The sequence below is a fragment of the Pan paniscus genome, chromosome 12 (genome assembly GCF_029289425.2).
Source record: "Pan paniscus chromosome 12, NHGRI_mPanPan1-v2.0_pri, whole genome shotgun sequence".
NCBI lineage: Eukaryota > Metazoa > Chordata > Mammalia > Primates > Hominidae > Pan > Pan paniscus.
Genome location: NC_073261.2, coordinates 57,723,176 through 58,000,552, shown reverse-complemented (window position 1 = coordinate 58,000,552; position 277,377 = coordinate 57,723,176). Strand labels below are relative to the sequence as shown.

General features: G+C 38.8%; 4 protein-coding genes and 1 pseudogene across 16 annotated transcripts; 2 read left to right on the top strand and 3 right to left on the bottom strand.

Annotated features, from left to right (window-relative positions):
• Positions 1-39,991: 39,991 nt before the first annotated feature.
• On the bottom strand, positions 39,992-42,151 carry LOC100988447 (tRNA (guanine-N(7)-)-methyltransferase non-catalytic subunit WDR4-like; annotated as a pseudogene).
• Positions 42,152-45,332: 3,181 nt separating this feature from the next.
• Positions 45,333-52,923, bottom strand: FBXO48 (F-box protein 48). Of its 2 annotated transcripts, none has more exons than XM_003830917.4 (4): positions 52,793-52,923; positions 51,719-52,051; positions 50,415-50,753; positions 45,333-49,939 (listed from the first exon to the last, which is right to left on the bottom strand). In XM_003830917.4, the coding sequence occupies exons 3-4, from the start codon at positions 50,718-50,720 to the stop codon at positions 49,778-49,780; spliced, it is 468 nt and encodes a 155-aa protein (XP_003830965.1). In that variant the 5' UTR covers positions 50,721-50,753; positions 51,719-52,051; positions 52,793-52,923; the 3' UTR covers positions 45,333-49,777. The 2 variants fall into 2 exon arrangements, with proteins under 2 accessions (XP_003830965.1, XP_008954579.1); XM_008956331.4 differs by having other exon boundaries at positions 51,719-52,054; positions 52,793-52,911.
• Positions 52,924-53,060: 137 nt separating this feature from the next.
• APLF (aprataxin and PNKP like factor) lies at positions 53,061-164,299 on the top strand. 6 transcript variants are annotated; one of them, XM_063594897.1, is made up of 11 exons: positions 53,074-53,409; positions 75,745-75,816; positions 88,278-88,450; positions 98,610-98,757; positions 99,078-99,210; positions 113,215-113,396; positions 125,042-125,397; positions 132,350-132,475; positions 154,492-154,538; positions 163,780-163,963; positions 164,092-164,299. In XM_063594897.1, exons 1-11 carry the CDS (start codon positions 53,314-53,316, stop codon positions 164,093-164,095), a joined length of 1,521 nt encoding a protein of 506 aa, XP_063450967.1. In that variant the 5' UTR covers positions 53,074-53,313; the 3' UTR covers positions 164,096-164,299. The 6 variants fall into 6 exon arrangements, with proteins under 6 accessions (XP_003830966.1, XP_063450967.1, XP_063450970.1 ...); XM_063594898.1 differs by lacking the exon at positions 53,074-53,409 and adding exons at positions 60,483-63,488; positions 63,590-63,872 and having other exon boundaries at positions 163,780-164,299; XM_003830918.4 differs by having other exon boundaries at positions 53,061-53,409; positions 163,780-164,299.
• LOC134728665 (putative UPF0607 protein ENSP00000381514) lies at positions 115,366-116,616 on the bottom strand. Its single transcript, XM_063595061.1, has one exon. The coding sequence runs from the start codon at positions 116,614-116,616 to the stop codon at positions 115,366-115,368; it is 1,251 nt and encodes a 416-aa protein (XP_063451131.1).
• A 142-nt stretch (positions 164,300-164,441) lies between the features above and the next one.
• Positions 164,442-244,256, top strand: PROKR1 (prokineticin receptor 1). Of its 7 annotated transcripts, XM_055107883.2 has the most exons (10): positions 164,442-166,773; positions 172,707-172,913; positions 173,748-173,889; positions 177,228-177,393; positions 198,038-198,186; positions 212,961-214,128; positions 216,496-216,703; positions 230,274-230,360; positions 231,561-232,205; positions 240,497-244,256. In XM_055107883.2, exons 9-10 carry the CDS (start codon positions 231,721-231,723, stop codon positions 241,191-241,193), a joined length of 1,182 nt encoding a protein of 393 aa, XP_054963858.1. In that variant the 5' UTR covers positions 164,442-166,773; positions 172,707-172,913; positions 173,748-173,889; positions 177,228-177,393; positions 198,038-198,186; positions 212,961-214,128; positions 216,496-216,703; positions 230,274-230,360; positions 231,561-231,720; the 3' UTR covers positions 241,194-244,256. The 7 variants fall into 7 exon arrangements, with proteins under 7 accessions (XP_054963858.1, XP_054963857.1, XP_054963856.1 ...); XM_055107882.2 differs by lacking the exon at positions 212,961-214,128; XM_055107881.2 differs by lacking the exons at positions 212,961-214,128; positions 216,496-216,703.
• The last annotated feature ends 33,121 nt before the right edge of the window (positions 244,257-277,377 follow it).

Below are 277,377 nucleotides of genomic sequence, written 5' to 3'. Positions count from 1 at the left end.
CAAACTAACAGCTGATCTCTCTGCAGAAACCCTGCAAGCCAGAAGAGAGTGGGGGCCAATATTCAACATTCTTAAAGAAAAGAATTTTCAACCCAGAATTTCATGTCCAGCCAAACTAAGTTTCATAAGAGAAGAAGAAATAAAATCCTTTACAGACAAGCAAATGCTTAGAGATTTTGTCACCATCAGGACTGCCTTACAAGAGCTCCTGAAGGAAGCACTATGTAAACATGGAAAGGAACAACCGGTACCAGCCACTGCAAAAACATGCCAAATTGTAAAGACCATCAATGCTATGAAGAAACTGCATAACTAACGGGAAAATAATCAGCTAGCATCATAATGACAGGATCAAATTCACACATAACAATATTAACCTTAAATGTAAACGGGCTAAATGCCCCCAATTAAAAGACACAGACTGGCAAATTGGATAAAGAGTCAAGACCCATCAATGTGCTGTATTCAGGAGACCCATCTCACCTGCAAAGACACACATAGGCTCCAAAGAAAGAGATGCAGGAAGATTTACCAAGCAAATGGAAAGAAAAAAAAAAAAGCAGAGGTTGCAATCCTAGTCCCTGATAAAACAGACTTTAAACCAACAAAGATCAAAAGAGAAAAAGAAGGGCATTATATAATGGTAAAGGGATCAATGCAACAAGAAGAGCTAACTATCCTAAATATATATGCACCCAATACAGGAGCACCCAGACTCATAAAGCAAGTTCTTAGAGACCTACAAAGAGACTTAGACTCCCACACAATAATAGTGGGAGACTTTAACACCCCACTGTCAATATTAGACAGAATATTGAGACAGAAAATTACTAAGGCTATCCAGGACTTGAACTCAGCTTTGGACCAAGCAGACCTAATAGACATCTACAGAACTCTCCACCCCAAATTAGCAGAATATACATTCTTGTCAGCACTACATCACACTTATTCTAAAATTGACCACATAATTGGAAGGAAAACACTCCTCAGCAAATGCAAAAGAATGGAAATGATAACAAACAGTTGCTCAGACCACAGTGCAATCAAATTAGAACTCAGGATTAAGAAACTCACTCAAAACCACACAACTACATGGAAACTGAGCAATATGCTCCTGCATGACTACTGGGTAAATAACAAAATGAAGGCAGAAATAAGTTATTTGAAACCAATGAGAACAAAGTCACAATGTATCAACATCTCTGGGACACAGCTAAAGCAGTGTTTAGAGGAAAATTGATAGCACTAAATGCCCACAAGAGAAATCAGGAAAGATCTAAAATTGACACCCTAACATCACAATTAAAAGAACTAGAGAAGCAACAACAAACAAATTTAAAAGCTAGCAGAAGGCAAGAAATAACTAAGATCAGAGCAGAACTGAAGGAGATAGAGACAGTGAATCCAGGACCTGATTTTTTGAAAAGATCAACAAAATAGATAGACCACTAGCCAGACTAGTAAAGAAGAAAAGAGAGAAGACTCAAATAGATGCAATAAAAAATGATAAAGGGGATATCACCACTGATCCCACAGAAATACAAACTACAATCAGAGAATACTATACACACCTCTATGCAAATAAACTAGAAAATCTAGAAGAAATGGATAAATTCCTGGACCAATACACCCTCCCAAGGCTAAACCAGGAAGAAGTCAAATCTCTGAATAGACCAATAACAGGTTGTGTAATTGAGGCAATAATTAATAGCCTACCAACCAAAAAAAGTCTAGGACCAGATGGATTCACAGCCGAATTCTACCAGAGGTACAAAGAGGAGCTGGTGCCATTCCTTCTGAAACTATTCCAATAATTAGAAAAAGAGGGAATCCTCCCTAACTCATTTCATGAGGCCAGCATCATCCTGATACCAAAACCTGGCAAAGACACAACAAAAAATGAAAATTTTAGGCCAGTATCCCTGATGAACATCAATTCGAAAATCCTCAAAAAAAATACTGGCAAACTGAATCCAGCAGCACATCAAAAATCTTATCCACCATGATCAAGTTGGCTTTATCCCTGGGATGCAAGGCTGGTTCAACATATGCAAATAAATAAATGTAATCCATCACATAAACAGAACCAATGACAAAAACCACATAATTATCTCAATAGATGCATAAAAGGTCTTTGATAAAATTCAACAGCCCTTCATGCTAAAAACTCTCAATAAACTAGGTATTGAAGGAACGTATCTCAAAATAGTAAGAGCCATTTATGACAAACCCACAGCCCATATCATACTAAATGAGCAAAAGATGGAAGCATTGCCTTTGAAAACCAGCAAAGACAAGAATGCCCTCTCTCACCACTCTGATTCAACATAGTATTGGAATATCTGGCCAGGGAAATCAGGCCAGAGAAAGAAATAAAGGGTATTCAAATAGGAAGAGAGGAAGTCAAATTGTCTCTGTTAGCAGATGACATGATTGCATATTTAGAAAACCCCATAGTCTCAGTCCAAAATCTCCTTAAGCTGATAAGCGACTTCAGCAAAGTCTCAGGATACAAAATCAGTGTGCAAAAATCACAAGCATTCCTATATACCAATAGTAGACAGAGAGTCAAATCTTGAGTGAACTCCCATTCACAATGTCTGCAAAGAGAATAAAATACCTAGGAATACAACTTACAAGGGATGGGAAGGACCTCTTCAAAGAGAACTACAAACCCCTGCTCAAGAAAATAACAGAGGACACAAACAAATGGAAAAACATTCCATGCTCATGGATAGGAAGAATCAATATTGTGAAAAATGACCATACTGCCCAAAGTAATTTATAGATTCAGTGCTATGCCCATCAAGCTAATATCGACTTTCTTCACAGAATTAGAAACACCTACTTTAAATTTCATATGGAACCAAAAAAGAGCCTGTATAGCCAAGAGAACCCTAAGCAAAAAGAACAAAGCTGGAGGCATCATGCTACCTGACTTCAAACTATGCTACAAGGCTACAGTAACCAAAACACCCTGGTACTGGTACTAAACAGATATATATATATACCAATGCAACAGAATAGAGGCCTCAGAAATAACACCACACATCTACAGCCATCTGATCTTTGACAAACCTGATTAAAACAAGCAATGGGGAAACAATTCCCTGTTTAATAAATGGTGTTGGGAAAACTGACTAGCCATATGCAGAAAGCTGAAACTGGATCCCTTCCTTACACCTTATACAAAAATTAACTCAAGATGGATTAAAGACTTAAACGTAAGACATAAAAACATAAAAACCCTAGAAGAAAGCCTAGGCAATATCATTCAGGACATAGGCAAAGACTTCATGACTAAAACACCAAAAGCAATGGCAACGAAAGCCAAAATAGACAAATGGGATCTAGTTAAACTAAAGAACTTCTACACAGCAAAAGAAACTATCAACAGAGTGAACAGGAAACCTAAAGAATGGGAGAAAATTTTTGCAATCTATCAATCTGACAAAGGGCTAATATCCAGAATCTACAAAGCACTTAAACAAATTTGGAGGAAAAAACCCAACAACTTTATCGAAAGTGGGTGAAAGATATGAAAAGACACTTCTCAGAAGAAGACATTTACGTGGCCAACAAACATATGAAAAAAAGCTCATCATCACTGGTCATTAGAGAAACACAAATCAAAACCACAATGAGATACCATCTCACACCAGTTAGAATGGCGATCATTAAAAAGTCAGGAAACAGCAGATGCTGGAGAGGATGTGGAGAAACAGGAATGCTTTTACACTGTTGGTGGGAGTATAAATTAGTTCAACCATTGTGGAAGACAGTGTGGCAATTCCTCAAGGATCTAGAACTAGAAATACCATTTGACCCAGCAATCTTATTACTGTGCATATACTCAAAGGATTATAAATAATTCTACTATAAAGACACATGCTAATGTATGTTTATTGCAGCACTATTCACAATAGCAAAGACTTGGAACCAACCCAAATCCCCATCAATGATAGACTGGATAAAGGAAATGTGGCATACATGCATCATGGAATACTATGCAACCTTTAAAAAAGGATGAGTTCATGTCCTTTGCAGGGACGTGGATGAAGCTGGAAACCATCATTCTCAGCAAACACAGGAAGAGAAAACCAAACACCACATGTTCTCACTCATAAGTGGGAGTTGAACAATGAGAACACATGGACACAGGGAGGGGAACATCACACACCAGAGCCTGTTGGGGGGTTGGGGGCTAGGGGAGGGACAGCATTAGAAGAAATACCTAATGTAGTTGATGGGCTGATGGGTGCAGCAAACCACCGTGGCACTTGTATCACTTGTATACCTATGTAACAAACCTGCACGTTCTGCACATGTATCCCAGAACTTAAAGTATAATAATAAAAAAAAGAAAATACATTACTGATTTAAGGAGAGATATTAAGCTTCTCTTGTAGATACACACAGAAATATACACACATACAGTGGCTAAAATTCTACCCGTAGAGAACGGTTTCCAAAAGCAGAATGAGGAACTTCCTTGGGTTAAAATAGCAACAGTGAGCCAGGCAAGGTGGTATATGCTTGTCAGCTACTTGAGAGACTGAGATAGGAGGATCCCTTGAGACCAGAAGTTCAAGGCTGTAGTATGCAATCATCATGCCTATGAATAGTTACTGCACTCCAGCCTGTGGAACATGGTGAGACCTCATCTCTAAAAAACAAACAGACAAAGAAAACGCCAGTCTCTTCGTGTTTGTTTGTAGCAAGCTAAACAGAGGGTCATCATCATTTCTTTTGGATGTTGTGTGAAGCCTGATATAGACAATCCTCATCAGCCTTAGGGTAAAAAGAAAATCACTAAAGTAATTACTTAATATTTTGGATTCCATTGTGGGTTCTGCTTTAAATAAGGAATTTCAGAACTGCAAGGTGTATTGGGAGATGTCATAGAGGAAAGCGTAGAAGAAAGAGAAAGAAAGTTATGAGGAAGTTAATTTAGCTTCTTTAAAAAAATAAACAGTGTGAAATTATAGCCCTCAGTGGTTTTGGCTCAGTTTCAGGGTAAAGGGAAGGTAAAATTTAACTGTCACTGAGGGAGAAAAAAGAGGATGGGAGGAGAGTTTTTCTAACACCACATTTGCTATTTAATTTGAGCTGCAGTAAGTTTCAAGGGGAAAATGCACAAGGCTGTTAATGGGAGGTCAAGTGATAGAGTGGGAAAGGCAGTGGTCTTGGAGCCTGGAGCCTCAGTTTGAATTCCTGGTTTTACTGCATTTGTGACATATCTTGAGTATCAGTTTCTTTGTCTCTAAAATGAAAATAGTATTCTTCTCATAGGCTTGTTGTTAGGACTAAATGAAATAATACCTGTAAGTCACCTGAAATGGGTGGCACTCCACAAGTTCTAGTTTCCTTTCCTCTGACCCCTCTGCTGTAGAAGGTACTCATGGCAATCTACACTCTGTAGTAGTGGCTTTCAACTTTTGGTCTATGTCAGAATTGCCTGTGGAATTTTTTTCATGGAACTTATGCCTGAGGCCCAACTTTAGGAATTCTGATTTCCTAAGCGTGCGGTAGGGTCTATACACTTGCACTGCTGCTTTTTTAAAAAATGATCGGTAATTTCTACCAAAATTAAAGTTAAAAACTACCGATAAATTGCTTGACTCTCCACTGCTTACAGTTCAGACGCTGATGCAATAGCCTAGCATTTAAGGGCCTTCACAAACTGGCCCTGACTTCCCTTTCCAGAAGGATTTCCCCTCTGCTCTCCTTTCACTCCAGACATACTGGCCTCTTGTTGGTCCTTGGAGGACTGTCAGCTTTTGCAACCTTGTCTTGCCTATATAACCCCATGGCCTAGAACATTCTCTGCTCCAGCTCTCTGTTTCTCTTATTCTTCTTTTTTCTTGAAGGCTTAGCCCTCCCCGTTATTCATTGTACTTTTCCCCACTTCCATGATAGACCGTCTGCCACAGAATATCTCTACTATCTATTTGCACCAGGCATTTCCAAATAGTCACATACCGTGTTGGATGTTTTAGGGTTGGTGTTTTTTGGGGTCAGAAAAGTATTCGTGCTTCATAATTTTTTCAATCCTTTCTAATGCTTAACATGGTGCTTGTGCATAGTGGGTACATTATCAATAGCTGATGGAATGAAGTAATTACTGTTATCATGAGGAGGCTCCTTATACAGGAATATCTTGTTTTACTGCATGTTGCTTTATTGTGCTCCTCAGATATTGCTTGTTTGTTTGTTTGTTTGTTTTGTTTGTTTGTTTGTTTGTTTGTTTTTTTACAAATTATAGGTTTCTGGCAACCCTGCATGGAGTAAGTCTATCGGCACCATTTTTCCAACAGCATGCACTCACTTTGTGTCTCTGTGGCACATTTTGGTAATTCCTGCAATATTTCAAACTTTTTCATGCTTATTATATCTGTTATGGTGATCTGTGATCAGTAATCTTTGAGGTTACTATTGTTATTGTTTTGGGACACTATGAACCATGCCCATCTAAGTCCACAAACTTAGTAAATATCTGTTGACTGTTACACTGATTGGCTGTTTCCCCATCTCTCTCCCTTTCCTTAGGCCTCACTATTCTCTGAAACACAACAATATTGAAATTAGGCCAATTAATAACTCTACAATGGCCTCTAAGTGTTCAAGTGAAAGGAAGAGTCGCACATCTGTCACTTAAAGTCAAAAGCTAGAGATGATTACTCTTAGTGAGGAAGGCGTGCTGACAGCTGAGACAGGCTGAAAGCTAGGACTTGTGTGCCAGACAGTTAGCCAAGTTGTGAATTCAGAGGAGAAGTTTCTGGAGGAAATTAAAAGTGTAACTTTAGTGAGCACATTAATGGTAAGAAAGTGAAGCAGCCTTATTGCTGCTATGGAGAAAGTTTTAGTGGCCTGGATAGAAAATCAGGCCCGGCACGGTGGCTCGCACCTGTAATCCCAGCATTTTGGGAGGCCAAGGTGGGCAGATCGCCTGAGCTCAGGAGTTTGAGACCAGTCTGGGCAACATGGTGAAACCCAAATAAAAAAAATACAAAAAATTAGCCGGCTGTGGTGGCATTAGCCTGTGGTCCTAGCTGCTTGGAAGGCTGAGGTGGGAGGATCTCTTCAGCCTGCGAGGTCAAAGCTGCAGTGAGCCAAGCTTGTGCCACTGCACTCCAGCCTGGGTGACAGAGGGAGACCCTGTCTCAAAAAAGAAAATCAAACCAGTCATGATATTCCCTTAAGCTAAAGCCTAATCCAGAGCAAGGCCCTCAACACTGGGGCAAGACTCTCCACCAGCAAAAAGATTGTGACTCACTGAAGGCTCAGATGATTGTTAGTATTTTTTAGCAATAAAGCACTTTTAAATGAAGGTTCGTACATTGTTTTCCTAGACATAATGCTATTGCATACTTCATAGACTACAGTGTAATGTAAACATAACTTTTATATGCACTGGGAAGCCAAAAAAATTGTGTGACTCCCTTTATTGTGATATTTCAGTGGTTGGAACTGAATCTGTGATATCTCCAAGGTATCCTGTGTATTGATGTAAGTTTAGGAAGATCACTGCAGCTGTAATAGCAAATCTGTCCTGTCTGCTACCACCAGCCTACATACTTTATGTTAACTCAGTTAACTTTCATAACAACCTCAGGTTTTACCATATTATTCCCATTTTACAGATGAGGATATTGTGGCACAGAGAGGTGAAGTGACTTGTCCAAGGTCACACAGCTAGGAATTGACAGAGTCAGTGTTCTAGCCCATTCTGGCTGATCCCAGAGTTCACGCTTTTAATTCTCATTTTAAAATTCCCCTTCATTATATCAGCTAGAGTTTAGTTAGTGCTCACTGTGAGTGCCAGGGCCTTGCTCTATGGCATAGAAATTTCTCACTTAATTTGCACAACAATCACGTGAGGCAGCTTCATTCCCGTTTTACACGTGAAGAAAATGAGGTTCATCAGCTTGCTCAAAAGCCCTAGGCCAGTAGTGGAAAGAGATTCAAATCCAGGTCCACCTGGCTTCTGAATCCATGCACTTAAGCACTTGGCTCTGTTGTGGGTCTATTTAGTTCCTACCACCTTTTGGCTAGCTATCTTGTTGCCATGGGAACCCCTGGCTTATTGTGCCCACCACTCATGTCCTATCAGCTGCAGCAACATTTCCCGTTAGGCCACAGCCAGCCATGACATTGTGTCCTAGGCTTTTCTTTGTTTAAAGGAAAACCTCTATGGTCAGATACAGCCATGCAAGTAGCTCTGCCCTGCTGATATTGGTTTTGAGGCTTCTGGGGATTTTATTCTCTAACATCATGTCACAAAACATTTTCCTGATAGCATGCATGTGTCTATTTATATATACATACTTGTGCATGTGTGAATGTACTTAAAAATTTTAAGCCTAAGTCTACGATGATAAGCACTGGGTTTATGCCCTTTGAAGAACAGCTTGATAGTTTCTTGAAAAGCTAAATACACACCATTCACTCCACTCATAGATATACATCCAAGAGAAAAAACTGCTGTGTGATCAAAAGCCATGTTTTGTCAATAATATGAAAACAAAGAACATAATAAAAAAGAGGGGTGCTTTACCAAATATATATGAGTGGCAAATAAATATATGAAAAGATGTTCATTGTCATTAGTCTTTAGGGAAATGCAGATTAAACCTATAATGAGATACTACTGCATATTTATTAGAATGTCCAAAATTATAAGGACTGACAACTCCAAGTGTTGACAAGAGTGTGGAGGAATTGAAACTCTCATACACTGCTGGTGGAAAAGTAAAATGGTACAACCACTTTGGAGAACAGCTTCACAGTTTCTTAAAAAGCTAAAGACACAGTATTTACTCCACTTCTAGATATATATCCAAGAGAAATGAATGCCTATGTCCACACAAAACTTGTACATTAATGTTCATTGCAGCTTTCTTTGTGATTGTCAAAAGAGGAAACAACCTAAATATCAAACAAAAGGTTAACAGAGAAACAAATTATGTATATTCATACAATGGTATACTTCTCAGCAATAAAAATAAATGAACTATTGCTATGTGCAACATGGATGAAACTCAAAATAAGTATGCTAAGTGAAAAAGGCCAGATAAAAATGAGTACATTCTGTGTATCTTTGATAAAAGTTTCTAGAAAATGCAAATAGTCTATAATAACAGAAAACAGATCAGTGGTTGCCTGGGTGTTACAGGATTCCTTTGGTGCTGCTTTGCCAGCCAGAAATCTCTGTGGCTGCTTTTGCCTCTGCCCAGGCCTTGCTTGGGCCCACTGGGCTCGCTCTGCCTGCTTAGCCCGGCAGGCTGGGCTCAGCTCATGCCCTGGCTGGGATCCTGCACCCACTGTGACTCTGCGCTCAGCCTGCGGATGAATAGGGTGTGCCACAAGTGACTTCCACCTTGGACACTAGAATCTAGACAAGGGGAATGTGGTGGTACCCAAAAACTTGGAGATGGCAGCAATCGTGGAGCCCCAAACGGTGTTACAGCTCTTGCTCGGGGAGTCCCAAGGTCTGAACCCCTAAGCGATGTTGCAGCTCTTCACTCCCCTAGCTTGGCAAGTGGGAGCATGTCACAGCTCTCTTTCTCCTATAGTCTGGCGAGCAGGTGTGTGTGTTAACAAACCCTTTTATTCCCACTGCCTGCAGCTCATTGGGCAGAAGGGCGGGTTACAGCTCATTCATTCCTGTCACCTGCAGCTAGGTGAACAGGAGGGTTAGAGCCCATTTGTTCCCACTACCTGCAGCTTGAGGAATGGGAGGGTGCAGCACCAGCAGCTTTTTTCACTCCTGCCATTCAGCAGGTTCTGGGTTCTTGTCGCACAACCAAGAAGAATGAGGTACATGGACACTGGAGAGTGAGTAAGGCGGAGAAGAATTTTATCGAGTGACAGAAGGAAAGCTCTCAGTTGAGAGGAGATCCTGAGTGGGTAGCTGTCTGTGTGGCTGAGTCCGGGGTTTTTATGGCCTTAGAATGGGAGAATGCAAGCTGATTGGTCCATGGGTGGTCTTCGGAAAAAGCACCATTTGATTGGTTAAAAAGCATCATCCAGAAGGAACCAATCAAGAGAGATAGGGTAAGATGGGGATAGGAGGTCTCACTCCTTACTCCGGTCATGGACTCTATCTGGAACAGGCAGCTCGGTTTTTCAGACTTTAGGCCGTCTTTGGCTTGATGGTTGGGTTTCACTGGGGACCTGTCCCTGTTTGCCTAGGAATTTGTCTGTCTCCTATTGCTATCATGAGGATGAGGGGAGGGCAAAGAGGAATAATTGGTGGAAGGAATTATAAAGGGAAAATAAAATTTTTGAGAGGAATGGATTTGTCCATATATCTTGATTGCAGTAATGGTTTTTACAGGTAGATACATATATCAAAACTTGCCAAATTGTATACTTTAAATATACACAGTTTACTGTATGTCAGTTATATCCCAATAAGGCCATGCTTTGCACATAGAAGGCTGTGAATCCAGAGTTTGGCAGACACAGCACCCTGAAGTGTGAATAGCTGCCCAGGACTTTCTTTGCTGAGTTCCCCTGATCTCAGCACTCTTCAGGGGCTGGCCCAGGAGAAGTCAACAGGATTTAAAGCACCATCCCTCATTTCTGGTGAGGGGAGCAGCATCTGAGGGCAGCAAGATCCTCTGTCAGCAGAGGGAATCTCAGGCAGCTTCACTCCAGTTCTTATGACGGCAGGAGGCTGGCCTTACAGCTTTAGAAAGGTTGGCAAGCTAAAGACTTAATATTAGGAGGGTGCCTGATTAATACTCAAAGAGTGAGAACTCTCAGCCTGAACTTCGCATCCCCAAAGCGTTGTAGTGTATCCAAATTTCACTTGTGCAGGGAAGGAGGAGGAAATGGGGGAATGTGGAAGGGAGTGAGGTGCGTCTGAGCAGAGTCAAGACATCACCAGGAAGTTGTTTTCCTAAACACCCCCAACCCCAAATCTCTCACATTGACCTGCTTTGTTGTAACTTGCCTCTTTTCTTTTAAAAATGAAACATAGATGAAAATTCCTATTATTTTGGAGTTCTGATCAGTGGGGTTTTGCTTGGTTAAAAGTTTCTTGTAATTGGAGAAGTTCTCTCTGAATGACAGCTCAGAGGAAATAGAGTTTTTCAAGTGTGCAAACCCATAAAGCCAAGCAGCTTCCCAAACAAGGCCAGAGTGACACAGAGGTGGTGAGCCTAGAAGTGGAGCACTCACACTGAGACAGAAGCACTGTTTGCTTTGTGTTCAGACAAGGAGCGTGTAGAAGACACTAACAGAGGATCATCTGCTGGAGTTGAATAATTTTAAATGATTCTGAATTTTTCTACCACTTCTACAGAAGGGTATAATATCTCATAATCTGTAGACAGGTTAAATACCAGACCTGCTTCATTAGTTCCTAAGTAACCTCTCTAAGCCTTGTATATGCATGTGTGATATGAGGATATTGATACTTAGCTTGCACTGTTGATGTGAGGATTAAATAAGATAATGTAAATAAAATGACACTAATGTGGATGTTCAATATATGGTACTTTAACAAGATGTTAAAATGAGATTCTTTTTGTCTCTATTCAGCTGAAGCTCTCAAAAGAACCAGAACCAAACAGTAGGTGGCAAGTACTCCCACATCAAAGCAATGTGGGACTTGCAAAGGGATGGCCAAAAGCCAGTTCTGCAACTCTTAGCTCTTCTCCCATCTGGAAGATCTAAAAAGGCTGAAGAACCTCGAGAGGCTAGCTGGAAATTAGAGAAATAGTTCCTTTGGGGAAAACAGTTGCAGTGCAATGGAATTTTTCTTTCCCCTCCATGGCGGTGGTGGGAGGGTGTTTCCCTTTACCCCAAGCAGACTGTGAGGTGCTTCAAGAAGGCTCTGACCTTAATCTGTGTCAGTTAGAATCTGTGTAGGCCAGAGGCTGGTGGCAGATCATGCCTGGAAACAGCCTAAAGGCCAGAGGCTGTGGCTGACTGGTGCCCTGGTGGCAGAGGAAATGGCTGCACTGGAATCAGCCTGTGCTCCTGCATTGCCAGGGTAAAGGATGCGTGAGTGAGGGCTTCCCATTGCAGACAAGCAGGATAAGGCCCTGAGGGTCTGGTGAAAATCCTGCCAAAGAGGACTGCCGGAACAGCAGGGGTATGATCTCAACAAAGGGGATGACCACCCGATTCTCAGAGGCTGAAAGAGAAAATGTAGGCAGCCAGCCACAGGAACACAGGTGGCCTGCCTCATGGGAAGTGCATCTGAATGCTGCTGGGGTGAGGGTGGGGGTGAGGGGTAGAAGAAATGTTTCTAAGCCCTCCTCCAAAAGGCAGGTTTGAACATCTACAAGCTGACAGGAGACCAATACCAGGTTAGATTGGCACCAAGAAAGGATGACCTTTCCTGCCCCTGGCTCCCATTTGCCCCCACCCTACCTTATTTCTAGAAGAGCTGAAGGAAGCAGGGACAGGCACAGGACAGGGAAATAGAGAAGACCTCGCCACATCAGCCACCCTGCCCACTACAGGCTCCTCCAGCCTCGCAGTCCCGACTTGAAAAAGGCAGACTCCTCGACCCTAAATGAGATTCAGAGTATTGGATGGAATGTTATATTTTAATTACTGAGTCGAGATGGTTTTGTGACTCAAAGTGGCTGGAAGTCTTTTTATTCTCTAAGAGAGATGGGGAATATGATAGAACCTGCCTGAGAGTCCATGCTGGGGTGGGGAAAGAACTGATTTGAATGGGTTATGGAAGGAAAAAAATTAAAGGCTTATTCTGATGGCCTCCTAGGAGCCTGGCTTATTCAACATAATTGTTACAGTAGCTATTGTTATAGGGAGATATTATTCACAAAGACAAACGTGGCAGTCTTGAAGTTTTGCTCACTGTATAATCCCAGCTCTCTGTCTTCCAGGGACATGGTAGGGCTGTACTTCCCAGCCCCTGGGTTTGGGAAGTACAGTCAGTTCATTGTTGAGCATTTCATTGTGGTGTAAGATCCTCTGGAGCTCTCTTTTCTCTGTCGATGTACAGATCCACCCTACAGCCACTGTGTAGCCACATGTAGCCACTGAGCACTTGTAAGTGGCTAGTCCAAATTGAGATGTGCTATAAGTGAAAAAGACATACCGGATTTCAAAGACTTAGTACAAAAAAAAATGCATGTAAAATATCTCATCAATAATTTTTGTATTTTATAACTTGTTGACAAGATGCTATTTTGAATATAGTGGGTTAAATTAAAAATATTATTGAAATTAATTTTATGTGCTTCTTTTTACAGTTCAAAATATGGCTATTAGAAAATTTAGAGTCACACAGGTGGCTCACATTTGTGGCTTGCATTACGTTTTTATTGGACGATATGGTTCCTGACAGTTGTTCCCTTTTCAGTCTGCATGGTTCCTAAAGTAAGGCTGTCAAAAACATGGGTAGATACCACAGACAACCGACAATGGATGCATAATGGAGCAAGAATAAGTGTTTGCTGTTTTAAAGCACTGGGGCTTGAGGTTGCTTGTTATTGCATCATGCATACCCTAGCTATCTCAGCTGATTTAGCAGGGAGGAGAAAGGAAGCAGAAGTGAACTCACTCACCATCCTATCCTCTGAAATCTCCACAAATGTCTAGTTTTCTTCTTTAGACCCCTCATCTGCATGCCCAACAACTGGAAATGTCAGAATCTTTTTAGAATTTTCCTCATCCTCTGTATTGGACTCTGGTTGAGTAGTAATTCAGGAGAATGGCAAATCTAATATCACCATGTGGGTTTTCCTTTGTCATCAATGTCTGGACACACAAGGGAGATAACTTTCTGCTTGTCTTGTTTTTGGGTACCAATGAGGCCATTGTAAGGCCAGAAGACTCACTGCCTTAGTTTGGCCATGGGTTTCCTGTTACAGTGAGTGATGCAGTTGGATAAAGCAGGCACACTCTTTCTGTTGTGCCTCCTTTCCCATTTCCTGCAAAGTTGTAAAGTTATAAGGTGCTGGGATTGCCACAGCAGATGTAACTTCATTTGAGGAGATTTGAACTTGTTCATATTTTCTTGACAACATTCATAGGGAGTTTTCCTTTGATTCTTAAGCGAACAGTGTTTCAATAGGGGAATAATGCACATTTGAAGATACTAGGGAGGGCAGCATCTAACCTTTATCTTGCTGCTTTAGGAATTTAGTATAAACAGTCACTTTTGCAGTCTTCTGACTCTGAAAAATCTTTGGTGAATGGTTATGGATAGAATTGGCTGGATTGGAGTCCTTGGTTGCATTTAAGACTTGGTGATTGGCAATCAGTAGAGTTTCCTACTGTTATTAACCAGTTGTGTGCTCTTGGGCAAGTCTTTTGCCCTTTGGGCCTCTCCATGGCATATTCACATTAGAGTTTTCTAAGCTCATTCTGACCACATTGTGGAGGCTGTTTGGAGTTAGGCATCACTGGGAGAATAATGGCAGTCACACCTGTTATCATAATCCAGGTGAGAGGTGACTAGGTTTGAATCACAGCAGGGAAGGTAAGGCAGGTGGAAGTTAAGTTCAATTGGCAGCTCCACAAATATTTAGAGGTTCCACCCTATGTCGGAACTGTGCTAAGATGGGAGGTAACCGAGACTTACTCTCTTGCCCTCAAGAACCCCTCCTTCTTGGAGAGAGAAGAGCTCCTAAGTTAATGATTTCGGCATCCCCTGGTTTCTCAGTGCTATGATGGGCAGATAAGTGGGGACAAATGGGCTGTTCAGAGAGGGGTTCCTAGAAATGATGGTAACAGAGCACAGCTTTAAAGGATGAACAGGATGAAAAAGCTAAGAGATTCGAAAGCCACCTAAGAGGAAGAACCAGCAAGACAGGAAAGATTCTAAGATGATTGCCAGTTTAGGACTTAGTGACCTGGATGATGGTCATTTCATTGATGAGTATAGCAAATACAAATGAAAAACTTTGTTAGGGGAAAGAATGATGCATTTAGATAGGGAAATACGGAATTGAAAGTTCCAGTTAGGAATCCAGGAGTGAATGCCCAGTAGCAGTTAGAGATCTACAGGACTGGAGCAAAGGAGAAAGGTCACAATGGAGTTTTACACTAAGGAGTCATTTCTGTGGGTATGAAGTGGTAAGCATGGGTGAAAATGCCCAGGGAGAACAAGAGCCCATGCATTCATTCTCTCATGCGTTCAGTATATATTGAGAGTCCACTGTGTGGTGATTGAAGAAATGTGAGAGCAACCTGGTAGAGTGCATTCCTTAAAGACAAGCAGGAGTGTAGACTCTTCTTTCAAGAAACCTGATTGTGCAGGGAAAGAATCAAATAAAGTGATAATTAGTTGGAAAAGGAGACCAAGGGAGAACCGCATAGATGATCACTGTGATGGAATTATACCTTCACATCTAGAAAATACCCTAAAAAGTAAGAAACATTCTGGAGTTGAAAATTTCATTGAATTTTTAATCTACACTTGAGAAAAACTTTTCTGTCAATGAGAGAAAAAATAACTTAAACATTTTCAGTTGATCATACACATAACTGTTAATATTGTTAAAATTTGCAGTGATTTAATCATATTTATTTATTTATATATTTATTTTTTAAGATTGAGTCTTGCTTTGTTGCCAGGCTGGAGTGCAGTGGCACGATCTCGGCTCGCTGCAACCTCCGTCTCTCAGGTTCAAGTGATTCTCCTGTCTCAGCCTCCCGAGCAGCTGGGACTACAGGCACCTGCAACCATGCCCAGCTAATTTTTGTATTTTTAGAGAGATGGGGTTTCACCATGTTGGCCAGGATGGTCTTGATCTCTCGACCACATGATCTGCCCGCCTTGGCCTCCCAAAGCACTGGGATTACAGACATGAGCCACTGTGCCCGGCCCATCATATTTATTATTGTAATTGTTCACTTCTATCTATTATCTGATTCTTCTTCTCTGCAAATGGATTTAGAAGATTTATGTGTCAAAAGAAATTGATAGAACAAATGTTAATTGAACATCTCCTGAGCTGGATGTGTTACACAGGTGCAGAAAAGTGAAGACTCAATCCTGCCCTCTGGGGCTTAGCATCTGTTGAGAAAGATTAATGCCACTGAACCACATAGATGATCAGTGTGATGGAATTATATCTTCACTTCTAGAAAATACCCTAAAAAGTAAGAAAGTGGAAATGTTGAGGAAAGTCCAGAAAACTGGCTTTAGGTACTATTTGTGTTGAATGAATAACTAAAGAACCTGAGTGTTGCCTTTTTTCCTTGTAGGCAATGGGGAGCCATTTATTAAAGGGGGCCTGGATGTAGCTAGCTTGGAGGAAGGTGTATTAGTTCGTTCTCATGCTGCTGTAAAGAACTTCCCAAGACTGGGTAATTTATAAAGAAAAGAAGTTTAAAAGTTCTGCAAGGCTAGATAGGCCTCAGGAAACTTACAATCATGGCAGTAGTGGGGGTGGGGGCAGGGGAGTGGAAAACACATCCTTCTTCACCTGGTAGCAGGAAGGTGAAGAGTGAGAGCCAAGCAAAGGGGGAAGCCCCTTATAAAACCACTAGATCTCATGAGAACTTACTATCATGAGAGCAGCATGGGGGAAACTGCCCCCATGATTCAATTACCTCTCACCAGGTCCCTCCTATGACACGTGAGGATTATGGGAACTACAATTCAAGATGAGATTTGGGTGGGGACCCAGCCAAACCATATCAGAAGGTGACTCCAGAGATGGGGAAATTAATTAGTGGACTACTGTAGTATATCTCTATGGGAGGTGAGAAGAGTGTCAGTAGCAGAAAGAATGATGAACAGAACCATTTCAAAGGAAGAATCTACAGATTTCACTGAGTAAGATGGTGAGAGTTAAGAGGTGTTTTCCATTCTTTGGGAAGAGCAGTTCCTTAAGAGAAAAAGGAAAGTCATAGCATGAGGATGGATTTGGAACATGAGTTTGAAGGTAAGGGGAGAGAGTCAGGATGCAGAGACTGACTTAGACTCATGAGCAAAGAAGTAACAGCTGAAGTCCTAGGAGATGCGTTCACCAAAAACGAATATGTAGAATTGAGAAATTGATATAGGACACCTGAGAAGACTCATGAGTGGAGATCAGGAGTAGAAAGATGAGCCAGCAAAAGGGTTGGTAAAGATTTGGTCTGCAGAAGAAGTGACTCAGAAGCCTAGGGAGAGGAGAGATTCTTCAAGAAAAGGGAAGTGGTTAACAATGTCAAATTCACAAAGGTTAAGGTGGCTGAGATCTTAAAAAAGACGGTTTGTTTTGGTCATTAAAGTGCCATGGTGACCTTCAGGGCAGAAGTTTCAAAAGAATGGTGAAGGGAGAAGTTACACTACAGAGAAAATGGGGAACAACGGTGAAAAAAAGAAAGCAATGGTCATAGATTATTCATTTCAGAAGTTTGCTACAGTGAATTACCTAGTGGAGAACTGGCTTGTAGCTACCAGGAGTAATAGGTTAACTCATTAATTTACTTGTTCAAGAGGCCTGTATTTATTAGATCCCACTAGGTGCTTGTTCACTGCTAGGTGAGTAAGGCAGGCAAGATCACCACTATTATGGAGTTTGCATTCTAGTGTGAGAGAGATAGTCTGTAAATGATGAAGACAATTGCAGATATTAAAAGTGCTATGATGAAAATGAAACATGGCACACAATGAGCACATTCCAGTCTATACAAAGAGAAAGTGCATAGATTGAGCACAGTATATCTGGTGCTTGATAAACTATGGGGAAAGTGGTAGAAGACATCAGAGAAGCAGAGAAGGAGTTTGTGTTTTACTCTAAGTGCAAGGGGATGCTATAAGTAGATTTTAAACAGAGAAGTAACATGATTAGATTTACAACTTCTAAACTCGCTTAGGCTGCTTTGTGAAGAATGGACTGTATAGGGCAGGAGTTGAAGTTGGAAATATGACGGGAAGATGCTGAATAATTCATTCAAGGAATAAATGTGGTTTAGATCCAGTTGGTACACCACAAATAGCGACAAGGGGTCAGCTTTGGACTATATTGTGGTGGTAGAAACATCAACAGGATGTGCAAAATGATGTTGAAGGGGTAGGGTCTAAGAAGAAAGCCAGATGAAGGATGACTCCTAGGTTTTTGGTCTGAGTGAAAGCTAGGACCATTTCCTGAGTTGGGAAGATGGGTGGAGGTGCAGGGGTGTGGCGTGGCAGGGTGAGAAGAATCAGGGGCTTCATTTTGCTTGTGTATGATGTGCCTGAGTCATCTAAGTAGTGGTGGGGCTCAGAGAAGTGGGAAGAACCAGGTGAAAGGTGTTTCTCTTAGTGGAGAACTGAACATTTGTAGGTTGCAGATAGAGGACAGGAATTTGCTAAAGATGGGAAGAGAAGAAGAAAATGAGGAAGGAGCATTTGGGAGGAGGTAGAGGAGGTGGAGGAGGTGAAGAAGGATTGAGCCAATGGCCCAGACAGTGGATTGACTATGGAAAGCAGGGAGGACACACTGATGTGAACAAGGAAGTAGAGATGGATGTAGAAATAGAGTTCCATAGAGGTTGAGAGGAAGAAAGAGGACACAGCTTGTGTCAAATGGCCCCTGACATGGCTCTAAATTAAAATAAAAAATGAGGTCATATGTTGAGGGAGATTTGGGTGACAAGACTTGTTGGGAGCTTGAGAAGAGAGGAGATTTGGAACAGACATGTGGGGCCCCTCAGCTGAGAATTGAGAGCATTTATCTCTATGCAGTGCAGAGGTAGAAAAGCCCTTGACCATCAGAAGTCCTTAGTGATCTGAAGACAAGAATGAGGAAGTCAGTGGGAATGGCCTCGGTGCCAGGGGCCAGTGTGGAGTCTCTAGCAGCAGGTTAAGGGTGTGTCGGTAGATTAGGTTAAGGGTATGTGTGGGATACCCTCCAGGGAGTGTGGGATACCCTCCAGGGAGTGTGGGATACCCTCCAGGGAGTGTGGGATACCCTCCAGAGTCTGGAGGAGCCAGGGGGCTTCAGCATGCTGAGTGGGGTTGAGGGGTTGGACTTATGGCATAGGCAAAATGCTGGGTATCTTTGCCATAACACAGGGGTGTGAAAGTGCTGCTAAAAGCGTCACCCACAGACCACCACCAGCAGCATCCCCTGGGAGTCTACTAGTAATGCAGGAGCTGAAACAAAGAGGGCATTTTAGCCAGATTCCTGGATGATGTCATATGTATATAGTTTAGGATATGCTGCTCTAAGGAATGAGGCTTTAAAAGATTAAATGCTTTTTATTTCATCTGTTTTGAGGCAGTGTCTCACTTTGTCACCCAGGCTGGAGTGCAGTGGTGTGATCTTGGCTCACTGCAGCCTCCATGTCCCAGGCTCAACCAATCCTCCCACCTCAGCTTCCTGAGTAGCTGGGACTACAAGTGCATACCATCACGCCCAGCTAATTTTTGTGTTTTTTGCAGAGACAGGGATTTTGCCATGTGGGCCAGGCTGGTCTCAAATTTCTGAGTTCAAGCTATCCTCCTGCCTCAGCCTCCCAAAGTGCTGGGATTATAGGCATGAGCCACTGCACCCAGCCTTAAATGCTTTTTGAAGTAAAAAACTGACCAGAAGATCTTTCTTGTAGATTAATTTGATATATTTTACTTCTTAATATATCTTTATCTTTTTCTGATTTTAAAAAACCTTGCACACTTGTTTTAGAAGTAGAAACTAAGGACATGTATAAAAAAGAGACTAACGTTCAGTCACATTCTTAGGGTCTCTTATGATACTAGAAGGAGCAGAATAATGGCTGTGGGTGTCTCCCAGAAGTCTCATCTCTTCCAGGAAGTTATCACTGAGAGGCAGTTTAATGGCAGAGCAGCTCCTTCCTGGTTAGGTGACCTTCAGCCAGTTACTTAACACAGCCTCCATTTTTTTATCAGTAAAATGGGCATGTGAATAATAGTACATAGGGTTAATATAAGGCTTACATTACATTCAATCCTTATGAAAATTTACATATTCAAAATCCTATGTGAAAATTTACATATTTCAATTATGTAAATACCTTAGGGCAGTTCCTGGTTCATAATGAAAGCTCAAAAAATGTTAAAATTGCATATTAGGACTGTACCAGGGTGAGAAATCACTAAGTTAAGCAAACTTTTAACACAGTGTAAGGATTGCTCCCGCTTGGAGGTCTTTGGGCCACTTCAGGTATAGACTATTGTCTTCAGGGTACTCACCATTCATGACGGTTCGGGAGGAGAACCCTGGAGGACTGAGGAAAAAAGATGCACCCCTCATCTGAGGTTGCTCATCAGGAAAGGAAGCTGAGGCCTAGGCAAAGGGTGACAAGATGTGGAGACTGTGATTTGAGATGAGAAGCAACAGAGTTAAAGCCGGGGTACTGGAATGGAATGCAGGGTTCTCCGAGGGGCCTCTCATACATTTTACTTGGTGTTACACCTTTTCTCTTTGTTACATAAGTTCACAGCACCAATATGATTGCTGTTGCAATAACACAGCTGCAAATAAAAACCATAAAAACCCAGAAAAAACATCTGAGCTTCCCCCAACTGTCCTTGAATAGGGGTTAACCAATTTGGAAATCCCCGCTTCTGGTTGCAGCATATCTGCAAGTTTAAATAAACATTGATGAAACACTATGTTAAGAGTTCAGCATAACCATGAGTAAGGTTATATAAAATGTTTAATATGTCACGTGGCACCTGTAGGGTAGAAATTGTACATTATTTCTAATGCATTTAGTAACTAAGTCCTTTTTGAAAGTTCTTGTAACTGCAGGCTCTGCTTGAACAATAGCAATACTATATCTATGTGTGAGAGAATAATAACATTCCCTGGTCTGGTCTTGTTTCCTTAATATCATCTGCCTTCCCTGGCAGATGTTTCCTAGAATTTAATAAGATAACAACCATTTACAGAATATGTAGTCTAGGTCAGGAACTTGGTTAAGTACTTTTCAAGAATTGTTTTATTTCACCCTCACCCTATCCCTTTGAGATAGTTCCTTTTGTTATCACCATTTTACAGATGATGACACTGAGGCTCAAAAAGGTGAAGTAAATTGGCCAGGGTGACACAACTAGGTAGGATAGCAGAGATGGGATTCAAACCCAGAGTTTGCACTTTTAATCAGTGCTGTTTTCTGTCCTTCCTACTCATACTCTTCCCAGGAGTAACATTCTAACCTATTGCTGCATTTAGCATGCACGGTACCAGGAATTCTCCAGCCTTCTGGGTTGCCCTTTGCTTTGGCATCCAAATAAAGTAACTCCAGTCTTGTACAACTTTCTGTGGGAAAGCTGATGACCTCACCAATTTTCCCCCAAATTCTCAAGAGTAGAGGAGAGAACTTATATTATTTTACCTGTTCTCATTCTAAATTCTTCCTCTTGTATTAGTTCTCATCACCTACCCCATGATATAAAGCAGTTACTGTAATTCTCTGCATACAGCCTCACCCTGCACTTGCACATAGCTCTTCTTCCATTCTTCTAAACATCACTCCTCCAAAGGTATGAAGTGGTCAGCTGGTTTCTCTGGAAAGCAGCTGAGACAGAAGAAAGTGGAGGAGGTTTGATGAGAAGGGGAAGGAGTAATCCCATGAGAGATAAAAAAGGAAGGAAGCAGAATTTGGGCAGGAAAATCCTTCGGACTGCAATGCAAATCTGACACCAGGGTTGGCCTTGAAAGCAAAGGGCAGTCTTTCCTACAGACAGAATTTGAGTGGGACACCTGGTGATAATATGTGTATGGACTCATACACAGTGATGAATGGCCTGTGCAGTTGTTCAGGGGCCTTTAAGGAAAAGACTGTAAGTTCAGAGACAGGAAGTCTAGTTAACTTTTAAAATGAACTCTATGCTAAATTCCAGGGATATCCAATCTTTTGGCTTCCCTGGGCCATAATGGAAGATCAAGAATTGTCCTGGACCACACATAAAATACAAGAACACTAACAATAGCTGATGAGCTAAAAAAAAAATCACAAAAAACTCTCAGTGTTCTAAGAAAGCTTATGAATTTTTGTTGGGTCACATTCAAAGCAATCCTGGGCCATACACAGCCCACAGGCCATGGGTCGGACAAGCTTGGTATACTCCTCTAGCTTTGGCTCAACTAAACTCAAAATTCCTTTCTTCTCGCAACAAAACCTGGCACTTGATAAGAAAAACATTGGCTTTCATAACTATTATCTCTAAAGTTGACATCAATTTTTTTGCAGCTGAGTTCTTCACTATTCTCTGAAGGGGCTAAGGGAGTAAGAAAGATTGCCAGGAATAAAAAGTACTTCTGACTTATTTTAAATTACTATCTTGCAGGAATTAATTATATGATTTTAATTATGTGAAGTTTAAATTCAGGCAATATTAATCAACATTTATAAAAGTCAGAATAGAGATTACTTTTGGAGGCTGTGGTATTGTGATACATTAAGAATATAAGAAACATGTATTAGGTCTTCATCCCCATTTCCTGACACATAGCTCCTAAACACTTGTAAAATCCTGGATGATAAAGGCAAGAGGAATGTCTTTTGTTATTTATATTAATTATTGTATATTATTTCATCATATGTGAGTTTGTTTTCATGAAGTGACCCTTGGAGGCTGGTGGTTATCAGAGGAATTACATGGTTGATTACAGGGTTGGAACTTTCAGCACTCCCTCCCTCCCCCAACCTCTGGAGAGGGGAGAAGGGCTGGAGATTGAGCTTAGTCACCAGTGGCCCATGATTTAGTCCAGGGTTCCCCAACCCCCAGGCTGTGGACCAGTACCAGTCTATGGCCTGTTAGGAACGGGACTGCAAAGCAGGAGGCGAGCAGTGGGTGAGCAAGGATTCCCGCCTGAGCTCCGCCTCCTGTCAGATCAGCAGCAGCATTAGATTCTCGTAGGAGTGCGAATCCTATTGTGAACCGAGTATGCAAGGGATCTAGGTTGCGTCGTCCTTACGAGAATTGAATGATAAATGCAATGTGCTTGAATCGTCCTGAAACCACACCCCCCATCTGTGGAAAAATTGTCTTCCATGAAACTGGTCCCTGGTGCCAAAAAGGTTGGGGACCACTAATTAGTCAATCATGCCTACCGAATAGAAACTCCATAAAACCCCTGACTGACAGGACTTGGAGGACTTCAGGGTTGGTGGAAACACGGACCTGCTGGGAGGGTGCAGCATGTGGAGCAGGACGGAACCTGTCAGCTCCACCCTCATACTTTGTCCTGTGTATCTCTTCATCTGGCTGGTCTTAAGTGGTATCCTTTAAAATAAACTGCTAATTGTAAGTAAAGCACTTTCTTGAGTCCTGTGAGCCATTCTAGCAAATTATCAAACCTAAAGAGAAGGTCATGGCAACCCCCAATGGATAGCTAGTTAGCCAGATGGACAGGTCACAATTTGGGACTACTGACTGGTGTCTAAATTTGGTTTCAGCCTTGCGAGGCTGAGTCCTCAACCTATGGGGTCTGCACTAACTCTGGGTAGTTAGTGTCATGAGTGAATTGTAGGACACCCACTTGGTATCTGGAGAGTTGGAGAATTGCTTAATGTGAGGTAAACTCCACACATTTGGTGTGAGAAGTATTTTGAATGTATGAATTTTTCTTTCCTTTTAGGGGTGCAGTGTACAAATTGGGCAGTTGCAGGAGGGAATCATAGGCTGCTGCTGGGATGTGCTATGACTTGATCTATGAATTGGCTACACTCAATTAATATGTGGAAGACAACTCTTCAAGCTGTACACTTAAGATGAGTGTACTTTTTGCATTTAATTGTATATTCTTTCTATAAAAGTTATTGTATGAGTTTCCTATTGTTGTAACAAGTAACCACAAATTTAGAAGCTTAAAACAACACAAATTTATTATCTCACAGCTCTGGAGGTTATAAGTCTGAAATGGGTCTCGAGATGTTGGGAGGGCTGCATTCCTTGATGGAGGCTGTAATTTTCTAATTTTACTATTCACTTATCTTTCAACAGATGCTCAGTGATTGTCAGCCACTAAAAGCCTCTAATTACAACCTATCTGCACTTCTAATTCCACCCTATTCTCCCCATGCAGGTAGATGACTAGGTTAGGCTTTTATTTTCAAGAAGGCTAAAGAATAAGGTACATTCAGCTTGTTAAAGGCATATTCAACTTATTGATACTATCCTGTTGCCTATACATTTACAGACATTCATGTGACTATCATTATTATTAGAGAGAATGTTCTAATCATTCTCTCTCTATAAAGGTATTTTCTCAGGGCCCACTGTATGGTTAGAAATTGGAAAAGAACTTCCAGTTTCCTTCACAGATGATTCTCCTCACATTCTCTCCATTTGCTTTTTTAATATATTTTTTGAGACAGGGTCTTACAATGTTACCCAGTCTGGAATTCAGTGGCGTGATCAAGTCTCACTGCAGCCTCAACCTTCTGGGTTCAAACAATTCTCTCACCTCAGCCTCCCAAATATCTGGAATTACAGGCCTCTCGATATATTGTCTAGGCTGGTCTTGAACTCCTGGGCTTAAGTGATTCTCCCATTTCGTCCTCCCAAAGTGTTGAGATTACAGGTGTGAGCCTCTGTGCCTGGCCTTCATTCAAATTTGCCTGTGTATTTTTTTATTCTTGACAAATGAGTCAGCAAAGTTGCAAATGTCCCCTTATTTGACTTGGTTCAGTGTTTCAATGTCATTCCAAAACAAAGATGCCAGGGATGCTGTTCCAAAGTCCGTGGTCTCTATGTGTATGGAAGCACTAGTGAGGGCATGCTATTTCTCTTTCTACTCAATCCACACACTGGGATGATGGCTACAAATGCTCATTGTGTTATGGGATCCTTGTGGTGTCGCTTCGCCTGCTGGAAACCTCTGTGGCCAGTGGTGCCTTTGCCCGAGTTTTGCTCTGGCCTGCTGGGCTTGTTCCACCCAGTTGGCCCAGCAGGCTGCATTCAGCTCATGCTACTGGCCTGGATCCCATGCCTGCCAAGGGCAAGCCAGGCGTGGAGTAATGAAGGGTGTGTGAGTGAGCGTGGGGTCTAGCCACTGCACATAGCTGGGCATGCCAGCTGCTGCTGTGGGGCGAGCAACTCTAGGTGCTGGTGTGGGTGCTGGCTCCCTGCAAGGCTGCATCTGGACTAGGTGCACCACAAGCAGCTTCCATAGCTGGCACTGGCAAATGCTCTGGGGCCTGGAAGCTTGCAGACTCCAGAAGCTGCAGGGCTCCAAAGAGGGAGTCACAGCCCTGGCTCAGGGAACACCCAGGCCTGGGCTCCCCAAAGGGCCGCAGCTCTTCTCTCCCTCTTTTTGCCTGCAATGTGGCGAGCAGGGGCATGTTTCAGCCCTGTTTGTGTTACAGCTCTTTTAGCCCTGCCATTCAGTGGGTCCCGAGTTCTTGTCCTATGTCCAGGAAGAATGAGGTATGCAGGCAAGTGGAGGGTGAGCGAGATGAAGAGGAGTTTTATTAAGCAATAGAACAGCTCAGAGGAGAACCACAGTAGGTAGCTCCTCTCTGTAGCCAAGGTGTCACAATGAGTGTTCAGCTCTCGCAGAGAGGGTAGCTCCCCTCTGCAGTCAGGTAAATCTGAGGAGTGTTCAGCTCTCAGCAGAGAGGGTAGGTCCTCTCTGCAGGCAGGTCATCCTGTCACCTCTTCAGTTCTCAGCACAGAGGTAGCACCTCTCTGCAGGCAGGTCATCCTGTTGTCTCTGCAGCTGTCAGCAGAGAGGAGGCCCTGGAGTGGGTGAATCCTCTCTTCAGGCAGGTCATCTTGTCATCTCTTCAGCTCTCAGCACAGAGGTAGTGTCTCTCTGCAGGCAGGTTGTCCTGTCATCTCTGCAGCTCTCAGCAGAGAGGAGGCCCTGGAGTAGGTGGATCCTCTCTGCAGGCAGGTCATCCCTTCATCTCTCTGTCTTCTCCCCATCATCTCTCCATCCTCTCTTTGACTCTGGCTGAGTCTGGTGTTTTTATAGGTCTCAGAGAGGAGGAAGTGTGTGCTGATTGGTCCATGGGCAGCCATTGGCAGGCCCAAGAAAAAGCACCACAAGTTCTCCCTTGGGTCCTCAGGACTGGCGGCCCAGCCCCCAGGCTTCAGGCCCTCCCCGGCTTGAAAGTGGGGCTTCACCAAGTACCCACCCACTTCTACCCAGGAGCCTGTCTGCCTCCTGCCACTGTTCGTGGCGCTCAGGCTTTTCATGCCAAGGGGCACCTTCAGGCCAGCACTGGGCTTTCTCCAGCCCCCCACTCAGCCTCCCTCCTGTGTTTGTCAATGCCCTAAGTCCAGACGGGGCCGAGGCAGCAGGGGGCTGGCGTGTCAGTGCTTCCCCGAGTGTGTGCACACCTGGCTGGGCTGTGACAGCACCTGAGCTTGGCCTCGCCTTTGCTCCAAGATTGGAGCAGGTGCTGGCAGCAGGGAGAAGCCAGGCAGTGGAAGCAGGCATTTCCTGTCCTGCAGGGGAAGGGGGCATGCCTTCTCAGGCCTCTGAGAGTGCAGAGATGCTTGGATCTGCAGCCACAGCTTGGGCAGCTGCCGCTGTGCCTGGGATGGTGGGGCTCCTGCCTGCTTCTGGCTCCTGAGAGCACAGGGGTGCCCTGGTTGCTGCTGCAGCTTGGGTGGCTGCAGTTGCCTCTGGGGTGCTCTGCCTTGCCAACTCGGAAAGGGTGAGGATCTTGCTTGTTCCCAGCTCCTGTGTGCTCCGTGGAGTGCACAGTCCTGGCCACGCCTCCTTCCTACATTTTCCCTGTAGCAGCAGTGGATGAGGTGCAGGTGGGGCAGCGACCCCAGCCAACTCCTGCACAAATGAACCCGATGCTCCAGGGGCAGCCCTGTGAGTCCCAGCTGTGCCTGTGGCTGGGTGCTCATGGGTTCCTGGGATGCAGCAGGGAGCAAGGCTGAGGCCCTGGTGGAGACTACAGGCCTGGGAGTGGGTCCTGCCCAGCTGTGTGAGAGTGGGGTTGGTACGGTTGGCCGTCTTGGGGACAAAGGGCACAAGGGCCCACTGCTGCCACTGCTGCCCCTGCAGCCACTCCTGATGCCACCACTGGCATCTCCCCGCTGCAGGCAGCATGATGGCAGCAACCCCTCCAGAAGTCCCACTGCCACCATCAATTGGTTGACTGCCTTGCATACTTTCTCTTACAAAGCCAGGTTTTTAAAAGCTGAAATTTCTAAAATCAATAAAAGTGTTAGTTGAAAAGCGAAGTCTCAAAATTACATATACACATAGTTTATTAAATAGTTAATATAGGCAAATTAAGATTTAAAATGGAATAAAATTTAAAGTAATATGTAGGCATTAGTACTGTGTGATTCTTGTATTAATCTGTGTGCAAACAAATGCTTATATAGCATATACTTTTTAATTCATTCAAAATGAAGTTAAACACATTAGAAAGAGTTGTTACTACAGGGTATTCAAAAATGGGAAAGTATCTACCCTAGAACTTTGTTTTTTTACTTTTTTTTTTCAAGAGTAGAGACAGGGTTTCACCATGTTGCTCAGGCTGGTCTCAAACTCCTGGGCTCAAGCCATTCTCCCACGTCAGCCTCCCAAAGTGCTGGGATTACATGAGCCACCATGCCTGGCCTAACCTACAACTTTGAAAAGAATGCTCTTAGGTAGCCATTTACCTCCTGTTAGATAAAAGGGCTGAGGAGAGTGTTTGCAAGACGTTTGTTCTTCAGATTCTAAAAATATGTCCTTTAGTCAAGGTTGGGGTATTCACTCCTCTTGGAAGATTAGGTAACCATAAAAATATTCTGATCAGCTGTTTTTATTCATTGCATTCAATTAATTGATATGCATTCAAAATACTTATCGATTAATCACTACATGCCAGGCAATATTTTAGTTGCTGACCTCCTTGAGCTGATATTCTTACCAAATAGCTTTATCTATTTATGATGTTTATCACATTATAAATATGTCATAATGATATTATGACATTAATATGTGAGTTAATAGGAATAGAGTCAAGGGTCAGTGGCCAGTGGTGTTCTCTTGGCAAGGCTAGACAGGGAAGTCCTTGCTAATAAAATGGCACTGGAGCAGAAACCTAAAGGAAGAGAATGAGCCATGTTGACATCAGGGGAAAAAGCAGGCTAGACAGAGGAAACTGCAAGTGCACGGCCCTGAGGCATGAGTCTGCCTGAGGAGCATCAAGATCAGTATGGCAAAAGCACAGTGGGCATGGGAGATGGGGAGAAAAAGGGCCTGAGGGTGAGATGAAAGCAGCAGTGGAGTGGTGGAGTAGTGAGCCATCAGAGCCAATTGGCCTAATGGTTCCATCTTTGACCTATGAGTAGCACTTGACGTCATTAGTCCCTCCCTTCCTCCTTGCAGCATTTCACTTTACTTCCTAGTTTCCCTCTGTCTCACTTGTCAGTCCCTTTGCTGGCTTCATCTCTGGAGATAGAGTGACTCAGGGCTCAGTCCTTGGACCTATTTTTATCTACTTAATCCTGTGTTTCAAGAAGTCTCAAACTTTTTAATATAAACCAATGAAAATGATGATTCTCCTGCAATGATTGGTGTTATTGCTGGACATGTTATAAAATTTAAATTCAAAACCAAAATATTTTGTAAGAATATAATGCATCTGAGTGTTACAGTTACCAGGAATGATCTCTCCTTAAAATAAAACATGAAGAGCACTATGAATGTATCACTATGAACAAAATATGGCCCCATTGCTTAATCCCTACACAGTTCTATGCACTCCTTAATCAATTGGCTAAACAAGTCGTAGCAGCAGTTGACTTAGTCCTGCCAAATGTTGAAGAGATTTTTTGAAATGTCAATTTTAAAAACATCCAATTTTTTTAAAAACTCCCTTGGACAACCAGGAAGATTGGATGAAAGACTTGGTTTTTTGATTGACATTGTAACTCATCACATTTTGACCTTACCCTTTCATGGGTATTCATAAATGGTTATATGAACACATTGTGTAATCCACTCATTCCTAGTGAAATTGTTTCTTGAGGGAAATCAACTGGCAAATAATTTGACCCATTTTGCTACACTGAAGTCAGTTTCCAAAAATAGAAATCATGGTATGAAGTACATTTGTGAGGCTGAGGACTAAATTTCAAAAAATTATCTGATTTCAAACTTTATGAAAATGAGTTAAGACTATTCTTTTTACCATCTAACTTAATACTGACAGTGTGGAAAAATTGCTACAAGAAGTTACTAAACAGTTGTTAAAGGAGATCACAAAAAAGAAACAAAGTTATTTTAGAAGAGCAGAATTTTATAAATATCTTAAGAGTGGTTAGCCTAGATATGAAAATCATTGTGCAAAGATTGTATCCATATTTGGAAGTACCTATACTTATTATCAGCTGTTTTCACTATGTATAAAAATAAATCTCTCTCCTACGTAAAGGATTGAAGGCTCAACTCTGTGTTGTAAACTGAATAAGAAACACAAGACCTGACAGTGATAGCTTGGTGAGGAAGAAAATGTGTGAGGTTTTAGCTTCAAATAGAAGAAATAACAAGTTTAAAAAAGACAATGTCATTTAACAGGGAAGCATTTCTGTGTCTTTCCAGATAACGACAATCACCCTTAGCCTTGGGAGAGATTCGGATCTGTTACAGAAGCCACGTGAGAGTGAGAGGAAGATAATATTCCAACTCTGACATTCTTTAAGCTTGACAGCAAGGCTAACAATCCAGTCACTGGTGGGAGGGAAAGGGTTTCCTGTTTTCAGACCTGGAAATTCAGATGGTGGAGCTCATGTAAAGAAGATGATCTAGCTGGGATGCCAGGTGATGAGGCCAGAAGGGGGTGGTGGTGACAGAAACCTGCCCCTCCTTGTTCTGGTGCTGTGGGAAAATCAGGGAGAGAGAATCAGGAGGGACAGAAAAAACCTTAGGCCAATCCAATAACAATGTGTTGTGCTCGAGCCTCTGAGCCATGGTGTGGAGAGTGGGAAGCTAGATAACTTGGAGACAGAGTGGCTTTCCCTGCTTACAGTTTGAGATTCTGGAGGAGACGAGGCTCCATGTCAATGTAGGGTGAACCAGCCCAGCCAAGACAGCTGCTGGGTGTGACCAGGAAGAGAGTAGCTCTGATTTAAACTCCAAGCCTCTTTGTTTCAGATTGAAAGGCAGAGGGTTTATCATTGCCCCTGCCATTGGGAGGAGTGGGTTGCCCCACAGCAGACATTGGAGGGAGACCGACTGGCTCTGTGGGACTACATGGACTTGGAAGAGATTTGGGTCAATAGCCAGGCAATAGCTAAGGGTAGGCCTGATTAGCATGAGATGCCAGTCCCTCCCACGCCCTGTCCCCCTCCCCCAACACTTACTGTTTTGTAGAGAAGAGGCCATGCGTGCATCACCTGAAAGGCAGGAGTAGATGCCAGCAGAAAGCTCAGGGACACCATCAGCCAATTATACTCCAGCAGACGTAACACCAGATACTGTGCTGCTTGGGATAGCAATGATGGAAGAATGGATGTTATATGACTTCTCCTGGCTCAAAGTCACTTGAGCATTTTCCTCAAAAATCTGATATTTAATCATTGTTATTGGATTGGCCTAAGGTTTGAAATGGATTGAATATTAAATATTTTTCCCTTGCTGAAACCCAAAGGTTGGGGTCTTGGGGGAAACACCTGCTCTCTTATATCAGTTTTAAAAATAAATGACACTTTTCTGTATGTATATAGTTGTGTTAAAAAAATAATCCTTGGCTGGGTGTGGTGGCTCACACCTGTAATCCCAGCACTTTGGGGGGCCGAGGTGGGCAGATCACCTGAGGTCAGAAGTTCGAGACCAGCCTGACCAACATGGTGAAATCCTGTCTCTACTAAAAAAAAAAAAAAAGAAAAAAACAAAACAAAATTAGCAGGGCATGGTGGTGCATGACTCTAATCCCAGCTACTTGGGAGGTTGTGGCAGGAGAATCAATCACTTGAACCCAGGAGATGGAGGTTGCAGTGAGCCGAGATCACGCCATTGCACTCCAGCCTGGGCAACAAGAGCAAAACTGCGTCAAAACAAACAAAACAAAAAAACCACAACCTCTCGCAGCATTCAGGATAACTAAATATTTAATTTTTCAATCTGTGTTCCATTTCATTGGCAAAATAAAATTTGCTATGTTATATAAATATGTGTGAGATTATGTGCTCATGCCATAGTTCCATAAAAATAAGGCAAGTCTGGTTATGCCTTTCATCAGGTGATTTTTCTTTCATCGAGTCTGTTTTATTCCTGTTTGTCACTGCCTTGGCCTCTGGAGGCATTTGGGGTTTATGCATTTCTGCATTTAAGGAAATCAAATACCTCGTCAGGAACTCCTTGACGTTGTGAAGGGAATAAGAAGGGAGGAGAGCAAAGAAAATTCACACACAAAACTCACCCAACAAAATGATTTGTTAGTAATTTCAAAGAAAATGGACATGAATCCAGTAAAAAAAAAAAATGCATAGAAGTAGGCTTGTAAAGAATGGGTCTGCCACATTCTATGGCAGTTTGCAGGACAGAAAAACACCATATAGTTCCTCATAAAAGAAAGCCTGAGCTACATTACGGGGGCTTCTTTATCTTTCCTTTCTCTTATTTTCCATCCTTGCTTCCGTCAATAAATGTGTGCTGGGTTCAGTGCTAGACACTGGGATTTCACAAGGAATGAGACAGGAGTGATGGCACCTCACAGTATTTAGTCACTAGGGAAGGAGAAACAGAGAAAAGCCAGTAAAGACATACATAAAGTAAAATAATTTCAAAGTGCACTATGTCCTCCTACAAGGGAAACAGGATGTTGAAATGAGACATAACGGGAGCTTGGGAGGGCGGTCAGGGGAGGAGTCTGCTTTGGATATAGCAGGCAAAGAAAGTCTTGCTGAGGAACTGATACAGGAGCTGAGACTTGAACGTAGGTGATCAACTTGTCCCAGTTTGATCAGGACTTTCTTGGTTTTAAAACGAAAAGTCCTGCATCCCCGGAGTCCCTTTAGTCCCAGGCAAACCAGGATGGTTGGTCACCCTACTTGAAAGATGAGAAAGAACCAACATTACACAGAGTAGGGGAGCAAGTACCCCAGAAAGAGGGACTCATATGTACGAAGGTTTAGGGGTGAGAGACAGCTTGGCATGGCCAAGGAACCAAAGGATTGGTGTAAGGGAGGAGGCTAAAGGAACATGCTGAGGTGGAAGAGACAGGTGGGGACCATGCCACATGTGGAGGTTCCAGTAAATATCTCTGGTTTTATTTGAGACACATTGAGAAACCATGGACAGTTTTCATGTAGGGAGTGACATGATCACATTGGATGCTATTTGGAGAATAGATAGAAGGAATCAAGATTAGAAGCAATGTTGGGATGATATGGTAGTAGTCCAGGTGAGAAGCGAAATTGATGAGGTAGAATGCATAGAACTTGCGTGGATGTCTCATGGGTTTCTGGTTCAAGCAGTGGAATTCACAGTTTAAAGCAATGGAGAAAATTGGAGGAAGAAGAGGTAATTTCTGCCCAATCTCCACCCCTTCTATAGATGAGTTATACATCGGAGACCACAGGTTTTTAGAAGATGTAATTCTTTACAAAGAGACATTCATTCTAGTATTTCAAATTGCTGCCTGCATAAGTAGGAAGCTTCGGGCCCTGGGAAGGGGTTGTCATTCCTCAGTCTCTGACACAGCCCAGTTACTTATTTTTGGAGAAAAACACTGAATATGATGAATGATTTTCTAAGCAGTCAGAAAGATAAATGCAGAGATGGCTAGAAGGAAAAAAGTATCCAATGTTCCATGTGTGTACATTCACCACAGCTGTGTTACTTCTAGATCATAAACTCTGCCCAGCGCTATAGCTTGAGAGTTAAAAAAAAAAAAAAGAATAAAATATTTTTAAAGGTACTCTGGGCAAAAGAGAACACATTTAAAAAGAAAAACGTGAACAAAAATTTAAGTTAAAAGAATAAAAAAGGAACTATAAGTAAAAAGATTGAGGCAAGAATTATTCAGAAATTAAAGTAATAGATTTGGTTAAAAATAAAAAAGATCGAAAGAGCTATAACTAAAAAATTAAAGTAACAGATTAAGGTAGAAAATTATGGTAAAATTTAGAAAAAGATTAAAAGGATAAAATATACAGTGTAAAGTCAAGAATAGACACGTGAAAAGTAAAAATGCTAGACCCATAAGATTTAGAAAGGTAAAATCACGACAAACCTAAAATAAGCTGAAGGATAAACAGAGAGAACAAAAATAGAGAGGTGACAAAAGACTAAAGGAGGAATTACACACAATCAAAATGTTAAAACTTGCTAAAATGTAACTCTAAATCCCCAAGCATTTATGGAATAAAGGTCTGGAAAAATAAGCTCCCATTACTTAAGAAGAAACAAAGCTGACAAGCCACATGACTTACTAAGAGCAGCCTCTGAGCCTACACAACCCTCATGGGTTGGGGGCTCCAGTTGGGTTTCTTGAGGGCAGTGCAGGGGGGCCTGAATTGCCAGGGTATGTGTATTAGTCTGTTCTCATGCTGCTGATAAAGACATACCGTAGACTGGGTAATTTATACAGGAAAATGCATGTAATGGACTTATAGTTCCACATGGTTGGGGAGGCCTCACAGACCTGGTGGAAGGCAAGGAGGAGCAAGTCACATCTTATGTGGATGGCGGCAGGTAAAAAGAGAGCTTGTGCAGGGCAACTCCCATTTTTAAAACTATCAGCTCTCGTAAGGCCTATTCACTATTATGAGAACAGCATGGGAAAGACCTACCCCCATAATTCAATCATCTGTCACTGTGTCCCTCCGACAACATGTGGGAATTATGGGAGCTACAAGATGAGATTTGGGTGGGGATACAGAGCCAAACCAGATCAGCGCTTGACCTCTCAGGTATCTGTTTAATGCCAACAGCAAGCCTGCTGGTCAACAGCAAGCAGAGCTCATATCTGCTATGTCAACAGCAATTCCAAGGAAGGGAATTCCTCCAAAGGTTGTTGGCAGGATAGCTTCTGTATAGTAAGCACTCAACTATTATTGTTATCTATGGACATTAATCTTGAGTGTTGACTTTTGAATCAAAAATACATTGTACTTTGGGCAGGGTCAGGAAAGTAGAATCCAAAAGTAAGTCATATTGAGACAAAATTATACACCATACTTGGGTACATTTTACTTTCCATTTTGAGGTGTGGATACTGTGTGTGTGTGTGTGTGTGTATACTAAAGCACATAATCCAGGAGATGAATTTCAAAATTTCCATGTGATAGGTTTATTTTTAAATGAAATGGAATTTTGGATGTGAATTTTGGTTACTTTTCTCAACTCCCCAAGGCCTCTGGCTCATTCTTTCGGCCTATGCGAGTTTTCAGAGGGAAAGAATAAAAACATAATCTTAGAAATGTTCTCATCCCCAGGTGAACTCCTTTTACAGTCTTTTCACACAAGAGACTAGAATTTATTGACAATGTTAGTAAAAGGGTGAGAAATTTCTTTACACTTAACCCAACCTCAGAGCTCATATCTGCTATGTCAACAGAATATACTCACACCTACAGCTTGGTTTCACAGAGCTACAGAGTCAGTGGAAATGCCAGGCTGAAGTTTTGGAGAACAAATCCGTATGAAATAATATCCCTGTGGCAAAATACAGAATAATGACTTGGGCCTTTGTGGATAAAATAGGCAAAAGCTGAATTTAAGTGTTCTTAATTGGATCTTTGAAGGTTAAGATAGAAACCTAGGGGGTGGCCTCTTGGCCAGGCCAGGTCTGAAGGGTGGAGTGGGAAGAGAAGTCTCTTCATTGGAGTATTATGTTCCCTGATATCTTATATTTCTAGCAGAAGAGGCTTTTTGTCATTTTGGGGCTATACTCTATGTTCTCTCTGGGGAAACACCCTACTCCATTTTCAGTCCAACCCTCCCACCTGGTTTGGGCAGGACTAGTTTCAGTTCTGTCATTTGCAACTAAAAGGGTACAGACAAATTCTGACTTTTGAGGTTTTGCAATCAGCCAACAGGGCTGCAATGGGGAACTAGCTGCTCCCACTCAAGCGCTTTGACTGGGCTTTAATAGAAATATTGCGCCCTCTGCTGGCAGAGGACTAGCATTGACCAGATCTCAAGGACGATGTGACAGAAAGCATTTTAGAGCCAGTCCTGGAGTCAAGGTCTTTCTCCTCCATATGCAAGCTGTTTTGCTTTCCTTAAGTAATGTTACTTCTATAAGTCTGCATTTTTGTATCTTAAAAATATTAATGTTAGAAACTACCTTTCAAGACTCTTTGATGAGTACGTAAATGGCCATGTGAAAAGTACTTAATCGTTGAAAGATGCTATTATAAGACAGTTTTGGCGAAGAAAGTCAGCCTGTTTATCAAGTTTTTTCATGGTTCTAAAATATGATATTCAATGTTATTGGTTCTCTGGAGCTGAGAAAACATACATACATTGTATCAACTGAAGAAACTATTGTTATAGAATGTAGAGTACTAATATTAGTAAAGTTCTTAGAAATTTTCAGGTGAGAAATGTATAACAAATCACATATGCCAAAAAGTCCCTTTATAAAATTTAATATACATTTCCAGTAGAAGTATTAGATAAAATAGACATTAATGGGTTTTCCTTTAACATGATTTCATATATGTATGAGAGACAGAGACACAGGAGAGAGGGAGGGAGAGAGAGACAGAGAGAGAGAAAGAGAAAGAGAATATTATAATGCAGTAATATTAGAATACTAGAAACATTCCCACTAAGGTAAGAAACAAGGTAAAAATGTCCGCCATCTCCATTACTATTTAACATCACATTGGAGACATTAGTCAGTACACTAATTTAAAAATTGGGGCATAAGACTTGGAAAAGTAGTTAAACTCTCTCCATTTGCAGTTGATATGACAGCATATCTGGAAAACCCAATAGAATAAATGATGACACTAAATGAACAAAAGACCTCAGTAAGTTAGCAGGCTAAAAAATGAGTGTACAAAAATCACGTGTGTGTGAGTGTAAATGTGTGTGTGTGTAAATGATAGCTAGTTAGAAGATAAAAGAAGAAAAAATTCAATTTGCAATAATGACAAAAATATAAAATACTTGAAAGTAAACTTAAGAGGTAATGTGTAAAATCCATACGAGGAAAAGTTTAAAACATTCCTAAAAGACAAATGGAAATATTTCTTGGTCTTGGATAAGATAACTTGACATCATGATGAAATAAATTATCTCTAATTTAATACCACCCTAATAAAATTGCAATATATAGTTTTCCTGGTACTACAGAAATTGATTCCAAAGTTCATGTGGATAAACAAACATATATGCTTAAATAGGAAAACCAGTAAAAAAGATCAGTGAAGAGAGAGAACCCTATTAAATATCAATGCACAATAAATCTTTTGTATAATTAAAACAGTGTGGTATGAATGGATAGACAGATCTGGAACATAATGGAAAGTTCAGAAATAGAACCAACCAAAAAGAAAATTTTCATATAAATAAGGTGGCATCTCAAATTACAGACAGACTTATTAATAAATGGTGTTAGGACAACTGAACAGTCATTTGAAAACAGATAGCTTTGGATCCTTAACATACATTATACTCCAGGAAAAACTCATATAGAAAGAATGAGCCACATAAGTACTTGAAGAAAACATAAGTGAATTTGTTTGTAATCTTGTGGTGGGAAAAATTTTAAACCATGTTCATCATCCAGATATAATAGCAGAAAAAAAGCAATAATTTTGACATCAATAAAAAGGACTGGTCGGACGTGGTTCCGGCATGTTGGGAGGCTGAGACAGGAGGATCTCTTGAGCCCAGAAGTTTGAGACCAGTCTGGGCAACAAGGGGAGGCTGTCTACACACACACACACACACACACACACACACACACACACACAATTATTTGGATATGGGGGTGCATCTCTGTAGTCTCAGTGAGCTGGAAAGCTGAGGTGGGAGGATCACTTGAGCCTAGGAGGTCAAAGCTGCAGGGAGCCATGATTGTACCACTGCACTTCAGTCTGAGCAAGACTCTAACTCTAAAAATATAAATGAAATAAAATGTAAAGAATCTTTGTTAAAAAAAAAAAGCACCACAAGCAAAGTCAAAAGACAAGTGACAAACTGGGAGTAATATAATTGCAACATATGTCATAGATAAAGAACTAAACTCCTCAATTTTCAAAACACTCAAAAATTGAGAAACACAAAGATTCATACACACCAAAACCCACCCATGCCCTTAAACATATAAACCTCATGTTTATGGCAGAGAAATTCAAATTAAATTTACAATGAGGAAGTTCTCTCAACTTTAGTGTATGTTTGGAAAAGCTCATAATAAATTACTGAGAAAAAATTAATATATTTCTCATTTTCAGGTTGGCACACATTCAGAAGCTTGAAAACACATTTTTCTGTGATCAGCTGAGGGAAATTTCAATCTGAGCTGGGTATTAGATGATATGATTATTGGATGAAAGTTAAATTTCTTGGGTGTGATTATGGTTATGCAGGCATGTGTGCATTTCCTTAAGAAATACATGCTATGGCAGGGCACAGTGGCTCATGCCTATAATCACAGCATTTTGGGAGGCTGAGGCGGGCGGATTACGAAGTCAGGATATTGAGACCATCCTGGCCAATATGGTGAAACCCTGTCTCAACTAAAAATACAAAAATTAGCTGGGCGTGGTGGCATGTGCCTTAATCCCAGCTACTTGGGAGGCTGAGGCTGGAGAATCACTTTAACCATGGAGTTGGAGGATCACGCCACTGCCCTCCAGCCTGGTGACAGAGTGAGACTCCACCTCAAAAGAAAAAAAAAAAGAAAGAAATACATGCTATGATATTTTGGGGCAAAATGTCATGAAGTATGCAAACCTACTTTCAAATACATCAGCTCAACAAAAGTGTGTGTGTGGTTTTTTATTTATCTCTCTTATTTCTTTTTTTTTTTTTACTGTGTCAATAAAAGTTTATTCACAGACATTGAAATTTGAATTTCATGATTTTCATGTCATGAAATATATTTTTAATTTGTTTTCAACAATTTTTAAAATGTAAAAACCATTCGCAGGCCATATATCAGGCAGTGGGCAGGATTCAGCCCACAGGCCAGTTTGCCAACCCTATCTTAAGTGAAGATACCGACAAGACCAACCTTAACTTCTCCTAAAACCAAAATTTTCGAAGCAGACTATTAACAAGAGCATGCCCCGCTCCAGATTCCCCAGAATTGTGAAGGAGGTGAGGCTGCTGGTACAGCAGGACAATGGTCTGGCATGGCCCCTCTGTTCTGAAACCCCTGGTCCCCAGCACAGGGGAGTGGGCCTTAGCTTTGCAGACAGCACTGTTTCCAGATCACTGTTAAAAGGAAAACAAAGCACTTATGAAAAATGTGAAGGATTCCAGCTTTTAATACACAAAAGGATTCTAAGTCCCCAGTGAAAACCCACACCAAAATCATCACCAGCGTGCACATCTGTTCCCTTGTTGAGATTTAATCACTGAAGAGCAGGTGGAAGCCGTCCTGAACGAATTACCCGATGTACCTAGAAGCCTCTTCCCAAATCAAGCAGTGAGCACCTCACTCATAAAGAGTGCACGCACCCAAAGGTTTTGCTTGATGTATTTTGAGACTAGTTTCACATGTTGCTGCTAAACGTTTCCAGGGAGTTGCAAAAGTTATGCACGACGTCTTCGATCACCTTCCTGTAAAACCGGGTTTCTAGCCGGACCCATGTCCTCACAGTTCCTGAATCAAGTTCACCGTCTGTGCAAGTGCCACCTGACAGCTCCCTGCGACACTGAAACGCGTTTGGGCACTTCCCACGTGGGAACCACTCGCCAGGGGCAGCTCCTGAGTACGAGGTGCAGTGCTGGGGCTGGGGCAGGCTGAAGTGTTCGTTCTAAGTTTCTTTTATTATTATTATTATTATTATTATACTTTAAGTTTTAGGGTACATGTGCACAATGTGCAGGTTAGTTACATATGTATACATGTGCCATGCTGGTGCGCTGCACCCACTAACTCGTTATCTAGCATTAGGTATATCTCCTAATGCTATCCCTCCCCCCTCCCCCCACCCCACAACAGGCCCCAGAGTGTGATGTTCCCCTTCCTGTGTCCATGTGTTCTCATTGTTCAATTCCCACCTATGAGTGAGAATATGCGGTGTTTGGTTTTTTGTTCTTGCGATAGTTTACTGAGAATGATGATTTCCAGTTTCATCCATGTCCCTACAAAGGACATGAACTCATCATTTTTTATGGCTGCATAGTATTCCATAGTGTATATGTGCCACATTTTCTTAATCCAGTCTATCATTGTTGGACATTTGGGTTGGTTCCAAGTCTTTGCTATTGTGAATAGTGCTGCAGTAAACATACGTGTGCATGTGTCTTTATAGCAGCATGATTTATAATCCTTTGGGTATATACCCAGTAATGGGATGGCTGGGTCAAATGGTATTTCTGGTTCTAGATCCCTGAGGAATCGCCACACTGACTTCCACAATGGTTGAACTAGTTTACAGTCCCACCAACAGTGTAAAAGTGTTCCTATTTCTCCACATCCTCTCCAGCACCTGTTGTTTCCTGACTTTTTTATGATTGCCATTCTAACTGGTGTGAGATGGTATCTCATTGTGGTTTTGATTTGCATTTCTCTGATGGCCAGTGATGGTGAGCATTTTTTCATGTGTTTTTTGGCTGCATTAATGTCTTCTTTTGAGAAGTGTCTGCTCATATTCTTTGCCCACTTTTTGATGGGGTTGTTTGTTCTTTTCTTGTAAGTTCATTGTAGATTCTGGATATTACCCCTTTGTCAGATGAGTAAGTTGCGAAAATTTTCTCCCATTTTGTAGGTTGCCTGTTCACTCTGATGGTAGTTTCTTTTGCTGTGCAGAAGCTCTTTAGTTTAATTAGATCCCATTTGTCAATTTTGGCATTTGTTGCCATTGCTTTTGGTGTTTTTAGACATGAAGTCCTTGCCCATGCCTATGTCCTGAATGGTAATGCCTAGGTTTTCTTCTAGGGTTTTTATGGTTTTAGGTCTAACGTTTAAGTCTTTATTCCATCTTGAATTGATTTTTGTATACGGTGTAAGGAAGGGATCCAGTTTCAGCTTTCTACATATGGCTAGCCAGTTTCCCCAGCACCATTTATTAAATAGGGAATCCTTTCCCCATTGCTTGTTTTTCTCAGGTTTGTCAAAGATCAGATAGTTGTAGATATGCAAAAATATGGAACACTAAGTTTCAACAGCCTCGTATGGCGAGCAGCTACTGCGGGGCAGCGCATCACCTGGACAGTGAGATGGTGGGAACAACAGGAAAGCGTCCACAGCGTCGGCGATAGATCCTCCTAGAGTTAGCGTGCCAGGCTCCAGAATAGCAGAAAACTGACAGCTGCCACCACTGCAGGTTCACACGCTGCCTTCAACGTGAAGGTAAAGTGCTTCCACTCCACCCGTCTGGCTTCCCTTCAACCAGAAAGGAGCACAGGCACCAGGCAAGAGCCTGTGCCCAGCGACACAGAATGTTCTAGAGCCCAGGAGACAGTCCCGTTCTCTGAGCTGAGCTGGTCGCACCTGATGTCACCTTTTCCTTTTTTTTTTTTTTTGAGACGGAGTCTGGCTCTGTCGCCCAGGCTGGAGTGCAGTGGTGCAATCTCGGCTCACTGCAAGCTCCGCCTGCCGGGTTCATGCCATTCTCCTGCCTTAGCCTCCTGAGCAGCTGGGACTACAGGCGCCCGCCACCACGCCCGGCTAATTTTTTATATATTTTTTAGTAGAGATGGGGTTTAACCGTGTTAGTCAGGATGGTCTCAATGTCCTGACCTCGTGACCCACCCGCCTCGGCCTCCCAAAGTGCTGGGATTACAGGCGTGAGCCAAAATGCCCGGCCACCTTTTCCTTTTTGAAGGGAGATGCCAGGATGCAGGGGGAACAAGTGAAAACTACTTTTCCTGTTTCGAGGGTGTGGGGCACCACCAACAGCCAAGATCAGCAACCCCAGGCTGCCTCCCCCGGCCTTATCTTCTTGGCCTGCCCATTGGCCCAGGTGGGGGACTCAACTGCGCTGCTGCTTCTTCAGCTGCTGCTGCAGTCTCTCCTCTTTCTTCTTCAGGTAGAAGGTTATGTTGTCAAAGGTGGCCTTGTAGAGACTGCTAAAGCTGGGGTTCACGCAGGCAAAGCCTTCCAGCATGGCCCAGTTCCCACAAAGAACACTGGAGACTTTCTTTAACATGGCACTTTCAGGAACAGACTGCCACTGGCCACCCACAGGCCGGCAGAGCACCAGGGGAGGGGGGCTTCCAGGCAGTCCTGGAGCACCCACAGCCCCTGGGTTTCCTCAAAAGCTACATCCCACACTCGATGCTGGAATGACAGCTGCTGCCTGTACACCAGCTTCTGTCTACCGGTGTGAAACTGGAAGATGTAGCCCACAGCAATGCAGGTGCTCAGAAGCACCACCCGGTTCTCCTGGCACCAGAACGCAATCCTGGACGCGGCAAACCTCTGGGGGACCTGGAGGTCCGCGGGCTCTTGGAGACTGTGGAGGTGACAGCAGTGCAGTTGGCGGCCGCTTCTGTACTCCCAGAGCCTCAGGGTGCAGTCCCCGGAGGAGGATGGAAGCAGCTCAGGCTGAGTGGGCAACATGGAGATGTAGTTCACAAACTCTGTGTGCCCGAGGCAGGAGGACTCAATGCTGCGTGGCATGGCGGCCCTGCTGACCTGGATCTTCTCGTCCCGGTCCGCAGCGAGGACGAAGTGGTCATCGGGATGCACAGCCACGTCTAATAGCATGGACAGAAAGGTGCCGCAGCTCCAGTCGGCCGCATCCGTGTGGCTCCAGCACCGAAGAGGAGACGTCTCCAGACTTGTCAGCCACCAAGACCTTCTCTTCGGAGGCTGTGAAGGTCAGGTCCGTACACCTCCTTGTCACGGTCCTGACACTCAGACATTGCCATGGTTTTGTACAGAAAAGAATCAGACACTTACTGTCATCGGTTAAAGCAAAACAGCTGCCAGACTTGGAGAAGGTGGACTGAGAATTGCACCGCTCCCCTGAACCAAGGGCGGCTCGTCCTCCCCTTTATTTTCTTGTGACTTGTTTTCAAGCACTGCAGTCATAGATGAAGAGGCTGTCATCGTCACTGCTTGCAGTGGAGGTGGTCTGGAACCGGCTGCTCCCCTGCACCACCAGCTTCTGCCCGCACAACGCCAGCCCCGCAGAGTCTGCCGTGTGCCTACCCGCCTCGCCGCCATGCATACTTCCCCACCCAGAACATTTTTAACTTATTTCAATAGTTTTGGGGGAACAGGTGGGTTTTGGTTACATGGATAAGTTCTTTAGTGGTAATTACTGAGATTTTGGAGCACCCAATCATCTGAGCAGTGTATGGTGAACCCAATGTGTAGCCTTTTATGCCTTGCCCACACTTTCCCATTCCCCTCGGGTCCCCAAAGTCCATTATATTATTCTTTGAGTCTTCATAGCTTAAGCTCCCCCTCATAAGATAGAACATACAATGTTTGGTTTTCCATTCTTGAGTTATTTCACCTAGAATAATGGTCTCCAACTCCATCCAGGATCCAGGATGCTCTGAATGCCATTATTTTGTTCCTTTGTATGGCTGAGTAGTATTCCATGGTGTGGATATATATATATATCATGTAATATATATATGCCCATTTTTTATATATTATACAGAATATATATAAAATATATATTCTAGCCATATGTCCGATAATGTCTATAAAGCACTTAGCATAGAGTTTGCCATAGGGGAGTACTCTAGAAATGGGTTGTCAAAAAAAACAAACATTGGCTATATGAAAAAATGGGTCTTTTGGTGAAGAGACTTGGTGATTACCACCTCAACCAAATGATCAGACTTAACCATCTTGTATAGTAGAACAATCAGACATTATGTGCTTCTTATGTGATGTAATGAGAAGAATATTTCATCACTTGCAGTATAATTACTATGTAGTATAATTGCCAAATATGTTTTACTGAATCTTTTTTTTTTTTTTTTTTGAGACAGGGTCTCACTCTGTCTTGCAGGCTAGAGTGCAGTGTTGCAATCACAGCTCACTACAGCCTTGGCCTCCTGGGCTCAAGCAATCCTCCCACCTCAGCTTCCCAGGTAGCTGGTATTACAGGCGCCCACCACCATGCCCAGTCAATTTATTTTTAAAATTTTTTGTAGAAATGGCATCTTGCTACATTGCCTGGGCTCGTCTTAAACTCCTGGGCTCAAGTGATCCTCCCACCTCGGCCTCCCAAAGTATTGGGATTATAGGTGTAAGTCACCATGCCTGCCCTCTGAATCAAATTATGAAGACAGAATCAGATAAATCAACTACAGAATATTCTATAAGATAACCAGTCTCAAGCCTGTAATCCCAGAACTTTGGGAGGCCGAGGCGGGTGGATTGTGAGGTCAGGAGTTTGAGACCAGCCTGGCCAACATGGTGAAACCCTGTCTCTACTAAAAATACAAAAATTAGTCAGGTGTGGTGGCGCATGCCTGTAGTCCCAGCTACTAGGAAGGCTAAGGCAGGAGAATTGCTTGAACCTGAGAGGCGGAGGTTGCAGTGAGCTGAGATTGCGCTACTGCACTCCAGCCTGGGTGACAGAACGAGACTCTGTCTCAAAAGAAAAAAAATTAGTCAATATCCTAAAAAATAAAACCAAAGCCAGGGGACACTTCTGGTTAAAAGAGAGCAAAGCGACAAAAAACTCAGATGCATGTATAAATATTTTCTTGTAGCCTAAATTGAAAAAAAGAATCTATAAAAGATATTCTGGGGGCCACTGGGGAATTTAAATACGGATTGTAAATTACATGATATTATTGAATTAATATAAGAATTTTTAGATGTGATAATGATATTGCATGTAGGAGTGTATTTTTAGGAGATACATGCTGAAGTATTTAGGGGTGAAGTATCATCATGTCTGCAACTTCTTTTCAATGTTTCAGCAAAGATGAATAAATAAATAAAACAAACATAGAAACATGTTAACAACTTGTATTTCTAGGTGGATGGTGTACAAAATAGTGATTTGTCATATATTTTTACTTTTCTGTGGGTTTGAAATTTTTCCAATGAAAAACTTGGAGGGACATTCTTGGCTCTTTCATCCAAGTTATTCATTCTAAGTTTCTGAAGTCATTTGATAAACATTTATTGAGTACCTACTATGTATGACACATTCTTGTAAGTGCTGGGAAGTGGTGATGAAATAGACGGAAAACATCATTCTCTTTCAGTTTCCTCATCCATAAAATGGATATAGAGTAAGCATACATCGTGTAAGCACAATGCTTGGTACAAGAAGGCATTCAATTAATGTCGGCTGTTATAATTAATCAGCTTCGTCCATTGTTGATCTGATTTCATCAATTTGATGTTTTTGGTCTTAAACTCTAAATAAAAATGTGTGATCTTCCATCTTATGTATTCTTCCCAACCCATTTCCTTAAGTTGCTACTCATCTTACTTTCACTAATATTACTAGGGCATTTGAAGTCTTGGAGAGAAGACATGATATAAAGTCAAAGCAAAGATGAAGTTAAAGTGGTCAGGGGTATGTTACATTTTTCTTTTCTTTTGACACAGGGCCTCACTCTGTCACCCAGGCTGGAGTGCAGTGGTGCGATCACAACTCACTGCAGCCTCAGTCTCCCAAGCTCAAGCAATTCTCATACCTTAGCCTCCTGAGTAGCTTGGACTACAGGTATGCGCCACCACACCTGGCTGATTTAAAAAATTTTTAGTACAGACAAGGTCTCACTATGTTGCCCAGGCTGGTCTTGAACTTCTGAGCTAAAGCAATCTGTCAGCCTCAGCCTCCCAAAGTGTTAGGATTACAGGTGTGAGCCATCGCACCCAGCCATAGTTTTAAAATTAGGTTTGTACATATGCAAGTATCCTCAGTTCGAAAGTTTATATTCACAGAGATTTTATTGATGATTATGTTCTGGTCTAAGATTGGGTTATAAACCAGAAGAAGCTAAAAAAAAAGGTTTCTAAATTTATTTTTCTAAATACTAGATCTTAAACTGATTTAAAACACTCAAAATTCCTTAATACTCTTCCCCAAGAATCTTGCTTCTTGTACACAGGGTGCACACTTAACATGTTATTTTATCTATGAGTAAGAACATTCCTTCCTTCCATGCTGCTCCACCCACTCATGTTTTCAGATGCTAATGGCTTGGCCTGATAAATGCATGGTTCATTCTAAGCCCATACCATAAATTTATCACTAAGTTCCAAAGGTTTCCTTTCAGTGTAGACCTTGATCATAGCACATAATTTGTTAAATAGTTATTTTAGTGCAATAGCACTAAAAAAATCGAAGTTAATGTTCATTCACATAATTTGCAAAGCTAATACTTAAAACTGATGGGAGTAATTCAATAATTCAAAATAATAAGTGATATTTTTGAGGTTAAGTTTATTTTCAAGAGTTCAAAAAATAAAACAAAACATTTTTATTTTCCTATTTCCCTCTTACAGGTTTGGAGAAGACTGGAACAATTATTCATACATTTGTATTACTATCAAGCATCCCACATACCTTAAGGATTGTATACTGTATTTTGATACAATCTTTTTCACTAACAATATAGTAAATTATTTTTATACATTCTGTGTAGGATTAAAATAAATAACTATAGAAATAATTTAACAAATCTTTATAGAGCACCTAGTGTGTGCCAGGTTTTGAAGACACAAAAATAAATAAAAAATGGTCCCTGCCATTAAGAAGTTCACAGTGTAAAGGGGCAAACACACAAATAAAATAGACAATTTAATGTCATATGACAGTTTTGAGAGAGGTCTATACAAAGAACTACAAGAACATTTAAAAAGTCACTTAATCCAGAACAGTAGTAGTTATGGATTGTTTCCAGGCCAAGATGATAAGTTTTACAATAGATTTTTGCCAAGAAAAGAATCAATGGTGGGGATTACTCCAGGTATATCAAACAGCCTGTCCAAAGGCAGAGAAGTGAGAAAATTTTTATGAAATAGTTTTGTAAGACTGAATGGAAAGATATAGGGTGGGACAGTGGTTAGAGAACACGCTGGAGAGGTAGGCCAGACCACATCATTAAAGGCCCTATGAGCTTTAGTGGGGAATTTTGATTTCTACCTGTATGCAGTCAGGAGTTTAAGTTAGGGGTGACGTGCTAAATTTGGGGTTTAACAAAGACTACACTGCTAACAGTAAAAGGAAGGAACTGGAGGCAGGAACACCAGTAAGAGGTTATTTTAGAAATCCCAATGTCAAATAAGGACAAGTATTAAGTAATGAGGCAGAGATAAAGATGGGGAAGAGGTGAATTACTTAGATATTTGGATGATAAAATCAAGTAAGAATTGACTCGACTGGACTTGGAGAATGATGGAGAAAAGTAAAATATGGTGATTTTCTAACAGGACATGCCATTCACTGAGATAGGAACTGGAGGAAGAACTACTTTTATGAGATGGTAAGTTTTGATTCAGGTGCTTATATATAAACTATCTTTGGATATATCAAATATTATATATATATATACTTATACTATCTTTGGATAAAAATCCAAAAGATAATAGCATATATATTTCTGGAACATCTCATGGAGATCTGATGTTGGGACACGGACATAGATGGCATTAGCACCAACAATGGTAGCTGACACAGGAGTTGTAGATGGGATCACCAAGGATGTTAGAGTATAGAGACGAGATGACAACAGGTGGAACTTTGGGGGACCACTAACATGTAATGAGTAGGTGAAGGAAAGCGAGTCTTTGGAGGAAACTGAGAAGACGGGTTAGAGTAGGGAAAGAAAAGTCCAAGAGACTATAGTTCCAACCCATGGAGGAGAGAGTTTTAAGAAGTACTTATGTGTGTCAGTGTGAGTGTTTATGTGTGTCAAATATATTAACAAGTAGAATGCATCCAATGGATTTAGACATTAAGTCACTTGTAATTTGGATACCAACAGTTTCAACCATATGGAGTGATGGCCATATTATAGCAGATTAAGACTGACTGGTGAGGAAGTCAGAGTGAAATCTAAGATGTTAATGTAAGCCACAAATAATACATATTTGAAAAATGGGCAACAAAACCACATCAGGTGGGGGTCCCAGTATGATGGTGAAACTCAATTTGAATTAATTTAGGTAAGCAGATAAGGAATGGCTGGGACCAGGGTCTGGAATATAATCAGGCCTCTTTCCCTGCAATTGTTCTTTCCCCTGGTGGCTCCACATTCTCTTACTTAAGATCCATTTTCTTTGTGTGGCAGGGAACAGTTTCATCAGCAAAGAGGAAAGGGCTTCTTTCTTCCAACTTATGTAAAGGGGGGATTGGGTCATGTTTCCATCCTTGGACTAAACACGGAGGCTGGGAAAAACAGGATAATGTAAAAAAAAAAAAAACCCAGCTGGGTGCGGTGGCTCATGCCTATAATCCCAGCACTTTAGGAGGCTGAGGCGGGTAGACCACAAGGTCAGGAGGCCAAGATGGTGAAACCCTGTTTCTACTAAAAATACAAAAATTAGCTGGGCATGGTGGCGGGCGCCTATAATCCTGGCTGCTCGGGAGGCTGACACAGAGTTGCTTGAACCTGGGAGGTGGAGGTTGCAGTGGGCCAAGATCATGCCACTGCACTCCAGCCTGGGTGACAGAGCGAGACTTCATCTCAAAAAACAAAACAAAAAAACAAAAACAAAAAACTGCCCCCCACCCTGGCCAAAAAACCACACACGTGGTTGGAAGTGAGAAGGGTGAGTCTCCCTAATTAGGATAACTTCTATTAACAGATGATGATGATAGATTGTAAGGGGGCTGGACAAAAATAATAAACATCCATTACAAAAAAACAGCTAAAAATATATGTGTACGTTTACTATTGTACACAGATGCTATTCAGCAAAATGCTTATAGCTTTAATTTTTCCCATACTTTGAAAATTTCCAAGTGCTTTCTTATCTTTTATGAAATAAAATTAGTAGGATACCTTTCTTTCTTCTTTTTTTTTTTTTTTGAGACGAAGTTTCACTCTTGTTGCCCAGGCTGGAGCGCAGTGGCGTGATCTCTGCTCACTGCAACCTCTGCCTGCCAGGTTCAAGTGATTCTCCTGCCTCAGCCTCCCAAGTAGCTGGGATTACAGGCACCTGCCACCACGCCCATCTAATTTTTGTATATTTAGTAGAGACAGGGTTTCACCATGTTGACCAGGCTGGTCTTGAACTTCTGACCTGAGGTGATCCACCCACCTTGGCCTTCCAAAGTGCTGGGATTACAGGCGTGAGCCATGGCGCACAGCCCCTTTCTTTTGTTAAGAGTAAATGGGCAGAAGAGAATGTTGTTGGGTCTAGAAATTATACTCTATGATCATCAGTGGAATTGGAGAGAAGACATAGGAAGAGACAGGCTATCAGTCTTCAAATATCTGGCAATCATAGACAGGAAGGACTGAATCAGCCTGGTTCTAGAGGGTGGAAGTGGGGCTAGAAGGCAAACGTTACAGAGAGGTGGTCTTCAGTGCAAGCCTAGACTACAACTGGACTGTTCTGTGACATAACAGAGATGCTATTAGTAGAAGTACAGGATTTCAGCTTGGGCTGGCTGACTGACAGTGTTCCTATTGAGAAAATTACTGAATAGTCCTGGACACTTGACTGCCTGATTTTCAAGGACTCTTCCAACTCTAAGAAGATAGTAGGAGACAATTAATTATCTACTGCTTGATTCAACATACAGAATTTGCATATAGTGATGCATCTTTCTAATATTTGCCTATTTGTTAAATATTGGTTTCCTGGATTCTTATATTTAATGCTATAGAGAACAGTTTTTAAGAAGAAAACCCCACACTAACTAAAGCAGTTTGTAGACACTTTTTTACTATGGTGGTAACCACAGATTCAGAATAAACAATTTGTTATAGTGAGTAGCATATAATTTGTTTTTATGAAAAAAGAGAAACAAAAGTTTTTAAAAGTTAAAATAAAGGTTCCTAAAAAGTTATAAACTTTAACAAAGACAAGTGTTAAGGATTCTTTAGAATAACAGTTTTCTTTTTAATATGGAGAAAACAAAAAGGAGCTGAAAGTCCTTTGTCTTGCTATCTAAGAATAGCACACTAGATGGTGCTATAAGGCTGTCAGAAAGAGAGTTTTACCAGGCTAGTGTGGCATTCTGATGGTAAAGTGTTCTGGAAACTTTCCACTTACTTTCAGCCCCTGAGAGCCGTTCCAGGTTTATATAAAAGTAATGGGAATCTCAATTGGACAAACTTTAGCCCTGAGATGACATTAACTTAAAACTAAACCACAGGCTTAACACATTAAAAATAGTTTCACTATTTGACATTTCAATCTGATTCCACTGAAATAGAAATGTTAAAGTCATTAAAATGTCAATGTATTAATTTAAATGTATTGCTATTAATTTCACTTAGCTAGTCTTCCCATGAGCCTAGTTATAACCACCACTTAATGAATCTTTAAGTCAGTTTAAAGTGGCTTCCTGAAATTTTGAATTATCATTAAGCTGAACATACAAATCACTCTTTCATTTAGTATTGCAAATATATTAACACAAATACATGAAACATTGTATTTGGAAATCACTCTATCAGTATATTATTTCTTATAAAAATAACATTTCATGATTTTTCCACATTACAATAAAACCAGAAAAATTTTACTAAAGTGCAAAACAAAAATAAAGCTTTACGTTTATAATAGTTCCATTTCATTTTCTTTTAAAAAGGTGAACAACAAAATGAACGAATAAAGATATCGCTTTTGCAACCTAAGAGTCATTTAAGTTTTAAACTTTCAAAGACCTGAGATTTGTGATTTTTTTTTCCCCTTATCTTTCCAGTTCTGCTTCTAGAATTTCCCCCCATGTATCTGCATCCATTGGGTACATGATTTTTTCTGGTAGGCTAATGGGAGAACAAATGTTGCTGTATCTGCCACTTAGCCATTCGTGTTTCACTTTACTCTTCTGGTAATTCCTCAGCAGTATCACCTGAAAGAGGTAAATCACCATTAAAAAAAAGACTGTAGTAGGTGGTTGGCTAGTGAATGTGTTTAAAGCAAGAGAAGCAGATTGACAGGGCTGAAAAAAAGAGTAAGTATTTACATTTATATATACGTACATTAATAAATGTATGTGTCTGTGTACGTGTGTGTATGTATATGTGTATTTATACGGAGTGGCATAAGGTGAAGTGAAAAGAAGGAGCTAATTCCCTTCTGGTTAACGCAGGAAAATTCCCGAATTTAGAATTTAAAAAATGCAAAAGGATAAATGAAAGATAGTGTGGAAACAGTGTGGTTAGCAGGAAAAGACTAATAACTTTAACTCATTTCCAAGAGTCAACACACTGTCTGTGTTATTCTGCATATGTAATTCTGTCTCCTCCAAGCAGAAGTTAGAATTGGTGCAAACCTGCTATCATAACGCTGTCAACAACACTGCAGATCGCAAAGATTAAACTCACCCTCCAGGAATAACCACTTTCTAGATCATCATCTATTTCTCTTCGGCACACAGCTCTTACAGTCATGCAGTGAGGTTTCCATAAAGAGTCACTGTTTCTTATTGTGTCATTCCAGCTCCTGCATGTCAATGAAGCCCTGCACAGACTCCGAATGTCCAGTTGACTGAAAATTTTAAAAGTGATTTCTGCAGGCAGCAGTTCAAAAAAGTTGTTTTGACTCTCATTTTTTTCCTTCTCAGCATCCACAGAGTTCGCTTCTGTGTGAGAAACTCCTGAATTATTGTTTCTCTTGGAGTTTTTATGCATAGCTTAATGTTTTAAGTTATCCTCATATGTAACCTAAAAGGCAAAATTTAAACATGCTCAGTCTCCAAATAGGAGTATAAATCCTACTTTAAGTCAGATGCTTTTTGGGTATAATTTAAGAACTCTTTCTTGACTTTAGCTTCTCAATCTGTAAAATGGGCCAATGCTGCCGCTCTCCTGAAAGTTCTTGCAAGGATTAACAGTGATAGTGGGTAAAATATCTAGTCTTGCTACATCTGAATTGCACATGGGAGGCACCCAACATGTTAGTTTCACTCTCACCCAGGCTGGAGTGCAGCTGTGTCATAATAGCTCACTGCAGCCTCAAACTCCAGCCTCAAGCGATTCTCTTGACTCAGTGTACCCCGCCCCTCTTTAAAAAAAAAAAAAAGAAAAAAAAAAAAAGAGAAAACCAAAAACTGTTTTACGGAGAAATGGTTCTTGCTATGTTGTCCAGGCTGGTCTTGAACTCTTGTCCTCAAGCAATCCTTCTGCCTCAGCCTCCCAGAGTGCTGGGATGACAGGTATGAGCCACCATACCCGGTACTTTTGTACCTTTGAAAATGTGTATGAGTCAATCCTATTAAACTCCTGAATACTTGTTGTACATGGGAACTGATGCCTCATCATTAATTTGCAATTTGTGACTTAATCATAAACTTGCTGGACTTCTAGTTGTTTATATAAGAATTTTATCTACTTGTATCTAATAGGTAGGTAGGTGCTTACATTTGACACAACTACTATCTGAAATGGACAAGAAGATGAGATCTGGATTATGAAACAAAGTCTCAAATATTCAACTCAGTCATAAGAGTAGTGTTTTAGAAATGGCCCCTTGAAGTTATCCTACATGCATAATTACAAGCTAAGGATTATAGTCACTGAAGACATCAAGCAACAGTGAGTGACAACTGTAAACAATGTTTAGAACTCAGCTAGGTACAGTATGTGACTATTTGAAGCCCAGATTTAAAACTCAGTTTCAGCTAATTTACCTAAGGTGAATGGTGTAGGCTTCCCAAATCAGTTGAAAGCATGACTGGGTACATCACCATCCTTGAGTTACTTTTGTATATAAAGACAGCTTGTATTCACTTAAAATCAGTTTATTCCATTTTGCACTTCCTTTTATAATGGGGGTTGGTTGTGCAAGAGGAGAGGTTTGAGGTACAGCTAAATACTTCTTTTAACTCAGCTGAACACAAATCTCTTTTCTAGATGAGCTACTCAGCTATGTTTCCGGACTTGCCAAGACCACGGTGGCTCCCATTCATGATCCAGATTAGCTGTGGTGGCTGGAACTGCAGTCTGTGTTCAACAGAAGTCTTCTTCTTGAGGGTTTGGGGAAGTAAGAAAGCAAACGTAAAAACGGGTGAGTCAAGAGCAAGTTTTTGCCGTGCACCTTGGCCCCTCCCACCACTAATACAAACCAAAGCCAAACCACAACGTTCTTGAAAAGAATCTCACATTAGGAAAACGTTACAATGCATTTAAACGTTACAGTGTGTTTATCCACTTCTCCCAGGATCTTACTGGGAGAATAAAATGCCTCCCCTTGTGGAATTCCTGTAACGGGAATGAAGGCTTTTGAATTTCACAGCAGGGGATGCCTTTGCGAGTTTCTAAAATCCCACTAGGAATCTTTCTTCTACGTCCAGGTTCGCCTGGATGCCTGGAAACGACCCCTCTTCTGCCCTTTCTCCTTTATGAACTGAGCTTTCCTGAATTCTCTCTCAAGTGAAGTAAAAGCTCGTCCCCCTTTCAACTATCACTCGGAGGGATAGATCGGCGGCAGCGCAGTCGAAGGGGCAGGGAGCCCCACTCCGTCCAAATCCCGCGGGTCAGGGCTAATCACCCCACGTCCCGTCTGAGCCACCCTCCTTGTGTCCCGCGCGGGTGGCAGCTGCTGGAACCCAAGAACACAGGGCACTGACAAGTGACAAAAAACCGTCAGCGTTGACTGTCACTGCGGCTCCAGGCCGCGGAGGGAAGGCTGAGCTTGCGTCCGGGCCGCGTCCCCGGGAGCGCAGACACCTAAGCCAACGGGAACGGAAGACCCTTCTACCTACTAGGCCGCGGTGGCTTCTCCTCCCGCGATTTAAATCCTCCGGAATTCGAATCCTTCCCCATAGCTCTTCGCATCCCGCCCACCTGAGTCCCGCCCTGCTCAGAACTCGCGCAGGCGCCGAGAGGGGCGCGCAGTGCCTTTGGGGATTGGTAGTTTTTTCCAGGGCATCTCCGCTCGGGAAAGGAAGTGAAGAAAGGCACCAGGACTACAAGGCCCGGCGTCCTCCAAGATGGGAGGGAGGTGAAAAGGGTGTTGGGGAATAAGCCGGGGTTTTTAAACAGTAGTTTTGAGGCGGCGTGACTGGGGAATCCCCGGTTGCGTCATTAGTAGGCGTGGAGGGGCGGGACTCGTGAAGCTGCGCTGGGGCCGGGCTCTGAGAGGACCGGCGCAGCCGCAGGGAGCCTTTGAGGCCCTCCCTCGGTGTTTTTTCCCAGGGCGTGGGCTTGCCCCGCGCGTGTCTGTGGAGGGCGGAAACAGCGGAGGGGCCAGTCTCCTGGCGAAGGGGCCTAATCCTTGCCCGCCATGTCCGGGGGCTTCGAGCTGCAGCCGCGGGACGGCGGTCCCCGGGTGGCCCTGGCACCCGGGGAGACGGTGATCGGCCGCGGGCCGCTGCTGGGAGTAAGTGTGGGCGGGGGCTTAGCGGACCCCGAGAGCCGTGGAGTTCCGCGCCGGCTCCTGAAGACCGGCCCTAGTCCTTGCCGGTTTCCCCACCGCGCTGGTCCGCCAGTCCGGATTTTAGAAGTTTGGGGCCGCACGTTTTTCAGTTACCTTTAAGCCAATTCACAAACATTTCTTTATGTTGCTTTTAAAACACTGACTGTATTACCATTATTATCTTATCCAGGGATTGGCAAACTAGTGCCTGGGGGCCAAATCCAGCCTATGTTTGTATGGCCCCATGAACTAAGAATGATTCTTAAATTCTAAAATGTAAAATGTAAACAAAAAACCTACTAATTTTTCAGGGGGAATAGTTGCTCCAAGGGTTGAGGGTATTGCGGCTTGTCTTGTAAAGCCTAAAATATTTACAGTAGTGTCTGGTCCTTTACAGAAAAGTTTGCCAAACTGTGATATTACGTCTTCTAGGCTAATTTCTTTTAAGCTTTGGTCTCCTTTGCAGAGCTGTGTGGACCTTATTTATTTATATTATTTATTATTTCCAGTAAAATGAGTAGCTAACCCTTCATAAGTAATGTGTATAGCGTTCGTGTCATTGGTCTAAGGAGACATTACCTATACCAACATCTTTAACTGTCTCAAGACCGTATCAGTTAGGTATTTTTATTATCCTCATTGTTCAGATGAGAAAATTGAGCCATACATACATTATTTAAAGTCCATACATAAGCTTTTGGACACATAATGCCACAAAGCTAATATTCTCTACCTTCTTTGGGAGAGGTTTAGGAATAAGAACATTTGCATATTGCATTCTGGAATTCTATAGATCTCTTAAGTACATCTAGTCTTCTATTTTGTTCTTTAACATTCAACATTTCTTGTTTGGTGCTTACTGTGTAGAACATTTTGCAGATTCTAGCACTGTGGGGCATACAAAGATGAATGGAACATGGGTCCCTACCCTTTAGGAGTTTTCTCTTGGGACTAGGGAGACACCTGTGTCAGTGAGCTAACACCAAGGAGTAAGGAGTGTGTACTGTTGTCCTGGTTAACTTCCAGAGTCTAAATGGAACCATTGGTACTTGCCTTAGGTCCCTTCTGGGAGCAGGGAAAGGAGTGGTAGTTTCAGATTGTATTATGGAAGCTGGTCCTAAAGGGGTGTGTGTGTGTGTGTTGTGTGTTGTGTACATGCACATGTGCATGTGGTAAGGTTATTGAGGAAGTAGATATTCAATTGCTGTTCATTTTTTTACTGGACAAGTGATTATTTAAATGTTTAATATCATTTCTATTTTTTTCATCGTTTATTGGCCTATACAAACACTGGAAGGAACTGTCTGGAGGCTTTATTTTTCTTTTAAATTCGTAGGTTAGAAACTTAAGAGTATGTGCTTAATCTAGTAATCATATGTCTGGTGACTAACGAGTTTTGACTTGCTTAAGAAATTGTCACCAGTATAGTACTGTGGGTCTGGTTAAAAGGTGGATGAATTTTAGGGCCGTGGTTTAGAAACATGGCAACAGATTGCAGACCCTTTCATTATTTGTAGCTTGTTCTTTGTGTTGTCGACTTGCTAATGTGAGATGAGCCTATTTGGTATCTGTTTTTAAAAATGGTAAGGAGTGAAAGCTGGGCAATTACCTGGTCAAGATTTTGCTTTTCCTTTTGAAATAACATTCAGGCATGAGATTCTCTTGCCAAGGTTCGCGTGTATCGGAAGTGGTTATGAATGACATCCTAAGTGTGTTAAAGGAAAAATTTGGAGAACAAACAAATCGCCTTGTAGTTTTTTCGATTTTGGAGCTGACAGATGCACTCGATTCTTCTCTGCAGTGGTTAAAACACAACATAAGGGCTCCTGTTTCCAACAACAGCAATTCCAGTGAGATTTATTTTTGTATTGTGAGAGAGCGAAGATTGAGTTCTAAGTGGAAAACTCAGTAAGTTCATTGTAAATTGGTATCAGAAACGATTAATATAAATAAGGGTGATTTTGAACTTTCTTAATTGGGCATGTTTTTCTGAGACAAGCTTCACAAACCTTGATGGCCACACAAACATAAAAGTTTATAATCTCACTGTGTAAAATAGTCTTGGTAGTAAAACAGTTTGACAATGAGAATGGTTTTGTATTTTTATGGTGGTAGGAAAACACGACAGAGAAACCTGTCACAGAGAACAAAGGACAATGAAATTTAATCTTTCTTGTTCCCTTTGCTTTCATGTGAGTCATCAGAGAACCCCAGGTCTTTGTTTACTAGATTTTGATTCTGCTCCATGATTGGCATCAGTTAGAAGGTTTTACAGCAGGATTAATCTTCAGAGAACTTGAGTTAAAACAGCCAATCCAAAAGATTACATATTGTGTGATTCCATTTATATAACATCATTGAAATTGCGAAATTGCAAAATTTCGAAAATGGAGAACAGATTAGTGGTTGCCAAAGGTTAAAAAATTAGGCAGCAGGGCAGAAGGGAATGGATATGGCTATAAAATAGCAACATGAGGGATATTTGTGGTGATAGAAATGTGCTTTGTCTGGACTGTGTCAGTATCAATATCTTAGGTTGATATATTGTACTATAGTTTTGTAAGATGTTACCATTGGGGAAAACTGGATAAATGGTACAAGAGATATTTCTGTATTATATCTTTCAACTACATGTGAATCTACCATTATCTTAAGAAATTTAATTTAAAAGGGTTTTACAGTACGACATGTCAAGCACTGTTAGGCCAAAGTATTTGCTTTATGGGTTTTAATTAAAGCTGTTACACTCTTAAATGAAATCTACTATTTCTGATTTCAGATTTTTCTTATTTTGTTTTGACAGCAGGGATTATATGACACATTTCTTTATGATCTATTTTCCTCCTAGGAAACAAGATAGCAAAAGATATCTAGTGATACTTTCTCAATGTAGATGTAATTAAATTGACTGCTTTGATTAAAAGGAGAAGAGTCCTCAGTTGGGGGAACAGGGAAGGTCATAGGCTTCAGTATAGACTCTTCAGGTGGCATCAGTTCACCACTTCTAAGAATGTTGTAAATGTTCTACAAAGTTTACACAAAGTAACCATCCCCTGACCTGGCAGCTCTATATTTTAACTGCTTGTTGCAGAATCCTGGCTGTCCTGGAATGCTGTTCCTACCTGCTCCAACATAGGTTTCTTCCCTTACGTTTCTTTTATTTCTAGATTTGCCCTTCCCTCATTTTATTATTTAGCCTACAACCAGTGCCTAGCGCACAGTAGGCCTTTAACACGTGATTTCTTCCTTCCATTTTGTCATCTCAGCCTCTCATTCACTCTACCCTCAAAAAGAGCCTAATTGTGACTTAGATATGAAAAAGGGTTATCATTGAGTTTTGAAGTGAATTTAAATATAGTAAAGATGCAGTCCTACCAACTGCTAAATCTTAAGGAGTAGCATTCATAATGAATTAAGTTTTAACATTTTTCCTGTTTTGTTGATTGATAATTCGCTAAATTCAGGAAATAGTTGATAAATATATACTATGGTTGGATGGGAGGGAGTATAGGAGAAATAAAGGTGAATGAGAAACAAGTCTTTGCTCTCAAGAAACTTATAGTTTTGTAGGTTTGAGAGACAAATAAACAAGTATTAGTAACTAAACAAGGCTACAACCTCACATGGGGACTGGAGCCAGGCTGACACTTGGAGTAAGCGAAGTGGGAGGGAAGAAGAAAAACAACACAGGGACAGTGATAAATGACAACAGTTCTGCCTCAGTGTTGGGAAGGCCACAAGGAGAGGGTCTCTATGCAATCCCTGCTACTTTCCCCTATTCCCACTTGGTAACAGTGTCATATTGTTTTTTTAAGAATAGTAAGAAATTTGAATTTTTGGATATAATCCCTGATTTTTAAAAGGTCACATTTTTATTAAAAGTTTTGGTTAAATACCATGAGTCTGTTGATGAAGAGTTAAATTCTATAAAATATTTCAAGAGATTTATTCTGAGCCAAATATGAGTGACCATGGCCCGTGACACAGCCCTCAGGAGGTCCTGAGAGCATATTCCCAAGGTGGTCAGGGTACAGCTTGGTTTTTATATATTTTAGGGAGGCATGAGACATCAATCAAATACATTTAAGAAATACATTGGTTTGGTTCAGAAAGGCAGGACAACCCAAAGCAGGGGCTTCCAGGCTATAGGTAAATTTAAACATTTTCTGGTTGACAATTAGTTGAGTTTATCTCAAGACCTAAGATCAAAGGAAATGTTCAGGTTAAGATAAAGGATTGTGGAGACGAAGTTTTATTTTGCAGAGCTCTCAGATAGCCGACTTCAGAGATAGCAGGTTGTAAAATGTTTCTTATGAGACCTGAAAGAGTGCCTGGCTCTTAATTGATAATCTCCTGGATCTGGAAAGGAAGGAAGGAAAACAAAGGGGAAAGGGAATTCTCTATAGAATGTGGGTTTTTTCCCATAAGAGACTTTGCAGGACAATTCCAAGGTATGGCAAAGAAATATATTTTAGGGTAAAACATTTTGATTTTCTTCCTTGTTATGCCTGAGTCAGACTGGAAAGTAAGTCACGTTATACAGGGTTAAATAAAGATCATCTGATGAGAATTTATGGTTTGTAGGGCATGACTCCCCAGACCCCTTAGAAAGGAATTTGGGCAAGATAAAAAAAAAAAAAAATCAGAGCTTAGTCCTCAAGCTAGACAGAATGATGTCACAGGGTACAGAGAGGTATAAGAAGGAACCTGAAGTTAAGAGGTGGGATCAGGGAAAGAAAGCTTCATGAACTTGGTAGCATGTTGAGTTTGACTGTGGTGTGTTGGGACAGTTGGAATTTTGGTAGGTGGAGTGGGTGGTGTAAGGAAGGGCTTGCGTGGTTTAAGGCTCTAAGATATGGTGTGCTGGATAATTGGGTAGGTGTTGACCAGGCTTGTGGGATGATCACATTATGTCAATGATCCCGTTTAACTTTTACAAACATTGTTTTTTAATATATTAGTTTTTAAAATAGACTTTATTTTATGGAGGAGTTTTAGGTTCACAGCAAAACGGAGTGGAAAGTACAGAGAGTTCCCATATACTCTCTGCCCTCTTACATGTACAGCTTCCCCGTCTATCAACATTCTACACAGTATGGTATGTTTGTTGCAATTGATGAATCCACATTGACATGTCATTATCACCCAAAGTTCATAGTTTACACTGGGGCTAACTCTTGGTATTGTACATCCTATGGGTTTTGACAAATGTATAATGACATTTATCTACCATTGCAGTATAACACAGAATTGTTCCACTGCCCTAAAATTTTCCGTGCTCTGCCTATTCATCCCCCAGAGGCTCACCGGGACCCCTGGCAACTACTGAACTCTTTTACTTTCTCCATGGTTTTGCCTTTTTCAGAATGTCATAGAGTTGGAGTCATACAGTACATAACCTTTTCAGGTTTCACTTAGTAATATGTATTTAAGGTTCCTCCAAGTCTTTTCACGGCTTGATAGCTCATTTCTTTTTAGTAATGAATAATATTCCATTGTCGGTTTATCCATTCACCTACTAAAGGTCATCTTGGTTGCTTTCAAGTTTTAGTGATCGTGGATAATACAACTACAAACATTTGGGTGCAGATTTTTGTGTGAGCATAGGTCTTCAACTCATTTAGGTAGATACTAAGGAGCACAGTTGCTGGATTGGATAGTAAAGTTGTATAGTAATAGTATGTTTAGTGTTGTAAGAAACCGCCAAACTGTCTTCCAGAGTGGCTGTACTATTTGCATTCCCACCAGCAATGAATGACAGTTCTTGTCACTGGACATCCTTATCAACATTTGGTGTTATCAGTGTTTTAAATTTTGATTATTCTAATAGATGTGAGGTAAATCACTTTTCATATGTATATTTTGAGTGGACAAAAATACAGCAGTCAACACAGAAGACTCCTGTGATTGAATATGTGGTAATTTCTCCTTACCAACAAGCAAGCCGTCACTTTTACAGCAGACATCAACTGGGTGTCCTCTAATTCAATTTAATTCTGACACCATCTATCTGGAGATAGCATCAGCTCCCACATGTTGAGGGCTCAGTTCCCAAGATTTCCCCCCACTTCTGATGGCAATTGCAAGCCCCAAGTTGTTTTACCTGTGCTTCTGAACCACTGGATGTAAACCAGGGATCCCATGGCCCTTTCCTTGGGCTCTATTAATTTGCTAGAGCAGCTCCTAGAACTGGTTTGTTATAAGGGATATGACAAAGGATGCAGATGAGGAGATGCATAGGGTAAGCTATGGGAAGGGATACTGAGCTTCCATGCTCTCACCAAGTGTGCCACCCTCTAGAAACCTCTACATGTTCACCTGTTTGGAAGCTTTCCTAACCCTGTCCCCTTTGGGTTTTTATGGAGTCATCGTTATTTAGTCATGATTGATTAAACCATTGGCCATTAGTGATCAGCTAACCTTTAGCCCCTCTCCTCTCCCTAGAGGAGGCTGGGGCTTGGGGCTGAAAGTCCCAATTCTCTATACCTTGGTCTTTCCAGTGACTAGCTCCCACCCCGAAGCTATCTAGGGGCTGCTAGATGTCACTTAACTCATTAGTATACAAAAAGACATCAATTGGGAGATTGTGAGGATTTTTATGCCAGGCAACAGGGACAAAGACTATATTTTACAATTATATATATCTTCCCCTGAATTAATGCCTTCAAATTTTCATCCCCCATTTACTACTTACCATGAATATGCTATCTTCTCACATGTCTTCATACTTTTGTATGAGTTCCTTTCTTTGGTAATTCGGTTCTGTAGGTAGTGTCTGGGTATCTGTATTTTTTTGAGATGGAGTTTTGTTCTTGTTGCCCAGGCTGGAGTTCAATGGTGCGATCTTGGCCCACCACAACCTCTGCCTTCTGGGTTCAAGAGATTCTCCTGCCTCAGCCTCCTGAGTAGCTGGAATTATAGGCATGTGCCACCACAACCGGCTAATTTTGTATTTTTAGTAGAGACAGGGTTTCTCTATGTTGATCAGGCTGGTCTCGAACTCCTGACCTTAGGTGATCTGCCTGCCTCAGCCTCCCAAAGTGTTGAGATTACAGGCGTGAGCCTCCGCGCCTGGGTGGTATCTGTATTTTTAAAAGCTCTGAAGATGATTGTATTGCAAAGCCAGAGTTAAAAACTACTTCTAGACACACTAAGTAGAGTACTTGGCACAGAATAGGTTTTTAAGAAATGTCTGCTGAACCGAACTGAATAAGCAAAATAACTACTTAGACACATTAATTTTCCAAAGTCCCAAGTGGTGCTTTAAACCCACTTTTGTCTTCTTAAGCTTTCCTTATGTCTTTACTTACTATGTTGCTTCTGTCATCATATATTAATGATGAGAATGATGTTCTCACACTTGTGCAGCATTCACTATGTAAGCAGCATTGCAAGCCAAACAGGTTGGATGAGTTGAAATTTCAGTGACATCGTGATAGTCAGCACAATTTCATCATATTGGCTAACAATTCACCAGCCTTGAATTAGAGCTCAAAAAGCATTGGATTTGCTTTTTAAAATCTAAAGTGATGCATATTAATCAGTATTGTGAATTAGGTGTTTGTGAGGTTGCCTGATAACCTACCATTTACACCATTATTCTTATGGGAAAGCATATTCACAAGTTCCAAAGAACATTTCACATCAAATATATTAACCTTTTAAAGAGAACTTGATTTCTGAATTGAAGTGTTTATGGAGAGTCTCTGGGCAAAATCAAGTCTATTTCTTCATAATTGCCCCTTCTTAACATCAGAAGTTGGACTTTGTGCATTCCAAATATGATAATGTCAAACATCTTATATCAACTACTTTTGCTCTGTTGAAGAATAAGACCGACCTCTTATCAAATATTATGGCAGAGTCTCAGCATAGATGACTGAGCTCTGGAATGCATGCTGGACTTGGCACTGGGAAGATATCTAGATAAGAAAATTTTATGATTTGTAGATTTCTTTATAGTAACCACTCTGGATTCAGTTTAAGTCTTTTATATGTATATATATTTTACTTACCCTCTGCTTCACAAAAGTAGAAGGAAATAATCTAATGAAATTATGTCTAAAATAGATCCCATGCTTTTTTTTTTTAGGTTTATGCATTTCACCATAATACTGGCTCAAATCCTATACTAGATGACTTTCTGTTTTTCTCTACCATGAAAATTTGAATTTGTCTATTTTTGTCTGTTGTTGATATAGCAAAGTAGATAATCTTTTGGGAAAGCACTGTAAATTGTGAAGTATTGTGTAAAGTAATGTTTTTTGTATGTATTATGCTCTTTCCCAATTTTGCAAGATTATATACTCAATGTAGAAAATGTAGGACTTTCGCCTGTAATCCCAGCACTTTGGGAGGCTGAGGTGGGCAGATCACCTGAGGTCAGGAGTTTGAGACCAGCCTGATCAACATGGGGAAACCCTCTCTGTACCAAAAATACAAACATTAGCCGGCTGTGGTGGTGCACACCTGTAATCCCAGCACTTGGGAGGCGGAGGCAGAGATTGCAGTGAGCCGAGATTGTGCCATTGCACTCCAGCCTGGGCAACAGAGTGAGACTCAAAAAAAAAAAAAAAAAAGAAAAAAAAGTAGGAATTTCCCCAAAATCAAGTAAGCAGGAAGACAAAATAAGCACTTCGAAGTCAATTACCAAGAGATAAGCACTGTAAACATTCAATGTAGTTCTTTCATGTATTTAATCTGTGTACATAGGTATATATATTTTATTCAGTGTATATATTGTGTAATAGTTACCACTGATTTTTAATTCATATTATACTATAAATTTTGTTATTAATATTCTGAATAGTATTTTCAGTGCAACCTTCCAGTGGCTTACTGTCACACTTAAAACCCAAAGTCCTAATGGGTATGAGGTTTCCTTTTGGAGTGATGAATACATCCTGGAAATAGAAGTGATGGTTGCACAATTTTGTGAATACAGTTAACCCTGAACAACATGGGTTTTGAACGGCATAGGTCCACTTCTATGCAGATTCAACAAGTATATTGGAAAAGTTTTTGGGAGATTTGTGACAATTTGAAAAACCTCACAAACTCTATATTTAAAAAACATTGAAAAAAAGATGTGTCATGAATAAATGAAATATATGTAGGTAGTAGTCTATTTTATCATTTACTACCATAAAATATACTCAAATCTATTATAAAAAGGTAAAATTTATCAAAACATACACACACAAACACAGAGTGTACATAGTGCCATTTGCAGTTGAGAGATATGTAGACAAATGTAAAGCATAAAATTCACTGTAATACATACTGTACTTCTGTAATAATTTCTAGCCACTTCTTGTTGCTGTTTTGGTGAGCTTTACTGTTGCAGGTATCTGCTTACGACAACGTGTGATGTGAATCATCTCAGCATGAGCAGTTCAACTCTCCAGTAAATTGTATATCATAATAAAAACAGATCTCAGCTGGGTGTGGTGGCTCATGCCTGTAATCCTAGCACTTTGGGAGGCTGAGGTGGGAGGACTGCTTGAGCCTGGAGTTCAAGATCAGCCTGGACAACATAATGGGACTCCATCTCTACAAAAAGTAAATTAAAAAAAAATTAGCTAGGCATGGTGGTACATGCCTGTAATCCCAGCTACTCGGAGGCTGAGGTGGGAACCTCACTTGAGCCTGGGAGATTGAGGCAGCAGTGAGCCATGACTACACCATTATTCTCCAGCGTGAGTGGCAGAGTGAAACCCTGTCTGTATTAGTCTGTTCTCACACTGCTAATAAAGACATAACCAAAACTGGGTAATTTATGAAGGAAAGAAGCTTAATAGACTCACAGTTCCACATGGCTGGGGAGTCCTCATAATCATGGTGGAAGGCGAATGAGGCGCAAAGTCAAACGTCTTACATGGCATCAGGCAAGAGAGCTTGTGCAGGGGAACTCCCATTTATAAAACCATCAGATCTCGTGAGACTTATTTACTACCCTGAGAACAGTATGGGAGAAACCACCCCATGATTCAGTTATCTCCACCTAGTCCCACCCTTGACATGTGGGATTGTTACAATACAAGGTGAGATTTGGGTGGGGACACAGCCAAACTATACTATATCACTCTTTAAAAAAAAAAAAAGGTGATCTCTCATGAGTCTTGTATTTTTTTATTGTGTTTAGTGCAATACCGTAAACCTTGATTAACACACCATGGGACCATGGGACCTATGTGAAATACCACTAGTGATGCTGGAAGTTCTCCCAAAAAGCAGAGAAAAATAATGGCAGAAAAAAAAAAGAAAAGAAAAATTACAAGAAAAAGTTGAATTCCTTGATATATACAGTAGATTAAGGTCTGCAGCAGTGTTGCCTGCCATTTCAAAATAAATGAATACAGCATATGGACGATTGTAAAAAAAGGAAAAGGAAATTCATGAAGCTTTCACTGCAGCTATGCCAGCAGGTGGGAAAACCTTGTGCTTTTTGTAAAACACCTTTTTATCTTGTATTGAAAATGCAATTTTTATGTGGATACAGGCTTGCTATAAGAAAAACATACCTATAGACTCTAATATGATTCAAGAAAAAGCAAAGCTATTATATGACAACTTAAAGCAAAAGGAGGGTAAAAGATCTAAAGTTGGAGAATTTAACGCCAATAGAGAATGGTTTAATAATTTTAAAAAGATATTTGGCTTTTAAAATGTCAAGGTGACAAAATGCAGTTTCTGCTGCCCAAGCAGCAGCAGATGAATTCCCAGATGTCATTAAGATAATCATTGAGGAGAAAGGATGTCTGTCTGAACAGGTTTTTTAATGTAGATCAAAGTGCCCTACTCTGGAAAAAAAAAAATGCCACAAAGGACAGTTATTAGTAAGGAAGAGAAGTGAGCACTGGGATTTAAGGCAGGAAAGGATAGCCAGTTCTACTGTTTTGTGCAAATGCAGTTGGGTTTATGATTAGTACTGCCCTTATCTACAAAGGTGCTAACCCCTGAGCCTTGGAGGGAAAAGATAACCACCAGCTGCCATTTTTTGGTTGTACAAAGAGAAGGTGTAGACATGAAAATCCTTTTTCTGAATTGGTTCTGTCAATGCTTTGTCCCTGAAGTCAGGAAGTACCTTGCCAGTAAGAGACTGCCTTTTAGAATTCTTTTGAACAATGCCTCTGGCCACCCAGAGCCCCATGAGTTGAGTAACGAAGGTGCTGAAGTGGTCTACTTTCCCCCAAACACAGCATCTCTAATTCAGCCACTAGATGAGGGAATCATAAGGACTTTTGAGGCTCATTATACACAGTACTCTATGGAAAAGATTGTCAGTGTTATGGAAGAGAACCTCCCTAGAGTGAACATCACGAGTCCCGAAGGATTACACCATTGAAGACACCATTGTTGTTACAGAAAAAGTCACGAAAGCCATCAAGCCTGAAGCAGTAAATTCCCGCTGAAGGAAACTGTCCAGATGATATGCATGACTTCACAGGGTTTACGACAAAGCCAATCAAATAAATTATGAAAGAGATTGTGGATATGGCCAAAAAGTCAGGGGTGAAGGATTTCAAGGTATAGATATTGGAGAAATTCAAGAGCTAATAAACACTAATTAACACAAGACAACTTGATGGAGATGAATGCTTCTGAACCAGTGCCAGCAATGAGGAAGACATGTAGAAGCAGCAGTGCCAGTTACCAAACCGACACTAAACACTCTGGCAGAAGGGTTACGTTTATTCAAGACTGCTTTTCTTTTACAACATGGACCTTTCTATGATACAGACCCTGAAACTAAACAAATGGTGGAATAGGATTGGAACTGTGTAAAAACTTTTTTTTTAAAGAAATGGAAAGCAAAAAAGTTAGGCAAGTTATCATGTATTTTCATAAAGTTACACCAAGTATGTCTGCCTTTCTTGCCTTCCCTTCTACCTCCTTTACCTTTTACACCTTTGCCACCCTGAGATAGCATGAGCAGCTCCTCCTATTCCTCCTCCTCCTCCTCAGCCTACTCAAGGTGAAGACAATGAAGATGAAGACCTATATGATGATCCACTTCCATTTAATGAATAGTACATATATTTTCTCTTCCTTATGATTTTCTTAATAACATTCTCTTTTCTCTAGCTTATTTTATTATAAGAATGTACTGTAAAATACATATAACATGCAAAATATGTGTTAATCAATCATTTATAGTTGATTATGGCTTCCAGTCAACAGTAGGCTATCGGTAGTTAAGTTTTAGGGGAGTCAAGGTTGGTTCCCCTAACCCCCATATTGTTAAAGTATCCTGTAAGTTTATTGAATTTGTTTATCAGTTTTAAGTGTTCTTTTGGTGGAGTCTTTAGGTTTTTCTAGATGTAAGATCATGTTATCTACAAGCAGGGATGATTCAACTTCCTCCTTTCCATTTAGATGCCCTTTCTTTTTTTTTCCTTTTTTTTTTTTTTGAGACGGAGTTTCACTCTGCCACCCAGGCTGGAGTGCGGTGGCATGATCTCAGCTCACTGCAACCTCCGTCTCCCAGGTTCAAGCAATTCTCTGCCTCAGCCTCCCAAGTAGCTGGGATTACAGGCGCCCACCACCACGTGCAGCTAATTTTTGTATTTTCTGTGGAGATGAGGTTTCACCATCTTGGCCAGGCTGATCTTGAACTCCTGACCTTGTGATCCACCCGCCTTGGCCTCCCAAAGTGCTGGGATTACAGATGTGAGCTACCATGCCTGGCTGTTTTTTTTTTTTCTTACCTAATTGCTCTGGCTAGGACTAATAGTATTATATTTAATGAGAGTGGTAATAGTGGGGCATCCTTAGCTTGTTCCAATTCTTAGAAGAAAAGGTTTCATCTTTTCCCCTTTCCGTATGATGTTAGCTGTGGGTTTGTCATATATGCCCTTTATTGTGTTGAGGTATGTTTCTTCTATACCTGATTTGTTGAGTGTTTATCATGAAGGGATGCTGAATTATATCAAATAATTTTTCTGAATCTCTTGAGATCATATGGTTTTTGTCCTTAATTCTGTTGATGTGATATATCACGTTTATTGATTTGTGTATGTTTGAACCATTGTTGCATCGCTGGGATAAATTTCACTTGATCATGGTGTATAATCTTTTTAATGTGTTCTTGGATTCAGTTTGCTAGTATTTTTTTTAGGATTTTTGAATCTATATGTTCATCAGGGATGTTGACTTGTAATTTTTTTTTTGTTTGTGTGTCCTTGTCTGGTTTTGGTTTCAGGGTAATACTGGCTTCATGTAATGAACTTGTAATAGTTCCTTTCCCTTTAATTTTTTGGAATAGGTTGAGAAGAATTGGTATTAGTCTTTTTTAAAAGTTTGGTAGAATTCAGCAGTGAAGCCTTGTAGTAATTCCTTTAAGTATTTCTTGTAGGGCTTGTTGAGTGGTGATGGAATTCCCTTAGTTTTTGCTTGTTTGGGAAAACTTCATTTCTAAAGGATAGCTTTACTGGGTATCATCTGGGCTGGCAGGTTTTTTGTGTTTTGTTTTGTTTTGTTTGTTTGTTTGTTTTTTCCTTTCAGCACTAAACATATCATGCCATTTTCTCAGCCTGTAAGGTTTCTGCTGAGAAATCTGCTGTTAGTCTAATGGGTATTCCCTTTTATGTGACTTGATAATTTTTTCTTGTTGTTTGTAGAATTTTCTCATTGTCTTTGACTTTTGAAAATTTGACTATAAGTGCCTTGGAGAGGAACTTATTGGGCTGAATTTATTTGAGAACTTTTGCGCTTCCTGCATCTGGATATCCTTCTGTCTCTCAAGGCTTGGGAGGTTTTCAGCTATTATTTCATTAAATAGGTTTTCTATGCCTTTTCCATATTTTCTTTTTCTGGAATTCTCATAATGTGAATATTTGTTCACTTAATGTTGTCCCATAAATTCAATCGGTTTTCTTCATTCTAGTATATACTTTTTTCTTTTCTTTGGGTTATTTCAGAAGACTTGTCTTTAAGTTCGGAAATTCTTCTGCTTGATATAGTCTGGTGAAGGCTTGATTTTATTTTTTATTTTATTCTCTGAATTCCTCAGCTGTAAGATTTCTGTTTGGTTATTTTTTTATGATGTTTCTTTCTGTCGAATTTCTCATTTAGATAATGAATTATTTTTCTGATTTTGGTAAATTGGGTTATCTGCATTCTCTTCTATCTTGTTGACTTTCTTAAAGTTATTTTGAATTCTTTTTCTGGCATTTTATAAATTTCTTTTTTTTTATGGAGTCTGCTATTGGAGAATTAATGTGTTCCTTTGGGGGTGTTATTTTTTTTCATGTTTCTTATGTCCCTATATTGATATCTGCTCATCTGGTGGAATAGTTGCCTCTTCTAATTTTATGTAGTAGCTTTCACAGAGAAAGACCTATTCCTTTAGATGGGTCTTATGGTGTCTGACAGGTAGAGTACATTGGCTTAGGTTCTCAGTGAGCACAGTGGTATGGTCCCTGTGCAGTTTACTCAGCTGTAACCCATATTAGTGATGTTTGCAAGTGCCTCAGTGGCCTAGGCTGTGGAAGTGTGTGGTGGTGGTGGTGGTGGTGTGACTTTGCCAGAGATGGGCTCGCCAGGCTGGTTGTTGGGCCAGGGGTATGCATGTACACATAGTGAGTCAGCTGGCTTGGAGACTGGGTCACTGAGGGCAGGGCTGCTAGGCTACTTCTCAGGCTGAGGGTGCTGGTGTGCAGAGACCTCAGGGACTGGCTCTCTGGGCTGTTTATCAGACTTAGGGTGCAGACAAGTTGTGGTTTGGCTGCTTAGGGTCTGGCTTACTGAGGAAAGAGCCACCAGGCTGTTTATCCAGCTAGGAGTGCAGGTGTGGGACAGTTTGGCTGGCTTGTGGAGTATGTCAGCCTAGGGTGGTTCCACCAGACTGTTTCCTCATTTGGGGGTATGGACACACAATGATTAGGCCAGTTTGGTGGCATGCCCACTGGGGGTGGTCTTCTGTTTCTCTGGCTGGGGTGTGAGCTCACAATGGTTTGGCTAGCTTGGGGAAGTGCATACCAGGGGTGGGCTGCTATGCTGTTTCTGCAGCTGGAGGTGCAGGCATGTGGTGTTTTGGCCAGCCTGGGGTTGACTTCCCCATTATGCAGTACCAGAGTCATGACTGTCCCTGGGCCCAGGCTCTCAGTAACTGAAGTCATTGCATTACAGTCCTTCATGTGGTCTTTATGGAATGATGGTAGAGCCTCAAAGCTAGAGAGACACAGTGGCTATTGGCCCCCAGAGCAGGACGCCCTCCAGCAGTGGCTCTGGTTTCAAGAAGATGCTATGCTGTAGAGCTTAGGTCATGCAAGGGTGGGGAGTGCATAACACGAGCTCCTACTGTGGAGTAATGTAGCTTTGTAAATTCCAGGTAGCTCTCCAAACAGCTCAAGGCTTATAAGGACTGTGGGATTCTCCTGTAGTAAGGACTGCAAGTTTCTGTGGTTGGGGCCCTGTGCTTACCATTACCTCATAAGAAGTCCCTCCTGGCTCCCAGCCAGTCTCACTGGGGAGATGGGACAGCAGAGGCAGGGTGCCTTGCCCCTCTTTTCATCCTGCTTTTGTGCTCCACAGGGATCTTGCCACTCTCTTGCTGCATTTCAGTGCTTTCCCTCAGACAATCCAGTTGAATTGTAGTTGTTGATTCTGTGTTTGGGTCCCTTTTTGGGGGGCAGGGCACGCATTGGGCACCTCTAGTCAGCCATCTTTCTGATTTTATTCATACAAGATAATTTTTATAAAATTAAAGTATAAAGTATTATATAATTATCTTAACCTTTCCTGTGTAATATAGTTTATACTGAAAAACAAATAATTTGTACTATAATATACATCATGTGTACTATATTTGTGCTATAATAATATCTTGTGTAATACAGTTTATACTAAAAAACAATTTGTAATATAGTTTATACTGAAAAACGAACTATTTTCTGTTCTTATATGTACAGGAACCAAGTTACATGAGAACATTGAATTAATGCGATATATTATACCTGTCTATGATGTTCAGAAACTTCTCTAGAAAAGCATTTTACAAAAAATTAACTTGTGTTGTCTATATTATATGTAGACAAAAAATGAAATGAAAGGTACCACCCTATTCTATTTCAAGATCCAGTAGCTTTTCTGCTTTTACTTTATTCAGGGTTGTTTCTTTCGTTTTTAGAATTTTGAGAATTGCAGTCAAACAAACAGATCACAGACTTTGATACAAAATATCTAAGTATTTCTGCTCGTCACATAAGAAAATCTCCATTTTGTTTGACTTCAATAAATACCGAAAATAAGTATTTGGTAACAAACAGATCATAAACAGTTCTTTTATGTTTTCATGTGTTTATCTTTTCTTCTGGTATAATCTTCGTATCTTAAAACTAGAGAAGGGACCTGTATGTATATTATAGTAGATGAAGTATTCTATTAATATTTAAAACCAGAAAGTTAAATATAAGGGATCCACATGGTATCACTACAAAAGTGGTATAAGAATAGAGAGACCTGTTCACATTCAAGAAACAATATTAAGAATTCAGTTTAGGGCTGGGCACGGTGGCTCACACCTGTAAGCCCAGCACTTTGGGAGGCCGAGGTGGGTGGATCATTCAAGGTCAGGAATTCGAGACCAGCCTGACCAACATGTTGAAACCCTGTCTCTACTAAATGTAAAAAAAAAATTAGCTGGGCATGGTGGCGCATGCCTGTAGTCCCAGCTACTCGGGAGGCTGAGGCAGGAGAATAGCTTGAACCTGGGAGGCAGAGTTTACAGTGAGCCTAGATTGTGCCATTGCACTGCAGCCTGGGCAACAGAGCGAAGCTTAGTCTGAAAAAAAAAAAAAAAGTCTAAGGCCAGGCACAGTGACTCATGCCTGTAATCCCAGCACCTTGGGAGGCCCAGGTGGGCAGATCACTTGGAGCCAGGAGTTTGAGACCAGCCTGGCCAAAATGGCAAAATCCCATCTCTAAAAAAATAAATAAATATAACAATTGTTAGAGGAATGTGTATTAATCACAGTTGCTTTTGACTACAAGTAACAGAAATTTGACAAACAGCAATTTAATCAAATAAGGCATTGATTTTTCTTCTGTAATATGCCTGTGTGTGTGTGCACACATTTTTTTCTTTCTCCTGAACACAGTTGAAAGTACATACATGCATTATGGCAGTTCATCACTAAATATGTCAACATGTGTCACCTAAGAACAAGGACATTTCTATATAGCTATATTCTGTTATTATATTCTAGAAATGTGTAACTGTGCCATAAATTTTAATATCCCATACTCAGTTTTGTACATCGTTTTCAATAATGTACTTTTTGCATTTTTTAAAAAAAATCAGGATCCAGTTAAATTTTTTTAAATTTAATCTAGAATGGTTTTCTTGCCTTTTGTCTTTAATGACATCAGTGCTTCTGTGAGTCCAGGCCAGTTATTCCTAGAGTGTCCCACAATTTTTGTTTTTCTGATTCTTTGCACATAATTTGATTCACATTAAACATTTTTGGTGAAAATATTAAGTAGGTGATGTTTATTCAGAGTACCACATTAGGAAGCACATCTATCAGTTTGTCCTGCTGTGGTGATGTGGTAAGTGTAATCACCTTGGTAAGGTGGTATCTGCCAGATTTCGCAGTTAATCTACCATTTCCTTTGTCAGTAATCTGTGGAGTGATACTGAGACTTCATGAGTATTTATTCCCAACAGACCTTTTTCTTTTTGGGAAATAAACATCCTTTTATCCGTTCCTAACTTAATTTTTACATTGATAGTAAGAAAATAGTGATTTTTCTGGTTCTACCATTTTTTCTGCTTTAGCTGGCATTCTTTTATAAAGAAATGCATCTCTCCCAGTCTTACCCTCTGATAATACTGGAATACAGCACACTGAATCACAAAATAATCCATGATTCATATGGAATCTTTTTTATTATCTTTTTTTTTTTTTTTTTTTTTGAGACAGGGTCTCACCCTGTCGCCCAGGCTGGAATGCAGTGGTGCGATCATGGCTCACTGCAACCTTGACCTCCTGGACTCAAGCAATCTTCCTACCTCAGCCTCCCAAGTATTAATATTTGGGACTATAGGCACATGCCACCCTGTCCAACTAATTTTTTACTTTATGTAGATTTGTATGGAATCATGGATTATTTTGGGATTCAATTTGCTGTATTCCAGTATTATCACTATTTTGATGCTCGAATTGTTCTAAATTTGGTCAATCAGAGTTTTTTTGCACTGGTTTCTCTGTCCTTCTGACATGCACCCATCAATTTTTGAGCATTTCTTTGTCCTCTGGCACAAGAAGATATCCTAGGTCCACATTATACTTTTTGTGCTTCAGACCTGGAATATGACATTTCTCAAAAGAGTTCTGGTTTCTTTTAGTGGGGAATGGTATTTTGAAGGCAAAATCTGTACTATTGGATTTATTTTTTTCTTCCAGGTGTCCTCCTCCTCCCTGAGAAGTGGTGCCTTTTCTGAGCTTGCTATACCTGGTTCCACATATTTTTATGCCTCTCTTTTGGATTCTCTGTTAGCTTGGCCTCTGCAATGTTGGATCTGAAATGTGTTTTTAGTATTTCCCAGTAAAAGTGTGACTTAATTTTTTTGGGGAGTGATACCTATGCTTCAGCACCCCTAGATTCCCACTCCCTCTCTCCTCTTTTTCTGTCATTTGCCACCTGATTTTCTCTGCTCCAGCATAGGTTCTGGGGCTTGATCTTCTGAAACTGGCATTTCTCATCTCTCTTACATGTAAATTAAAGTTTTTAGTAATCTCCATCTCCTAGTTTTGCATTACATATGGGGTGGGATATGGGTAGTTTTATTTGCTCTATTTGTTGATTTCTTTGAAGAATGTGTGTTGTGATTAGAATTTAGGTGACTATAATTCTATAAAAATTGGAATTCTTCAATTTAACTTTTTATGGCTTTCTAAGATGTAAAATATCTAACTTTCAGTTGAAGTTTTAATTTAAACTTGGTGACTCTTGGTAATCAGTAAGTAAACTTGGGCAAGCCTTCAGTATATTTTGAAGTAATTTATGCCATTTGTCCTACCCTAAGTGGCCTCTAACCAGTGTATTCTTTTTGAGTCCTTGGGTTTCTTTGCTTTTTAGTAGCCTTTCTCTTTCCACTTGCAGACCAACATCAGTCATTTTCTCCTGTTGTCAGTGTGCTGTCTACTAAATCCTATCCACTTTATGAATAGAGAATTAAGAATTTGGATGACATATCTTGTTAGACTTAGGTATGCCATTAGATAAGCAGGACCAAATGAAAGCCTGAGGGCGTCTTGGAGCTTTATTTAGGATCTGAATCTCCTCTGAATGTCTATTTGGTTATTAAATAGCCATTTCTGCCTTATTTCCAGTTCTTTACTGTGTTCTAGTTTGACAGTTAAACTGGGTAAATCATCTTAAAAACTGAGGTTTTGCTTTAGGTTTCATGTAATGATATTGAGGGATGCAATACAACGTTAAGAGCATGAATGGTTCTGGAATCTGATTCCTTAGGTTCAGATCCTGGCCCTACTACTTATTGGTTGTGTAACTGAGTAGTTGCTTAAACTCTCTGTACTTCCATTTTCTCACCTATGAAGTGAAGTATAATAATAGTATCTTCACAGATTTTGTGAAGACTGAAAAAGGTGATACATGACAAGTCTAGAATGGTGCTTTGGTGTTGATAATTGATTGTTATTACAGTTGATATATTAATTAATAAATAATAAAAATGTGTTGGATATTCACTCTGTATAAGGAGCAGTGATAGGCTGTTAAATAAAGCAGATCATCAGATCTTTAGGATAATCTGTTTGTCTCTTGCTCCCCACCCCTCTCCATATATCAATCCTGAAATTAAAATGTTTTAATGATAATTTATTAAACCTTTATGCTTCCCATTGAGAAAGTGCAAATGGTTATTTTATCGTGTATTCACTATTTAGGGGTTTACTTTAAAAGGAACACTATAAATGTCTGAGTGATGTTAATTTCAAAGATTGTTTATAGCATTCTTTTTGTATTCTATAAAGACACATAGCTTGTAATGAAATTACACTGTTGTGGGGTTATGTGTCCACTAGAGGTCACATTATACTTTTATATTACTTAAAATGTCTTTTATCTTCGTAGTGTCAGTGAAGCTTACTTCAAAGAAAGACAGAGATAGGAAAAGTTCATTTATTGCTTCCTGAAAAAATACAGTTTAAAAAAGGAAAGAAAGAAATTTAAGATGGACTGTTAAAGGAACCAGCTTTATATGCTATAGTTTTATATTTGATAGCTTATTACACTGTTGGTTAGAAAATTGGTTCGTAGTATGGAAGTAACAATGAGATTTTGGTACCCAAGTCAGAAATAGGAACTGCTTACTCTCAGCCACAGAATAATGTGCATTTTTTGAAATTACTTTTGAATGATTACATGTAGGTATAGTCATGTATAAATGTGTTCTACATTTATTATCTTTTTTTTTTTTTTTTGAAGCAGGGTCTCACCGTGTCCCCCAGGCTGGCGTGCAGTGGCATGATCATGGCTCACTGCAACCTTGACCTCCTGGGTTCAAGCAATCTTCATACCTCAGCCTCCCAAGTATTAATATTTGGGACTATAGGCACATGCCACTCTGTCCAGCTAATTTTTTACTTTATGTAGAGATGGGGGTCTCACTGTGTTGCCCAGGCTAGTCTTGAATTCCTGGGCTCAAGCAGTCTTCCCACTTCAGCCTCCCAAAGTGCTGGGATTGCAGCCACCACACCCTGCCTATTACCTATTTTTATTAAAAGGAGTGTGGATTTGGAGTGCTGCCTACTTGGAGAGTGACCTACCCAAGTTACCTAAATTCTCTGGACTTTCAATTTCTATGTAAAGTGTTAATAATAGCTATGGCAATGTTATGTTGAATCACAACATTTAAGCGAAAGTTCTGTGCAAATGATGCAATGAGTCATCAGATAACTGCTGTTGTTTTTAGCCTACTAAGGTACAATCTGATATACCTAATGCTAAATGACGAGTTATTGGGTACAGCACACCAGCATGGCACATGTATACATATGTAACTAACCTGCACATTGTGCACATGTACCCTAAAACTTAAAGTATAATTTTAAAAAAAGGTACAATCTGGGAAAAAGAAAGGAATCTTTAAATTTTTAGCCTCTTTTTTCCTGAAACAATAGATTATTAGTTTGTACTTACTTCTTGGATAGCCATTGTGGCTAACAGTAGATTGTGAAAAATTCATTCATGTGATACTCATTCCGATGCTTGATATTACTATCTATATGTTACAGCCTTAAGTGTGGAACAGCTATCTGGTTAAAAAAATGAATACTGACTCCTGGCAGTTTCACATTTTTTGTGGAACTAATAGGTTTAATTGAGTTTATGCATTGGTATGGTCTGTTTTTTACTGATAATTTTGGTCTTTATGCGGTTAGTGCCAACATTCAAGTGCTAAATATCAAGGTTACCAAGAGATGGGTCAAGTAGTTACGGTGTTATTGAAGTTGGTGCTTAACATGTTTTCATTACCTATCAATCAACCACAAATAAAAAAGGCAATCTTAACTATTGAATTTACAGTGAAAAGGGAAAGCTTTGATTGGCACTGTCAGCATTTAAAATGCAAACAATTTTTGAACTTTGGTATGTGGAAATGATTGTGAGCATAAGTAGAACACTGTTGGCTCAAAACAGGAAGCAAATAGATATTTTTTAAAAATGCCAATTTCTTTCATACTGAAAATGTTTGGTTTTCACTATTCCCCTTCTTGCCTTCCTGAACTCTTAACTGCTGCTGATGGCCCCAGAGTTTGCATGCAGTTCTGCCTGATCTGGGTCTCTTTGACCCCAAAGCCTATAGTCAGACCCTTTTACACTTACCAGATCCTTGAGCATGGGATCTCTTCCTTTTAAAACCTTTATCATCATGACATACTATATGTTTCTTGTATTTGAAATGTTTTCTGGTAAGTACAAATTATATACAGACTTTTCCTATTTTATGAATTTTCTTGGTAAGAATCCCCAGTAGATGTCTGTCATGAATGGAAACTATCATGCAAGGTTTTGGAATCCGTTAGATTCTAGGCTTGAGGCTCTGTTGTTGACTCTTCCATGACTGGGCAGGTTTTTTTAATCTCTGAGTTTCATTATTTGTTAAATGAGGACAATCATTTCAATATACAGTTGTCGAATGAATGATATATTTCATATCTAGTCTACTGATTTCAGAAACATCGCCAAGGGTTTCGTTTGCCTTTTTGTTTTGTTGCTTTTTGAGGAGGTGGCTATTCTTAATCTTTTAATTTTTTTACTGTATAGATAACAGACAAGAGAGTATCCAGAAGACATGCCATTCTTGAGGTGGCAGGTGGTCAGCTGCGAATCAAACCGGTAAATATGTTATTAATGATTCATTTTAACTTTCGTCTCTTACCCTTTCAGTTCCCAAGCAGAGGTGCCTATTTTCTAAGGTTATGGGAATAGGGAATTAATGTCAGAATATACCCTTCTCATTGCCAGAAAATAATTAGGAGATAAAGATCTAAACTGTGAGGAAAACTACATATTTTCTCATAGGACAATGCCACATTTACCTAATTAGAATTTCAATGAAAGATGACTGCCAGTTCATGTATATATTATGATTTGGTTTAAAATTGAATACTCCAAATAATATCTAATAAGAAAGCCCATAACTATTAATGGTTGGTTTTTTAAGCTGGGGTAGTGACCAAAGTAACTTAAATGTTATAGGGTTATATTTTAACATATTCTGTATCACTCTGTATAGAGTTGAATATTTCTAAAACTTAGACTTTGTTCAACTTCGAGGTTTGAAAAATGATTTTAATTTGAAAGTTTTTTTTGAGGGCTCGATTTTAATTGCTTGCTTTATAGTTTACTGCTGTGAAATCACTGATGATATGCAGGGACAGCCAGTTTCCAAGAATATACAATGTGATTATTCCTTTTCATTTGCAGAGTCTATTGTGTAAGAGAATGAAATACGTACATGAGGGTCCATTTATTTTAGACTAGATCGTATGGTGGTAAAATTTCATGGAATTCATTAATTTATAACTTTTTAAAACCAATTTGTATTTTCATATTTTATATACAACTGCCTGTTAAATCATTAGTTCTTTATTTTACACAGATAGTACTTGCTTTTATTATCCTATGTTTAACTGTTTCCAAATTTGGAAAGCATCTTTTTAATTTTAGTACTTGGAAGTTTTTTGAATAAAAAATTATTCAATGTATTCACCTTATCTCAACCTTGAATAAATAATCTTTAAAAGAGTTTATGTCTCATCTTCATTCTGCATTATCTTAGTTTCTTGAAAAAGTGTTAATATCTGGAGTCAACACTCCTTTAGGAGCCACTGTATTTACCATTAGATATTAATCTCTGTATCCTCTCCAGCTATCTTATTCTTCTGAGATGACATACTGGATCATAAGGTCCTTGAGTATAGGAACTCTGACTAACTTTGTATCCCTAGTGTTTAGCATAGTGCCTAAGACATAGTAGGTATTTAATTAATATTTGTTGAATGCATGAGTAAACGCTGTGGTGAGAACTATCTATGGCATATCTAGGAGTGGGAACATGGTAGATTTTTACAAAAGTATGTTATTCTCTAGTGCCCAATTTCTAATACCCTGCCAATGAACTACCATGGCCTAAAATAAGTTTTTTTGTTGTTACTAAAGCACATTAAAGGAAAGAATAGAGGGATCTTGAAATATAGAAATGATTATTTTTTATTTATATAGATTTAGGGAGTGCAGTGTAGTTTTGTTACATGGTTATATTGTGAAATGGTGAAGTCTGAGCTTTTAGTGTAACCGTCACCTGAATAGTGTACATTGTACCCATTAGGTAATTTCTCAACCCTGTCCCACCTCTCACACTACACCCTTCTGAGTCTCCAGTGTCTGCTCTGCCACTGTGTCCATGTCAGCACATTTATTTTGTGGACAAATTAACCTGTGGAATTGTGGACAACTCAATAGATATCAGATTTTCTCTTTACACTCTTTATTTACTCAACGATAAGAAGAAACCCTTCTTATAACAAAATTGACATGACATTAAATTTTTTTATATCAAAAATAGGTGATTAGAAAACCGTCATATTTACTAATGCATGAATATTTTAAACATTTACATTTTTTCTCAGTGTTAATCAAGGACATTTATATTTTAAAATGTTTTATAAATTGGCTTTAATAAAGGTGCTTAGTTGGAGTTGTGTCTATACTTGGCTGAAAATTATTCAGATATATTTTGTACTTTTGTGGCTATTCAAAAGAGTACTAATAAGGCCGGGCGCGGTGGCTCACGTCTGTAATCCCAGCACTTTGGGAGGCCGGGGCAGGTGGATCACGAGGTCAGGAGATCGAGACCATCCTGGCTAACACGGTGAAACCCCGTCTCTACTAAAAATACAAAAAATTAGCCGGGCGTGGTGGTGGGCGCCTGTAGTCCCAGCTACTCTGGAGGCTGAGGCAGGAGAATGGCGTGAACCCGGGAGGCAGAGCTTGCAGTGAGCCGAGATTGCGCCACTGCACTCCAGCCTGGGCGACAGAACGAGACTCCGCCTCAAAAAACAAAAAGACAAAAGAGTACTAATAATGTAAAATAAATATGCCCAAATTAAAGGTGATTTTATTAGTTGAAAATCTTACCTTGAGTTAAATTTTATCCAGTATGTACTGAGCCAAATTTCTATGTGGGATTTTAGCAGTGTTCAGTTATAAAAAGGCTCCTTTTTAAAATACTCTTCACTTTTACTGGGTCTTTAATTAGATGGTACGCAGATCATAAAACCACTATGTATGACATTAACAGGTGTCTTTTGAGCACAAAACTGTAGTAGAAATAATACTAGAAGCTAGAGCAAAAATTCTTCATGACCACTAGATATAAAACTAAAATTTGGAATGATTTATTTAAGTTATACCTCTGTTTATGATCTTTTAAATATTATTTAGTGTAATTTTGTAAACTTTCCCATAAATGTGATGTTTAGACATGGGAGAAAGGTAGATCTTTTTTATCCTTTTTCGAGTACCTTTTTTTGACAACTTAGAATGTCATAGCCTTCTGGAGAACGTCTGATCTTAAATACTCAGCAAATTCTAGAATGGGAATGAGAGCCCAGGTTCTTTGAACTCTGTAGTATTTTGTTGTTGTTGTTATGTTTCTGAAGTCAGGATTCTCTTGGCATTGGGTGTCTTTTCTTTAAAAAAATGTCTTCAAGTTACAACTAATTGATGATCTGTCTTAACAAGAAGTTTTAGTGCCTTCAGTTGAATAATATTTTAGAACTGAAAGCAACCTTAGATTTGGACTTATGTATGTGGAAATTTGACTGGGCCAGGGCTAGCATTGCGTATCAGTGGGGAAGAGGAGTTTTTATCAGTAAATGGTACTGGGACAGTTATCTGTTTGGAAAAAAAAATTAGATCCCTACTGCAGACCCAAAAATCTACTCCAGGTAGATTAAATGTGAGAGTCAAACTATAAAACTTTTAGAATATAATATAGGGAAAAACCCTTATGACTTTAGAGTAGGGAAGGGTTTGTAAACAGGATATGAAAAGCATGAACCATAAAAACAGTTGGTAAAAGCCAATGAAATTAAAATAAGAAACTTCGTTTATCAAAAGACACTATAATGAAAATGATAACTACAACAGGGAGAAGATATTTGAAACACATGTAATTGGCACATGTAATTAGGCCATTCATGCATTGACATAAAGAAATACCTGAGACTGGGTAATTTATAAAGAAAAGAGATTTAGGCTGTGTGCCGTGGCTCACACCTCTAATCCCAACAATTTGGGAGGTGAAGGCGGGCAGATCACTTAAGGTCAGAAGTTCAAGACCAGCCTGGCCAACATGGTGAAACCCTGTCTCTACTTAAAATACAAAAATTAGCCAGGCGTGGCCAGGCGCGGTGGCTCACGCCTGTAATCCCAGCACTTTGGGAGGCTGAGGCGGGTGGATCATGAGGTCAGGAGATCGAGACCATCCTGGCTAACATGGTGAAACCCCATCTCTACTAAAAATACAAGAAATTAGCCAGGCGTGGTGGCGGGTGCCTGTAGTCCCAGCTACTCAGGAGGCTGAGACAGGAGAATGGCATGAACTCAGGAGGCGGAGCTTGCAGTGAGCTGAGACCACGCCACTGCAGTCTAGCCTGGGTGACAGAGTGAGACTCCGTCCCAAAAGAGAAAAAAAGAAAAATTAGCCAGGCGTGGTGGTGGGTGTCTGTAATCTCAGTTACTCGGGAGGCCGAGGCAGGAGAATTGCTTGAACCCCAGGGGGACAGAGATAGCAGTGAGCTGAGATCGCACCACTGTACTCCAGCCTAGGAGACAGAGTGAGACCCCGTCTCAAAAAAAAAAAAAAAAAAAAAAAAAGAAAAGAAAAAAGATTTAATTGGCTCATGGGCAGGCTTTACAGGAAGCATGGTGCCATCATCTGCTAGGTTTTTGGTGAAGCCTTAGGGAACTTTCAATCATGGCAGAAGGCAAAGGGGAAATAGGCATGTCACATGTTGAAAGCAGGAGCAAGGGAGAGGGAGTGAGGGGAAGGTGCCACACACTTTTTTTTTTCTTCGACTTTTAAGTTCAGGGATACATGTACAGGGTGTGCAGGTTTATTACCTAGGTGAATGTGTGCCATGGTGGTTTACTGCACAGATTATTCCATTATCCAGCTATTAAGCCCAGCATCCATTAGCTATTCTTCCTGATGTTCTCCCTCCTCCCACCCTCCACTCTTTAGTAGGCCCCATTGTGTGTTGTTTCCCACTCCGTGTCCATGTGTTCTCATCATTCACCTCCCACTTATAAGTGAGAACATGCAGTGTTTGGTTTTCTGTTCTTGCATTAGTTTGCTGAGGATAATGGCTTCCAACTCCATCCATGTCCCTTCAAAGGACATGATCTTTTTCCTTTTTATGGCTGCAGAGTATTCCGTGGTATATATATACCACATTTTCTTTTTCCAGTCTATCATTGATGGGCATTTAGGTTGACTCCATGTCTTTGCTAAGCCACACACTTTTAAATTACTAAGTCTCACGAGAACTCATGCACTATTTGGAAGATAGCACCAAGCCATGAGGTATCCCCACCCCCATGATTAAAATAATTCCCACCAGGCCCCACCTCCAGCATTTGTGGATTACAATTCAACATGAGTTTCAGGTGGGGACAAGCACCCAAACTATATAATTCTTCCCCTGACCTGTCCCAAATCTCATGTCCTTTTCACATTGCAAGATACAATCATGCCTTCCCAATAATTCTCCAAAGTCTTAACTCATTCCAGCATTACCTGAGAAGTCCAAAGTCTCACCTGAGACAAGGCAAGTCTCTTCTATTTATGAGCCTGTAAAATCAAAAGTTATTTACTTCTAAGAAACAATGGGGGTATAGGCATTGGGTAGACATCCCTGTTTCAAAACAAAGGGTCTGTAGGCCCAACACAAGTTCAAAACCCATTAGGGCAGTCAGTAAGTCTCAAAGCTCCAAAGTAATCTTTGACTCTGTGTCCATATCCTGGGCACACTGATGCAAAGGGTGGGCTCCCAAGACCTTTGGCAGTTCCACCCCTCTGGCTTTGGAGGGTACATCCTCTGAGGCTGCTCTCACAGGCTGGAGTTGGTAGATCTACTATGTTTGGGTCTGGAGGATGGTGGCCCTCTTCTCACAGCTCTACTAGGCAGTGTCCCAAGTGGGGACTCTCTGTGGGACCTCCCACCCCACATTTATTCTCTGCACTGCCCTAGTAGAAGTTCTCTTGTAAGGGATTTGCCGCTGCAGCAGGCTTCTGCCTGGATACCCAGGCTTTTCCATGCATCCTCTGAAATCTAGCTGGAGGCTGCCAAGAATCCACCACTCTTGCACTCTGTGCACCCACAGGCTTAACACCGTGTGAGAGCTGTCAAGGCTTATGGCTTGCATCCTCCAAAATGGCAGCTCAAGCTGTATGTGGGGTCCTTTGAGCCATGGCTGGAGCCAGAGCAGTGGGAATATGGATAGCACTGTCCCAAGGCCATGCAGGGCAGCAGGGCCCTGGGACTAACCCATGAGATCATTCTTCTCTCTTAGGCCTCTGGGCCTGTGATAAGAGGGGCTGCCAGGAAGGTCTCTGAAATGCATTTGAGGCCTTTTCTCCATTGTCTTGGATATTAGAACTTGTTTTTTTGTTGGTTTGTTTGTTTTTTGTTTTTTGAGATGGAGTCTTGCTCTGTCACCCAAGCTGGAGTGTAGTGGCGTGATTTCAGCTCACTGCAACCTCCACCTCCTGGGTTCAAGCAGTTCTCCTGCCTCAGCCTCCCAAGTAGCTGGGACTACAGGCGCGTGTCACCACGCCCAGCTAATTTTTTTTGTATTTTTAGTGGAGATGGGGTTTTGCCATGTTAGCCAGCCTGGTCTCAAGCTCCTGACCTCAGGTGATTCACCCGCCTCAGCCTCCCAAAGTACTGGGATTACAGGTATGAGCCACTGTGCCCAGCCTGACTTTTTTTTTAGTTGTGCACATCTCTCTCTAGCAAGTGGTTGCTTCACAGCCTGCTTGAATCCTTCTCCTGAAAAAGCTTTTTATTTCTCTGCCACATGGCTAGGCTACAAATTTATCAAGCTTTTGCACTCTGCTTCCTATTTGAATATGTGTTGCAACTTTAAGTCATTTCTTTGCTTATGCGTTTGAGTGCAGGTTGTTAGAAGCAGCCAGTCCACTTCTTGAACACTTTGCTGCTTAGAGGTTTCCTCTACCAGATTCCCTAAATCATCATTCTTTAGGTCAGACTTCCATAGATCCCTAGGGTGTGAACCAAATGCAGCCAAGCTCTCTGCTAAGACATAACATACTTGACCTTTGCTCTAGTTCCCAATAAGTTCCTCATTTCCATCTGAGACCTCCTTAGACTGGACGTCGTTGTCCATATCACTATCAGCATTTTGGTCACAAATTTGCTGATCATTTGGTCATTTAACCAATCTCTAAGAAATTCCAAACTTTCTCTCATCTTCCTGTCTTCTTCTCAGCCTTCCAAACTTTTCTAACTGCTGCCTGTTAGGGAGTTCTGAAGTCACTTCCACACTTACAGATATCTTCATAGCAATGTCCCAGTTCCAGTACCAATTTTCTGTATTAGGCCATTCTTGTGTTGCTATAAAGAAATACCTGAGACTGGGTAATTTATAAAAAGAGGTTTAATTGGCTCACAGTTTTGCAGGCTTTACATGAAGCATGGTGCCCGCATCTGCTTGGTTTCTGGGGAGGCCTGAGGAAGCTTACAATCATGGAAAAAGGCAAAAGGGAAACCAGCACATCACATGTTGAAAGCAGAGCAAGCAAGAGAGAATGGGAGGGTGATATGGTTTGGATTTGTGTCCCTGCCCAAATCTCGTGTTGAACTGTAATCTCCAGTGTTGGAGGAGTGGCCTGGTGGGAGGTGATTGGATCATGGTGGTATTGGATTTCCCCCTTGCTGTTCTCATGATAGTGAGTTCTCGCGACATCTGGTTGTTTAAAAGTTTGTAGCACCTCCCCCTTCTCTCTCTTTCTCCTGCTCCAGCAATATAGGATTTGCCTGCTTCCCCTTTGCCTTCCACCATGATTGAAAGTTTCCTGAGGCTTCCCCAGCCATGCTGTCTGTACAGGCTACAGAACTGTGGGTCAATTAAACCTTTTTTTTTTTGTAATAAATTACCCAGTCTTAGGTGAAAACAGACTAATACAGTGTGGGAGGTGCCCACTCTATATTAGTTAAATGACCAGATCTCATGAGAACTCATTATCTTTAAGATGGCACCAAGCCATGAGGCATCTGCCCCTATAATCCAAGCACCTCCTGCCAGGCCCCACTTCCAGCATTGTGGATTGCAATTCACCATGAGATTTGGGCAGTGACAAATATCCAAACTATATCAGGAGTGCTATCCAAAACATATGACAGATGCCTTTAATCAATGAGAAAAAAATAAAAAATCCAGTAGAAAAATGGACTGAAGACTTGAGTTGCACATTAGAAACTAACCATGTTTATATTAATATAGTTTAATAAAATGCCCATTATCTTGAAATAGATTGATGTATTTATTCAGCAGCTTATTGTAGCTGCACTGTCTACAAGGTGCAATTTAAAGACATTTAGAGAATTTCTAACACTGATTTTAATTGTTAATGGAAGTTTAAAGATCTTGAAAATCAGAATGAGATGGACAAGTGACTTCTAGTTCATTCATTTTATCTTAATGTTTGTTAAATATCACTTATTCTCTGTTCCCTGATCAGTCACAAATTCTTTGATCTACTAAAGCAAGTTATCTATACAAGTGTAATAAAATGTCAAGAGGGAAATTTTAGTTAAAAATCTTTGTAAAATTACATAAATGAATATAGCAAATGTTTTGGTATGATGATCCCTTCTGTATACTGCATGCCCCAAATTATATTTAAGTGATTAAATGTTTTTCTGCTTTTCTTTAACTTGGAAATCCAAACTTACCACCAAATAAAAAAATAGCTTTGACAAGGAAAGTTGAATGCAATTAGGGCAATTACTAATTTGTACTTTTAAATTGGATGACTTTCTGCCTTTTTTCCCTCTAATATTTCTCCTACAAAAAATGCTGTAGCTCTCCAGCAGTTCTAGGAAATAGTGCATGAGGAGATGATGCTAGCTCATGAGGAGATGATGTTAGCTTTTTTATATTTCATCTAAATTTAATCTACAGCCTAGTATCAGCGGGGAGAAAAGACATTACAAAGGCAAACTGATGATGATGTTCTTTGTAAATGACTGTATCACCAGTGATTGGTTATGCCCTCAGGGTGAATTCATAGCTGTCAGTGCTTTTATTTCATTTTAATAAAATCTTACTCACTTGGGGTCGTGGATGATTGAGGCAGTAGCTCTATAAGTTGCAGTTTTTCTTTTTTGCCTTTTATTATTGACCCTCAAAATATACGTCTTTGGGTGGTTGTGTTTTTTTATTGCTCAAAGTTCCCGAATTGAGATTGTTTTTCTTCTCATGAAATTAAAATTGTACTTGTGAAATATCTGGAAAATCCTATAATAATAGCCTTTCCTCAACTTATTTTGTTAAAAAAAAAGCTTTCCAAATTAAACAAACAAACAAAACACTGAAAATAAGGTGCTTTTTGGGGGTATACATCTATCATTCTTTAATATTTAATGATAACTCTAAGAGAAAGCTATAGGAAATTGATTTGTATTTTAGTTTCATTTTTTGCAGGGATAATGCATCCTTTGCACCACTTCTAAAGTTATAGCATGATCTGTTGAAGTTTTAATTTATAATCTCATGAATTTGTTAAAAGGCATACACCAACAATGTCTCTCATGTAGGTAGTTATATCTTTTAATCATGGTGAGGTTGGGTTTGCCAATATTTTTTCTGCCCTTGTTTGCTTTTAGAATCAAAGTTAAACTTGTCTCATTGAAGCAGTTGGGAATCCTTAACCCTTTTGTGATATCAAGAAAAGTTTGAATATTCAGAAAAATCTTTAAATCCACTGGGGTCTTGTTTTGGGAGGGATTGAAAAGATTTTTAATTATTGATTGTACTTTTGAAATATTACAGGTCCAACTCAATCTCCTTTCTCTAATAATTAAATACTCTCAAGCCAGGTGCAGTGGCTCACACTTGTAATCCCAGCACCTTGGGAGGCCAAGGCAGGTGGATCACTTGAGGCCAGGAGTTTGAGACCAGCCTGGCCAATGTGGTGAAACCCCATCTCTACTAAAAACACAAAAATTAGCCAGTTGTGGTGGCGGGCGCCTGTAGTCCCAGCTACTCAGGGGGCTGTGGCACGAGAATTGCTTGAACCTGGAGGCAGAGGTTGTAGTGAGTAGAGATCATGCCACTGCACTCAAGCCTGAGTAACAGAGCAAGACTCTGTCTCAAAAAAAGAAAAAAATAATAAATACTTTCAAACAGGCTGCACATACATACACGTAAACATACTTTAAAAAAATCTGTTTGGCGTTATTAGGTAATTGTCTCTTTTGGCCATATTTACAAATGTATTCCTATAAAGTATTTACAGTATTCTGTTATTTTTCAAAGCTTTTATTTTTTATGTAATTATGCCATTGTTTTCATTCCTAATTTTTTGGTGTGTAATCTTCCTTTTTGTTTATTAATATTGTTAGGTTTTTGTATACTTTGTAACTTTTTAAAAGCTACTTTTTGGACTTCATGTACGTGTAGCATTTTAGTTGGAGTATATGTAGTTTGACATTGATTTTTTAACTTATTCAGTGAGTAATATGAATTTAGGTTTACGTTAGAGGATCAAACATTAGACTTGAGTGTCATTTTTACTCTTCATTTTGGAATCTCCTGTATGAACAGTTTTAGGAAAAGGAAGAGATGATCATGGACCATACTCATGGGTTCACTTTCTTTGTGGCTGGATTTGCTGACTGCCAATATTTAACCAACTATAATTTAAATATTTAGTGCTTTCCGCTGAGGAAAACATACTCAAACAGAATATTGCGTTATCTTTGGGTTTGTGATGCTTTTGTAAAGAAATGTAGTTTCCTTAAGTATTTTACCTTTTCCACTCTTACAATGTTATGCCTTTGTATTTAACATCCTAGCCTTTGTAAGTTTGGGACCATGTCAGTATTTAACGTTGTTTAGAGACTCATCTGAAGTTTTAACATGCTCATGAATGAAAAGAACATGGTCTTAGCCTATAATCAGAAGCAAGCCTCACTTAAAGAATATTCAGAGTTCAGACCAAAGCTATGTGGATTCCTGTTCTGACTCTTGCTTCTCCTGTTAGTTCAACATTCCTGACTCTGATGACCATGACATACTCAAGGAAAGGGAGCCTTTGCCCAAAAGGATGAGGAATACAGGGCATGATTCCCAAGTTCAGCAGCGGACACAAGCTCAGAGCCTGTCAGTTTGTCATGTGCTTGTTGCACTCAAAAGCTCAACCTGCCAAGAGCCAGAGGACAGCTTTGAGAGAGAGAAATTAGGAGTGGCTGTTAGCATGGTGAAAGATTTCTAAACATTGTTTAAATTGTAACTTGAATTTAAAAATCAAACATTCACTACTCTTTTTAGGAATACAATATTGCATAAATCACACTGCATCTCCATTCTTATGCAATCTTGTATATAGTTGGACTAATAAAATAATGGCCGACCAAATTTGTGTCATCTCTGTTTTAAATTTCTACCTCTGCTCTTTATCTTCAAGTTTTATTTTACTGCTTTCTTGTAACACAGATTTAAAGGATAGAAATATGATGTATGGCCAGATTCTTATGAAATTGAATGGTCAGAACTAGGTGGATTATATTCATTCTAGCTTCAAAGATGTGTCTTTTTTGTGGTTGTTATTGCTCAGCATATGTCCATTCCCAGGGTGGTAATTACTTTGCTGTGATGTCTCCAGAAAAAGTCTCATTTAAACTGATGAAATAGATAGAAGGAAGGGTAATAGAGATAGGTGCTCTCTATAAGATTGTACTTAAAAAAAAGCCACCAAAGATCTGCATTATGTAGATTGCTTTGTCATATCCTAAAGCTTATTTGTTTTAAAAACCCAGTGATATTATGACAAAATGCCTATTTGACTTATGGAAAGAGCCAATTTTAGCTTGAATCTAGTTAGAATTTTTAAGGCACCTCATAATAGGTCCTTTTTGTTTTTTGAAGCAACTCTTGTTATCTTTGCTAACATGGAAATAGTGGCAAACATAATATAAAATAGTGGATATTGTAATAGTTCTAACTTTGAGATCTGTTTACTACTTTGATTTGAATGTGGATGGTCTTGATAGTGGGAGTTTCATTTAAACAAATAAGACAATTCCTCTTTCAGGAGGTAGAAAGAAAGCTGTGTTGTTTGCTTGAGAGATTTGATTAGAATCTTCCTTCCTATATGTCTTAGTTCATTTTGTTCTGCAATAACAGAATACCTGAGGCTGGGTAATTTATAATGAACAGACATTTATTTGGCTCACCATTCTGGAAGCTGGGAAGTCTAAAATGCCAGGGCCGCATCTGGTGAGAGCCTTTTTGCTGCATCATAACGTGGTGGAAGGCATTACATGGAGAGAGGGCATGCATGAGAGAGTGAGCAAGAGAGGGCCAAACTTGCATTTATTACAGACCCACTCGCGAGATAACAAAGTTGCTCCCGAGATAATGAATCCACTGTTGTGATAATGTCATTAATCCATTCATGAGGACATTTCCCTTATGACCTACATGTTAAAGGTCCTACTTGTCAACACTGTTGGCCTTAGGGTTGGAGTTTCCAACACATGGACTTTGGGGGACACATTCAAACCATAGCATTGTAGTTTCTTATTTTTTAATTGTAATAAGAAATTAGTAGGAGAAAATAAATGGTAAAGAAACTAGCCATTGTCAGGAAATTAGTGCATTTCGGATATGGAAGTTGGGGGACTCAGTTTCTCCATACTAAGAATTATTTTTCATATTTCTTCTTGTGATGTCTAGTTGTCTCTATTAAGCAAAATAGAAGACTCTTAACCAGTTAGTTGATAACTTTGCTTTTTTCCTTTGAGTCCTGGAGAAATGGGAGGTATACCGTAGCTTCTTTTCTCTTTTATATATAAATAATAATTATGGTACTTATAAGAGTTAGATTTATTAAACTTTTAAGTCTAAGTTTATGCTTAAATTTTTTTGATACCAAAATTATGAATTCATACTTAATTGTATTTTTGTTGTAATTTTGTGTTACAACATTATTGTATTATATTCTTTTTTAAATTTAATTATATTCTTTTTTAATTTGTTAGATACACACAAATCCATGTTTTTACCAGTCTTCAGAGAAGAGTCAGCTCTTACCATTGAAGCCAAATCTATGGTGCTATTTGAATCCTGGAGACAGCTTTTCTTTGTTAGTTGACAAATACATTTTCCGCGTTCTCTCTATACCCTCTGAAGCGGAAATGCAGTGTACCTTAAGGTAAGTGCTTGATGAAATGAGAGTAAGAATGTTATTTTTAATCTAATTCCTCAGCCATCAAAAATCCTTCGGTAGGAACCAGTAGAAACCATTAAACTGGAGATAGAGTAGGTGTGTAATGTGTGTGTACGCGTGTGTGTGTGCATGCCTTTGCATGTGTGTGTGTTTTGTGCACATGCATGTGTGTATCTGTTTCTAGAAAACATTTGACTTTGGAAACTTACTATGCGTTGATAGCAGTTGCTCCCACAGGTGGTGTCTTTTACCATTGTATTCAGAATGTATTTTCCATCTAACAGTATTCAATATAGTTAATTCGAAATTGACTACCTTTTCCTCATTTTTTTAGCTTTTTGAATTTTATTAAGGTATTAACTTCTGACTTACACTTGTCTAACTCCTCTTTCTTATAAAAATAGCAGAAAATATAGAACAGAGAAACTGAGGAAATGAGGTATTAGAATAAATATACTGATGTCTGGCTTACAGTTTAAATTCATACACTAGTTTTTTTAGCCAGAAAATTATTTGGCTTCATTTCAGCTTTTAAATTATAGAATGGATAAACTAGACTTATAGAAGTAGATGGACAGAATTATGCGGAGTATGTTCTCTGATAGCAATAGTATTAAGTCAGAAATCATTAACAATAAAATAGCTACACAAATATACAAATATTTTGAAATTAAATAACACATTTCTAAATTACCCTTGGGTCAAAGAGAAGTCATAGGGAAATTGGAAAACATTTTGAACAGAGTGATACTGAAAACAGAATAAAAATTTGTGAGATACAGCTAAATTAGCCCTTAGGGGGAAGTTTATAGTCGAATGCCTGTATTAGAAGAGAAGAAATCTGTAAAACCAGTGATCTGTGCTTCTACTTTAGGAGGATAGACAAAAAGCAAATTAATCCCAAAGAAAAAAAGAAAGTAAGAACTAGAAGTCAGTGAAATAGAAAATGGCCAAAATAAAATCAGTAAAGCTATGGGCTGGTTTGGTGAAAAGATTAATAAAATTGGTGAAACTGTAGTAAGGCTTACTGAGAAGAAAGTGAGAAAACACAAATTATCAATATCAACAGTAGAAGAGGGGATATCATTACTGATACTACAGACCTTAGAAGAATAATGAGGAAATATTACGTAAAACTTTATGCCAATAAATTTGGCAGTTAAGATGAATGGGTACATTTCTTAAAAAACAAAACTGATGCAGGAAAAATAGAAATCTGATGAATTCTATATTCATTTTAAAAATTGAATTCATAATTTAAGTATTTCCCATAAGGATCTTCACTAATGAATTCTATTAAACTTACAAGGAAGAAATAATGCCAATATTATTCTTTTTTCTCAAAAAATAAAAGAGGATATACTTCCCAACTCATTTTATGAAGCTTCTGTAATTTAGAAACTAATATCAGACAAGATTTTACAAAAAACCCTCAAAACTCTACAGACCAATATTCCTCATAATAAAGTATTTACAAATCAAATCCAGCAATATGTAAAAAGGATAATACTCTATTACCAAGTGGGGCTTGTCCAAGGGATACAAGGTTAGTTTATCGTATAAAAATCGAAGCAATTCACCGTAACAGACTAAAGAACTATCATTTTAATAGATGCTCAAAAATAATTTTGACAAAATTCAACACCTCTTCATGATTTTTTAAAGTTTTGAGAAAACAAGAAAAAGAAGGAAACTTTTTTCCTACAAAAAACCTATTAGTGAAATGTTGAAAGTTCTTCCCCTAAGATTGGGACTACAACAAAGATAAAATATATCAGATTTGAAAGGAAGAAGTAAAACTGTGTTTATTTGCACATGACATGATTTGTATTTAGAAAATCCAAAAGAAAAGCAAGTCACAAAAGTGTCTATTATATGATTTCATTTATATTAAGTTCAGTAATAAGTAAACTAATCTGTTAAATAGAAATGTAATCAATGGTTGTTTCCAAGGGGATTGACTAGTAAGAAGCTACAAAGGAGCTTTTTGTTTGGCTTTGTTTCAGCTTTTAAACAAATATGGACATATTCTGTGTCTTGTTAAGGGTGCAGATTATGTGGGTGTACGCATTTGTCAAAACTAATCAAATTTCACACTTCAGATATGTGCATTTCATATATAAATTATATCTAAAAATGCTTAAATGTAAGTGGAAAAAAATGTCAGGAAGTTGCTTTTTAGTTAAATGAAATTTGTTAACCATTGCTTACTACTTTAAAGTACATGTCTTTTTCTCTTATCATACATGTATGAAGCGTGCTATTTAAACTAGCTGTTGAAATGAGACATGTAAAGAACTGATTTTTTTGTTACAATAACTTTCATAATAGAATTACATACTTTTTTCAAAAATTAGGAAAATGTGCATCCTTATGAAACACAATATGGTCATTGCCTGATAACTTATTTAAGCTATTATATGTCTATTTAAATTTCATTTATATTGATTCAAATTAGCTTATTCCCTTAGTGTGAAAGACCAGTGTCTTTAGGGCTAGTGTCACACTTTAAATTTATCAGGTTATGGGATTAGTGAATTTTGAATTTTTTCGTATTGATGAAACTGAAAATAAACCCACTTTCACAGCACTGTACTTTTCTCAGGCTATTTCAACCTTGGGTTCTGTCATTTGCTAGAAGGGCTCACAGAACTCAGGAACAGTTTACTTACTAGATTACGGATTTATTACAAGTGCTATATTACAGGATACAAATTAACAGCCAGATGAGAAGATACATAGGGTGAGGTCTGGAAGGATCCCCAGCACAGGAGCTTCTGTTCCAGTGGAGTGTTGGGGTACACCACTCTCCCAGCACATGGACATGTTCTTGTTCACCAACCTGGAAGTCCTCTGAACTTTGTCTTTTTGGGTTTTTATGGAGGCTTCATTACAAAGGCATGATTGAGTAAATCATTGGCCAGTGTGATTAAGTCAATCTCCAGCCCCTTTTCCCTCCCTGGTGGTGAGGCTGGGAGTTCCTACCCTCTAATCATGATTGGTTTTCCTAACAACCAGCCCTTCATCTTTAGAGGCTTTCCAAAAGTTACCTCGTTAACATACATTCAAGTGTGGTTGAAAGGGGCATATTGTGAATAACAAAAGACGCTCCTTTCACCTGTTTCAGAGCTCTAGCCAGGAACCAGAAGTGAAGACCAAAATATGTATTTCTTACTATATCACACCATCACAGGCACATTCCTGTGGTTTCTGCCATTAGCTAGGTCCTTTAGCTTCTTAGTGAATATTTAGTTTCCTATTGAAGCAAGGATAGTACTTCTGTAGTCAGGTAATGATGAGTTAACCCTGGTTATTAGACTAGAAGCCATGAGGGGAGGTGGGGGCAGATCTTGAATTCCAGTATCATCATGAGAGATGTCTACCCGGGGGAGGCAGCTGCCTGATTTCCAGAGAGGGAGAGTCCACTGTCTGCTAGCAAGGGGAAGTGGACTATGTATTAGATAGGAAGCATTGAAATACACTTCTAGACTTTTCTTGATATCGTTGGGGTTTTCCTGTTTTTGAACTAGCTGTTTTGCAGGGTCAACCACATAAAAACACTGATTACTGTTGTACAAGCTTTACATGTATGAACTTTTTATTCTCCATAATAATCTCTATGAGGACTAGGTATTGTTAATATCCCTATATGACAGATGAAGAAATTGGGACACAGAAGGTTTAAGACTTGCCCAAGGTCACAGCTTAATACATGGCAGAGGTGGGATCCAAACTCAAGCCAGCTGTTTCCAGAGTTGATGCTCTTACTAACTACCCTCTGCTGTATGAGAATGTTTACTATAGCACTCATTTGAATTGTGAAAACACCTGCAGAAAGGCTAAATAAATTTGGTGTAGTCCTATAACTATATGAAGGAGAATGAACTAAGAGAGAGCTCAGGTTAAAACATGGATAAATCTCCCCACCATAATGTTGAGGGAAAAAACCCAAAAAGGTTATAAACATATAAAACATACATAATTTCTATAAAATAATGGATGCATACATACAAATAATGAAAGTATAAAGACGTGCATAGGAATAATAAACATCAAATTCAGGCTAATGTTTACTTTTGGAGAAGGAATGGGAGGGAAGGATCAAGATTGAGGCTGGGCATGGAGAGGGCTTGAATTGTATTTGTAATTAATCTGGAGCAAATATGAGAAAATGTTTCTATCGGGGTGGTAGATACACAAGTATTTATATTCATAGATATGTAGATAGACTACATATATTCTCTATATATTTTTGCATGTTGAAATATTTAAGACATTAAAAAAGAATAGAAGAAAGCTTATATGCTTTGTAGAAGTTGTTAGGACTCCTTTGCCATAATTCTTTTCTTCTAGCCAGTTTGAATTTAAGAAAGGGATCTGAACCACAAACCAACCATAGAAGAGCTTGTCATTTCTTTAGGTTTTCCTTTTACTCACATTAACATGTTTTTTATATAGTATTTAGATTCTGTATAATTAGTCCTACTCATTACCTACTTTGAAGGAACATTTAAGTCTATAGATGTCAGTTCTAGTTTGTTCATTTTTCACTCTTTTCTCTACATATGTGTCTATGAAATTATTCTGCCAGTACCAAAACTCATGCTTTTTTGAGAAGTCAAAGAGAAAACCAAATAAGAAGAAGAATACTTGGTTTTATATTTTAGTAAATTAAATTATAGCACATTTCACTTAGAAGCACTAATATTAATTCTTCCTCCCCAATAGTGGGTGCTTAATAAGTGTTGGTTTTTTGAATGCATTAATGAAATATCTGAGGATATTAAACTGAGTGATAATGTGATAAGTATAACATTTTGTTTTCATAGCTGAATTTCATTGCTGATGAGGAAGTATGACATTTTCACTCTAGGGAGATTATTTATTTTCAGACACTTATGAGGAAAGTAAAGTAAATCCTTTGTTATACTGAATTACTTTTTTTTCAAATTGTTGAAAATCTAAGTATGTAGATTCCATATAAATAACTACTAATTTTAATCATTGATATTGAAGAAACAATAAAATGGTGATGAAAATGTCATGATAGTATGATAATATGCAAGTTTCAAATTCATTTATAATTATTTAAAATGTAGTTTTAGATCCAGCTCATTCATAATAGTAGCATATTTTATATTAAAGATATGAAAATACATAACATATTTAAACAAAATTTGGAATATATTTGAAAGACTTAAGAATAACTTAATTGCCAAAACAATCTTAGAAAAAAAGAAAAGAGTTGGAAGGTTCACACTTCTTGATTTCAAAACCTACTATGAATCTACAGTAATCAGGACAGTCCTGGTGTAAAGAAAGACATATAGATCAAGGAAATAGAATTGAGGGTCCAGAAGTAAACCCCTACATTTAGGGTCAGTTAGTTTTTGACAAAGGTGTCAAGACAATTAAATGGGGGAAAGAATGGTCTTTTCAACATATGATGCTGGGACAATTGAATATCCACATGCAAAAGAATGAAGTTAGTCTCCTGCTGCACACCATATAAAAATTAACTTACAATGGATCAGAAGTCTAAATATAAGCACTAAAACTACAAAACTCTTAGAAAAAACAGGTGTAAATCTTTGTGACCTTGCATTAGGCAATGTTTATAACACCAGAAACACAAGCAAACAAAAAGTAGATAAATGGGACTTCATTACACTTAAAAGTTCTGTGCTTCTAAGGACACAGTTAAGAAAGTGAAAAGATTTAGTGCCATCCCCATCAAGCTACCAATGACTTTCTTCACAGAATTGGAAAAAACTACTTTGAAGTTCATGTGGAAACAAAAAAGAGCCCACATTGCCAAGACAATCCTAAGCAAAAAGAACAAAGCTGGAGGCATCACGCTACCTGACTTCAAACTATACTACAAGCCTACAGTAACCAAAACAGCATGGTACTGGTACCAAAACAGAGGTATAGACCAATGGAACAGAACAGAGCCCTCAGAAATAACACCACACATCTACAACCATCTGATCTTTGACAAACCTGACAAAAACAAGAAATGGGGAAAGGATTCCCTATTTAATAAATGGTGCTGGGGAAACTGGCTAGCCATATGTAGAAAGCTGAAACTGGATCCCTTCCTTATACCTTATACAAAAATTAATTCGAGATGGATTAAAGACTTAAATGTTAGACCTAAAACCATAAAAACCCTAGAAGAAAACCTAGGTTTTACCATTCAGGACATAGGCATAAGCAAGGACTTCATGTCTAAAACACCAAAAGCAATGGTAACAAAAGCCAAAATTGACAAATGGGATCTCATTAAACTAAAGAGCTTCTGCACAGCAAAAGAAACTACCATCAGAGTGAACAGGCAACCTACAGAATGGGAGAAAATTTTTGCAATCTGCTCATCTGACAAAGGGCTAATATCCGGAATCTACAAAGAAGTCAATCAAATTTATAAGAAAAAAACAACCCCATCAAAAAGTGGGTGAAAGATATGAACAGACACTTCTCAAAAGAAGACATTTATGCAGCCAACAGACACATGAAAAAATGCTCATCATCACTGGCCGTCAGAGAAATGCAAATCAAAACCACAATGAGATACCATCTCACACCAGTTAGAATGGCGATCATTAAAAAGTCAGGAAACAACAGGTGCTAGAGAGGGTGTGGAGAAATAGGAACACTTTTACACTGTTGGTGGGACTGTAAACTAGTTCAACCACTGTGGAAGACAGTGTGGTGATTCCTCAGGGATCTAGAACTAGAAATACCATTTGACCCAGCCATCCCATTACTGGGTATATACCCAAAGGAATATAACTCATGCTGCTATAAACACACATGCACATGTATGTTTATTGCAGCACTATTCACAATAGCAAAGACTTGGAACCAACCCAAATGTCCATCAATGATAGACTGGGTTAAGAAAATGTGACACGCATACACCATGGAATACTATGCAGCCATAAAAAAGATGAGTTCATGTCCTTTGTAGGGACATGGATGAAGCTGGAAACCATCATTCTCAGCAAACTGTCGCAAGGACAAAAAACCAAACACCACATGTTCTCACTCATAGGTGGGAATTGAACAATGAGAACACTTGGACACAGGAAGGGGAACATCACACACCGGGGCCTGTTGTGGAGTGGGGGGAGGAGGGAGGGATAGCATTAGGAGATACACCTAATGTAAATGACGAGTTAATGGGTGCAGCACACCAACATGGCACATGTATACATATGTAACAAACCTGCATGTTGCGCACATGTACCCTAGAACTTAAAGTATAATAAAAAAAAATAAAAATAAAATACAAAAAAAGAAAGTGAAAAGACAACCACAGAATGAGAAAATATTTGTAAATCACATATAACAGACTTATATTCAGAATATCTAAAGAATTCTCAACAATGCAAAGGCAAACAACCCAATTTTAAAATGCATAACTGATTTGAATAGACATTTTTCCAAAGAAGGTGTACAGGTGGTCAGTAGAACATGAAAAAATGTTCAACATCACTAGTCACAGGGAAATGCAAATTAAAACCGCAATGAGATACCACTTTACATCTACTAGGAAAGCTATAATAAAAAATATAATAACAAGTGTTGGTGAGGTTGTGAAGAAACTGAACTATTATACATTGTGGTGGGATTATAAAATGGTATAGCCTCTTTGGAACATATTCTGGCAGTTCCTCAAAAGTTTAAACATGGAATTACTGTGTGGCTCAGCATTTCCACTCCTATGTATATACCCAAAAGAATTGAAAACCTATGTCCACATGAAAACTTGTACATAGATGTTCACAGCAGCATTATTCATAATAGCCAAAGAGTGGAAATAACTCAGCTGTCCAGCAACTGTTGAATAGATAAACAAGTATTGTATAGTCATACAGTAGAATATTATTTGGCCATAAAGAGGAATGAAATATTTACATATGCTACAACACAGGTGAATCTTGAAACATTATGCTAAGTAAAAAAGCTAGACACGAAAGACCACATACTGTATTTCATTCATATGAAATATGTAGAAAATGTGATCTATGGAGACAGAAGGTAGATTAATGGTTGCCAGGAGCAGGAGGAAGAGGCAATAGGAAGAGATTGCTAATGCATATGGAATTTCCTTTTGAGGTGTTGAATATGTTCTAAAATTAGATATTGGTGATAGTTGCACAACTCTGTTAACATACTAATAACCACTGGATAGTACACTTTAACAGGATGAATCTTATGACTATATGGATTATTTTTCAATAAAGCAGTTATAAAAAAGGATAACTCAATTACCTTTACTAGACTACATTTAACTTTCCAAGTTTTAATTTTTTATTTAAAATATTCTGTAATGATGCTTTATAAATCCTGTGATAGTTAATTACTCATAGATGTATTTGAAGATAAAATAAAAATATATATCACAGTGACAGTGTTTTATATTTAAATAAATGTGTAGTAGAATAATTTGTACTTGTACTTTTTGAATAAAATGTTAAATAGAATTTTGTTCTGAGATTTTTTTTTGTTACATTTATTGTGGGTAACTATTAATAAAAATTACATATGGACTATAGAGTGTATATGAATTCATCTCAGACTTATGCCACAATAGAAAATAAACTAGAAATGGAATTGATGATGTTACTTAATTCCTAATACTATAAATTGTGAAAAATCATCAAACTACTCTTGAATGTTTCTTAATATTTTTCATGTTAAATATTAAGAGAACTTGAAAAAAATTATAATTTGGAAGTACACCTGTAACCTATGAGTAAAACAGGTCTGGGTATTGTAGTGGAGTGAACTTTCATAGCTAGGACAATCAGACATTTCCAAGATATGTCTCCAGCACCTGGCACAGTGTTTGACACACAGTAGAAGTTTTAAAAATATTGATTGAATGAACAAAAAATGTGATGCTGCATAGTAATTTACTCTAAGTAAATTTTCTCTTTTGGCTGATTCTTGCCATTGACATTGAAGGCTGCCTTTGAAGGAGATTATTCCCTGTATAAGAAATACTAAAACGAACAAATAAAACAAGCGGTTAATTAGACTTTTCTCAGCTAGACACACTTCTAAAATCTTATATCTTTAGTTTTTAAAAATTCATGTTTAATGAGGACAATTTACACACAGTAGAGTTCATCCCTTTTAAATGTGCAATTCAATGCACTAAAAATGATAATATAGTCATTTAAAATACTACTAGAGTGAGATATAGAACATTTCCATTTCCCCAAATGTTCTCTCCTGGCTCTTCGCAGTCTGTCCCTTCACTCCACCCCCAATCCCTGCAACCATTAATATGATTTCTGTCCCTGTACCTTTACCTTTCAGGATGTCATATAAATGGAGTAATACAATATACCTTTTGTGTCTGGCTTCTTTCACTTAGCAAAATGCCTTTGGGATTCATCTATATTCTTGCACACATCAGTAGTTCTTTCCTTGTTATTTCTGAGTAGTATTTCATCTATAGTTTCAAATTTTCGAAAAGACAAGTTCGTTGGATCATGTCTATGCATACATAAGTATTAATAACCCAACAACTTTGGATGACCTTACTGCATATTGCAGGAGTATGAGGTAATTGGTTCTGCTGGCATGTCCCACATGTGACCATGGATGTTCCTGTTCCAGAACATTTAGCTTGCAGCTATACTACAAGTTTGGGGATATTTCATAAGTAGCTCTTTAATACTTCCCTGAACTTCAGTAGCAGTTATGTGTCAACTTAAACTCAGGATTTTATTTATTTTTTTCTCCAAACGTCTAACTAGCTTAGCTGATGCCCTTGCAGTTTACATTATCTCTCTAGAGGCTGGGTGGTGATCTTAATTTTTGTGGACCATCTGGACAAATATTAAATAAAGAGCTCTTAAGCCTTGAAAGAAATGGCTGCCACACATCTAAAAAATAATTGTGGTTTCTAGGCCCATGATTTGGAAAGATTGGTGTATTTTATGGCAATACAGCAGGTAGGAAATAAAGAACATATTCTAGTCTATATATTTTATTCTAGTATACTATAATCTGCTTTTTTTGTTTTTGCTAAGTCTGAGTAAAGGGACATAACTTAGATGTAGTTCTAAGGCACAGAAGTGTGTTAAATTTAAAATTAAAGACCAGTTTCTATTTTATCTTATAGAAACAGTCAAGTGCTTGATGAAGATAATATATTGAATGAAACACCAAAATCCCCCGTGATTAATTTACCTCATGAGACTACTGGTGCCTCACAACTGGAAGGAAGCACAGAAATAGCCAAGACCCAGATGACTCCCACAAATAGTGTGGTGAGAAATTTGATATCTCATCCATTTATAACATGTTCTTCAAGTTATTATGAAGGCAGAAAAGACAACTGAAATTAGGCCTATTATGACAATATTGCCAGCATTTATCTACTTTTGCTGATTTTAAGTTAAGCTCTAGAGAATATGGCAGTAATCCAACAGTTAAACTAATAGAAATAATTTCTTTGTTCAAGAAATTTTATGAACTCAGTCTACAGTTGCATATGGGTATTTTAATGGTAGTATTCTCCAAAGTAAATATTTTGCAAATTCATTCAAGATGTGTGATTATTTTTAGTAATTTATAGGTGTCTTTTTAGTCTTTCCTAGGTGAAAATAGAGACTGCAGTAAGCAGCAGCCAATCCTTGCCGAGAGGAAAAGAATCCTTCCAGCTTGGATGTTAGCAGAACATTTAAGTGATCAAAACCTTTCAGTACCAGCAATCAGTGGAGGTAGGTTTTTGTTTCTACTAATGCTGACTTTAAAGAAAACATTAAACAGAATTTGAAAGCTTTTCTGAAGAAAAACTATAAACTAGTTCTATAGAGATAGAGTAGAGGTTGTTTAAGTGTATAGCTTAGCCTAGTTTTTTTAGTTGTGAACATGAAGTCTAAAACATAGGCTATTACTTTATGCCATTTATCAAATACCACCCTATTTTTTTTTCATTTAACAAGTGCTATTATGTGCTAGAATTATATTAATAAAGACTTCCAAACAAACCTCTTGGTGCTATGTCTAGGATAAAAGGCCAGCACAATAAGAGTGTTTAATTTGATTTTTAAAAATGCCAGACGAATTGATATACTTTCAAGTTTACTGATTCTTTTTTCTGCCATCTCTAATTTGCTGTTAAGTCTATCTAGTGAATTATTCATTTTAGTTATTGTACTTTTCAGTTCTGGAATTCCTCTTTGGTTCTTTTTTGTAAGTTTATTTTTCTCCGATGAGATTCCCCATTTATTCAATCATTTGGTGTATTTTTCTATAAGTCTTTGATCATATTTATAATAGCTGCGTTAAAGTCTGCATCTACATACAACTTTGCCATTTCAGACTTAGTTTTTATTGACTGCTTGTTTTCTTTTATGGGGTCACATTTTCCTGTATATTCTGTGCCTAGTGATTTTCTATTGATATTGGATATTATGGATGATACATTGTAGAGGCTCTTGATTTTGTTATGTTCCTCTGAAGAAGTATTTTTGTTCTGATAGCAATTAATTTGGCTGGATTCAGAGCCTACCCTGTTTCCCCTGTTATGTATGGCAGCTGCAGTCTCTAGGTAGTTCTTTCACTTTCCAGCTGCTGCGTTTTTCTCTGGGTCCTTGGGCCCCATACAAATGTAGTTTAGGAGTCAGCCAAGAATTTGGGTCAAGTTTTTATGTAGGTTTTTGCTCTTGCCCCTTCTGTGGCTGCCTTCCCTCCAGGATTTTATCACTCACCTCTGCCTGTTCTCCTAGCCTCAAACTCTCTGCTCTGACCATTTAAACCAGTAAGGTTGCAGCTTTCTGCCACGTGTGACTTGGAGAAGGCCTTCAGGAAAAAAGTCACAAGTTCACAAACTTTATAGGTTATAGTTAATTTTCAACCTTGACACTTCTCCAACTCTGCCTCTTTGGTCAATCTCCAGTGCCTACAGATAGTTTAAAAAATATTTTTTCCTGAATTTACAATGATTTTATTGGCAGTAATTACTTTAATTATGCTATTTTGCCATTTTACCTTGAACATTGTTTTTTAAAAATTAACAGCACAAATGAATACACATTTTAGTTGGAAAATTACTACTCAGTGCTTTGTGTATTCTGCACAGTGGTCATAGAAGTCTTCTAAAGTTTTGGATCACATATATTATGTATAGAGTATATCTTATTTAGTGGTAGTTTGGATTATACTAGGATCAAAGTGTTCTCATGGGAAATGTGCACTATACTTTATGTGTTAAGGGGCATGTGGTTTAATCTGGAGAATTTTCCAATCTAAACCTAAGAATTTTGCAGTAAGTTATTCTACTACAGTTGTTTTCAGTTCTTCCCACCCCCACAGTTACTTCATGTGATATATATATATATATATATATGGAGTAACATCTGTGTATGTGTTGATCCTCAATTTGTAGGAAGGAAATGGGGAATCGTAGTGGGGAGGGCAGACACTTTCCCTCAGTAGAATAATTTCTCTGATAAAAGAAAGACTTAACTTGACCAAAAATTGGACCAATGTGAGCTGGTCCCTGCAAACAACTCCTTTTCTTTCAGAATTGTTTTGTACTGCAACTGCTTCTGGGCTACTGCTTATAATAATAGTTCAACATGTATTTCATTTCAAATACGTTTTCTTTCCCTTGGTAGATGTCCCACATAAAATATGAAGCACGTTTTTGGGCACTTCTTTTTGAAAATACGAATGAGAGTAATTTGACATTGGTCTGGAATATCGCATGTGTACAATGTACTTAAAATGCTAAAGCTTCAAAATAAGATAGAAGAGTCTTTGGATTCAGGTAATCTTTTTATAAACTAAGACCGTGGGAGAAGTACTTTATAAGAACAAGATTAGGTTACTTAATTCCTTTAAAGACAGTTTAGTACTTTAAAATAGTTTAGTACCTGAATCCTGCTAATTAAAAGTTAAAACAATTAGACTTATTCTGTGGTGCTGTTATTTTTTTAAAAATTGTTTTGTTTGTTTAAGTAATAAATGGTGGGGATCAATAGGCCAATATGAGAGATTTTTAAAAATTAATTCGCAGGATGCATTTTGGTTTATTCAGACATGAGTAACTTTCATATGTCTTTTGCAGCTTTAGGACCATAACTGTGGTTATTGGTATTTATGTAGATTATCTGAAACTAACTTGATATTTTGGAACCTTTGGAATCCTTAGGAACAGGACAAATAACATTAATTCATGTTATTTGACTTATCCAAGATCATATAATAAATGCCAGAACTGTAACTGAGACCTAGCTCTGACTAACTTTAAAGCCCATATACTAAGGCATATCACTGTATAGCTGCCTAAATTTACTCTTTATATGTTTGGTTTTTGTTTGCCTTTTTTGATCTGCCCTTGCGATCTCTCCTGGATCATCTCTCAGTTTAACTCTTTAATCCTTTATATGTAGGGGAATTTTTGCTGTTGTCAGCCTTTTTCATTTTTCAGCCAATACAGTTTTTTATTATTATCATCATTATTATATATATATTTTTTATTCCAACAGGTTTTTGTGAAACAGGTGGTGTTTGGTTACATGGATAAGTTCTTTACTGATGATTTCTGAGATTTTGGTGCACCCATTACTGGAGCAGTGTACACTGTACCCAGTGTGTAATCTTTTATCCCTCACTCCCCGACCCTTCCTCCCAAGCCCTCAAAGTCTGTGGCATCATTCTCATGCCTTTGCATCCTTATACCTTAGCTCCCACTTGTAAATGAGAACATACAATGTTTGGTTTTTCATTCCTGAGTAACTTTACTTAGAATAATGGTCTCCAATACCATCCAGTTGCTGCAAGTGCCATTATTTCATTCCATTTTATAGCTGAGTAGTATTCCATGGTGTATTTGTATATATATAGAGAGAACAAATCTGGAGACATGACATTTTATATATATAATATATATAATTATATATAATGTTATATATAATATAATAATATATAATATATATCATATATAAAATTATATATAATATATAATATAATGTATATGATATATAATATATATCATATATAAAATTATATATAATAATATAATATATGAAATTATATATAATATATATTATATGATATATTATATATCATATATAAAATTATATATAATATATAATGTAATATATATTATATGTAATATATAATAATATATATGATATATAATATAATATATAATATAATATATGATATGTAATATAATATATAATAATATAATATATATGATATGTAATATAATATATAATTATATAATACGTATTATATGTAATATAATATATCATAATATAATTATATATTATATGTAATATAATAATATAATATATATTATATGTAATATAATAGATAATAATACGATGTATATCATATATAATATAATATATACTAATATAATATATATTATGTATACTGATATAATATATATCATATACAATATAATATATACTAATATAATATATGTCATATACAATATAATATATACTAATATAATATATATCATATGCAATATAATATATGCTAATATAATATATATCATATACAATATAATATATACTAATATATATATCATATACAATATAATATATATGATATAATATATAATAATATAATATATATGATATATAATATATTATATATTACATGTCATAATATATAATAAAATATATATTACATATATAATATATAATAAAATATATATTACATATCATATAATATATAATATAATATAAATTACATATCATATATAATATAAATTACATATATAATATATAATATATCTTATATATCATATAATAATATAATATATCTTATATATCATATAATATAATATATCATATAATATATATGTAATGTATAATCATATAATATATATTATATATAATATAGCATAATATATATTATATATAATATATAATCATATAATATATATTATATATGATATATGATCATATAATATATATTATATATGATATATGATCATATAATATATATTATATATGATATATGATCATATAATATATATTATATATGATATATGATCATATAATATATATTATATATGATATATGATCATATAATATATATTATATATGATATATGATCATATAATATATATTATATATGATATATGATCATATAATATATAATATATGATATGTGATCATATAATATATATTATATGATATGTGATCATATAATATATATTATATATAATATGTGATCATATAATATATATTATATAATATGTGATCATATAATATATATTATATAATATGTGATCATATAATATATATTATATAATATATAATATATAATCATATAATATATAATAATATAATATATGTTAATATCTAATATATAATAATATATGTTAATACATAATATATAATAATATGTTATTAATATATAATAACATGTCATTAATATATAATATGTTATTAATATATAATATACCAATATACAATATGTTATTGATATATAACATAATATATGTTATTGATATATAATATGTTAATATATAATAATGTTATTGATATATAATATATTAATATACGTTATTGATATATAATATATGAATATATTAATATGTCATTACTATATAATATATTAATATATGTCATTACTATATAATATATTAATATGTGTCATTACTATATATTAATATATGTCATTACTGTATAATATATTCATATATAAATATATGTTATTACTGTGTAATATATTCATATATTATGTTATTACTACATACTAATATGTCTATATATGTTATTACTATATATTAATATATCTGTTATTACTATATATTAATATATCAATATGTTAGTATATATTAATATATCATTATGTGTTATGACTATATATTAATATATCAATATATGTTACTATATAATATATTAATATATCGATATATGTTATTAACATATCGATATGTTATTAACATACATCGATATGTTAACAACATGTTATTAACATATATCGATATATGTTGATAACATAACAATATATCGCTAATATATGTAATTAACATGTAACAATATATCACTAATATGTTAACATGTAACAATAATATATCACTAATATATGTTATTAACATGTAACAATATCACTAATATATGTTAATATATAACAGTAATATATCACTAATATCTAATGTTAATGTATAACAGTAATATATCACTAATATAATGTTAATATATAACAGTAATATATCACTAATATGTGTTAATATATAGCAGTAATATATCACGAATATGTGTTAATATATAACAGTAATATATCACTAATATATAATAATATATAACAGTAATATATCATTAATATAATATATCATTAGTATATAATATATCATTAATATATAAAAGTATATAATACTATATCATATATTAATATATAATATTAATATATAATATATTAACATATATTAATATATAATAATATATCGTTAATATATAATAATATACCATTTAGACATAATATTAATATATTATTAATATATATTATCAATATATAATAATATATGATTAATATATTATATATTATTGAATAATAATATATAATATATTATAAATAATTATTATCAATATATAACAGTATGTTATATTTTCAGTATATAACAGTATGTTATATTTTCAGTATATAACAGTATATTTTCAGTATATGAGTATGTTATATTTTCAGTATATAAGAGTATGTTATATTTTCAGTATACAAGAGTATGTTATATTTTCAGTATATAAGAGTATGTTATATTTTCAGTATATAAGAGTATGTTATATTTTCAGTATATAACAATATATTAATGTATAACAATATATTATATTAAAGTATAACAGTATATTATATTAATGTATAACAGTATATTATATATTATATGACAGTATATTATATATTATATAACAGTAGATTATTATATGTTATATAACAGTGTATTATATTATGTAATAATTTATGATATATAATATTTGTTATATAATAATTTATTATATATTATGTAAGTATATATAATATATTTTATATATTATATAATATTGTATTATATATTATATCAGAATATATAATATATAATATATATCATATATTAATATATAACATTAATCATATATAATAATATTATTAATATATTATTATAATATTATATATTAATATATAAGACTATATCAATATATCATGAATATATATCAATAATATAGTATGAATATATAATATATCAATAATATATCATGAATATAATAATTAATATATCACGAATATATAATATATCATTAATATATCACAAATATATAATAATATATCATTAATATATCACGAATATATAATAATATATCATTACTATATCATGAATATATATCATTAATATATCACGAATATATATCATTAATATATCACGAATATATAAGATATCATTAATATATCACGAATATATAATATATCATTAATATATCATGAATATATAATATTTCATTAATATATCACGAATATATAATATATCATTAATATATCATGAATATATAAGAACATTTCATTAATATATCATGAATATATAATAATATATCATTAATATGTAATAAAATATTAATATGTCATTAATATGTAATAAAATACTAATATTATATCATTAATATGTAATAAAATAATATATCATTAATATTAATATATTATATAATATTATTAATAACATATAATAATATGTTTATAATATATAATGATAAATTATTAACATATAATAACATATTAATACATAATATATATTATTAATATGTAATAATATAATATATAATATATAAAACATAATATATATAATTTGACATTTTATTTGTATATAAAGACTTGACCAAAATTTGGACCAATGTGACTATATATATAAATGTATATTATTTATAATATATAAATATACATTATATATATTTATTATATAATATATTATATATAATATATATCGTTTATATATATTATATTATATGTATATTATATATGTGTAAAATGTCAAATTACTCTCATTTGTATTTTCAAAGTGAAGTGCCCAAAAGCATGATTCATATTTTAAGTGGTACATCTACCAAGTGAAAGAAAATGTATTTGAAATGAAATACATGTTGAACTATTATAAGCAGTAGCAAAGAAGCAGTTGCAGTACAAAACAATTCTGAAAGAAAAGGAGTTGTTTGCAGGGACCAGTTCACATTGGTTCAATTTTTGGTCAAGTTAAGTCTTTCTTTTATCAGAGAAATTATTCTACTGAGGGAAAGTGTCTGCCCCCCCCCGCTACGATTCCCCATTTCCTTCCTGCAAATTGAGGATCAACACATACAGAGATGTGATTGACAAAAAAAAATTACACATGAAGTAATATGTATAAATATATATATATATTTATATATATATCAGTTTCTTTATCCACTCATTGACTGATGGGCATTTGGGCTGGTTCCATGTTTTTGCAATTGCGAATTGTGCTGCTGTAAACATGTATGTGTAGGTGTCTTTTTCATGTAATGACTTCTTTTCTTCTGGGTAGTCAGCCAGTAGTGGGTTGCTAGATCAAATGGTAGATCTACTTTTAGTTGTTTAAGGAATCTCCACACTGTTTTCTGTAGTGGTTGTTCTATTTTACATTCCCACCAGCAGTGTAAAAGTGTTCCCTTTTCACCACATCCACACCAACATCTATTATGTTTTTGATTTTTAAATTATGGCCATTCTTGCAAGAGTAAGGTGATAAGGCACTGTGGTTTTGATTTACATTTCCCTAATAATTAGTGATGTTGATCATTTTTTCATATGTTTGTTGTCCATTTGTATATCTTCTTGTGAGAATTGTTTATTCATGTCCTTAGCCCACTTTTTTATGGGATTATTTGCTTTTTTCTTGCTGATTTGTTTTTTCTTGTAGATTCTGGATATTAGTCCTTTGTCAGATGCATAGTTTGCGAAGATTTTCTCCCACTCTGTGAGTTGTCTGTTTACTCTGCTGATTATTTCTTTTGCGTGCAGAAGCTTTTTAGTTTAATTAAGTCCCATCTATTTATCTTTGTTTTTATTGCATTTGCTTTTGGGTTCTTGGTCATGAAGTCTTTTCCTAAGCCAATTTCTAGAAGGGTTTTTCTGATGTTATCTTCTAGAATTTTTATGGTTTCAGGTCTTAGATTTAAGTCTTTAATCCATACTGAGTTGATTTTTGTATAAGGTGAGAGATGAGGATCCAGTTTCATTCTTTTACATGTGGCTTGCAAATTATCCCAGCACCATTTGTTGAATAGGGTGTCCTTTCCCTACTTTATATTTCTGTTTGCTGTGTCAAAGCTCAGTTGGCTGTAAGTATTTGGCTTTATTTCTGGGTTCTCTATTCTGTTCCATTGGTCTATGTGCCTGTTTTTATACCAGTACCATGCTATTTTGCTGGCTGTAGCCTTGTAGTACAGTTTGAAGTCGGGTAATGTGATGCCTCCGGATTTGTTTCTTTTGCTTAGTATTGCTTTGGCTAGACTTGTTTTGGGCTGTCTTTTGGTTTCATATGAATTTTGGGATTGTTTTTTCTAGTCCTGTGAAGAATGATGGTGGTATTTTGATGAGAATTTCATTGAATTTGTAGATTACTTTTGGCAGTATGTTCATTTTCACAATGTTGATTCTACCGATCCATAAGCATGTGATATGTTCCCATTTGTTTGTGTCATCTATGATTTCTTTCAGCAGTGTTTTGTAGTTTTCCTTGTAGAGGTCTTTTACCTCCTTGGTTAGGTATATTCCTGTTTTGTTTTTTGTTTTTCTTTTGTTTGTTTGTTTTTTTGCAGCTATTGTAAAGGGTTGAGTTCTTGATTTGATTCTCAGCTTGGTAACTGTTGGTGTATAGCAGTACTACAGATTTGTGTACACTGGTTTTGTATCCTGAAACTTTGCTCAGTTCATTTATCAGTTCTAGGAGTTGTTTGGATGCATCTCTTGGGTTTTCTAGGTATATGATTATATCGTTGGCAAATGGTGACAGTTTGACTCATTGACTCTTTACTGATGTAGATGCCCTTTATTTTTTCTCTTGTCTGATTACTCTGGCTAGGACTTCCAGTGCTATGATGAATAGAAGTGTTGAAAGTGGACAGCCAATATAGTTCTAATTTATTTTATTTTTTATGTCTCAGGTACTAGTTCTTGGATGTTGTCATGAGTTTCTTAGGCCTGGGCTAAATTTTTTTAAATGTCCATTAGTGATGGAGAAGTAAATATGTTTAGGCAAAGGCTTTCAGAGTCTCCTCTTTCTTGATCTCCAGTTATCTCTGTTCTTTCAGCCTTCCAGGCCACAAGACTAATCATAACTCTTAGGTTAGGATACTCCTGGTAGATTGAAAAAGGAGCTTTTATATTTTCACTGGTATCATGCTATTCTATAGAGCTCTTCTTCCTGCATCTTCTAAGCTACCAACGTGAAGTTGTAAAAAGTGGCACATGCTGATGAAGATTGAACTAGTCCCCATACTGTTTGGTTTGCATTTAATTTTGTACTGTGAATATTTTCACCATGGCAATTTGATGCAGATTATAAATATTGAGCATTTATACATTATTTTAATTGGACTACAGTTCAAAATGTACTTACATTTATGTAAAGTGCTAGTTATTCTGTTTACTTTGTTTCCAGCAACTTTGCCAAGTTATTTAATTTTAGTAGTTTTTGAACCTTATATTTTCTAGCTGTAGAATCATGTTATCTATAGAATTAGGATAATTTTGGCTCTTCTGATCTATCTACTGCTTTCTTTTCTTGTCTTATTAGCTGAACCCTATAAACTTTACATAAAAATGGTTAAAATTGGTCTGTTCTTATTCCTGATTTTAATAGAAATTCTCTTAATATTTTAGTATTTTAAGGTTGGTATTAGATTCTGATAAATAGTCATATCATGTTTAGTATGGTTCATTTTATTTTTACTATTTTTTCAGGAATAACTTGAATTATTTAAAAATGTTTTGGTATAGAAATAGTTTTGCATTTTCATGTGTTAATGTAAGTAATGATATTGGTAGATATCCTAATGTAATATACTATGCTTGTGTTCCTGGAATAAGTTCAATCTTATGATACCTTTTTATTTTTATACTCTGTTAGATTAAATTTGCTAATATTTGGTTTAGGACATCTCTTATCTGTATTATGGTTAGTCCGTATTTTTCTTTATGTATGCCTTCTATGTGAGATTTTAATGTTAGAGCACTGAATTATTTCCACATATGGTCAGGGACGATTTGAATAATTGAAAAATTATGTTTCTTCATGGAACTCTCCTGATCTGGGCCTAATGCCTGCTTTTAGTAGTTGATAATTCTGGCAGAGGAATAGGTAAGTTAGACCAGGAAAAAAAAGAAGAATGAAACACCCAGAAACAGATAAGAAAAATACGTTTAATTTATAAACACATATCAGTTCAAACTGATGGAGAAAGGATATATTATTCAATAAATGATGTTGAGAAAATTGGCTTTCCATTTTGAAGAAAATGTTAAAGTACTACTTTATACCATATTCAGAAACAAATTTCTATTGAATTAATAGTCAATACAAAAATTAAAACAAGGCATTTGAAGAAAGTATGGGAAAAATATTTTGATTATGCCTGTACACTTTCTTAAGATGATAGGGAACCTGGAATCCTAAGGGAAAAACTGGTAGATTTACCTAAATAAAAAGGAAAAATACTTCTATGCAAAGACACTGTAAATAAAGTCAGAGGCAAATAATAGCCTGCCAAACAATATACTGAGATATATTATCTACCACACTTATAAAAGAAGGTTTTTAAAAAATTGTCTACTTAGTAACAAAAAAGATAAAACTCAGTAGAAATTTTGGGCATTATGTGTGACATACTACAGAATAATAAATACACATAGTAAATATTATGACTTTACTATCAGGTAGGAAAATGTAAATTGAAAATAACTAGTTACCATTTTTTGTTCATTAACTTATCAACATTTAAGCAATTGATAATATCCACTGTTGGCAGAAAGGAGTATTATCGAACATTACTTGTGGAGGTATAAATTAGTATAGCCTTTCAAAGTCACTTGTAGTGTCTTTTAAATTTTTAAATATACAATACACTTTGATCCAGAAATTGCAATCCTAGGTATTTAAACCACAGAAATAATATTTGTACTTTTAGTCCTGTATATGTTTATGCATATGTATTTGTAGATATATTTGCTTAAACATAGGAAAAATTGAGAAATATATGCATGCAATAGTTAATATAGCTGTTTGAGAGTAGTTCCTCTAGAAGGTAAGATTGGATGGATGTATTTTTAATGATACATATATATATAATTGAGCTATCGTTTATGTAGTATTAGTATAACAGCTCATATAAGTGCCATTGGTAATAGTTAAAATCAAGCTGTTTTGTATTAATAGTTAATTTCTTTTATATTTCTATCATTTAACTTTAAATAAAAATGGTCAAACCTATTTTGGATTTCAGAAGAATATTTGCCATACCAGATATAAAGACTGTTGTCAGCCATTTTAAGCTATTCATTTTTTATATACTCTTTGTGAAGAGCATTTTAATAATATCAAAATGGCTTCTCATGCAGAAAAAAAAAATTAGCTCTAGTCCCTAGAGGTGGTTGATAGTAAAGAATTTGGAGTTTTGAAAAACTGAGTATTTTAAATATATATATTTTTTAATTTTAGAATTTTGGGTACATGTGTGACACTTGGAATATTTAAACTACCATTTGTGTAGAAGCTGTGTCTTGTTTAATTTACTATAGTTCTTAGCATAATCAGCAATACCACTAGTTCAGTATGTCACTTGGTTTAATTCATAACTGTTACAGCATTTGGTCATTTGTTGTACCAAGCTACTCAGTCCTATTAAGTCCTGTTTATGACAGTTTCCAAAAATGATATGAACTATTTTCTAATTTAGATTCATGATGAATATTTAAATAATTTAGTTAAAATTTAGTTATTAGAATAGTTTATGCCTAAGTTTGATAATATGGACAGTATTCCATTGGCATTTCTTTCCTGAACTTAATGAGGGAATGTTATTTCAGGCTACTTGAATGTCCTTTAGAACTGGACTAAGCAAACTACAGCCTATGGGCCAAATTAGGCCCACTGCCTGTTTTTGTAAAGAAAGTTTTATTGGAACATGGCCATGGTCAGCCATATATGCATTGTCTGTGACTGCTTTCATGTTACAAAGGCAGAGTTGAGTAGTAGTGACAGACACTGTATGGCCCACAGAGTTTAATCTGTTTACTCTCTGGCTTTTTACAGAAAAAGTTTGCTAATCCCTGCTTTAGAACATGGAATAATGACTACAGATTGCTTTATATACCTATATCCTGGCTCTTAAGGGAATCTTTGGACAAATTGTTTATGTTCAAACTTCATTTAGTCAGAAATATTTATTGAGCATCAGTTTTGTGCTAGGCACAGTTGAAGGTACTGGAGACAAGGGAGGAACAATGAACAAGGCATGTAAAGTTTCTGCCTTCATGAAGACATCACTCTCGAGTAGAGGAGAAGGACAGTTTGCCATGGACAATTATGAATTTGTTAACAAAATATGATAGTGTCTTAGGTTTGCCAACTGCATTAAACTTTGGGTATTTTATGGGATACAATGTCCATTGTTATTGAGATTTATTTACTTTATCAGCAAAGTCTGTAGAAGTCACTCTCCTGTTTGGGTTATTTTGGGTTTGCCTGTAATCCCAGCACTTTGGGAGGCTGAGACAGGCGGATCACCTGAGGTGAGGAGTTCGAGACCAGCCTTGCCAACATGGTGAAACCCTGTCTCTACTAAAAATACAAAATTTAACCAGGTATGGAACAGTGCACACCTGTAATCTCAGCTACTTGGGAGGCTGAGGCAGGAGAACTGCTTGAACCAGGGAAGCAAAGGTTGCAGTGAGCCGAGATCGTGCCACTGCACTCCAGCCTGGGTGACAGAGCAAGACTCTGTCTCATTAAAAAAATAAAATAAAAAAATTAGCTTAAGTTTAATTCCTCACTGTGGATGTTAGGGTTTAATAAGTAGTATATGTAAAGTTCATTGGATAGCTATAAGTCAGATTTTCTGTTAGAGAAATTCAATTCTACAATTAAAAAAATAACATGTATCAGGTACTCTGCTAGATAGTTTACATATCTTACTTCATTTACTTTTCCTAATAATTCCATGAATTATAATTCCCATTATCCAGATGATGAAACCAAAGTTCAGAAAGGTGCGATGAAATAGTTAAGGGATGGAGCCTCCATTGGCATCTCAGCCTGGTAGAATGCAGGGCTGGAGCTCTTGGCCATTTTGCTGCTTAATGCTTTCTGAGATTTGCACATAAGTGTTTCCAAGTTAGCATTACTATAAATGGACCTTTAATCTTACTTGCCCTTTTATCCTTTTTATTTTCTTTCTTTCTTTTCTTTTCTTTTTTTTTTTTTAAGACAGAGGCTCGCTCTGTCACCCAGACTGGAGTGCAGTGGTGTGATCTCGGCTCACTGCAACCTCCACCTCCTGGGTTCAAGTGATTCTTATGCCTCTGCTTCCTAAGTAGCTGGGACTGCAGGTGCACACCTCCACACCTGCCTATCTTTTGTATTTTCAGTAGAGACCGGGTTTCACCATGTTGGCCAGGCTGGTCTTGAATCCTTTTTCTTTTTTCTTTTTTTGATATGGGTTATTGACATTTGAAGATACAGAAGATAATTTTCTTCTTTTTCTTTATGTGTTTAGGTAATGTAATCCAGGGAAGTAGAAAAGAAGAAATCTGCGAAGATAAAACCCAGCTAAACACAACCCAGCAAGGAAGAAGGCAATTAATTTCATCAGGAAGTTCAGAAAATACATCAGCAGAACAAGACACAGGAGAAAAGTGCAAAAATACTGATCAGGAAGAGTCTACCATTTCATCCAAGGTGATTTTTAAAAATTCATTATTTGATTGTTTTGTTAGGTGTTTTAGATAGAAATTAATCATATGCTATATAAAGAGAAATCAAAACTGCCTTTTATTGTTGAGTTTATGAAGACAAAACTAGCCCAATTTTTTCAGACTTACTGAAACTAATCTTTAATATAGTATTTGTTGAAAAGTTAGAAATTTTAGGAAGCGGCTAATTATGGCGACCGCCACGGAGCAGTGGGTTCTGGTGGAGATGGTACAGGTGCTTTACGAGGCTCCTGCTTACCATCTTATTTTGGAAGGGATTCTGATACTCTGGATAATCAGACTTCTTTTCTCTAAGACTTACAAATTACAAGAACGATCTGATCTTACAGTCAAGGAAAAAGAAGAACTGATTGAAGAGTGGCAACCAGAACCTCTTGTTCCTCCTGTCCCAAAAGACCATCCTGCTCTCAAATACAACATCGTTTCAGGACGGAGTCTTGCTGTGTCACCAGGCTGGAGTGCAGTGGTGCGATCTCGGCTCACTGCAACCTCCACCTCCTGGGTTCAAGCCATTTTCCTGCCTCAGCCTCCCGAGTAGCTGGGACTACAGGCACAAGCTACCATGCCCGCCTAATTTTTGTATTTTCAGTAGAGACGGAGTTTCACCATGTTGGCCGGAATGATCTCGATCTCCTTTTTTTTTAATTAAAAAGTAAACTTTAATGTCGAAAATGCAAACTTGGGGAAGGCAGAAAGATCACACACAAGGCTGTCACTTCACACTTGGAAGGTTGCGCAGTAGCCGGGCAGAGACTCTCCTCACTTCCCAGATGGTGAGGGGGCCGGGCAGAGGCGCTCCTCACTTCCCAGATGGTGCAGGGGCTGGGCAGAGGTGCTCCTCCCTTACAAACGGTGAGGGGGCCGGGCAGAGGTGCTCCTCACTTTCCAGACAGGGCAGTGGCTGGGCAGAAGCGCTCCTCACTTCCCAGATGGGATGGTGGCCAGGCAGAGGCACTCCTCATTTCCCAGACGGTGAGGAGGTGGGGCAGAGGCACTTCTCACTTCCCAGATGGGACGTTGGCCAGGCAGAGGCGCTCCTCATTTCCCAGACGGTGAGGAGGCGGGGCAGAGGCACTCCTCACTTCGCAGACAGGATGGCGGCTGGGCAGAGGTGCTCCTCACTTTCCATACTGTGAGGCAGCCGGGCAGAGGTGCTCGTCACTTCCCAGATGGGGTGGAGGCCGGGCAGAGGTGGTGCTCCTTCTCAATTCCCAGATGGTGGGCAGCTGGGCAGAGGCGCCCCTCACTTCCCAGACAGGGCAGTGGCCAGGCAGAAGTGCTCCTCACTTCCCAGAGTGTAAGGGGGCCGGGCAGAGGCACTCCTCGATTCGCAGACAGGATGGCAGCCGGGCAGAGGCGCTCCTCACTTCCCAGACAGGGCGGCAGCCTGGCAGAGGCACTCCTCACTGCCCAGACAGGGCAGGGCCTGGGCAGAGGCGCTCCTCACTTCCCAGACTGTGAGGCAGCCGGGCAGAGGTGCTCGTCACTTCCCAGAGAGGGCGGGGGCCGGGCAGAGGCGCTCCTCACTGCCCAGATGGTGCGGTGGCCAGGCAGAGGCACTCCTCACTTCCCAGACGGTGGAGCAGCCGGGCAGAGGCGCTTCTCACTTCCCAGACAGGGTGGTGGCCTGGCAGAGGCACTCCTCACTGCCCAGACGGGGCAGGGCCCGGGCAGAGGCGCTCTTCACTTCCCAGACTGTGAGGCGGCTGGGCAGAGGCTCTCGTCACTTCCCAGAGAGGGCGGGGGCTAGGCAGAGGCACTCCTCACTGCCCAGACGGTGCGGTGGCCAAGCAGAGGCGCTCCTCACTTCCCAGACGGTGGAGCAGCCGGGCAGAGGCGGTCCTCACTTCCCAGATGGTGCAGGCAGAGATGCTCCTCAGGTCTCAATCTCTTGACCTCCTGATCTGCCCACCTGGGCCTCCCAAAGTGCTGGATTACAGGCGTGGGCCACCACGCCTGCCCTGCTGTCTCTTCTTTCTCCTCTTAAGCAGCTGTCTTAGTCTCCTGAATTTTGATGTTCTCCTTAACACCCTCATGTTCTTACGCATGTTGCCCTGCTGGAGGCATCCTTCTCTTTGGGAAGCCTGACCCACCAACAGTGCCTCAGGAGATAGACATGGAAGCTTAGTCGGTGGGGGCCTCTCATCTCTCTCCCACCTCAGTTGCAGGGGAGGGGTCGGTTGCAGCTGCAGTGGTGGCCCCGACAGTTTTCTTTTGCGGGACCTGTGGCCGGCAGCTCTGGGTGGAGAAGACCTACTTGATCCAAGAGTTGCAGGATCCTTGGGCTGCATGTCCTCCCCCACCGTCAGCAAGCCTGGAGAGCTGGGCAGGTGGTCTTTACCCAGCACCTTCAAGGCCACCTTCTCTGGCCACAGGGAGCAGCCCAGAACTGGGGCAGGGAGCACTGTTGGAAGTGGGTCAGGCTTCCCAAAGGGAAGGATGCCTCCAGCAGGGCTGTGTGAACTGGCGACTCCATGGCCCTTGGAGTAGAAACTCACTGCATGCACCTGGGCCTTGTCAGTCTGGTTGTTTTCTGTCAAGCTCTTGAGGTGGACATTTCCCTCCAAGGGCCTGGGATTGTACCAGGAGGAAGTGAGGTTTCCCTGAGTCTCCAGGGGCCTAGAGGTGGAGGCTGCTTCCCCATTGCTACAGGGGCCCCTTTTATTGTCCTCCTGCTCCTGGGTCTCTACCTGGTCTTTCGCCTCCGTTGCTTCTTTGGGCTCTTCTGCCCTCACCTCCGTTTTCGGGAGCCTGGCTAGGATCACCTGCTCATCTAATGAAGGAAGTTGAAGGTTAAACTTGCCTCTGAGACGAGGGATCCTCACGGGGCTGAGGTATCCAAACATCCTGGAGTTGCGAGCAGACAGCACAGGTTTCTTCCTTGAGGGGGGGCTCCAGACCACAGGAGGCAGGACCCTCTGTGGGGTGCCCGTGTTCCGAGGGATAAGACACAGCCTCACAGGGGCGCCGTCACACCTGACTGGAAAAGAAGGCCCAAGATGTCGCTGACGGTTGAAGAGGAGTGGGAAACGGCCCCAGATTCCCGGGGCAGGCACAGGTGCAGGAGCCGCGGGGTGAGCCCGGCCAGCTGGGAAGGCCTCACGGACAAGATGAGCAGGTTGCCGATGGCATGGCCAGGACCTGTGGTGGAACCAGGAACAAAATACGCTTAGTGAGTTGCCCATTTTGAGCGAGTTGTGCACAGACGAAACTAAGGGTCAGAAGCGGAGAGGATACTCCTAAGTCACCCACTTCTCTGTGGCTGGGTGCACACTGGGCATCTGGGAGTTTATGACATCACCACGGGGCTGGTGACAGAGCCAGGGTGTGGAGGAGTGCTTAGGAGCCCAGTGAGGGTGCCTGCAAGGGGAGTCAGAGGGCAAAGGGTGAGACCCTTCCACCGGTCCAGCTGGACTCTAGCCTCAGGGACGTGCTGCTCCTGGGGGCAGGTGTGTGGCCCTGGATGGGCCCCCCGTGGGGCTGTTGGGGGTGCGGGGCTGATCCGCCAGAGCCCTTCCGCCTGGCGCCTGGCCCAGGTGCTGGCTGGCACCCAGTGGTCCTGTCTTGGCCGGCCCCATCCCCCGGGTTACAGGGCCAGAACCTGGAAGCAGAGCGCAGGACCAGCCAGATCCCGCCAGGCTCCCCCGGGGCCTCTCCAGTGCCTCTGTGCTGCCTGGAGCCAGGCCCACCTTCTCCATGGCTGCCGTGGCCTCAAGGGCCACCAGCCTCGCTCCGCAGGTTTCCAAAGAGAGGACGCGGTGCCCTGACCTGACTGGATGTGCCTCTTACCACATGCCTCCCTGGCAGGCAGGGTCTCCACTTTTTACAAATTTGCCTGAGACCATTCCTCAGGTCATTCAGGTGGTCATGGCCCAGCCAGGCTTTGAACCCGGGCTGTGCGTTTCCACAGCTGGCACTCTGGCCTGTGTGCCTCATGATCATGGATACAGCATCTATTCTTATTTTTTCTTGTCATCCTGGGGTACTTAGCACCGTGGCATACTTAGCACCGTGGCATATCTGTAATAAGCACATGCACACCTCGAAGGAGGTCTTCACTTCAACATACAAGTTGACCATGGCATGCTCTGGGCTCCAGTCCTCTACAAAGATGTAGGGCAGGAACTACCAGTTGTCAGCACAGCACCATCCCACATTGCTCTTCTAATGGAGCCTTTCACCCCAGATGTTCTTTCTCGTCTGATGGGAAGGATCCAAGTATGTAAAGATTATGTTCTAGATCAGCTTTGGTCTGTCCTAAAAGAAATTTGCCAGTGGATTATTCCATATGGATAAAAGTCAGTTTCTCTGGTCTTCCTGGAATGTGTCTAGAAAGCAAATACATTATTTACAAGTTCATAGTAGATCAATGTATTGGATTAAAATATGATAAACATAATTTGGTCATTGTGAGCATGCCAGCTTGGTCAACTATTCACCACACATGATGCCCTAAATATAACTCTAGGTTTTCTTATGCCCAAGAGAGGGACATACTCTTGGGTGTCTGGACTAGGGAAACATGTATGAAAAACCATTTGGCCACTCTACATCTTGTTATTGGAGAATTGAAACCATCTATATTCAAAGATATTATTAAAAGGCAAGAAGTTAAAAAAAAATTTCAGACTGGAAAAAAAAGGGAGGACCACTTGACTCTGGTCATAATTTGGCACCTCCATTCTGAAAACCTGATTTCTCTTATTCCATTGGTTGTTCTCAGATTGCATTTAACCACCATTTTCTTGCTAAGTGTGATGAGAAAAACAAATTGATGGGATAGTTCTTAAGAGCCTGTTGTAGGATCACTTCTGGGCTGACAGTATTTCTAGACCTTCTTTCCTCTTTCAATTTTTGCTAACTCACTAGGATGGTTTGGCTGAAATACGCATTCTGTAACACTGGGTACTTAAAGAAAATGAGGACTATTTATTGGAAGTACTTAAAAAGAGAGAGAAAGATAAAGATGGCCCCAGGACAGAAAGTTCAGGCATGCTTCCTCTCTAGCGAGAGGTAGCTTATGATGACAGTTTTCATGATCCTTGTAGTCCCATGGCTGAGCTCTGTGGATCCCTGTCTTAGTCTCAGGTAAAACCAAAGGAAGAGGATTGGTCATGGAAGACTGTGCACCGAAATGATTGAAATGCCAACATCTACCTTAGAGGTTAATCTTCGAATATATTCTCCTCACTCCTACCCTCTCTCCCAGAGAGAGGAACCAGCTTCTCACTGGAGCCTGTCTTCCAGCTACAGAAGTGGGGCCTGGTCACTATACACTCAGTTCCTTTGCTTTACTTATGGAGGCAAGCTTAATAAATGAAAACAAAATGTTTTCTGGCCCACATATATTTTCCATAAAACTTATTAAAACAAAATTTGTTTTGTATAAACTTTGAGCCCTCATATACTCTATTCTCTGAACTCTGAACATGTCAATTGACGTTGCCTTTTTTCAAGAGAAATTATTGTGTTCAGAAGAAAATCTGTAGTATACGTGTTTTCCTCTGTTTATCCCAACCCATAAGGTTTGATAATCACAAGAAAAACTTTGAGAAACATCTTAATTGATAGATTATAGAGAGGAGCAGATCCAAGATATTCAAGCTATTTGTGAGGTTTTGATGACATCAAGGGAGTATTACAACCAGGTCCGAGGAATGCCCAAGTTCTATTTGGCCAGTTGCTTTTCCTTCCCTTCCTTGTGAGGAAGATTTACCTCTTCTAGCACAGGAAAAATAAGGCTTAAATTTTCATGATCCTTTATGCAGGGCTCTCTGGTAAAGCTGAGCCAGAAAATATGACTTAGACTGAAAATCCCAGCAGAGCCTTTCCAGACCCCACCCTCCATCCCTGCCCAGTTTGAGTCTGAACACTGAACCTTTAGAACAGCTAGTCCTAAAGGGATAGCTGTAGTGCAGAGCAGGTGTGAGAGAAAACAAGAGGCTAGGCTGACCTATCTAGTCTAATGGCAGGAGGTTGCCAGCTACAAAAAACTAACAACAGTTTGGCCAGGCCTACATTTGGATCAATGTACTTGGAAAGAATTACATTCTCTTAGGGAAAAGTAGGAGAAGCAGTGGAGAGAAGGGACAAAAATCACTTATGCCCAACTAGACCTTGTTACTGAGATTCTGATTCATTTGGTGTGTGGAACCTGTGCATCAGTGGTATCTTAAACTCTCCCAATTTTAGTGTCCCTTCAAAATTAAGAGCTACCGTTGTATCATCATTGAACACCTCAGAGGAAACTGAGGCCCAAGGTCACATTGTTAGGAACCTTGGCTTCAAATGTAGGTATTTTCATTTTGGGTATAATGAATTTTTCTACCATACGTATTAGACTATGTAAAGAGTTTTGTGACTGTAGTAACTTCTCTTCATAAGACAGTTGTCAGAAATAGTCTATATTTTTCATCAGTTCTTGTATGTCTTTCTACAACTCCTTCCCAGTTATGTGACTTTCTAATTTAGATGTGAAAATGAGGGTACTTGAATTGATTAACTTTAGTGAAAAGGATGGTTGCCATGGTTTGAGTGTTTTTATCTCCTCTAAAGATTTATGTTGAAACTTAATCCTCAGAGCAACAGTATTGGGAGGTGGGCCTAATGGGAGGCTGTTTAGGTTATGAGGGCTCTTTGCTCATGAATGGATAATGCTGCTATAAAAAGGGCTTGTGAAGCTGGATGCGGTGACATGCACCTGTAGTCCCAGCTACTTGGGAGGCTGAAGCAGGAGGATTGCTTAAGCCCAGGAGTTTAAGGCCAGCCTGGGTGACATAAGGAGACCTCATCTCTAAAAAAAAGGTCGGGGGCTTGGCTTGTAGAAGTGGGTTTACACTCTTTCACTCTTCTGCCATATAAGGGCACAGCATTCATCCTCTCATGCCCTTCCACCTTCCCTCATGTAAGAATGCAGTAAGGAGCCTCACACCAGATGCTGGTGCCTTGATCTTGGACTTCCCAGACCCCACAACTGTGAGATAATAAATTTCTGTTCTTTATAAATTTCCAAGTTTGTGATATTCTGTTATCACAGCTACAAAACAGACTATGTATTTCCTTTATAATCTATATTATATTATAATCTAATGAGAACTCTTGTAAATGACAGAAGGAAGCCTAACTGAAACAACATAAGCGAAAATAGTATGGTAAAGTGTTTTAACTGTCTATTGCTGTGAAACAAGCTACCCCAACTCTTAGTGGCTTAACACAACATGATCATGTCAGTGATTATGATTATATTCTGTCTTATAATTGTGTGGGTTGGCTGGGGTCAGTGGGGCAATTCTTTTATGACATGTTTTTGGTGTCAGCTGGGCTTCATTCAGCTGAGAACTCAGCTGAAGATGAAGCATCTGTGATAGCTTTACTCGTGTGAATGGTGCCTCAGCAAAGGTTGATGGAATGGCTGGGGGCTGGCTGGGCCCACCTCCCTCCCTGTACCATGAAGTAGCCTAGATTGAGCATCTTCACCTGACATCTGGGCCCCAAGAGAGTGATGTCAAAGCTGTTAGATCTTTTAAGGCCTATAACTGGAATTGTAATTTTTGCTGAATTCTTTTGGTCAGAGCAAGTTACCAGGTCTCATAGGGTGAAGACAGCAGTGCGACCAGTTCATAGAGAAGGGCCCTTGAAATGTTTTCAATCACAGAGGTAATTCTGGCAGCTCACTAGAGGAGAGATTGGAAAAGAACAAGATAAAAGACTTGGAGGTAAGGGAAGAGATTGTGGCATTAACAAAGTGAAGAAATAGAGAATCTAAACTAGGGCAGTGACTTTAAGGATGGTAAGAAGTATTGGATTATAAAAGTATTCAGGAATAAAATTGTAGGACTTCTTGCTTGGATCTGGGGAGAGAGGGCAAGAAGGAGTAAAAAGCTTCTAAATTTCTGGCTAGCATGAATAGATGAAATATGTTGGCAGAAACTATGGCAGAGAACACAGAGGCAGAAAGACAGTTTTGACATTTAGAGTTTGAGGAGCATAGAACATTGAGAAAGAAATGTCTGGCTATATGAGTTTGAAGCTCAGGAGTGAAGTTGGGGCTAGAGGTTAGGAGTTTTTAGTCTTTAGCGTTAGTCAGTGTTAATGGGATTGAGACAGGACTTTTAAGGTAATTTGTCACCACAGACATTCTTGCCAGGAGCAGTTTGGAAACAGCAATAAATTACTTGATTGAAATTGTTCTAGGTGGAAGTTCTTTATCTTGTCCCTTCTAGTACATTAACACTCAGATGGTTGAGGGGCAGGGGAAGAGCTTGTTTGAGAAGTTAACCGGCTATTTTAATAGCCTTAATAATACATTCCCACCACCTCCAAACACCCAGGTCACCCTCTACCAGCTCCATGCTGTTCCGTCCCTCAGGTCTCTAACATGTATATTTACATTGTAGGGGATTTGGCCACTCTATCATGAGTCGCCAGCCTTCCACATTTAGTCCTGCCCATTTTCATCTAATGTAAGAAATAAGCAATGTGGGATGCTTAGGAAATACAGAGCTGTCTGCCTTTCTCCTACTTCTTCCAAGTACAGAGCAACTTCCATCTTTCCTGTTCCCTCACTCATCAGTTCAGTGACTTACTGTAGCTCCTGAGCTTTGTAATTGGCACAGTGCAAATTTATGTCTCAGCAAACTTACAAATTACTGCATGTAATGGATTTTGGGGTCATTTATAAATAATTTAAGCCATGAATGTTAAATTCTTGAATGCCAAGGGTGTACTATAAATCAATATTTCATGGAATTCCATAAAGAGCATTATGATTTCCAGCTTTTGTGCCTCTTAAAATATATTTGAGAACCCCTAATCCATAGTATTGATATTTGGGACTTTAACATTCCTTTCTCTTTTAGAATAAGTTAACATGTTAAACCTACTCCTTGTGAGGATTTAAAAATAAAACAAACTCTTCTCTAATTCATGGAAGTAGATGGAGTTGAAATATGATACTATGGATTTTATTATATTTCATTTTCATTGGTTTATTTTTTATTTTTAAATGGCAACATAATAGATGCTTATTGTCAAAAATGGAAGTATCAGAAGCATTTGAAGTAAATAATGAAAACCTCCATTTGCCTCATCCTTCGATCTCATTGCCTTACTAATTTTTTGGTTTGTATCCTTCTAACTCTTTTCATTTGGATTTACACAGATGAATGCGCACATAGATATATAAGGAATTTTTTTTAAAAGCTAAATGGCACCAAGTATGGATATTATTCTTGTTCAGTTAAAAAACATCTTTAGGTGTGTCATTATTATTTTAATGTCTGCATAGTATTTCATAGTAAGAATATAATTAATTTATTTAACCACTTCCCTAGCTGTGCTCTTTTTTTTTTTTTTTAATGTGATAAGATATTGAGTGGGATTGTTTCCTTGTCCCAGAACTGCTGCTAAGGCTCAAAGCTGGGAATAGAAGTACTAATAAAGTATCCCATGTTAAGGGGCCCTCAGCAGTAAGAAACAGCCCTTTCCCTTTATGGTTTATTGAAAGGTATGAAAAGCAATTGCCATCCCAACCCCCTAGGCTTGATACAAAGGGAATTGAGAGGCCAAAAGGTTTTAAGATTAAGGGAAGTGCAGTGTTTATGGGGGAAATTATTTCTTCCTTTTCTAAAATCAAGAGAAGAGGGGCATTCTAAGATAATTACTTGTGGAGCTTGGAAATGCCAGCAGGAACAAGAGATACATTTTATTGAACATCTGTTAGCCAGTGGATTTGCTGATCTGCTCCACTGCTACCTGAAAAAGGAAAAAGAAAACTGGGGAGAACTGACCCAGGGGGTACTGCCTAGTAGGGAGGTGGGTTAGGATTGCCCAATTCTCACTCGAGAGTTCCAGTTGCTGGTACAGACCAGTTGGTCCTGGAGTTGGGGGGTTGAGATTGGGGTGTACTTGTGCAGCGTGGGAGCAAAGAGCGTATGTTTTAGAGAGACATGACATGAATGTTGCCAGTGTAGCCAAAGGATTGCTTTCCCCATAGGTTATCTGTTACTATACAAGAACCATGATAAGATCTAGGTTCCTTTTTTCAAGGCAGTTAGTCAGTTTGGGTAGCATTTTAATGCACTGTTTCTTAAAAAATGAAATATCTTCTTAAGAAATTTAAGCTATTGAATATTAGGTCATGTAAAACCAGCTTTTTTTCAGATGGCATCCAGCATACATGAGTCTTTAGTTATAAGTGGAAGCAAACATTGATGTGTTATCTGGTATGTTGTTATCACATCCTAGAAATGGTTACCAGGAGAACTGGGGTATATCTGAGCATTGTTTCTACTCCACGGGAAGTATAAGTAATTAAGAGGTCATTTTTAACAGAATAAGACCAGGCTTATTGTTTGTGCTGTTGGTAAGTATAAATTATAAAGGTTCTGCAGTGCTAATGAGAGTATTTATTTGGTTCAAAGCACCTTCAGTTTGGTTAAACTCAGAACTTTATTAAGACAAATTTAAAGGAATCCTATCTTTTTCCAAGTTGGTCAGAACATAGCTTTACGCAAAATTTTCTGTGGGGGCAAAACAGTTTTGTCATTCAGCTATGGTAAAATCATGATTACATTTAGAGGGCAGAAATAAAGTATTGCAGTAGCTTATAAGAAATTATAAGGGGCTAGGCACGATGTCTCATGCCTGTAATCCCAACACTTTGAGAAGCCAGGGCAGGCAGATCACCTGAGGTCAGGAGTTCGAGACCAGCTTGGCCAACAGTGAAACCCCGTCTCTACTAAAAATACAAAAATTAGCTGGGCATGGTAGCATGTGCCTGTAATCCCAGCTACTCAGGAGGCTGAGGTGGGAGAATCACTTGAACCTGGGAGGCGGAGGTTGCAGTGAGCAGATATCGTGCCACCACACTCCAGGTTTGGAGACAGAGCAAGACTCCATCTCAAAAAAAAAAAAAAAAGAGAAATTATAAGGACCGTGCATGTTAAGAACATGACTCATTGTTGAACAGTGACATTTAAGAGAAGTTAAAGATTCAAATGAAAGCAAATGTCTTCCCTTATATTTTATTTGTATTTTCTGGTTATTTTTCACTGAATGTTTGACATGATTGTAAAGGTTTGATACAACTGTAAATTTCTTTTCTTTCCTTTTTTTTTTTCTTTGAGATGGAGTCTTGTTCTTGTTGCCCAGGCTGGAGTGCAATGGTGCAATCTCAGCTCACTGCAACCTCTGCCTCTCAGGTTCAAGCAATTCTCCTGCCTCAGCCTCCCAAATATCTGGGATTACAGGCACCCACCACCATGCTCAACTAATTTTTTGTATTTTTTAGTAAAGATGGAGTTTCACCTTGTTGGCCAGGCTGGTTTCAAACTCCTGACCTCAGGTGATCCACCCGCCTCAGCCTTCCAAAGTGTTGGGATTACAGGCCTGAGCCACCATGCCTGGCCAAATTTCTTTTCAAAAAACTAAAAATGTTTTAAGTTATTAAACTAAGCACATAGAAAATAGTGGCATTTAATAACTTTAAAATGTGAATCTTGAAGTTTTAAGTTTACATTTTGCATGGATCTTGTAGTTTTGTGCTGTTATGCTCATATCTTTTAAAAAATGTTTCATTTATTTCTGATGTTTTTCATATTTGTTTTACAGGAAATGCCACAATCATTTTCTGCAATCACATTAAGTAACACAGAGATGAATAATATTAAGACTAATGCACAGAGAAACAAACTTCCAATAGAGGAACTTGGTAAAGTTTCTAAACATAAAATTGCCACTAAAAGAACACCACATAAAGAAGATGAGGCAATGAGCTGTTCTGAAAATTGTTCGAGTGCCCAGGGCGAGTCATTTCAGGATGAGTCTCAAGGGTCTCATTCTGAGTCCAGCTCTAATCCCTCCAATTCTGAAACTTTGCATGCAAAGGCAACTGATTCAGTTCTACAAGGTTCTGAAGGAAACAAGGTCAAGAGGACATCCTGCATGTATGGGGCAAACTGCTATAGGTAAAATGAAATTACAGTAACATTTAATTCCATTATTTTGATAGCGTGTAGCTATGTAGATACATGCTACAGTATATTAAAAACCTAATAAAACCCACTGGCCTAAAGGTTAGGGGCTTTATCGTGTTTCTACTATTTGTACTTCCTCAGTATATTTTCTAGAAAATCCTTTTAAGGCTTTTAAGATACAGTGGGAGAATTAAATTTTTTATATATAGACATGCTGACTAATGTGAGGATCTGAATACTGGGGAATCCAGACATGAAAACTGAATCCCCCAGATCTAAATACCTGTTATTTAGTCTTTTCTTAAATATTAGAGAGATGGCTTCCTACATAGTTGTTGTCTACAATATAACTATAATTTTAAGTTGTATTTAGGTGTCTTTTCTTTATATTTTTCTAATGGTGCTTTGAATTATCATGGTACCCTGTAAAACAACTGAATATAATAATCCTGGATTGATGGGTTGCTCCTATACTTGCTTCATTTATTTACACTGCCCTATATACTCTAATTTCTTATTTTGAGAATTCAAATTATAATCTCTTAGTTTTAGGCTATACTTTCATCCAGTGTTTATAGTAACATGTTTATAATTACATAACCCTATTTCAGAAAGATTTCTTGCCATTCCAACTTGCCAAACCAAATATCCTAGCAATCCTTTCCGGTAGTTTGTCTTCTGTGTCAATAAGACACTAGTCAGCATGTATACATATAAAACATTCAGTTCCCCCCGCTGTATCTTAAAAGCCTATAGCAGGATTTTCTAGAAGATAGATATCTTTATTGCAATAGTATATTTTAACATATTCTGTTAATTTCACATTCATATTCTCTTTAAAATGTATTGCCATTTTAGCACTTGAATAACTCATATTTTTAAATTTGAATAGTTCTGATTTATGCTTTTTGAAACATTTTTGTATATATGCAATGGCTTTAGTTCCACATCTGGACCATAATGTAAAAACTTGCAGAATAGAAGTATATATACCTTCTGTTACCTTGGATTGTATTAGTTTGCCAGGGCTGCCATAACAAAATACCAGATTGGGTGCTTAAACAACAGAAATGTATTTTCCCATAGTTCTGGAGGCTGGAAGCCCTAGATCATGGTGTCAGCAAGTTTGTTTTCTCCTGAGACCTCTTTTCTTGGCTTGCAGACTGCCACTTTCTCACTGTGTCCTCACATAGCCTGTTCTCTGTACATGTACCTTCCTGGTCTCTTTTCCACATCTTGTAAGGACACCAGTTATATTAGGTTGGGCCCCACCCTTATGACCTCGTTTAACCTTAATCATCTTTTTAAAGCCCCTGTCTCCAAATTAGTCACACTGGAAATTAGGGCTTCAACATATGAATTTTGGGAGGTGGGGAACAATTCACTTCGTAACACAATTTAAAAGAGAAAATTCATAATGGTCATCTCAATAGAGAAAAGTCATATAATAAAATTCAACATCCCATTTATGAAAAAAATTCTTAATTATATAAGAATAGAAAAGACTTCTTCAGTTTAATCAGAATATCTACAGAAACCAACAGCTAACTTCATATTTAATGGTGAAAGATTAGAGTTTCTCCCATGATATTGGGAACTAACCAGTATGTCTGCTATCACCACTCCTATTCAACATTGCAGTAGAGATCATAGCCAGTACACTAAGGCAAAAAAAAAAAGAAATAACTAATGTAGAGTAGAAAGGAAAAAATAAAACTGTAATTATTTACAGGTGACATGATTGTATAATTTTGAAAATTCAGAATCTTTTTCTTATTATACTCTGAGTTCTGGGATACATGTGCAGAACGTGCAGGTTTGTTATATAGGTATACATGTGCCATGGTTTTCTGCACCCATCAACCCATCATCTAGGTTTTAAGCCCCACATGCATTAGGTATTTCTCCTAATGCTATCCCTCCCCTTGCCCCCCACCCCCCAACAGGCACCAGTATGTAATGTTCCCCTCCCTGTGTCCATGTGTTCTCATTGTTCAACTCCCACTTATGAGTGAGAACATGCAGTGTTTGGTTTCCTGTTCTTGTGTTAGTTGGCTGAGAATGATGGTTTCTAGCTTCATCCATGTCCCTGCAAAGGACATGAACTCACTGTTTTTTATGGCTGCATAGTATTCCATGGTGTATATATGCCACATTTTCTTTATCCAATGTATCATTGATGGGCATTTGGGTTGGTTCCAAGTCTTTGCTATTGTGAATAGTGCTGCCATAAACATACATTAGCATGTGTCTTTATAGTAGAATGATTTATAATCCTTTAGGTATATACCCAGTAATGGGATTGCTGGGTCAAAAGATATTTCTGGTTCTAGGTCCTTGTGGAATTGTCACGCTATCTTCCACAATGGTTGAACTAATTTACATTCCCACCAACAGTGTAAAAGTGTTCCTATTTCTCCACATCCTGTCTAGCACCTGTTGCAAGAATCAATATTGTAAAGATATACATTTCCTCAAAATCGCTCTGTAAGTTTAAAGAAGTCTTTATCAAAATCCCAATAGGGTGTATGTGCATGCGTGTGTGTGTGTGTGTATGTGTGTAAGTTGACAAACTGACTTTATAGAGGAATAGCAAAGGACGTAGAACTCTGAATACAATCTTCAAGTGCAAACTTGAAAGACTTATGTCACTAGATAGAAAGCCTTATTATAAAGCTACCATATATAATGCAGTTTAATATTGGTGCAAGGATAGATAAACAGTAATCAGTGCAAGAGATTAAAGAGTTCAAAACCAAACCTACATGTCTGTGTTTATGACAAAGGTACCACTGAAGATCTGTGGGTTAAGCATGAACTTTCAATGAGTGGTGTTTGGTAATTGGATATTCATATGAAAAGATAATGAATCTTAACTCCTGCCTTATACCTATCACAAAATAAATCTCAGATAGATTTTTATAAAACATATAAAGTACAGGTAGCAGAGGATAACAGAATATATTCATGACATTGGGCAAAGATTTCTTAAGCATGTTATAAAATGAAGTAATCATAATCATGTTATCCAGTTGATCAGTTGGACAAAATAAAAATTAAAATTACCCTTTATATTATATTTAAATATAATATTAGAAGGGTGAAAAGGCAAGGCACAAAGTAGATGAGGATATTTGTTATACATATGTCAAAGAACTTGTATCAAAAATAAATAACTAGCAACCAATAAGAAAATGACAACTCAGTTAAGAAAAAAAAATGAGCAAAAGGCACTGCACAAAAGAGAACAGTGAAATGGCCAGTAAGCATACAAGAAAGGTTTAATGCTTGTTAGTCATGTAGGGAAACACATTTTAAAAGATAATACTACAGATCAGTGGTTGTCAAACTTTTAAAAGTGCCAGACAGTAAATATTTTTGGCTTCTTGGGCCGTACAGTCTTTGTTGCCACTGCTTAATTATGCTGTCATAGTGTGCAAGCAGCCATAGACAGCACAGACAGTGAAGATGTTCATACTATTCAAGGTGATCTACAGAATTAATGCAATCTCTATCAAAATCCTAATGGTTTTTTTTGGCAGAAATAGAAAAAAATATTCTAAAATCATGTGGGATCTCAAGTAGCCAAAACAGTCTTGAAGATGATCAAAGTTGGAGGTCTCACACTTCCTGATTTTAAAATGTATTACAAAGCCACAGTAATCCAAACAGTGTGGTACTGGCATAAAGATAGACATATAGACAAATGGAATAGACTAGAGAGCCTATAAATAAATCCTCATATATATGGTTAAATAATTTTCAACAATGGTCTCAAGACAAATCAAAGAGGAAAGGACAAATTTTTTTCAATAAAGAGTGCTCAGAAAACTGCATATTCACATGCAAGAGTGAAGTTGGATGCTTGCCTTACACCTGTTTTCAAAATATAACTTAAAATGGATCAAATAATCTGAACATATAAAACTATAAACATCTAAAACTATAAGACTCTTAGAAGAAAATGGGGGAGAAGCTTCATGACATTGGATTTGACAAAGATTTCTTGGATATGACACCAAAGCACAGACAACAAAAGCAAAAATAGAAAAATTGGACTTTTTAAAGTTAAAAACTTCTGTACATGAAAAAACAAAATTAACACAGAGTGAAATGACAACCTATGGAATGGGATAAAATATTTGCAAATTATATATCTGATAAGGATTAATGTCTAGAATACATAAAGAACTATAACTAAACAACCAAAAAACAAATTACCCAATTTGAAATTGGGGAAAGAACTTAAATAGATATTTCTCTAAAGATAATATACAAATGACCAACAAGCATATTAAAAGATGCTCAACATCACTAAACATTAGGGAAATGCAGACCATAACCACATTGAGATATCACCTCACACCTATTAGGGTGGCTACTTCCAAAAACAAAATGAAAAACAAGTAACAATTGTTGATGGGGATGTGGAAAAATTGGAACCTTTGTGCATTGTTGGTGGGAGTGTAAATTGGTGTAGCCACTGTGGGAAACAGTATGGTAGTTCCTCAAAAAAATTAAAGATAGAATTACCATATTATATAGCAATTCCACTTGTGGATATATATCCATAAGAATTGAAAGCAGAATCTCAAAGAGTTCATAGCAGCACTATATTCACAATACCCAGGAGGTAGAAGAAACCCACATGTCCATCAATTATTGAAGGAATAAAGAAAATTTGGTATATAGATACGATGGAATATTATTCAGCCTTAAAAGGAAGGGAAATTCTGACATATGCTCCTATGTGTATGAACCTTGAGGACACTATGCTAAGTGAAATAAACCAGTCACAAAAAGATAAATACTTCATAATTCTACTTGTAGGAGGTATCTAGAGTAGTTAGATTCATAAAAACAGAAATTAGAATGGCAGTTACCAGTGGCTGTGGGGAGAAACAGAAATCAGAATGGTGGATTCTGGGGAGGACAGAAGGAGCTGGGAAGTTGTTGTTTAATGGGTATAGAGTTTTCAGTTGCGCAGGTTGAAAAAATTCTAGGGATTGGTTGCACAACAATGTGAATATACTTAACATTACTGAACTGTGCACATAGAAATTGTTAAGATGGTAAATTTTATGTTACGTATATATTCTTAGCACAGTTTAAAAAAAGCAGTAGGCCAGATTTGGCCTGCTGTTCATGGTTTGCCACTCTCTGCTATGAATACTGCCACGTGAAAAAACAAAAAAGAAACCTAACAGTGCTAAATGTTGGTGAGGTTGTTGAAAAACTGGAACTCTAATAACCTTCTACTGGGAGTGAAAATTAATACAGTCATTTTGGAAATTTGGCAATATTTATCAAACCTGAGCATATACATACCCTGTGACCATTCTTAACTATATCCCCAGGAAAATGCATATAGATGTGCATCAGAAGGCTTATACTAGAATGCTCATTGCAGTATTACTTATAGAAGTCAATACCTGAAATGAACCCAAAAGTTTATCAGTAGTAAAATGGATAAATTATAATACCATCATCAAATGGATGATGCTATTACTACATGGTATTGAAAACGTACTTACTGCTACATGTAACAACATGAATTAATCATATAAATATAAAAGGGCTGGTTCAAAGAAGTACATACTAGTATATATTTTCATTTAAGTTCAAAGGCAGACAATACTGATCTGTTGTTTTATAATATCACTTCTTAAAGTATGATCCAGAGATCCCTGGGTGTCCCCAGAACACGTTTAAGAAATCTGTTAAGTCAATTGTATTTTCTTTTTTTTTTTTTTTTGAGATGGAGTCTTGCTCTGTCACCCAGGCTGGAGTGCAGTGGCACAATCTTGGCTCACTGCAACCTCTGCCTCCTGGGTTCAAGCAGTTCTCCTGCCTCAGCCTCCTGAGTAGCTGGGATTACAGATGTGCGCCACCAAGCCCGGCTAGTTGTATTTTTAGTAGAGATGGGGTTTCACCATGTTGGCCAGGCTGGTCTTGAACTCCTGACTTCAAGTGATCTGCCCTCCTCGGCCTCCCAAAGTGCTAGGATTACAGGTGTGAGCCACCACACCCGACCCAAAAGTATTTTCATAATAATATTGTGACTTTTTGTGAATGCCTTTTTTTACTGCCATTCACTCTCTCACAAGTGTACAGTGGAGTTTCCCAGAGGCCACAAGTTATGTGTTGTTGTTAATGATTGAATGCAGAAGCAGGCATGAGAAGCCAAATGCCTTCTCTAAAGTAGAGATTAAATAAATTTCCATAGTATAAAACAATAATTTTTTCTTGGAAGTTAATAATTATTTATGTTAAGACATGTTATTATGATAGTATGTAAAGGGTTTATTATTGTTCTATTTAAGTCAATAAATGCACTTTTTCAATTTCTCATTTATAATTTCTAATAGGGTAAATATTCCTATATAAACAAAAGCTCTCTGGAGTTTTAATCTTTTTTTTAGTGTAAGAGTCTTGAGACCGAAAAGTTTGAAAAACACTTTTAGAAGTTAGGATAGTTACCTTTGCGTAGTAAATGGATTTAGTGATTGAAGAGGGCACATGGGACCTTTCTAGGATGTTGGAAATGTTCTGTTTTTTATCTTAGCAGAGGGTACAATATATGTGCTCATTTTATTAAAAGTTTTGAAAAGCTATATATGTTTATGATATTTATGTTATATGCTTACATACATATGTGTCATATATATAGTAATGTTTGCAAGTTGTCTATTGATATCATGGCTCATCACATGACACCAGAAATGTAGTATGTTACTGTGAGAGTCCTGTACTGAGTTGATGTCATCAACTTTATGTCATCAATTTAGCATGTTGATGTAATCTGCGCTTATGTCATCAATGTAGCATGTTGGTTTATGTTCAAGGGTAGCCAGATGTGGATTGTCTGGTTTCCTGCTATATCCACTAAAAATCTAGAATATCCTGTTTTTTTTTTCTGACAGTATATTTGTCGCCCTCCTAGGAAGAATCCTGTTCATTTTCAACATTTTAGCCATCCTGGTGATAGTGATTATGGAGGTGTACAAATTGTGGGCCAAGATGAGACTGATGACCGGCCTGAATGTCCCTATGGACCATCCTGTTATAGGTATAGAAACTGAAATGTTTGGCTGCACTCCTTTTCTTTCTTATCTCTGTTACTTATCTAGGAGAAACTGACAGCAGCTTGTTATCTCAAGCCTTTTAATTTTCATTTTTAAACTTCTGTAGATTACAGGTTTTCATGTTGGTAATAGGTAGGATGATATTTCTTTTAGCTAATTCTGAATTACTGAAGTTACACATCTACGAGTGCCTGAAATTTTTCCTTATTTCCAACTTTCTGTAATGCAAATTAGATCACTTAAAAGCTGTGGATGCTACCCCAATATACACTTAATTCACTCTATATGTCCTAGGTGTGACACATAAATCTATCTGGGATGTTATCTCTGCATCCCTCTGCTTCCTGAACTTTTACTACTCCACTGTTCTTGCCAACACAGAAAGTCCAATCCTAAAGGAAGAGTAAGAATACTTCTCCTCTCAGTTTTCATGGCATCTTGTCCTTGTCTGTATCATGCACAGAGTAGGATTTATCTCATGAGATTATGTTTGTTTCTTTATCAGAACATCTTTTCCTACAGGCAGCAAGTATCTTGACAGCAAGGACTCTCATCTTTGTATCTTGCAACTTCACTTAATAGATGAATGAACTTGAAATGAAACAAACTACCAAAGAAAGAAGTAGTGATTTCAGCTTTAGAGAGCTTTAATTCCAGACATCCATCTTTCTTAGATAATTTTAAATACAGATTGCTGAACCTACTGGGCTATTTGAAGTTGTTTCTATTTCTGTGATTGTGGTTTTCAATGAGAAGGCAAAGTAAGTTTCTAGGACCAGAAAGGAGAATGACTTATACTTTTTTTGAAAGGTAAGTGTTCATTATAATCAACTTTACCAATAAACTTGAAAATTTTTGGAGAAATTAACAAATTCCTAGAAAAATACAACTTTAAGAAACAGATACAGTCAAAAATTGAGTTAATATAAGAGAAATTTAATATATAATTTAAAGCTTTCCACAAAGAAGTGATAGATCTGTTTGGTTTTAATGGCAGGTTCTAACAAACATTTAAAGAAGAAGCACTTCATTTTTACACAAACTACTCCAAAGAAAGTAAAAGAGGGTGTATTTCCCAATTCATGATGTGAGACCAGCACAAGTTTGATACCAAAACCCAGCAAGAATAATACAAGAATGAAAAATTATAGGATAAGCTTACTTTTGAACATAGTTGTAAATATCCTGAGGGGAGAAAAGTTATGAGAATCAAGTGATAAATAAAAAGGAAAATATAATATGACCAAATGGGGTCTATCTAAGGAATGCATGTTTTAATGTTAAAAAATAAATTCATTTACCATGTCATCAGAATAAGTAGAAAAGCCATCTCCATAGATGATTGGAAAGAAAAAAACCTGACAAAACAAAATCAGCATTCATTTATGAAAAAAACTTGTTATAAAGTAAGAATAGAAGGGAACTTCTTTAATATCAAAAAGAATATCTACAAAAAATTTATAGCAAATATTATACTTAAAATATTAAAAATTTCCTTTCTGAAATCAGAACTGAGACAAGAATGCCTGTTATTACCACTTCAGTTCATCATTATGTGGCGATTCAAGACTGTATACTAAGACAAGAAAAGGAAAATGGATAAGGATTGCAAAGGAAGAAATAAAACTTTGTGTTAACAGATGGTATTATTGTATATGCAGTAAATACAAAGTGGCCCACTGATGAGTTATAAATTTAGTAAGTGCTTAGGGTGCTTACTGGTTACAAAAATCAATATATAAAACCAATTGTATTTGTATATTCCAGCATTAACCGGTAAGAAAATAAAATTTTTTAAAGATTATAACATCAAAAAGTAAAGAGTCCTTAGGAATAAATATAAAAGGTGTAGAAACCTCTATGAAGAAAACTATAAAATTTTAAATGTAAAAATGAGAAAATGTTTTTCAGAAAGACCTAAATAATTATGAAGATCAAAATGTTCATGATTGAATTATTCAGTAGTGTCAAAATACCAGTTTTCCTCAAATGGGTTTGTATACAAACTGATTCAAAATCATATTAGCTTTTATAAAGAAATTTACAATGTGATTCTAAAATGTATATGGATTACAAAGGATAAAAATAGCCATGACAATCGTACATAATGAAGAATAGGTGGCAGGATGTGTTATACTTTATAGTTACTAAAGCAGTGTGGTATGGGCACAAAGATAAAGTAACATGACCAGAACAGAATGGTACTTCAAAATAGGCTTATATATGTAAGGTGACATATTTATGAAAAGGGACATTGCAGGTATTGAGAAAAATGAATTTTTTCAATTAATTATAAGAGGATAAGTAGATATTCATCTGAAGAAAAAATAAAATTTGACCCTTATATGACACCATAGTCAAAAACTGAATTCCAGATGACCCTTAGTACTAAATGTAAAAAACAAAATAATATAGCTTTATTTTTTTTGTTTGTAAATTACCCAGTCTCAGGTATGTCTTTATTAGCAATGTGAGAACAAACTAATATGCCATCTAAATTTATTGTAATTACTTATTTTACAACTATAAATGAAGTCAGGATTCAGGAATTACACTTACTTATTTACAGTTAAATCTCCAATATCTAACAGACTGCTGACTTACATTAGATAGATGTTCAAGAAATCTTTGTTGAATAAAAAATGGATCCAGAGACTAAAATGGAATCAACTGTGCCTTTTGTTCCACTTTACTGTTTAAGAAGGAAGGTAAATTTAGATAACTCAAAACATTACTGACAAAACTGCAGTCATCTGAACAAATAACTTCCAGATGAATTGGTGTCTTCTCTAACGTAATTAAAAATAATATAGCTTTAAAAATAAATATAAGGGAATTGTTTCATGATCTCAGAGCAGGGATTATTTTCTAAAACAAGAAACAAAAAATAATTAAAATGGAAAACATTTAATTATTTGACTACATTAAAAGTAAGGTGTTTTTAATCCATCAGTAAACAACATTAAGAGAATAAAAACAAAGCACAGAGTAAGAAAAAATATATTTGCAACCCACATAATTGACAGTAGCATATATCTAGAACACATGAAAAAATATTTTAAATTGCTATTGCTTTTTGCTTGGTAACATACATAGCCTTTTTGCCCAAAAGGAAATCCAAATATTAAACACATATGAAAAAGTACTCAGTGTCATTAGTAATCAGGGACATTAGACACACATGCACACACACATAAACATATAACCTTGAAGTAACTTTTTTCTCCTATTTATTCATTCAACAAATTCTTTTCCAAAGAATCATCAAATGCTAAGTGTTGATGAAACAGTGTTGAGATGTACTTGTAGAACAAACATAGTTTTATATATTTATTTATAATTTTGGAACAAAGCCACCTTTCATAGCTCATGTTGTATATAATTCATGGCACTGTGGTGATATGCCTTTTCATTTGTTAAAAAAAAAACTTTTGTAATGGAGAATTTTATCCATAAACACAAGTGGAGAGAATGTAGAATAAGTTCTAGTGAAATCCATCACCTAGTTTGTGCAGCTATCGACTCATGATCAATATTGTTTCATCAACCTCCAAACCACTTGCTACCCCATCCCTGTATTATTTTGAAGCAAATACCTAACCCCATATCTTTTCATCCCATTTTATCTATGAGTATCTTAGGGTGTATCTCTAAAAATAAGCTCTAAAAACCTACCACAACACTGTTATTAAATAAATCTTTAATATTATTCAATATCCTGTCAAGTATCTACATTTCCCTATAGTGTCATTTTTTTTAACAGTTTATCTGAATCAGGATCTGCTTAAGTTCTATATGGCAAAAGATGGCCATGTCTCTTAACTTATTTAATCAATAGGTTTCTCTTCATTTTTTCCTTGCTATATATTTGTTGAAGAAAGCTAATCATTTGTTCTGAAGAGGATTCCATCATTTGCATTTTGTTGATTGTATTTTCAGGATGTCATTAATCACATTCTCCTGTATTTCCTAATAATTTATAGTTTGAACTAGAGGGTTGATCAGATATCAGTTCTAAAAATTGTGAAAGTTGCCTGGTCCTTTGAATATTATTTCCCTCTTAGTCTCTAAAATGTTTTTACCTGAAAGTCTACTTTGATATTTATAAATGTTTGAGAATTGCTCTAATATCTATTATAATTATCATTATTGATTTATAATTTAATTCCATGTGGTTATATAGCACACACTTTGGAAATTAAATCTTTGGAAATTTATTGAGATTTGTTTTGGCCCAGCATATGGGTGACTTTTATTGAACATATGGTGTGCACTTACATGTGTATTCTCTAGTTGCTGGAAGTAAGGTTTTATAAATGTCGATTTGGTCAAATGGTTATAGTGTTGTTCAGATTTTTTTATATATTTGCTAGTTGATTTTTTTCCTGTGGTGGTTCTACTAGTTACTGAGAGAGGAATATTAAAACCTTCACTATGATTATAGGTTTGTTTATTTATCTGCTTAATTCTGTCAGTTTTTCTTAGTACTCCAGCTGTAAATTTGTCCTCAGTGAAAAAGCCATAAAAGTGGGAAATTTACTCAGAGCTGTATCTTTCTTCCACATGTTGACTCTCCAGTTTCTGTTTGCTTTTGGTAGCTATCCACTACCTTCCGATTATTGTTTTTAATATTTTTTCCAGAGTGTAATTGTAACCTGTCGGAGTGTTGGTCTGATATAATCTACTCTGTCATTATTGAAAGTGGAATCCTTGTTTTGTCTAATATAATATAACTACCCAAGGTTATGTGGTTAGTGTTTGTGTAATATCTTTTTTAATCCTTTTAGTTTCAACTTGTGTTCTTATATTTAAAACATGTCTTTTATAAAGAGCATATTTGCTTCATTGGTTTTTATTTTTAATCCAATCTGATAGTATCTGTGTTTTAGGTGGAATACTTAGTCCATTTACATTTTTTTTGAGATGGAGTTTTACTCTCTTGTCTAGGCTGGAGTGCAGTGGTGCAATCTCGGCTCTCTGCAATCTCCGCCTTCCAGGTTCAGGCAATTCTCCTGCCTCAGCCTCCTGAGTAGCTGGGATTATAGGCACCCACCACCATGCCCGGCTAATTTTTGTATTTTTAGTAGAGACGGGGTTTCACTGTGTTGGCCAGGCTGGTCTCGAACTTCTGATCTCAAGTGATCTGCCCACCTCAGCCTCCCAAAGTGCTGGGATTACATGCGTGAGCCACCACACCAACCCCATTTACATTTAATACTATTAGTGATATATTTTAATTTTTACTTTTTTGTATTTGTTTTCTATTTATCCTACATATTCTTTGTTTTTGATTCTCCTCTTTTTGACTTATTTTGGATTAAATGTTTTTCATTCTGTTTTTTTCTCCTCTGTTAATTTTTCAATAGCCACACTTTATTTCCATAGGCATCTGTGACTTATTACAATCTACCTTACTGTTGGTGCTTTTACCATTTCCCAAACAGTGCAAGAACCTTACATCACTTTAATTTCATTTACTTCCTCTTTTGTCTTTTTAAACCATTGTTATCATATAGTTATACCTCTGTACATTAACTCACAAGACATTGTAATTATTGTTTAAAAATTGTTTTAAGCATCAGCATTCCCTTTATTTACATATTTATTATTTTGAGTGCCCTTTATTTCTTCCTAAACGTCTATCCTTTCATCTGGGATCCTTTTCTTTTAGTTTTAAAAACTTCTTTGGGTTTTTCTTATAGTGAAGATCTACTAAAAAGAAATTCTTTACATTTTTGTGTGTCTGAAAGTGTTCTTATTTTAAATTTTTAAAGGCTGTTTTCACTAGGTATTTAATTCTAGCTTAGCATACCTTTTCTTTTATCATTTATGTCATGCCATGGACTCTTGCATCCATAGTTTCTCTTGAAACTCAGTTGTCTATATTATTATTGCCATTATATTTTTAAATCAATGTGCCTCTTCTTTCACCACTCTTAAGATTTTTATCTTTGCCTTTAGTTTTTAACAGTTTAACTAACGTGCCTAGGTGTATTTTTCTTTGTATTCCATCCTATTTGGGGGTTCACTGAGCTTTTTTGCAAGTTAATGCCTTTTATTAGTTTGAGGAGACTGCTTGGCTATTATCTCATCAGATATTGTGTCTACTCTATTTATCTTTTCTCTCTTTCTTGTACTCCAACTAAACATATTTTAAACCCTTTGACCATGTCCCACATGTTTCTTCTAGTCTGCTGTTAAGCCCATTCAAAGAGTTCCTAATTTCAGATACTGTATTTTCCAGTTCTAGGATGTTTATTTAATTCTTCTTCTACTTTTTTTTTTTTTGGCCAATTCTAATTTTGGTGAAACTATCCATTTTTAATTCATTTTCCCCAATTTTCTACTCTTTTTTAAAAAACATATTAATCTTAGTTATTTTAATGTTCTTATTTATGAACCAACATTTCTGGTTCTGCTTCTTTTTTTTTTCTTGATTGTTGGGTCATATTTTTCTGCCTCTTTGTGTCTAGCAACGCTTTATTGCAATTCTAACATATTTTAATGAAAAGAACTATAGGTACCCTAGATGTTGTCTTCCATCAGTAAGGATACCACCTCTACTTGGCAGGTAGGGGCTAGTCATCTCTGTCCAGTCAGAAATTTAGACAGATAGTAACTAGTTTGGAGTTTTATTAAAACTCAGTACACTTTTGTTTTATTTCTGCTTGTTTGGCATGGCTTTTCCCGACTTTTATGTGAGAGGCAAGTCTGTATTCTTAGCTATAAAACTTTCCTTTGGCGATTTTGAGCTTAGCCTATTAGCCTACTACCCATGCATCTTAAATTTTGGTTCATTTCTTGAGGGGAGGCTAGTTATGTTTGTTGCAGATACCTTCCCTCCAGTGGGACTTTGTCTCTGAAACACGACTTGAGCTGGATATTTCACGTCGCCTTTTTTGAAATTTCAGACCCAGACCCTCAGCCTCTCACACCTCTCAGGGAACTCAACAAATATTTCTTGGGAAAAATCAGCTTTGTGTTTGGGGCTCCATTTGTTTCCAGATGGTCATGACAACTCTATGAGAGCTCTTTCTTTGAATAGTTTCTCCACTTGGTTTAAATCTTATCCTTAACCAATACCAAGAATTGACAAATGTCTTCAGGGAAGAAAGCAGCCTGTGATTGTCAGCTTACAAAGGAAGGACTGTCATTATTAAATCTCTGGAATTTTAGATAATCTAAAATTTTCATTGCTCTCACAATTCTGTCATAAAAGTGATTTTTACAGCCTATCAGGCTTTTTTTCCTGTTGTTAAAAAGAGTATTCTCCTACCATGAGGTCCTACATTCTTTTCAGAAGCAAAATAAAAATAATGCCTATTCTTCAGAAGAATAAAAACAAAATACAAAGCCTTGCTTAGGATAGTAATGTCAAAAATTGCTGTCTTCTTGTCATCAGTTTTTTTAAAATAGGTCAGAGCAGGGGCTAGTCAAGAGAAACAACTCCAAAACCAATTAGCTTACATGTGCTAATAAAAACTTTCATGTCTGTAGATATGTGTAGATGTATACGTATAGATATGGTGCTTTCTTCATCTACTGAACTGCTTTGTGTCCTGATTCTGGTTGCAGATAAAAACTTACATTTTTTTCTCTTGTTAATTTTAATTACAGTTCAGAGAGACTTTTAGAGAATGTTAGATGTGATTGATTACTCTGCCTACTGCTTTAAAAATAAGGGGATGTAAACTAAGAAAGATTAAATGAGCTGTGTAAGACCCCAAAGCTGGTGAGATAAAACCAAATCTCTTCCCTCCTAGAGACCAGAATTTCTCCATGGCATTGCCTGACTCCACGACTGTTAGTCATGGCTTTCTAAAGTATCACTGGGGGGTTGTCTTTTCAGCCAAATGTCAAAATAATATTTTGGAGTTTTAAAAATAATATTTGGAGTTTTCAAAGTACCTCTAGATAAGGAACTTTGAAGAAATCATAAATTTTCCAGGTCAGCAAAATAAAAGAAATCCTTACAAACTGTCTGTTGTCACATGATCATTATTGAACAAAAAACATACCTAATAGATTTATTTTGTTTCATTGCTGAAACTAAACCAATGTTTAGTTTAGTTATATTATAATCAGTTTACTCTTTTAAAAATATTGATTTGTGAGAGTATATTATTTTTGAGAGTATATTTGTGAAGTATATTATTTTTATTAGCTATATACTGTTTAGTGCCAGAAAATATGCCCAGTGTATCAGAATTATAAAATGTACTAATTTAGTTTGCTTAAAAGTGAGTTTTCATGCATATGCATGCTAGATTTTTCCTGTAGCCACAGAAAAAAATATTGAAGTTCCACAGATCATAAAATAAGCCATCAAAATGATCAATAAATGATTATATTTAGAAAAATGGAAAGATATGTATTCCAAAAGTAGAGTTGTGATAAGCCTGTTTTCCATGACAGATGACATATTTGGAAGAGAGATGAAATTCATGAGCTACAACATGTTTACTTGCTTTTTTATCTTTAAAAATTTGCCTTCACAAAACAGTGTAAGAATTATTCTGAAGTAAAAACAATTATTCTCTTAAGTGTAATGCTAGGTTGATTTCTTATTTTGTTATTATTATTATTTTGCTTCCCAGTCCTACCTTTTAATCACTGGAATGTGTGCAAGTCAGTTTCCTTTTTTATACACCTAGGTGATCTCAGATGTTGTATGCCATGTTAGATAATCTTATTATTATACTACATATCAATGCCTACATTTATATGGTAGTATATTGTATTTCCAAGTATTGTCTTATAGGTTCAAAGTTTCATCACTGTAGAGCAAGTATGTAAACATAAAAACTGTACGTATATGGGTATATATTTCATTTGTAGCCATTCCATCCCATGAGTAAAATGAGAAAAAAATAAGATATGGATCATATATGTAAATGTATACCATAGTAAAAATAAAGATTTCCACAGCCCTGCTAATATAGCAGGTTGGTCTTTAGAAAAGGATCTGCAATTATTAAATTTTACTTGTACTACTTATACTACAGGCATTGTTAACATTTTCTATGACTTGTTATACTTTTTTAAATCTAACAAAATTAAATTCAACATGAAAAAATGGTAATTTGAAAGAACTAATTGGTGTTTTCATTTGAAGTATCTTGCCTGATGGGAATTGAGTTGAATTTGTGGATTACTTTGACAGTGTGATCATTTTTACAATATTGATTCTACCTATCCATGAACATGGGATGTGTTTCCATTTGTTTGTGTCATCTATGATTTCTTTCAGCAGTGTTTTGTAGTTTTCCTTGTAGAGGAAACCACCTCCTTGGTTAGGTATATTCCTAAGTTTTTTGGTTTTTTTTTGCAGCTATTATAATAGGGGTTGAGTTCTTGATTTGATTCTCAGCTTGATTGCTGTTGGTGTATAGAAGAGCTACTGATTTGTGTACATTGATTTTGTATCTGGAAACTTTGGTGAATTCTTTTATCAGTTCTAGGAGCTTTCTGGAGGAATCTTTAGGGTTTTAGAAAAAAAAATCCTAAAATTCATATGGAACCAAAACAAGACTAAGCAAAAAGAGCAAATCTGGAGGCATCACATTACCTGATTTCAAACTATGTGATAAGGCCATAGTCACCAAAACAGCATGGTACTGGCATAAAGATAGGCACAATGGAACAGAATAGAGAGCCCAGAAAAAACCCCTAATACTTACAGCCAACTGATCTTCAACAAAGATGTTTATGTTTATAAAGTGGGGAAAGGATACCCTATTCAACAAATGGTGCATGAATAATTGGCAAGCCACATGTAGGAAAATGAAACTGGACCCTCATCTCTCACCTTATACAAAAATCAACTCAAGATGGATCAAGGACTTAAATCTAAGACCAGAAACTGTAAAAATTATAGAAGACAAAACTGGAAAAACCCTTCTAGACATTGGCTTAGGCAAGGATTTCATAACCAAAAACCTAAAAGCAAGTGCAATAATAACAAAGATAAATAGCTGGGACTTAATTAAACTAAAGAGCTTTTACACAGCAAAAGCAACAGTCAGCAGAGTAAACAGACAACCCACAGAGTGGGTGAAAATCTTCACAATTTGTACATCTGACAAAGGACTAATATCCAGAATCTACAATGAATTCAAACAAATTAGCCAGAAAAAAACAAACAATCCCATCAAAAAGTAGGCTGAGGACATGAATAGACAGTTTTCAAAAGAGGACATATAAATGGCCAACAAACATATGAAAAAATGCTCAATATCACTAGTGATCAGGGAAATGCTAATTAAAATGCTAATGATCAGGGAAATGCTAATCAAAATCCTAATCAAAACCACAATGCAGTACCACCCTGCGCCTGCAAGAATGGCCATAATCAAAAAATGAAAAAATAATAGATGTTGGTGTGGATGTGGTGAACAGGGAACACTTCTACACTGCTGGTGGGAATGTAAACTAATACAACCACTATGGAAAACAGTGTGGAGATTCCTTAAACAACTAAAAGTAGAACTATCATTTGATCCAGCAATCCCACTACTGGGTATCTACCCAGAGGAAATGAAGTCGTCATATGAAAAAGATACTTGCACACGCATGTTTATAGCAGCACAATTTGCAATGGCAAAAACATGGAACCAACCCAAATGCGCATCAATAAACGAGTGGATAAAGAGTGCAAAGAAAGTATGATGGAATACTACTCAACTGTAAGAAGGAATGAATTAATGGCACTCACAGTGACCTGGATGAGATTGGAGACTATTATTCTAAGTGAAGTATCTCAGGAATGGAAAACCAAACATGGTATGTTCTCACTCATATGTGGGAGCTAAGCTGTGAGGATGCAAAGGCATAAGAAAGAAAGATACAATGGGCTTTGGGAACTTGGGGAGAAAGTGGGAAGGGTGTGAGGGATAAAAGACCACAAATTGGGTGCAGTGTATGCTGCTCGGGTGATGGGTGCACCAAAATCTCACAAATCACCACTAAAGAACCTACTCATGTAACCACATACCACCTGTTCCCCAATAACCTATGGAAATAAAAAAAAATTAATAAAAAAAAGTATCTTGCCTGTCAACTAATTTATTCTTTTTGTGCTGTCCACTGCTGTTTATCAGAAGACTCACTCAGTTTAATGGATTTCATTAGTTTAAGGCACTTGTCTGAATTAGAACATTGGATACTTAATGTCCAGTGATTGCTGTTCTTCCCTCTGACTCATTCAGTTCCTCTGATGAATAATAGGATTTTATGCAGTGTGTATTCCTGTTCTTACTTGTTGAATTAAGCACTTATCTTAGAATATAAACACACTGATATGAATGGAGTCTATTTTCAACCAACTTGGTATAAGAATGTAAAGTCACAATCATGTACCTTGCCTTGGATTACAAAACCTTAGGCTACCATGTGTCGTGCAGATGAAAATGTTGGTGTCTTGATGTCTTTCAGAAGCTAGTGTCCTATTTTTTTAAATTATAATGTCTTCTGAGAGGGAAGGCCTTAGGAGGTGTGTCAGTTATCAACTATAAGTGCTCTCAGTGTAATACTGAATCTGCAACATGGCCTGTGTAGTGTGACAGAACACAATGTTTTACCACAAGCACAATTCCATTTTCTCAAGACATATATGTGATGGTGAGTAAATCAATAATTTTTTATTTGCTGATCCTGATATGATCTAAAATTTTTTGCTAGTTCCTCTTTTATTTTTGAAAAGTGTTCCAAGTTGTCGTAATGTTATCTTAATTGACAGAAAGTACAATCTGTCCCTGGTATCTGCAGGGGATTGGTTCCAGGACCCCAGGGCATACCAAAATCTGGGGATGCTCAAGTCCCTTATGTACAATAGTATAGTATTTGCATACATCCTACACACATCCTTCCATGCACTTTAAATCATCTCTAGATTCCTTAATATACCTAATAAAATGTAAATACTATGTAAATTGTTATTGTACTGTACTGTTTAGGGAACTATGACAAGAAACAAAAGTCTGTACATGTTCAGTAAGGATGCAATCATTGTAGGCCTAACTACATTTTCAATCTGCAGTTGGTTGAATTTGCAGGTGCTGAATCCAGCTATGAGGGCTGACTATATCTGCAGATGTACACTTCAAGCTGCAAGATAATGATTTTTAGAAACCACTTAACAAAAAATAAGAATGTGTGTTGTTTAGTATAAATCCAGATTATATTTCATGAAGCAAAAATAAATCTTCATAAGGAGACCTCTAATTATCAGGTAGTTAAGATTTTCAGAATCAGTCATGTGATGCTATCAATCTATTTGTAGTTAAGAATAGTAAAAGTTGGCTGGACGTGGTGGCTCACACCTGTAATCCCAGCACTGTGGGAGGCCAAGGTGGGTGGATCACCTGAGGTCAGGAGTTCAAGACCAGCCTGTCCAACATGGTGAAACCCCAGCTCTGCTAAAAACACAAAAATTAGTTGGTGTGGTGATGCTCACCTGTAGTCCCAGCTACTAGGGAGGCTGAGGCAGGAGAATCACTTGAACCCGGGAGGTGGAGGTTACAGGGAGCTGAGATCGCACCACTGCACTCCAGCCTGGGCGACAGAATGAGACTCCATCTGAAAAAAAAAATAGTCAAAGTTGATAGCACCTTAATCCATTTTTATAGGTTCTGCATATATAGAAAGTAACTTATCATCATTTGCCATGCTTACAGTTCTTTAATTGTACATAAGAATATGATCTTGGAAAAAAACTATCTTAAATATTAATCACTTGCTACATAGTTTTACATAAGACTCCGCTATAATTTTTTTAAACTTCATTTAGAAATTACAGTAACAACATCAATTATATTCATGTGGCTTTGACAAAATTTACTGGAATGTCTTCCGTGGTTTTGTTTTTCTTTTTCATTTAATGTGCATTAATTTTCATAATAATAAATTTGTTCTTCTTTGTTATATTTACTGTTAATTACACATATATAAAAATTTTCAGTTATTTTGGCATACATAGTAAATTGTAGTAATTATCAGGTAACAAAGTGAGTACTTTTTACTATTTTTTGCTGGTTTACTTGTTTTTTATTTAATAAAGACCATATTTAAACATTTTCCTTTTTCTTCTAAATTTTGAAACCTAGATATTTGATAATATGGGATTTATGGTTTTGCTTCAGGTTTTAAAATACATATTGAATTTCAAAAATGCAAGATAAACCATTTTGTTTTGATAGGACAAAAATATAGTATGTTCATTTCTCCACTGGGTAAATATTGAGCATCTAAAATGTTCTAGTCACTGATCTAGGAGCTTATGTAAAACAATTCTGTTTTTTTTCTCTTCAGCTTTTATTTTGATTTCTGGGGTACATGTGCAGGATGCACAGGTTTGTTACATAGGTAAACATTTGCCATGATGGTTTGCTGCACAGATCAACCCGTCACCCAGGTATTAAGCCCAGCATCCATTAGCTATTCTTCCTGATGCTCTCCCTGTGCCTACGCCCCCACCACCCACCACCGACAGGACCCAGTGTGTGTTGTTCCCCCCAGTGTGTCCATGTGTTCTCATTGTTCAGCTCCCACTTGTAAGTGAGAACATATGGTGTTTGGTTTTCAAATAGTTCTTCAGGTTCATTTACAATCATGGTGTTAAGTTAGCAAATCTTTGGAAGTAAATAAAACTAAAAACTATTATTCTGTTGTTGCTACCAGTGTCTAGTTAATCTTTAGGTACTTCTTTATGACAAAGTGATAAAGTGTTTTTAAATTAGCAGACTTAGGTTCTAGTTATGGTTATGCTAATTCTGTAGCATGACTTTGCATCAGCTAGTTGATTTTCCTGGGTTTCAGTTTCTTGTGAAAACATGAAAAATACAGAGGTGGATTGCTTGTGCTCTGGGGGGTCTCGATTCACTGTGGAGAGATCTAGAGCAGAGAGCAGTGTCTTCATATTCATAAAGTTAGCTTAGTCATGTGCCTGCTACCCTTCCTTAGCCTTCTTTTCTGTCTCCTTTTTCTTCCCTACTTGTAAATATTGCAGAGCCACAGGGCTCAGTTCTCAGATCTCTTCCTTTCTGTTCTTATTTCTTAGGTGAGCGAATTCAATTTAATGGTTCAGATTCATATGTTTAAATGCCTCCACTTTGTGTAGTAGGTAGATCAAACTTACCACCTCTAAGTCAGAACTCTTGATTTTTATCATGAAAACAACTCTTTCCCAAGTGTTCTTTACCTCTGCAAATGACTCCACCATTCACATAGTATTCAGGTGCTTCACCAAGAAGCACCTTTGACTCTTCTCTTTCCTTCACATCATTCATTCAGTCTATCAGCAGTCCTTGCCATTCCAACCTTTAAAATATATTAGGAACCTGCTCATTTCTTAGGTCCTCTACCTTTGCCCTCTACCTACCACCCCAGTCATAACCACCATCCTCTCTTGCCTGGAATACTGCAGTAGTTTCCCGATATCCCTGTTTTCTCTTTTGTCCTCATGTAGTTCATTCTCCTCATAGCAACTGGAGCAATTCTTTAAAGATAAGTCGTTTCATGTTATCTTCTTACTCATAACTTTCCAGTGGCTTCCTATAACAAACTGTCATGGCTTACAAGTTCTCTGACTTCATTTCCTACTATTTTCGTTTTTACTCATACCCCTTGAGGTGTATCAATCTTCATTATGTTTTTGTGTTTTACCCAATATCCTAGCTTGTTTTCACATCAGGGCCTCAGCAAATATAAAGACATTTGCTATTTCCTCTTCCTGAAGTGTTCTTCCTTCAGCTATGTATGTGATATACCTCCTCAGAAATGCCGTCTCTGACCTCTCTACCTGTATGTTCAGTCACTCTCTATATCCTTCTCTTTATTTTTCTTCATGGCAATCACTTCCTGAAATTATAAATATATATTTGTTTCCTGTCTTATCCACCAGCATATAAACCCCATGAAAGCAGAAACTCTCTGCTTGTTTACTACTGACTGAGTCTCTGGAACCTAGAACAGTGCTTGGCATATAGTAGGTATTCAGTGAATTTTTATTGATAGGCAGTTTGAGTGAAATGGGTGGCAAGAGGACTGTTTTATTTATTTCTATTTAAACATTGTTTGTAGGAGCATCATCAGGAAATATTAGAAAGGGTCAAATTTTCCATTGGTTTATTATAATTACAAAGATTTATAACTTTGTCATAATGGAAAAATTTATAAACTACTATGTTCCTTACAGTATTTAAATAAGCTATTACCTAAACTTTTTGTTACTTATGCACCTACATCATTAAAATCAGAATAATGTTTTTGAAAATACATATTTTAAAATACAGCATCTCACAAAAATCTGATGTGGTTATGGTTACATAGCTTTATGTTTAGATCTCAAACTGTTAATAATTAACAATGAAAAAAACAAAAAGGACTTTGAGACCGGCTGAGTTACAGAAAATGCCATTTGAGAAAAAGGTTGATGTAAATCTTTTATGAATGAGCTCTGATTAAGTAATCCTCTTCATTGTTAGGAAAAAGATCTGGTGGAATTTGCCATTGCACTTGAAAGTTATTTCAAATGCTCATATTCCCCCAAAGAGTTGTACAAAGTTGCCATTTAGCTTTGACTTAGAGTTACATGCAAAAGTTATTTTGCCTTGTTATGAAATAACTGACTTTCGAAAATGGAATATGCATAGGCAGATGTTAGAAAATATTATATAAATGTGTGAGATATGACAGGGAAAATATTCAGCAGGAATTTTATATATCATTGAAGGAAAAATTCAGCTATTTAATATTAATTGACAGTGACTTTTACCAGCACGTAGGATTTCTAGCCATTGTTGAATATCCTAAAGTAAAATTGATTTTTATGTCTATCTGAATAACTGATATCTCTAAAATGCTTAATAGCATGCAGATTTTTATACACACTACTTTAACCCTTGGAACAATCTTATGTGAGGTAGACAGTGTTATCCCTATTTTCAGATGAGGAAATAGAGTTGGTTCAAAGGAGTTGCTGTAACTTGTACAACCAATAAACAGTGGAGTTTGAATTAGGCTCAGCTCTCCGGATCTTGAAATCTGAGCCCCTTTCACAACATAATGCTAGTGATCCAAAGTTTAAATTGCCAGATGAGAACAGGCCCAAGACACTGTGGCATCTACACCTTCAGCATTTGTGGAGGACTCTTGGTGTTTCTGGTTGAACTGAGTGATTGATTGACTAGAGCTAAGTGTCTTACAATGCGGAGCAGTCTGTATCTCAGGAATCTGATTGCAATAGAGTCTGATTAATATGAGTGTCATATTTTCATTGTTTCCTGAGGAAGTAATATGCGTTGTTAATGGCAGGAAATTCTGACATATTTTAGTCTTGGGTTTGTGTAAGAAGATTTAATGAGTACTTTGATTATTAACTTTATAGGTGTGAGTGCAGAGCAATTTCAGCACATTGACAGTATCTTTAACCTGATGAGAATAGCCATTCCCTGGAATATATCCCACAGAAAAATTGTTTTTCAAAGGGTAGATTTCTGAAAATCATTGGAATCTATAGATTAGGGTTTACTAAAAATAAAAAATTATAAGTGTTAGCATTAACTCGAGAAAGTTTTAGTCCAGAAATTATTAGAAACTGTTTTTTGTACTCCAACCAATGAGAATTTTAAACTTCTGGTTTGTGTTGCAAATGATGGAATCCATGTAAGTGTCCATCAGTGGATGAAGGGGTAAAGAAAATGTGGTATATATACACAATGGAATACAATTCAGCCTTTAAAAAGATGGAAATGATATCGTTTGTGATAAGGTAGATGAACCTAGAGAACATTATGTTAAGTGAAATATGCCAGGCACAGAAAGGCAATTACCACATGGTATCGCTTATATGTGGAATCTAAGGACTTCCCACTCATAGAAGCAGAATAGTGGTTACTAGAGGCTGGAAGGAGGGGTGGGTTGGAGAGGTATTGGTCAAAGGATACAAAACTCATTTTGAAAACTTATGTGTAAGCTTAATTTAAAACATGTTTTTGAAGGAAAAAGGTTGATTATATTCTAGTAGATGGACTGATCTGTGAAAAATATAATTGAAAACCAGCTGGAGAGAGATACTTTTGTAGGTGCTATGAAAGATATTAAAAAGTTTAAGAAAAATCTCATGCCCTCCAGCCGCTGATTTGACAGATGATAGAGATAATGCATACATGTGCAAGTGTCTGTTTGTATGTGTGCTGAAAATTTAGATGACAGGACAAGAAATGACATGGTAGGTACCAAGTGGTAAATATAGACAATATATTCTGGAGCTATTTCCCAGTGATTATTAAAGTTACTTTCATGAAAGCGATATGATTTGAACTTAGGTAGTAGTATAGAGTTAGAAGAATATACTTGGCAAAAAAGCTATGAACAAGTTCATAAAAATGGGGAAGAATCACAAAGTACTCCCCTAGAGTAGAAACAAAAGATTGAGCTGCTAATAATTGGCACTGAGATTATGAAGGACCTTGAAGGAAAAGATAATTTAAGAATGTAGCTTTCGAAGACTCAATTTAGCATTTAAATTTTTATGTAAACCAAACATATCTAAAATTTGTTTTTGAGTGCGTGATTTTGTGTGTGATAAACTATCTTTTCTGTTTGGGCTCATTTTCTTGTTAAAGTCCATCTATTCTGTGAGTTCTGTTTACCATCAAAGAGAATAAATACCCCAACAGGAAATTTTTGAGCCTGTCATAGATATTCTTTTCCTTCATTTTCAGTGAAATAGCTGGCAAAGTTTTATCGATATTATTTCTTTTGCTTTAGGTTGGAAGTTCAGTGTCCAGTTGAAAAACACCAACTCAGCTAGTTTCTTCTGGTCTGCATTACAGTATTTTACCTGTCTTTTTATGAAAAGAGCATGTTCTAGGAAAGGATGGAAGATTCTCAAAGAAACAACTTTCCCCTTCTAAGGCAGATGAAAACCTGTACATGTACCTAACATTTTTTCCCCTTTTTAAAATATAAAATTTCACATTACATTTTCTCCTCTTCCTTTTTGGAATAATTAAATGTAACACTTCTTTCATAGTTATTTGCTCATTTATTCTGAAATGACTTGCCTTTTCCTAAGTAGGATGTGAGGTTGGTGGATGCAGATGGTGCATGCGAGTGCAACTGGGAATGTTTTCCAGGATAATAGAGAATGAGGAACTACCTTCTGAAACTTTAAGTTGAACCCCACTCCCCCACTTTGTGATACTCTGTCTTCACTTTCTCTTCTTAAAAAGTTACTCTCCTTTTTAATCTTTCTAGCCTGACAACCGATGTCAGCAGTTGTTTAATCGGTATTTGGTGCTTAAACCATACTTGAGTCTCTAACTCCTTAGGTTTCATTACTGTACTTTATTTAAAAAGCCTGACATTTAGTTACTTGAGCATTTCTAAAGCAGCTTTTGAAGTAGCAAACAATTAAGACCATATTCAACTTTTCAATGATCCTACTTAACTGTTAAGGGCAAAGCAGGAAAAGAGAACTGCTTGGTACCTGAAGCAAACATATATTAAAAGAAGGAGGAAAAGCCTTAATCTCAAATGATTATAGATAGATAATAACAGTAAGACACCCACATAGAATGTTAACACTTGAAAAATCTTGATGAAGATATATGGAATTTCAGTGTACTAGTCTTGCCTGCTTTTTAAAGTAGGTATGAAATTTTTTCAAAATAAAATTTACTGAAAATCTCAAATGACTAGTAACCATTTTTTCTAAAGTAAAGATGAAAAATATCTTTGGTATTAATGTTCCCCATTTTTATCTTTCTCCGTTCCTGATGCCCAGCATTAATTATACTTTAATAAAGACTGAATTTAATTAAGTCAGTGACCTGCACCAGCATGGTCAGTAGCAAAGATCTTCCCACAAATCGTCACCATAGCTTTGTTCATTTGCAGCTGTCTTCATCACAACTAAGTTGTACAGCTTATTTTATTTTCAAGTTTAAATTTCTTTTTCATCAAAAGGTCAAATTTGGGTTAATTATGCTAAACACACAATCTTGTATAGAATATTTTTTCCAGTTTTCAAAGCTGTTGAATTAGGACCTTAATTAACTGTGGGGTTACACTTTTGCACTGTGTTTAATGCTTGCATTGTAGGAAAAGTTACCAGAAAGAAGAGAGATTAGGGATGAGTGTCACACTGACACAAGGCCTGGCATGTAATAAGTATTCTGTAACTGTTTCTTGAGCTAATAATGAAGGGATCAAAGGCTAACATTATTTATTTACCACCTACCAAGCCCTTAGATTAAAGACTTATTTTGCATTATCTCATGAATCCTCACAACAGCTTCTTGTGAGTATGGGTTCTGTTGTTATCTCCCTTTTACATGTGGGAAAACTGAAGCTCAGACAGCGTGCAGGGAGGTGGCTGAGTTAGGATTCCAATGGGGTCTTTCTGACTATAGTCACTAACCTCATACTTTCAATCATAGCATTTCTACCTATAGAATGTTTACTTCGTTTGAGAGTCACTTCATAAGAAAGAGGGTGTTTGGTTGTGGTTTGAGAAGGATTAATTGTAATTAATCTTGACTGAGGAGAGAGGATCACTCTTTTCTTGGTTTTTGAATTAAAACTGTTGTCCAATATGATAGCCACTAGCCACATGTGGCTGTTTACATTTAAATATGAATTAACTAAATACAATTTAAAATTCATTTTCTCAGCTTTGTTACCCATATTTCAAGTGCTCAACAGTCACATACAGTTAGTGGCTTTATTGGACAACACAGAGCAAATTTCCCTCATCACAAAAAGTTCTGTTGGATAGCATTACAAAGATTCCAGGGTTATCAGTTGAAACTCTTGAAAGTAACACTAGTTAAAACCTATCTCGGAAAATAGATTTCATGATTGTCACAGCTCTCAAAAGCAATAACACTCTATTTTTCTTGGTTTTATCAAGTAATTTAAATTTATGTATTTATAATTACTTCCTATTGCCCAACAAATTATGATGGAGGGACAGGAAATTAGGATGGACTCAATGACCCCATACCTGCAGTCCTAGCTGTACTCAAGAGGCTGAGGTGGGAGGATCACCTGAGCTCAGGAGTTTGAGGCTGCAGTGAGCTATGATTGTGCCCTGCACTCTAGCCTGGATAAGAGAGTGAGACCTGTCTCTAAGACAGATGGATTGATGGATGGATGGATAGTTAGATAGACAGATAGATACATACATACATACATACATACATACATACATAAAAGAAGTTAATATTTGGAGCAAATATAGTAGGCAGTGCTGGAAACAAGAAGACAAATATTTTTCAAGCAGATGGTTCTATGTTGTTAGAAATTATTTATTTTACTTTGTTTACCAATATCACAATAGTATCGAAGGCACAGAGGAAAAAGTACAATATTTTTAAAGTATAATTTTTATTATGAAATATTTTAAACACACTATACTTTTTTAAATGGTGAAAAAGCAGTTGGATACATTTTTTTACAATAGACTCATAAAGGAATTTATAAGTGGAAAATTTAATCACCTGATTATTTCAGAGATATTTTAAGAATGTAGTCCATAATTTTGCCTGGACGTCTGTCTTAATATGTTCGTTACCCAAGTTGGAAAGCACAAACCTGGGGGTGAGCTTCATCTCCTTAGGCTCACATTGCTCATCTGTCACCTGGAGGAGGCAAGTATCTGCTCTGAGATCATTCCTAGTACATATTTACATCCTATGACTCATAGACTAGGTTCGGGGCTAGAGATCCACTTCCTGAGACTGGCCATTTTTCTCCACTGCAGTAGATGTGGAATTATAAAGTTGAATGGGAGGATTTATAGAAAAATTTAAAGTCATATTTTACCTGTTATATACTTTTTAAAAATTGCCTTACTTGCCCTATTGAAAAGAAAGAAAATGAAGAATGAATGTTATTTAGCCTGAGAAAGAGAAGATTTAAGGCTTGACTTAGTTCCTGTGCCCTGAAAGATATATTATAAGGAGTATTTCCTATCTTCACAGAAGATGTTCTTATTTTTCAGTGAAGAAAGTGCTTCTTTAATGTCTACCTTGCTCCTGCCCGCAGACTCTGTCTCCTTAGGGGCAAGAATGTGTATCTGGTTAAATATTTTATCCTCATTGCCTGCTTAGAGCCGGAATATAGTGAAACATTCAGCCAATACTTGCTGAATGAACAAATGAACATTTGTCATGTAAAAATAATCACTCCTGACACAGGTATATTCGAAAGTTGTCACCTCAGCACATATCTGTTGTTAGTGTACCCCAGCTGTGCTTTGTCAGTTCCCTAAGAAAGGAGTACCAGTCAGTTTGGTCATGATGAATCTGTTGCCTTGGATTTTACTGCTGGGATATTTGGAGAATGTCTTGTACATATAGGGTACCCAAACATTTGTTTAACTAACAAAATAATAGAAGGGATCATAAGTATGTATAATCAAAAATAGATCTTCAAACACTTTTTGTTTGATTCCAGAATATGTTTTTTTTGTTTGACTTCAGAATATGTTATCTGAATTTATCAACAAAATTAACTTTTGTGTTTTTTCATAACAAGTGATTGGTGTTCTTTTGAAAGAATACTGTTTTCTTTAGATTCAAGAAGAGCCTTAGAATTTTTTAATACTGTAGGCACATACGTACTTAATACATATTTGATATTTGTGTCATGAGTTTTGGATTCTATTTTATATTTGCATATATGTGATACAGGACAGTTTAAAAATATGATATATTATGGAAATATATATTTTGTCTTTTCCCTCTTTCTAGAGTATAAGTTCTTGAGGTAAGAACTTTGTCTTCTTCATCACTCTATCTTTGCATCTAGAAATGTGCCTGGCATGGAGTAGGCACACAGGAAATATTGTAATTAAACAACAAATGCTTTTTCATAAGAGGCCTATTGGGTCCTAAGTTTATTTGTAAGTTAGTCAGTGTTCTAGTTTAGTGTAAATAGTCATCAACTTTTAGTAATTGGAAGACTAGCTCTTATTTTTGCATTCTTCTTTCAGGAAGAATCCCCAGCACAAGATAGAATATAGACATAATACGCTTCCAGGTAAGTAATTTTACTTCAGAAAATTCAAAATGAAACCTTTAAATGATTTTCCTATTAAACCTAGTTTCCAGTTATTATGAAAATATTTTAAAATCTCTGCTTCTGTGAATTTGTTGAATTGCTGATTTTAATGATTTTTCTTATATTAAAAAAAACACAACTGTGACCCTTTTGTATAGCAAATGCTTTCCCCATTGTCCACAATATATATTTGCCTTGTATCTCTTAGGATTCTTTTGTTTGCAAGTACCTGAAAGCAAAATCTCAAACTGGCCTAAATGATAATTGACTTCTGTAACTAAAACGTCCAGAGCTAGGGCTGGATTTAGATAAGCTATATTGCTTTGGCTCATTAATAATGTCAATAGTGTCCCCAAAGACCCAATTTTTTCCTTCATTCTGTCTTTAGAGGGGTCATTATCATCCTAAGGCTGGCTCCTCTTCCAATGAGGGACTTTATGTGTCCTTATTCAGCTGGGACGATAATCACCCGTAAAGAATACAAACAACTTTGACCCTCATGATTCCTAGGAAAAAATCAGAAAATTCACTTTTTATTACTGGATTAGATCACAGTCTTAACCTTGATCCAATCACCATGGCCACTGATTAGTTTGTACCGCTCCTGAAACCAGAATGGAGTCACCTTCATCAGAACCATAGCCATCTCCAATAAAAGCTAGAGCTTTGAGGAAAGGAGGAGGGGGAGAGACACCAGAGAAGCAACCATCAAATGTGCTTCTGTCCTACTTACCTCAATCTGTTTTACCTTCTGTTTGTTATGCTTCTAAACTGTATTTTTCTTCTTTAATAAAATCTGGCTTTTGCATATCATTCATATAATACAGAGGCTGATTCAGCACATAATATTTCTGCTCACAGAATGAGAAAATAAAATGCATACTATCCAGGCTGCACTCACTTGCATTTATATGTGCATACAAACAGCTGACTTGTAATCAAGTAAGTGATGAAAGTAAATGATTTCACTATAAGGGAATTCCATTTGACATTTCTTATTGAAACACACTTTAGTGCTTTAGTACTCCAGACATAAAAATATTCCCTTTATCTGAGCTAACATAGTATGGAGGTTACATGTTATATATTATACTTTCTTTACTGTGGTCATATCTCATGGTGTGGCAGTTATGGTAGTTTAATAAAGTCTTCCTTTCTAGAAATAATGTAATTGTATTTGATTAAAAGTATATATTGTTGACAAATTATAGCATTGTCCCATGCAAGAGCATTTGACACATTTATATAACTTTATAGAAATAGGAAATATTTATCTAAAAACTATGACTACACATCATATAGCATAGTTAAAAATATCTGAATTTTTGTTGAAAAATTTCTTGAAATTATTGAAGTATTTTTTGAATGAAGAACATATTTTAGGACAATTAACTTTTTAAAGGAAAACTTTATTGAAAAGCATTTTAAATAGAAGTATAGATATTTTAAAGGAATAAGTTTAAGGCTATAGGTTTAGTCTTATATTTTTAATGTACTTTCAAAAGTTGCTATGTGGCAATATAGTCAGAACATCTCTTACCCTACAAAATCTAAAAATTGGGGATTTTGAGTATTTCAAATATTAAATGTTGAGGTATCATTGTATTTTTCTGATTTAGAGATATCTAATACAGAATTCTAACATACTTGTTTTTCTTGTATCCCAAATCATTAAAATTTAACAGTACCCCCAAATGTTAATCTCAGCTATGTATTGATTCATTTACTCACACATTCACATATTCCTTTGTTGAATGTCTTCCATGTGAGCAAAGCTACAGAGAGATGAGAGCCGGCTCGTAATTGTGGTTATGGGAACCAGCTCTGGGTCTCCCCACTTGCCGTGAGATGCTCTGAAATCTCCAGGGAAAGGGAGGGAGTACTTTCTGCTGGGGATTATCAGGTAGACTTGATATGAGAATTTTAAGTAAAAGTTGGCCTTTAAGATGGTAGGATTTCAGTCACCTTTGTTTCTTTGCTGTGTGGGAGGTTGGTATAGGACATCACAGGCAAAGTGAGAAATAGATCAATCAAAGACATCAAGGTAGAAGTGTTGTAGTTGGAGTTAGCAAGTGGATCGTTTTAATTGATGTGGAAAGTCTCTATAGCTACTGTGGATGATGCTAAAAGGGTGTATTGAAGCTAGATTATGGAAACTCTCAACAGCCAGACCAAAGACATGGGCACTTTGGCAAATAATGATGAGCCAATATTTTACCAAAATCAAGCTGGTGATAAACAGTTTGAATTAGAGAAGGGGAAGCCTGGAGATTAGTTAGGTAGAATAAAGGGTTAGAACTAGGGCGGCCATCATGAACATGGAGAGGTTGGATTGGATACAAGAGGGATTTTTGAAGGATGAATCAAGAGGATTTACCAACTAATCAGTTGGCTGTGATATGGGGATGAGGTAAATGAAGTCAGGATGACTCAGGATTATAGTACACATTATCAGGAGACTGGAGAAGACACATGATAGAGAATAGGGCGAACTGGGGAGTTTTGTTGTTCTTGCTTTCATTTAAACATGTTGAATTTGAGGTGGGGGTATCATAAGAACATATATAACAAGATAATACAATTATTAATATAGTGCCAACATTAAAATAACTACATTAAACTCTTACTCTTTAATTTCTGATTTGTAATACCCCTAAAACACTTTCATCTATAGGGTTCTTCTATACATGTAACAGTTTATATAGTGCATTCTGTTTCTTGTAGGTTGGACTCCTGTCATTTGTTAAGTTTCTTGTATATATAATTGGTTTAAAATTTTATTTAAGTCTCCACACTTTTTCGAGTGCTACAATGTTTGCACAAGTTATTGAATGCAAAAGTAACCAGTACCAGGAAGATTTTGTTTTATTCTTTTTTTTTTAATATATATATATTTTTATTATACTTTAAGTTCTAGGGTACATGTGCACAGCATGCAGGTTTGTTACATATGTATACATGTGCCATGTTGGTGTGCTGCACCCATTACCTCATCATTTACATTAGGTATATCTCCTAATGCTATCCCTCCACCACTCCCCCCACCCCACAACAGGCCCCAGTGTGTGATGTTCCCCTTCCCATGTCCAAGTGTTCTCATTGTTCAGTTCCCACCTATAAGTGAGAACATGTGGTGTTTGGTTTTTTGTCCTTGCGATAGTTTGCTGAGAATGTTGGTTTCCAGCTTCATCCATGTCCCTGCAAAGGACATGAACTCATCCTTTTTTATGGCTGCATAGTATTCCATGGTATATATGTGCCACATTTTCTTAATCCAGTCTATCATTGTTGGACATTTGGGTTAGTTCCAAGTCTTTGCTATTGTGAGTAGTGCTGCAGTAAACATATACGTGTGCATGTGTCTTTATAGCAGCATGATTTATATTCCTTTGGGTATATACCCAGTAATGGGATGGCTGGGTCAAATGGTATTGCTAGTTCTAGATCCCTGAGGAATTGCCACACTGTCTTCCACGATGGTTGAACTAGTTTATAGTCCCACCAACAGTGTAAAAGTGTTCTTGTTTCTCCATATCCTCTCCAGCACCTGTTGTTTCCTGACTTTTTAATGATTGCCATTCTAACTGGTGTGAGATGATATCTCACTGTGGTTTTGATTTGCATTTCTCTGATGGCCAGTGATGATGAGCATTTTTTCATGTGTCTGTTGGCTGCATAAATGTCTTCTTTTGAGAAGTGTCTGTTCATATCCTTCACCCACTTTTTGATGGGGTTGTTTTTTTTCTTGTAAATTTGTTTGAGTTCTTTGTAGATTCTGGATATTAGCCCTTTGTCAGATGAGTAGATTGCAAAAATTTTTTCCAATTCTGTAGGTTGCCTGTTCACTCTGATGGTAGTTTCTTTTGCTGTGCAGAAGCTCTTTAGTTTAATGAGATCCCATTTGTCAATTTTGGCTTTTGTTGCCATTGCTTTTGGTGTTTTAGACATGAAGTCCTTGCTTATGCCTATGTCCTGAATGGTATTGCCTAGGTTTTCTTCTAGGATCGCTTGAGCCCAGGTGTTCATGACCAGCCTGGGCAACAGAGTGAGACCACATCTCTACAAAAAATAAAAAAAATTAACCAGTTGTGGTGATGGGCACACCTGTGTTCCCAGCTACTTGGGAGACTGAGGTGGGAGTATCACTTGAGCCCAGGATGTCAAAAATGCAGTGAGCCGTGATTGTGTCACTGCACTCTACCCTGGGCAACAGAGCAACACCCTGTCTCAACAAAACAAAACAAAACACTGCAATTTGAAAAGATTTTTCTCCATGCAAAATCAACATTTCTTCTGGCATGTATGTCACACAGTATACTCTACAGTAGTTTGAAGACTTAGTTCTTGGGATAAGAACTAACAGTGAAATTTTAAATTGTAAAAGAAATATCAGAAAAACATTTAGAATTGTCATTCTCATATTACAAATTCCTCTGCATATATAAAAAAATCAGAAATTACCACATTCTAATCCCATATAGTAAATAATATGTTGTTTTAAACATGTTAAAGAGTTTATTATTTTTTCTAAAAGTTATTTTTCATCACCATGGTAGATCAGCATTACCCATCAGGGTTTACAAACCAGTGACAGCTTATTTCTCCAGTGCTGGCTTCAAGTAGTCAAGCTGTCAATCCCTGTCCACATTTCATTTTACTTCACTGATTTGTAGAGAAAATAAAGGTTCCTGTTGTGGCCTTAAAATTAGAACTCTGGAGTTAGAAATATCTTTGTGATCATTTAATGTTTGATGTGTAGTTTAAAAAGTAATTTCCGGCCAGGCACAGTGGCTCACACCTGTAATCCTAGCACTTTGGGGGGCCGAGGCGGGTGGATCACCTGAGGTCAGGAGTTCAAGACCAGCCTGACCAAAATGGTGGAACCCCATCTCTACTAAAAATACAAAAAGTAGCTGGGCGTGGTGGCGGGGGCCTGTAATCCCAGCTACTCAGGAGGCTGAGGCAGGAGAATCGTTTGAACCCGGGAGACAGAGGTTGCAGTGAGCCGAGATTGCGCCATTGCACTCCAGCCTGGGCAACAAAGCGAGACCTTGTCTCAAAAAAAAAAAAAAAAAAGTAATTTCCATATTTCCATTAGGTTAAGTGACTTGTTCATTGTCATGAGTTCATTTATAACACAGATAGTTGGACTTCTAACCCCTGGTCTAGTCCTCTTTCTCTTAAACTGTGCTATTTTAAAGAGTCTTTTTGTTGGGTAAGATGTGAATGCACATTATCACATAACATGTCCTAATGATATCTCAATAAGACAGTTTCCTTTCAGATTCAGAAATCACTTAACAGCTTTACAATAAAAACAGATAAAAAGCCGGAACAACTTCAGGTTCTCATAGACAATCAAATGAGAGCAGCAGTAACTAGCAGGAAGAAATTTATAAGCATTCTAGGCAAAAATAGAGAAAAGACTTATTTCTTTCAAGTTTACCTGGACTTAGAAGTGTTAACCCAAATTAAAAAAAAAAAAAAAAGGAAGCTTTCTAAGATAAATTTACTTGGGAATATTGTAATGGGAATACGTGTGTTATTGTAAAAATCAGTATTCAGAGTATTTTCCAGGTAAGTAAAGTTTAATTTTTTTTTTTGGCCCAGTTACACTGAAAGGCAGAATTGGATATTTCTCTAAAAACACCTTCAGACTCTACTAGCAATTTTTTAAAAAGGAAAGTCATCTAGGTAGCATTTGTTTTATATAACATTTAAAGTTATTAATTGAATTTTCCACAGTATAATCTATTAAATAATTGGTCCCACAAAGATAATCACATGTCAGCATTTATAACCCTGTTATGAAGGATCTGTGTGACACCACTAACAGGACACAGAGCTGAATTCTAGAGCTGACTTTGTGCTCATGTCATGACTTGGCTCTTCAAGTGTTTTCACTTAAAGTATAAAAGTACCTGTTCATGTGAGTTAAGGTGGATTACATTTGGCTACTAGCCACGTTGAATTCTGTTACAGATGGTTTTGTTAGATTCTGGACTTCCTGTAAGAAGAACATGAATGTGTAAAGGTAAACATAGAATGTAAGTGATGACAGATATAAACTTTTTTCTGAGTAAACAAACAAAATTCTTCCGATTAATGTGGTCTTACTGCCTCAACAAATGAGGCTGCTTAATAAGTTGCTAAATATTTCCAGGGTTCACTGAGGCTTCATTTAGCAGAATTAAAGTCTTTTATGTAATTCATTATATTGACTGGCAGGCTAGTGATCAAAAGTGTAGGCTAAAATAAGAGTTTCTGTAAAACTAAAGATGTTCAGTAGTTGATTTGCAAATGGTTCATTTATTCATTCATTGATATATTCAACAAATGTATTTATTAAGTGCTCCCACATGTTAAGCGCTGTTGTCTGAGCTAAGGACACAGTAGAAACAAAGCCCTGCTCTTGCAGAATTGTACACAGATGGGCAATGGACACACAAGCAATTATTTGATGTCATGTGTTGATAATTAGAAGAAAAATAAGTTGTGTAGGAGGACAGAATAGCAAGGGTGTGTACATGGTATGGGGAATGCCATGTCAGATAGGATGGTAAAAGAAGCACTCTGATAATTTGACATTGGAGCCAAAGCTTGGAGGAGGGAGCAAGCCAGGTGATTATCTAAGGAAGAATATGCCAGGCGTTGGGAATCATGAATTTAAAATCCCTGGTGATGACCATGCTTGGACTGTTCTAGGAATAGCAAAGAGCAAATAGAATTGGAACAGTGTGAGTAAACAGAATGGCATAGGATGAGATCAGAAAACTACCAGTGGGCTAGTTGAGTAGAGTCTTCAAAGCTGAGACCTGTAAATAAAGACTTTAGATTTTATTTAGAGTGAGACAGAAAGCTATTAGAAGGTTTTCTGACTTTTTTTGTGTGTGAAGAATAGACTAGAATGGAAGCAAGAGAGCCAGTTAGGAGGATATTGTATTCAGGAAGAAAATGATAGTATTGGGGCCAGGGCATTAGAGTGGATGTGATCAGAAGTGGTGGATTTACTTTGCAGGTAAAGCTAACAGGATCTCTTGAGGTATTAGATGTTGGGTTCTCGGTGAGGGATATTAAAGGATGACTACAAGATTTCTTGCTAAAACAACTAGATGGTTTGATGATTAGAGAAGTCATATATTCAAGACTGATAAATAGAATGACCAGATCTGGGTAAAGCAACTAAAGAGTTATGTTCTGGAAATGTTATATTCCAGGTGCCTGTAAGTCATTCAAGTACAGATAATGCTTAAGTATCCAGATAAATGAGTCTGGAATTCAGGGCAGTAGGTCAGGGCTTAAGATGTGAATTTGGGAATTTAGGACATAAGACTGGATGGAATCATCTAAGGAGTGAGTTAGAGAAGAGGTTCCAGCTCTAAAATTTAGAGATTAGGATGATGAGGAAAATCCAGCAAAGAAAACTGAGAAGGAGCAGCCAATGAAGTGAGCAGAGAACCTGGAGTTGTTTCACCTTTATATCTGTTTTTCTTGTAAAGCTGGTAAGTGATTTCTGAATCTGAAAGGAAACTGTTTATTGAGATATCATTAGGACATGTTATGTGATAATGTGCATTCACATCTTAGAAAAAAAAGTTATGTGTATAAGGTATTTCCAAGAGGAAAATAGACAAAAATAGAGATATTGATGTTCTTTCCTTCTCATTCCCTTTCCCGACTGCAAACTGCCTTCCAATTTTTAAAAAATGCATTTTATTATTTTAAAAATATGGGTAACTGAGATTAGACATAAAACATGCCCTCAAGATGTTTACAGGAGCTGTATATACAGATATATGTAATGCAAGATTTTCCTTAAGGAACTGGTGAGCTTCCTACTATAATGAGAATTGGGCAAGTTATTATATTGCCTTTTTAGCCTTGGCTACCAAGAATCTCGGGGATAAATTTGATGCTCTATTTTTAATAATTGTGTTAAAAATTGAGGTTATCATATGTGTATTCTGCTTTTTATGTTTTTGGTTTCTACCTTTATTAGCATTTTATTATTATAAGCTGTCTCAAATCCTTTCTGGAATGAGTACTGATATTAAGAAAAATATAAATATATTGGGCTATAAGGGTTAAAAGGACAGATACATTACTTCCTTTGTCATTTTTCTCATTTTTCCCAATTCATTGACTTTATTTTTAAAATTATAACTATATGTTACATGTGAACATTTTAGAAAGATGTTAACCAAAGTGTATACTAAAGTACAGACATTAATGTTTTTAACCTATACATTTGCTGTTCATTAGGGACTGTCCTCTGCCATTCAGATTTCTAGATGAAATCTTCCTAATTGTTTCTTAAATGTTCCACACTGTCCTAGAGTCTTTCACTGCTTTATTTTAAAGCAACTCTGTAGCTCGCTGTGGAAAGAGTAAGATCGGGGAAGAAATGAATTTGGAGACAGAAGAATTCTAGTATTATAATATTACTTAGAAATCTGTAAATTCTAATGTCTATTATTATGGCATTCCTAGTCTTATTGAAACATGAACTGTAAGAATATCTTAGACCTATAAAACTAAACTTTCCAAAGTATCTAAGCTCACGCCCTGATGTGTCAGCAAGCTTTTGCTAGGTTTGCTGTGATAACAAACATTTCTAAATTTCAGTGCCTTATAACAATAAATACACTTATTTAAGTGTATTTCTCCTTATTGCAGCTGTGAATTGGCTGTGGTCCTGTGCCATGTGTATTCTCATCCTGGAATCCAGGCTGAGGGATCAGCCTCTATCTGGGACATGCTGTTCTTGTGGCAGAGGGGAAATGGCAATAGCAGAACCAGAGAAAGAGTCTTAAAGCATCCTTTTGGAAGTGACACACACTATTTCCACTCACATTTCTTTGGGCAATCACTGAGAAGTGAGGAAGTATAATCATATCACAGGAAGGGGCAGTGAATAATTGGGACAAAAATACATTCTACCACATGGGAAGATGGGATGTTGTGAATATGATTATGAGATTAAGGAACCATTATTATTAATCTTATGGGTCATTTTAGTTTCAGGAGCCTCATGGTAGGAAAAGTTAGAATAATAAATAACAAAGCATCATTTTAGTGCCGTTTCCAGAAATTTGTAGTGGTAAGCTATGCATTAATAAAATTAATCCTCTGGATGCAGAAAGACATTTTATAGGTAGATGTCTGTCATCCCAGGTTGAGTGGTGATTGATGTGTTGTGTACCAATCTTCTGTTTTGCAGTGAGAAATGTTTTAGATGAAGATAATGATAATGTTGGGCAACCCAATGAGTATGACCTGAACGACAGCTTTCTAGATGATGAGGAAGAAGACTATGAGCCAACAGATGAAGATTCTGACTGGGAACCAGGAAAGGAAGATGAAGAGAAGGAAGATGTGGAAGAGCTTTTGAAAGAAGCAAAAAGGTTTATGAAAAGAAAATAGTAACTAACTTCTGTAGTCATATCTGCCTTACATTTACTTTTTCTTTGTGGGAAAACATTTATGAACTAAGGAGGTACTTAAGTGACAGTTATTTTCCTTCTTTTGATAGTTAATGACTTTTACTACTGACTCTTTACAAATGGGACATTGAAACGTCAGCCTTCAGTATAATAGATGGAATTTTTTGTTGCCTTGCCTTTTCTTTCCTACTTAAAGCATCTGGAAATAGGAAGACAGAGAAGGTAGAGTAAAAATGGATATTTTTTATGTACTTTGTATATTGGTAATAAAAAGTAAAAGCCATAGGTTGCATAAAACTTTGGTCTTTTTAAATTTTTTTCCAAAGATTATGGAGTACTCTGCAAGTATAACCAGGCAAATTACATGAAAACATGCCTCTTTTCATTGTTACTGAAGTAATTCTGTAAGCAGAACCAGGCTTTAAAAAATGCAGCCATTACATAATGGCGTTTTTTTTCTAGTACCTTAGATGTGAGCTTTGCAATTTCACTTACTACTTTTATCCTTCAAAACTTGGGAAGATTGGTTCCAAATGGGTACTGAAAATAGACTCAACTAGGCTGTAGAAGAGAAATGTTCACCATGTAGGGAATGTTATTTTGTGTTCCACATCTGCAATTTACTGTATGTTTGAATTTAAAAGTAAAAAAACTCAAAAAACTTGACCTTTTTTTTCAAACTAAAGTCCTAGCTGATTATTTTAACTCTCAATGTGCTGTCTTTATATTAAGAATAGAGAAATGACATAACTTTCTCAAATGGCATTAGTTTTGCCTTAGTTTTTTTGACCTCAGATGAAAGTAGCAAGTTGTTTGCCAGTTGAAAGTTCAAGATTCTGGCCTCCCATATCAAGAAGAAACCACTTATTCTCCAGTTTTATGAAGTATCTTTCTGTATTTCTGTTCTAAAACTACTTTAAGCCCTATAATGCTCTTCATATTACGTGACTTTGAATTGTTAAAATGTAGTTTAGAATCTTTAATAACAGTTGGGTTGTGTACACAGAGCAGGAGATATTTATTGAAATCATAAATCACTAAGCCAAAAGAATCTTTGTTAAATGCTATTATTTTCTACTCTAAAGGAACCTAAAAATTTATATCTTAAAAGATCAAAACATATTTATAATAATATTTTCTCATTGCTTTAAAATATATCTCCCAGTAATTATACAATATTTAATATTTACTTAAACTGGAACAAGAATAAGATAAACATTTCTCTAGACTGTAACCTATTACTCTGATTTTTATCTCTTATTGTTATTTGGGAACTATTTTTCCCTTTATAATATCCCTTTAGCCTTGGTAGTATAACAAATCTACGAATGTAATATTTAACTTATTCTCATCCCTGCCACTAACTTAATCCTTGAAGTGTTACATAATCTACTCCTAGGTATATACCCAAAGGAATTGAAAACATTTCCACATAAAAACTGTACACAATATCAATAGAAGCATTATTCTTAACAGCCAAAAAGTATAAACACCCAAATGTCTATCAACTGATGAATGGATAAGCAAAACGTGGTATATCTGTGCAATGGAATATTATTTGGTCATAAAAAGGAATAAAGTACTGATACATGCTACAAGATAGATGAACCTCGAAGGCAAGTAAAAGAAGCCAGACACAAAAGGCCACATACTGTATGAACTCATTTATATGAAATTTCCAAAATAGGCAAATCCATAAAGACAGAAAGCAAATTTGTGGTTGCCAGGGACTTGGGGAGGAAGAATGGGGAGTGACTGCTAATGAGTATAGGATTTCCTTTTGAGTGATAAAAATGTTCTAAGATTAGATGGCAGTGATGGTTGCGCAACTCTGTAAATATATTACAAACAATGCATTGTACACTTTCAAAGGGTAGATTTCATTGCACGTGAACTATATATTTCAATAAATCTGTCACAAAAAAGTAATGCAAAGGGTAATACCAGTCTTTTAGAAGGAAAAAAATATTTAATATCAAAGGATATTCTTCGTAGTAATGTAATAGTTCATGATAGCTGCTTTTAACGATACAGTTTTAATGCAACTTTCATAATCATCCTGAAGACACTTTTGAGTATAACTATTGTATAAATAAATGTATAGCTTAATTGACTGAAGTGTAATGAAAATGAAAGTGTAATTGGACTGTGTTTAGATCTGTGTTTTCCAAAACAGAGGGAAAACCGGTAACATTAGGCTGTCAGTGGTCTCAAGAGCACCATTAACAAAGCTTGATTTTTTAAATTAATTGCTGTTCTATACAGTGGATAAGAGCCAATTCTCCCTGTCATGGTGTTCCTGGAACTGAAACTATATCCCAGCCTCCTCTGTCATGGTAAAAATTATCATATATACATTTCTCACCTATGTGCCTAATTTTAAAAGCAAATATTTTTTGGCTAAACTTTTGAGGGGGGATGGGTTTTCTAGGACCCTGGGAAACTGGAGACCTGAAGAGTTTTGGGGGACACTTGAACACTGACTTTGGTGTTTTCCTCTGGTTGAGGATGGCCCTATTGATACTGAGTTTCTAGAACTAGAGGATCCTAAACATTCTTTGTAATGAAAGCAGATAGATTGTGAGCATAATTATTCCAGAATGTTGATGTAAAGCTGAGAGTAAATGGGTAGTTTCTTACAACTAATCGCTCAGTGTCACCAGCACACCTCACTGAGGGGGAAACTGTCCACCAGCACGCTGCATCCAGCCCTGCTCTGTGAGACCACCTCATTCCCATTCAGTCTCTTTGTTGGCCAGGAGTCCATAATGGTGTGTGCATGTGGGGGAGGGGGATCTTTTCCTGCCAATCTACAAACCTAGCCTACAAAGCTTCACCTCTACAATATGTACTGAAAGTAAAGTGATAATAATTATGATTGAGATTATTATCGGCCACCCTAATATAATGTACATAATAAACTTTATCATCATAAACAACCACAGTTATACTCTGTTGTGCCCAAGATACTGTCTTAGGTGTCAGCAATTCAAAGAATAACATAGAGTCCCTATTTTCAATGTGCTTACTCTCTATTCTGGACAATAGGATATTTATTCATTCAGTGACAGTGACTACTAAATACCATGAAAGATACAAAAAAGAAAAAGAAATGGTATCTACAGTAAAAGATTTTACAAAGGCAATGAGGCAAGCATTCAAATAACATAGTGGATAGAATGGGACCAGTCAGAGAAGGAGAAGCTAGAGTGTAACAGAAATACCCCTCTGGCTGTATACTGAAGTATATACAGTCTCAGTCATGAGAAAATCTTGGTGTGATTGAGTTGCAGGATGAACTAACAGATTTTTTTATGGAACAAAATTTTAACTTGAAAGAATGACTGGCGGACATATTATGATTATTCAAACTTGAGTATTTGGCAGATGTTTTATCAAACATGAACTAAATGAGCCCTGTTTTCAAGGAAAACAACCAACAGTATTTGCTGTAATGCTGAAATTTGAGCTTTTAAGCAAAAATCAGAATTTTGGAAGAACTTGGATTCATCACCATTAGCTTGATAGCTTTTCAAAACTCTAGAAACTATTCTGATGATATTGTAGGTAATACGATATAATAAAATGTATCAATATTTGGAAGATCTGCAAAACTTAGTGAGCCAACATTTTCCACATAACCAGTGTATGATGTTATAAAACCAGGCATGGGTAAGAGATCCAGTCAAAGTGTAAGATGAAGCAATGGACTTAATATAACAGAATCTGTTAAGTTCATTAATATGGTTTCAGATTCCATATTTCAACTAATCTTCCAGAAACTGCAATTTGTCTATTTTTGTGACATCAAGAAGAATATCCACCATTACCTGAAAAGCTTATTAAAATACTCCTTCCTTTTCAACTACATATCTGTGTAAGGCCTGGTTTTCTCCATGTACTTTAAGCAAAACAACATAGGAGAGCAGATACAGGAATCTACCTGTCTTCTAGAGAAGACAGACATTAAAGAGATTTGCAAAAATATAAAACAATGCCATTCATCTGACTAAATTCTTTAAAATATATAATTATTTTTTATAAAATACATGTATCAGTGTGTAATGGGTTTACTCTTCTTTTTAAGTGAATTACTAAATATTTTAAAAATTTCTCAATTATAATCTCCAGTATGGTAACTGTCTACAAATACGACCCTCATAAACAAAAGCTTTTTGGGTTTCTCAGTAATTTTTAAGAGTGAAAAGACTCCTGAGGCTGAAAATTTTGAGAACCACTCCAGTAGGTCACTGTGCCATTCAGTTAGACTAGTTATGCTAGGATAACCCCAAAATCTCAGTGTCTTAACACAAGGAACATTTTCTTATGCCAAGATTTTCTGTGTTGGGTGACCCTCTAGGGCACTGTCTTCCATGTAGCAACTCAGCATTCCAGCATTTTAGAGTCTCTGCCTTCTTGCAGTTGTATCATCTGGATCGTGAGACCTTCTTAATCATGACTGCAAGGGAATACAGAAAGTAGAGGGTTATAGTGTAATTAAAGGCTTCAGGCTGAAGTGACATCACTCCTGTTTGCAGCTCATTGGCCAGAAGTAATCACATGGCTTTAACCACTAGAAGGGGCTTGGGAAGTACAGTCTTATGGGTGTCCAGAAAAGATGAGAAACAGAGTGAACACTAGTAATGTCTACCACAGTCACCAAAGGAGTAAGTGGTAAAAGAGAGTTGAGGACAAGATATTTAGTGTCATAATTTAAGGGATAGGAAGATAGATAAAAAGATTCTTCAGAGGAATTAGAAGAAGAGGAATGTTAGGAACTTTCTGTGTCACGGGAGCTGAAAGTAGAATGAATATTAAGAAGGAAGAAGTAGTTAATATTGTCAGTTGCTATAGAATGGTTACACACGTAAGAACTGAGATTAGATTTAGCTTCCTACTTCACTGAGATAATTGAAGCTATTCAATGAGAACTTTTACAAACTCTCACCTGCATCTACCCACCTACCAGCTATTCTCAAATTCTTTATCTTCTCCCCCAGTATTATAGATAAATTGTTTATTATTTTATTTAAAATCATTTCCCTAGATCCAGGCATCTCTTACATGCTTAAGGACATTACACTGGTAATTCCTCCCCCTCTCCCATCTCATCAGTTTTTTCCTATGTACTGATTCATTCCCATCATCATGTAAACTTAATAATATTTCTTCCATCTTAAAGAGAGACAAAAAAACTTTCCTTAATTCACTCCCCGCAACAGCTTTACTACCCTATTTATCTTCTCCCCTTAACAGGAAAATTCGTCAAAAGTGTTGTCTATACTTGCTGTCACCAGTGCCCATCCTTTAAGTCCTTAAAATTGTAACAGAAAAACATCAAAAGAACTAACATAACTAATTCCATTTTCATTTAAGGGACCTTTACCCATTGCTACACATAGGCTAGGATAATTTCAGAGCACTGAGATTAAATGTGAAAACAGGAATCATGTAGTTTTTGAAACTAATTCTGTGATTATTGAGGAAGTATGTAAACAATTATGTCTTATTAAAGATTTATAGGTGCATTGTGACCTGACCAAGCACAAAGAAGTTCCCAAAGCCCTTGGACTCTTACTGGTGCCCACATATTTGTACTCATTGGTCACTTCTTTGTCCCAACCCCCTCCTCTTCCTTTTGCCCTTAACATAAAAGCAGCCTGAAATTTGTTCTGATTTAAGATGGTACTTTAGGACGTTAGTCGGCCATCTTCTCGGTTTACTGGCTTTCCAAAATTAAGTTGCCTTCCTTGCTCCAACTCCTTGTCTCCCTACTTATTGGCTGTTGTGCGATGAGCAGGATGAGCCTGAACTTGGTTACAAAATCAAGCCTTTCCCACCACCTTTTCCACTGAAACTGCTTTTGTCAGGTGCATCAGTGATTTCCACTCTCCTGAATCCTATGGTCATTTCTCAGCCCTCATCCTTCTCAATCTTTCCTCAACATTTGAAACAAAAGGTCACTTCCACCTCCTTGGAACATTTCCTTCACTTGACTTCCAGGAAATTAGAATGTCTTGAGTTTTCTACCCACCTTACTCCCAGTGTTCTTTGCTTGGTATTTCTTTTTTCCATGAACACTTAAAGTGTTCCAGGGCAGAGTCCTTGGTCCTAGGTTCCTTTTCCTCTCTACATTCATTTCCTTGGTGATTTTATGCAATCTTGTGGCTCTTTTCCATATGCTGAAAACTCCTGAATTTGTATCTCAAGGAGAGACCTCTTCCCTAAGCTCCAAGCCTTTATATATCCAACTGCCTACCCAACATTTCCACTTGACTGTAGGATAAACACCTCAAACTTCACATGTTTAATACTGAATTCTAATTGTCCTTCTGAAACTTCTTTGCCCTTGCTCAGGCCACAAAACCTTAAGAATATTTATTCTTCAGTCCCACTTCCTTCAACAATCAGCAAAATCTTGTTGATTCTACTTTCAAAATATATCCAGAATCTGACTATATTTCTGCACTTCAACTGCTATCAACTTGGGCTCCCTGCTCCAACCTTTGGTCTCCTATAAGTTTATTCAGAGCACAGCAGTCAGAGTAATCCTATTACAGCTTAAGTCAAATCATATTACACCCTTGTCCCAAACCCTCCAGTGGTCTCCAGTCTCACTCAGACCAAAGCCAGAGTCTTTATTATGTCCTTTATTATCTCCCCAACCTCACCTACTACAATTTTTCACGTTCTCTGATCCAGCTGGATTAGCCTCCTTATTTTTTATCACATATGTTCCTGACTTCAGGTCTACGGCCTGGCTGTTCATTCTGCCTCGAATGCTCTTTCCCAAGATAATCACATGGATCAGACCATCACCTCCTTCAAGAGTTGTTCCCCTTGAGGGAAATGTCTAAGGCCTTTACTTGGTCACCCTATTTGACATTTCTGCTTCCTCCACTGCATCCCCACATATACACTTCTGATCTCTTATACCTAGCTCTATTTTTTTCATAATATGTATTTCTCAGAATACTGTGTAATTTACCTCTGTTCGTTTTTCTTTCTCACTTTGCTAGAATGTAAACTTCATCAAGACAAGGGTATTTGTCCATTGTTTTCAGTGCCAAATTTCCAGTGTTAAGAACAGTGCCTAGAACATAACTGGAGCTCAGTACATACTTGTTGAATGGATAAATGACTCTTTGGACATGAGTGATATGACCAAAAGAGTAGCAAGGGAGAAGCAAGATGTCAGGGTGTTCAGGAAGAAATGGTGGAGAAGAAATAAATAGATTGCAATCACTCTAGGGAAGTGTAGAGATGATAAAATCAGTAGAGGTTTGTTTTGTGTGGCATTGTTTTTACGGTGGGAACACACAGCATGTTTTATAGTCAGAAAGAAGGAATCTGCAGAGAGATTACAATGTTGTGAAAGTTAAGGAATGGGTACTTGTACTTCTGTTAGCATTTTTGTATTAGTTAAATTTATTAATACAGTGATCCTTAACCTAGCTGTGCATCAGAATCCCCTGTGAATTTCTTTAAAAAACAATAGGTGCTGGGTTCCATGAGAGACCTACTGGGTCAGAATCTCTCAGATGGGGCACTAGTATTAGTATTAAAATACACACACACACACACACACACACACACACAGCTTTCCGGTTCATGGATAAGATGCTGTTGAAGGACAGCTTTGGGAAGCAGGCAGTATAAGCCCACTTCTATATATCTCTAATGAGGAGTTCAGTCCAGGCCCAACAATGAAAAGCAAGCAGAGTTTGTGACGCCTCAAAAGAAAATTAATCATTCTGAAGTTTGGGATTAATCTGTGCGACTTTCATTTTTCATAAAGCATAAAAGATGGAAAGTCAAGAATAGAAGTAGCCAATATTCTTTGAAACCATAAAATTATACACACAGTAATTCCATCAGTGACACATATTATTCTTGAGATTTTAACCTTCATTAGCTGTGAGTTTAGCGGCTCACATTGGTGCTAATTACACTGTCAGGAAACTTCCTTGTTTGTGCCATGGGTGTCATTTTGTCTGTGGAGCCCACAGCGGAAACCTCCTATGGTGTAATGAAATTAGAAACGAACAACCAAAGGACAGGAAAAATAAATCTAATGGATGTGATATTTTAATCCATCCTTCTGAACAGATTAAAATCATATCTCTGGAAAAAAAGGCATCAGGTTGAACTTGTAAGCTGTTTAAAAATAAGCAACAATTAGAGTATTATGTTACTATTATGTAGCAAGTAATATATTTGAAGAAAAATAATATTGTCTTACATGTATAAGAAAAAAGATTAATAATAAATCAACTAAGTATTTTAGAGCTAGACAAAAGCAGAGCATCCGAATTAGCCAAGGATAGGATAGAATTAGTAAAATCTTTAGATAAAAGACTAAAAAAGGAAAACCCAACAGACTTGATCAATAAGAGAAAAAATAGAGACAACTCTTAGCAAAAAAAAAAAAAGACAAACATTAAAAATAAAAAGGGTTAGAACTACAAATATGGATGTTTTAAAATTTTGTAAGAGAGTATGTACAACTTCGTATCAATTTGTAAATGTAGATGAATCTATGACTTTCTAAAAAAAATAACTTTCCAAAGTGTACTTTATAAGACATTAAAAAGGGTGAACAGATTAATAGCCACAGAGGAAATGGAAAGTATTCACGTTTCTACTCGTAGGATAGTACCAAACATTGGGAATTACAAATGAATTATATCAAACTTTTTTTCAGCAAATAATTTCCCGCATCTTCACTCTTCATCTTCTCACCCTCTTCTGGACAACTCCTGACATTCTGTGATATTCAGCATTCACCATAAACATTGCATGATTCAGTTCTCCTTGATATCTTGGTGCTTGGACTCTTCACTGTTGGCATCATTAGGTCAGCAGGTGAACACTCAGGATTGTTCCTCTTCTGTTAGTAGAGCACCAAAAGGTAAGAAGCCAGGAGGCTTTCTCCTCATGGTTCTCATCACTGGATAAGAAATGTGGGTTGAAGAACTTGAGCTAATTAGGACTCCAGACAACCTCTGCCCCCCTTACCTCAGTGCTTAAGTGGGAGGTCCAGAATCTTCCTAATTGTGTTAGTGCTAGCTTAAGGAAAGTATATCATTGTAATTCATCTCTTTTATTTTGAAAGAGAAATTTGTTGTTCCAAAACTGAGATTAAGCAAACTGTGTGCCCAGCACCCTTAATTCCATGCTGATAAAAGTCACTTTCCTTTGACAATGTTGATTAGTAAGAGCTAACTGACAGAAGATAAAATCATGTTGCTTGCTAGGTCTAATTAATAGCCACAGATCAATCTGCCTGTTATTTTATTCTTAGATATAGCACTTGTTATTTTTAATTAATGGTTGACATCTCAAAATGGCATTAGTCATCCATACCTAAATATTAACACATGCCTTCTGCTAAGGAGATGTCCGTTTTTTGACTTAGCAGGCTTACTGGCCTGTGAAATAAACAGCTATCTGGAATTAGCAGTCTGGATGTTTATGTAGATATTCCCTAAGGAAGGATACATGTTTGTTTTCCCCAAACTTTTCTTTCAAACTAGCACACTGACTATTGTCCTCCTAAACCAATAAAAGTCATTAGCACTTCACCTTAGAAGTGTTAACAAAATAGTGAGATCAAGCCTGTTGGAGTGACAGTGTTGAGTTAATGACATTCCCTGCATCTCTCAACATGACATTACACCAACAGGAGCCACCATTGGTTCATTTTGTTCTTTTTAATTTAATTTAATTATTATTATTTTTTAAGACAGGGTCTGGCTCTGTCACCTAAGCCAGAGTGCAATGGTACAATCACCATTGACTGCAGTCTCAAATTCCTGGGCTCAAGCAATCCTCCCGCCTCAGCTTCCCAAGCAGCTGGGACTACAGGCATGCACCACCATGTCCAGGTAATTAAAAAAAAAAAATTTTTTTTTTTGTAGACATGGGGTTTCCCTGTGTTGCCTAGACTGGTCTCAAACTCCTGGGATTAAGGGATCCTGCCCCCTTGGCCTCCCAAAGTACTGGGATTACAGGCATGAGCCATCGCACCCCACCTACTTGGTTCATTTTAAAGAAGAACATTTGTGCTTCCCTTGGTGGAGACCCTGGGGAGCTGCCTCACTGGCTGATTCCTTCTCTGGGGACAGTGCCGGCGCACAGAAGAGAGCCTCCAGGGGCCACGGCCCAGGCACATGACCTTACCCTTCTGACCTCAGCAACTGGTTTGGGGTGACCCCTTACGCTAGCAGGGCCAGTCGGGTGCTTTTTCTAGGGTTTTTTTTTTTTTTTTTGAGTAGATAAGGACAGGGACAAGGAGCGCCTCGTATCAGAGGCGCTCTCTACCACAGCACTCTGGAGAGCAGGTCCCCAAGCCTCCATTGCTGAGGCCTCAGAGCTGTCTGGTTCTCTGGCTGGTCAACTCTTCCTTTCATCAAACGACCCCAGCAGCTCTTCATATTTTCCTTTAGCTAGTCAGTCCTGTCTGTTACATACAGCATAAGGAGAAACAAACCAACTTTTAGTTATTACACTAGAGTTTAAATTAAGATTAAGCTATGTAATGAACACTATGGTTGTCAATTAAGCAAATTTTGGTCATTGCTTGTTATGATCTTTCTTTTCCTTTCTCCAAAAGTTAGTAATTAAGGAGTCAGGCTGACATAGAAATGTTGCAAAGTTAATGTTTGTCTTTTAAAAGTTTGACAACGCTGTAACATGAAATTCTGGCATTTTGCCAAGTAATGAGTCTTATTTTGTTACACAGGTGCTATGTAAATGCATCCTGACTAAAAAAAATGTTCTTCACATTTTCGGGGGGAATAAAAAAATGTTCTTCAGATCTTTGGACCACAGAGTGCAAAGTGTTGCACCAACATATATTAGCTTATTATTAGAGAGTTAAGTATAGCTTTAAACTGCAGCAGCTGGGAATGGAGTTTTAGGTTTAACACACATTATAGGTAAAGAAATAACACCACCAAAGCTGGGAAGCAGAGCAAGGGCCACACAGGTCACACCGCCTGGCAGGCTGAGGAGTGCCTTTGCCTTTCCTCAAGGTTGTCCTTGGCAGCTCCTACAGCATGAGAGGGACAGAAGAGGCAGAGCGGCCTGGGACCTTCCCAGGGACTGGAGGCAGGACGCACTGCCTGCCCACCACTTCCTACACTGGCTCCATCAGGAGAAACAGGGCTGAAGACAAGGTTGGAGGTAACTTTGCAGAGGAGAAGCCACAGGCAGAACTCTCAGAACATGGGGTAGAAGCAGGCTGGGTGCAGCGGCTTACACCTGTAATTCCAGCATTTTGGGAGGCTGAGGCAGGTGGATCACTTGAGGTCAGGAGTTCAAGACCAGCTTGTTCACCAACATGGCGAAATCCCGTCTCTACTAAAAATACGAAAGTTAGCTGGGTGTGGTGGTGCCCGCTTTAATCCCAGCTATTTGGGAAGCTGAGACAGGAGGATCACTTGAACCCAAGAGATGGAAGTTGCCATGAGCAGAGAAGATTGTGCTGCTTCACTCCATCTTGAGCAACAGAGCAAGACCCCGATTCAAAAAAAAAAAAAAAAGAACAGGCAGTAGAAGCAGAGAGGGGCAACCTTTGTCCTGGTCAGTGGGGTGGGGCTGTCAGCTGAACACTCAGGAGCCTCATATCTTTGTGTGACCTCTCACACTCTAACATCGTCTTCTAAGTCACTGAATGGCTCCCAATGCTGCAAAGGAAGGAAAGCAAACAATTGGTATTTGGGAGCTCTGGGCAATAGGGGACAGCTCAGCTCCAGCCTGTTTGAATTTGTTAACTCATTTTCAGCACAGGACATGATCTGTGCCTTTGTGATCTGTGACCATTAAACACCAATGCTACGAAGTTGTACTGGCCAATGTAACTCCTAGCATCCTCTCATTTGTTCAACAAATAAATACTTACTGAGCTCCCACTTAGTGCCAAGCTCTGCTCCAGGCACTGGGGTGACAGAAATCCAGGCCATCCAGGAACTTCCTTCTAGTGTATGAATTTGTTCCACATCACACTACTTGATTTGTTCAAACCAAGATCTAAAGTCATGTTTGTGGGAGGATGGTTGGTTGTCTTTCTGCTGCCTGGCAACTATTGTTTTTCAACACTGCCATGTACACAAATGCATTAACTAATCTCTTGGGCAAGGATCCAAGACTCAGAATAGCAAAGTTGGGCTTTTGTGGGGTAAACAGCCCAAAGACAGGCAGAAATGAAGTTCTCAAGCAGATGAGACAAATGAGCATGGAAGACAAGGCTAGTGTTCTCTATACGCAGGGGCCAGCTCTTCTCATGTCTTCTTTCTTGATCTGTCGACAGCCTGATAATACCTGGAGCTGAACGTGGGAGTCAGCTCAGAGCTGTGTGGGCTACAAAAGACTCCGTTAGCTCCTCCTTACTTAAGATGTATTTCTCTTAAATAGCTAATTGCAAAGTGTCTGATACTCATTTTATTTTTTCTTTTCCATCGTCCTCAATTTTAAAACACGTTCAGGGAAAGATCACAATTCTTAAAGAATTCCACCTTCCCTCTCAGGAAGAGCAAATTGAGGACTGGAAGTCGGATGGGTTTGGGTAGCACTAGGCTGAGAGTTCCAGCCAGAATACAAGCTCGAAACTTTGGCCTCCAATAGATAAGGTGGTTTACATTATTTCTCCCATTTGCTTTAATTTCCAGAATCCAAAGTATTTCTTTCTTCTACAACAACAGTTTTAGTACTGTGAAAGGCAATGCAATTTACCATTAAATGCCAATGGAAATGCCATGTCATTACCCAGTATGGTGCAGTGCTTCATGACCTTCAGTTCTGATGATTAAACTTTGCAAGATAGGCAAATAAGTATGTCAACACATGCCGGCATCTTCCTATGCCTACAAACACTCTGCTGCTCTGTGGATTTACATTCCTGCCTCATTCCATTAAGGAACCAAGGCAGCTTACAGAAATACACAAGATGAAAAAGAAATAGATGGAGAATTGAACACAAAAGCAGAATAGAAAGCTTAAGCCAGGGATGAAGTTAATTCACAAGAATGTACAGAAAAGCATAGCTCATATACTGGTTTATAGAGGAGCAAATCCAGCTCTCAGTCTTCCCAAACAAGGGGGAAAGTCAGTTGTAAAATTCACAGGGTCCATAAATTTTAAAATAATAATATGCTTTATTTGGGGAAAGCATCGTTTTAATTGGTAAAGAGAAAATAAAATTAACTGTAGCCCATGCCTACAGCATACCAAGGAGACAGAGAATGCTGTGAACTTCAGTTTATATGTAACAGTCAATGAATACATGAGGCCACCAGACTCAGCTTCTGAGCCCAAGTCAGACCTGATACTCAATGGAGATGACGTGGAAAAGAGAGTGCAGCCAGGTCCCACCGAGGGGCAGATCACAGGTAACTTCCATCAGAGTTCGCCCAAAGAAGGAGCTGACTCCACCCTTGCCAAAAATGTTAACCTGAATCTAATTAAGCCTTTAAACCTAACTCCCAGGATACATGTAAAAATGGTAAAAAGTAGCAAGTTGAAGAGGCAAGGGGATTTACCCTCACTCTCCTAACAATGGCCTCCAACCCTCATATCTTACCATGAGGAAGGGAGTTTTATGTTGGAGGAGGCTGGAACTGGGGCAAGGCTGGATACTGCTGTACTGGAGGTTCCTGTCACCCATGTGAGATAAGCTTGGGTGACACATTGCTCACCTCAGTGTAGCTCTTTGGGTAACAGAGTCTCTTGAGTGTCCACCAACAGAGAGACTTTCTCTTAAGTGAGCCCCAGATTCCCAGTGCCCAGACTCCTGAGAGTGGGTTCTGTTCTGGCCTATAAAAGAAATTAGGAAATTGGAGATGGAAGAAAGGGAAGGAAGTAGGGGATTGTCCAGAGGTCAAGAGATGTCATTCTCCTCTAAAGTATCCTCAACAGATTTCAGTTGCCAACAGCAATCTTTCCCAAATGGAATTCTGATTCTATAGATATTTATAGGTGAGGCTTAAAAAGGGTACCATGATGAAATTAATTTTGAAATGCGGAATTAAATGGGTTTGTTGCTTTGAGACTTGACATAGCCTTGCATAAGCAAATGTGTCCTGTGAGTCTTTAAAACTGGGTTTATATATCTACTGTTTCTAAAACTTATATAACCTTGAATTTTTTTCCGGGGCATTCTGAAAATTCTGAAATACTCATTCACTCATTCATTCAACACATACTTGTTGAGCAGCTGGAACTGCCACAGACATTGTTCTTGGCATAGAAGATGCAGAGATGAATGAGACAACATTCTTTCCCAAATGGAGTTTATAGTATAACGAGATAACAGGAAATACACCAACAAAATAGAGACTACGATAGGTGTAATAAGTGCTATAGAAATAAAGCAGGGGAAAAGCATAGAGAATGGTGGGGTGGGAGCTTGCGATAGGTGTGAGGGGTGGTGGCTGTTTTAGATCCGTGGTCAGGAAAGGCCTCCCTGAGGAGTGATATGTGAATACAGACCTGAGTGAACAAGGCAGTGGCCAGGAGAAGGTGTAGGAAGAGAGTATACCAAACGGAGCTGACAAGTACAAAGGCCACGGGCAGGAAGGAGCCTGGGGAGTTCCAGAAACAGCAGGAAAACTAGAGTGCTTATGGTAGAAGGATCAAGGTGGAGAGGAGGGGTGGGAGAGGGCTTCCTCTGGTAGAAGTAGGCAGGAGCCAGATTGTGTAGGGCTAGATCATGGGAATGTTCAGAGAAGAGGTGAGCATTTAGGGGATTTTGCAAATGACAGGCTGTGAGTTACAAAGGGCAAGAGTTTAGGGTTGTGAAGGAGTGAGAAACTGAGTCATATTTGTATACCTGTTGAACACACAGGTGTAAGATAATAGATGAGGAATAAGTGAACTGACATCTTGGATTCTGGTGGTGACTGAAGCAAACAGGGGTGACAGCATGTTGGGATAAGTTGTGATACAGGGTACTGAGCTCTCATTGCAGCTTCCAACCTGGATTTGTCCGTGGGCAGCCAAGGCTTGTGGCATCCTGAAGGCAGGGAAGAGGAAGTATTACCAAGGACATCTAGAGCTCTTCAGGGCTCCCTAACTTCTAGCTGACAGCTCTGTCTCAATAGGGAAGAAGTGGTCATGTTAGAAGTGTCACCGATGGTCTACTTTCTTGAGGGAATGGGCTGTGTTCTCTTTTTCTCACATAATACCTAGCCCAGTGCTATATACATGTCTGATTATCTGTAAATATTTGTTCTGCTAAACTAAATGTATATCTTGTGACTTTGAGAAAATGAATATTCTAGAAGAGAGAGTGAGTTACACTATAGCCAACAAAATCCAAGCCCATGTCAGCTGAATAATAAATCCATACATGGGAAGCATAAACATTTCTATCATAACCATTAATAGCACTCAAATTATTAAAAAGCTTAAAAAGAACTCCAAGTGGAAATGATGAAGATTGTACATGCATGTTAATGAAATGTGTCATTACATATGCTGATATGTGTCTAAAGGAGAGATAGAAACTTAAAAATAAGACTTTCTTTGGTATTAAGTATACATTTGCATCTTTGTTTTCCGTTTTTAGTTCTATCATTTTAATTTAATTCAATATAATTTAAAAATCATTTTTTCTTTATGACCATCGTTATCCTGAAAAAAATTAAAGGCTATTGAAAATGTAATTAATCATGACCTTTAGGTAGTTTCCTGAATTGATGAACTTTTCTATATTGCTCATTAACCCCGTGTCAGACATTAAGCCCTTATGGTATTTCTGTACCATCATGGTCACTGGAAAATATGTATTGGAAGAAAGTAGTAAAGATATCATAATCATTTAATTTTCCTGCTGGAAGAAGCTTTAGAACTCATTGAGAAGCAGTGTAGACCATAGACGAATGTTGACTATAATTTGAGTCAATGATGAATTCCTTCCTCTATTATAAACCCATGTGTAAACATGGATTTTTCATCAAAAAATTCATCAGTAGCTAGTCCTTAACTCAATCTTAAGGAAACTTTGATGTATAAAAATCATAGAATATTTAAATTTTATAACATGCTTTAAATTCTATTTTGGAAAAACCAGAGAAAACAGACAAGCAGAAAGAACAATATAAAAATCACTCATAACCACTCATAGCCACCACCACCTTCAGACCATTACTAGTAACTTCCTTTTTGAGTATCCTATTCCTGTTTCACAACTGGTAAATTAAAGATTCAAGAGTTTATGTGAATTCACCAAAGTTACAGAGGAAAAATTAGTTGCAGTGGTTGTTCTAGAGGCAATGGCAGGTGTTTGAGGCCTCTTCCTCATTCACTCTGTATCAATCCAAGTACTCCCTTCCTTCCCATCTACCAATCTTGGTTTCTACCCACACACCCCTGTAATTTTTGAAGCCGCTGCTAGTTGGTAGTGGCGGATTCAGGGGATAGAACCAGTTCTTCTGTCTGGACCAGTCACTCTCATGCCTAAACTTATAAGCAAAATGAATTGCCATTGGTATCTCATGTTTCGATCTTGCTTCAGGGCACTACTTTAGAATGTGGACAGTTAATGCAAATTAATACAGTTATCAGCCCTACTGAAATCCATCGAATCTTAGTAAACTAAGGTCTTGTTTGCTAGATTTGTATTTAAAAAAGAAAAAAGATACAGTAAGGGAATAAAATAGATGCCAACTTGGCATTATTCTTTCAGTGATAAATAAAATATTCTGACAGAGGAGTTCCTGATTAAAGATGCAAGGACCCTGTCATGCTAACTGCAGCTGATTTCCTGCCTTGAAATGTCTTCCTGCTTGTGTCACTGCCAGTGACTGACAGCTGGCTTAATAATTAAATTCAAGCAATGTTTGCTTTTCTTGACCTTTACTGGGAAAGAAATTTTCAAGCTCTGGACATGAGTAGAGTGTTTTAATTTGGGGAGAATAATGTGTTTGCATCATTTCCAGCAACCTGTGTCTGTGATTACCTGTGTTATTTTACATTCCACTTCACAGCGGACTTCTAGAGGGTGGCTGGTAGTTGAAGTCACGCGGTAATTAATATCCAGCTTTGGCTCCCTGCGCATGTTTCACCCAAAAGAGGGCATTTTTGTTTCTGGTAGACTTAATAAGGGCTGTGGCAGCCCACTGTTCTCAAGTGTATCCAAAGCCAATTTATTTTGAACATCTAGGTTTTTCATAGTCTGTTAAGTTCTTTAGTCATTCTTGCTTATAAGAACAAATCGTTTTCTCCAGTTGTAACCTTGATTTACTTGCCTTTCTTTACTTACGTGCTTTTTGTTTTGTTTTCTTTTTGTTTTTGTATATGCTCTCCATCGCCCTCTACTGGGGCAGACAGGGTGGTGTAGCAGCAAAGAGCTCCCAGACCTGGGTGAGCTTCAGATTTTTATCTGGAAAATGGGGATAACACACCCATCTTGTAGAAGTGTTGAAAGGATGAGGAGAAAATATGTATGTAATGTGTCCATCAAGTGCTTAGCACATGGTGTGGTGGCACTAGATACATGTAACTGCAGCTGTTATTTTCTTTTTCTCTTTTTTTCCAAGTTATCAGCATTTATTTATTTTTATTTATCAACTTCTATTTTCAGTTCCAGGGTACATGTGCGGGATATGCAGGTTTGTTACATAGGTAAACGTGTGCCATGGTGGTTTGCTGCACAGATCAACCCATCACCTAGGTATTAAGCCCAGCATCCATTAGCTGTTCTTCCTGATGCTCTCCCTCTTGACAGGCCTCAGCCTGTGTCGTTCCCCACCCACCCCATGTGTCCATGTGTTCTCATCATTCAGCTCCTACTTATAAGTGAGAACATGTGGTGTTTGGTTTCTGTTCCTGCATTAGTTTGCTGAGGATAACAGCTTCCAGCTCCATCCATGTCCCTGCAAAGAACATGATCTCATTCTTTTTTATGGCTGCATAGTATTCCGTGGTGTATATATACCACATTTTCTTTATCCAGTCTATCATTGATGGGCATTTGGGTTGATTCCATGTCTTTGCTACTGTGAGTAATGCAGCTGTTATTTTCTTGTGTATCCAAAGTCCTCTTTGTGACCTTTCTTTCCCTTACTTTGTGGGCTCTGCAGGTTGCCCTCTTCTTTGAAATCCCAGCACCCTTTTCTCAAATCTTTCAAAGAGAATCAATTGCTTGGGAGAAAATTTCCCTTCCTTATCAGGATCAGTTTGGCTATTGCAGAACATGCTGGGGTTCTTTCTTTGTCTGGTTGGTACCTAGCTTGGATTTTCTCCAGTCCTCCCATGTTAGTGGAGGGTGTAGCCTTCAAGAATACAGCTGCCTATGGGAGGCAGCCTCATCTTTAAATGAAATTTCTGAGTCTAAGGACAAGTAAGGATGAGCCTATGTTTAGCCTATGTTTAGGGATGTCCAGATATGTTATGTACAGTGAGGGTGACTATAATTCAACACCACATTGGAACACTTCTGAAAATGAAAGAGAACACTAAAATCTTTTAAAATGCTTTTAAAATACTTTTAAAATACTTATTTATTAAACAACAAATTTTTTTGTTGTATTAGCAGACCTGCAAAATAGTTTTATTCAAATCATTTTTCAAAAATGAAATCCTTTTAAAAATATAAATACATCTGTGTCTATAATTAGCCCAAATTTAAAATTTCATTATGTTTTTAAATTTAAAAAAAAATACAAGCAGAATATTTATTCTTCATACATATTCTTGTACTTGGATCAGTTTCTTAACCATATTTGTCTCTAATTCTGTGACAGTAGTATTTTACTAAAGAATGTATTTTTAAAAATATGATCTAATTTTTAATTTTTTCATAAAATTATCTGAAGTCTTGTTCACAGTTGTCATTTATGGTTAATGAATTTGAAATTGTTTATGCCTTCATTTGTTTCTTCTCTGCAGAACATAATATCGTTAATGGAGAAAATACTCTCAGTATAGATATTGAAGTACCCAGTAAGCTTAAAGAAAATTATTCTAAATGGAGGCTATTCCCAAATCTATTTTGTTTTATATTGAAATGAAACAATATGTCAACCCCAACATTTTCAGAGGTACTGTCTTTTACCTGTATTCAGAATATTTTTTCTTAAGAAATGTTTTTACATAACAGACACATCAAATATAAGTTATCTGTATAAGCTTTTGGAGTCTTTTAGCAGAGTTTCAGATGTTATAAAAATCATAGGCCTATTCGGCTCAAAATAAAGGGATGGAGGAAGATCTACCGAGCGAATGGAAAACAAAAAAAGGCAGGGGTTGCAATCCTAGTCTCTAATAAAACAGACTTTAAACCAACAAAGATCAAAAGAGACAAAGAAGGCCATTACATAATGGTAAAGGGGTCAATTCAACAAGAAGGCCTAACTATCCTAAATATATATGCACCCAATACAGGAGCACCCAGATTCATAAAGCAAGTCCTTAGAGACCTACAAAGAGACTTAGACTCCCACACAATAATAATGGGAGACTTTAACATCCCACTGTCAACATTAGACAGATCAACGAGACAGAAAGTTAACAAGGATATCTAGGAATTAAACTCAGCTCTGCACCAAGCGGACCTAATAGACATCTACAGAACTCTCCACCCCAAATCAACAGAACATACATTCTTCTCAAGACCACACCTCACTTATTCCAAAATTGACCACATAGTTGGAAGTAAAGCACTCCTCAGCAAATGTAAAAGAACAGAAATTATAACAAACTGTCTCTCTGACCACAGTGCAATCAAACTAGAACTCAGGATTAAAAAACTCACTCAAAACCGCTCAACTACATGGAAACTGAACAACCTGCTCCTGAATGACTACTGGGTACATAACGAAATGAAGGCAGAAATAAAGATGTTCTTTGAAACCAACGAGAACAAAGACACAACATGCCAGAATCTCTGGGACACATTTAAAGCAGTGCTTAGAGGGAAATTTATAGCACTAAATGTCCACAAGAGGAAGCAGGAAAGATCTAAAATTGACACCCTAACATCACAATTAAAAGAACTAGAGAAGCAAGAGCAAACACATTCAAAAGCTAGCAGAAGGCAAGAAATAACTAAGATCAGAGAAGAACTGAAGGAGATAGAGACACAAAAAAACCCTTCAAAAAATCAGTGAATCCAGGAGCTGATTTTTTGAAAAGATCAACAAAATTGATAGACCACTAGCAAGACTAATAAAGAAGAAAAGAGAGAAGAATCAAATAGACACAATAAAAAATGATAAAGGGGATATCACCACTGATCCCACAGAAATACAAACTACCATCAGGGAATACTATAAACACCTCTACGCAAATAAACTGGAAAATCTAGAAGAAATGGATAAGTTCCTTGACACACACACCCTCCCAAGACTAAACCAGGAAGAAGTTGAATCCTGAATAGACCAATAATAGGCTCTGAAATTGAGGCAATAATTAATAGCTTACCAACCAAAAAAGTCCAGGACGAGATGGATTCACAGCCAAATTCTACCAGAGGTATAAGGTGGAGCTGGTACCATTCCTTCTGAAACTATTCCAATCAATAGAAAAAGAGGGAATCCTCCCTAACTCGTTTTATGAGGCCAGCATCATCCTGATACCAAAGCCTGGCAGAGACACAACAAAAAAGAGAATTTTAGACCAATATCCCTGATGAATATCGATGGAAAAATTCTCAATAAAATACTGGCAAATCGAATCCAGTAGCACATCCAGAAGCTTATCCACCATGATCAAGTGGGCTTCAGCCCTGGGATGCAAGGCTGGTTCAACATACACAAATCAATAAACATAATCCAGCATATAAACAGAACCAAAGACAAAAACCACATGATTATCTCAATAGATGCAGAAAAGATGTTGAATTTTGACAAAATTCAACAGCCCTTCATGCTAAAAACTCTCAATAAAATAGGTATTGATGGCATGTATCTAAAAATAATAAGAGCTATTTATAACAAACCCACAGCCAATATCATACTGAATGGGCAAAAACTGGAAGCATTCCCTTTGAAAACTGACACAAGACAGGGATGCCCTCTCTCACCACTCCTATTCAACATAGTGTTGGAAGTTCTGGCCAGGGCAATCAGGCAGGAGAAAGAAATAAAGGGTATTCAATTAGGAAAAGAGGAAGTCAAATTTTCCCTGTTTGCAGATGACATGATTCTATATCTAGAAAACCCCATTGTCTCAACCCAAAATCTCCTTAAGCTGATAAGCAACTTCAGCAAAGTCTCAGGATACAAGATCAATGTGCAAGAATCACAAGCATTTTTATATACAAATAACAGACAAACAGAGAGCCAAATAATGAGTGAACTCCCATTCACAATTGCTTCAAAGAGAATAAAATACCTAGGAATCCAACTTACAAGGGATGTGAAGGACCTCTTCAAGGAGAACTACAAACCACTTCACAACAAAATAAAAGAGGACACAAACAAATGGAAGAACATTCCATGCTCATGGATAGGAAGAATCAATATCGTGAAAATGGCCATACTGCCCAAGGTAATTTGTAGATTCAATGCCATCCCCATCAAGCTACCAATGACTTTCTTCACAGAATTGGAAAAAACAACTTTAAAGTTCATATGGAACCAACAAAGAGCCTGCATTGCCAAGTCAATCCTAAGCCAAAAGAACAAAGCTGGAGGCATCACACTACCCGACTTCAAACTATACTACAAGGCTACAGTAACCAAAACAGCATGGTACTCTTACCAAAACACAGATATAGACCAATGGAACAGAACAGAGCCCTCAGAAATAATACCACACATCTACAACTATCTGATCTTTGACAAACCTGACAAAAACAAGAAATGGGGAAAGGATTCCCTGTTTAACAAATGGTGCTGGGAAAAACTGGATCCCTTCCTTACACCTTATACAAAAATAAATTCAAGATGGATTAAAGACTTAAATGTTAGACCTAAAACCATAAAAACCCTAGAAGAAGACCTAGGCAATACCATTCAGGACATAGGCATGGGCAAGAACTTCATGACTAAAACACCAAAAGCAATGGCAATGAAAGCCAAAATTGACAAATAGGATCTAATTAAACTAAAGGGCTTCTGCACAGCAAAAGAAACAACCATCAGAGTGAACAGGCAACCTACAGAATGGGAGAAAATTTTTGCAATCTACTCATCTGACAAAGGGCTAATATCCAGAATCTACAAAGAACTCAAAGAAATTTACACGAAAAAGCAACCCCATCAAAAAGTGGGCAAAGGATATGAACAGACACTTCTCAAAAGAAGACATTTATGCAGCCAACAGACACATGAAAAAATGCTCATCATCACTGGCCATCAGAGAAATGCAAATCAACACCACAATGAGATATCATCTCACACCAGTTAGAATGGTGATCATTAAAAAGTCAGGAAACAACAGATGCTGGAGAGGATGTGGAGAAACAGGAACACTTTTACACTGTTGGTGGGACTATAAACTAGTTCAACCGTTGTGGAAGACAGTGTGGCGATTCCTCAGGGATCTAGAACTAGAAATACCATTTGACCCAGCCATCCCATTACTAGGTATATACCCAAAGGAATATAACTCATGCTGCTATAAACACACATGCACATGTATGTTTATTGCAGCACTACTCACAATAGCAAAGACTTGGAACTAACCCAAATGTCCAACAATGATAGACTGGATTAAGAAAATGTGGCACATATACACCATGGAATAGTATGCAGACATAAAAAGGCATGAGTTCATGTCCTTTGTAGGGACATGGATGAAGCTGGAAACCATCATTCTCAGCAAACTATCGCAAGGACAAAAAACCAAACACCACATGTTCTCACTCATAGGTGGGAATTGAACAGTGAGAATACTTGGATGCAGGAAGGGGAACATCACACACTGGGACCTGTTGTAGGGTTGGGGGAGTGGGGAGGGATAGCATTAGGAGATATACCTAATGTAAATGACGAGTTAATGGGTGCAGCACACCAACATAGCACATGTATACATATGTAACAAACCTGCACATTGTGCACATGTACCCTAGAACTTAAAGTATAATTAAAAAAAAAAATATATATATATATATATAAATCATAGGCCCATTCAATTTCATTTCATTCCAGCACAGGGTATACAATTATCTAATTATAAGTAGGAGCTCCATCAGAAAATTCTTTTCTCAGGAACCAAAAAGCCATAAGACATACAGAAAACAATTAACAAAATAGCAGTAGTAAATTCTTCCCTGTCCATAATTATATTAAATGTAAGTGGTTAAACTCTCCAACCAAAATACATAGGTTGGCTGAATGAATAACAAACCATGATTCTACTATATGCTCTCTCACTTTAGAGACAAAAAAGACTCACTTTAGATTTAAGGACATGCATAGGTTGAAATTAAACACACGGAAAAAATATTCCTTGCAAATTGTAACCAAAAGTGATGGAATAGCATACTACTACTATCACACAGAATAGACTTTACGTCAAAGACTGTTACAAGAGAGAAAAAGAACATTGTTAATGATAAAAAGATCAATTTACCAAGAGGATATAACAATTATATATGCACCAACATCAGAGCTCCTAAGTATACAAAATAAACACTGAAAGAATTGAAAGGAGAAATAGATCTACAATAATAGGAAACTTCAATACCTCAATTTCAGTAATGGAGAGAACAGCTTATAAAAGATCAATAAGCAAACTAAAGGACATGAACAACACTATAGACCTATTGGTACTGACAGACATATATAGACCATCAACCCACAGGAATAAGATACACATTTTTCTCAGGTGCGCATTCTCCACAACAGACCATGTTAGTCCACAAAATAAGTCTTAACAAATTTAAGAAAATTTAAATCATACAAAGTATCTTTTCCAATTACAATGGAATGAAATTAGAAATGAATAGCGAAGGACAAAACTTCAGCTTAACTAAGAAAAAACGAGAGAAGACCCAACTAAAATAAAAAATAAAACAGGAGCCATTACAGCCAATTTTACAACAATAAGGATTATAAGATAATACTGTAAACACTTGTACATTAACAAATTTGGTAACCTAGAAGAAATGAATAATTTCCTAGAAGCACACAGCCTACCAAGACTGAATCATGAAGAAACAGAAATTGTGAACCGATTCATAACTAGTAAAGGGGATTGAGTCAGTAATAAAAAACCTGCCAACAAAGAAAATCCCAGGACCAGATGACTTCACTGGTGAATTCTACCAAACATTTAAAGAAGAATTGACACCAGTCCTCCTCAATCTCTTCCAATATATCGAAGAGGAGGGGCCACTTCCAGACTCGTTTTGATACCAAAGCCAGACAAAGACACTACAAGAAAAGAAAATTACAGCCTAAGATCCCTGATGAAGACTGATGCAGAAAAAGCATTTGACAAAATTCAATACCCTTTAATGAACAAAACACTCAACAAAATAGGAACAGAAGAAAACTACCTCAACATATAAAGGTCATAAATGAAAACCACACAGCTAACATACTCAGTGGTGAAAGACCAAAAGCTTTTCCTCTAAGAACAGGAACAAAATAAAAATACTTGTTTTTAGTACTTCTGTAACATAGTACTGGAAGTCCTAGCTGGAGTAATCAGGCAAGTTTTTTAAAAAGCATCAAAATTGGAAAGGAAGAAGAAGTAAAATTATCTCTGTTTACTGTCAACATGATCTTACATGTAGAAAACCCTAAAGATGCCACAAAAACTATTAGAACTAATAAGTTCAGCAAAGTTGTGGGATGTAAAATCAACACACAAAAATCAGTTGTATTTCTGTACACTAACAATACACAATCTGAAAACAAAATTAAGAAAACAATTCCATTTACAATAGCATCAAAAAGAATAAAATATTTAAGAATAAAGTTAAAGAAGTAAAAGACTTACACACTGAAAACTATAAACATTGCTGAGAAAAATTAAAGAGGACAAAAATAAATGGGAAGATATTCTGTGTTCATAGATTAGAAGACTTAATATCACCAAGATGCCAACACTTCCAAAGGGATCTACAAATTTAATGCAATCCTTGTCAAAATATCAATGATATTTTTTGCAGAAATAGAAAAATCCATCCTAAAAGTCATATATTTCAATTCTCAGAGCATCTCAGATAGCCAAAACAATATTGAAAAAGATCGAGGCTGGAGGTTTCACACTTTCTGATTTCAAAACTTATTACAAAGCTACGGTAATCCAAACAGTGTGGTACTGGCATAACACAGACATACAGACCAATGTAATAGACTAGAGAGCTCAGAAATAAATTATCATATATATGGTCATATAATTTTTAACAACAGTGTCAAGACAGTTCAGTGGAGAAAGAATAGTTTTTTCAACAAATAGTGCTGGAAAAATGCAAAATAATGAGGTTGGATGCCTACTTCATACCATATTCAAAAATTCACTTAAAAGGATTTAAAGAACCTAAACACAAAACCTGCAACTATAAAACCCTTAGCAGAAAACATAAGGACAAAACTTCATGCCATTAGATTTGGGAATAATTTCTTGAATATGACACCAAAGCACAAGCCACAAAAGTGAAAATAGACAAATTGGACTGCATCAAAATAAAAAACTTCTGTGCACGAAAGGATGTAATCAACAACACAAAAGCAACCTATAGAATGGTAGAAAATATTTGCAAATATTATGTCTGATAAGGGTTTAATATTGAGAATATATAAAGAATGCCTACAACTCAACAACAAAAGTACAAATAACCATTCAAAAGTGGGCAACCGACTTGAATAAACATTTTACTAAAGAAGATATACAAATGATCAACAAGCATATGAAAAGATGCTCAGAATCACTACTCATTAGGTAAATGCAAATCAAAACCTCATATCTACTAGGATGGCTACTATCAAAACCAAATAAAACAAAATAATAAGCATTGATGAGGATGTGGAAAAATTGGAACTCCTGTGCACTGCTGATAGGAAAGTAAAATGGTGCAGCCGCTGTGGAAAACACTATGTTATAAAAAAAAAAAAGTTTCTCAAAAAATTAAAGATGGAATTATTGTATGATTCAACAATACCACTTCTGGGCATATTTCCAAAAGTATTGAAAGCAGGATCTCAAAGAGATATTTGTACACTCATGTTTATAGTGTCACTATTCATTATAGTCAAGAAGTGGAAGCAGCTCATGTTCACTGACAGATGATTGGATAAACAACGTGTCATATACATTCGATGGAATATTATTCAGCCTCAAAACAAAAGGAATTCTGACACATGCTGCAGCATAAATAACCCTTGAAGACATCATGCTGTGTAAAATAAGCCAGTTACAAAGCGATTGCATGATTCTACTTATATGAGGTAGCTTGGGTAGTCAAATTAAAAAAGAATAGTGATTTCAGAGGCTGAGGCGAGTGGGAAAATGGGGAGTTGTTTAATGAATATGGAATTTCAATTTTGCAAGATGAAAAAGATCTGGAGATTAGATGCAAAACAATTTGAAAATACTTAACTGAGGCTGTACACTTAAACATTGTTAAGATGGCAAATTTTATTTTATGTGTTTTTTCCACAGTTAAAAAAATAAAAAGGCTCTTCTCACAGGTAGAGATATTCCAAAGCATTATCAGAGTTAAAGCTCTCATTTAATTTTTCCATTTCTCCAGATTTGAAAGAAATAAATGTCAACATTTCTGTTTAGGAGCTTTGTTTTCAATAATTGTAATTTTCTAAACATTTCAAAAAAATTTTTTGATGATAATTTATTCAATAAGTCCTTTATTGGTGGGTATGTCAGATGCTTCTAGTCTTTATTAAAAATAATTCCACAAATGTAACCTCATACATGTATTATTTCATAATTATGGAAGAATACCTTCAGGGTAAATTTCTAGATGTGGGATTGCTAGGTCAAGGGGAAAATATAGTTTCACTCTGTATTGCCAAATTGCCCTCCTTGGGACTTGTACCATGTTGCAAAAAGTTTCAAAATTTAAGTTGTTTTGGTGTTATAGTCATTGAATAATTAGACTTTAAATTGTTTATGCTCAAAATGCAATCAAAATTTAGAGGAAGTATTAAAAATTCTAATACATTTCTGAGACAAGTTGATTTATGAAGTAGTTTTTCAAAGGCACAAACATTTCTAGAATCTGATTAATAACAGAAAACAAAGAGAAAAAGTACTGGATGCCAACCTAAAGAGTTTCTTTTTAACTGAATGCCTGATGCCAACCTAAAGAGTTTTTTTAACTGAATGATATTATCAATGTAAAGATGTTGTATTTATGTTATTCTGTGTATATATGTAATATTCATAAATGGTGCCAACTGTGGCTTCCATTTGTTTTTTAGAATATTGCAAATTTGATTATAATTATGAATTTGTGTGCAGAAACCTAATTTTGTATGTTTCTGCTCCATAAGTTTCTTAACTTAATAAGAATATTGCTTTTACCATAATACTATGCTTCATTAAAATTTAGATGGACACACACAATAAGTACTTCTATTTTCAGTGTTGAACTTATTACTTGGATTTATAATAGCATTTACAATAATTTCAAATGTTTTCCTTTGCTAGAATAAACTTCCAAAAACTTTACTATAATTCTGAATGTTGAAAAAGAAAAGATTAAACCTTTGTTGGAATCAGCTCAACTGTATTTCATTTGGACTTATTTGAGGACACCAATATAAAATGTTTATATATAATTTTTCTTTTATAAATGGAGCCAATACATTAATAGCTATTGCTTTATTTTTTGCACACACCAAAAAACTTTCAATTAAAACAGAGTTTAATTAACTTAAAAGAATGGTTGATCTAAATGAAAAGTCATACATCAGGGAGTAATAAGTAAATGCATCTTCTACCATTGGAAGTGGCAAATTGGACACAGTCTTCTTAAAATAACTTCTGTCTCCTGTAGTCGATTCTGATGCTTTTCCAGCAGATTTGTATCTTCTTGTTTTCATGTGGTCAGTGATGTCACTGTGGCCCCCATTTCAATTATCATCAACTTCCCTAACTTACTTGGAACATTTTGCAGGCCACAGCATGGGCCATGTCACAACTGGCTGGTTTATTAAGTAGTCACCATAAACACTAACACTCAATACTTCTACCCTCACCGGAAGACCTGAGGCATTTGATAAACCTCAAGTCTAGTTATCTCTTACAGCTTAACCTATTTACATTGCCTTCTAGGCAGACATGTAGGTTTGAAACTCCTGGTTATAAAATGTTTTATGGCATCCAGACTTGTTAAGGTGAATATTTGTTTCTAGTCTTTTGGGTTTCTCTAGGTGATTTCAAATACCTCTAATATGCATCCACTTACTTTCTCAAGTACCTGAAATGAAAGCAAAGTGATGTTCCCCTTCCTGCTGTGGAAGTTAAAAGTACTAAATGACAGCATAGAATTTGGACCTACATTTGTGTAGCATTGATAAGACCAAACACCAGGTCCTGGGGGCGAAGAAAAAGACAGTTTGAGAGAGAACGTGGGAAACGGGGCCATCACGAGTGTGGAGGCTGCGAAGGCCCTGAGCTCTGGAAGCTCATGCTATTTATTGGTGCTCAAGCAAAGAAACAAGTGGTGAGGATGTGGGGATTGAAAGGAAATGGTGTATCAAGTGAATGAGAAATATATGGCTGCTTGAGATAATGGGAGTGCTAGAAGCAAGGAGCCAGAAAGTCTAGCAGACATGCAAGCCCTGCCTCAGTTTCTCTCCCAGCAATCTTTTCTCGCAATGTGCCCCCTTCTCTTTTTTATAAAATCGCCACAGCTATCATTATTACTAGCATAAGGTGGCCTTTTTAAAAAAAATTGAGCAAGGCAATTGCAGGATGTGTAGCCCTTAATTGCTGGTTGGTGATCCAGCTTCATTTTTCTTAGCCCTTATTCAAAATGGAGTCACTCTGGTTTGAATGCTTCCCACATGTCTCCCCTTTCCCTTTTACAACCTAGGGGTTGCAGAAGGATGAAAGTCTGTCTTCTGTAACTTCTTCATGCTGAATAGGGGCGATGATACTCCTGCCTACCTATTAGGGTCTGTTGTATTCAGGGTAGAGAGGAGTTCAGTCAGAAAGCATTGGTCCGTTAAGCATCTACAGGTAAAACCCTGGTGCTCCAGCAGTTTCTCAGCATGGCTTGTACTGGGGGAACCTGGTCCATGGTTGGGATCCATGGGTCCTTCCAGTCTCCTGTTCCATGGTTGTACACATCTTGAGGGTACCTACATGGTTTGCTCATCTCCTGCAAAAACACCCTCACCCCCACGTTAGTAAATCTACTGAAACAGAAGCAAAAACTTTTGTGGCTGTAGCTGGGAGGCATGCCATTGCTGAAGCATTTGTAACTCGGCTTCTGCCTCTTTGGTTAATTACCACAGGGTAAAACTTACCGTTGATAATGAGAAGCAGGCCCCTTCTAACAGAAGGCACAGAGAAAGCAAACTGAAGCTTATTCTTAAAGATTAACTTAAGAATACATTTGTCAAATTTAATAAGGAATTCTATTCGAATTTTTAATGGGAATGAATTAAATGTACAATTTAATGTGGGAAGTGCTAATATATTTACAAAATTTAATCTCAACCAGGTGTCCTGACTCCTTCCATCTACTCAGTTCTTTTTTCATGTCCATTTTCATTATAGTGTTCTTGTCTTGCACATTTCTTGTTACTCTTATTTTTAAGTACTTTATAATTATTTTTACCTTTGTGAATGAAACATTTTCTGATTAGTTATTGCTATTGCTATGAATAAGGAAACAACTTAATTTTCCTATGCTGATCTTTTATTGGGCCATTAAATAAGCTGCCTTAATAGTTTTAATATGCATTTCAATATATTCTTAGAGACTTTCTTTTTTTATAATTTCAGCTTTTATTTTAGATTCGGGGGTATGTGGGTGGATTTGTCAATTGGTATGTTGTGTGATGCTGAGGTCTGAGGTGTGAATGATCCTGTCACTCATGTACTGAGCTGGGTATAATATGTAGTTTTTCAACCTTTGCTCCCTTCCCTCCCTCTACTAGTAGTCCATAGTGTCTGTTGTTTTGTCCATGTGGATCCAATGTTTAGGTACCACTTATAAATGAGAACATGTGGTATTTGTTTTTTTGTTTCTGTGTTAATTCGCTTAGGATATGGCCTCCAGCTATATCCATGCTCCTGTAAAAGATATTATGTCATTCTTTTTATTGTTGTATATATTTCATGGTGTATAGAAATAAATATGTACCACATTTTCTTTATCGAATCCACTGTTTATGGGCAACAAGGCTGATTCCATGTCTTTGCTATTGTGAATAGTGCTGCAATGAACACACAAGTGTATGTGTATTTTTGGTATAATGATTTATTTTCCTTTGTGTATATACCCAGTAATGGGACTGCTGGGTTGAATGGTAGTTCTGTTTTAAGTTCTTCAAGAAATCTTCAAACTGCTTTCCACAGCTACTGAACTAATTTACATTCCCACCAACAGTATATAAATGTTCCTTTTCTCCACAGCCTCACCAGCATCTGTTGTTTTTTGACTTTTTAATAATAGGCCTTCTGACTGGTGTGAGATGGTATCTTGTTGTTGTTTCAATTTGCATTTGTCAGATGATTAGTAATGATGAGCATTTAATAATATATTTATTGGCCACTTGTATTGAGAAGTGATTATTCATGTCTTTCGCACATTTTTAAATGGGGTTGTTTTATTTGTTTTTTGCTTGTTGAATTGTTAAATTTCCTTATAGATTCTGGATATTCCACCTTTGTCAGATGATAGTTTGCAAATATTTTCTCCCATTATGTAGGTTGTCTATTTGCTCTGTTGATAGTTTCTTTTGCTTTACAGAAACTGTTTAGTTTAACTGTCAATTTTTTGTTTTGTTGCAGCTGCTTTTGAGGACTTAGTCATAAATTCCTTTCCAAGGCCCATGTTCAGAATGGTATTTCATAGGTTTTCTTCTAGAATTTTTATAGTTCGAGGTCTTATGCTTAAATCATTAATCCATCTTCAGTTTATTTTTGTATATGGTGAAAGGTAAATGTCCAGTTTCATTCTTCTGCATATGGCTAGCTTGGTATCCCAGCACTATTTGTTGAATGGAAAGTCATTTTCCCATTGTTTATTTTTGTCAGCTTTGTCAAAGATTAGATGGCTGTAGGTAAGTAGCTTTATGACTGGGTTCTCTATTCCAAATTTGAGATCGTTCTAACTTCTTGATGTAAGCATTTAGCACTATAAACTTCTCTCTTAACACTGTTTTTGTTTTCGTTGCATTCCAGATATTTTGGTAGTTTATATGGCTATTTTGTACCAGCACCATGCTGTTTTGGTTTCTGTAGCCTTATATACTTTGAAGTTGGGTAATGTGATGCTTTCAGCTTTGTTCTTTTTGTTTAGGATTATCTTGGCTATTGAGGATCTTTTTTGGTTCCATATGAATTTTAGACAGTTTTTTCTAATTCTGTGAAAAATAACATTGGCAGTTTGATAGGAATAGCATTGACTCTGTAGATTGCTTTGTGCAGTTGGACCATTTTAATGATATTCTTTCAATCCATGAGCATGGATTGTCTTTCCATTTGGTAGTGTCATCTGTGATTTCTTTCAGCAGTGTTTTGGATTTCTCCTTGTAGATATATTTTATCTCCTTGGTTTTTGTATTTCTAAGTATTTTATTTTTGGGTGGCTATTGTAAATGAGATTGTATTCTTTATTTGGCTCTCAGCTTGAACATTATTGGTGTCTAGAAATGCTAATGCCTGTTGAAATTGATTTCATAGCCTGAAACTTTACTGAGGTCATTTATCGGTTATAGGAGCCTTTTGGTGGAATCTTTAGAGTTTTCTAGGTATAGAATCGTATCATCAGCAAAGAGACATATTTTGACTTCTTTTTCTATTTGGATGCTTTTTATTTCTTTCTCTTGTCTTATTGCTCTGGCTAGGACTTCTATTACTATGTTGAATAGGAGTGGTGAGAGAGGGGAGCCTTGTCTTCTTCCTGTTCTTAAGGGGAATACATTCAGCTTTTGCCCATCCAGTATGATGTTGGCAGTGGGTTTATCATAGATGGCTCTAATTATTTTGAGATAAGTTCCTTTGATGCCTAGTCTGTTGAGCATTCTTATTATGAAGGGAAGTTGGATTTTATCAAAAACTTTTCCCTGCATCTACTGAGATAATCATATGGTTTTTGTTTTTAATTTTCTTTTTTTCTTTTTTTTTTTTGAGACAGAGTCTCGCTCTGTCACCCAGACTGGAGTGCAGTGGTGCAATCTCAGCTCACTGCAAGCTCCACCTCCTGGGTTCACGCCATTCTCCTGCCTCAGCCTCCCGAGTAGCTGGGACTACAGGCACCCGCCACCATGCCCAGCTAATGTTTTTGTATTTTTAGTAGAGACAGGGTTTCACTGGAGTGGTGAATCCCAGGCATATGTATAATGAAAACATTCCTCAGGTGATTCTGATGCAAAACTCATTAAAAATCACATTTCTAGAGGTAACAAAATAAACCCTCAGGAACACTCTTGGTCCTGTAGGGAAGTCAAAGATGGCTTCCATCCACCCTTCTTGGTTCTTTGGCTGAGCTGTGAATTAAATTGACATAACACAGATTCACAGGAAAAAAGGTATACAAATTCATTATGTGCAGAGGCGGGGGCACAGTGGGGCAGAGGCATCACATGAAAGAAAAAAGAATACCCAAAACTCAGTGGGATCTGGAAGCTTATATACCCTCTTCAGTGGGGTGAGGGGATGTAGGCAACTTAGAGTGGAGTAAATGAGTTTTGAGGAAGGTGAATGGGCCATCAGAAGTGTAGTTGAAGTCTGTGACCAAGTTTGTCTATGCATGGTTTGCCAACCCCAGTCTCCTCTGCTGTGATATGAGCCAGTCTTCCCTGGTTGATGACAACTGAGTTCCTTCTGGAGGATCTCTCTGTAGGCCGATAAGGAAAGCAGATAGAGGGAGCTTAGAGACAGCCCCTCCCTGCATTTGCTGTTCTCCAAGTACCCTCAGTTTGAAGTAATCAGCATATGAAAGTGGCATATTTTGAGATGGCATTTCCTGCTCTCAGGTAATAAAAGTTGTTTTTGAGCATCCCTCTTCCTGATATAGGTGCTTTATTAATGTAGATTTCCTTTAGAGATGTAAATTTATTTTGCAATAGAACAGCTTTTCAAGGACTCCTATGACTGCAGTTTCTCAGAATAACCAGTTTGAAATATGTCAAAGAAGTATATTTTCAGGTGGCATATTCTGGTCTCCTATAGTCATATTTTGTGGTGTTGTGTCTTAAGTCCCAGCAGTTCCCCATAACAAAGCTGAGAATTGGGATGCCACATTCAGTCCTGTTTTTAATCCTGTTCTTCACATTCCTGCTTCATTTACCTCACCAAAATGGAAAGGGTATAAGTTTCAAATTCTAGAACCATGAGTTCAGATTCTGGCTCTGCTGTTTACTACCTTTGTGACTGTGGGGCATTACTCTCTCTCTTTAGTATACACTGGAGCTAATGAGAGAATTGTGTTAATCCATTTTGCCTTGCTATAGAGGAATGCCTGAGACTGGGTAATTAATAAAGAAAAGTAGTTTATTTGGCTCATGGTTCTGTGGGCTGTGCAAGCATGGCACCAGCATCTGCTCAGCTTCTGGTGAGGCCTCAGGAAGCTTTCACTCATTGCAGAGAGTGGAGGGGGAGCAAAGGTGTCACGTGGTGAGAGAGAGGGGGGCGGGAAATGCCAGCCTCCCTTAAAATACCATTCCTGCTTGAACTAATAGAATGAGAACTCACCATTAGTGCAGGGAGGGCACCAAGCCATTCATGAGGGATCTGCCCTCATGACCCAAACACCTCCCACTAGGCCCCACCTCCAACACTGGGGATCACATTTCAACATGAGATTTGGAAGGGATAAGCATCCAAACTGTATCAAGGATCTACCTCTTAAAGTTGTGGTGAGTATGAAATGAATGATGTACATACAGTGCCAGCACATGGCAGGTGCTCAGTAACATTTGCTCCCTTCCTTGGCAGGGAATGGTGTCTGGACCCAGAGAATAACTGAATCTTCAAGGAAGGAAGAGAAATCTTTAGAAGAACATGGATTTTCCCCACTGGTAGTTAGTTGTCTCTTCCATATCCAGAAATAACTTGAACACGTCAGACGGGGCCACTCTGCATAGGTAAATTTTGACTATCTATTGTCTGGCTCAGTGAAAAACATTTAATGTTAACTGTTTTTAAAATCTGAAAAGCATATGGGGCAGAGGGTGTAACAATGACTGATTAAGATTATGTTAATAGAAACAGATCCCAATGAAGTCCCCAAGAGAGGGTTCTTGGATCTCACACAAGAAAGAATTTGAGGCGAATCCATACAGTAAAGTGAAAGCAAGTTTATTAAGAAGGTAGAGGAATAAAAGAATGGTGGCTGGGCGCAGTGGCTCATGCCTGAAATCCCAGCACTTTGGGAGACCAAGGTGGGCAGATCTCCTGAGGCCAGGAGTTCAGGACCAGCCTGGCCAACATGGTGAAACTCTGTCTCCACTAAAAATACAAAAAATTAGTTTTGGTGGGTGCCTATAATCCTCTCTACTTGGGAGGCTGAGGCACAAGAATCTCTTGAACCCGGGAGGTGGAGGCTGCAGTGAGCTGAGATCGTGCCACTGCACTCCAGCCTGGGCAAAAGAGTGAGACTTCATTTCCCCTCCCCCCCACCAAAAAAAAAAGAGCTCGAGCTAGACTGTCTAAGATGCAGTCATCTAAGTGGCATTACCAGGGCTTCTAAGTGAAGGCAGATACTTCTTCATTATATGCTTAAAAATGGTGGTTTCTTGAGTTTTCTGGGAAAGGGGTGGGAAATTTCCAGAACTGAGGGTTCCTCCCTTTTTTAGACCATGTAGGGTAACTTCCTGATATTGCCATGGCGTTTGTAAATTGTCATGGTGCTGGTAGAAGTGCCTTTTAGCATGCTAACGCATTATAATTAGTGTATAATAAGCCATGAGGATGACCAGAGATCACTCTCATCGTCATCTTAGTTCTAGTGGGTTTTGGCTGGCTTCTTTTCTGCAACCTGTTTTATTGGCAAGGTCTTTATGACCTGTATCTTGTGCCGACCTCCTATTTCATCCTGTGACTTAGAATGCCTAACCTCCTGGAAATACAGCCCAGTAGGTCTCAGCTTTCTTTTACCCAGCCTCTATACAAGATGGAGTCACTCTGGTTTAAATGCCTCTGACAATTACATAGGGTTGTGTTTTTAATCCACTAGCTACTCTTGCTGGAGCTTTTTCTGCTGATTACTCAAATTGCTGACCTTTGAGCTGGATCTCACTCCTTTCCTTAAAGGTTCCACAGGGCAGGACTTTGTGTCCCATAAAAATACTAGGCAGCCTGGTCATGCTCTGTAACCAAAACGCCTACCCCAGGCTCTGGACAGGATTTGGCATGTGTGATAGAACCTAAATGTTCATTTTCTGAGAAGACCACAGGAAAGGAAATAACAAATGGTTCAACATGTTAATTTTGTTTTTTTCTTTTATTTATTTATTTTTGATTGTTTTCTTTTTATTTATTTATTTATTATTATTATACTTTAAATTTTAGGGTACATGTGCACAATGTGCAGGTTAGTTACATATGTATACATGTGCCATGCTGGTGCACTGCACCCACCAACTCGTCATCTAGCATTAGGTAAATCTCCCAATGCTATCCCTCCCCCCTCCCCCCACCCCAAAACAGACCCCAGAGTGTGATGTTCCCCTTCCTGTGTCCATGTGTTCCCATTGTTCAATTCCCACCTATAAGTGAGAATATGCAGTGTTTGGTTTTTTGTTCTTGCGATAGTTTACTGAGAATGATGATTTCCAATTTCATCCATGTCCCTACAAAGGACATGAACTCATCCTTTTTTATGGCTGCATAGTATTCCATGGTGTATATGTGCCACATTTTCTTAATCCAGTCTATCATTGTTGGACATTTGGGTTGGTTCCAAGTCTTTGCTATTGTGAATAATGCCGCAATAAACATACATGTGCATGTGTCTTTATAGCAGCATGATTTATAGTCCTTTGAGTATATACTCAGTAATGGGATGGCTGGGTCAAATGGTATTTCTAGTTCTAGATCCCTGAGGAATCGCCACACTGACTTGCACAATGGTTGAACTAGTTTACAGTCTCACCAACAGTGTAAAAGTGTTCCTATTTCTCCACATCCTCTCCAGCACCTGTTGTTTCCTGACTTTTTAATGATTGCCATTCTAACTGGTGTGAGATGGTATCTCATTGTGGTTTTGATTTGCATTTCTCTGATGGCCAGTGATGGTGAGCATTTTTTCATGTGTTTTTTGGCTGCATAAATGTCTTCTTTTAAGAAGTGTCTGTTCATGTCCTTCGCTCACTTTTTGATGGGGTTGTTTGTTTTTTTCTTGTAAATTTGTTTGAGTTCATTGTAGATTCTGGATATTAGCCCTTTGTCAGATGAGTAGGTTGTGAAAATTTTCTCCCATTTTGTAGGTTGCCTGTTCACTCTGATGGTAGTTTGTTTTACTGTGCAGAAGCTCTTTAGTTTAATTAGATCCCATTTGTCAATTTTGGCTTTTGTTGCCATTGCTTTTGGTGTTTTAGACATGAAGTCCTTGCCCATGCCTATGTCCTGAATGGTAATGCCTAGGTTTTCTTCTAGAGTTTTTATGGTTTTAGGTCTAACGTTTAAGTCTTTAATCCATCTTGAATTGATTTTTGTATAAGGTGTAAGGAAGGGATCCAGTTTCAGCTTTCTACATATGGCTAGCCAGTTTTCCCAGCACCATTTATTAAATAGGGAATCCTTTCCCCATTGCTTGTTTTTCTCAGGTTTGTCAAAGATCAGATAGTTGTAGATATGCAGTGTTATTTCTGAGGGCTCTGTTCTGTTCCATTGATGTATATCTCTGTTTTGGTACCAGTACCATGCTGTTTTGGTTACTGTAGCCTTGTAGTATAGTTTGAAGTCAGGTAGTGTGATGCCTCCAGCTTTATTCTTTTGGGTTAGGATTGACTTGGCGATGCAGGCTCTTTTTTGGTTCCATATGAACTTTGAAGTAGTTTTTTCCAATTCTGTGAAGAAAGTCATTGGTAGCTTGATGGGGATGGCATTGAATCTGTAAATTACCTTGGGCAGTATGGCCATTTTCATGATATTGATTCTTCCTACCCATGAGCATGGAATGTTCTTCCATTTGTTTGTATCCTCTTTTATTTCTTTGAGCAGTGGTTTGTAGTTCTCCTTGAAGAGGTCCTTCACATCCCTTGTAAGTTGGATTCCTAGGTATTTTATTATCTTTGAAGCAGTTGTGAATGGGAGTTCACTCATGATTTGGCTCTCTGTTTGTTTGTTGTTGGTGTATAATAATGCTTGTGATTTTTGTACATTGATTTTGTATCCTGAGACTTTGCTGAAGTTGCTTATCAGCTTAAGGAGATTTTGGGCTGAGACAATGGGGTTTTCTAGATATACAGTCATGTCGTCTGCAAACAGGGACAATTTGACTTCCTCTTTTCCTAATTGAATACCCTTTATTTCCTTCTCCTGCCTAATTGCCCTGGCCAGAACTTCCAACACTATGTTGAATAGGAGTGGTGAGAGAGGGCATCTCTGTCTTGTGCCAGTTTTCAAAGGGAATGCTTCCAGTTTTTGCCCATTCAGTATGATATTGGCTGTGGGTTTGTCATAGATAGCTCTTACTATTTTGAGATATGTCCCATCAATACCTAATTTATTGACAGTTTTTAGCATGAAGCGTTGTTGAATTTTGTCAAAGGCCTTTTCTGCATCTATTGAGATAATCATGTGGTTTTTGTCTGTGATTCTGTTTATATGCTGGATTACATTTATTGATTTGCGTATATTGAACCAGCCTTGCATCCCAGGGCTGAAGCCCACTTGATCATGGTGGATAAGCTTTTTGATGTGCTGCTGGATTCAGTTTGCCAGTATTTTATTGAGGAATTTTGCATCAGTGTTCATCAAGGATATTGGTCTAAAATTCTCTTTTTTGGTTGTGTCTCTGCCTGGCTTTGGCATCAGGATGATGCTGGCCTCAGAAAATGAGTTAGGGAGGATTCCCTCTTTTTCTATTGATTGGAATAGTTTCAGAAGGAATGGTACCAGTTTCTCCTTGTACCTCTGGTAGAATTTGGCTGTGAATCCATCTGGTCCTGGACTCTTTTTGGTTGGTAAGCTATTGATTATTGCCACAATTTCAGCTCCTGTTATTGGTCTATTCAGAGATGCAACTTCTTCCTGGTTTAGTCTTGGGAGAGTGTATGTGTCAAGGAATTTATCCATTTCTTCTAGATTTTCTAATTTATTTGCGTAGAGGTGTTTGTAGTATTCCCTGATGGTAGTTTGTATTTCTGTGGGATCGGTGGTGATATCCCCTTTATCATTTTTTATTGAGTCTATTTGATTCTTCTCTCTTTTTTTCTTTATTAGTCTTGCTAGTGGTCTATCTATTTTGTTGATCCTTTCAAAAAACCAGCTCCTGGATTCATTAATTTTTTGAAGGGTTTTTTGTGTCTCTATTTCCTTCAGTTCTGCTCTGATGTTAGTTATTTCTTGCCTTCTGCTAGCTTTTGAATGTGTTTGCTCTTGCTTTTCTAGTTCTTTTAATTGTGATGTTAGGGTGTCAATTCTGGATCTTTCCTGCTTTCTCTTATGGGCATTTAGTGCTATAAATTTCCCTCTACACACTGCTTTGTATGTGTCCCAGAGATTCTGGCATGTTGTGTCTTTGTTCTCGTTGGTTTCAAAGAACATCTTTATTTCTGCCTTCATTTCGTTATGTACCCAGTAGTCATTCAGGAGCAGGTTGTTCAGTTTCCATGAGTTGAGCAGTTTTGAGTGAGATTCTTAATCCTGCGTTCTAGTTTGATTGCACTGTGGTCTGAGAGATAGTTTGTTATAATTTCTGTTCTTTTACATTTGCTGAGGAGAGCTTTACTTCCAAGTATGTGATCAATTTTGGAATAGGTGTGGTGTGGTGCTGAAAAAAATGTATATTCTGTTGATTTGGGGTGGAGAGTTCTGTAGATGTCTATTAGGTCTGCTTGGTGCTGAGCTGAGTTCAATTCCTGGGTATCCTTGTTGGCTTTCTGTTTCGTTGATCTGTCTAATGTTGATAGTGGGGTGTTAAAGTCTCCCATTATTAATGTGTGGGAGTCTAAGTCTCTTTGTAGGTCACTCAGGACTTGCTTTATGAATCTGGGTGCTCCTGTATTGGGTGCATATATATTTAGGATAGTTAGCTCTTCTTGTTGAATTGTTCCCTTTACCATTATGTAATGGCCTTCTTTGTCTCTTTTGATCTTTGTTGGTTTAAAGTCTGTTTTATCAGAGACTAGGATTGCAACCCCTGCCTTTTTTTGTTTTCCATTTGCTTGGTAGATCTTCCTCCATCCTTTTATTTTGAGCCTATGTGTGTCTCTGCACGTGAGATGGGTTTCCTGAATACAGCACACTGATGGGTCTTGACTCTTTATCCAATTTGCCAGTCTGTGTCTTTTAATTGGAGCATTTAGTCCATTTACATTTAAAGTTAATATTGTTATGTGTGAATTTGATCCTGTCATTATGATGTTACCTGGTTATTTTGCTCATTAGTTCATGCAGTTTCTTCCTAGTCTCAATGGTCTTTACATTTTGGCATGATTTTGCAGTGGCTGGTACCAGTTGTTCCTTTCCATGTTTAGCGCTTCCTTCAGGAGCTCTTTTAGGGCAGGCCTGGTGGTGACAAAATCTCTCAGCATTTGCTTGTCTGTAAAGTATTTTATTTCTCCTTCACTTATGAAGCTTAGTTTGGCTGGATATGAAATTCTGGGTTGAAAATTCTTTTCTTTAAGAATGTTGAATATTGGTCCCCACTCTCTTCTGGCTTGTAGAGTTTCTGCCGAGAGATCAGCTGTTAGTCTGATGGGCTTCCCTTTGAGGGTAACCCGACCTTTCTCTCTGGCTGCCCTTAACATTTTTTCCCTCATTTCAACTTTGGCGAATCTGACAATTATGTGTCTTGGAGTTGCTCTTCTCGAGGAGTATCTTTGTGGCGTTCTCTGTATTTCCTGAATCTGAATATTGGCCTGCCTTGCTAGATTGGGGAAGTTCTCCTGGATAATATCCTGCAGAGTGTTTTCCAACTTGGTTCCATTCTCCCCGTCACTTTCAGGTACACCAATCAGACGTAGATTTGGTCTTTTCACATAGTCCCATGTGTCTTGGAGGGTTTGCTCATTTCTTTTTATTCTTTTTTCTCTAAACTTCCCTTCTCACTTCATTTCATTCACTTCATCTTCCGTCGCTGATACCCTTTCTTCCAGTTGATTGCATCAGCTCCTGAGGCTTCTGCATTCTTCACGTAGTTCTCCAGCCTTGGTTTTCAGCTCCATCAGCTCCTTTAAGCACTTCTCTGTATTGGTTATTCTAGTTAAACATTCTTCTAAACTTTTTTCAAAGTTTTCAACTTCTTTGCCTTTGGTTTGAATTTCCTCCCGTAGCTCGGAGTAATTTGATCGTCTGAAGCCTTCTTCTCTCAGCTCGTCAAAGTCATTCTCCCTCCAGCTTTGTTCCGTTGCTGGTGAGGAACTGTGTTCCTTTGGAGGAGGAGAGGCGCTCTGCTTTTTAGAGTTTCCAGTTTTTCTGCTCTGTTTTTTCCCCATCTTTGTGGTTTTATCTACTTTTGGTCTTTGATGATGGTGATGTACAGATGGGTTTTTGGTGTGGATGTCCTTTCTGTTTGTTAGTTTTCCTTCTAACAGACAGGACCCTCAGCTGCAGGTCTGTTGGAGTACCCGGCCGTTTTTTTTTCTTTTAGACAGAGTCTTGCTCTGTTGCCCAGGCTGAAGTGCAGTGGCCCGATCTCTGCTCACTGCAACCTCTGCCTGTTGGGTTCAAGCGATTCTCCTGCCTCAGCCCCCCGAGTAGCTGGAATTACAGACATGTGCCACCATACCCGGCAATTTTTTTTTGTATTTTTAGTAGAGATGGGGTTTCACCATATTGGTCAGGCTGGTCTTGAACTCCTGACCTCATGATCCACCCACCACGGCCTCCCAAAGTGCTGGGATTATAGGTGTGAACCACCTCACCTGGCCTAATTTCTTCTTTAGCTGGGGAAAAAGAAGTATTTAAAAACACTTGAATTGAATTGAATGGAATTTGGCCCATAGCCAAAGGGCCCTAGCACAGCTATTCCCATCTTTTTTGAGGTAATCAGAATTTAAATACAGTTGGGCCTCCACATTTGTGGGCTCTGCATCCACATCTACATCCAGGGATTCAACTGACTTTTGACTGAAAATAGTTGAGAAAAAAAAAAAGGATTATTTTATCTGTCCTGAAAATGTACAAACTTTTTGTTGTCATTATTCCCTAAATAATACAATATAGCAACTATTTACATAGCATTTACTTTGTATTAGGCATTATAAGCAATCTAGAGATTATTTAAAGTATATGGGAGGATGTGTATAAGTTATATGCAAATACTATACTATTTTATATTGGAGACCTGAGCATCTGTAAATTTTGGTGCCTGTGAGGATCCTGGAACCAATCCTCTGTGGATACCGAGATACAACTGTGTAACTCAAGATATACACCCTTCTTTCCCACAGGAGAAGCAGGACTATAAAGATCTATGAAGATGGGGAATATAGTATTAGGGAATAATTTGTTTCTAAAAACAGCAGCAACATAATCAATAGTCTAGACCAGAAGTGTTTAGTGAGATGTATCCCTAGACTTTTATTTCCTCTTGTGTAAGCTCAGTTTTAATTTTAAGCAAACCAATTTTTCAAATTATGTGGAGGCTTCTGTTTAATCTTTTATTTTGCAATTTAAAAATTGATGTATAAATTCTTAGAAGAAGATATACAAATGGCCAACAGACCTATGAAAAAATGCTCAACATCACTAACAATCAGGGAACTGCTAATCGAAACCACAAGGTGATAACTCCTTACTCCTGCAAGAATGGCCATAATAAAAAAAATCAAAAAACAGATGTTGGTGTGGATGTGGTGATCAGGGAACACTTCTACACTGCTGGTGGGAATGTAAACTAGTACAACCACTATGGAAAACAGTGTGGAGATTCCTTAAAGAATTTAAAAGTAGAATTACCATTTGATCCAGCAATCCCACTACTGAGTATCTACCCAGAGGAAAATAAGTCATTATACGAAAAAGATACTTGCACACGCATGTTTATAGCAGCACAATTTGCAATTGCAAAATTGTGGAACCAACCCAAATGCCCATCAATCGATGAGTGGATAAAGAAACTGTGGTATATATACTCGATGGAGTACTACTCAGCCATAAAAAGGAATGAATTAATGGCATTTGCAGCGATCTGGATGAGATTGGAGATTATTATTCTAAGCGAAGTAACACAGGACTGGAAAACCAAACATTCTATGTTCTCACTGATATGTGGGAGCTAAGCTATGAGGACACAGTGGCATAAGAATGATGCAATGGACTTTGGGAACTCAGTGGGAGAGGGTGGGAAGGGGATAAGGGATAAAAGACCACAAATTGGGTGCCGTGTATACTACTCAGGTGATGGATTCATCAAAATCTCACAAAGCACCACTAAAGAACTTACTTGTGTAACCAAATACCACCTGTACCCCAATAACCTATTGAATAAATAAATAAATAAATAAAAATAAATTCCAGATGGGAATTCCAGACACTTCTTAAAAATAAAATAAAATAAAATGAAATAAAATTGAAGTATAGTCCACATAACATAAAATTAACCACTATAAAATAAACAATTCAGTGGCATTTAGTACACTCACAATGTTATGCAACCACCAATTACATCAAGTTCCAAAACATTTTCATCATCCCATTAAGCAGTGTCTTAGTCATCTTTCACTGCTATAACAAAATACCATAGACTGGGTGACATAAATGACAGACATTTATTTCTCACAGTTCTGGAGACTGGGAAGTTCAAGATCAGGGTGCTGGTGTGGAAAGGTTCTTGCTGAAGGCCCTCTTCCTGGCTTGCAGATGGCTGCCCTCTTGCTGTATGGGAGGAAAAATAATTTTCTTCTCCACCCTTCTGGAGATCTTAGCTGGACTCTGTAAAAAAGATAAATTAACAAGAGAAAAACAAACAAAGTTTAATAACATGTATACCTCCTGTATACTTAGGAGTTGACCCAGAATGATGAGTAAATCTCTAGAGATGATCTCAAAGAGTTGTCTTAGACTTTAGGCCTAAATACCATCATTCTCTGAGATAAAGAAAGAAGGGTGTGTGGGGCTGGGTGCAGTGGCTCATGTCTGTAACCTCAACACTTTGGGAGGCTGAGGCTGGAGGACCGCTTGAGCCCAGGAGTTTGAGATCAGCCTGGGCAACACAGGGAGACCCTGTTTCTACAAAAAATTAAAAAATATATTAGCCAGGCTTGGTGGCATATGCTTGTGGTTCCAGCTACTTAGGAGACTGAGGTGGGAGAATTGCTTGTGCCCAGGAGGTTGAGGCTGCAGTGAGCCATGATCATGCTGCTACACTCCAGCCTGGGTAACAGAATGAGACCTTGTCTCAAAAAAATGAAGGAAGGAGGGAAGGAAGGAAGGAAGGAACGAAGGAAATGCCTCATTAAGAGATGGCCAAAAAAGCATCTTAAAACAAGGGTAAAGTTTCTTACACAGATTTAAGTCAATACTTTCTCCATTGATTGAGCCTCTAGTGATTTAGTTTAGTCATATTTTTCCTGATACAGAGAGGGAGATACCCTTACCAATGGAGATTTCCTTTATACATGTAAACTTCTCTTACAAAAGGGTAACTTTTCAGAACTTCTCTTGTGTCTAGCTTATCAAAATAACCAGTCCATATAATCTTATGCCCAAAGTACATATTCTTATCTCCTGCAATCATATTTTGGGATGGCATGTCCTGAACCCCATATTGCTATGTCTTTATATGGCAAAGGGAAAGCAAATACCAGTCTCTTCCTAATCTTATAGGGACACTAAGCCAATCATAAGGGCCTGCTCTGGACTGAATGTTTGTGTCCCTCCAAAATTCATATGTTGAAACCCCAATTCCTAGTGCGATGGTATTTGGAGGTGGAGGAGGTAATTAGGTTATCAAGGTGCAGCCCTCATGGATGGGATTAATGCCCTTAGAAGAAGAAACACAAGAGAGATGGTCTCTATTTCTATCATGTGAGGATACTATAAGAAGAGAATCATTTGCACCAGACGGCAAATATGCCAGCACCTTTATCTTGGACTTTACAACCTCTAGAATGGTTGGTTGTTTAAGCCACTCAGTCTATGTTAATTTGTTTTAGCAGTCCTACTAATTAAGAAAGGACTACCCTCATGTCCTCCTCTAAACCTCGTTACCTCCTAAAGGACCCATCTCCAAATACCATCACATAGGGGGCTAAGGCTTCAATATGTGGATTTTGGGGGGACACAGGCATTCAGTATATGACAAACAGTCATTCCCCATTCTCCCTTACTCCAGCAACCACCATTTGCTTTTTTGTATCTATGGATTTTCCTACTGGGGATATTTAATAAAAAAGGAATCATACAGTATGCGGCCTTTTGTGACTGTCTTCTTTCACTTAACGTAATGTTTTTAAGGGTTATCCGTGTTTTAGCGTGTATCTGCAGTTCATTCTTTTTTATTGCCAAATAATATTCCATTCCTTCACTTCATCCGTTCATCAGTCAATAGACATTTTGATGTTTTTGGCTATTGTGAATAATGCAGTTATTAATATTCATGTACAAATTAATAAGTGTACATATATTTTAATTCTCTTGGGTGTATATGTAAAAATGAAATTTCTGGGTCATATAATTCTATATTTAACTAGTTGAGGAAATGCCAATTTTTTTCCTTAATGCCAAAATGGCTGCACCATTTTACATTCTTGCCATCACTGTATTATGAAGATTCTAGTTTCTCTACATCCTCATCAATGGTTGTTAGTCTCCTTTTAAAAAAAAAAATAGCTATTCTAGTGCATATAAAGTGGTATCTCATTGAGGTTTTGATTTGCATTTCCCCTGCTTTTTCTTTGTTTAAGTAGGGTCTTGCTCTGTTGCCCAGGCTGGTCTTGAACTACTGGCCTCGAGCAATCATCCTGCCATGGCCTCCCAAAGTGCTGGGATTACAGGCATGAGGCATTGTGCCCACTCTGCATTTCCCATTGGCTAATGGTGTTAAGTATGTTTGTATGTGATTACTGGCCATTTGTATATCTCCTTTGGAGAAATGTCTATTCCAATCACTTGTGCATTTAAAAATAGGGTTATTTGTCATCTTGTTGTTGAAGAATTCTCTCTATATTTTATTTTACTTTCACTTAAAAAAATTTTTTTTGAGACAGGGCCTCACTCTATCACCCAGGCTCAAGTACAGTGGCATGATCATAGTTCCCTGCAGCCTCAAAAGGATTGTCCCACCTCAGCTTCCTGAGTAGCCAGGAGTACAGGCACATGCCACCACATACGCAACTAATTTTTAATTTTTTTATAGACATAGGGGCTTGCTATGTTGTCCAGGCTAGTCTGAAACTCCTGGCCTAAAGTGGTCCTTCTGACTTAGTCTCCCAAAATGCTGGGATTACAGGTGTGAGCCACTGTGCCTGGTTCTACATATTTTGGATACTAGACCCCTATTAGATATATGATTTGTGAATGTTTGTTCTCATTCTGTGGTTGTCTTTTCACTTTCTTGAGATAGTGTCCTTCGGTGCCAAAAGCTTTTAATTTGATAAAGTCCAACCTATGTGTATTTTTTCTTTGGTTGCTTAGATGACTCGCTTTTGCTGCTTGTTGTACGTTGGGCCTTTCCTTTTTAAGTGACTTTTCTGAATGAATTCTGTAATGTCTGTATTCTTTGTCATGTGTGGTAACTGAAGTTTCTGTTCTATGAGCTTAGTGGTCACCTAATGATTGGACAGAGATTTTCTTAGACACCTGGAACTAAAAATTCTTCCATTTTTTTCTAAGGGCTCTGTGTGTATTGAGGCATGCCTTCAAAACTCAGCCTAGCACAGCTTACAACTTTGCCTTGGGCTTCACTTTCTTTTTGTACAGAGTCTCAGGGTCAGCCAAAAGTAAGAGCCTTTTTACATCTTTCTTGAGCATGTGCACAGCTCTGGGCAAGCATGTGGCTTTCTAGATTCCCAGAAATATGTGGAAGTGTTTTAAAGCTTTTCATTCCCCATTCTTTCTTTTCAAGTTTTGAGGTCAGTCTATTGTTTGCCCAACTATTATTCATTGCCTTTGGCAATAATGATTAAAACTTTTGCCTATAATTGTTTTTGACAAATGCCCCCCTGGTTAGCAGCTTTAGCTTTAACAGTGGGTAAGTATTGAGTCATGTAAGATAAAGATAAGGCTTTCAAGCAGTCTTCCAGGAAGTCACCAGATAGGTTACATAATGACAAATTTTTTGTGAATACAGTTAATCCACTTCCAGTGGTGCTGGGAATATAGGCTATTATTTCCAAGACTACTGCTGGGCCTGGGAGAAGGGCTTGCACTAGGGTAAATTGAAACCCCACAATGCTTGTTGTTCTTACAGTTTTTTGTTTGTTTGTTTGTTTGTTTGTTTGTTTTTCGAGACGGAGTCTCACTCTGTCGCCAGGCTGGAGTGCAGTGGTGCCATCTCAGCTCACTGCAACCTCCGCCTCCTGGGTTCAAGCGATTCTCCTGCCTCAGCCTTCTGAGTAGCTGGGACTATGCCACATGCCACCACACCTGGTTAGTTTTTGTATTTTTAGTAGAGATGGGGTTTCACCATGTTAGCCAGGATGGTCTCAATCTCTTGACCTTGTGATCCACCTGCCTTGGCCTCCCAAAGTGCTGGGATTACAGGTGTGAGCCACCACGCCTGGCCCTTACCTAGTTTTTTTTTTAATAAGTTCTTATATTACTCAATCTCTGGCTAATTTCCAGAGTTCCAAAAAAGTTAATTTTGAAAGATTCTGACAGTTTATTTTTTGTTGCTTTCATAGGGGGCAAAACTCCTGAGTTTCTTACTCTGCCATTTTTCCTGATGTTCTATTTAATCTTGAATAATCATACTCACACTGGATTTTTGAGGATGTTCTGCAGTATTTCAAACACTTTCATATCCATCTTCTCATTTTATTCTTATAGTAAACTTTGTAGCTGAGAAGTAAACATCCCTTTTATGGAGGAGAAATGTAAGGTGTCCTGCAGGCAGTTACTCTGTCTTCTGTGTGCCCCAGCTTCTCTATCATATCATCCCATTAATTTAGATTAATTTTTTATAGCTAGACAATAAACTCCAAGACAGAATAGATAATGTTATTGTCTCCTTGAGTCCAAGCACATAGCATAGCTTTTATTCTAGAACAGAGTACATGTTTTGGAATTTAAAAATGAATGAAAAATAAAGTTTAATGTTTAAGACCTCTTTCCTGATGAAATAATTTGTGTCCTGCAGTGTTAGACCTGAAAGTGTCCTCAGGGGCTACATGGGGAGGAAATAGATTGCACAGGACTTAGCTTCCTATCTCAATGTTTCAACAGAACCATTCCCCCTTTAGTCGTCTCTCTCCTAATGTTCATTTGACAAATATTAATGGAGCTCCTACTATGAGTCTGGCCTGATAAAAGAAGTTACAAAGAGAAATTAGGAAAGCAGAGACCTTGTCATGGAATTTACATTGATGAGACAGAAAATAAAAATGAAAAAGCATATAATTTCAAGTGGAAATAAATGATAAAAAAATAAAGCAGAACAAGGTAGGAAGGCACTGGGGAACACAAAATGATTTTAGATAGGGTTATCAGAGGTGTCCTCTCTGAGGTGATATTTAAGCAAAGATATGAATGAAATGAAGGTCAGGTCATCTGAAGATATGGGGGAAATGTTCCAAGCAAGGGGAGCAGCAGGTGGCAAGACCCTGAGTTGGGAGTGAGGTTAGCATGATTCAGGAATGACAAGACCACAGTGGCAGAGGTGGGATGAACAAGGGCAGAGTGCCATAGGAGAGAGTGGTAGAGATCAACAGGGTGGGGCCATGCTGTATTTTGCAAGTCAGTGCTGCTACGTTAGATTTGTCTTGAACAAATAGTATTTTGGCTAAAGTAAAAGTTTGAAAAGCACAAATCTTATGTTAAAATTTATTATTATATATTTACTTGCTCCTTCCTTCCCTTTCTCCTTGTCTCCCTCCCTCTCACCTTTCCTTCCTTCCTCCCTCCCTTCCTCCCTCCTTCCCTCTCTCCCTTCCTTCCTTCTTTCCTTCCTTCCCTCCCTCCCTCGCTCCCTTCTGTTCTTTTCTTTCTTTTTATTTATCTTCCCTATCAACAGAGTCTAGATCATGTCTTCTTTACCTGTGATTAACACAGGACCTGGCACATAGAGGGTAATCAAATGATATTTTTCTGAATGAGTGAGAAAATTGAGACCCAGAAAGGCCAAGTAGCATTTTTAAGGCCACCCAGATAGTGACAGAACAAAATCCAGATTTGTGTTTAGCTCATCTTCTGTCACTTTACCACATCAGTTGCATGGAATTAAAAACAGATCCAAAGATTTTATAATTAGTGTATGTGGTTTGTTTTCTGTTACTGACTCCAAGTATAATCTAGTCACACAATCACACGGCTAAGATATTAGTGAAAGACGATTATTGTTTCATTGGGTTAAGGAGAAAGGTTTCCTGGTGACAGTTAGCATCAAAGATATACTGTGTTATAAAGAACCACAGGGTGTGATTGAGGTAGGATGGAGGAGGGACTGCTCTATTGGTACAGTGTCCTGTATCAGGGAGGGATAGTTTGGTTGCAGTCTTTCCTTAATTAGAGGAGGAGAGATAAGGGGAAAATATCATCAAGAAAATGAAAAGTTTTCAAAGTAGAAAATGCCACATTTTCTACTTTGCAGATGCAAAGGCCAGGAAGCAGACAGAGTCAGAAAACAAATTGTCTAGAATGACCCACAGTGCTCTGGAGTACTTTAATGTGATTGGCCAAGGCTTGAAGCATCTCTTCTGGCAGCAGCCCAAGAAGTCATCCATGTCTCCATGTGATGTGCAGAAAATTCAGGCAGATCCAGAACCTGAAATAGATCTGGAAAGCCAGAACACATGTGCTGAGATTGAGAGTAGCCCCACCTCCCACCCCACAGCTCTGAATCAGTTCCTGCAACAAATCCAAGTACCATTCAAGATGAAGACAAGACAAATTTTTATGGCAGGCAGGGCAAGCCAGAGGCCTCAAAGGAAAGTCTCAAAATCAGTAGGGTATACGGCCAGGATATGGCAGCTATCAAGCAGTCAAGCCAACCTAGGTTTTCTTCATCTGTGACTAATGCTCCTACCAGCTCAGCTGTGGTGGAAATAGCTTGTGCTGCTGCTACATGTCAATCAGGAGAGGAGGCAACTGCAGAATAGATGGAGCATTTGGAAGTAAGCACTCTTGCTCAGATCTCTAGTGCAGTATCCACCAACACTGATGGCAACATCCACCCAGGTCTCATCGATGGAACACTAGGTGCTCAGTGCACAAAAGCCGCTATTGCTGCCCTGCAAGAGGAGATCCTGAAGCTGACAGAATAGATTGACATTGTACCAACAGCCCAAAGGATGACGTTGACAAGTACCTAATGCTTGCCAATAGTGCAGGCAAGCAACAGGTGGTCCACATCAAACAGGTCTCTGAGAAGAACCTGAAATCTTTCCAAACCATCTTTCATCTGCAAAAACAAGCTTGAGGACTACCACTGGAAGTTTCAGAAGGTGGAGCAGAATGGGTTCTGTGGCAACCAAAGGACATCTTCAGGAATATGCACCAGGGTCTAAAGCATATGGGAGCAAAGCTGATCGGCTTCAGTGAGAGTGTGGTTAATGGTGTCAAAGTAGGCTTTCTGGCTTCTCCTAGGCCACTCATTCAGTGATAGGGGCTGTGTCTCAAAGCCCAGGGAACTCACTTCATTGATTTGGAACAAATTTAGCAGTGCGGAAGACATCTCTAACCTGGTGTCACAAAGAATCATGCAGTTTTAGAGCTAGAAGGGACCTTAGAGATTATGCCAAAGCTGAATCTGAGAGAAGGTAAGCAAGTTTCACACCATCATACAGATAACAATGAGTAGAAATGTGAACTGTGTACTCTAGCCTTCCATGTTGGGTCCTCTTCATTTAAGTGAATATAGAATGGTGGAATGTAAAATGAGATGTAAATGATCATCCACTGGCAAGCTGAATTGATAAAGCACAGGCTTTAAAATAAGGCCAAGTATTGATCCAATGGACAAAATCTGGGCCACTGCTAGTGCTTAATATGTCTCTGTGCAAACTAGAAAAGGATGCAGCTTCTACTAGATGAACTCGGGCCACAGAAAGGCTATCTATCAGCATGGCATGAGGCACATGGGCTGAGCTTCAGTCCCCATTCATCTTCCTGTCTGCATTTTGTATGGGCTGCACTCTGCACTGCCTTACCCAGCAGACTGGCAGAATGGGGAGCAGTTTCAGGGAAGCCTTAGCAGACTGGAGGAGAGTGCAGAGTGGTTCATTAGCAAGGAGTTAACTAATTTTCCAATTTCTGTGGCTCCAGGAAAGATCAGTCTGTTCCCCAAATATCTCTCCCACTCACCATCAGGCTACTACAATTCTACCATAGAAGGTCAATCCTAAGGCTTATAGCTTGATCAACGTAATAAATGAAAAACATCCTTTGTAAAATATCGGGGGAACCTGCCCCCAATATTTCAACTTAGGTTCTTTCTATTTTCCATAAGTGTTGGCTGGCTGAGAATCAAAGAGAAAGAGTACAAAGAGAGGAATTTTACAGCTGGGCCTCCAGGGGTGACATCACGTATTGGTAGGACCATGTTGCCCACCTGAGCCTTAAATCCAGCAAGTTTTATTAAGGATTTCAAAAGAGGAGGGGGTGCAAGAACAGGGGGTAGGTCACAAGATCCCATGCTTCAAAGGGCAAAAAGGAGAACAAAGATCACATGCTTCTGGGGAAACAGGACAAAGGCAAATTGAGAACTACTGATAAGGGTCTGTGTTCAGCTGTGCACATATTGTCTTGATAAACATCTTAAACAACAGAAAACAGGGCTCGAGAGCAGAGAACTGGTCTGACCTCAAATTTGCCAGGGTGGGGTTTTTTCCCCACCCTAATAAGCCTGAGGGTACTGCAGGAGACCAGGGCATATTTCATTCCTTATCTCAAACGCATAAGACAGACACTCCCAGAGCGGCCGTTTATAGACCTCCCCCCAGGAATGCATTCCTTTCCCAGGGTCTTAATTATTAATATTCCTTGCTAGGAAAAGAATTTATTTATATCTTCCCTACTTGCACATCCGTTTATAGGCTCTCCGCAAGAAGAAAACTATGGCTCTATTCTGCCCAACCCCGCAGGCAGTCAGACCTTATGGTTGTCTTTCCTTGTTCCTTGAAAATTGCTGTTATTCTGTTTTTTTTCAAGATGCACTGATTTCATATTGTTCAAACACACATGTTTTACGGTCAATTTGTACAGTTAACACAATAGTGATCCTGAGGTGTGAGGTACATTCTCAGCTTATGAAGATAACAGGATTAAGAGATTAAAGTAAAAACAGGCATAAGAAATCATAAAAGTGTTAATTTTGGGAACTGATAAATGTCCATATTAAAATGAAATCTTCACAATTTATGTTCTTCTGCCGTGGCTCCAGCTGGTCCTTCCATTCGGGGTCCCTATCTTCCCACAACAGTAAAACAACTAGTAATAACAAGTATTAGAGAAGACGAGTTGTGGAGTCACAGTTGATAATCTTTAAAAACTGGCAGCAAATCAATATTTACCAGTAGGTAAGAAATTGAGGTATATCCATACAATGGAACACTACATTGAGCAACTAAAAAGAAAGAGGTGAATCCATTATATATGCAATGGTATAGAAAGGATACACATTGATAAGTAAATAAAGCAAACTGCAGAAAATAATATAACATATATATTTATTTAAGACATGGTCTTGCTCTGTCACCCAGGCTGGAGTGCAGTGGTGTGATCAAGGCTCACTGCAGCCCCAACTTCCCAGGCTCAAGCAATCCTCCCACCTTAGCCTTCCAAGTAGCTAGTTTTTATTTTCAGTAGAGACAAGGTCTTGCTATGCTGCCCAGGCTGGTCTCAAGCTCCTGGGCTCAAACAACCATCCGGCCTTGGCTGCCCAAAGTGCTGGTATTGCAGGTGTGAGCCACTGTGCCCAACCTACTTTTTTGTTTAATAGAAGTATATAACATATGTATATACAATCTCCCTGATATATATATATATACACACACACACACGAAATCCCCCAATTTGTTCACTTCACTGACGTACAAAATGAGATCACATTCCTTTTACCATTTGGTGTCAATGCCACTGAGCCTGTAAGTCAACCCATTATAAGAACTACCTTCTTGTTTTCACAGTGTCCTCCCAGGAAAACGCCAAGATTCTCCAAGACACTTTCGTATCCTAAGCCCTGTTCTGTTTGTTCTTGTGTAGTAAATTGGCAAATTTGGCAGTACAGAAGACATCTCTAACCTGATGTCACAAAGAATCATGTCTGGCCCATACAGAGTATTCTAACTAACCATGTAAGCCACTAGAATGTTAAACTAATGCTCTGGCACTGAGGTGGGTATCTTGAGCATTTGTGACTTTACAGTTTATTATCTGTATTGGTTAAAATATATATGAACATATGCTAATATCACATTAATGAATTCTGTAAAAGGTTATTTTAAGACACTCTGTATTTAGAAAAATACCTATACCAAAACTGCTAATAGTGGAATTAGTAATAAAGGTAAGTGTGAGAAATTTTGTTTCTTATATTTCATATGGTTTGAAATTGTTATTACAATACATATGACTTTTGTGACTACAGACAAAACTTGAAGACATTGTGTGTGTGTGTGTGTGAAGCCATTCTTGCATTACTCTAAATAAATACCTGAGACTGGGTAATAAGAAAAGATGTTTAATTGGCTCACAGTTCTGCAGGCTCTATAGGGAACATAGTGGCATGTGCTCCTAGGGGGGCCTCAGGAGCTTCCAATCATGGCAGAAGGCAAAGGGGGAGCACTCTGGCACATCACATGGCAAAAGCAGCAGTAAGAGGGAGCGGGGAGATGCCACACAACTTTAAAGCACCAAATCTCACAAGAACAGCACCAAGAGGATGGTGCTAAACCATTCGTGAGAAATTCACCCCTATGATTCAATTTCCTCCGACTAGGCCCCATTTCCAACATGGGGGATTACAATTTGACATGAGATTTAGAGAGGACACCTATCCAAATTATATCACATTGAAAATATATACATCATGTACTATGCCGAGTTAAACATTACTCTCACACACACACACATCCTTGTTCATGAAGATAGTATTTGATGCTGTGACAAAGAGAAAGAGAAAGAGAGAAAGCAGGCACAGGTGAGCAGGAGCTCTGGACACACCTGAGCTTGGATAAGATGACAGCATCGACAAGGAAAAAGCTGATGAAAAGGCCAGGGAGTTGAGGGCAAGGTGCTTCCATACAAAGTGGTGTTTTTGTCTTAGCAATTTCAACTCTTTATTCAAACCCTTCTTACTAAGTGGTGGCTTCCATTCTACTTTACATACTTTACAGAAAGTCTTAGTCCTTTTTGTCTCAATATTCCCAGTCCTCTCGTTTTCACAGTGCTCTGTAATTACTGGTTAATAAACATTGAAGCTGGTTTCATTAGGCCAACTGTATTGCTACAGCCTGGCTTTTGGCCAGTAATAAAAAGGGCTTTGGCATGTATTTCACTCCTTCCCAATATACACATGCATGCACACACACACATACACATGCACATGCAACTTGAAAATGATCTGAATGTAAGACAAGTTTTGAAATTTATTCAATACACCACATGAAAGACTAATTACACATTTTAAAGTAAAATCTCCTAGGTGTAATTTGAGTTCATCCTTCTCCTGAGCATGTCTCTCTTCAAGTACAGGCGGTCAGCACAGAACTCAGACACTTGACTTGACTTCAAATGATGTCACCTTCTTGGCCCGGTACCTCTGACTGTTTTCCTGGCGGCAGCTCAAACAAATGTCAGGCAGATCTAAAATCAGAAAAGGGGAAAATGGTTGTGTGGAATCAACTGCATCAACCTAGATTTATTACAAAGCAACTCTGGGCAGAATGCAGTAAAGGCTGAAGAATCTGAAAAAGCTCAAGATACTTCCAAAGTTACAGTGTTTATTTGAATTCTTAATTCAATTCACTAATCCAGTTTCCATGTTTACAGTTTATGTTCTTGGCTAACTTGATAGACAAAATGGTATCTCATTGTTTTTAGGTGGCATTTCTTTGATTACTGGTGAAGATAAGCATTTTAAAATACATTGTATTGTTATTTGTATTTATTTTGTGTTAATTGTCTATTTGTGTATTTTGCCCATTGTCTTTTGAGATATGAGTGTTTTCCTTATTAGAATGTAACATTACTTCATATATTAAGGATGTTGACCTTTTGTTTGCTATATCCATCATATTTTTTTTTGGTTTGACATTTATCTTTTAGTTTTGTTTATGATTTTGCTGACTTCCAAATGTTTGCATTTTAATGCAGAAATATCTATCAATCTTCTCCTTTGGAATATAATCTATTGCTTTTTTTGTGCATAGTAAAGCCTTCACCACTCTGAAATCAGATAAATGTTTATCAATATTTTCTTTCAGTTTTTGACTTTTTTTTCAATTGCTTATTTCCTTTCTTCCATAGTAAGACCCTTGGATTCCAACTATAGATAATAATAGGAAGTATCATAATTATTTATTTGCTTTATTCAAAAATACATATACAATACTCCTGAAATACAAATATTAATACTATCAATCCCCATATGATTATTGAAAACAGTCTGAAATATTTTTGAATATGCCCTCTTCATTATCTCTCAGTTTTTAAATAGTTATTATCTATATTGACATAGTGTAAAGCTGTTACATACTGTACTTTCTCTCTCTCTTTCAATTTTTATTTTAGATTCAGGGGGTACATGGGCCGGTTTGTTACCTAGGTATTTTGTGTGATGCTGAGGTTTGGAGTATGAATGATCTCATCACCCAGGTACTGAGCATAGTATCCAACAGTTAGTTTTTCAATCCTTGTCCCCCTCTCTCCCTTCCCCTGAGTAGTCCCCCGTGTCTATTGTTGCCATCTTTATAGCCATCAGTATCCAATGTTTAGCTCCCCAGTTTTTGACTTTTGGAATTTAACCCTTTAATCTTTCCACATTGCATTTTGGACTATAGCATGAGAGAAAATCTAAATAAATAATTTTCCCTAAGAGTTGAGTCCTCTATTTATTATTAGTTACTTCATCCTTTTTTCATTTATGAGAGTTAAAGCATTACACAAATAATATAAGTTCATTTTAAAAATCAGAAAATGCAGATAGTTGAAAGGAAGAGAAAAACACTTGCATTTTCTTTCCGCTCTGAGTGAATGTTAGCAGTTTGCTTTGTCCCTCCAGACCTTTTCTTCTCTGGATACATTTCCCTCCAAATGGAATCATATTGCAATATGGTTTTGCAGCCTGATGTTTTTCCATCCCGTAATATATCATGACTGTCTTTCCATGCCAATCAATATACCTTTGCAGCACCATGTCCTAATGAACGTTTCCTTGAGATCTACTATACGTTCCAAAAAGTACACATTTCATAAGTATACAGCAGGATGAATTTTTACCAGCTGAATACCTCCTTGTCATGAGCTACCAGATCAAAAAACAGAATATTTTTAGCACCTGAAAAGCCTCCTGAATGGCTCTTTCTAGTCACCTTTCTCTCCCAAGGGTAGCCACTGTCCTCCTATACTGACATTTAATAGCATAGATCCCATTCTTTTAAAAACAATTTTGTAGAGATAGGCTCTCACTCTGTTGCCCAGGCTGGTCTTGAACTCCTGCTCAAGCGATCCTCCCACTTTGGCCTCCCAAGGTTCTGGGATTACAGGCATGAGTCACCCGCCCAGCCTCACAGCCCCATTTTTGATAGCTATGTGGTGTTCCATCACACATATATGTATCATAACATACTTGGTATAAGTTAAACTGTATTCCCCAAAAGACTATGTTGAAATCCTAACCCCTAGTACCTGTGAATGTAACCTTATTTAGAAATAGGGTATTTGCAGATGTAATTGGGTTAAGTTGAGGTCATTAGAGTGGGTCATAACTCAATATGACCCATGTCCTTGTAAGAGAAAGAGGCCATCTGAAGACAGGGGCGATGCAGCTGTACGCGGAGGAAGGCCACAGGTGGATGGCACCCCCAGGAGCTAGGAAGAGACAAAGAAGGGTTCTGCCCAGAGCTCAGAGGAAGCATGCCTTTGTTGATAGCTTGATTTTGAACTTCAGCCTCTAGAAATATGCGAGAATACATTTCTGTTGTGTTAAGTCACTCCATTGTTATGGCAGCTCTAGGAAACTAATACACTATTTAACCCAATTCTGAATGATTTGGGGTTTTTCTAACATTTACAGTCTTATATATGAATACCTCTTTAATTTTTTTGCTTAGAAGAAACTGTAAGCATGGACTATCTGTATCGAAGAATGATAGTGGGAAATATTACTCAAAAGACAGTGGATATGAATCACCAAATTGCTACCTTTAAGTGTTGTACTCTGTGATACAGGTAGTATAGGCTGCTTCTTCTCTAATGCATTCTCCTGCAACTCCAGTCTCACCAGGATTCCCTGGACTGAGGGTACCACGGACCTACACACAGAGATAACTGACTCCTGCTTCCATCTACATAATGCAGAAAATCCCAATCCCTTATCACTGGGAGTCTCTGGGGAGTTTATATCCATGTTTTTAAATAATTCTGTTACATTCTTTCCCTCCTGCCCAACCCCTCAACACATCCTCTTATAAAGACTTTTGGGGGCCTGCTTGCGCTACTTTCCCTAAGACTGCACCAAGTCAGTAGCAAAGACCCATCTCATGCCTTCAAAAGCTGTGACCTCAAGGTGCCAGGGCACTGTGGCATTTCACGTGGCCTTCAGTGCATTAAAATCAGGCCATATTTCTCAAGGAGGGGCCTTTCCTTCCCCCTCTGCACCAGAAGCCCCAAGCAGCACTACCTGTGTTCTCCTGTCTCCCAGAGTCCCACTGCCCATGGCCCTGCCACCACTGGACTTAGGAAGACCAGAATCTGAGGCAGACACCATGTGTGGGCTCTGTCTCTGACCTTCACCTGTCTCCTCAACTGTCTCCATGTAAAATACTCCAGAATGGCGATTCCACTGAGCTATCAGACTTCACGCCCAGGCATATCCGGATCTTGACACCAGGTACATCTTATATTTACACTCATTATTTCTTATATTTTGATATTAATAGGGCAAATTTCCTCCTACTGCTCTTCTTTTACAAAACATTCTTGTAAGCTATTACCTGTTTATTCTTGTTGATAAACATATGAATAGTTTGCCGACTTCCAAAATAATCCCATGGAAAATATGTTCGGGGCAGAATTAGGCGAGTGAAACTAATGAAAGAGTTAACATTGTTTAGGTGTTTGGGTCCCCATCAGGAAGGAGGGGCGTGTGTCTGTACCTATCTGAGTCTTCCTTCATACCTCCTCCTTGGGGTGTGGGGAAGTGGAGAGGACCAGCAGAGAGCGGCCCACCGGATCAGCTGAGTGGGCTTTGGGAGACCAGTCAAGCTTACTGGCTCGCACGCTGCAGAGGTAATTGGAAAAGGAAGCAGGATGAGTTCTAAGCCAGCTCTGGCATCTTCCAGGAATCCTTTATTTCTTTCATAGCATTAGATGAGTGTATGCTGGAGAACAAATCTGATGAAAGCAGAAAATAAGCTGATTTAGTAAATTTGTCAGACAGGAGAAACTGTGGCTGGACTCTGGAGCCAAGGATCATGGAAAGGAGGGCAAAGTGAGGACAGGTAGATACGCATTGTGAGCATGGTGGGCCAGAGGAGTGCAGGGCGGGGGCTGGATTCTTATGGGAGCTCTGAGACTGGGATTCTTATGCGAGCTCTGAAATCCACCGGTACATTGGGCCGGTAGTTTCCCCATTTGAAAATCTGTTGGCTCCTTTCTCAACATGCATGTTCACCGAATGACCTCTAAGGCCCTCCTTGAATCGAGTTTCTCTGAGGTATTAGAGTTGACACATGCAACACGACTTGCATGGCTGAAGAAAAGCCCTAAGCCCTAAGATGTTAAAAATGTCCACGTCTGAACCCAAGGGGCATAATTATAGAATAAAATGATGAAAAAGTGAGAACTCAAAAGGCCTTTGGGATGATTCTTGCCGGTGGAATAGGAAAGAAAAAAATCCAAAGTAGCCCATGGACATCATTTAGAGTGGATGAACCTCTGCAAAGGAAGTACTTCCCAAACCAGTTATTTTGATCACGTGTGGCCAGGACTCCCTGGGATAGCAAAATCTCTCAGATATTATGGATCTCTCTGTGGGCAGGGTGAGGCAAGGCACTTCTGACTCTTGTGCCCACAGAATCTAATCACAGAGAAAATTTCCAGGCTTTTGGCATCCTTAGGGCAACAAGTTAAACAATTTTATCAATGGAGTTCCAGATTGTGTGTGTGGGGGCGGGGGGGAGGGGAGAGAAAGATGGTTTTGCTCTGTCACCCCCAGGCAGGAGTGCAGTGATGCCATCACAGCTCACAGCAGCCTTGACCTCCCAAGCTCAAGTGATTCTCTTACCTCAGAGTAGCTGGGACTAAAGGCGTGCTCCACCACGCCTTACTAATTTTTGTATTTTTTTTAGAGACAGATCCTACTATGTTGCCTAGGCTGGTCTCAAACTCCTGGGCTCAAGTGAATCTCCTGCTTTGGCCTCCCCAAGGGTTGGATTAGAGGCATGTGCCAGGATCAGATTTTGTTTTCCTTTCTTAAAAAAAAAAAAAAAAGTGCCAGATTTTGCTTTAAGCCAAGTTAGCCCTGGTTTAACTCTGTCACAGAGACAAATCATTAAAATTCTAATAGGATTAACTCCTCAGAGGGCCCCAGACAGATGCTTGTTTCCCAGATAGAGGAGGAGGTGGGGAGGGACAGAAAATAACATGCAGTCACCCAAACCGTTCTAATGAGTCCCCAGCAGGGCTTGCAGTGCAGAGAGCCTGACAGACTGCATCCACTCCCATTATTCCACTTCCCCTAAGGAGGTGCTAGGCCAATAAATCACCCCGGTTATGCCCTTCCTGACTCTGTCCCGAGAAGTTATCCATCACCTCCCTACGCTGAAGGTCAAACGTATCTTCATTGTGGCTAAATTCATTGTTAGCCTCAACTACCATTTCCTGCCAGATCTTTGAAGTGGAAAAGGAAAATTCTAAGTTCTGTGTGGTAGTCAGCCTCCAAGATGACCTCCATGTTAGCCTCCAGTGGTTCCACCTCTTGGCATTCACACACCTGTGTGGCTCCCTTTCCACATTGTACCAGGGTTTGTTTTGTGATGAACAGCATATAGCACACGTAGGAGAGTTTCACTGCCGCATTGTGAAGTCACCCAGGAAACCTAGAGCTATGCCCACATGGTAAGGAACTAAAGTCTCCAGCAATAGCCAGTAAAACACTGAGGCCTGGCAACAACCACATAAGTAAGCTTTGAGGTGCATCCTCCCTCACTTGAACACTCGGATGAGACTGCAGCCCTGGCTGATAGCTTGACTCCAATATCATGACAGACCTAGAGGTTGGGATCACCCAACTCAGCCACTCCCAGATTCTTAACCCTCAGAATCTATGAGATAATATATTTGTTTTAAGTTGCTATGTTTTGGGATGATTTGTTATGCACTATTAGATAGTGAATGCATTCCGTGATGCCTCATCAATTCTAGAGGCTATGAATTTTATCACAATCATTCATATCAAACCAGTATTGTTTTTTATTTTTGAGTAGAGACAAATGCAGTCAGGAAGACATACGCTACATGGAATGACAAATGAACATTTATGTATCTTGTGCCTAGCTCTGTTGTAAGTTCTTAGATTCTCAAACTCACTTGATAATAAGAATTGCCTGGAGCTGGGTGCAGTGGCTCACACCTGTAATCCCAGCACTTTGGGAGGCCAAGGTGGGAGGGTTGCTTAAAGCCAGGAGTTCGAGACCAGCCTGAGCAACATAATGAGGCCACATCTCTACAAAAAAACCTGAAAAACTTAGCTGGGCATAATGGCATGCACCTGCAGTCATAGCTACCCTGAAAGGCTGTGGTGGGAGGATGGCTTGAGCCCAGGAGGTTGAGGCTGCAGTGAGCTATGATTGTGCCACTGCACTCCGACCTGGGTGACAGAGTGAGACCCTGACTCTAAAGAAAGAAAATCACTTGGGGTGCTGCTTAAACATTTAGATTTCTAGGCCCCTTCCCTTGGTTTGAAGTGGGACTTAAGAATCAGTAGGTTCAACTACCACTCCAGATAATTCATATAATCAGGCAAGTCTGAAAAACATTGCAGAATAGGAAGCAAAAATGAATGAGACATAGCTCCTTCTCAGAAAGAGTGCAAGATGGAAAGCAAATTGGTGCACAAAAGTGCATTTAAAGAGAACCAACAAGACGTAAGGAAGACATGAAAACCATTGGAGGAATTAAGGAGTGCCTCCTGGAAGAAATGACATGTGAGCAAAGTCTCAAGATTAGTTATGACCCCATATGAGGCCAGATATAGAAAGAATCACCAAGGAATAGTAATAGCTGGCATTTCTCAGGTGCCTGCTAGGTGCCAGGCATTGTGCTAAGCATTTAACCCACCATATTTTATTTAATCCTCACCACAACCTTATGAAGTAGAAGCTATTGTCATTCCTAATTTCAAAAGAGGAAGGCTAGGTTTTGGTTACCACACTGCCCAAGGTGACACCGTTCACATGTGCAGAGCTAGGTAGAAAGGAGGCGGTACTCCTTATCTTATGCTCTTTCCCACTGTCCTCTTCCACCTTCCAGGTGACATGAGCCTCAGAGATGTGTAACAGCTGTGACATTTTTGCAAATGACAGGAGAAAGTGTCCAGGGAGGTATATGGGCCAGGGGAAGATACTGCATGAAGCATTGGAACTTGGCAGTGATTTCCTAGTGCAAGCTCAACTCATTCATTTTGTAAATGAGGAAAGAGAACCCCAGAGAAGGTATATGACTTGCCTAAAGTCATATACATTTTGTACCTTTAGTATATTTTGATAGTGGCAAAATGCACTAAAGATCCAGATCCCAGGCAGCACTCTCTTTCCACTACAGAAAACTGGAGGCCAACATCGTATAGGCCTTTGTGGATGCCTTGCTAAGGAGGTCCGAGCTATACTATAGGAGATACATTCAGTCATGGGCTGCATAATGACGTTTTGATCAAAGATGAACCACATATATGATGGTGGTGCCATAAGATTATAATACCATATTTTTACTGTACCTTTTCTATGTTTAGATATGTTTACCATTATATTACCATTGCCTATAGTATTCAGTATAGTAGCATACTGTTCCAATTTGTAGCCTAGGAGCACTAGGCTATACCATACAGACTAGGTGTATAGTAGGTTATACCATCTAGGTTTGTGTTAAGTACACTCTATGATAGTCACACAATGAAATTGCCTAATGATGCATTTCTCAGAACATATCCTCATTGTTAAGTGATGCATGGCTGCATATGTAAAATACACATAACATAAAATTCACCATGTTAACTGTTTAAGTTACAATTCAGTGACATTAATGCATTGACAATGTTGTGCAACCATCACCACTATCCATTGCCAGAACTTTTTCATCATCCCAAACGGAAACTCTGAACCCGTCGGATAATAATCTCCTATTCCCCCTCCCCCTCATCCCTTGGTAACAATCATTCTACCTTCTGACTTTATGAATTTGCCTATTTTAGGTATCTTATATATGTGGAATCATTCAATATTTGTTTTTTGTGATAGGCTTATTTAACTTAGCATCATGTTTTCAAGATTCACCCATGTTGTAGCATGTGTCAGTACACCATTCCTTTTTTCCCCATTTTCTCATTGTGGTAAAGTGAAAAAAAATATTTACCATTGTAACAGTTTTTACATATACAGTTCAGTGGTATTAAGTACATTCAGATTGTTGTGCAACCATTACCACTCTCCATCTTCATAATTATTTTCATTTTGCAAAACTGAAACTTTGTACCAATTAAACAATAGCTCCCCATTCCTCCTTCCCCAAGACCTAGGCAACCATCATCCTACTTTTTGTCTCTATGAATTTGACTACTCTAGCTACCTCATGTAAGTGGAATCATATAGTATTTGTCTTTTGTGACTGGCTTATTTCACTTAGCACAATGTCTTCAAGGTATATCCGTGTTGTATCAGAATTTCATTCCATTTGAAGGCTGAATAATATTGCATTCTGTGTATATACACACACACATACACATGAAGGGGCTTCAAAAATTCGGGGAACATGCATATTATGAAAAAAGTAAGCATGGATTTCAATTTTTGTTTGCACCCAAATAAACTCGTACTCATTTGTTACAAGATGTCTGAACAGGATCTAGTTTGAGTCACTAAGAAGGATAAGATATCAGTTTGAAAAGAGCCCCTGTCAGAGGAACATGAATTCTGAAAAATTGAAGCAACAGCAAACATGAAATTTATGGTGAAGCTTGGGTGGAAGAATGGTAAAATCACTGATACTTTACGAAGAGCTTTTTGTGGGCAATGACCCAAAGATATCAGCGGTTTACAAATGGATACTCATTTCAGGAAGGGACGAGAGGATGTTGAAGAGGAAGTCTGCAGCAGCAGACCATCCACATAATTTGTGAGAAAAAAATTAATCTTATTCATGCCCTAATTGAAGAGGACTGATGATTAACAGCATAAACAATAACCAACACCACAGACACCTCAGTTGGTTGAACTTACTCATTTCTGACTGGCAGATTAAAGTTGAGCACACTTTCCACTTGATGGGTGCCAAAATTGTTGTGACCAGATCAGCTGTAGACAAGAATAGAGCTTTCAATGGAAATACGAAACAAGCAGGATCAAGATCATGAAAGATTTCTTTGAAGAACTGTAATAACAGAAAAAACAGGGCTTTACAAGTGTGATCCAGAAGACAAAGCACAATCAAAGCAATGGCTACCAAGAGGTGGAAGTGGTCCAGACAAAGCAAAAGCAAACTAATCAAGAGCAAAGGTCATAGCAATAGTTTTTGGGGGATGCTCACAGTATTTTGCATGTGATTTTCTGTAGAGGGCCAAAGAATGAAATATCTGCTTATTATGAGGGTATTTTGAGAAATTAGCCAAAGCTTTAGCAGAAAAAATGCCTGAAAAAGCTCCACCAAAGAGTCCTTCTCCACCATGACAATACTACTGCTCATTCCTCTAATCAAACAAGGGCAATTATTAGCCATCCTTCTTACCATCCTGATTTGGCTCTTTCTGACTTCATTTCCTAATCTTAAAAAGTCTTTAAGGAGCAGCCATTTTTCTTACGTTAATAATGTAAAAAAAAAGGCTTCATTGACATGGTTAAGTTCCCAGGACCCATGCCAGGCCTGGTGGCTCATGCTTGTAATCCCAGCATTTGGGGAGGCTGAGGTGAGAGGATTGCTTGAGGCCATGAGTTTGAGACCAGCCTGAGCAACCTAGCCAGACCCTGTTTCAACAAAAAAATAAAAATAAATAAATAAAATAGAAAAATTCCCAGGATCCTTAGTCCTTTAGAGATGGACTAAATGTCTGCCATCATTACAAGAGCATCTTGAACGTGATGGAGCTTATGCTGAGAGCTAAAGTTTATGTATTTTTATCTTTTAATTCCATTTTCCCACAAACTTTTGGAAGTTCCCATGTGAGTGTATGTGTGTATGTGGAGCATTTTGTTTGTCCCTTCATCATTGATGGACATTTGGATTGTTTCCATGTTTTCACTATTGTGAATAATGCTGCTATGAACATGGATGTACAAACATGCCTTTGAGACCCTGTGTATTAGTTCACTTGCACGCTGCTGATAAAGACATACCGGAAACTGGGAACAAAAGGAGGTTTAATTGGACTTACAGTTCCACATGACTGGGGAGGCCTCAGAATCATGGCAGGAGGTGAAAGGCATTTCTTACGTGGTAGCATCAAGAGGAAACTGAGGGAAAAGCAAAAGTGGAAACCCCTGATAAACCCACAGGATCTCATCAGACTTATTCACTATCACGAGAATAGCATGGGAAAAACAGGCTCCCATGATTCAATTACCTTCCCCTGGGTCCCTCCCACAATATGTGGGAATTCTGGGAGATACAATTCAAGTTGAGATTTGGGTGGGGACACAGCCAAACCGTATCACCCTGCTTTTAATTTTTTGGGTTAGACACCCGGAAGTGGAAACACTCGATCATATGGTAATTGTATTTTTTGACTTTTTGAGGAAATCCTATACTGTTTTCTACAGTGGCTTCACCATTTTACTTTCCTACCGACAGTGCACAGGGTTCCAGTTTCTCCACATTCTCACCAACACTTGTTATCATTTCTTTTTACAGCTGGATAATATTCTGTTGCATGTATATACTATATGTATTTTGTTAATCCACTTAGCTGATGGACATTTGGGTTGTTTCTGTCTTTTGGCTACTGTGAATAGTGCTGCCATGAACATCAGTGTATGTGTGTCCCTGCTTTCAATAGTTTGGGGTTACATACCTTGGAGTGGGATTGCGGGACTATATGCCTCACGTTTTGAGGAATCTATGGGCTTGTAAAGGTAGACTGTGCTCTGTAAGTCAGCGCTGTCCGTCCCAGCCTTCTAAGCAGACATCCCTGGGCGGGGGTCCTTCCTCTCTCCAGTGTGCTACCCCGCCCCCTTGTTTGCTCTCCAGAAAGCACTTCTCTGAGCCTCTTTTACGGAGAGGTAGGGCAGCTGGCAACAAAGATGGCCCTGGTGTCCGTTCAGGCTGGCCCAGGGGACCAGGTTGGGGCCGGCCCCTGAGTGTCCCCTGAGGAGGTGTGTGGGCAGCGGGGGAGGCTCCTCGGTCCTTTGCAAGCTCGCGGCTGAGCGGGGCCGTGTCCGCCCACTCCGACGGCGCTGGGCTGCCAAGGTGAGCCCCCGAGGAGCCACGTGCCCCGAGGCGGGCACAGCCGCCCCGCATGGGTGCCCCCGGCGCGGGATTGACGCAGAGCCCTGCCCGGAGCCCCAGCGGCCCCGTTCCTGACCCAGGCGGCCGTTCCGAAGCCTGAGCCGGGCAACGCGCAGCCCGCCTGGCCCGGCTCCCTCCCGCGCGTCCTCGTCGCGAGCTGCCGCCTGGGAGCTCCAGACGCTCCCGCCCAGGGCGATCCGGACGCTCCCGCCCAGGGCGATCCCGGCCTCCGCAGCCCAGCTGGCGACACGCCTCGCCAGGAGCCCGCACCTCGGCGCCTCACGGCCACCGGAGGCGGGGACAGGGAGTCCGGCGCTGGCCGGGTCGGGGGATCTGCAGCGGCGGCGCGAAGGTAACTCCCCCGCCAGAGCCGGGAAAGAGCCCCGAGCAGAGGAGGAAGGGAGCGGGGACCTGCCCTTCGCCTGCCGGCTTCTGGAAGAAGCATCTCCTGATCCGGCCCGGGAATAAGAAACCCGGACCTTGCCTGCCGGGCTCCGCGATGCCGCAGGTACAGAGCGCGCCCTCCCGGGGAGGATGCTCCAGGGACCCCGCGCTGCACTGGCTGCGGCCGTGGGGTGCGGCGGCTTCTGAGTGAAGAGGGGACTTTGCCAGGGATTCACTCCTGTGCGTTTCTTCAGGAGAGCCAGGCTTCCCCTCCTCTGTCCTTAGGGGAAGCTGCCCAGGCGCCAGGGAGAAAGTTGGGAGCAGGCGGGGGACTTGCCAGCAGGGGTTTGTGAGAGAGGCTTCTAGCGATCGAGAGGTCACCAGGTGGGGGTAGGATTGGGGTTCCCCTCTGAACGGTGAGAATAAAGGAGAAAAGACCGCTGGACAATCATCCTTAATCTCGTGACGCCCTCCTCTCCACCCCCGAAGCTTCTATATTCTTTGCTTTTAAACACTATTTTGACCCTTCAGGTAGCATGCTTGTAGGGGTACCCCTCCAGGAGTGGCATGCCTCTGCGACCCACGGGACCTGCGAGGAGTGGGGCTTGTCCCGCCTGGGTTCCAAGCCTGCCCCCCTCCTTCTTTTCAGCTGAGTTCTGCTTCTCCTCCCTGACGGGGCAGAGGGCAAGGGCTGAGCCAGACAGAATTGAGAGCTCGGAGGAAGGAAAAAATCAGGGTAAGGAGTTAGGAAAGAGAGGCAGCAATGGGGCTGAGCCTCACTGGGGCGCAGAGGGACTTTAAACCTGGCCCCAAGAAGACAGGCTCCAGATGTTTTGCCTCGGAGGAATATGGAGAGCAGGCTTTCCTGGAGGTGGGGAGGTGGGGTCCTGGGCATCTTCCTCATCTTCCTTTCCCAGGAAACTCAGGCTTGCATTCTTCCCTCTGTTCTCCTGACATTTGTTTTAGGGTGCTCTCCAGACCTCAGCCCTCCTTCTACGTCCCACTCCCTGGTCTGATGTCTTCAGGGTTTGGGAGGGACTGCAGGGAGAGAGCAGGGGACAGGGGAACTCTGGCTGCCTCCCTGTCCCCACCAGGGCAGCTGACACCCCCCTAGACCCCTCACCCCAGCCCCATTATGTGGTGTGGTGGAGTCCCTGTATCAGGATTTCGCTCCCCTTCCTTGCAGCTGACAGAGGAGGCCTGAGAGCGCAGTAGTAACTCCTTGCAGTTCTAGGGTGTAACACTCTCCTCCAGGGAGCTCCAGGCTGTGCAGACATTATTGATCTCCTGCCTGGCAGAAGTTGAACCTCTGAGTGTTTAAGCTATTTACCCCTGGACACTCAACCAGCCAAGGAAAAATTTTGCTCTAGCGTCCCCATTCTCATCACTTGGTTAGTCACAGGCTGTGACTTTACCCTACAGCCTCTGTCTGGGGACAGGCCTTCATAAATGCTGTTCCCAGCTTCTAGGGTCACAGCAGGTTCTAATGTGGGAACAGGAAGTCCAGCAAATAGTGAGGAAGGTGGCTGCTCTATGGCTCTGTGATTTTAGAGCCATGTTTTGCCAGAAGAGCAAGGAGAGCAGACAGGCTTGTCTGAAAGCCCTCCCTCTTAAATAGCATTTAAAGAAATTTCTTTCTCTTCAGCCTCCCCACACTCCCAACTTTTGTCCTTGAGAAAAGGTGCAACACTTCTGAGTCTTCAGTGGAACAGAAATAAACTGAGCTAGTGCTTGATTGTCTCTATAGCAATCCACCCTTCCCTAATTGAGTATGTGGTTTTCATTCATTTTCTCTCATTGGTTCCTTTATTTCCACTCCATCACCCTATGTTCACTCTGGGCAGGGAGCTAATAGGTCTGCTTAGGTTACAGGGTGGTTTTGAATTTGGCCAGCTTTACTGCAACATATAGCCAACTGTTTGTATGTCTTTCAAAGGTTCAGAATGGAGCTCAGATACCATACCCCAAAGAGGCTGGCAGAGACATTCTGACTCATTAAGGGAGAGCTGGCTGATAGCAGAGAGGGGTGACATCAGCCTTGCAGACATTGCCCTGGGGAATTCTGAGCAGTGTTGCTCACAGCACCACCTGGCCAGATGGAGACCACCATGGGGTTCATGGATGACAATGCCACCAACACTTCCACCAGCTTCCTTTCTGTGCTCAACCCTCATGGAGCCCATGCCACTTCCTTCCCATTCAACTTCAGCTACGGCGACTATGATATGCCTTTGGATGAAGATGAGGATGTGACCAATTCCAGGACGTTCTTTGCTGCCAAGATTGTCATTGGGATGGCCCTGGTGGGCATCATGCTGGTCTGCGGCATTGGAAACTTCATCTTTATCGCTGCCCTGGTCCGCTACAAGAAACTGCGCAACCTCACCAACCTGCTCATCGCCAACCTGGCCATCTCTGACTTCCTGGTGGCCATTGTCTGCTGCCCCTTTGAGATGGACTACTATGTGGTGCGCCAGCTCTCCTGGGAGCATGGCCACGTCCTGTGCACCTCTGTCAACTACCTGCGCACTGTCTCTCTCTATGTCTCCACCAATGCCCTGCTGGCCATCGCCATTGACAGGTGAGTGCAGCAGCAGTGGGGACAACAAAGGCGGTCAGGGAGGAAGGGGCATTGGAATTGCCCCCTCCTGTACTGCAGTTGCAGATTGATGAGAGGTGTCTCTATTCCCCCAAGATGTGGATGCATGGGGAACTCAAAAGCTTGCCCATTGACTGACAGTGAGAAGAGTTCTCCTTTTCCAGCTTTGTTCAGACAGAAGACAGCAGAGCCCTCTAGAGTTGGGTGATGGGAAGCTTTTGATCTCCCTTGCTATGGATGTTTTCCTAGATATTACACCTTTCAAGGTCTAGAGTAGACAGGTAAGAGGAGATATTGAGGGACACTTTAAGCGTCAGGCAGTTACCTCTTGAGTCAACTTGGAAATCTTGAAGGAGGTTTCTATCTCATCAAGACTTCCTCTACTAAAATATGACCTCCTAGCATCATCTGTTTTTAAATAAGATTCAAGGATTTATGACTGGCTGTGGTAAACAGTTCAAGCCTATAATCCCAGCAATTTGGGAGGCCGAGATAGGAGGAGCATTTGAGGCCAGGAGTTCGAGACCAGCATGGGCAACATATCCAGACCTCACCTTTTGAAAAAATTAAAAAATTAGCTAGGCGTGGTGGTGTGTGCCTGTAGTCCTAGCTAGTTGAGAGGCTGAGGCAGGAGGATCACTTGAGCCCAGGAATTCCAGGCTGCAGTGAGCTATGTTCATGCCACTGTGCTCCCGCCTGGATGACAGAGGGAGACCTTGTCTCTAAAAAATAAATAAATAAATAAAAATAAAAAGATTGAGGGATTTGTTTTGAAAAAAAAGGGAACATATGTTTATTTACTTTTTGTTGTTGCATTAATCACTTTGCACCTTTTAGTCCATTTGCACAGATAGTGCAGAAGACCTGTTTCTGGTGATCGCAAATAAAATCAGTAAGAGCAGCCTCTGCATATCTTTCTTCAACTTAGTGTCTTCCTTTAGTGTAAACTTGTGCTAATGGGCCAGGCTGGTCTTTGTTCCTCGGGGGACAATCTTTGCTAGCTCCTCTGCCCACAGCTGGACTGTCATTACAAAGCACCTGGTTACAGTCTAGAGACAATTATCCTGAGGATCAAATCAGGCCTCTGTGTACTTGGATCTGAACAGCCCGTCTCTCTCCTTTAACCCAGAGAGCCTGAGGCATACATGCTCTCCCTGTTCTCTGGCCTCAAGGATCTGAGGGGGTTTGACCTGGCCCTCACAGTCAGGACAGTGTTCTAGGGAGGAGCACAGCTAAGAGAGCTTGTTTTCTGAGACCGTAGGCAGGGCGACCAGGGGTGGGATGACCGAAAAGGATAACCTGAAAAAAGGGGGTTACCAAGGAACCTCTGTCTATAAAACCGCTGAGGGGTGGAAACTCTGCCTCCCTTCTCTAGGGAAGGACATCAGGAAGTTAGCAGCTTACATAGCCCTTGGTCTGTCCCCGTAGATCCTTGCGGAGTGCTACTTCTTCTTGGCCAAATTCCCTCCACTGAATCAAAGAGCCCTGCAGCTTTTCATTTACCTGGACAAGGACCCCGCATGAACCCACTGAAGGAGCAGGAGGGGAGCAGTCAAGTAGAGTATCTACTTCGTAGGTTCCTTTCAAAGCTGCCAAGGAAGAGCTCCAGGGACTTTGTCTCTGAACTTTTTTGAAAGTAGAAGCCGCCACCTTCTCTCTTAGCCCATGAACAGGACAAAGCATACAGAGTCATTTCCTGAAGTTTCATACTAGCAAGAAACTACATGTGCTCAGCTACTAAAAGCAGGGTAGGGTGCCTCCTGTGGAGTGGGACCCTACTCCCCGGATGAGATCCATTTTACCACTTGAACGGAGTAACAATGGTAGGAGGAAGTAGCTTCAAGGGGAAAGGAAGCCAGGATACACTAAGGGGCATTGGGTTATTTGGAACATGTAAGAGTGATATCTATGTCAATCAGTCAGTCTCCATCTACTGAACTTCTTCAAGCTTATAACCTCCTTTCATACCAAACAGAGCTTGTCTGAAATACTGCAAGCATTTCTCTTGCAGTGTGAGTTTACACAAAGGAAATTAGATACAATAAGAAAGATGAATTAGAAAAAATGCTTTGCACCGTGGGAGCTTCTATGGTTGAGTGGGGTTATGATAGGAAGCTTGTACCCAGACCTCAAGGAAAGCACCATGTGCCTTCACAGGGCTGCCCAATGGTCTTGGTGGATGAATGGCTGCTCCAATGCCCATTCTTTTATTGATGTTTGTGATCTTTGCTGCAATTATTTTTATTTGTATGTGTTGTTACCATCTAATTGTGGTCTAGGAATCATTAATTTTTCTCTGGTCTCACGTGTTGTTCAGGATTTGATCAGTTGGGAGCAACTAATTTTTATCTTGGTTTATAACAAATCTACTTAGTTGTAAAAATGTCTTTATTTTTGTTTAATGAAATTTCTGTAGCCATGTTGGCAGTTATTCTGCCTGGGTTTAAGTACCAGCTGTATTGTGTGTTGGGTATTATGTTAGTTATTTGACCTCTCTCTGCCTCAGTTTTCTTGCCTACAAAATGAGGATAAAAAGAAAGCCTATTGTATTGGGTTGCTTTGAGGATTGAATGAAATAAATATATTTAATTTCTTAGAACAATATTCAAAACAGTAAGCAATAAATAAACAGTGGATATGATAATTCTTAAATTAACCCTTATAGGAATGTCTACAACAAAAAAGCAGGTAAACTAATGAACATTTCTGACACACTAACCTTTTTGCTTTCATTGAAATTATTGTTTTTATGATGTGATTTAAAAAAAATACAAGATTTTTACAAAATGCCAGAACAGAACTATTTATCATCTACCTGCTTGTATTTGTCTATATTATTGGTTCCATTGTTCTCCCAGGCATCTAACCTAGAAGAAAGTCTCCTTTGTCCCGGCTGCTCTCCCTTCTTTACCAGCATTCATTCAACCTCCAGGTCTTGGCAGTACCCATTTGTTCATTCAGGGCTGGTATCCTAGTCTCCTCTTGGTCTTCCTGCCTTCAGTGTTTCTTGGATCTGCCCATCTGTCAACGCTACTCCCCTGACAATCCATCCTAAACTTTCATTCATTCATTCATTCATTTAAACAATGCATTTTTATAGAGTAACTGTGATGTGACAGATGCTATTGCAAGCACTGGAGATACGACAGTGAATAAGACAAAAAACACTCCTTGCTTTCCTGGAGCTTATAACCAAAGGATGGAGAGAGATCCAGTCAGGCAAACACAAAAGGAAGGTAATTTCAGAAGCAAGAAATACTCTGAACAAAAGAAGTACACACGTAAAATGTCGAGGGTGACTGAGGGTGGGACCTATTCTAGGTGAGTAGTCAAGAGAAGGGTCTCCGAGGAGAGGCCTTTGAACTGGCTTCTGCATGACACAGGGGGAAAGAGCCTGCCTTGGGAAGACAGGGAGCAAGCATCCCAGACAAGGGGGATTGTAAGTGAAAAGGCCCAGAGGCAGGAACAAACCAGATGGGTTCTACAAACAGAGGAACAGAGAGAAGCCTCCATGTGGCCCGAGGGAAGTAAGCAAGGCTGCAGCCAGATTAATCTTCTGCCTTGTACATGTCTCCACTCTCCTGCTTAAAAGACCTCTGATAACTCCATTGTCTACAAAGTATGGCTCAAACTCTTTCACCTGTTCTTCCAAACTTTTATTATCTAGCCCCAGACTGCTTCCCAGTCTCATGGTTAAACATATTTATGTCCTATTTTCCCAAAAATAGTGGCAATCTTTCTGAGAACTGTCCCCATGGCTTTTTATATATTAAAAATAAATTTTTTTAGAGATGAGATCTTGCTATGCTGCCCAGGCTAGTCTTGGACTAGTCTCAAGTAATTATTGTGTCCTGACCTCCCAAAGTGTTGGGATTACAGGTGTGAGCCACTGTGTCCAGCCAGCTTTTTACATGTCTATTCACCCAGCGCTAGGCACTCGATGAGGGTGAAGTTGCACCAAAATCCTGTTAGGTACTCAGAATTCACAGACAGTAAAAGGTTATAAAAGAAGTAAGACATAATCACAGCTCTTGGGGGGCTGACCATCTAGAGTTGGGGGTAGGGTGGGACCAGGGAGAACTAACACTTACAAAACAGTTAAAGACTAAGTAAAGGATAAATTTTAAATAAAATTTAGAGAAGGGTGAGATCATTTTGTGCCGGAGTAGTCAGAGGAGGCTTCATGGAGGAGGTGGATTTCTAACTGTCCTTCAACAAATGAAGATCAACAAAGGAGAGGAAAGTTTTCCCAAGAGAGTGGGTAGAACAGTGTGTGGAAAAGCCTAGAGGTGGGAATGCCTGAAGTGAATTTGAGGTACTTTAGAGAGGGATGTCAGGTATGGGTAAGAAACACAAGGACAGTAGAGATCAGAAAGAATAGGATCTATTCCAGAAGGTCTCAACAGCCAGGCAGAGGGAGTCAGACCTGAGGGCAGGAGGAAACTAAAAAAGATCATGAGGCCAGGTGTGCTGGCTCACGCCTGTAATCCTTGCATTTTGGGAGCCCTAGGCGGGAAGATCCCTTGAGCTCAGGAGTTCAAGATCAGCCTGGGCAACATAGGTAGATCCTGACTCTACAAAAGAAAAAAAAAATTTACCGGGCATGGTGGCATGTGCCTGTAGTCCCAGCTACTCAGGAGGCTGGGATGGGAGGAACCCTTGGGCCCAGGAGATAGAAGCTGCAGTGAGCTGTTATCATGCCACTGCACTCCAGCCAGCCTCGGTGACAGAGCAAGATCCTGTCTTTTAAAAAAACAAAACAAAACAAAAAAGGATCATGAGAGACCTCTGCCCCAGCCACAGGTATGGGCTTCCTTTTGATGTGGGGACACTAAGATCCCACAGCGTGTGGGGGCTCCAGAGAACTTCTCTTTTACCCAGAATCCTGAGGAAACTGGCCAGAAAAGTACCTGTGAAGAAGCTCTCTCCTTCTGTCTTGATGAAGCTAAGGCCTGAGTAATCTCACCCAACCTTAGGAAGCACAGAAGCCTCCTGGTGAGCTCATTAGTCAGGGCCACTGGCCTGAGGATCAGGTTGTGTTATCTCTGCCCATCCCATGACTAGCCTAGTAGCTGCTGAGACCACTGTTACCACGATTTGATCTGGGGCTTGGTCCTGGGAACGGAGACAGAGCCCAAATACTTCTTTTCCAGCCCATTATTATCACAGTTATTGCCTGGACCATCTCTTTGTCTAGCAGCCTTTATTCTTTGTTCTCTGGGAACTGTTAGCTCTACATGAATCTGGACCTAAGCCACTGTAGTGGCAGACACACAGGGCAAGCCAAGGGCATACATATAAGCACAGAAAAGCAGCTGCCAGATGTCAGACCCCTTCTTAGAACACCAATAGTTAGAAACCAACTGTGATGGAGAGGAAAGAGGAGAAGGGCTGCTGGGATGCCAGGAAGGCAAGAGGAGGGGGCATCATTTTGCTCTTGGATGAAAAAAGAGGGGGTAAATAGCATTCAGAGAGGCCACTGGATTTGCAGCAAGATGTGGGTCTGAGTCATTGTTCTGCTGATATCTAGTTGTATGGCTTTTTGGCAGGTTATTTAACTTCCCCAAGCCTCAGTTTTCTCATCTATAGAGTGGACATTGTCACTGTCTTACCTATTTAGTAGGGTTGGAATTATCTAGTGAAAAAGTGGATTTGAAAATGCTCTGTAAATTGTAAACTTCTTTACAAACATAAGCAAACACAGCATTACTAATGCTAGAGTTCTGGAGTTCTGGTCCTAGCATTGACAAAGCTGATGGAAATTCTTGAAATCGTTTTCTGCAATTTGCCTATTTGTAAATATATCAGGAAGGCCTCTTGCACAGCTCATGGCACTAATTCTGCAGATGGAGTTGGGGTGATGTCAGAGAGACCCAGAATGAAATTATTATCTCATAGGTAGTCACAGATTACCCTGAAGATTAGTTTTGATGTGTAGAGTTTATCCTATAAAATAGAAAGGAGGAGAGGACTTGCAAATTGAGTATTTGCCAATAACAGGTAAAGGAAAATTGCTGTGTGTACAGAATAGCTCTGGGAAAAAATACATTTTAAAATGCTAGTAATTCCTTGTATATTAATAGCTTACTGTTGCTATGTGCAGTGTCTCATTGGCGCCTCATAGCATCTAGGTGATATTCCCATTTTACAGATGAGGGAAGTGAACCTACAGGGATAAGAAAAATGACTCAGATTCATAGAGCAACTTTCTGGCAAAGCTGGGATTAGATTTGTGGTCTTCTGAGTCTTAGGTCGTTGTTCCTTCCCACGTTTATTGAAAACACACTCTGTGTTTGAAGCATCATAAAGGCTTAGGTAGCTACTATCGGGAAAAGGAATAGAATTATGTGGTGAAAATTCTTATAGTGAATAAATATGAAATAGGAAATTTCTTTCTCAGAGTAATCAGCAGAATGTGGTGGGGTAGACAGACAGCAATGGAGCCAGTGAGAGCAGAATGTCTTAACTCTCCATTTTCATTGTGAGTCAGGGCGAGTTTGAGGCTCTGGTTACATCAGGAGCACCGCGTTCTTAATGAAGGGCCCACACTCGTGCATTGACAATGGCATTGCCAACACCCTGCAGACATTTCCCTTTTTTCCCTCTGGCACTCGGGAGATTGGCTAGAGTGCCAGGGATGGCAGTCGGCCGGGCGTCCAGAGTGGGCGCAACCCATCCTACTTCATTTAGCATCTGGGGCTAGAAGAGCTGGAGCCTCACTCCTGTGAACTCTCTAGAGGATGCTCAATAGTCTTGACTGCCCAGGCTATGGGGGAGGGACAGAAAGAGCAGAACTACAGTCAGGAAAAAAAAATAAGTAAGAATGAACCTTTCTTCAAATCAAAATTCCAAGGAAGATGACTTCATAGGGATTGGTTTCAAAGGAAACAGAACCGGTTTGGCTTTCCTTCAGGTCCCCTTCACATTTGCTCTGGGCTCTACCTGGAATAAGCTCTGGACACGTGAGACTGTGTTTGTTTCCACTGTTGACCAGTCAATCCCCTCCCACTTCACTCCCCATCTCTCTCCTTCCCCAACTTCCACCCTCTGCCAGCCACAGGACGTCTTCCAGGAAACCGGAGCTCTCTGCATAAGCTGTGTGCGTTCTCTCTCGGAAAGAGGCTATCAGCTCTCATGCCGCACAATGACTCACATCCCCCCTAGAAAGTGCTCTCTCTTTGTGTTCCTGGACCACTGTGGTAACAGCAATGTGGGTTTTGTTTTTGTTTTTTTTTTGAAAGGACAAAAGCAGTATCTTTTTACTGTCTGGTGCTTTGCGGTTAGAAAAAAAAAATACATTCACGTATATTCTCGATTGATTTTCACATCAATCCTGTGAGGTAGGGTTAAATGTTTTCTATCAAGGAAGGGTCCTGTGGTCTGTGACCTTGAGAAAGTCACTCATCTCTCACTGCCTTCCATTTTTCCACCTGAAAATGAGACACATGGCCACATGCTTTTCCTCCTCCTTTGCATGCAAAGCAACAATTTTTAGAATGTAGAATGAAGAAAAACCTTTGCCCACTGTTTCCATTGGAAAGGGCAGATTCTCCCAACTCCTTGAATTATCTTGCCCTTTTAGCTCTAAACTGAGAGGTAATTAGAATGAACAGCCCAAGAACAGGAAGGAGCTGGGAACAGTGCCAGGCTAGAAACCGATGGGAGGAATTATTATATTTAATACTAATTGTTATCATTTTGAGTACATATTAGGCTTAAAACTGTGCCAGGCATAGTGCATACATTATCACATTTAATATTTAACAGCCAACAAAACTTGTGCAGATAAGGAAACTAAGGGTCAGAGCATCAACAAAACTTGGCTGAGGTTGCATAGCTAATTAGAGATGACACTGGGGTTTGCTTCAAGTTGGCCTTTTGCAGAAGCCCACGTACCATTGGGAGTTTCCTCCACACATACCATTTTGTTGCTCCTTAGAATGCTGCAAAATGAAATAGCAGGTTTGCTTGAGCCCAGGAGTTTGAGACTAGCCTGGGCAGCATACGGAGACTCTACCTCTACAAAAAATAAAAATAAAAAATCAGCGCGTGCGGTGCATTGCACCTCTAGTCCCAGCTACTTGGGAGGCTGAGGTGGGAGGATTGCTTGGGCCTAGGAGTTCGAGGCTGCAGTGAGCTATGATCATGCCACTGCACTCACTGCACTCCAGCCTGGGTGACAGAGCAAAACCCTGTTACAAAAAAAAAAAAAAAAAAAAAGATTGTCCAGCACTTTCTCACAGTGGCTGCCTCCACTTGTGTTCTTGCCCTAGGTATCTGGCTATTGTCCACCCGCTGAGACCACGGATGAAGTGCCAAACAGCCACTGGCCTGATTGCCTTGGTGTGGACGGTGTCCATCCTGATCGCCATCCCTTCCGCCTACTTCACCACCGAGACGGTCCTCGTCATTGTCAAGAGCCAGGAAAAGATCTTCTGCGGCCAGATCTGGCCTGTGGACCAGCAGCTCTACTACAAGTCCTACTTCCTCTTTATCTTTGGCATAGAATTCGTGGGCCCCGTGGTCACCATGACCCTGTGCTATGCCAGGATCTCCCGGGAGCTCTGGTTCAAGGCGGTCCCTGGATTCCAGACAGAGCAGATCCGCAAGAGGCTGCGCTGCCGCAGGAAGACGGTCCTGGTGCTCATGTGCATCCTCACCGCCTACGTGCTATGCTGGGCGCCCTTCTACGGCTTCACCATCGTGCGCGACTTCTTCCCCACCGTGTTCGTGAAGGAGAAGCACTACCTCACTGCCTTCTACATCGTCGAGTGCATCGCCATGAGCAACAGCATGATCAACACTCTGTGCTTCGTGACCGTCAAGAACGACACCGTCAAGTACTTCAAAAAGATCATGTTGCTCCACTGGAAGGCTTCTTACAATGGCGGTAAGTCCAGTGCAGACCTGGACCTCAAGACAATTGGGATGCCTGCCACCGAAGAGGTGGACTGCATCAGACTAAAATAACTCCCTGGACTTTGCAAAGTTTAAACACAAAGCAGGGTCCTGTGGACACTGACTAGTGTGCTTGGATGCACATCAACCTGGAACTTTTTGTTTGCTGCAGAGGGTAAAGTAAATGGACCACTCTGTGAGCAATGTTTTCAAGGAGCTCAGAGTTTCTAAAATGCATGTGACCAGACACTATCAACAGTGGCATTTGCTGAATGTCTAATTTACACGCCAGTAGGTACTGGTAAAACCTATGTATGTTGATGACATTTAGTTGGCAAAATGAAATTGGAATTAAACCAAGGAAAATGTGGTGGTGTAGAGAGAAATAAGGGAGTTTCCACAAAAGAACTGGAGTAGGTATCTAGGATTGCAGTACATGTGTTCGTAGTGTGAGAGTATCTCTGGGAATATTCTTGCACTGGACTTCATGCCTAACATTTGCAAGGCTGGAGCAAGAATACGAAAGGGACTCTAGGCTCCTTCTGTAGCCCTTATCCTCTCATCTTTCATGGCGAGGGGCCTTGCATGCATGTGCATGGACATCCCAGTATTCATGGCCAAGTTCTGTGCAAACTCTTCCTCCCACACTGCTCTATGGCCACCCTCAGGCCCAGGGCTCTGCACATAGGTGGTAAGGCTCTTCATCAGAAGGACTGGCTTGGCGAAGAAGACACATAGACCCTGGATGCCATTTGGACAGGGAATTATGGGGTTCTGGGTACCTGGAGTAAGTCCAGAGGGGGAAGCCTGGATTCAGGGTAAGCATGTCCCCTGGCTCCATGGACTTTTTGCCTTCAGTGAGAAGGGAGATGCAAGTGGAGGAGAGTCAGAACAGGAAGGCAAAACTGGAAGCATGCGGGGCTCAATGCAGCTCAGGTGTGGCAGGGGCTCAGGCTCTCCAGGTATACAGATGATACCGTTCCCACCTGTTATTTCATTTGGACCAATTAGGCTTCCCCTTAAGTCCTTCCCTTCCCTCTCACGCCTCCATGCTTGTGAAGTGTAGAATCTTTGAAAGTGGACACAATACCTCCTGGATGTGGCCTTCATTCATTTTTCTGTTTTCACCAGCTCTCAAATGTGAGTGATGAAGAGTTCCCTCCTAACCAGACAGCATGGTAAGGTATCCTCATCGATATGATTTGAGGGCAAGATATCCTTATTACTGGCGCCTGAATCCCATCCTAGTCTTTGTTCCTTTGGATTAAGACTTGCTTTGCTTCTAAAATAGGGGTCCTCTTAGGAGGGATAAGCCACACATTTCTAGTCCTCAGCGTGAATGAAGTCATGTGATCCAGTGGCAGGGGATGCAGGTCAGATGCATCTTCCAGAAGTCTGGGCACCCAGGAAAGAAGGGGACACACAGATAGGTAGTGTCAGACCAAACAATGAGCTTCAGTGACCCCATAGGTTGTTGAAGACTCATCCCACTTTCTAACCTGCCTCCTTTGTTTGATGTTTTGAGTTTTGGAGTTTGGTATTTTGGAGTTGGAAGATCTGAGAGCCAGACTTGACTCTGTCAACTGTGTAGCCCTGGGCAAAGCCTCTCCGAGGGGACAAAGGTAACACCTTTGTCCTTCTGTGATACCTTCTGTGATACCTGTGATACCTTCTGACTTAGTGGCTATGAGAAGCCAATGAGACAATATGTGGGAGATGCCTTCAACCACACAAGTTATCAAAAGGATGGACTAGGAACTACGTGTAGTGCGCCTGGACAAGAAAAACCTCTTACTTTGGCTTGTGTATCCAGAAACCTGGCCGTCTCCACTTTTATTTTTCTTTGTGTAAATTATTCCTTTGTGCTTCATAACAGTGCTCTATGCATTATGTGCCTAATAACATGGTTGTGCAAACAAGGTCATGAGATTTGCTGGTAGACGCATAAAGGAAAGGGTGGCTGAGTCTCCGGTTAGAAGATGAGTTTAGGGGTTTGGATACTCCAGAATCGGAGTATCTTTGTGATACTGGAAGTGCTGATCATCTTCCCATGACTGTTCCCAGCCAGCATGAATCTGGGCAATGGAATAGTTGTTTCTCAGTCTGTTTTTATTCTCACGAGTGTGTAGGCTACAGCGTGGACTTGTCTTTTTCTTATTTAACTCTAGAGCAGCGCACTTACAAGGTTATTTAAGTGGCACCTGTGTGACATGTTCCCCTCCAAATATAGTCAACTCCTTATTTTGAGCAGCAAAGTTTATTTTGTATAGTTACTTTATTTCCCTGAAAGACACATTACAAAAACCTATTTATTTCTTCCCATTTATCACCCAGTAGACTTACCCTACAATTTAATCAGAATGCTCTTGGAGAGTAAAATTAATTAAAATATTAGCCTAAATCAAAAATGCATTGGAGGGCCATTTTTATTTTTTATATAAGATCATATATTGCATTCTAAAATCTGGAAGGTTAGCTTTTATATTAAAAAGTTAAAAATGATACAATTTATTGTCATTATGTTCACCACTTTCATTAAGAATGCTAAACAAGAGTTGATTGTATTAAACAGGAGCTTTTTATATGCGGCAACCAAACCCCACTCTGCTTTTCAGCCTAAAATGTATCAATTTTTCACTCAACTATCTGTATTACTTCCAAATATTAGTGTCTGCTTGTAATTTTGTAGTGAATGAGGGTGTTGTGTTGTTATCAAGTGAAATGAAAATACTTGGATATACAGAAAATCATGGAGCGTCATGTCCTGTGAATTCCACCTCCTTTCCTATCCTTTTCCTAGTTGTAGTGACACGGTTCTTTGAGCGAACACTAAGTAGTTTCCATGATCGTATGATTTGTGAGATCAGTGCTAACTCATGCTACAAACGTCCCCTCTCCATCCTAAAGAGATTTAACTGATTTATAGATCCGCTTCCTAGAAGTCTGCTCTGGTAAAGCCATTAATACTTTTTAGCATCTGAGTGCCAAGACTTGAAATTTGAGGACCTGTTTATGTCTATTACATAAGCTAAGGCTAAACCTGAACAGGCTTAATATCCACACACGCAAAGTGAGCAAGAGACAAACCTATGATATACCGTGCCATGTTCAGATTCATCTAACTAGCTGCCCAGCTGATGGCTTCTCCAAAAACTTGTGGTAAGCCTCACAAAATGACACTTGTGCTATGTGTATCTATTCTGTTCTCTAAATACTTTCAGTATGCAAACAGATAAGTACGTTGTCTTATGTGGAAGGATAACGATGTGATTTTGTAAAATCAAACTGTTTCCATAACTAAAGTATAAGGGCAGATTTACAGTAAAGCTTTTGGAGATTTTGTCTACTGAGTACGATTTAAAAAATAATTGGAATGACACTAAACAAGGCAATGTGGTGATCACTCCAGCAATCCCTGAAGCATGAAACAAGTTCCAGGCTCCTTATGAAAAAGAATGCCAAAGAATTTGCAAGATGATCAGAAAATTATAAATATGAGTCCTATTCTTGAAAAATATATGATATATTTTGGAATATATCCACAAACAATGAGTCCAATTCTCTTTCCTACAGTCGAAGTGAGAATATCAAATTCAAACCACTCATTTCACAGCTGATGAAACTGAAGTCCAGAATGGGCAAGATATTTGTTCATGGTCACACAGCTGGTCACTATGAGAGCCAGGGTTAGACCCCAAGGCTCCTGAAGCTGAGTCCAGGGCTCTTCTACCCAGTGTTCCTGGATGCAGGGAGCATCAGAGTCTTACAAAGGGCAGGATCCTTTTCAAGAATCCTTGAGGTGACTGTTCAACCCCCGTCTGGCCTTCTCTGGAGACCCCTTACTTAAGAAGTTTAGCAGAGACATTCCTAGTTCTTTTGCATGCCAAGTTTAGCTCATTCTACCCCTGGGAACTCACAGCACAGGCATGGAGGCCAGGAGATTTTAAGGAAGAACTGCTAAAAAATGTTTACAGATACCCTTTCTTTACCTTGCCTAGTTGGGTGTTCCTGGGAATCTAAAAGGAATGACGCTAGGCCCCTGTTCATGAGAACAGCTGCCCTCCCCAGGAAATCAGAGGAGAGAAATAAAGAAGCCACACTTGGCCGGGCGCGGTGGCTCATGCCTGTAATCCCAGCACTTTGGGAGGCTGAGGCAGGCGGATCACTAGGTCAAGGGATGGAGACCATCCTGGCCAAGATGGTGAAACCCCATCTCTACTAAAAATACAAAAATAGCTGGGCGTGGTGGTACATGCCTGTAATCCCAGCTACTCAGGAGGCTGAGGCAGGAGAATCGCTTGAACCCGGGAGGCCAAGGTTGCAGTGAGCCAAGATCATGCCACTGCACTCCAGCCTGGTGACAGAGCTTGACTCCGTCTCAGAAAAAAAAAAAAAAGAAGAAGCCATACTTGGTTGAACGTCCAGAGGGGTGGGCAGACCCTGTGTGCTCAGAGTTTAGTCACATCAAGGGCCACCTCCTGCCCCTGCTGTTGAGGACAAGAGAGGCTGGGAGGCTTTTGGGAGGAGGTGAGACTTGAGCTGGACAGAAGAAAAAGGTGCAGAGAAGCAAAAGGATGAGTGTTTCACCTGGCAAGAGAAACATTTTCTTTCTTTCCTTTTTTTTTTTTTGAGACAAAGTCTCACTCTGTTGCCCAGACTGGAGTGCAGTAGTGCGATCTCTGCTCACTGCAACCTCTGCCTCCCAGGTTCAAGTGATCCTCCTGCCTCAGCCTCCTGAGTAGCTGAGATTACAGGCACCCGCCACCACATCCAACTAATTTTTGTATTTTTAATAGAAACGGGGTTCCACCATGTTGGCCAGGCTGGTCCTGAACTCCTGACCTCAAGTGATCCACCTGCCTTGGCCTCTCAAAGTGTTGGGATTACAGGCATGAGCCAGCCTGAAATACTTCTTTTATCTGCTTTTGGAGGCTGAAATTGCTCTTCCCTGGAGGGGAGGACCTCTCACACAATGATGGGATTGCTATTCCTGGAAGAGGTAGCTCAGAAACTAGAAAACACACAGAGACATAAGAAGGGAATACCAGAGCCTTATCTGAGAGTGGGTTTTGATGGGAGTGAGGCGGGGCGCGCCAAGGACAGAGAGAAACTGGCTGTATGAAACAGGTCTGTGTGATGGGGTGAGGGAGGCATTTCATAATTAGGAAAAAAAAGAATATGAAGGGAAAGGTTATTGGAAACAAATTTGGCTGACTTTAATACTAACAGCAAGGAGAATCTGCCATGTACTGGGCTGAGGTGAGCATGTTACAGGAATTGTCTCAGTCAGTCCTCGTTCCATCCTCTGAGTCAGGGGCAAGTATCACTCCCACTCTACAGATGAGGAAATAGCCTTAAGTCACAGAAGCTGCTCAAGGTCACATAAGCAGTGAATGGTGCGCTGAAATTTGAAGCCCAGTAGTTCAACTCCGGAGCTCAGGCTTTTAATCACTCTGTGCTGCAGCCTTTATATGAAGTTTTTAGCCCTTCTTTAGGCTTTCTAGTAAACCAAATAAACACCTCTCTCCTTAAATCCAATCATTAAGTGATACATCGTCATCTAAATTAACCAGATTTTCTCAAAAACTGAGACTAACACCACTCCCATCTTTATTTTTCCTTCTCTGAGAAGTTTCATTTACCCGTAACAACTGACCCTAATGCAAAGGTCCTTAACTTTTGAGTGTCTTGGGAGCTTCTAGCATCCAGTGAAGTTTACAGCTTCTTCTCAAAATAATGCTTTCAAATTTATTCAATAAAATACATAAGAATACGGAAGAAATCAATTCTATTAAAATGCAATTCTCAAATTAGTTTAAGTTTGTGGTATAATTATATAAATATTTATATTTCATTTCTTTATATTAAATCTTTAATGTCTTACATAATAAGATTTAGCATCAGGGCTAAAAACTACCATGATTTTGAAGTAGCAATGAATGGTAAACGATATTTTGAGACCTCTCTCCAAACTCTAATGAGATGTAAAATATCTCTTGGCGACAGTCTCAGGGACTGCTAATACCAGTGTGGTTGTTGCCTGCTTCATAATGGCAGGAAACGTAAAGTTCAGTTACAGGTTAGTGAGAATAACAAACATTTTTTTTCCCATCCAAGTTCACAGTCCCCTGAACTGGTTTTGAACACCTGCCCGGGGGGAGGCCAAAACACTGGAGTGAGCATTGGGAGAAATGGAGATGGCAAGAAAGAGCAGGCCCACAAATTTAAACGGAATTAAATCAATAGATCTTTACTGGACACTTTTCTTGTAAAGATGCCTCAGTGGGCATTATGGTTCACTGACTTTCTATCTCTCTGCCTTCTCAATGGCCCCAGTTCTGATCTGCATGACAAGGATTCATCTAAGAAGCCAGGGAGGGTTTCTCCTGATAAACTGGAGTTCCAGGACTCTTTCACACAAGTATTTAACAGACTTTTCTTGTCCTAGGCTCAGATGTTACAAAGGTGAATGACACGATTCCAGCTTCTGTCCCTGAATGATTGCTCTTAAGAAGAGAGGGTATTTTGGTTGCTGGGAAGCACAAAGAAACATCCTGTAAAAGCAGCATTGCAGATTTACTTACCAAGACTATTGCTTTACCCTCTTACTTATTGCTTTTTGTTCTTACATGAATTATTTTGCTTCTGCTGGCCTCATTTGGATTTTGCTGGCCTTTTCACATATTCTTGAGTACAGTGATAGACTTATTTTATTTTTATTTTTTCTCGTAGCTTAAGCAATTAAGGGAGTGAGTTTTCCTTTGAGCAGAGTTTTACGTTTGGACATGTAGAGTCTCTTTAGCTCTGAAATGGCCCTTTTTATTCCATTATATTTGATATATGTATTGATTAGTTCATACTTTCCATATTCTCTTTATGTATTTAAGAGTTGAAACATTTTCATTTGTTTATTTTATTATTTCCTTTTGTTTTCCATGATTTTTTTTTCTTCCAGGGTAGACTGTTCATTTTTCTTTCTGTTCCTTTGTGTCTCTCTCTCTCTCATTGTTTGATTTCTTTTCGTTTGTCATAATTCTGCATAGCTTTCCTGTTGTGATTATTTTTATTTTATTCATCTTGGACAGACCCAGCTCTATTCCCCAGTGTGTTGACCAAATCAGGGTGACTGAATTTCCCTTATTCTACTTCCTCTTTATCTGGTTGCTTCCTCTGTTTATAGCTTCAATTAGAGAGTTGGTGCTCCACATTTCATATTGCTGGGGCTGGAGGTGAGAGAACTCTTTGTAGCCATGATTGGTGGGCTGTGTCTTCGTTGTGTTATTTTTTTAAAAGTTCTATTCTGGAATTCAGTTTTGCTGGCACTGCATATCCCATCCTTGGGGGTGATGCCCAGGGTTTTGGATTATTTTTTCAACTCAGAACTACTGAGCCTTCCATTCCATCAGTGATGATCTGCTCTAGATGGGTTATTCTTAGTTTTATCTGCTTTTTTTTCCCCGGTCTACATCTCTTTCTACTCTCCCACTCATTTGGTGAGAAAATTTGAAGGCTTCTGGGTAGAGTATTTTACTCTTGCTTGTGTAGATCCCCTCTCTACCTTGCTGTATCACCTAGAGACTGACTTTTGGACTATACCATTGAGCAACGTTTCCCTCTAGTTTCTTTCTGGATTAGATCAATGGCAGGCACCAATGGGACATTAGAGGATAAAGCAGAGTGAGGTGAGGATTTGTTCAGTTGAGTCCCAACTTTCCAGATCATGAGGGCTGGCAGCCCCCACCACTACTGGGCAGCTAACAGCTATAGCTGTTGGTCTCTTTGGGTCCTGGTAGCTGTTCCTCCCCTTTGCCCTCAGGCCTAGGGCTGGTGGGCTCCCTTTTTAATGACCTCAGGGCACTCTCTATCTCTTGTTGGTTCATCTTAGCTCTAGCCATACCATTGCAAACCTGTCTTTTATTAAAGTCTCCCCTCTGTTTCCTAATAGTTCCCTGACTGGTGTAGTGCTGGTCATAGCACTATACATTGCAGTAGAAAAGGGTGATCTGGAGCTCCCCACGCATATCTCTTACGAGTCACTCACCCCAGAAAAGCCAAAATCAAGTTCTTGCCTTAGTTTTCTCTTTCAATTTTGCTAAATTAATACCAGCGGGGGTTTCCCGAACACAGGTGTCACCTCGACCCCAGCCAGTGTCCAGGCTGTTTATACCATCACCAGAAGGAATTCAAGGATGAGTCAGAAAATAGTGAAAGTATGGAGATTTATTACAAAGTGAAAAATACACACTTGAGAAAGGGGAGAGCAGGCATACTCAAGAGTTGTGCACGAGGGATTTGAGGCTGCTACCTTTATGGGTTTCTCTAACCACAGGGTGGAATATTCATGAAAACTCCTGGAAAAAGGTGAAGATTTGTATGAACTGCGGTGCCACCCATTTTTACACCAAATATGGGTGTTCCTGGAACTGTCATGGTGCTGTTGAGTGTGTGATTGAGTATGTTAACAAGCATAAAATGAGGTCCTAAGTGATACCTAGGTCAAATCCAGCACCATGTTGGGTCCAGTCAGTCTTAGCCAGCTTGGTTCACACCCTGTTTTTCAGGGATTTATCAGCCCCTAGATTCTGTGTCTGTTTCAACAGTTTCCTTTTGCTAGTCATGTGAAACTGCTGCCTGGAATTTTCTGTTCTCCTGCAACCACTCTGTATTATTCCTCTCTCAAAATCATTTGTCAGTGAAAAACAAAATGGCAAATTCTGGCAGTTTCTCCCATTTCTGGTATGTCATTATCCATGGTGGTGGGAAGAAACTTTTAATCCATAAGGGAACCTTTAGTTTGTTCCTCTAAGATGTCTACCTCCCGCAACCAGTGTGCTTCCATCACAGTGAGGGGTATTCGCATGATTTTTTTTCAGCATTTTATCTACTCCCTTTCTTCATGGTGCCACTTTTAAAGGGTGGAGTTGGAACCATTTTCCATCATATGTGTATGAGATTGTGCTCCTTCCTTAATTTGAAAACAGCCTTGGATTTTATCTATCACATCTACCTGTCTACCTATATAACTTATTGTTGCTTACTTCATAAAGTTTAATGATATATATCTCTCTATATATTCCCTAGAAAGCCATTGTGTGTGTGTGTGTGTGTGTGTGTGTGTGTGTGTGTGTGTGTGTATAGAGAAGATAACTACGGGAAGATTAATATGTTGGAAGGATTAGTGGCCAGAAAGAATGGGATCAGAGAGACCAATTAGGAGGTAGTAAAAGTACAAAGGAAGACATGAATGGAGTGAAGGTCTTAAAGTGCTACTGGAGAAAAGGAAGGAAGAGTAGGAGGGGATGATGGTGACATTTGGAGGTTGGATGACTGGCAATTCAGGAGCAGGGACTGGCTTAGGAGGCAGATAAGATGTTTATTATTACATATGTTGATTTTGAGGTACTGATAAAATATTTAGATATATCCAGCAAGTGGTTAGAAATATTAATTACAAGTTTAGGAGAAAATTGGAAATTAGAGAGACTTGGCTACCATTCACTTTGAACTATCACAAAGACCAGATCATCAAATTAGACTCACAAATTAGAGCTCTTACTCAGTATCAAACTTCACTAATAATGTCAAGTCTAAAGAAATTAAGAAGTTTGGTAAAGCAGGAATGGTCTGAAGATAATTCATTGTCCCCATAGCTCCTCCTTTCCCACATTCAACATGGTCCTTGACCCAAAACAAATGATGAGGTCTCTATATGCAATTTTCAGTCACCTCACTAGGTGGGGAATATTTAGGTTATGAAATATTTCCTTTTTTCCCCTTTAAACACAGATCATTATAGGGATTTTGTGACTTTTTAAAAAGCAGTCATGAGTCATGAATCCATAGATTCTAGTTTTATTTTACATAAGTAATCCTGAATAGGGATATTTTGCTAAGTGGATGATCTGTACACAGATAAAGACTCTTGTCATATCAAACCATTAATCTATTTCAGGAGATGGAGCGACCTACAGGTTTCCAAGGAGATTTGGCTGAGCTACCTACCTTCTTACCTTAAGAGAATTCCTCTGGTAATGAATAAAAACTGACCACAGACTAGCTGCCTTAACATAATCCTTCCCTTGCATAAACTCAGTAATTGAAATATTTGGAATGGATAAGAAACTGAGAGGACAGAATCTATAGAGAAAATTAAACTAGCCATTTTACAAATAAAAGGAGAAATAGGAACCAGGAATGGGAAGGGAAAGAGAAAATTCAGATTATTCCAATTAAGAAAGTGAATTTGGTGTGACTGGGAAGTTTAGCTTTAATTTACTTTCCAGTATTCTCTTTTTACTTTGTAAAAGAATCAGAATGTCAAAATACCAATGTTACTTTTCAAAAAATTAAAAAATACAATCCTAAAGTTTATATGGAACCAAAAAGGAGCCCAAACAACCAAAGCAATCCTAAGCAAAAATAACAAAGCTGAAGGCATCATATTATCCAACTTCAAATTATACTGTAACACTATCATAACCCAAAAAGCATGATACTGGTATAAAAAAAGACACATAGATCAATGGAACAGAATCCAGAATCCAGAAATAAACCCAGAGAACCCACATATCTACAGCCAACTGATCTTTGACAAAGTCAACAAAGACATACACTGGGGAAATAACACCCTTTTCAACAAAAGGTACTGGCAAATTGGATTGTGATATGCAGAAGAATTAAATTGGACCCTTATCTCTCACCATATACAAAAATCAACCCAAGATGGATTAAAGACTTAAATGTAAGATCTGATACTAGAAAAATTCTAGAAGAAAATCTAGAGAAAACTCTTCTGGACATTGCTCTAGGCAAAAAAATCATGACTAAGACCTCAAAAGCACAGGCCACAAAACTAAAAATAGACAAATGGGACTTAATTAAACTAAATGCCTTCTGCACAGCCAAAGAAATAATCAGCAGAGAGAACAGACAGCCTGCAGAATGAGAGAAAATACTTGCAAACTGTAAATTCAACAGAGGGCTAATATCCAGAATTTACAAAGAACTCAACTCAACAACAACAAAAACAAATAACCCTATTAAAAAGTGGACAAAAGGTATGGATAGATATTTTTCAAAAGAAGACATAAAAATGGCCAACAAGCATATAAAAAAAATGCTCAACATTTCTAATCATTGGGGTATTGCAAATAAAAGCCACAATGAGACGTCATCTTATACCAGTCAGAATGGCTATTATTAAAATGTAAAAAACAAACAGATATTGGTGAGGATGCAGAGAAAAGGAAGCACTTATGTACTGTTACTAGGAATGTAAATTAGTACAACCTCTATGGAAAACAGTATGGAGATTTCTCAAAGAACTACAAATAGAACTATCATTTGCTCTAGCAATCCCACTACTGAGTATCTACCCAAAGGAAAAGAAATCACTATTATCAAAGAGATACCTGCACTCATGTTTCTCACAGCACTATTCACAATAGTAAAGATATGGAATCAACCTAAGTATTCATCAACAGATGGTTGGAGAAAGAAAATGTAGTACATAGGACTACATTTTCTTTGTAGTATGTAGGAATGTGCTACATAAGAATATTGTTCAGCCATAGAAAAGAATGTAATCATGTCTTTTGCAGGAACATGTTTGAAACTAGAAGCCATTAACTTAAGTAAAATAATTCAGAAATAGAGAGCCAAATACTGCATGTTCTTACTTATAAGTGGGAGCTAAATAATGTGTACACATGGACATACAGTGTGGAATAATAGACACTGGAGACTTGGAAATGAGGGATAATAAATGACCTAATATGTCCCGTGTGCATTATTTGAGTGATGGTTACACCAAAAGGCCAGATTTCACTACTTCACAATATATCCATGTAGCAAAACTGCACTTGTGTCCCTTAAATTTATACCAAAAAAAGAAATCAAAATTTTACTTCAGAATAAAATTGTATTTCCCAGACTCCCTTGCTGCTAAGAATGATCATGTGACTAAGTGCCTATCAGTAAAACCTAAGAGGAAACTTAAGAAAGTAGAGAACTTGCTTCTCTAAAATGAGAAGTACTTTCTCTTTCCCTTCCAAAATTCTGCTGTTTAAAATGCGATGTAATGGCTGAAGCTCCAGGAGCCATATTTGATAATAAAACTCAGTCTTGCATTGTAGGCATGGTGGTCCAGAGAGCAGAAAAGATAATGGGCCCATGGTAACCTGTGGTGTCCATGCCAACACTGGACTGATTATCTCCCCTTCTCCTAGTGAGATACCAATAAGCTTCCACCTGGTTTAAGTCACTGTCTATGGAATTCTGTTCCTAGTTGCTACCCTAGGAAAAGTACCCTTAACTGGACACCCAGAATAACTCAGTATCAGTTAGCTGTGACTATGTTTTGTCTTCCACATAATCACCATCTTTTCAACAAAGATTGCATTGTCAAACTACATGGATGGGATATCAATATTCTCCAGCATATTAGGACCTTAATAAAAATAGAATCTAAACATTTTCAGTTTACCACACTTGTGAGGACTTTTTTTTTTTAACATGATCTTAAGGTGCATTCTCTTTATCATAGGCAAGTTTTTCTTTTTGAGGATAAGATCTACCTAAATGTTCATTTTGACTATTGCGATATGGGATATAACAATATATTACACTATTAATTCGAGTTAATCCAGTGTCTCTGTGCACTCTATTAAGTACCTTACAAGCATAATTTTATTTAATCCTTATAACCTTGTGACTGGGTGGTACTAGTGTTCCTGACAGTCACTTGTCCAGTAAGTGGTTAGCCTACAGTTCAGAAGCAGGATGTTTTGGTTTCAGAACATGAGGTCACTAGGCTACACTATTTTTTAGCTTCTAGGGTCTCTTTTATTTTTGCACTTAAAGAGATGAAACCAAGGATTGGAAAGAATACCTCTAAATGACACTGAGATGGAACACCTTATACGGTCTTTCCTTTGACCCTTCTATGTCTACTAACGTGCAGAGAGTGTTTGAGGACAAAGGCTCATTGTAATGAGAATTAACTCTAAGTGCACAATGTTTCTGAGGTTTTGCCCTTTGCCATAAAGTAAAAAGGCAACAGGTGGGACAGATAAATCCAATGGAGTTGTTAGCTTCCATGCACTGATAATTAGAAAAGACACCCAAACTGGCCACCAAGATGGGAGTTCTGAGGCTATGGATAGTAGAGAAGCAGGTTCCTATGATGCTGTTTCAAAACTGAGCTCTCTGAAATGTCAATACCAGAAAGCTAAAATGAATAGATGATTAGGATTAGGCTTGGAGAAACTTGGGGTTAAAACAGTTCTCATGAGGCATTAAAATGTAGTCCTATAGCTCTCTGACCTTTTTATTTAAGAAGTGGGCCAACCAAAGTCTTCCATGAATTTCAAGGAAGAACAGTTTGAACATCAATAAACAGTAAACACACTAATGAGCACATTTTGCTTTTTAACAGCATTATAAAAATATGGGACAAAGAAGGTCATCTTCATCTGGACATACACAGAAATATATAGAATCCTTGAATTAGCACAGGCATTAGTGTCATTATTTTTGGAATCTACAAAGAAAAAATATCTAGAGTCTCAAAATGGCAGTTTGCAAAGGAAAGCATACCTCATTCCAGCTGTTAAGACATTTAAAATAACTTTTATTTTTGAGATGGAGTCTTGCTCTTGTCACCCAGGCTGGAGTGCAGTGGCGTGATCTTGGCTCACTGCAACCTCCACCTCCCAGGTCCAAGCAATTCTCCTGCCTCAGCCTCCTAAGTAGCTGAGATTACAAGTGCCGACCACCACACCCGGCTAGTTTTTGTACTTTTAGTAGAGACGGGGTTTCACCATGTTGGCCAGGCTGCTCTTGAACTCCTGACCTCAGGTGATCCACCCACCTCGGCTTCCCAAAGTGCTGGGATTACAGGCGTGAGCCACCACACCCAATCTAAAAGAACTTTTTGACTGCTAGGAAGAGGTTGGGTCTTCAGATGAAATGTTCTCAGCAGTCAATCAGCGTATCCATGGAGACATATCACCAAACCAAGTAAGTACACCACCCACCTCAGCCTACCCCAGTAGGGTAGTTAGAGTACAGTGATATTGCATTGCTTAAGTCTTACCTGTCTATAATACAGCAGGAAGTTCTGGCATGATCCTCTTTCCAACTATTGCTGAGGCTTCTGAAGGTCTAGGTTTCACACATTCCTTTTTGATCTTTGCCCATCAGTTCAGCCAGTCAGCTCACTCCAGCTGTTGCTGAAGTCTGTGGGCTGTGCCCCTCCACGAGGGGGCTCCCACCACCTGCATGGTGTAGGAGCTTGTCTACCTCTTCCAAAATTCCCCAACATAGGAGAGAGGAGAAAACCCTCCCACCTTCAGTTGAGGACCAGGCTTCGTGCATTTCCTTTGATCGGATTTCCCCATCTTTTATTCACTCATAATGGTTTACTATGAGTGAATCTCTTATTCACTCACAGCAGTTTACTATTCTCAAAATCTGAATATGTTCAGTATTGAATGGGTGGGACACCAGTAGCCCATCTCAGATAGACTTGTGCCCATGAAGCCTAATTCCTTCTTTCATCCAGTGTGAGGTGAGGAGTAGTTGGCCCTAATTCATGGTCTCTATAATGTGATCTTCACTGAGTAAATACTTGGGCAGAAATATACACATACATCTACTAAAAATAAACACTTCTTTTCAAGGATTGCTCACAATCCACATTTGGGGTGTGCCTGTGGTCGGGGAGGGGGTCTTTTCTCACTGCAGGGACACAATCTCACTAAAGATATAGCTAATTACATTATGAAAACCACAATAGTCGTGGTCTCAAGCATCAGCAGTCAGGTAATGAACAATGAGTGAGTATTACATATACATATAAATACACACACACACACACACACACACACACACACACACACAGAGGCTCCAGTTGCCAACCCTACACTGTTATGCTGAAGATACCTGCCAAGTCCTTCCCTGGGAAACAAGGCATTTTTGGGAAGTGAGGTTATTGTTTAGGGTAAGATGAACTTCTTGTATTACCACTGGATTTCTCCTCATTTGTTTCTCTACATCCCTCTTATAAGTGGGGAATTCATAGGAGCTGACAGTGTAAATGGTCTTCTCAGAAAACCCTCCCTATGGTTTAAAGAAAACCTATCCTACCTCACATTCTGGCATGGAGCTGAGAGAAACCTGCACAGCTGTGAAAGGTAGATCAGCATTGCTGAGCTTCCTCCAAAGAATTCTCTCTAAACCATCAGCCAAGAATCACTTTCTTGGAGAATTCAGCTCTTTGGGGACTGAGAACTCTTTTCCCTTTGCAGTGCCCCAGTGGAAGCATTTTCTTCACGCAGATAACAAGCCTAGGCATCCTGCTGGCTTGTTTACATACTTAATAGAAATGCTGTTTTGCTCCCCATCTGTGCTTGAGGCTTGGCCAGAAAGGAGTCATCTCTGGGACTAAGAGAAGAAATGTCAGAGCATACTGCTTAGCCCAGATACTATGCTTGCAGTTACCCCCTCCAGGGCTCATGGGTGGAACAAAAATGAAACCAGTTTCTTTTAGTTTATACAACCTTTATTATTTTTCAGATTGAAAATTCAGGAATTTTTTAAAACAGCCAGTGAAGTTGGTATCATTGTTTTCACCCAAAATTATTCATGCTACTATGTACCAGTACCATGTAGGTGTTGGGAATTCAGCAAAGAACAAGACAAAGTTTCAGCCCTCATGGAACTTACAGTCTAGATCAATCAATCAAACAAACAAACAAAAAACCAAAAAAGAGTATTTCGTAAACATAATTTCTGATAGTGGTAAGTATTGTGAAAAAAAGGAGAGCCGGGTAAAGGGCCAGGAGGTGACAATTGAAGGAATGAGGCAGAAAGGAATTGAAGGTAGTTTAGATTGAGAGGTCAGGAATAGCTTGGCTTCTTGAACACGGAGACTGTTACCGGAAAGGGGTCCCGAACCAGACCCGAAGAGAGGGTTCTTGAACTTCACTCAAGAAAGAATTCAGGGTGAGTCCCTAGAGCAAAGTGAAAGCAAGTTTATTAAGAAAGTAAAGGAATAAGGAATGGCTACTCCATAGGCAGAGCAGTGGCATGGGCTTCTCGACTGAGTATACTTATAGTTATTTCTTGATTATATGCTAAACGAGGGGTGGTTATTCATGAGGTTTCCAGGAAAAGGGGGTATTTACTGGAACTGAGAATTCCTCTCTTTTTAGACCATAAAGGGGAACTTGCAGACATTGCCGTGGCATTTGTAAACGGTCATGGCGCTGGTGGGACGTCTTTTAGCATGCTAATACATTATAATTAGTGTGTAATGAACTAAGCAGTGAGGATGACCAGAGGTCACTTTCATCACCATCTTGGTTTTGGTAGGTTTTGGCTGGTTTCTTTACTGCATCCTGTTTTACCAGCAGGGTCTTTGTGACCTGTATCTTTGGTTGACCTCCTATTTCATCTTGTGACTAGGAATGCCTAACCTCTTGGGAATGCAGGCCAGTAGGTCTCAGCCTTATTTTACCCAGCCCCTATTCAAGATGGAGTGACTCTGGTTCAAATGCCTCTGACAAGATGAAGAAGCCAGCCCTTCAAATATCTGGGAGAACTTTCCGAGCAGTGAACTTGCAAGTCCAGAGTCCCAAGACAGGGGAAGCTTGGAGAGATGAGGAACAGTAAGAGGCTAGTGTGGCTGGAGTAAGGAGGGCATGAGCGGAGCTGACATTGGAGAAGAGGCCACACAGCAGATCACCCAATCCCTCACAGGTCATGGTAGAGTGTAAATTTTTTTCCTAAATGTGAGTGGAGTTTGATGGAGAGTTTTAAACAAGGAATTGACTTGGCTCTAAATTACGGTTTAAAATTAAGCACTTGGCTCATTGCCATGAAAATTGCTGGGGAAGGCAGGGGAGTGGGCAAAGTTTGGAAGCTGGGAAACCACCTATGACTGGCTTTAATTTCTGGAAGCCTTCCATTCCATCAAGTTTTTCACTTCAGTTTCTATATTTTTAATTGCTAAGACTCTATTAGTGCTCCAAATATTCAATTTTTATAGCATTCTTTTCTTGTATCTTAGATGCAATTTTTTCTCTTATCTTTCAGGGGATATTATTGTTACTTTGTGAACTTCTCTGTTCTTTGAATTGTCTCTATTGCTAACAAGTGTGTTGTATTTTATTAATTATTATCATTTTCTAGGCTTAGTGGTTAAGGACATAGACACGAGACAGATTGCCAGCTTAGAATAACAGCTTCTCAGCTTACAGTGTGACCTTGGGCAAGTTACTTAATGTCTCCATGCCTCAGTTCCTTCACTTTTTCCATGGATGTAATAATAGTATTTACTTAAATGGTGATTGTGAAGATTAAGTGTGTAAATATACATAAAGTACTTAGAATAGTACCTAGCTCACAGTATACGCTTAATAAGGATTAACCCTTGTTTTTTCTATTTGCTTTGGTCTGTCTTTTATATTAGATGCTTTCCTCAAGTTGCCTGGTTATTCTTGACTCTTCCTTCATATTTAATAATGAGGCACTGATAGGCTGTCTTGGAGCTCTGGGCATAAAGAGAAGGCTTGTTCACTATGGACATGATACTAGGGTCTGTAGCCGGGCTAGATCTTTTGGGAACAAGATTTATCTTCAATTCTTTTCTCTTGGGCTGGTTATGATTCAGAGAAGGATCTCCTAGTGTCCTTTTTGGGCTCTCTACATTCAGGTTGTAAACTTTAAAGTCAATCCCCTATTTTCTGATGGTACCCCTTCCATCAACTGTGTTTTATGGCCCAAATCTTCAACATCTCTGTTTAATCCTCTTCAAAAAATAGCCTTCTGGTTTTATCTGAATAGGTCAGAGCAGATGTCCAGGTCAGTAATGATGGGAAGAGATCTGGACTCAAAATTTTTTCCAACAGACTTTCTTTTCATCTCCCTGCTTTCAACCTTGTCTTTACCCTCACTTCCAAAGATGCCAAGTCCTACTAATTCCTGGAACTTTGGAGGGTTCAATGGTTCAAACATGGCTGCTTCTCAGCTTTCCTCACTGATTTTGGGGATTTAGCCTTCTTGGACAACTAAGTTCATTTGCTTTCCAGCTTCTAAATTTCATTATCTTATTTCCATTCCTGCTTTCATTTTCTTTGTTAAAAAAAATCTCTTTGCAGTCATTTTCATGAGGTTTAGGAAACATTAGAGACTCACGGGAGTCTTTAATCTGTCATGTGTAACTGGAGGCTGGAGGTTCAGCCCCTAATTTTAAAGGTTTGAGGTTTGAGGTCCAGAAAGGCCGCACAGCTGCCTGGAAATAACATGGAGTGGAGATTGGGGTCTTGATTTGTTGCCAAAAACTTATCCTGCTACTTCACTCTGCCCCTTAGAAGCCTCAGGAGACCTGATTTGATAACGTTGAGCAGGTTTTCTTCTCAATCTCAATGGCCAAGGGCAAAGAGTCTACTCTGGTCCCCAGCCTCGGTAAAGCCCCAGAGAGCAGGTAAAGTTGTGATTCTTCATGGTCTTTGAGTCCTCACCTATGGAGCCATGGTCTGTACTTGGGGGAGCAACTAGACGTTTTGACTTTCCCTCACAGTGGGCTAATGCCCAAGGGAGGCTCTTCATTCTAATAAGTTCTCATAAAAAGGTAAAATTTTCCTGTATTTTTGAATAACACGATGGATATTTTCTCTCAGGAAAATGCAACTAGGTTATGGGACAACATGCAGAAGATAAAGCAATGTATTGAAATATAGGGAGTGAGTTGGGAGGAAATGGCCTCAATGAGAACCTAACTAGGGCCAGGATCAAATGAAGCCAGTTAAGAGGAGAAGAGGAATGTTAGAGCAGGATGGGCCAGAACAAATTATTTGGAAGGTTTTATCTGCTATAAGCTTTTATAATTTTTGGTTGTGAATATCTTAATTATGAAACAGAAGACTTTGCAAGAATATGTGTCAGAAGGCTTAACTCTTCATTTTGTTGCAATTTAGAAGAATATATGACTACAAGACTTGGCATCTTATCAGTTTCTCCTGCCAGCCCAAGTACACCTGTGTGTGACCCTGGCCAGAGCCATTCCTGATACATGATGAGTTGTAAGGAACCAAATCCCCAGTGGATCTGGACTTCCATTTCAGCAATTGTCACAGAGCCTCCCTCAAACCCAGGTTACACTCTTGCTACTCAGTCTAGTATTGATGCTCCCACCTAAAAATACCTCAATCGAAACTTTTACAGAACTTTTTTTCTTTTTCAACTTTTATTTTAGATTCAGAAGGTACATATGCAAATTTGTTGCCTGGGTATATTGTGTGATACTGAAATTCGGGATATGAATAATCCCATCACTCACATAGTAAGCATAGTACCCAACAGTTAGTTTTTCAACCCTTCTTCCCCCTCTTCCTCACTCTAGTCATCTCCAGTTTCTATTGTTTCCATCTTTATGTCCATAAGCTCCCAATGTTTAGCTCCCACTTATCAATAAAAACATGCAGTATTTGGTTTTCTGTTCCTGTGTTAATTCATTTATGATAATGACCTCCAGGTGCATCCATGTTGCTGCAGAGGACATGATTTTGTTCTTTTGTATGACTGCATAGTATTTCATGGTGTATATGTACCATATTTTCTTTATCTAGTCCACCATTGATGGGCGCTTAAGTTAATTCCATATATTTGCTATTGTAAATAGTGTTGCAATGAACATACTAGTGCACATGTCTTTCTGGTTGGATGATTTCTTATCTTTTAAATATATACCCTGTAATGGGATTGCTGGGTCGAATGGTAGTTCTATTTTAAGTTCTTTAAGAAATCTCCAAACTGCTTTCCACAGTGGCTGAACTAATTTACATTTCCAACAACAGTGTATAAGCTTTCCCTTTTCTTTCAGCCTCACCAACATCTATTGTTTTTTGACTTTTTAATAATAGGCATTGTTACTGGTGCAAGATAGTATCTCAATGTGGTTTTGGTTTACATTTCTCTGATGATTAGTGATGACAAGCATGTTTTCTTATATTTGTTGGCTGCTTCTATGTCTTCTTTTGAGAAGTGTTTGTTCATGTCTTTTGCCCATTTTTGATGGAGCTGTTTTTGGCTTGTGGAATTTTTTTTAGTTCTTTACAGATTCTGGATATTAGACCTTTGTCAGATGCATACTTTGTGAATGTTTTCTCCTATTATGTAGGTTGTCTGTTTGCTCTGTTGATAGTCTCCTTTGCTGTGCAGAAGCACTTCAGTTTAATTGTCAATTTTTGTTTTTCTTGCAACTGCTTTTGAGGACTTAGTCATAAATTATTCCCCAAGGCCCATGTTGAGAATGGCATTTCCTAGGTTTTAGGATTCCTTTTTTTTAAAAAAAAAAAAAAAAACAGGGTCTCACTCTGTCACCCAGGCTGGAGTGCAGTGGCACAATCTTGACTCATTGCAGCCTCAACCTTCCTGGGCTCAGGTGATCCTCCCACCTCAGCCTTCTGAGCAGCTGGGACTACAGTTGCCTGCCACCATGCCTGGCTAATTTTTGTATTTCTTGTAAAGACAGAGATTTGCCATGTTGCCCAGTCCGGTCTTGAACTCTTGGGCTCAAAGGATCTACCCACTTAGCCTCTCAAAGTGCTGGGATTACAGGTGTGAGCCACTGTGCCTGGCCTTATTCTAGGATTCTTATATTGAGGTATTATACTAAATCTTTAATCCATCTTGAGGTAATTTTTTTAAATTAATTTATTATTATTATACTTTAAGTTTTAGGGTACATGTGCACAATGTGTAGGTTAGTTACATATGTATACATGTGTCATGCTGGTGTGCTGCACCCACTAACTCATCATCTAGCATTAGGTATATCTCCCAATGCTATCCCTCCCCCCTCCCCCACCCCACAACAGTCCCCAGAGTGTGATGTTCCCCTTCCTGTGTCCATGTGTTCTCATTGTTCAATTCCCACCTATAAGTGAGAATATGTGGTGTCTGGTTTTTTGTTCTTGCGATAGTTTACTGAGAATGATGATTTCCAGTTTCATCCATGTCCCTACAAAGGACATGAACTCATCATTTTTTATGGCTGCATAGTATTCCATGGTGTATATGTGCCACATTTTCTTAATCCAGTCTATCGTTGTTGGACATTTGGGTTGGTTCCAAGTCTTTGCTATTGTGAATAGTGCCACAATAAACATACGTGTGCATGTGTCTTTATAGCAGCATGATTTATAGTCCTTTGGGTATATACCCAGTAATGGGATGGCTGGGTCAAATGGTATTTCTAGTTCTAGATCCCTGAGGAATTGCCACACTGACTTCCACAATGGCTGAACTAGTTTACAGTCCCAACAGTGTAAAAGTGTTCCTATTTCTCCACATCCTCTCCAGCACCTGTTGTTTCCTGACTTTTTAATGATTGCCATTCTAACTGGTGTGAGATGGTATCTCATTGTGGTTTTGATTTGCATTTCTCTGATGGCCAGTGATGGTGAGCATTTTTTCATGTGTTTTTTGGCTGCATAAATGTCTTCTTTTGAGAAGTGTCTGTTCATGTCCTTTGCCCACTTTTTGATGGGGTTGTTTGTTTGTTTCTTGTAAATTTGTTTGAGTTCATTGTAGATTCTGGATATTAGCCCTTTGTCAGATGAGTAGGTTGTGAAAATTTTCTCCCATTTTGTAGGTTGCCTGTTCACTCTGATGGTAGTTTCTTTTGCTGTGCAGAAACTCTTTAGTTTAATTAGATCCCATTTGTCAATTTTGGCTTTTGTTGCCATTGCTTTTGGTGTTTTAGACATGAAGTCCTTGCCCATGCCTATGTCCTGAACGGTAATGCCTAGGTTTTCTTCCAGGGTTTTTATGGTTTTAGGTCTAACGTTTAAGTCTTTAATCCATCTTGAAATGATTTTTGTATAAGGTGTAAGGAAGGGATCCAGTTTCAGCTCTCTACATATGGCTAGCCAGTTTTCCCAGCACCATTTATTAAATAGGGAATCCTTTCCCCATTGCTTGTTTTTCTCAGGTTTGTCAAAGATCAGATAGTTGTAGATATGTGGCGTTATTTCTGAGGGCTCTGTTCCGTTCCATTGATCTATATCTCTGTTTTGGTACCAGTACCATGCTGTTTTGGTTACTGTAGCCTTGTAGTATAGTTTGAAGTCAGGTAGTGTGATGCCTCCAGCTTTGTTCTTTTGGCTTAGGATTGACTTGGTGATGCGGGCTCTTTTTTGGTTCCATATGAACTTTCAACCCCTGCCTTTTTTTGTTTTCCATTTGCTTGGTAGATCTTCCTCCATCCTTTTATTTGGAGCCTATGTGTGTCTCTGCATGTGAGATGGGTTTCCTGAATACAGCACACTGATGGGTCTTGACTCTTTATCCAATTTGCCAGTCTGTGTCTTTTAATTGGAGCATTTAGTCCATTTACATTTAAAGTTAATATTGTTATGTGTGAATTTGATCCTGTCATTATGATGTTACCTGGTTATTTTGCTCATTAGTTCATGCAGTTTCTTCCTACTCTCGATGGTCTTTAAATTTTGGCATGATTTTGCAGCGGCTGGTACCAGTTGTTCCTTTCCATGTTTAGCACTTCCTTCAGGAGCTCTTTTAGGGCAGGCCTGGTGGTGACAAAATCTCTCAGCATTTGCTTGTCTGTAAAGTATTTTATTTCTCCTTCACTTGTGAAGCTTAGTTTCGCTGGATATGAAATTCTGGGTTGAAAATTCTTTTCTTTAAGAATGTTGAATATTGGCCCCCACTCTCTTCTGGCTTGTAGAGTTTCTGCCGAGAGATCCGCTGTTAGTCTGATGGGCTTCCCTTTGAGGGTAAACCGACCTTTCTCTCTGGCTGCCCTTAACATTTTTTCCCTCATTTCAACTTTGGTGAATCTGACAATTATGTGTCTTGGAGTTGCTCTTCTCGGGGAGTATCTTTGTGGTGTTCTCTGTATTTCCTGAATCTGAATGTTGGCCTGCCTTGCTAGATTGGGGAAGTTCTCCTGGATAATATCCTGCAGAGTGTTTTCCAACTTGGTTCCATTCTCCCCGTCACTTTCAGGTACACCAATCAGACGTAGATTTGGTCATTTCACATAGTCCCATATATCTTGGAGGGTTTGCTCATTTCTTTTTATTCTTTTTTCTCTAAACTTCCCTTCTCACTTCATTTCATTCACTTCATCTTCCATCGCTGATACCCTTTCTTCCAGTTGATTGCATCAGCTCCTGAGGCTTCTGCATTCTTCACGTAGTTCTCCAGCCTTGGTTTTCAGCTCCATCAGCTCCTTTAAACACTTCTCTGTATTGGTTATTCTAGTTATACATTCTTCTAAACTTTTTTCAAAGTTTTCAACTTCTTTGCCTTTGGTTTGAATTTTCTCCCGTAGCTCGGAGTAATTTGATCGTCTGAAGCCTTCTTCTCTCAGCTCGTCAAAGTCATTCTCCCTCCAGCTTTGTTCCGTTGCTGGTGAGGAACTGTGTTCCTTTGGAGGAGGAGAGGCGCTCTGCGTTTTAGAGTTTCCAGTTTTTCCTGCTCTGTTTTTTCCCCATCTTTGTGGTTTTGTCTACTTTTGGTCTTTGATGATGGTGATGTACAGATGGGTTTTTGGTGTGGATGTCCTTTCTGTTTGTTAGTTTTCCTTCTAACAGACAGGACCCTCAGCTGCAGGTCTGTTGGAGTGCCTGGCTGTGTGAGGTGTCAGTCTGCCCCTGCTGGGCGGTGCCTCCCAGTTAGGCTGCTTGGGGGTCAGGGGTCAGGGACCCACTTGAGGAGGCAGTCTGCCCATTCTCACATCTCCAGCTGCGTGCTGGGAGAACCACTGCTCTCTTCAAAGCTGTCGGACAGGGACATTTAAGTCTGCAGCGGTTACTGCTGTCTTTTTGTTTGTCTGTGCCCTGCCCCCAGAGGTGGAGCCTACAGAGGCAGGCAGGCCTCCTTGAGCTGTGGTGGGCTCCACCCAGTTCGAGCTTCCAGGCTGCTTTGTTTACCTAAGCAAGCCTGGGCAATGGCGGGCGCCCCTCCCCCAGCCTCGCTGCCGCCTTGCAGTTTGATCTCAGACTGCTGTGCTAGCAATCAGCGAGACTCCGTGGGCGTAGGACCCTCCGAGCCAGGTGTGGCAGATAATCCCCTAGTGCGCCGTTTTTTAAGCCCGTCAGAAAAGCGCAGTATTCGGGTGGGAGTGACCTGATTTTCCAGGTGCCGTCTGTCACCACTTTCTTTGACTAGGAAAGGGAACTCCCTGACCCCTTGCGCTTCCCGAGTGAGGCAATGCCTCGCCCTGCTTCGGCTCGCGCATGGTGCGCGCACCCAATGACCTGCGCCCACTGTCTGGCCCTCCCTAGTGAGATGAACCCGGTACCTCAGATGGAAATGCAGAAATCACCCATCTTCTGCATCGCTCACGCTGGTAGCTGTAGACCGGAGCTGTTCCTATTCGGCCATCTTGGCTCCTCCTCAATTTTTGTATATAGTGAAAGGTAAGGGTCCAGTTTCATTCTTCTGCATATGGCTAGCAAGCTATTCCAGTACTATTTATTGAATAGGGGATACTTTCCCCATTGCTTATTTTGGTCAATTTTGTCAAAGATTTGATGGCTATAGGTGTACAGCTTTATTTCTGCATTCTCTATTTTTCTACAGAAATTTTAGGGTTTATAAAGTGAACATACACAAGCTGGAAAACAATGTAGCAATTATTTAATCTAAACTCTTTGTTTTATAGAAAAGAAAGTTTGGCTCTAGGAATTTGCTGAAGATTGCATAACTAATTGGTAGTAGGATTTTAGAAAAATTGTATTCCCATTCAATTAGGGTTGCAGTGTAAGTTCAAAGTTGTTACTTCATGCATTCACTTAACAAATACTTATTACAGGCCTACTATGTGGCAAGCAGTGCTCTAAACACTAGAAGACTGGTGGGTGGGAAAATCAGAAAAAGCTTTGGCTTCTGGAGTTTATATCCTTGTGGGGATAGACAGGGAATAAACAAATGAATATATACTGTAGAAAATGAAGAAAATGAAGGCCAACAGCAATTGGGGATGATGGTTATTTTAGATTGATGGCTGTTTTAGATTTAGTTTTCTTGAAAGAGGTGGCATGTGAGCAGACACCTCAATAAGGTAAAGGAAAAAGCTGTTGGCATATCTGGGCAGAAAATTCCAGGTTGAAGAAAAAGTGCAAAGGCCCTGAAATGGGAAAAAAGACTGGAGTGTTTAAGGAATAGTGAGAAGGCCGGGGTAGGTGGTGCAGAGTGAATAGAATGGAGGAAAATTAGTGATAGAAACTGGGGAGCCAGAAGCCAAATTACACAAGACCATGTAGTCCGTGGAAGGACTTTGTATTTTATTCTAAGTGTTTGAGAAGACATAGGGGAATTTCGAGTGGAGGAGTAATCAATACGAAGTGCCTTTAACATGTGCATTCCCCCTATCATGTGTAGAATAGACTGTGGTTGCAGGGGTGGGACAAGGAGGCCAGTTAGGAAGCGCTAGTCCTGGTGAGATATAAATGTGTCCTAGGCAAGTGTATTAGTCTGTTCTCATACTGCTAATAAAGATGTACCAAAGAGTGGGTAATTTATAAAGGAAGAGGTTTAATGGACTCACAGTTCCACATGGTTGGGGAGGCCTCACAATCATGGTGGAAGATGAAGGAAGAGCAAAGGAATGTCTTACATGGCAGCAAGCAAAGAGAGCATGTACAGGGGAACTCCTCTTTATGAAACCATCAGATCTCCTGAGACTTATTCACTATTTATAAGAACAGCACCTGAAAGACCCACCCCACCCCCATGATTCAATTACCTCCCACTGGGTCCCTCCCATGACATGTGGGAATTATAGGAACTACAATTCTAGATGAGATTTGGATGGGGACACAGCCAAACCATATCAGTAAGGTAGTCATATTCAGCTTCACTTAAAAATTGATGCCATAAATGTAGTTAGGTTTTAATGGAAAGTTCACATTTTTCTAGCAAATCCACAGTCATTAAGATGTTCTTTCCTGCATGTGTGGTGGGCCAGGGGCAGAACACACATGCACAGGTATGTGCCCATACGTGTTTGACAGCTCAAATGGGACATTGGATCTATTTGGGAGGACTATTTCAATGGGAAAAGTGGATGGATTCAGGCTATATTTTGAATTTGAAACTAATAGGACTTTACCGGTATTAAATATAGGAAGACAGAAGAGTTGGGGTGCTTCCAAGGTTTTTCCTGAAAAACGGGGCAAAGAGTGGTAACATTTCATGTATTGGGAGTGCTGGGGATAACCAGGCTTTGGGAGAGTAGTAAGATATTCAAAAAGAGTAAGTTTAAGTGTTAAGTTAGAATGAAGGAATTGAGAAGGTACTCAGATATACCATTCTGGAAATCTTGAGAAAAACGGGGACTGGAAATCGAGCCATCAATGTCTAGACAATATTTAATGCCATTGGATCACATGAGATTGTCTAGAAGGTATGCATAGAAAGAAGAGATGGCCAATGATTAAGTCCTGGAACACTAGCAAACAGAGGCTGTGTGAAAGAAGAGGATGCATTAAATGTTACCGAGAGGGAAGGAGTTAAGAATTAAACAAATGAGTCCTGTGTACTAACATACACCAGGTTGTTCAGCATACACCAGGTTGTATGCTGGAAGCGGCACATAAACATTAGTTGTTTCATGTATTCATTTACTTAAATACTTATTTAGAGAGAAAAGGTCCCTTCCTTTCCCACATGGAACTTAGTCTTTCATGGTGGAAGGTATGCCACAGCTTAGTAAACAAAAATTCAGAAATCAGAAATTAGTAACACAGAAAACAATAAAAATTAAATGTGGATGGTCAATGAAACCAGTAAAGTTTGTTCTTTAAAAAGACTTGTAGAAGAGGGAAATCCCTGTCAAAATTGACAAAGGACACAAGAAGAAAAGGCAGGAAAAAAAAATTATGAAAGTACGCTATAAGTACAAATAGAGTAGCTATTTTAAAAATCATAAGACATTATCATGAACAACTTTATGCCAATATATTTAAAAAGCTTAAGTATCCAACAACTACAAAATACACATTGATTTTCCAAGATAGATTATAGGCTGGGTCATAAAACAAGTTTTAATAAATATCAAAGAATTGACATTATACAGAGTATGTTCTCTGACAAATGTGATTGGATAATAAATCAATATCAATTATACAGCTAAAATAATTCTTCAGAGTTTAGAAATTAGCACATTTAAAAATAATCCAATGATTCAAAGAAGAAATTATAAGGAAAAAATATTTTGAACTGGATGATAATAAAACATAATATATCAGTATTTGTGGGACAGTTCTTAGAAAAAATTTATAGTTTTAAATGCTTATACTTAAAGGAAAATGGTTTAAAATTAATGACCTAAGTTTTCACATGAATACGCCAGAAATGAAAGAGAAAGGTAAATCTAAAGGAAGTAGAAGAAAGTAAATAATAAATATAAAAACAAATTTTAAAATAAAAAGAAGGCTGAAAAATGGACACATTTAAAGTTTGTTCCTTGAAAAGACTGATAAATTGATACATCCTCAGCAAGACAGAGAAGAAAAATACAAATAACCAATACCAGGATTGAAACAAGAGATATCAGTGAAGCTTCTATATTTATTAAAAAGAGGGGGTAATATGAACAATTTAATGCTAATAAAATTTAAAATTCAGATAAAATGAATGAATTTCTAGCAAGATACAACTTAACAAACTTACACACACAAAAAATGGAAAATCTTAGTAGCTTGCCTTCCTTCCTTCCTTCCTTTCTTTTTTTTTTTTCTGAGACAGTGACATTCTCTATTGTCCAAGTTGGAGTGCAGTGGCAAGATCATAGCCCACCATAGCCTTCACCTCTTGGGTTCAAGCAAACTTCCCACCTTAGCCTCCTGAGTAGCTGGGACTAAGGTGTGCACCAACACACCTGGCTAATTTTTAAAATTTTTTTGTAGAGATGCAGTCTCACTATGTTGCCCAAGCCAGTCTTGAACTTCTAGGCTCAAGTGATCCTCCTGCCTCGGCCTTCCAAAGTGCTAGGATTACAGGTGTGAACCACTACACCCAGCTGAAAATCTTAATAACTTCATATCTATTTAGAACACTAGGTTTGCAATCAAAACTCATTCGCCCCCTCCCTCATAAAAACAACCACCACCAATAGCAGTAACAAAATCTCTGTCTCAAATAGTTTTATGAGGCTAGAATAACATTGATACCAAAACCTGACAAAGATATTACAATGAAAGGAAATTATAGACTAATATTCTTAATTAATTTAGATGAAAAATTTCTTCATAAGATCTAAGAAAACTGGATACAGTAATATATTCAATTGTATTAAAATATATTTGAATGTATATATGTATTACATGTAATCCAGTAATATATATGTGTATATATATATGTGTGTGTGTGTGCATGTGTATGCATATGTAAAATCACAACGATGACATTTAGCCTGGGATGGCAAGATTGGCAAAACACTTGGAAAACAACCAGCATAATTCACCACATTAACGAATAAATAATTAGTAATTGAAGTAATTGAAGTGAGCCTCCTTAACCTGATAAGGAGTGCCTACTAAAAACCTAGATAAAATATAAATGTTTTTCCTTTAAATCTGGATCATGACAAGGCTGCCTGCTCTTACCACTTCCATTCAACATTATGCTAGCAGTTCTGCTAGTTTAATAAGGCAATAACAATATTTAAAAAGGCATAAAGATTGGAAAAGAAGAAGTAAAAAGGTTTTGCTCTGTTTCCCAGGTTTGAGTACAGTGATGCGATCATGGCTTACTGCAGCCTCAACCTCCTGTGTTCAAGCAATCTTCCTGTCTCAGTCTCCCAAGTAGCTGGGACTATAGTGCATGCCACCACACCCAGCTAATTTATTAATATTTCTTTTGTAGAGATAGGGGTCTCACTCTACTGACCAGGCTTGTCTTGAACTCCTGGCCTCACATGATCCTCCCACATTGGTCTCCGAAAGTGCTGGGATTACAGGTGTGAGCCACCACATCTGGCTGGAAAATACAATTTTAAAGCAATACTATTTACAATAGTATTAAAACCCATTTGTTACTTAGGAAGGAAAGATGTGCAAGACCTCTGTACTTGAAACTCCAAATCCTGTTGTTACTAAATTAAAGAAGACATTGAGTTAACTTTTTAAGAATTAAGTGGATCATCCTATCAACCATCCAATGTTTGTGGATTGGAAAACTCAGTTTTGTTATGATACTTATTCTTCTCAAATTTATAGATTCAACAAAATTCCAATTAAAATTTCAGCAAGCTCTTTTCTGTAGAAATTGACATGCTGATTCTAAGAGGTATATAAAATGTGAAGGATCTAGAAATTTAAAAAGAAGAACAGAGTTGGAGGACACCTACCACTTGATTTCAAAACTTACCATAAAACTATGGTAATCAATATGGTGTGGTATTGGCATAGGACAGACAACTTAATCAAAGGACCAGAAACGAAGGTCCGGAATCAGACCCGCACATATACGGGCAATGAATTTTTGACAAAGGCACCAAAACAATTCAATGTGAAAAAGCAACTTGTGTTTGTTTGTTTGTTTGTTTGTTTGTTTGTTTTTCAACAAATGGTCCTGGAACAATTGAATAGCTAAAAGGCAAGAAAAGAACCTCAAACCTTCTTTCTATAGATACACCAAAATTAATTTCAGATGGATCAAAGGTTTAAAAATATAAGCAAGAACTAAAGGGCTTGTAGAAGAAAACATAGGAGAGTATCTTCACAGTCTTAGGGGCAGAAATAGATTTATTGGACAGAACATAAAAACATAATATAAAATAAAATTTTATAGATTAGAATTCATCGAAATGAAAATGTTCAGCTCATATGAAGACACCAGTAAGAAAATAAGTAGGCAAGCCACGAACCAGGAGGAAAAATTTGTAATACGTATATCTAACAAGAACTTTAATCCAGAATAAAGAATTACTAAAAATTAACAATGAAATGCCAACCCAATAAAAAGTAGCAAAAGCCTTGAACAGATATTTCACAAAAGAAAATGTATGAGTGGCTAATTAGCACATGAAAAGGTTCTCTCTCATTATACTATAATCTCCACAAGGGCAGAGAATATATTTGTTTTGTTGGTATTCTTTTTTAAATTTTATTTTACTTTAAGTTCTGGGATACATGTGCTGAACGTGCAGGTTTGTTACATATGTATACATGTGCCATTGTGGTTTGCTGCACCTATCAACCCATCATCTAGGTTTTAAGTCCTGCATGCATTAGGTATTTGTCTTAATGCTCTCCCTCCCCTTTCCCCCCATCCCCCAACAGGCCCTTGTGTGTGATGACTTAAAGATGAGCAGAACTTAGTCTGGTGTCTTAGTTTATTCAGTCTGCTACAACAAAATACCTTAGACTGTGTAGTTCATAAATGAAACTCACAGTTCTCCAGGGTGGGAAGTTCAAGACCAATGCACTGTCAGATTCAGTGTCTGGTGAGGACCTGTGTCTCATAGATAGCTCCTTCCATGTGTCCTTATGTGGCAGAAGGGGAAACACGCCTCCTCAAGCCTCTTTTATAAGGGCAGTAATGCCATTCATGAAGGCTGCCCTCATAACCCTATCACCTCTCAAAGGCCCCACTTCTTCACGCCATCACCTTGGGCCTTAGGTTTCAACATAAGAATTTTGTTGGGGGCACAAACATTCAGTTCACAGCTCCTGGTATGGGATATGCAAAGGTCCAGGGAAGGAAGCAGGCCCTCCCACAGAGAGGCGTCTGAATGGAAACAGAGCAAGCTAGGGTAGGAGAGAAGCATTCTACTTAGATGGAACTCGACTGGTTAAGAATCTATTAGACAGAACTGGATTTTTACATGCCAAACAAAAGGGCCTATGTGATTATTTCTAGAGTACCCAGAAAGCGAGTAGCACATGCCTGAGATTTCATCCAGAAATGGAGAAAAGAGTAAGTCCAGAAATGTTGGTTTAAATGTCCATGGGAGAAGGAATAAAATTGCTTAATGTTTTCACACTAAAAAAAAAGAAAAGAAAAAAAAAAGAAAAGGTTCTCAACATCATTAGTTATTAGAGAAATGAAAAATAAAACCACAGTGAGATGGCAATTTCCACCAACTCGAACGTCTAAAATTTAAAAAATATTGGCAATACTATATTAGCAAGAATGTGGAGAAGACTGCAACTCTCTCATACATTGCTAGTGGGAACACAAAATGGTACAACCCCTACCACAAGATGCCGACTTCTGTGGTCCTTCTTTATAGTTTTCCATTGAAACAGTCCTCCCAAATAGATCCGATGTCCCACCTGGGCCGTCGAACACATATGGGCACATACCTGTCCATGTGTGTTCTGCCCCTGGCCCACCACACATGCAGGAAAGAACATCTTAATGACTGTGGATTTGCTAGAAAAATGTGAACTTTCCATTAAAACCTAACCACATTTATGGCATCAATTTTAAAGTGAAGCTGAATATGACTACCTTACTGATATGATTTGGCTGTGTCCCCACCCAAATCTCATCTTGAATTGTAGCTCCCATAATTCCCATGTGTTACGGGAGGGACCCTGTGGGAGATCATTGAATCATAGTGTTGATTAAGTCTCACAAGATCTGATGGTTTTATAAGAGGAAACCCCTTTTGCTTGGCTCTCAATTCTCTCTTGTCTGCTGCCATGTAAGACATGTCTTTTGCCTTCTGCCATGATTGTGAGGCCTTCCCAGGCACATGGAACTGTAAGTCCATTAAACCTCTTTTTCTTTATAAATTCCCCAATCTTGGGTATGTCTTTATCAGCAGCATGAAAATGGACTAATACACTTACCTTTCACCATTTACTCTATTTTCTCTTTTCAAACTAAATAATAATCTCTTAATTTCTGTATCTCCAGAACCTATTATTATAGTTTCTGGACTATGATGAGGTGCAATAACCATGAATTTAGTCACTTTCATGCGGAACATAAATGGCAGGAAATAAATTGTTTGGAAAGTATTACATGTTTTACTATTCATTTACTCAAAAGTATTTTTGAGCTCTTATTTTCTCCTTCTTAATTTAAAAAACCTCAGGCTGTTGAAGGAGAGATCATGTATTCATTTATTTCTTAGCTACTGGGCAGAGCAAAAATCAATAATTAGAAGAAGTGTGTTTTCCATGAAATTTTACACTCAAATCAACATTGTAACTGTAGTGAAATTGGCATCACATTCTAAATAAGGGACCGAGCTATTCTTGTAGGAAATATAAACCTGGTATGAAAAGTAAGTGCTTATCAATAACACTTCCAGGAAGCAATTTTTACTCCAGGGGCAATTTGCTGTGCATGCTGGGTCACTGCTGAGTTCAATGCTTCAGAACTTTAGATGATGAAAATGCCTTTCTTCCACATTACGTGCACTGCTGAGTTTCAGTTGGAAGGGTCCTTAGAGACCACCTGGTCCAACCCCCTTTTCTTTTTATTTTGTTTCTTTTTTTTTTTTTTAGGGGACAGGGTCTCACTCCATTGCCCAAGCTGGAGTGCAATGGCATAATCACAGCTCACTGCAGCCTTGAACTCCTGGTTCAAGCAATCCCACCACCTCAGCCTCACGCACAGCTGGGACTTGTCAATGAAAAGAGTCAAACTCAGTAAAATATTTGAAAAAAACGTATTCTGAGCCAGGTATGAGTGACCCATAGCCCATGACGCAGCCCTCAGGAGATCCTGAGAATGTGTCCAAGGTGGTTGGGCCACAACTTGGTTTCACACATTTTAGGGAGACATAAGGCATCAATCCATACATGTAACATATACATTGGTTTGGTTCAGAAAGGCAGGTTAAATGGAAGCTGCGGGCTTTCAGATCATAGGTAGATCCAAAGATTTTCTGATTGGCAATTGATTGAAAGAGTTATTATCTAAAGACTTAGAAAGAGTGTTTTGGTTAAGATAAGGGGTTGTGGAGACTAAGGTTTTATTACACAAGCGAAGCCTCTAGGTAGCAGGATTTAGAGAGAACAGATTGCAAATGTTTCCTGTCAGACTCAAAAAGTCTTTTCTATGAGTAATGCCAAAAGGGAGGAGGGTATAATGGAGCATGTCTAGCACCCCCTTCCCATCATGGACTGAACTGGATTTTCAGGTTAACTTTGGAATGCCCTTGGCCAAGAGAAGAGGCCCATTCAGATGGTTGGGGGGGCCTTAGAATTTTATTTTTGGTTTACAGACTATAGGTATGCACCACCATGCCTGGATCCCCCTTATTTTTCAATTAAGAAAGCACTCCAGGGTGGTTAACCACTTATGCAAATATTACAGAGTTATTTGAGATTTGTGATAAGAATCTGGTCTTGCAATTCTTGGTTCATTATTCTTTCCTTTACTGCAAGTAGGTAAGAAGATAAATCATGGGTATGGTTTATTGTCAGCGTCCTAGGGTGACAGAGAATCAGTTTTGGGGAAAATAGGTTAATTACAAAGCTTTCCAGAAGACTTGTTCCTCAGAAACTAAATTACATATCTTCTTTTCCTGCTCCCAATCATTGCCTCTCATGCAGGATTAGGCCAAGCAGGTGGGAAGAGAACTGAATACTAGAGGGTCTTAGAGAAAATGAAGTTTAGCCAGTCATTCATAGAAGAGGAACTGAAACTTATTTCACAGAGAGGTTAAGCAACCTTCATTCTCCCTTTAGTGAAAGAGGCAAATATTCTTTAGAAACCCATGTGACAGCTTCGTTCTCTTGCAGCTGATTTTGAATCTTGCAGTTAATCATGATCTCTGGGCCATGGGCCTTATTGTCTTGAGGCTGTCATTTCACTGATTGATAAAGCAGAAAAACAGAGAAGTGGTGTGATGTGGCGAGAAAGTGCTAGCAGGAAATGAGATAGCTATTACCACCCAGGGCTCTCCTGTTTCTCTCTGCAAGACTCCTTTGGAAATCTTGCATTGCCTTCCCCTTTCTGAGTAATTCCGCGGGGCTTCATTTAGATTGTGCTCATTTGCATTAACTCTCATAACGAAGAGGTGTATTACCAACTGAAATGGAAAAAGGCCTGTGGTTACTTTGTGTCTTCTCTGCTGTCTCTGGTCTCTGGGACCAGAACTCATCCTCAGTACCAAGAGCCAAAAAGGAGCTGACCATGGATTAGATGAAATAAGGTACTGTGTACCTGACACCCAGGAAATATCAGTGTTTCTTACCTCCTAGTATTGTTGCAAAATGAAGCAGAATACAGTATATCTTTTGATTCAAAGGTGTCATTAGGCCTTATAACTATTAACCAATTAACAGGTTAATATTTTAGCTTGCACTTTTCTTTAAAATCTGAATATTGCATGTTAATTTAAAATATGGTTTGTTAGGAGTGTGGTAGGAATATAACTTGTTTGAAATTGACATCAATGTCTAAAATGAAAAACCATGCATCCCAAAACATGGTGATTACCAGCGGAAGGTCAGGAAAACATGCTTCTCTTCTGCAGATGGAGGTACAATGAGGTGTTTGACAGGGGCTTATGTTCCCAACACACCTGGCCTGGACTCTGCATGGAGAAAAAGGTTTGTTCACTAGACTGAGATTTCGAAGGGTAGAGTATTTGTAGAGAGAAGCCAGGTCTCCAGTGTTGCTGGGTTTGGGGAAAGCCTGTAATGGATTCAGGTGTCCAGGTGAGAACAGCTTTCTGACAAATGTGCTGCTGAGGGTGATGTTCTCTCAGCACCTGGCCTGTGAGCTCTCAGTGATGCTCCAGCCAGCAGGAGTACACCAATAAGCCTGACTCTCTGCCAATAGCTGGGGCCAGAGGTCTCGTCCTCATTTTTCACTGGTACCTGGCAGGCAAAATTCCTATCCAGGAGGGAATGGCAGCTCTGGACAGTTGTATAAATATGCTATCAAAATTTGAGAGGCAGAAAGCAAATGACAGGAGGCCAGACCCTCCTTGGAGTCATCAGTCCACTCAAAGTCCCTAGACCCCTTGCTCAATAATTTCACTTTAGTCCACATAATTCCAAGAGGACTAACTAAGGTTTTCATTACAGTGGTCTCTTCTGGCAGTAAGGGTCTGCTCAAATAGCTCTAGTGGACAGAGGCCACAGACATCTGTTAGTGCCAACCTCAGAAAATCCCACTATAAGTTTCTGTTATATTTTTATTTTTTCAATGAAGCTCCTTACCTAAACACAAAGGTGATGGAGAAGTGTTTCCTCCCTATCAAAAACTACTTTGAATTTTTCAAAGAAATTTCATTTTCCTTGAACAATACAGACAAAATCAAATAATGCATAAGCACTCATAATCTCTGACCCTCCCTTTGCCCATAAAGAACATTCTGGAAATTCTAGCATTGTTAACTTGGTACTTCCCTTACACTATCCTATCCTTCCTACCTTCCTTCTCTCTCCTCTATTCTACTCTCCTTGGTGGTCATTTTTATTATTATGAAGTCTAGTTTATTGGACAAGAGGAGAAGTGTTAGCTAGAGAATTTATACTGGAAATGAAAGAAAAATTACAATAAGTCTAGGAATGAGATGGAGTCCACAAGAACCCAGTAGGATAGATTTCAGGGAGTATTAACTTAGGAGTTGAGAATGCAAAAGAGAATAGTCCCAAGTCACTTCCATCTACATGGAAGATATTGAGAAGGGATAAACTAGAAGAGAGGACAAGACATTTGACTATGGGTTGAGTAGGTGAATACTTAAGAAATGGAATATGGCCGGGCATGGTGGCTCATGCCTGTAATCCCAGCACTTTGGGAGGCTGAGATGGGTGGATCATGAGGTCAAGAGATCGAGACCATCGTGGCTAACATGGTGAAACCCCGTCTCTACTAAAAATACAAAAAATTAGCTGGGTATGGTGGTGGGTGCCTGTAGTCCCAGCTACTCGGGAGGCTGAGGCAGAAGAATGGTGTGAACCTGGGAGGCGGAGCTTGCAGTGAGCTGAGATCGCACCACTGCACTCCAGCCTGGGCAACAGTGCAAGACTCCATCTCAAAAAAAAAAAAAGAGAGAGATGGAACGTATTTGAATTATCTTAAATTGTTTTTAATGACTATTAAGTTGTCTGTTTTTCTTTAAGTCAGGAGGCATTATTTAGAGTTTATGCCACAGAGCAGAGGCAATTATAATATTCATGTTCTTCAAAAATAAAAACAGTGAAGCTATCTTTGCACCTATGCCAAAATCCTGCACTAAGAGAGAAGGTGCACTTCTTCCAATAAACAGTCAGATGTGTGACCAGTGCCAGTGTGGGCT

Excerpts from the sequence above, each read along its gene's own strand:
- PROKR1 (XM_063594901.1), top strand. The coding sequence starts at position 231,721 with ATGGAGACCACCATGGGGTTCATGGATGACAATGCCACCAACACTTCC. Across the intron at positions 232,206-240,496 it reads CTGGCCATCGCCATTGACAG|GTATCTGGCTATTGTCCACC; the intron begins GTGAGTGCAGCA and ends TTCTTGCCCTAG.
- APLF (XM_003830918.4), top strand. The coding sequence starts at position 53,314 with ATGTCCGGGGGCTTCGAGCTGCAGCCGCGGGACGGCGGTCCCCGGGTG. Across the intron at positions 98,758-99,077 it reads TGACTCCCACAAATAGTGTG|TCTTTCCTAGGTGAAAATAG; the intron begins GTGAGAAATTTG and ends GTGTCTTTTTAG. Across the intron at positions 154,539-163,779 it reads TAGACATAATACGCTTCCAG|TGAGAAATGTTTTAGATGAA; the intron begins GTAAGTAATTTT and ends TCTGTTTTGCAG.
- LOC134728665 (XM_063595061.1), bottom strand. The coding sequence starts at position 116,616 with ATGGGCAACTCACTAAGCGTATTTTGTTCCTGGTTCCACCACAGGTCC.
- FBXO48 (XM_003830917.4), bottom strand. The coding sequence starts at position 50,720 with ATGCATAAAAACTCCAAGAGAAACAATAATTCAGGAGTTTCTCACACA. Across the intron at positions 49,940-50,414 it reads AAAGTGGTTATTCCTGGAGG|GTGATACTGCTGAGGAATTA; the intron begins GTGAGTTTAATC and ends TACCTCTTTCAG.